Raw genomic sequence first — 288,358 nt, 5'->3', positions numbered from 1 at the left:
TATTTTAAAAGAATGTGGTTGTTCATTGTTACCGTGTTTGAGAGCGGTGTGTTCAGTGTAGAGGGCAGCACAATGAGTTAACGCGCATCATTGTTGCCTCACAGCAAAAAGGTCTCTGGTTTAAGCAAGGACTAAGTCAGACAAAGACTTTGTTTAGGAGACCTTTCTGTGTACACTCCTACAGTCCAAAACATGTAGGTTACTTGAATTTGGATATACTAAATTACCCTTCACCCAACTTAGTCAGTAGTTGAGTAAACACAGAAATTTGCTTATTGGATTATCAGTTTTAGTTGGTTCAACTTGTTGGTTTAAGTTGGCATTACTCAGTAAATTGAGTTAGGTGAACTACATCATCCAAGAGTTGAGTAAACTCAAAAAGGCTGTGCAGAAAGTTGCCTGGAAAATGTGTAATTTAAGTTAACTTTTTATTTTTTACAAAGCATGGGATAAAGGGTCTTTATGTTACCAAAGCACATAAATAACTTCTTTAGAGAAAACCTTTTCATACACGTTTGATTTTTATCACATACTCTTATATATTTTCTGTTCTTTAAATACTTTTTGTAGATTTTTTTTGTATGGGGGTGTGGTTAGTAAACATTTATCATAATTATTTATTGTTTTTGTTTACTATGTGTCCATGTCAAAAATGTATTACTTGTTATCATCGTTTTACATCATTCATTGAATTTGTTGCATCTTGAATGAAGGTGTTTGTGAGGGAAACATAAATAAACCTATCAAGACCTTGTTTGAAGAAGGAACAGGCTGTTCCTAACCCATGCCAAACCCTGAACATTTAGATCAACTGGATAACTGGATTGATTAACCAGACTTGCCTTGTAAAGAACATGATAAACACAATGACCGGACTAATAAAGTGGCTGACATGGGAATTATATCACAAAAATACCAATTCAGTTGAAATTACTTTCTGATAAATATATGTTCATACTCTAGTGTCATTTTGATCATTTAATCTTTTATCCAGTAGAGCTCAGCTTTCATCTGTTTACACTCTAAAAATGCTGGGTTATTTTCAACCCAGCGTTGGGTCAAAAAGGGACGAACCCAGCCATTGTGTAAAATTAACTCCGAAAATGTTTATATTTGACTTAACAATTGGTTAAAACAACCCAGCATAGGTGAAATTACAACCCAATGTGATGGGTTCATGCCTTTTGACCCAAAGCTGGGTTGAAAATAACCACACATTTTTTAGAGTGAGACACGCTCCTGTAACGCCTTATTTTTTATTTCTATCTATTGATATTAGTTCATTTGAGTTTATCACAGATGTAATGTAAGCTTTCCTCTTCTGCCTCATTGTAAGTGAGAATGCAATAAACCAGGAGAGGCAAAGATGGTGCCTCTCTCTCTAAAACTTTATCCCTGGCGTCACTGAAGGACCTTGTTACTTTAGAAACATGACGCTTTATGCACTCACATCCAACCACATATCCCAGAATACTTTCGCATTTATTTCCCAGCTAATCTCCAGTATTCGCTGATATTTTTTCTCATCAATTTTCTAATCAAATCTATTGTGCTCCAAACAGCATGCATCCGCTCCAGTCAGCAGTGGTATCCCAGCAGAACATTCATATCAGTCGTGAAAAGACTTGTTTAGTTACAGATCAAAATCTATTATCAACCCATCACTTTAATGCCTTCAGACTGAAAAGTTATATCAGTGGATGATGATTTCGACCTGAGCCTCCATCAGTCTTTTAGTAGATTATCGGCTTTCTGAGCAAAAGTAGGCCTGGTTTGTTTGTGTGATCATTCCTTTTCTAACTTTGGCGAACCACAGAGATGCATGATCCATAACTCATTTTTATCATATAAATGAATGGACCAACCATAGTACCACTTGAGATATTACACATATAAAATCATTAATGAGGAATGTGTCATTGTAGAGCAGTAAAACTTATTTAATTGAAATATGAAAGTTAAAGATTTTTACTGTCATTGTGTGGATTTGCAAATAACAAATTGTTTTTTGAATACTTTTGGACATTTAACACACATTTCATTTACATTGCATTGAAATTATTGATAGACCGATATTGTCACGGATATGCAAGGTCCTTCCCTCACTCACCAGCGATCAAGTTCACCAGATTTCTAATCAGTTCATGTAAAATTACAAAAAATAATGTATGCTGCAACATACCTGTCTTCAGTCATCGTCTTCCATACCTGTTTTATAGGGTGACCATATGTGCCATTCTTCCCGGACGCATCCTATCCAGGATTTTGTGTTCGTCTTCCGGAAGTCGTATTTGTTGACCGCATACGCCATTCAGTTAAAAACATAAGATATACAATCGTAGTTTCGTTCTTACCTTAAAATGTAACGGTTGCTTTTCTGTAATAATAATAATAATCCTGTATGACGTATGCGGTCGACAAATACGACTTCCAGAAGACAACACAAAATCGTGGACGGGATGGCACGTATGGTCACCCTATGTTTTATCATCTGATTCAATAATTATTATACTCTTCACTTACCTCCATGTGTTTCATATATCAATACAGATATATTGCAGTGGCCGGTATATCGGCCGATATTTCAATTTTTTTATCACCATCGGCTGATAAATCTTTTCAAAGTAAATTTCTCTATTACTTAAATTAGTTGTTTGTAATGAAAAGCCACTCAGTGTCACTCAAAGTCAAAGTCTTTGTCTGACAGAAGCCTCTTTCACACAGAAATTCTAGTAAATTACCATGAATTTACCAGAATTAATTTACCAGTAAATACAAAAATGTGCTGTTCACACATGCAGTGACGTTCCGTCTTTTTACCAGTAAGACATCATTCACACATTATTATCAAAATACCGGTAAACGCGAAGAGAAAGAGGAAGTTACCTGTGGCGCGCGGCCGCGAGCTCCGTGTCGTATTTGTACACAATGGCGGGTTATGACTTAAAGGGCGTGTTGCAGGTTAACCACCACTGTCGATTAATGGGTACATAAATCACTCAAGATATGTGTATAATTTTTAAAATGTCTCAAATATTGTCTTTTTTTACGTTTTTGGTATTAACGGGTTTTTTACGCAATTCTGCGATGACGTCACGTTGGGGAGAAGTGGAGAAAGCTTCAGCCAGAGCTATAGAGATAGATGAGACATTTATTGCTGTTTATTACTTACGTATATAATTTGGAAATCATATATACATCGTAGGAAATATATAATGTGTTATACTCCAAAGTTACCATGCTAATTATTATTTATGATATATGTGGAGATAAATAAAACTCCGCAAATCTGCTGATTTGATCCATTCATGTCCTGACCACCAGGCTAGAGATTTTTAAACATCCTTAATCCACACTTACTAGTCTATCAAATAATATCTCAAATATATTGTTTTGTGAAATAAAAGGATGCTTTGTTATATTGTTTATGCGATTATAACGAATCACACGATCATTTTATACGCAGCAGCAGTCAGCAACACACTCGGATCCGACCGCATACATAACAGGCGTTCAGCGGCTTTTTACATCACGACAGGCTATGCCATTTGAGGAGGAACCGCTCATTGATCACCGTATTTTTATAAATCCTGTACATGTTTGGACCTGCCGAACAGGTTGAACACTTTTATATACTTTGTTGAGCAGAGAGGCTGCTCAGTTTGACCAGCGGGCTGCGGGAACCGGCGCACATCACGCCGCCAGACGGTGTAAACTCGAAATGTATAACTATTATCAGATCGGCCCACCGGGAAAGTCCCGACTCTCCCGATTGCCATTCCGCTACTGGCTGTAAGAAAGTGAGTGCGTTTGGGTCGCTGGTCCCCGCGAACAGATGTGACGTGTCTCACTCAGCTTCCAGGATTAGAGACATGCTGCCAAAACCGTTTGTGCTGAAGATCGCATAAAGTTACACCCATTTCAGGCAGGATCATGGACCCCCTCAAGCCAGCATGCACGAGTATGTTAATTGTTTGTTTACTTTCTACACGAAGTTTTGCTAACGTAATGCTATCTGTCTGTCTGCCTATCTCTCTATACTAGCCTATCCATCTGTCTGTCTGTCTATCTGTCTGTCTGTCTGTCTGTCTGTCTGTCTGTCTGTCTGTCTGTCTGTCTGTCTGTCTGTCTGTCTGTCTGTCTATCTATCTATCTATCTATCTATCTATCTATCTATCTATCTATCTATCTATCTATCTATTTATCTAAAATCTGCGCTATCAGAACTGTACTTTACTCGTCTTTCTATAGTCATTCTCAATGCTCTCAAGGCGGCTTTGGTAAATTCTCTCCCCAGCGTGACGTCATACAGTGCGTTGTGGGGGAAAGGAGAATCATTGCAAACCGCTGTACTTTTTCATACTTTTTCGGGTTTTGTGATACCCAACAACATAAAATACAATGGATAACAGTTTAAATGTTTATTATTAACAAGCAAATTGCACAAATTCGTTGAAAAATTTAACCTGCAAATCGCCCTTTAATATCGTCGGCCCGTATTTTGTTGTTTTCACATCTGTGGCAAACGGTCGCGAAGTTGCTCGTGACCAAACTTGCGTTAGGCGGCGTCAAACGGAACCTGTGTTTGCACATTAGGCTTCACCGAGGGTGTGCTAAGGACGTCAATTTGGCAAATATATGGTAAGCTGTTTTAAACTACTTTTAAGAATGGGGATGTTAACTTCAGTTGTGCTCGACTTTTAAGCAGCATGGGTGTGGAAACGAACGTAAACAGTGCGGTGGTAAACGCGTCATCTGTTTAAAAACGTTCTGATTGGCCCGAGCTGTCAGCGCGGTCTGTAATCCTATATTTTTCGTTCACACGTAGCGCTTACCGGTAAATTACTGGTAATCTTACAACCTGTCTTACAGGTAAATTGGGAGCACTGATTTACCGGAAAGGTTCTGTTCACACATGACATGTTAACTGCAATTTACCAGTAAATTACCATTAAAGACTGTGGGCCCTATCTTGCACCCAGCGCAATTGACTTTGTCAGTGACGCATGTATCATTCGTATTTTGCGCCGGTGCACAGCGGGGTTTTTCCCTCCACAGATGCACGTCAGCAAACTAGGGAATGAACTTGCGCTCCCTGGGCGGTTCAGCGCAAAAAGGAGGCGTGTTGCGGCGCAAACCATCTCTTATGCTATTTTGCAGTTTCAAAAAACAATTGCGCTACTAACCAAAAAAAACTAGTCTAAAGTCAGTGGCGCGTTGCGCGTGGTTCATTATGCTATTTTAAGGGCGCATGCTTGACCATAATGTATAGCGTGCACAACGCGCATACACTTTGCTTATCTAATCTACACAGATGCAACAGTATATTTTTGAAATATTAATACACGATATAAGGGGAATCATAGTGGTGAGCATTGTGGTGATAGTTTTTATTTATTCTCATGCAAATAACGATTAAAATATTTTCATAACTTTGTTGTGTGGCTGTATTACGTTTATTTTATGTAAATAATAGTTAAAATGTTTTCATAAGAAACCTTAATGTATATGAACTTGATTTGTAAGTGTACTTTGGGGTTGGACCTTGCTTGCGTTTCTTGGGTCCGATTTCAAAGCCCCCAAACCCTTTCAGCGGTGAGGGTGGACGCAGCGATGTCCTCTGCTGGCGTCAAGTCCTGAGGCAGATCCACCTCCCGTTACACGGCGTGCCCGATTTATGCTGGCAAGCGTGGGATTCCCCCGTACAAGGACGTCGGTCTCCTCGGCTGTGAACCGCTCCTGGCGTGCGCCTGGTAAATCCGTCATAATAATAGCAACCCGCCATGGAACTTGCGCCCTTGCGTTTAAAGGGAATGTTGTTGAACGTTCTGATTGGTTTATTTGACGTTACGCCCAAACCACACCTATGAATAATGAACCTACTTCAGACCAACCCCTTATTGATTTGCGCCCGGCGCAAGAGTTATTTCTCACGCCGGGAAAATAGCAACAGCGCCCAAGATCCGCCCACAAACTCACTTGCGCGTTGCGCTTCGCACTTGCGTTTCAGATCGTTAAAATAGAGCCCTGTATGTGTGAAAGGGACTAGAGTCAGACAGTAAAATGACCAATCATTATTCAGTTTTTAACATGACTCTGTGTTTTGTGTCACAAACAAGAATGGTTCAACACACTTATTAAAACTGGTCTTATTTAAAAGGATATATTTATAAATGTTATGCATAACAAATGTTTATGTAGTTTCATCAAATTTCCTTTTTTTTCTTATTTACTGTAACTACATTTGTGTTATATACACAAAACAGCTTTCTTAATATCGGCATCGGCCATAAAAAACCATGCACTTCCGGCGACCTGAGTTTGAATCCCGGCTTGAGGTCCTTTGCAGATCAGATACCCCTCTCTCCACCCTGTACTTTCCTGTCGTCTATTAATTACTGTCTATCAAATAAAAAAGGCCAAATGGCCCCCCCAAAAAACATAGGTAATTTAAAGTGTGCTTAATGTACTTTTGACTAAAACCCAAAAATGGCTTGTTAGATGTTTTGCTACTTGTAAAAGCCAATTATTTTAAAATGCATTTAAAATGTTATTTAAATGACTATAATCTTTTCTCAGAGTTAAAGTTATGTGTAAACTCATTTTTGTTTTGATCCTGTCGCCGCACAGACTGTTATCTACATATTGAAGAGAGAATCAAGAGCTATATGTGATCGTTCTCAACAACTGCGACAACATATCTGTAACAACTTTGCCATTGATTTTTTCATGTCTGGATGCCATAAAATGATGAACCCTCTCAATACACATATTGATCTTTGCCTTCTGAACAGGGGATGAAATAGACTCTGACATTCACATGATATGCTTTTGTCCATGTTTGTATTCCTAAACAATCCTCACTATCTTTAAGTGCATATTATCTGATGCTTTGCCCTGATAGGTCCATTCATTATCATGTGTAATACAGTATGCACAACATAGACATAATTGTAAACTGATAACTCTATTCTTTTGCTATCAATAGGACTTTTTTGGGCTTTGCATTCATCTTGTGAATGTCTAGCACGCTGCTAAAGGTCAATTGATTGGTGCTTGGGGTTTCTAAAAGGTCAGAAATGGTTGTGTCTTTGTGTCTGCTGGAGAGAGGAAATACTCTTGTGTATCTCGGTCTGTGGTCTCTCTCAGGGGTATGCTGGTGCTAGCCGCCTCTCGTTTTCCAGCGTTGCCTTACGCTTAATGGCTGTGGTTAGGATTTAGGCTGGCGTGATTGATTGGAGATCGAACTGACGCTTGAGCACTTTTCATTCCCCATCAACTTCCAAGACTCCGAAGTCACAGTGATGTTTTTATTTTTTTGGCTACAAAACAGTCCTCGGTGGGTCTTGGGTCGAGCAGCCACTCATGCACTCACCACCAATCAATCCGCTAAACAAGCTAATAACAGTCATTAGTGAAGCTCTGCACTCCCGCTTCTTAACATTCATTGAGCAAATGGGAAGGGGGCAGAGAGAGAAAAAGTGGGCCGTGTCACATCCTGTGGTTCAGATCAACCTCACCCTCCTTCTCTGTTTGCGGATCTGATTCGGGACAGCAGGAGGAAGTTTCGTATGAAAAATTGCATGACTCACTGGCATGGCTATGGGTGCCAGGCCTGTTTTACTCTGTACAAAATGTACACTGTCAGAAAAATGGTCAAACATTTTCCCTAGCTGTCATTGGGACGGTACTCCATGACTAAAAATAGTTCGTAGTACCTCAGATGTACTTTCTTGTACCAATGAAAACATATTAGTACCTCAAAGGTATATACAAAATATCTGTACCTACGTGGTACATATTAGGAACTTTTTAAAAGGTACTGCTCCAGTAACAGCATAGTTGACTAGGATAGTGTCTCTCATGTGTATTTATTGTTTTAGTTTATATAAAAAATTACAGATTACATTAAAATTGTGTAGAAAAATTATATGTATCTGTTAATTGTAAAACAGTGATTTTACAAATCTATTAGAGTGTACAAAAAAATGAACTTGGTTGGAGTCAGTTTTACTAAATAATTTCTTGTTCACTTTACTTAACAAACACAAGTAACGGCATATGATTAATTTAACTTAGTAATTTCAACAAAAGACTGTGTCTTGTCCGCTTTACTTCAAAATTATTTGTTTAGCCAATAAAACATTGTTGCGTAAAAGTAACAGATTAATAAAACCAATACAGACTTGCATCTCATTGGCTGATGATGCTGCAGTGTATTATGGGTAAATTGTTGTTCTGGCAGAATTGTTGTACCCTCTTGCAAAAGTGTAGCACGATTAGATAGGTACCTGAGTATTAAGTGGCCAAGTATTAGTTAATTAACTTGTTCTGATATATTTTAGAACAAAACAAACCAACAAACGGTTTGAAATGTTGCATTGCATTTCAAATATGTTTGTGATATGTTTGATAAACTGTAATTAAATAAAGGTTGTATTGAGCTGCACTCTGATTGACTGATTCGTTGTTATGGAGTTATTAAATCATTATTTTTTTTCATCAATTAAATGTTTCATAATAGTGACTTTACTAGGATTTCTTTAGTCCATGTAACATTTAAATTGTAAATTTTACACAAACTTTTTTAGTAAATACAACTTACATTTTATTTGTTGACATTACTTAACAAAGCTATGTGGAACCCACTTGACGAAGGTTTTTTAAGTAAATCCAACTTTTTATTTTTTTGAGTGTACTGAAAAATCCAGCTAAGACCAACAAAAGCTGATAGCTGGTTTAATGTGACAGTATCTGGTTTAAAATGGTCCTCCCAGCCTGCCAAAGCTGTTCAATCTGGTGGGTCAGCTGGTCTTCCAGCTAGACCAGCTAAGTCCAGCTAGATCTTAAAAATTGACCAAAACACAGCAAGACCAGCTTGCTACACCAGCAAAACCAGCTAATGCCAAGCTGGGAGACCAGCTAAAACCAACTTATGCTATTTTCAGTAGGGTTTACTTAAATTATTGTGTAATTCAAAGCTGATTTGCATTAAGTGCACAATTTGTATTACCCCTGTGTTTTGAAATGAACAGGCACATCTGACACATTCATTCCTTTAAATGACACTCAGCCTTTCTTAATTAATTCATTACATACTCATCTCTGGCAACCCATGTAGGCTATGTAATAATGTTACCCTCCTATCCCTCAACTCATTTTTCGAGAAGATGATTACCATATTCTGGCGCTTTAAGATTTTTTTCTTAGCTTTTTGTCGTCATGGTGACAGTCTCTATGCTTGCATCTATAATTAAGACAGTGAATTACTGTTTTGATCAGCAGGGCATTGTTGTGATGTTAACACAAGAGGGCGCCACACCACCTCCATATGACTCCAAACCAGGGTTAATTAAGAGAAAGCTTTCCATCTTTGTGGGCAAAGGGCATAATTGATCATGTACATCTATCAAAATGCCCATATAAGCCTTTAGGATTAAAATAGATAGAAATTTGACATTGAAAGTTAGTCCATGTCTATTTTTAGGCCATATATAAATAATGACCACTTGTTTTAACAAAATGTTTTAGCATGCATACACATTTAAAATTAACATACAGATGATTCAGATTGCACTATATAAAACTAATTTTGTCCAATATGCTCTCGAGAATAAAGTGCCTTATAGGGTCTTAATCTCTTTGCCCAAGATCTTAAATGTTTTTATTTTGATTACAGTTTTACTTATCGTGGGTGATTGCTATCTTTTCTCATTGCTCAGAAGTACAATCTTGAACAGCATTTGTTTACAGGGTGGGCAATGTGAAGCGAGTTTTGCCAAACAAACTTAAAATGATGAGAGCGCCATGAGTAATATTGTTCCTATGGTTACAATGAAGAACAGGCAAAAAGTTGTTTAATGTTGAATATCTTGGGATTTATTCCAGCTAAATATGCCTTGCATAACTGCTTTTTGTGTTGCTACAGAGTAGTGGCAGAGTAGGCTACAGTACAGTAGTTTTGGTGTCGAGTACATATGACCTTTTTTGTGTGTGCATTCATGTTTTTGAACAAATCAAACCATGCAAATTCATTGTATGAAATTGCTCGTAAAATTACTCTCATAAAGTGATATACCACACTATGGTGATGCCACAAGAGAAGTGTTACTATATATATATATATATATATATATATATATATATATATATATATATATATATATATATATATATATATATATATATATATATATATATGCATTTGGCAGATGCTTTTATCCAAAAGCAACATACAACGCATTACAAGGCAAACATTTTACCAACGTGTGTTTCCTGGGTTCGAACCCATAAACTTTGGCACTGTTGACGCAATGCTCTACCACTGAGCTATACAGGAGCACACAAATCTTATGCACTAGAGCAGTAATTCTCAAAGTGTGGTCCGCCAAACCCCCCCAGTGGTCCGCCAAAAGATGACCTAAACTAGGCAAGTGATGTACTAGTTTTTGTTTCATGTGTAAAATCCCTGTAATTTCAGTGATTTTGGACATTAAGGGGAAAATTTTTTTTTTTCAGCATTTTATTGTTACCATAGTTACACCATAGCCTTCATATACCCACCACCTCAGTTTTAAACTAATGGCTCTTTGGAATGACATTAAGTCGGACCTAGGCTGTTATACTATGTTTAATTGCATTTTTTTTTCATATGTGCAGTTTGTTGTTCATATTAAGCTGTAACTCATTTCACATTTACTTTTTCGAACTAAAATTCATATAATAATTTCTGAACATAGCATTGCATTTGTGTTTAAAAAATTAGTTTTTGACTTGAAACAGTTGCATATTAAACCTAAATTTAGCTTATCCTTCCTATTTTGTTGTTTTTTGGGGGCGTGTTAGAGTGGGATTCTGTTAGGTGGTCCTCAGAAAAAAATTGGAAGATAAAGTGGTCCTTGGGCTGAAAAAGTTTGAGAAACACTGCACTAGAGGTATTTACAATTTTACAATTTTCTTTTTTCTTTCATTCTTTCTTTCGTTCTTTCTTAGGCTATATTCATGGCAAGAACTGGTTAATTCATATGCAAGTTGATCCACACAAGTTAATCCCAATTTTACAATTTCTTTTATTTACATGCAGTTCACAAAAATACAGTTATAAAAGCCCCCACAAATTGAAGAGGTCTGTGCGAAGAGGTTGAGGAAAAGCAAAGGTTAAAAAATATTTTTACTTTTTGAGCTCCCGAAATGGCCAATAATCTTTCTATACTCTACACATGCCAAAAAGGTCAATAAAAGGCCATCATTTAGTTTAACTGCAAATACAAATCAACATCTTTCCAGCTCCTCTATACCCAATACCTATTTTATGTTATTTGATGTGACTTTTTATTTATTTGACACTGAGCCTCATTCCCATTTTTTTTTTGTTTAAAAAAAAAAAAAATAAAGAGGGAAACCTGTAAAAAGCCCTCATGAACATTATTTTGTCATAATAAATTTTTGTTGTATTGATGTCCATTGGCAAAACCATGGTTTTACTACAGTATCACTGCAATACCTTACTATATAAAGGTCACTAAATGATCGATTTACATATTTGAAGGATGTGATTATACAATGTAAAAATGTGATCTGAGAGAAAAGCTGTTAAGAAACGTCGTTACCACCACTATTACTATATGTGAAAGTTTGCTATCTATTAACACATTGCATTCCATAAAGTGTTATTAACAATAAACCACCAAACCTTTGTATCTCACACAGTCAATAATAATGTTTTATTTATGAGATTTTAGGCATTATTTGAAGTTTAATTTTGTAAAAACAAAGAAAAATACTAAACCAACAGCGTTTAAAGAAACTGTTATACATTGCCCAAGGTTTTAAAAGATACTAAACCTGATATTCCAGCAGCTTAGTTTTTCTGCCATAACACTGTAAAGTACATGTTACTCACTTTCAGGAAAACTCACCAAACAGCTTTTGTTGTGTGAATTGTTTCAATTCTACGGTGTGAATAATCCAACACCTCTTATGATAGTTCATCTCATGTAGGGAATAAATACAATACATATTCAGCATATACAGGGTATCTTGCACAAAGTCACACTTTATAAAGCCATTTTTGTATTGTTCGTCTGCCTACAGACATATACACAAATGAATAAACGGTTACATATTTACATTCAGCAATATGAAAAAAAAAACGTTCACAATGATGCAAATGGACTGCGATACAAGTACAGTTAAGATTGGCAATGAGTTAAGCAATGTGCAGCTATGACAGATCAGCTGTCTCAAAGGACAGGCAGAAAGTATCGGGCACATGCCCTTATCAGTTCTCCGTCCAACGGATAATAAATAGATAGCTGGGCTGAAAAAGTGATAAGGACATGTGGTCGATCAAAATCTAAGTAAGTTCTACATATCTCACCCTTTGTCATCTGTTAGAGCAGAGTTCATGCTTCAATCTGTTGACTTTAGTATGGGTATCAAGAATTCGCTCCAACGCAGTATCCAAGGTGCTACTCGGTATTCACTGAGAAGTTGTTTAGACACACCTCATTGATGAGCTTTATGTCACCTTAGCCCAGCCCTACTTCACTTTTCCTAAACTTCTATTGGTCCCTATCTGAGATTTGGATTTTAGTCACTCATGGGAGAGTCCAGCCAATAGGGAAAGAGAGGAGTGGCCAGACAGCAAGGATGAGAAAAAGGTGCCGTTCACACAGGTGTGGTTGATTTGCACATTCCAGCTCAAACATACCTGTCAGATTAAGACTTCGTGTCCATGCCCTGCAGAGACAGCCTGTTTAGTTTACAATCACTCACACCACATTCATCTCTCTAATTACTTTTCACTCTAATTACTTTTCACTTGCACTCCCATCCAAAACAACTTTCTCTCCAGTTCTGTCTAAAAACATTTGTTTGCGCTTTCACTTAAAAGAAGAAAAGTCTGTTTTTATGGATTGAATAGTTTATTTAAACCCTAAAATCATTTTAGTACAATAATAACATAATAATAATAAATATATTACTTTTAAAAGTGTATTAAAATGAGGTTTTGTATGGCAGATTCTCAAACTGTTGAATACAGTTTTTATTTGACATTACAATCCTAGTGCTAAGTATCATGAAACAAAAATAAGCCCATGTCACTGGGGCAGTACCCTTTGAAAAGGTTCTAATATGGCTCGTGACTGCTCATCTGAGGGGCAAATTCAAAATATGTGTAAAAAGTGTCATGTGTGTTGCTTGCGTTTTCAAAAAAAATGTGTCATGTGAAACATGTGCATCACATGTTTTGTCAAAATAAGTGCCTCCTGCACACGTGTCCCTTAACAGTAAACTCTAATAACGCATGAGATTATGCATGTATCTGGCAAACGCGAGCGTCTCTTTTATCATAAACCCTTTATATGCGTCTGCAGCAGGCATTAATTTTGACAAAACATGTTAAGCACACAGGATCTCTTGACACGCAGAACACATATTTTGAAAAAAGGAACCACACACATGACCGGCTACTTACATGTTGTGACAAACTTTGCATCGTGCGCCCTCGAAAAAAGAAGTCACCACTGCATTTCGGTACAGATATGTTATACATTTGGTACCATTATGTACCTCTGAGATCAACATGATCTCACGGCAAGTTGTGTTATAGTCTGAAAAATTTTGATTAATTTATTTGTGTCCATGGCACAAAATGCAACTTTTTTGTGCATTAAACATGAATGTCTTTTTCGTGTCATTCAGAAAGAATTTCTATAAATAGTTTTCGTGTTTGTGGCACAACTTTTTTGTGTCATTTTATGTATTGTTTTCTAATTTTTCCCCCTTTTATTAAATCATTGTTGCTTGGGGTATGGGTTAGATTTGAGGTTTGAGTTAGGATGTCCTTTTATGTATTGGTTTCTACATGTTTTTTTTTTTTTTTTCGCTTTAAAACTGTTCTCGCCTGGAGTTGTGGAAAAGTGATCCCAACCCCAAGCGACAATGATAAGAAAATAGGAAAAAACTATGAGAAAACAATTAATAAAATGACACAAAAAAGAAAGTCGTGCAACGCACACGAAAAACTATTTTTTAAAAAGCTGAATTTCGTGCCATATACATGAATAAATTAATCAAATAAAAACACAACTATAACATAATAATTAGTCTGCTGAGATACTAAAATGAACTCTATAGGTGCAAGGTGTACTTTTTAAAAGGCTACCAACCCAGGGACAGCCAGGGACCATTTTTTCTGCCAATTAACTAAGGGTGATACCATTGTTCAGTACCAATAATTTTTTTTATATAATATACACTCTCAGAAACAAAATACAAAAGTTGTCCCTGAGACGGTATCTTTAAAAAGGCCCTAATATGTAGCATTTCGGTACAGATTTGTACATTTGAGCTACCAATATGCACATTTTAGGTACAAAGGTGTACTTATTGAATAGGTACAGTACCGCCCCAGTAACAATATTTGTAATTTTCTTGTACCTTTTTTTCTTACATTATAATATGATACTTCACAATGGTTACATCCTTGTTCTATTGGCAGAGAAAAAAAAGAACACAAAATCAACATAAAACGAAACATAATGTGTTAAAATTACACATTAATACTTAATTGTAAGTAACACAAATGTGTTGGATTCTGGGACAATTTATTTAGTTAAATGTGTTGTTTAATGTGTTGTTTTTGTGTTGTATGTGTTGTTTTGAACACATCCGTTCTATGAGTGTACAACTGAGCTAAACTCGTATAAAGACGAAGAGACGTTTTAAAGGTGAGGAGGGGATTGGTGTCCCATACATTTGAAAGATTTTTACCACTCTGTAGACCAGCTCTGTGTGCGTTTCTGCACGGTCTACCCTCAGGATCTTGATCCATAATGATGCCTAGGCGAGGGCGGGCGTCCCCTGCTTCTGTCTCTGTTTTCATTGCACACCCCGCTTATCTAAGTCCAGTTCCTCTGAGCCGGGTGTGAAAGTGTGGTGCTAAAGAAAACACAGGCTGCGTTCTCTCGATACAGTTCCGGCTTTCTTCTCCACACCAGCTGCCAGTGGCACTCACACGGATGAGGGGAGATCTGCGAAAGCATCTCCACTGCATTGCGGCGCTCTCTCCTGGGATTAGCTGGGCTCTGCATTCCCAGTTTTATAATGCTGGAGTCTTCAGTGCACCAGCGCTTGCCAACAGAAGGCGGGGGTGGTGTGGGACATGGCAGTGAGAGTATGAGGTGTGAGATGTGCGGTTTGGGTGGACCGGGCAATATTATCAACTGGATCTCAGTGTTTCTCTATATTTTCCTTAACAAAAAAGCAAGTGCTTTTTAAAAGGGGGTCAAATATGCTTTTTTAAAGGTTATTAAGGGTTCAGTTTTATATTACGCACTTGGTCAAAGTATGAACCCTAGCTGCCAGCTGAGGCAGTACCCTTTAAAAAGGATAAAAATATCTATACATTTGGTGCCAATATGAACCTCTGGGATACTAATCTTTGAGATATTATTTTTTACTCTTTAGGTGCAAAGCTATACTTTTTGAAAGGATACAGCCCCAGTAACAGATGGGGTACATATTTTTTACAGTGTAGGTATGTATTAGGTATTTTTTTACACAGTTTGTTTAAAAAGTGTAAAAAAAAGTGTAAGTTAACTTTGAAGGGTTTATAAATAACGAATGTGTCCATTGTAAGATTAACTTCTTGCTTATTTAGCTTTTTCTCTTTAAATATAAAATAGTGTTCGATATTTACTCTAATATAACAAAACACATCGACATGATCCCATATGTGTCAAGCTGAAGTGGCTACTATTTGTTGTCCACAGAGAACTATTATTTTATTTTATTTTATAAATTGAGGACTTAATATATAAAAATATTAAAATAGTTTGTTTGTTTTAGTCATTTTAAAAATATTTTTCAATATTTATTTATTTACTTATTTCCTTGTGTCTTTGTTACACATGTTACATGTAATAACTATATTAATATTAGTAAATTGTGCATATAATTACATGAAACTAACCCTAACACCAACCGTATTGTACATTTTGTTAATTAATATTACTTTGTACTTAAATGTGCAATAGAGCCTATGCAACGACATCACTTTTCAACGTGACCACGCCAGAGCTCGCCCTGTTGAGTGGCAAAACATAAAAAATGGCTGGTTTTCATTGGGGTTGCTGCGAAAACACCAGTAAAACTGACTATTATTAGCTTAAATTGAATTGAATTGGCCTTAACTTGCCAAACAACCAGTAGTCTTTGGACATTTGCATATGGCCAGACATTGCTTTTCCTGACATATGTTTGTCTTGCCTAAGGGTGTTTTCACACCTGCCTCATTTATTTTGGTTGAATCCTACTAGAGTTCGATTGCTCACTTGGTGCGGTTCGTTTGGGCAGATGAGAAAGCAGCAATCAAACTCTGGTGCGCACCAAAAGCGGACCAAACCTCCTTGAAGAGGTGGTCTCGGTAAGCTTTCAAACAACTCTAGAGCGGTTCGTTTGTGGTGAAAACACGATTCGAGATCGAACTGACCTAACTGCAAAAGTACTTCGCATTTTGGACTAAACCAGCTGCCGAAGTCAGCTGCGCAGTACATTTTCGGTAAAGGAAGTGTTTGTTGACAGCTTCTATTAGCAATATTAGCAAAATGACAGATCATGGACATACCTGAGCCGTTTCTCAATGTCAAGGATACTTCCTTGGCAGGACTATTCCTTAAAAGTCACTTCCTTCAGAGGCTAGGCGAGGCTCCTCTTAAGCATTCGGAGAACACGTTAAATGGAAAAGGCTAGCAAGTGCACGTCATTGCCTCATTACATGATTGAAAGATGTGCTTTCGGTGCTGCGCGCATATGATTGTGGGTGATTTCAGCGCGTGAAGAGCTCGAAGGATACAAATATGCGTCCTTTCCTGTATATGAGATATTTCTCGAACGAAGGATTCAGTCCTTGGTTGAAATTTCGCAGATCCTTGACATTGGAACAGTCCCTGATGTAGCATCCTCGAAATTCTGGCTTCCGGGGATCCTTCCTTGACATTAAGAAACGATTCTGGAGTTGCAAGGAGGTGCGTGCGGAGCCTCAGAAATTTGCTGTATTCGCCGTTTGTAGTGCATTAAAACTTTGTTTTCAAGCCGCATACACGATTAATTCTGGAAATGAACAGTTTGTTTAGAGCGCTGTATACAAACTATGTATAACAACCACGGACATAATTACAGCACGAAAGTCGTATGTCCACAGTGCCTGCTGTGTTTTCCTCCTTTTTGTTTACTTCCGAGGTTCCGTTGGAATTTCGTGCACGTTGAATCTGACCAATCGAGAAGAGGTTTAGGAAATACATTCAAATACATGTGGCCAATGAGTGATGTGGATCTTATCACATGACTGAATTTTGGTTCATTTCAACTCGTGCGGACCAGAGCAGTCAGTGTGGTGTGAAAAGGAACCAAAACTGCTAAAAAAGCTACAATGTATACATTTTTTGCTTTTGGTTCGGACCAAATGAACCGAACTACAGATGTGAAAACACCCAAACACTATTAAACCATCCCACCTTTGTAGACCACAAGGCTCATTATAATGGATGTTTTTTAATGAAGGCTCAACTTTGCCATTACACAGCATTAGAGTATTCATTGGTGTATTTTATTTAGGATTATTTATCCCCAAATTTTTCATAACTGACATATGACTACTACTGCTACTGATGTACTTCTCCTTTGAGTGCTCCAAATTTTTGTTGAATCTGTTAGCACAGTCGATCACAGATTTCCCCCTTTAAGACATGTTTTCATGCTATACTAATGCTGTCGCTCAGACTTTTTGCCACTCATTGGGTGTAACTGCAGTCACTTTCACCGAAGGTGACGTCACATGCATACCCTCTATTAGTGACATTGTAAAATAAAGTTATTTGAGGAGCTCAGATGCAAAAGGCGCTGAATGCCACCTCCGTCCAAAATAAGAAAATGATGAGATAAATAGAATGCTTTCAGCACTCATTATACATTAATAAAATATTTTCACTTCAAATCTGCTCAACCTTCTGTCAGGCCATTCAAAAATGCCGCTTTGTTGGCAGAATCCATTAAAAGGCTGATAAAAAATGCTAATTTACAAGAAAACACAGAATAGTCTTTATTGGCTATCCTATTCTATTTATAATCTGACCTTTATAATTCAACAGGCAATCATAAGTTTTACAGTTCACACCTCTCCTTGAGGTATAATTTATGCAGCAAAAATACAAAATATAATAATTACATTTATTAAAAAGCTTAATTTTTTAGTGTTTAGCCATGTTTATGAGTTTGTTCAAAAGTCAGTGCAGAGATTACTTTTGTTTCATGTGCAATTTAAAAAAGTTTCTTTAGTATTTACCGAAAAGACATTTATGCGTACATCATGAACTAGACGTATATACACACAAAAGCACAAACAGACACATTACAATCTCCTGAGAGCCAGCTCTAATTAAAAAACAGCTTGAAATAGCCACTAAGGTCTATGGGCTAATAGTGTCATGATGTGAGATGATTGTACAATGGGTAGGGGGAGATTTACACACTCTATTGTCTTTTAAAGACAAGAGTTGGTCAATATAGAGGGGGTTTGATTAGGTCTTCTTACTGACATTGGTAATTCTCTGTAATGATGCCTTTAGGGGACTTCCTGATGGCAGAGTACAGGCTTGAATGGTTTTGGGGATGGCAAGTGAAATTTTGCACTAATAGGCTGTGCTGTCTCTACGAACACAAATAGGACAGACTACAAACTGCTTGACAACATAATTGTTTTTCCTCTTTAGTCCGACTTGTAGTACTATAGATTGTGATAATCAATTCCTAATGTCAATATAGAATCATACAATGTATTTTATGTATTATACATGAGATATATACAAAATATAACCTAATGTTTTTAAGTAATTTATATAAATATTCAGAAATATCAATTATATATAAATTTAGAGTTCATGTATGATTTTTTGCTATTTACATTGTTTTATGAACACACAGGGACTTGAATCCACAGCCTATGTGTTGCTAAAACCACCACGTTGCTTCTCCCATCAAGTTACAAAACCAAGTCTCTAAAATTTTACATTTTTTATGTGTACATGTGCAATTCTTGTATGTGTTTCCACAAACAGCAGTTTATTGGCTGATCTGGCGCTCATAATGTGGTGATATAATCCTGTTACTCGCTCAACAACACATTTTCCTCTTTGATAGCAAAGCAGTGCAGCGCATCTCTTTCACCAGCAAGCGGCGGCACAACAAGTTTCTAAAAATAGTCAACAACTTTATTTCTCAAGGGATACACAGCCTTTTCTAGAACGTCGTCTTCTATTTCTAAACAAAGCATTAATCATCCCTGCAACAGAAAAATACACACTGTATAGATTATACTTGACAGTGCACCTTTATTTTGTGTGCAGTGTTTTGATGCACATATTAACATGAAGTTTTTCTGTAAATATGTTTATTGTTTTGCTATTATACATTGGTCTTATGCTCCACTCTGAGAGATTGTATTCACTGTAACATTAAGAAGATGAAATCAGTCCCTGCTTTGTGTGGAGAGTGAATCTGGAGCTGTGCATGCGGTGATGATGATGTTTCATAACATGTTTAGCTCTGTTTGCTGTGGCTTTTGAGATGTGAAGGATCAACCCTACATATCTGCCTGAAAGAATTTTTCCCCCAAACCATTTTTGGCTGTACTGAAATTCACTCAGTTGCTATGGACACAGATCATAGTTTTTTTTATCTGTGTCCATGACAACAAACTGACTATTACAGGAAAGGCCTACAACGTAATTCACTTTAGACTGCACGTGCAAACAAAAAAAAAGCATTCAGACTATATTATGGGAACCATCGCATTTGCATACAAAGCACCCCAGTATATAAGTTGTATCTGTCACTTTTATGTCTGTTTAGTGCATTAAGGATTTAACAAATGTGTTAAAAGGTAATAAAACAACTTTACATAATTAAGTATTGTTTGATATTGTGGTGTGCATATCGTTCTGATAATGCACAAGCTTTGGTACTACAGTACTTCAAACATCCTGTATGAATGCATGTGAGTTTGTTTGTTCAAAGTGTGCTAATGGTGCAGCGGTGCATGTACAATACCGCTTCAGTGTTTTCCATGCTGACACTAATTGTGGCTTGCATGCGGGTATAAAATGAAGAGGCTGTATACTAATGATGAATGGCATGGAGAGGCTGAGTTCAGATGTATTTCAATAGCTATTATTCACCATTCAGTGAGAAGTGGAAATGCTGGTGGACTCCAAGGGTGCAGATGACGAGAAACATACTGAATGTCTTGAAATTAATATTCCTATGAACTTTTGTTCTACTTCTCAGGACTAAGAAGCTTATTTTGGAAAATTAAAGGAAAGATAAGTTTAGGTGATTTCTGCATTTTGATAGTATTTATTTATTATTTTCCGTGGACATGTATTAATAAAATATGTAAGCATGAACTGTGATATTTTTCTGATTCTTCCTAATGTTTATTTGCAAGTTGCAAGCACAGCATGTAGAATTGTGGCACACAATCTAAATCATTCACAGAGACAATTAAAACAAATCTATCCAGTACATTTTTAAAAACAAAGGTCCTACCAACGTTATCTCATGGCAATTCGTTCATATTCCACGAGGTGGCTAATTCGCATTCTATTAAAGGGCACTTATGGTCCGATTTACATTTTTAAATTTCCTTTGGTGTGTATGTGTGTATTAGTACATGGTAACGAACGATATTCAAAAGGTACAAACCAAAAAGCAAACGATAACGCGAGTTATCGTCTGCAACGTACATCTGTTTTCTTGGAGTACAACAAACACACAGATTGTAGGCAACAATTTACTTCCAAGGATTGGTGATGTAGACAAGATCGACATTATTATATTTTTATAACTCCTGTCAGCATTGCATTGTGACCGAATCTTTCAAACATAGTTAAAAGCTTCACATTTGTGACTGATTTGTCAGAGGATTTCAGACCAATCACAACGTACAGATTAGCTGGCCAATCAGGAACACAGAGCTTTTCAAATCAGTGAGTATCAGAAAAATAGTGAAATCTGGAGCTACAAAAATTTACGATATGTGAAAAAATAATGTGTTTTTAACCATAAACCACACAAACACATTTTATTATACCAAATACACAAAATAAAGTTGTTTTAGCAATGAAAAAATGGTCCCTGGTTGTCATTGGGGTGGTGCCCTTTCAAAAAGTACACATTTGCAAGGAGCTCATATTAGTACCTTAGAGGTACATCCTGCTACCAAAGAGTGCATATTACCTCAAACATAATAGAACCTCAAAGGGACATACTGGTACCAAATGTATTCATGGTACATTAGCATCTTTTTAAAGGGTACTGCTCCAGTGGCAGTTATAGGACAATTTTTTGTCAGTGTAAAATAGGTTTCTTACAGTGATGCTATAGAATTTTTTTTTTTTAACAATCTCAGAAATTAAAGGAAATTCATGATAAAAATGTGATTGTATGTTTTAAAACAATGGAGTATGGAAATATGTTACCTCATTGTTGGTACAATAATAGCACATTAGGGGTGGTTTCATGGACATGGCTTATATCCCTGACAAAAATGCAAGTTTGAGGCTTAATTTTAAAACAACTTGCACTGACGTATCTTAACAGTATCTTATCAGTGCCATTGTTTTATTTCTTTTTTGTAAGGTATGTTTGTAAAAACTACTTAAAGGGATAGTTCCCCCATAAAATAAAAATGCTGTCATCATTTTCTTACTGTCATTTTGTACAAACCTGTATACATTTTTTTTCTGATTACAGTAACACAAAGGAAGATATCTTGAGGAATCTTTTAAACCAAATCGTTTTTGAGCCCCATTCACTTCTATAGATTTTTCCTACTTTGGAAGTAAATGGAGCTCATCACCAGTTTGATACAAATATATTCCTCAAAATATCTTCCTTTGTGTTTATCAAAACAAAGAAATGTATACAGGTTTGTAACAACATGAGGGTGAGTAAATGATGAGAGCCTTTTTCTTTTTGGGTGAACTGTTTATTTAATAGCTCAGGTTTTTTGATATCTAAAATCTAAATGCCTAAATTGTATACTTTGCATTTGCAGCATGTGGCACGTTCACATAAAGCTAATAAAGGCACATTTAGAGCATATTTTAGTCCTAAATAAATGTAATCTGGTTTAAAACATTAATCGGGATTGCATCCCACATGTAGCATATTCTTTTCAGACTAACATGTCCCACATTCAAACACCACCATGCATAAAGAACTTTGGCACCTTGTTTTTGTCTTCCATCCACCAGATGGCGCTCACATGCAGGTAACTGAGCATGTAGTATGGTCATCAGGCTCATTAAAAGCATGATGAGACTGCACTTTACTTGCAAAGCTAGGCGGCTGAGTAAGCTAGGGATAAGGAGCAGGTCCAGGCTTATTAGAGGCCAGAGCCAATATAAGTTCTGCATCACTTGAATCAAATTTAAGCCTGCCCATCACTTCATTAAATCTATTTGCATTGGTTGTCACAGTATTAGGACTGATCGCTGTTATATTATATGACAGTTTGAATGGTTTCATCATGGATATACACACTTACATAAACAGAAAGCTGAGTTTCATGCTTTCGGAGAGTTTATCTTACAGCATTGCAGAGCAGCCTCTTTAAATCTTTCGTTTCAAGCTAGTTTGTTAAACTCAAAACTTTTACTTTGTTAGATTGCTGTCTATTAAATGTTTGGATATGAGATTTAAGTTTGACTGCGAGCACTTGGTGGTGTTGTGGTGCATGGATTGTGTAGGGGTTGTAGTAAACCAGCAAATGTTTTATCTTTTAGATAATTTACAGCTTCAGTTAGAATCACTTTGTATTTATTGCGTATGAGCATTTAGTAATGACACAGCAACAATGTGGAGGGAATGCATCCGTTGCCTTGTACGGTAACACTGCAGTAAAAAGGAGAGAAAGGGGGTGTTTAAGATCACCACCTCAAAATCAGCTCTGCACGCTGTTGGCAAGTCTTGTTGCTATGGAGATCGCATCCTACTGCAGGTGTAAGTTACGATAGAGGAAGTCAACTGTGCTTTCTCCTTTCCTCTCCTTACGCTATGCATCTCTCTATTTTTTAATCTCCCTCTTTGCTTGTCCTCTCCTGATCTCCTGATTTCTTTTTTTTATAGGCTCTCGCTCTCTAATTTTAGAAATAAAACTGGATTTTATCTGCAGAAATGCAGAGACTAAAGTGCATATATAGTGATGCACAATAACATCACTATTGTGCATAAACACTTTTACATTTGTGGTGAAATGAGTCAGTTGTGTAACTAGTTATGTTAAATGATTGCTATGAGCTGTCTTGCTGGCCAGACAACCTTTGGCTAATGTCTGATTTCTCATTGATGTTAGACACATTGGGCTGTGCAACAGAATGAGCCCACAGGCAGTGTGTAAAATGCACACAGACAAGCACTGAAATAAATCAGCTCCGGAGCGAGAAGCCTTTAACCATGTCATCCGACCCAGAGCCAGATCAGGGCCAGCGATAGGCATTAGTGTTGCATTTATATCTTCCCTTTCATCCAGTCTCTTACATCTTAGATGATGCATATGTTCTTTTTGCTTTCTTGCATTTTTTGTGCATGTGTGTGTTGTGATAAATGAACCTTCAGCAACTGTCTGGACCCCTCAGATGACCCCTTCAAAAATCAATTACGCTTTATGGTGTGGTGGACTATGATCAATTACCACAAAGCATACACTGTATGTGGTACAATCATGTATATAATGCATAGAGCATTCACAATATAATTTATGAAGGACATGATTCTGGTATAATGCTTTGTGATATTTTACACTAAGGAAAACGTAAACTCTGTTATTGTTTACTTACCCCAATGTTCGTCCAAACATGCTTTTATTTTTGCATTACACACTAAAGCACAACATTTACAGAATTATTTTTTATTAATCAATATTCTGCCCATTAACATGTTTGTGTATGTTTTTGTATATATTTTGTGTATATTTTTAATGTTACTGTGATTGTTAAGACCTTTATGTTGGTAAACAGCATTATCTTGGTATAAGTTTACATTGAAGATAAACTTTCTTTATCTTTATTGTTGTTCTTACTGTAATTATGTTTAACTTTTTTGACTTTTAAGCAACAAAATTAATTGAAACTTGAACTGAATTAGTCTACAAATAAATTTGTATGATTTATATTTACTTAAAATTGTTTATAAACAGTTGAATATGCAAATACATTTGTTTTGCATTTCATGACAGACATTTACTGATACATTTATTGGTCCCTAGCTGTCATCAGGGTGGTACCCTTATAAAAAATACACCTTTGCACCTAAAGAGTTCATATTAGTACCTCAAAATTCTGCTGGGTTATTTTTAAACCAAAGCTGAGTAAATTTGCGTTATATGCGTTAAAAAACATAACCCAACAGGTATTCTGTCCAATGTTTACCCAGTATTGGGTTAAACATAACCCAGCAGAATGTACATACAGTATTGGTACCAAAGGGTTCGTATTAGTACCTCATATTGGTACCAAATGTATACATATTTTGTACCCAAATGGCCTTAGTGACAGCTTGAAAAAAATTTTGACCATTTTTTCTGACAGTGAAAAATATAAATGAAGTGTGTTATGAAAAGAAGAATATAGCCATCTTTAAATTAAGTGTGATGATTAAATTAACAACTAGTGACCTTGGACCATAAAACCTCTCATAAGGGGCATTTTTAGGAAATTGCGATTTATATATCATACATTTATAGCTTAATAAATCAGCTTCCATATAGGATTGAAAAATATTTGATAGAGATACTACTAACTTCCAGGAAAATCTGGAATCTGAGGGTGCTAATGATAATTGCTAATGAAATTTTTTTTGGTATAAAAATTTCTAATTTTGACCCATACAGTGTATTGCTGGCTTCTGCTACAAATTTACATTTACATTTAGTCTTTTAGCAGACGCTTTTGTCCAAAGCGACTTACAAGTGAGGTAAACAATAGAAGCAATTATGGCAACATAAGAACAGCAATACATAAGCGCACTGGAAAAAGCCTCATCAAGTCCAACACAATATACATAGGCAAGGGTATGTTAGTAATTTTTTTTTTTTTTAAATAAAGAGGAAGGTAAATAGAGAAAGAGATAAAGAGAAGGGTAACTAAAGAAAGATAGTAAATCTGTAATTAGGAAGTTAGGTAATGGTGGAAGAGATGGGTTTTTAGCCGAGTCTTAAAGACAGCTACAGTGTCAGCTGATCGTGTCACGACCGGCAGATCATTCCACAGTTGTGGGACAGTTCCTGAGAAGGTACGCGTTAGTGTTTTCTTCCCTTTTTGAGATGGTACCACAAGCCGTCGCTCGGTGGCAGAGCGCAGTGATCGAAAGGGTACATAAGGCTCTATAAGCAAGCGAAGGTAAGGGGGTGCTGACCCAGTGGTGGTTTTAAAGGCCAGGAGCAGAGCCTTAAATTTGATGCGGGCTGCTATAGGAAGCCAGTGTAACTTGACAAAGTGAGGAGTGACGTGCGCCCTCTTTGGCTCATTGAAGACCACTCTTGCCGCTGCGTTCTGAATCATCTGTAGGGGTTTGGTCGTGCAGGCTGGAAGTCCTGCCAGTAGCGCATTGCAGTAGTCCAGCCTGGACAGGACAAGAGCTTGGACCAGGACCTGCGTAGCATGCTCATCTAGGAAAGGTCTAATTTTCCTAATATTGTAGAGGATGAATCTACAAGAGCGAGCGGTGCTGGCAACATGCTCCGTGAAGCTAAGCCGATCATCAATGACCACTCCCAGGTTTTTGGCCGTCTTGGAAGGCGTGATGGTCGAGGAACCTAGCTGATTGGAAAAGTTGTGCTGGATCTTTGGTTCAGATGATATGACAAGCAGTTCTGTCTTCGCAAGGTTAAGCTGGAGATGGTGATCCTTCATCCAGAGTGAGATGTCACTCAGGCATGCCGAGATGCGGGCAGAAACCGTAGGATCATCAGGGTGGAACGACAAGTGGAGTTGAGTGTCGTCTGCATAGCAGTGGTAGGAAAAGCCATGTTTCCGGATGACAGAGCCCAGGGATGTCATGTATATCGAAAAGAGCAGCGGTCCAAGCACAGAGCCTTGAGGGACCCCGGTATCAAGACGTTGGGGTTCGGAGACGTCACCTCTCCAGGATACCCGAAATGACCTATCTGAGAGGTACGACTTGAACCATAGAAGCGCTGTGTCAGTGACACCCATAGACATGAGAGTCGACAGGAGGATGCGGTGATTGACCGTGTCAAAAGCTGCAGATAGATCCAGTAAGATCAGCACAGATGATTTGGAGGCTGCCCTTGCCTGCCTTAGGGCCTCAATGACTGAGAGCAGCGCAGTCATATATATACACTGTCAGAAAAAAAGGTACAAAACTGTACCTTTTTTGTTGCTTGGTGGTACCCCAAGGTACCGTGTTGTACCTTTACAGGTATATAAACATAAAACAACCTTTTAGGGTACATTACTGTTCCTTAAGGATCCATTGTGTACCTTCAAAGGTACAGTTAACTGTTTTGTACCCCTAAAATTGAACTGGTACAAAATTGTTCCTTAAGGTACACAATTGGTCCCATAAGGTACAACATTTAAATGTGTTGTATACCCATAAAGGTACAAAAAGGTACCTTTTAGGGTACCACCCCAGCGACAGAAAAAGGAACAACTTTGTACTTTTTTTTCAGTGTACCCGTGCTACTTATGACTATGTTTTTGTGGTCAAAGGTCACATTTTGTTTAACATTTGCTCTTTATAAAAAGTGACTCTTTTTGGTTATTAAACATTTGGTTATTAAGCACTTTGGTCCACTTCGGTTGTTTTTAAATGTGCTATAAAAATACATTTGAAGTTGAATTGCGACATAATATTCTGCGAATGAATTATTACGATAAACTGTATTGTTGAAAACTGTCTATAACCGTTTATGTGACAAAGAAACAAATTGAATAACACAGACTCATATTACTCATAAAACAAAGAAACAAGAAACCTCTATTGTATACTGAATAAATCCGAAATCCCTTTTCCTGCCCCTCCTCTGCAAAACTTGCTCTCTAGCACTGACTGTCTAAGTCTATCAGTTTTGGAGCGCAGTGTTGTGCACTGCGGGCGGCCACTGTCGAGCTCTCCTGTGGAGTTGAGCCTAACTGATGCAGACTGAAAGAGGCTTATTAATCCAAACACTGCACATGCTCTCTTCAGGCCATGGCACAGTGTTACACAGACATCCAGCCACAAATAGATCCCCAAATGTAGATTATCCAAATATACGAAGAGCGCACCGTGAGGGGATTCATCCTGTACGAAGTCCTGCAATGAAGGCTAAAGGAATCCGGTGCTAACAGGGAGTGACATTTGTGCAGATGCAGTCAGTGTGTGTAAAGCAGAGGGAAGATGAGTGCAGGCTTCCACCTGAGATAATGTCTGTGTGGATGCGGTCAGTTGCTGGGCATGTCTCTTGTATTCACTTCGGCTCATGTGTGAAAAAGAACATGTCTGGAACTTATTGTCCATTAGAATTTGCATTGTGATTTTCATTTATAACTAAAATTGAAAAGAACTGCAAAAAAAGAATAAATTAAATAAATCCAAATGTGTGGATGCATTAAAGTAATCTCCAGTTTGGGAGTTACAGAGAATAATGTATAGACCATTATTTTCTTGAGACCACACTTTGATCTTTTGTGTCATTCTGCAGTGCTGACACAGTATTTTTAGTGTGAAATTTATAATGGGTTCAGTGTGACGTACAGTGCCAGCCGCTTGCTGTATCCTCTCAAACATGATGACAATAAAAAAGTAAGGTTTTTAAAGTGTTTAAAACGCTTTGACTACAAAGCACAACATCTATTGTTACACTGCTAAAGTCTTCCTGTGGATAAGTGTGTGCGGTGTCCAAACATCATACAAGACAACAAGAAGCTAAAAACAATCAACAATCTAAATGTGGGACAAAAGGCTCATTGTAGACATAGATGGCACTAGAGGAGGAATCTTAGTGCTGATGTTCAAATGCCTTCTGTAGCGCTCATCATCAGCGCTGTAACCTGGTCCGAATCAGACACACGGTGCCTGAAAATGATGCCGCTGGCTTGAAGTGGGTCTATTACCACTCATTAGTTTCCTCTGATGGGCAGCGCAGAAGGAAGTGATGGAGGGAAAGGTCAGCATATGGATCTTGATTTGACCTCTCCAACCTGCTTCCGATGGGCAGCATCTGTCATACTTACATTTAATTTAAACCAGATAAGGTTGTACAGAGGACAAGGACATAATAACCACCTTTTCCTCTCTCTCTCTCTCGCTCTCTCTCTCTCCCTCTCTCTCTCTCTCTCTCTCTCTTTCTCTCTCTCTCTCTCTCTTCTTGCATTGCTTTATTGTTTTCATGGTCTGTTTTATGTGCATCATGAATACTGCTGGTATATCTTGACCCCACCCAAACAGTTTTTTGGACCAAACGGTCCGAGTCTGCCAACAGCAAAAACTGACTTGGTGTTAGGGATGTAATTTATAATATTTGATGAACGTGTTGATGAGATATCACTGAAATGTTCCCTCGCTCTTGTGTAACATGATCCGATTTGGATATTTGTGTGTGCGAGTGTGTGAACTGCCTTTGGAATATTAATCACACTGCTTTGCATGACTCAATAAAATTAAACTGAACTCCTAATTACCCATACTGTTATTAGAGAGGTTGGTTAAGAGTAATTTTTCCCCACCACAAGATGAACTTGTTTAAAAAAAAACCTCACCAGAAGCCCGAAATACACTTCTGGAATTTACTGTACGTCTACCAAACAATGACGCAGTGGCGGCCGGTGACTTCATTTTTGAGGGCGCACTATGCGAAGCTCAACAGTTATTTAGCCTGTCATGTATGTGGCTCGTCATGTCAAAATATGTGTTCGGCGTGTTATGTAAACCTATGTGCATCATGTCAAAATACGAGCCTGCTGAAGACGCTTCGAAGGGGTTTATGATAAAAGAGACGCGTACAGTTGCTAGATACTCGCTTAATCTTATGCATACTCAGAGTTTAGTGTTAGGGAGGTCTTGCGTGTATTTTGTAAACATGAGCGTCTCTTTTATCCTTTCGACACGTGTGCAACAAACACATATTTTGACATGACGAGCAACACACATTTTTGAATTTGCGCACCTCGAAACAGAAGTCACTGGCTGCCAGTGCAATAACATGAATTTAATTTCATTTGTTTACATATTTTATCAATGTCTAATTCTCTTTCTTTTTTGGGCTGATGTCACAAATACCTCTTTTTTAACTCATTTAATTTGAGAAACACATTTAAAACACATACACTCAGCTAAAGGATTATTAGGAACACCTGTTCAATTTCTCATTAATGCAATTATCTACTGAACCAATCACATGGCAGTTGCTTCAATGCATTTAGGGGTGTGTTTCTGGTCAAGACAATCTCCTGAACTCCAAAGGTGAAAGGTGATTTAAGCAATTTTGAGCGTGGCATGGTTGTTGGTGCCAGACGGGCCAGTCTGAGTATTTCACAATCTGCTCAGTTACAGGGATTTTCACGCACAACCATTTCTAGGGTTTACAAAGAATGGTGTAAAAAGGGAAAAACATCCAGTATGCAGCAGTCCTGTGCGCGGAAATGCCTTGTTAATGCTAGAGGTCAGAGGAGAATGGGCCGACTGATTCAAGCTGATAGAAGAGCAACTTTGACTGAAATAATCACTCGTTACAACCGAGGTATGCAGCAAAGCATTTGTGAAGCCACAACACGCACAACCTTGAGGCGGATGGGCTACAACAGCAGAAGACCGGGTACCACTCATCTTCAATACAAATAGGGAAAAAAGGCTACAATTTGGACAAGCTCACCAATATTGGAAAGTTGAAGACTGGAAAAATGTTGCCTGGTCTGATGGGTCTCAATTTCTGTTGAGACATTCAGATGGTAGAGTCAGAAGTTGGTGGAAACAGAATGAGAACATGGATCCATCATGCCTTTTTACCACTGTGCAGGCTGGTGGTGGTGGTGTAATGGTGTGGGGGATGTCTTCTTTACACACTTTAGGCCCATTAGTGCCAACTGGGCATCGTTTAAATGCCACGGCCTACCTGAGCATTGTTTCTGACAATGTCCATCGCTTTATGACCACCATCCTCTGATGGCTACTTCTAGCAGGATAATGCACCATGTTACAAAGCTTGAATCATTTCAAATTGGTTTCTTGAACATGAAAATAAGTTTACTGTACTAAAATGGCCCCCACAGTCACCAGATCTCAACCCAATAGAGAATCTTTGGGATGTGATGGAACGGGAGCTTCGTGCCCTGGATGTGCATCCCACAAATCTCCATTAACTGCAAGATGCTATTCTATCAATATGGGCCAACATTTCTAAAGAATGCTTTCAGCACCTTGTTGAATCAATGCCATGTAGAATTAAGGCAGTTTTGAAGGCGAAAGGGGGTCAAACACAGCATTAGTATGGTGTTCCTAATAATCCTTTAGGTGAGTGTATTTTGCTAAATATTTTGTTATACTAATTAGTAAAAACAGTATGTCAAATAAAATGCTGTTTCACGTTTTCTTTTAGTTTGCACATTGATAGGGAAGCAAGCATACAATGATGATCTTTACAGACTGCAATGTGTTTTATATCATTGCGTCAGTTTCATGCAAGGCTTCGTAGTCAAGCTGTTACTGTTTATGTGTTTTTGTTGACATTAAGGTGGAGTATTCAGCTCATGTATAAAGCAATAATCATATACTGCTGCTGACATATGGTTTTGTGAACTTGAATGGGGCCAAGTAAAGACTCATGACATATGAAGTCTGATGCTGGTTAAGTTTTAAATTACATGTACAGCAAGCTGCAGATGTATACAACAGTCAATTGATCCTTATTCCTCAGGAAAAAAGCAGCTGTATTCAAGAACCATATGTAACAAAATGCATCAAACATTTTGGCAGCTACACAGTATCCCAATATAGAAACAGTTGAACCCTTGAGGAGTTTCCCCCACCCTTTGAATTCTACTCGGAAGCATATTTTTTTCCAAATTCCACCATATGCGTTTTGTTCTTTTGCATACAGAATTAGATACTGTATGTGCAAAGGAAAGTAGAAGATAGAGACATCAGGTCGAGATTGACATTCTACAAACAGATTTCTGTTCTTTTCCCCAGGGCACCATGAATGACTCTGTGACTTTCTAAAGCCTTCTCAGAGAGAACTAGGAAAATATCCTGCCAAAACAGCATAGTTTTAATCGGTTCTCTTGGTGCATCTTGTTCTTGAATAATTTGAAGGCTTTTGTACCATACATACAAGTCCAAATGGAGACCACTGTAAGATCATTGATGTACCTTATTGTAAATAAACAGGGACTGGGACTATCTGCTTCAAAATACTAATGACACTTAAAATGAGGAATCCAAGTTGAACATTAACGTAAATGTAAGAGTTTCTTTGTATTTGGTATGTCCCTGTTTTTCGTATGACAGCGGGCACTAGCAAGTTTGAGCAAAACCTGATGATCCATGTTATGTCAGCGTGATTTGAACATGTTCCAAAGAGCATTTTTTGTGCTTCAATGAATGCAAAGAAATGTGACCTTTTGTACAAAGGAGTGAATACTTTACGGTCAGTGTTACAGATTTGCTTACCTACATATCAATAGCTAATAATAGTATAATATAATTCTATTTATAAATATTTATACAGTATTTGTGACCACACAAGCTTTTGCTTAAGTTATGTGGTGACTGTCATGAATTCTTCAGGCTTCAAACCTGACGTTGGACCATAAACAACAGAAACACGAGGGCAAGACATGTCAAGAACCATCAGGAGGAGGAAACAGCAACGAAATAAAACTACAAATTTAAATTCTACAAAATAAAACATGGAAGCCTCCTTGGACTTACCCGTTCAATGTAAGTAAAGAGAAGAAATTCTAAGCTTACAAAGAAAAGTCAGATCATTGGCAGAGGTCATTTGACACCAATGAGGACATATTTATGAATAAAGACATTGATTTTGATTAATAAAACAATTAAAATCCTACTTACAGTCCCTTTAATGTCACTGACTTTCAATGCATATAATAGAAAGTCAATATATTTACCCTATAGTTCAGGGGTTTTCAAACTTTATGATGGCAAGGAGCTCCAAAAAGGATAAACTTTCTGTTGGAAACCCCTTCCCAAAATGTGTCCTAGTAGCACGGATATATTTGTAACAAAAGCCAAAAATACATTATATGGGTAAAAAATATAAATTTTTCTTTTAGGGTATTTTGTAAATATCCTACTATAAATATATAAAACAATTGAGTGGATGTTGAGTTGAATTGAGTTGCTAGGGACTTCATTTGGATAACTTTTAAAGGGATAGTTCGGCCAAAAATGATATTAAACCCATGATTTACTCACCCCCAAGCTGTCCGAGTTGCATATGTCCATCGTTTTTCAGACAAACACATTTTCGGATATTTTAGAAAATGTTTTATATCTTTCAGTTGATTAAATGTAATGTTACGGGGTCCACCCATAGTCCACGACCTTCAAGTCCAAAAAAAGTGCGTCCATCCTTCACAAATTAAATCCAAACGGCTCCAGGGTGATAAACAAAGGTCTTCTGAGGGTAATCCGCGCGGTGTTGTCGTAGAAATATCCATATTTAAAACTTTATTAACGAAATTAAATACCTTCCGGTAGCGCCGCCATCTTAGTCGCGTCCCCATTCAGGATGAGAGCTTACGCAGCCTACGGAGGCTACACTGCTGCTGCTCTGTGCCCCCCCCTCCGAATTTGTCATACGTCACTAAGAAAAGTGCGTACACTACGCTAATACTCTCTCCTGAATGCGGACGCGACAGACCCAGCATTTTTTTGTCTATATGTCACATCACAGAACAAGAATAAATACCCCGTTCAATCATTCTATGTCACCTTTACTCAACTGAAAGATCTAAAACATTTTATAAAATATCTGAAAATGTGTTTGTCTGAAAAACGATGGACATATGCAACTCGGACAGCTTGGGGGTGAGTAAATCATGGGTTTAATATCATTTTTGGCTGAACTATCCCTTTACTGTAAGACAATTTTCTCAATATTTAGTTTTTTTGCACCCTTAAATTCCAGATTTTTATCTCGGGCAAATATTGTCCGACCTATCCTAACACACCACACATCAATGAAAAATAATTTTTTATTCAGAAGATGTATAACTTTTAAAGGGTCACAAATATATATATAACTGTATGTAATGATATATTTTTTGCGTGAAAAACATTAAAAATATTGTTTCTACACATAAGGCTAGTCGACTTTTACAATTTAAATACTTTTTTAATTGAAATTTTTAAACCCCAGTTTAATAAACCCTTGTTGTATTCTACCCACTCTCTGGCTTTGAAGAATAACAATGGCAAACACAGAAATCAGAAAATTCATGATATGTTTGTAAAGTATGCCTGCTGGATGTAATGGAAACCTGTTTACCAGTTTAATGTATACTTAAACAGATTTAATTGTTCATCACACTGCCAAGAAGTTTACAGTGTGAATTTCAACATGTGAAACATGATCATGGTCACATGGTCACGGTCATAAAACAAATATTTCTTTGGGCAAAAGATGAAGAGGGACAGCCACCTCCTCTTCCTCTCTTTTGGCAAATACAGAGGAGTTCAGTAGCAGTGGAGCGACAGGAAGATGGACTTGGTTATGTAACTGGAGACCTTGTGTGTGTCCTCTCAGGGTTCACATTTACAGGCCTGACGGAGAGAGCAGAGCTTCAAGACACCCTGCGTATCTCTTCCTAGGCTCTGCCACTTTGCATTAGCGTTTGATTTCATAGTCACTGATAATTGGCCTAGTTTGTGTTTTTATGTTCGTCCTTTTCTCACTGACATTGGGCTTTGTGGCAACCGTGTATAAGAACAATGCAATGATGTGATCATTGCAAAGCTTGGAAAAGACATCTAGCCCAACAATGCTGAAGGTCTCTCATTTATACTTACAATAAAGAGTAGCAAAAAGGCTGATTTAACTCATGCTTGAAGCAAATTTATTTCATGCATCAAGTTGTTTTCATATAGCTTACACCAAAGCCATAGCTGAACAATCTATAAGTACTCTATTGTTCTGTATTGCCAAATAAGTACGCTACATCATTTCTGCCAGGCCTATTTACATTTTTTTGTATTTTGTTGTATTAATCGGGAGTGTTTTTTTTAAATTTCACATTAAAATCAAAATGGAAAGTAAGCACAACAACCCTGTATCACGAAATTATGTACCTATAGCCACATAAATTTGTGATTTTTTTCCGTGACACTGTCACATTTTTCCGCTTTTAACGTGACCGTATCACATATTTCTGTTTATGTGTCATTGTCACGTATTGGTTACTCAACTGCTTTTTCCTATTTTCCAACCATTGACGCTTTGGTTTAGGGTTAGATTTGGTGTTTGCGTTAGTATGTCACTTTAAAGCGCAAGTAACACACGCTGTTTCTGCATTTCTGATGTTAATCTGGAGTACCTAGTATGACATCCTTTATATCTCCGAAGAGTCTTTAGTTTAATCAGATTTATAAAAGAAAGATTAGCTTTACCGAATCTTTCCAATAACGTACGAAACAATGAAGAGGGAGGAGTTACTACGGCGGGTGGAGCGAGTACGAGTCATGCAACACTTTATACAACACTGTTTAACTTATGATTTACTACATGTTCGTGTCATTTATATAATATGCATGCGCATATTTACAACAGACAGAAGTCTTGCAACTTGTGACCCGGTTGGGAAAATCCAGTGCATCAAACACACACGCAAAACTCCGCTGCTACCCCGGATAATAAACTATATCCTTTGTTTTCATAAGGCTGGATTTCTTCTCCTTACATCCAAAAACACACTTCTTCATTGGTGCCATTGTTAAGTTGTGAAATTAAACAAAGCTGTCGCGTGATGTGAATGTTTGTAAGTTCTAGCGTCTCCCGCTGATTGACAGGTAGGCAGGGTTTTCCGGGGGGAAGTGCCCATATAAAGAAATGATACGTCTAGAAAACCCCTGAAACGTAAATTGGACATGTAATCGAAAAAAACTTTCCGAAACTTGTACGAACCCTGGGAAGTGCATTCGGCACAGAAATACTCTGTAACACATCCAACTGCTTTTTTGACACTTTGCCTACGTTTAGCATGAGGAAACAGCTCGATAACTGTGTTAATAAGTCAGAATGCATGAAATACCATTGAACCCCCTAACCCCCCCCCCCCCCCCCACCCGTATAAAACTTGGTTTATACTATTATTTTTTACATATATTTTCTGATTTTTAAACCACTTGACATCCTGCCATTAGGGTTAGAGTTGGGTTTGAGGATGTCATTTTATGTAAATCTAACCCTAAAACGAAGCGACAAAGGTAAGAAAATATGACAAAATAGTTACCAATAAGTGACAATGACACGTAAACAGAAATGCATGATACGGTCACGTAAAAACACGGAAAAACGTTACAGTGTACCTATTGTCACAAATTTACGTAACTATAGGTAAACAATTACAACATTGGCCACCATCTCGATTGTTTCGGGTTACTGTAAATGGATCACATGACTGTGACAGTCACTCTCTGTCTGTTCAGAGGATTGCTATGGGTTGTCATTTTTGTTTATCTTTCTGTTAATTGTTTAACTGGCATGAAATCCTCATTTTCAAATATATGTTTATGGTTCAGATTAAAAACATATGTCCATGTACGTATTCATAAAATATATATATATAATTTCTTGTGATTTCTGATAAAAGTTTTGACCCATAAATTGTTTGGCAACTTCGCTTCTAAAAAAATGTCATGATCAATGTAGTATCTTACATTTCAAAATAACATTCATATATTACACTCATGAAATAGAGTACTCGGAAAAATGTACACTTTCATTTCAAATGAACTCCTTCCTGTTCTTTCTCTCTATTTCTTGCTGCCAAACACACTCTCGCTTATTCATAAAGCAATTCAGACAAAATGAGATGTCAGCCAAGGGACATGTCAGTCTTTCAAGCAAACATGTTCCTGATTAAATTAAATTCCTGTGCTTATCACCTAAATGGCTAAATCTAAAGGTTTCTAATGCATGGAAAATGCTATTGTACACTAAAAGATAATCGGACCGAATTTGGACAGATTTCCGCCCTTACAATAAAACTATGTTAAGTCCTGATCATCTTCATGGTTGTACTTTATCCGATTATCTTATATACGATTTTTCTGTGGTGTGTGGTGTGTTCAAAGTAATAGAATCTGCTCGGAAGCATGTACAGGTAAGGGCTGCACTGATCCCAAATTAGAAATATTTAACATATTGAATACTTACAACCAGAAATACTGTTGTGTGGGGACAAACATGCTGTATGTTATGTGTCATGAAATGATACCCAATCAGAAAACAAGCCGATAAAAGAAGAAAACAACAACCACAGTTATGACACAGTAGGCACTGTCCAAAGTGAGATGGCCTTCAGAGATGTAAAAAGCAGTCAACATAGTATTAATGCTTTCTTTATGCCCATTGTCTGCCGTGTTTGTTTACTGTAAAGTCACATTTTACCGTGACAGACTTTGTGGGGTTTTTTCTGTTCTCAGTTGAGAATTGGGTTGTTTGTGAAAATAATTTGTTGATGTGTGGTATACTGCCATGATCACTACTGACACTCCACACACACTATAGGAACAAAACTGTTAAATCGTCAATTTTTATTGTCATGTCTGTCATCTTGAAAATCTGACACGATTTTTTAAAAATCTTTTAGTGTAGGCTTTATTTGTGAATTAATTTAACCCAGCAAAATTTCCGTTTCAATGTCCTACAATCAGACATGCAGGTAAAATGTATCAGATTCTTTGTTAAACACACACAGATCTTGTTTTCAGTCCGACACACAGTGGCATGTTTGAAATTCAATTATGACCATGCTGTCCGGTATTTCTGAGCTACTCCGCCTAACTGGAGGAAGCACCGGCCAGGTGGCGACCCTGCAGGCAGTACCCAGCACAGAGCACACAACCTTGAGCCAAGGCCATAAGATGGACCATTGCCATCTTCTACCAACACAACACTCAACCCACGTCTATGATCCAGACACACTAGGAACAGGGCATGGTCAACGCTCACGACCACCGCCATTTCCACAGACGCCTGGACTCTCAGGGTCATAGCCACAGAGATGCACATTGCACAGCATTTTGCTCCATAATTCATACTGTACTAGGTTCCTAATATAGCACCTTCCCAGTACTCAGTGTTCCACAAACTCACTGAAATAGAATCAATGCATTCAGATCCTGAACAGTGGATGAATTAAATGCATCATATGAAATCGTGCTTGGGCTTTAGCTGAAACATACAAATACAGACCCAGGATATGTGCCATGAGTCTTTGACTGTGTCCCACAATATGATGTACAAAGAGGTCAATAGATATCACTTTAAATACCTGGCATATTTATCATATGGGGGCGATTTCCCAGACAGGGCTTTCCCGGACGATTTTTGTCCTCCTATAAGATCATTACCTTATAACACTTTGCGACATGAATTGTTTAAACCCGGATACGACAAGCATGTAGACTCTACGATGATGAGTGTCACATGTTGCGCAACGTCACCAGCATTCGCTCATGGTAAACAAATACCGGCGCGCACGTGGTAGCAGCAAACACAATGTACGGTGATCATGCTGAATTTCTGACACTGTCAGAAAACTATCGTAGGCTATCTTTGGACGCAAGACCAGGAAAACGGCCGTCTTTGAAACTCTCTCATTGTACGACATAGGACCACAGATGAAAAGCCACGATCACAGAAATCGCGACGATTGTTTCACGATGGCAATCTTTCATCTGGGAGAGCCAATAATCGTGAAGTGTATCCCGGGCTTTAGTCCCAGACTTAAATGATTTTTGAGCTGCCTTAACGTAAAACCTATTTGCACTAATGTATCTTAACAATCCATTCAGCCGATCTCCGGGTCTGGCGGTACCACTTTTAGCATATCTTAGCATAATCCATTGAATCTGATTAGACCATTAGCATTGCGCTCAAAAATAACCAGAGTTTCTATGCGTAATATCAGTGCATCTTCTGCAGCCATGTTATGGCAGCAAAGTCCTTGATTATTATGCCAGAATGAGAGTATAGTTCCTAGCCATATCTGCCTAGAAAATCAAAACTTTTATAATTTCCGTCGATCTACACGTTGTAACTACAGAAGAGTCAAGTTTAAAATAGGAACTCTTTGGTTATTTTCTAGTGTGATGCTAATGGTCTAATCAGATTTAATAGAGTATGCCAAGCTATGCTAAAAGTGGTACAGCCAGACCCGGCGATCAGCTGAATGGCTTCCAATACGTTAAAACTTAAATGTTTAACTCTAGGGGATCTGGAAAATGAGCATATATTTCCAAAAAAGTGGAGCGTCCCTTTAAAGATGAAGACTACATCTCTTAGTGTTTAACACTCCTTAACAGCATCATTAAGCTGCGATCGTTGATGTTTAGCTACCTCTAGCGGGGAAAATTACACATTGTGGCTTTATAAAGTGGTGTAATCTTTGAAAGGAGCAAAGCTTGATGTCACACCCATGTCACAAGTCATCTATTAGACACGACAGATGCGTCAGTCAAACTGTCCTGAAAAATCCTGTAATGATGTTGACAGTGTGGGGGAAATACAGAGGTTACTGCAGAGCCCAATGAACAGGCATGTAGGGGACATCAGGCCAATCTCTCTGGGATCCATAAACCCCCCCCCCCACCCCACCCCCTCCAAACCCCTTTGACTGGCAGGCCATTAAATGGGTCCTGACTGAGGAGAATCAGGCTCTGTTTAGAGGAAGCAGCTACATGAAGATCTGGTATAAACCACAACAACGAGATGCCAAATTGTATTCAACCAAGATTTCCAAGCTCATGTTGGCCAGCACATAAACATTTAACGGACTCGTTCCCTCGATATGTTTTGTGTCAAAGAATCACAGCTCTGAATCGTTCCTCTGGGTTTGTCATACTATCACAAATAATAAAGTATTTTTATCGTGCAAACTTCATCAGTAACATTATTTGTATGTCATAATGATTCCCTGTTGTCAAGCTATTTAAAGTGATGTGTATTCTCCTTTGTATTACTTAATCTGTGTCCACAGGATTTTAAATGACTCTTGATTGAAAAACCCACAAAGCATTAAATGATAGGACACTATTGAGATTAAATATCAGCTTTCAGGTTAAACTTCTAATAACCTGAAAAGCTTCCTCATTCAGTCTTTAAACCCACTCAAAGCTCCAGTTCCTAAGCTGGCTGATGCAACCATGGTATAAAATTAACATCTTTATATAATTTTGTTGTGTCTGTGAAAATCTGAGCTCATTTTGGTCATGCAGATTCTCTATAGCTCTGTTCCCTATACCCATTTGGTCCTTATACATCTGGTATTTGATCTCTCTAATCTTTTTGCTACATAATGAAATTAACCACATACTGTACTGTACTGTAGATGAGTCATATCACTTAATCTTTTCTTTGACAAAACACATTTTCCTCTTGCACATTTCTAAGCAAAAATGCCTTGTAAATGATGTTACCTGATGTTCCACACATACTACCAAGATTTGTTTTTGGTTTAATGTAAATTTTGGTTTCTATTCGTGTCACCAAAAAGTCTTTTGTTGTATTTTTCATAAATCCCTGACTACAGATATACAATCATTTTGTTATGTTTTAGTGGCCTATTGAATCATTGTAGAGAGTTTGAAATAATGCAGATCGTAGCGTGGTTGGGTAAAAATGAACAAAACTCAAACATTTATATGAACCTATGCTGCGTTCTTTTAACCTGAGATCAGGGACGTGCACAGACATTTTGAGGGGCAGGGGCTCAAGTGAAATAAAGGACACTTCTCATAATTATGTATATTTTTTTTTTCTTTTTTTAACAAAAAGTATATTAACGCAATTCTGACTTCCTTTTTTAAAAAAAATATTAAAAAAGTTAATTAATTTTATCTTCCTCAAACTCACGCAATTGTTTAATTTTCAAAAGATGTCTACAAAATAATCAGTTGTTCACACAGACACCATGGTCTCCTTAGTAGTCTAGGTTTATAGAGCAGCAAAGGAAGCCATTACACAATGTGCATGTTTTGAAAACATTAAATTACACATTAATTACAAATTTGTTAAAATGCTAAAAACAAAGTTGTGACTGCTGAGTTAGCGTTACATGCCAATAAATGCTATAATATATGCTAGCGTTTAGCTGGTAAGTTGTTAGTTGTTACTCGAAATGTATTTTTGTCTGATAAGAGCGCATAAGGTCTGTTTACTAATGTGAGCTTCTGGCATGAGCCTCAGAGCAGAGCCAATCAGAGCAGAGCTCAACATTATTATTCATGACCCTTTCAAATAGGGCAAAAATAGACCATTTAATTAAAATGACAAATTCTAGGGTTGTAAATAGACATGTAAAAACGTTTCTGGATAATTTTTGCACTTAAAAAGCAACATTCTATGTAATTGTCAAAGAACAATTTAACATATTATGGCACCTTTAATCTTAGGTTTCATATTTATTAGGGTTACACATGTCAGAAACTACAAATATAGATTAGGCCTATTTTATTTGTATTTTATATTTTACTTTTTTGTGATGTCAGTGAAAATTCAGACTGGGCAAGTAAAATACTGAACCATCAGATTTCTTCCCAATCTACTACAGCACTCCAGTATAACACATTATACTTATTTAACAGACATTACAAAAAACGCAAACATAAAAGCTTACTACTGCAGTTAGCAATTATTTTATTGTTTGTACTTTATTATTTTCTGAGCAGTCCGTTTAAACTACATACACTACACTGTTTGCAACTCTTCAGGTTAATATGGGATTGCCATGGAAAACAACGTCCCTGAATCGTTATGTGTAACAACGTGTCCCATATTTTGTGCATAAAACTGTTAATATAAGAATGCTTTCTTCCTCACACACTTACCGGTAGCTGGCTGTATAATCATGCACATGATCGCGTCTCGTTCTTCGGGCTGAGCTTTGGCGCTTGAAGCGCGAATGATGCAGCACGAGTGTAGACAGACCAATCATAAAGCGAAGTAAGTTAGAGAGGCGGGACTAAGGAAAGGTAAAGCCAATCATATTAGCGATTTGAATTTTGGAGGCGGGACTCATCTGTTAACCGTTTGTGTGCCACAAATAGCGCCATTTTTCTTTATATAAGAGTTTAAATCTCATTTAAATTATTTCTGAATAAATTCATGTTAAATTAAATAAGCAACAAGTAAAAAACACAAGAAACAGACAGACATCAGTTGTTATATGAATAAAGATCATATTATAATTTTTTTTTAAAAGCACCCCAGAAAAAAAGGGCACTTTCTCTCCAGGAATAAAAATGGCAGGTGCTCAAGCCCCCTTTGATGTCTATGTGTGCACGTGCCTGCCTGAGATGCTAGATTATTTTCATATGGACATTTTTTTAAAGGTTAATGTAAACCATTGGTTGAGATATTAGCCAACCATGGGTTAAAACAATCCAACATTTTATATTGTACATTTTAAAGGGTCCATGACATGAAAATCTGACTTTTTCCATATTTAAGTGTTATAATTTGGTTCTCAATGCTTCTATCAACCTAGAAAATGTGAAAAAGATCAACCCTGTAACTTAGTTTTGGTAAACCATTCTCTGCACATGAAAAATTAGGTCATTGAAATGTGGCTCTCTTTATGATGTCATAAGGAGATCTTATTATAATAATACCACCCCTTAATCTGCACTATCCAATCTCAGCACTGCAGTTTAGTTCAGAGAGAATGAGTGAGTAAAATAATTGACAGCACAATTGAGTTTGAATTGCATCAAACCACCATCATTGTGATCAGTTTGCACTTCATCAGCTTATTTGCATTTTAAAGGACACACCCAAAACGGCACATTTTTGCACACACCTACAAAGCAGCAATTTTAACATGCTATAATAAATTATCTATATGGTATTTTGAGCTAAAACTTCATATATGTGCCCTGGGGACACCAAAGCTTTATTTGACATCTTAAAAAATTATTGTGACATGACCCCTTTATATCTCCTTTCCACAAAATACCAATTAGAACTTATATTAAAACCTGTGTAGGCATTTGTTTGAATCCCCAAAGTATTTAATTATTTATTTTTACTAAAACATAAACCAAATTAGGATTACCCTACCTCTCCTTTCCCAAAAATGTTAAGACCGAATTATAACCCATTTGACTACAGAATAGCCCCTAATCACCATAACACATCATATTGAAAACATTTTGTTCGCTAGTACAAACCGATCAACAGCTGAGGTACACGTGTGACGTATTTCTAATGGCTTTGACGGAGCAACCCACATGCTCCTTCGTCTCTGATAGGTGGAGCCCATGGTAGCGTCTTCAGTCCCCGTGAGCATGCACAGGCAGCAGACAATGAGAAACAAGGGAAGGCTTGATAAGAGCAAGGGAGCTGCTTCTAAAAAAAGGAAGGAGTAATTAGTAAATGTCGTCTATGAGGAGCACGGTGAATTAGAGGCCTAGTGGATCATGTAATTAGGGGTAGACCATTCTCAAACACACAATGTCTTCAGCCATGTTCTTTCTAACCATCATTAAGAATCTTTGAGTTTACTAAGATTTAATGCATTGAATTAATGTCAATGAAACTTAGGTCATAGATGCAAAGACTGATGTGTAATAAGTTAGCAAAAGGCATTTCTACCTAGCCTATAGTATTGATTCTACTCTTTTTTTTAAATTGTATGGTTTATTGATTACCACTGACAAAACCATCTCTAAAGGTATAGAAAAGCTGTCACTGTGACCCTGTGTCATTGTGGTACCCTTTAAAATCCATATGTGTACCATTAGCTACCTGTGAGGTACTAATCAGACTGATCTCATGGAAAGTCGTGTTATAGTCAAGCAAAATTTGATAAATTTATTCGTGTCCATGGCACGAAATTCAGCTTTTTTTGCCTTGAGCATGGATGTCTTTTTGTGTCACTTGAACAATTGTTTTTCGTGTCCGTTGCACGACTTTCTTTTTCGTGTCATTAGGGCCCGAGCACACCGGGGTGTGAGGACCCTATTGTTCTTCAAGGAGTTATTATTATTTTATGTATTGTTTTCTCATTGTTTTCATCTATTTTATTACCATTGTCGCTTGGGTTTGGGGTTGGAATCACTTTCTGTTACATTTTTAGACATCCTAACCCAAACCCCAACTCCAGACAAGAATAGTTTTAAAAGCGGAAGAAAAACACGGAGAAACCAGTACATAAAAGTACATCCTAACCCAAACCCCAAATCTAACCCCAAGCGACAATGATTTAAAAATAGGACAAAAAAAGAGAAAACAATACATAAAATGACATGAAAAAGAAAGTCGTGTCATGGACACAAAAAACAATTTATAGAAATTTGTGCAGGTAACACGTAAAAGACATTCGTGCTCATGGCACGAAAAAAGCTGAATTTCGTGCCATGGACACGAATAAATTAATAAAATTTTTTGTGACTATAACATGACTTTCTGTGAGAAAAAAATTCACATGTGGGGTTTTTGGAGAGAGAAATAATAAATAATATGCAAACTTCAGATGCTGCGTAGAAGAAAGTGCAGGACTTTAAATAGGTCACGTGTCTTTCCGGGACCTTGCAGATGCTGGCAATGGCAGTGTGAATGAACAAAAAATCTAACGTTCCTGGAAAAATCCAGGATGCATTTTCGGTGTATTTTCCGGAAAGTCTGTGTGAAAAGGGCTATATATAGCTCTGAGATATTATGCCCTCTATAGATAAAAATGGGTACTTTTTGAAAGGGTACTGCCTTAGTGACAGCTTCTTTACCTTCTAGAGTATATAGTAATCATGTTTCAACTGTAAAATCATGGTTAATTTTCAAAAGGGATGTAACATACAATGATGATTTTGGGAGTAAACCCAGAGAAAATTTGTATTGCTCTTTAACGGTTGCTCTTTTCATAGTATTAGCTTAGTCTCTGACGTTTCTCCTAAATTGTTTAAAGGGATAGTTCGGCCGGATATTAAACCCATGATTTACTCACCCCCAAGCTGTCCGAGTTGCATATGTCCATCGTTTTTCAGACAAACACATTTTCGGATATTTTAGAAAATATTTTAGATTTTTCTGTTGATTAAATGTAATGTTACGGGGTCCAGCAATAGTCCACGACCTTCAAGTCCAAAAAAAGTGCGTCCATCCTTCACAAATTAAATCCAAACGGCTCCAGGATGATAAACAAAGGCCTTCTGTGGGTAATCCGTGCGGTGTTGTTGTAGAAATATCCATATTTAAAATGTTATTAACGTAATTTACTACCTTCCGGTAGCGCCGCCATCTTAGACTCAGGAGAGAGTATTAGCGTAGTGTACGCACTTTTCTTAGTGACGTATGACCATGGGCGGAAATCCCGGGGGGGTCGGGGGGGACAGGACCCCCCCTATCTGAGGGTTGTCCCCCCTAAATTATCATTAGAATATGTGTATTGAAAATAATTTAATGATTTATAATACTTAAACTAGTTGTGTAAGAAGTGAAACAATACAAATGCAAACGGAGCAACAACAAAAAAACGTTTTAAATATTTGGATTCCCCCTCCCTTGCCTCACAGTGGTTTGGTCCACTGCCCACGCCCCTTTTACCTCACCACCACACATTCCGGTGGTAGAGAAGTGTACGGAGCCGACGCGTTAATAAGCTATATACAATACAACGTTTCCCATCACTTATCAGTTTATCCTCATATGTTTTAAAACTGGACTATTTTGACATATAAACATGAACATATTTCGTTTTCTGAGAACAGAAGCAGATAAACGATCAAGAAAACATTTTTATGCATTCATGCAGAGGTGAGGCAGAGCTGAAAGTAACAAATTACATTTACTCACCTTGCTGTAACTGAGTTTTTTGTGTACTTTTACTTTGAGTAGTTTTTAAAATCTGTACTTTACTTTTACTTAAGTATGTTTAAAGTATTGTTGGTTACTTCGCTACATGTTAAATCATATCCGTTACTGAGTAAAAATAAATAAAAAAGTAAGGTGATAAAGACGCGCCACGGTCGGATGATTGATTGATGGGCGGGGGAACGCGCAAAAAGAACCATGGAGAGGGACGAGACAGGCGCAGGCTAATGCAGACCCTCAATTCAATTCTTACGAAAGAAACCCCTGGCCATTGACGCAAAGCGATTGTTTCATTCAGGTAGGGTTCATGCTCTTGAGTACGGAGTTTGAGAATTGCCGACCGTGTTTAACCGCTAATTTGCACGATGCATTTTTAATACATGCGCATTATCTTCCGAGGTCTAGCAGCTTCGCGTCAAGTCAAACAACTTGAGAACGTCCTCGAGAATGCGCAGATCATTAGACATTGCAGAGAGAGAGAGAGCGCGAGAGAGATAGATTGAAAGACATCAGGTACACAGGTCTGGGAGCTAATAAACGTGTAAAGGATGTATAGTGTATAGCCATGGCACTCATCTCATTATATGTTCATTTATGTATATAGTTTAATAACAATGTATGTTACCAGCAATACATCAATTACAACCTTCATATAATGATTGTATTTACTAGCTGCTGACCTCATATTATTTTTGCTTCAAAAGTGCATAACTCACCTGTAAAAATCATTAAATAATTCCATAAATGTTTCTTAGTTATAAAAAGCTTTTTATTTTATTAACATTTGTTATTGCACTTTAATTGTAGAGATGTTTACAATTAAAAACATAGTTTGAGATGTATATATCCTTCCTTTGTGAACTATACTAGAAACCTCTCCCCGCTGTAAAAAAGTAACTCTTAAAATTAAAATGACTTTTTACTTGAGTAGATTTTTAGACCAGTAACTTTACTTTTACTTAAGTAAAATATTATTAAAGTAACTTTACTATTACTTAAGTAGAAAATTGTATTACTCTTTTCACCTCTGCATTCATATGTATTAAAATTAAATTTGCGTCCGTTCATAGAGAAAGAGAAACGTTTTCTATCTGTACCCATTTCCTTGCAAGTACAATTTTGCCTGTATTATTGGTGTCCCCTTCAAAAATTGTTCTTGAAAAATTTTATGTTTATTGTCCCCCCCAACATTTAGATGAGATTTTCGCCCCTGCGTATGACAAATTCGGAGGGCGGGGGGACAGTGCAGCAGCAAAGAAACTATGTACGCTGCGTAAGCTCTCATCCTGAATGCGGATGATTCCATGATGGCGGCGCTACCGGAAGGAAGTTAGTTACGTTAATAACATTTTAAATATGGATATTTCTACAACAACACCGCACGGATTACCCACAGAAGACCTTTATTTATCATCCTGGATCCGTTTGGATTTAATTTGTGAAGGATGGACGCACTTTTTTTGGACTTGAAGGTCGTGGACTATTGCTGGACCCCGTAACATTACATTTAATCAACAGAAAGATATAAAATATTTTCTAAATGTGTTTGTCTGAAAAACGATGGACATATGCAGCTCGGACAGCTTGGGGGTGAGTAAATCATGGGTTTAATATCGTTTTTGCCCGAACTATCCCTTTAAAGCAACACTGAAGAGTTTTTGCTCTTTGCTCCCCCTACAGGTTGGAAGCGGAATTGTCCATTACCACTGTCGTAAATAATTTAGCCTACTGCAGCAAAGCTGGCTCTGATTGGATTGTAGGTCTGCCGTAAAGCAAGTTTTTGTAGTTTTCACTCGAACTACAGGGCCGCGACCCCACAGTTGGAAACTTCTTTAGTGCGGTTTTGGCCGATAGAGGGCTTCAAAGTGAATTTGAAAGTGCTGTTCACCCTGTTTTGAGTAGATGAACTGAAACGTTTTTTGGAAACTTTATTTTAATGTAAAAAAAAACTCTTTGGTGTTGCTTTAAGAGAAATAAAAATAAAAGCACATGAGAAAAGACATTAACAATTTAAAAAATAAGTGCAGATAACAGTAAAATTATTCTTCAATATAGTTAACTTTTGATTGCAGATCTGAGCTCAGTTTGTTACACTGCTGAGATCTCTTCTGAAACTATGATGGAGACATTTTATGAGATTTCATGTAGAAATAATTGAGATATTAATAAAAGCTCATATATGATTTTTCTTTTTTTAGTGGGTGTCATTTTTTATTCGTTTTTTAATTGCCTTGGTGCAACAGAAATTACACACTTTACGATTAACATGGAGCAGAAACCTGATGTTACTGTTACTGACGTTGAATCCAGCTTGGATTACTGAGCCTGAAGGTTTAACTCTCACATAAATACCATTTTTCATCCATAAGTAGTGGGAACAGAGAAAAATTCTGGAAAACGGATAAGCAAGGAAACAAGGAAACAAGGATTCATAGAGGTTTTCTTATTTTTCTATCAGTTAACAGTCGCAGTCAACCCAGCTGGAGCTTCCGTACGGCTGCTGTATAGCAAAGGACTGCTGATTCAGATTACTGCAGACAAAACTGTTGCTTTTAATCCCTTCATCAATCTGTGAAAATAAAACAGCCAGAAAAAAACATTCACATAACTGTGTGCAGGATAGTAGCACAGCATTCAAACTCCGGGACTCTTCCGTCCATAGACAATACATACACATCATCTGAGACTGACCAAGCAGATAAAGAAAGGGCTTTGTGTTATCTCTTTCCTTGCATGTGTGTCTATGCAAATCTAAAAGATGACGTAAGCAGGAGACAATTATCAATGACAACACAAACTATTTGAAATCATAAAAAGATAGGATTCTGCCCATCATGAGCTCTCTGTTTCAGTTCTTTTGTTAGTTTATGTAACCAGGTAAATAAAGGACGAACGCTAATGTTAATTCTACATTAAGTAGCTTGTCCAACTAAAAAATCTTTATGGATTCAAATAGATGTCACAGTAGGTGTAGAAGATTTATGTGAGTGTAGATCTGAGGGAGAGCAGATAACAACAAGGATAAAGTCATAAATGAATCTGCTCTGTGAAGTAGCCAGCAGACTGACAGTGGCAGATTAAAGCCTGTGCCTTTTAAACAAATTGGGTGCTTAGAGCATGCTGCCGTGTTCTGTGCTAGAACATGCTTTATTGTTCAGACACATTAGTGACGAGACAAAGAGTTGCGTCACATGACACACGTCACACATTCTGATGAAACCAGATAATTGGTTCCCCAAATGAAACCTTGAGCTGTTTCATTCGGTGAGGCACGGTGGGTAGATGAGAGGAGGTCAACGGTAGAAATGATTGGCAAAGAAGGCATTTTGTGCCAATTGGGTCAAGTGTACAGTACATTGTCCTTTAACGTATGAATACAGCGCAGTTGTCAACAAACAAATGACGAGAAAATTCTTAACTGTAATTGATAAATACAATTAGAAACTAATTTTTCTTGTGAATTATCATGAGATCATGGGTGGTGCATCCTTTTGATTCATTTTGAAACGTGAGGTTATTTATTGATGTTTACTGGTATTTAATCACTACCAATCTATTTCTTACGCATTTTAGGTTTCTTTTTAACAGACACTGCACAAAGTGATGTTGCAGAAAATGGGTGTATAGGCACAATAAGATTCTGTCTGACTGCCAAGGGTTAATACAACAATCTAAGCATAAATTTAGGTGCCGTGCTCATATGTTTATTTGTTGTAAAGATTATTTTGGATGGAAAAATTTATTTATCTACAGCTATAATGTTTTATAAAATTGTATACAGTACCTGCTATGTAGGGAAAAGTTAGGAGTTTTTTTTTATTTTTCAAGAAATGACTGAATTGAGACATTCACAGTATGTCCTTGGTATATTTTTTCACTGCTTATGGTGAATCACAGACATGTTGTCAACAATCACAGAAGATAAAGAAGAGGAAATGGCACAGACGTTCAAGGAGCTAGTGGGCTTGAGTCCTGGTTGATTTGAACCACAGTTTAACTTGAAGTTTTGAATGTGGTTACTAGTGCTGGTTTTAGTCCCTCACAAAAAATCTTAATTGAAACACATGATCTCAATTGTGGAATTGAGGAATATTCAGGGAAAGGGGCATTTGCTTTCACAAAATGCCCAAAGCAAAGTCATCTGAGGTAACACGATACTTACAGGCACCGCAGGTCTTTGTGAATCCTTTACTTAACTATAAGCAAATGCGAAGCTCCTCGCGATTTACTACTGATTGACTGTTAAGGATCATTCACACTATTGATTACAGATAAATGTATTCGTTGGACAAGCCATGAAAAATCGATACCAATAATAGCCTAAAGCCTACAATGGTGTAGTGAGCATGTAGGGGTGGGCGATAAACCGGTAGACAAAATTAACCGGTAGAAATTTGTCAACCGGTAGAGATTTTGGACTATCGTTTCTATCGAGGTTACGTGCCCACGTCACGCTCCTGTGCGTGTGGTCGCGAAAACGTAACGTTTGTACACGTATTTAAGCACTGCAGTTTTAAAACAAGTTATTTTAAGCCATTGAAACACAGACAACAGATCTGTATGCGTGCGTTCTTTCTGTGTGTCAGGAGCGGACAAGTCGCGCAACCGCTGCTCTTTCTGTCTGGGAGGACCGCGCAAGTCGCGCGACCTCTGCTTATTAAGCTCGTGAGCATTTTTCCCGCTTTATTGGCCTTAAATACACATATGCGTCAAAATTCCCATCTTTGCAAGCATCATCATAAACACGACCAGTAAGGTCTTAAGAGAAAGTAAACAGCTAAAAGAGAAAGCGCATGTGTAACAGTGTATTGGATCCGGACTTTGGTCTTAAAGGGGAAGTTACCTAATTTTGCTCCTGTCTGTCACTCGTGTTAATCAAACAGCATTGAGAAAAAAATCTCTCACTGCTCCTGATTAAATCACTTTTCTACCTTAAATAAAAATATATATAGGCCTATACATACATGCATAATTATTTATTATCATTCTTATTGACTGTGTATCTTCAGAGAGCTTGAGTTTTGTTTGTTTTTATCTTCTTTCTATGCTTGTATATGTTTTTTGTGAGAATTATGAACATTTCTATGGTATTAAAGATTTAAACCTTATTAAAACATAAAAAACTCTACCGTGATACATATCGTTATCATGATATAAAATTAATCCTATCGTGATAGAAGATTTTGGTCATATCGCCCACCCCTATGAGCATGTTTAGTGAATATAAATAATAATGTCAATGACTATAAAATATGTCGAAACTAGAAACAGCCTGAAATTCCTTAAATTAATCTGTAAAATTATTATATCAAATAACATAAACAACCCAATAGCCTCTAACTATAGTCCCGTACTGAAGATTAAAGAGAGTTCACCTGGGTATACACTCTTAAGAAAAAAGGTTCTTAAAAATGTTATTTGCAGTGAAGCCATAGGAGAACCGTTGACCAATCAGCTGTGTAAGTTATTGCAGAACGTTGTTTGCGTCTCTCTGTCCGAGGTGCTGAAAAGCACTCGCCGAAAATCGGGTCACGTGACGACACTGCCTCATTCAGCAGCGAGCGCGCGCACTGGTTTATAGAGATTTGCACGTGAGAACGCGACAAACCATCACTCGCACGCGCTGTAGCCTAATTCTCCCTGCTCGTTGCGTCACAGAAGAGGTTACGAGAGGCATTTGTATCCTTTGCCAAAGCCTAAACGCATCCGAGAACATTACGATGGTAGACTTTGGCATTTATCGTTTTTCTCTGCGCTTCTTCCATACTTCGTGCCAAGGCGTTGATTGCAGTGGATGGGCAGAACGTGCCATGCTTGGTTTCTAATCCCGAAAGTGCCCGTGTACTCGGGAATCTCGTGCTAAGAAGATGTAAGGACCAAACAAGCCTCACCAGCCTTTTCCCTCAAACCAGCATCTTCTTTACAAAAATGCAGAAGGGAATGCGACTTAATGATGGTCATGTCACCTACCTGGGTCTTTTGGCAAAGAAAGATGGTACGAGGCGAGGCTGCTTAAGCAAAAAGAGCTCCGACAACACAAAATGGCACACGAAGTGGTTTGCTCTGTTGCAAAATATGCTGTTTTATTTTGAGAGCGAGTCCAGCTCTCGACCCTCGGGACTATACCTGTTGGAGGGATGTGTGTGTGACAGGTCGCCCTCACCCAAACCTTCACTGTCAGCCAAGGAGTGCTTAGAAAAACAGGTATCTTTAAACTTTCTCATCTCTTTGTGTGCACTTCTGTATAGGGAATGTGTAATAGCTTAGTTGGCTTGTCAATTTGGGGGGTAAGGTGCTAAAAAATGCAATTCTGCTTGCAGCCAGCAGCGAGTGGGGGTTTGTTTTATGCGTAAAGATATGATGAGCATGCGCTATAGACACTTTTACCAACAGCATCTGCTGGCTTGCTTCATTTTTAGAGATTTTTCACATTATTTACGTCATGTGTTTAGGATTTTATTTATTGTCAAGTCACGTGTCTGTGTAGAAATCAGTTTACAGCTTGCATACCATGTTACATAATACTATTTTTTATATTTCTTTCATTGATTGATTAATTTAAAATATAATGTTTATTTTATTTACACTGAATATTAAAAATAGTTTAGCTTATTTATTTAAAATAGACAACAATAGTGACTAGTTGTTGAACGATTTAAGTTCATTATCCTTCGGCGGTGTTTCCATCACTGCAGTGATAAATGTGTATTCTTTTTCACCATTTCTCCTCAGTATATATAAGTTTCAAGCGACTGTTCCGCTGTCTGCCACACAAGAGAGAAAATGACGCTGAGGAAAGCGCTTTATAAACCTCAGAGTCGCCATCATGCGGAAAACTGGCGGAGAATCGCAGTCTGTTTGACGTATTGATTTAATTCCCGCGCTGATATTAATAGCATCCTACCTTGGCAACTGCGTCTTACCAACGTGTTTAATAACAAATCGTTTCCAAAACTGAACTTTATGTTCAAAGGCATTGCTAAGGCGTCTGATAAGAGTTTGTGTACCGTTTAACCTGCTTTGTTTATAATTTTGTGATCCAGCAATGATAGAGATGCTGCTGATCATAGTGTTCAAACCTTTCAAAGACAAGTGCCTACTTGATAGATGTCAATACATTGTGTCTTCTCAGGTCTTTTAAAGTATTTGATTATGTATTATTTCATTTAAACACAGGGAAAAGGTTACAATCCTGATATCCCCTATAAGTGTTTCTGTGTCAAGCTTATTTTAGATCAAGTCAAGAGTGCTTATAAAAAAGCTGCATGTTCTTTAAATATATGTAGTTGACCTAAGGTATTTTTTTCCTAATTTGAAACGTTTATCTTTTAAAGAAGTGAAATAAGTTTCACATAAAGAACATACAAATGCATTTACATAAGATGAAGACTACAGTCATCAGAGATTTAACCTCCTAAGACCCGTGATTTGGTTTGGCTTGCATTTTGAATTTCTTCCAGCTATTTGGGGTTAGAAATAACCATAAATATAATAACCAAATTGAGGATGCATAACGATTAATCACAATTAATCTATAGCGGAATAAACACTATTTATTTGTTTACATCATATATTTGTGTGAACTGTGTATGATAATTATATATAAATATAAAAAATAGACATTTATATATTAGGTATTTATATTATATATAAATGTATATACACATGTAAACATTTCAAAGTTCAAAGTTTTATTTAACATTTGCAGAGCACAAAGAATTGTAAACATACATAGGAATTGTACTGCATCACCCTTAGATAATCAAAATACACCAGTGCTTGCTAACCATGTATATTTCTTAAATATAAACATGCATGTGTGTGCATACAAAGTTATTAAAAACACATGTAAACAAAAACTTTTATTCTGCTATAGATTAATTGTGATTCAACATTATGCATCCCTAAACCAAATCTTTTTCTTTGAACCTGAAGCTTCTCCATATTTGTGTACAACAGGTTCCAGTTACACAGAATTAAGTATTATGGTGCAAACAACAAAAATGTGATGTCCATATGGACACACTAGGTCTTAGGAGGTTAAAATAGCTGTTTTTTATTCTGTATGATTATGATATGTTGAGATTTTATAAATATCTCAACATATCATACAGAATAAAACAGCTATTTTTTTTTACAAAACGTAAAACAACAGTAAGATGTATCAGCAGTTTAAATCTGACAAAGGAGAGCCGCAGCAAAATGTAAACAAAAACCTACTGAGTGCACCTTTTATAATCACCAACCAGAAGCAACAATATCTTCCAACCACTTAATCACTTTTGTAGCCGGAGGGGATTCTGAAGCACAAAAACACATGGTTATGATTCGACCACAACTTTTGACAGCATTGGTGAATGCTGAGATGTTTTGTCTAGTATATAGCACTAGGTTGTCCCTGGATATCTGTTCAACCTGCAGTGCTTGTTTGTATGTGTAAGGACTGCAATTCAACATGAATCTAAGACCTTTCTGTGAACAGCTGTCCCTGTGCTGACAAAGCAGGATGCGGAGTTTGATGCTGTGCATGTCTTCTATACTCGAAAGAACAGAACGCAGTTAGTGCAGCGATACCTTGCTATCAGCAAGTTTCATGTTTGGCAGTTTCATGCACATTTCATCATGCTCTTATTCTCGTATTGAAACTTAGATGAAACTTATCAGTTTGTGTATCACAGCATGCTAAATTTCTACTTAGATAATAGATGTTCCACTTGTTCCTGAAGCTTATGGGAAAGTCTGGTGATTAATTTTTTTGTAGCATTGTACATCCTATAACATGTTACGATTGTAACAAAGCATTTTTTACATATTCATGTTTTCAACTCACACACAGAAGCATCTTTAAACTAGGGCAGTCTTATTTGGCCACATGGCAAAGTATTGCATGCAGACACAGAGATGTATGCATATAAATGTACCTTTTATTATTTAGACTAGCTGTTTTGTTCTTGTAACATTACATTTATGCATTTGGGTGATTCTCGCGAAATTACACTCATGAGGTGTCATGAAACATTTTGATAAAAAAGGTAAATGCAAAGTAAGAGTATCAAAATAAGAAGCATACAGTTACAAACATCTCTTCATGTACTTTTTTGCACATGATTTTAAATGACATCATACAAACCAATTTTGTTGTTTTTTCCCCATTTAAGGGGAAAATTTTCATTAACGCAACGTGTCCATGACTGGATTTTGGTTCTTTGACATGGAATATTTATAATTAAAAAATCTAAAAAATAAAAAGCTTCAGTGCATGTTATACTATAAACATTTACAGTAAAGAAACATGTGGTATTTGGTGATCATTGGTAAATGTAGAGACAATAATAAGGAATATAAATGTGTCCAAGACCAATTTTCTCATCCTCCGCAACAATTTTTAATAATTGTTTAAAGCCCTCAAGGAACTAACATTTTTCAAAAAAAAAAAAAATTTGTTAGAAGGGACATAATTGACTGTGACTTTCTCTCCAGATAAAAGTTGAAATTTTGTTTGTCATAGTACCTAGACAACTTTTTAGTTCTCATCACCGAAACATGAGTTTGTAAATGCATATAATTAATGTAATATCGTGTGGCGGTAATGATTATCTTTGATAATGATAATCTAGAAAATGTTTTAGAAAATAATTCTATAGGAAATATCTTTTAAATCCTCTTAAAATAATGGTTATAGTAAGTTCAGACCTTAATCGTATATGTGCAAAAAAGAAAATGGCTTAAGGGCTTTTTAAAAATTCTGATGCTGGACACCTTTCATCAATGGGAGAATCACCCATTTGGCTTTTATCCAAAGTGACTTATAGGGAATTCAAGCTATACATTTTATCAGCATGTGTGTTCGCTGGGGATTGAACCCTAACGTTTGTGTTGCTAAAGCATGCTCTACCATTAAGCGACAGGGAGAATATATTTAGAGTAGATTAGTGTATCATTTGGAAATACTATTTAAATTTCGAATTAACATCAGTTTTATTGTTTTTAAAGCATTCATCCGTACAAGAGATGTTGTTGTAATCCATAAAAAACACTTACTCAGCATAACGCTTTTCAAAAAACTGCATTTTCTGTATTCATCATTTGCGGTCTATTGAAACTCATTCTGCTACCTTTGTATTCTCATTGTATTTACATACCAATCACTCTGCTTTTTTATTCATTCATTGGCCCTTTTTAAATATATCTGCATTTGAGCCCATGGTTCCTATGGCAACGCCTATTTGCATGAGAAAAAGAATGGTTGGAAGGGATATTGTGCGTGTAGCGTTGCGCCTCCTTCATTAATGCTAACGCTGTTTGGGCTAAATTTGTTCTGTTCGGTACCTCTGAGGGGTCAGGGCCCATTTATAGAAAAACACTCATCTCTCTTTTGGGAACAGCTGCATTTTTGCAGCTCAACAGAATGAGAGCGGAGACTTATTGATGCTTGCTATTTTGGTCTCTTTGAGGAATGCACTTGAATAGGAGCTGAAGACAGAGATAATAAAATGTGTCCTTTAAAGAGTAGTGGCAAAAATGCAGAAAAGGAAAGAGCATATGGATTCCTGAGGCTGTGTGTAATGGATTTTGACTGGGAATAGAGTCAAGGTGCTTTTTTGCATTTAATAGAAAGCGCCTACTGTTTTTTAGGATGCCTGTACACGTTTATTCTTTGAAAGGCCGTTTTCTTACACAAGATCATCTATCATTACTCAATTGCTAAAGGTTATGTGAAAGGTAACAGCCGGTTGTTCAGACACAAAAGGATATTTTATTTACAGTAGATGACTGTGGAACGAGCTGAACTGAATGGAGCTATCCAACCTCATAATTTATGAAGCAAATTGAATGTATTATTGAAAAGTATTCACTCAGATACTACATAAGATAACAACCTCACTTTAGAGTGGTTATTGTTCGATGTCATATCCTTTATTGAAAGTACCATATGTTCATCAGCGATATGTTTTTCTTTTAGATGACTTTGTTATAGTCACTGTTCTCAAATTTGAAGACTTGCAGCACATTTGTTCTGTCATTGCCAGTTTACTTTCATTGGTTTGGTTGCAGATGGCTTTTGCATTAACGATATTTCATAATTGAATAAGAAAAACTTTTTTTGTTTGTTTAAAACACTCAGAAAAGGGACATTTAATGGGTGCATGTGAGTGTACACTCTTAAAAACATACAAACACACCTGACTCAGCCATAAAATTGAAAAGATGAAGCCAGCTTTGTGTTGCAGATGGTCTTTACAGTGCTAAAAAAAAAGGAAATCGAAGAAGAAATAACTTACTCTGTCAGGATAATCCAATGTTTACCACCTTCTTGTACCTCTTTGTGAATGTTTTTGTGTTAACTGTACAGTATGTATGTATATTCTAGAGTTCAACAGCTTTTTTGCGTTAACTTAGTATCCTTTATATTAAAGATGGTTATATAATCACTTTAGCATGACCAAGGTGCTTTAACCGTCCGCTGTGCAGCAGAAATGGAGGTTGCTGGGGATTCAGTGGTAAGGCCTGGCTTTCTGAAATGGAGAGAGAAGGGTAGCACATACAGAGCCATAGCCACTAGCGCAAGGAGGAGTTGCTAGGTAACAGGTAGCATACAGTTATGTAATGATGCGATGCTCCCAGTTTACATGTTTTATGGTATTCCTCCTGAGAGATTGTGCTATCTCAGGCATGGGAAAGTTTTCCATGGCACTTCCACTAGTGAGGAGATCCTATGTTCTTTGAACTTTCAATGGCCTTTTTCATTTATCAGCCAGCAAATATCAGACCTGTGCAACTGCACAATACATTCTGTTGTTTTTGTTGAATTGCATTGGTTTATGCAGGGCATGCTGTGCACATTTGAATATGCAAAGGAGTTTGTGTTTTTATGTTGTACACACCTAAGGTGCTGACCTTTGTACTAAGCAATGAATTGAAATGCGTAGCCACATTCAAACTGGTAACAAACTTCATTCACTGCATCAAACAGTTGGAAAAGTTGTTATACAACTTGTTGTTAACTTAATTTTGTCATGGGAATATATGTGGGAAGGACAAGGCAACTTTTTAAGACCAAAGATATTGGACCCACTCACTTTGTCTCTGTTTACTTAGAGCCGTCCAATCCACCCCACTTAAGGAATGTCCTAATAAATACCACTCCGTCCCACGTTTTAGCTACAGCCTTAAATTCCATGCTGCCGTTTCCTCAAATCCATTTCATTTGGCTCATTTAAAGTCCATATAAATTAAACTCCATTTCGTGTTTTCACTACTTTTGCCTCCTGCACTCCCGCGACACAGCAAGGTAAACAAAGCTTTTAGGTCATAAAAGTAATTGTTTAATTAAAACGCACCAGAATACAAGAAAATAGCATCTACTCCAGAAAATCTTTTTGGCTTCTAATGCCCATGAATTTTGTGCCTTTAACCAGCTCTCTGGGACAATGGCCAATGTTGTCCCAATTAGAAATAACAAGCATAGTTCCTTCAATGAATTTGAGCATTTGGTTTGTTCATCGTGCTTTCATAGCTTTTAAACGCTGAATTTATGTATAGGATTATATGTGCACTCTAGGAAAATGGTGCTAAATTGCATTAAAAGTGGTTTACTGGCTCGTAATCATAGGGGAACCATTTTTAGTGCTAAACATCACTAATGTGGAACCTATGTAGAATCATATTGTACTATAGTCATGCTTTAGCACCACTTATGGTTCTACGGGGGATACGAATGGTTCCCCTATGATTACGAGATTAGTATTTTTAGCACTATTAATTTTGTTTAGAGTTGTCAGCTGGTTGCAAAATACTGTAAACCCTGATATGAAGAGGAATCTTGCATCACACTGAAGGTGTGATTGGCTGACTGCGCATTTTCCTGCATATTACATGAATATTTACACAATAAAAAAGAAATACAACAAACTGATTTTAAAAATGAAAGAGGTTGCAACTAGCATAGCTTTGTACAGTAAGCTGATGTAAACAAACGTATACAATATGCAGAATGAAGTTATGTCTACTAACTTATAAGCAGTGTTGGGAACGTTACTTAAAAAAAGTAATTAGTTATAGTTACTCACTACTTGTTCCAAAAAGTAACTGAGTTAGTAACTGAATTACTCTATATTAAAAGTAACTCGTTACCAGGGAAAGTAACTATTTGCGTTACGGTTAAAAAAAAGTTGCTATATGTCAAAGAATTTGTATTTTTTTAGCAGTTTTCACATGTCAGTTGAAATGAGTAGAACAGACAGGTGTTCATACATAACTTTCCATATTTATTGCACGTCAACAGACAGCAAGAGTTTTATCCTACACTTCAAGTATTATCTTTGTAAGAAAAGTAAACAGTTACACCATATAAAGTGCATTTAACTTCAGCAAACTAAATGAAATAAAACTCTCTCAACCTGAGACAACTGGTCAAGTAAACAACCTGTACTTCCAAGTGTTTTGTTCACAAAAAGTTAACTTTTAAACAACAAAAAGTGTGTTTGCTCTGTAGTCGTATTCTTAATTAAATAAATCAAACTCCCAATGTCAGACAACTGGTCTGGTAGACATTCTGTACTTCAGGTATTTTCTTCAAAAGTAAACAGTTAAATAATATAAAGTGTGTTTGCAATAACTGTAGCAAATTAAATAAATCAAACTGAGATAAATAGTCTGGAAGACATAGGCTGCTGTATTTTGTTTTCTTCATTAAAAAAGTAAACAGTTTAACAATATGATTCATTAAATTAGAGTTGCTTACAACGGATGTCGACAAAGTCTTCGCTCCCGGACATAATGTACACATTACATGCACGTTCTTGCTTTGACCACAAAAAATTTGAAGTAGTGCTTATATCTCCACCTTGAAAATGCCAACTTTTCATCGGATTGCTCCTCCTGACTCGCCATCTCTTCTGCTGCCGCGAATCTCTGTTTAGCTGTTGCGTGTGTGTGGGTAAATTCCAAATGCCGTTTGTGCGCCCTTGAAGGGCACTTCGCGAAGGGGATGTAAAATCCAAATAAACAGAAAAAGACGCTGTATTTTATCACCAAGTGTATTTTAATTAGCCACACTATCAGACAACATTGCGCAACTTTATCTAGAGTTTATACATCAAGAGATTTGATCTTCGAAGGGAATAGGGCATAGTGATCATCACTTTCGATTGGAATTCGCCCTGTGTGTGTGTCGCCGCAGGCGCGTGCGCTGGCATGTGTATAACAACACTGGCTCTGATTGGCTACCATGAAACACATTACTCTGCCTTAGCCAATCATAATCGCTTATCTCCTTATTAACCTACCTCCTCACTAGCTGTGTGAGCCAGGGTTGCGTTTGGATCACACAGGTTAAGTCAGTGCATAGTAACGCACCGCATTTAACGTCCGGTAACGTTAACGGCGTTGTAACGGCGGGAAAAGTAATTAATTAGATTAGCCCGTTACTGAAAAATGAACGTCGTTACGTAACGCCGTTCTTTTAAACGGCGTTATTCCAAACACTGCTTATAAGAAGTCAATGTTTAAAAGAAAACGTTTAATATTTTACAATGTTCTTACCTCAACTGCATGCACTTTTAATTTTTGTACAGCGCTTGAATATGTTAGCATTTACCCTAGCCCCATTCATTCATATGGCTCCAAACAAAAGTTTTATTTTGTGCCACCATACTTACTTGTGGATCTACTCATGTAACAGTCTTTAAACAGGGAAGTGTTTGGTGGCGTCTAAATTCATCCCTGTTTGGAGCCATAGGAATGAACGGGGCTAGGCTAAATGCTAACACATTCACAAGGCGCTGTACAAAGATTAAAAGTGCACGCACTGAAAAAAGACAGGTATGTATTAATTTGTCTAAGTTGAGGTAAGAACATAGTAAAATATTGAAAAACTGTGGTGTTTTCCTTTAAAATAGTTGGTTAAACTGACTTAAAAAAACATTTTTTTACTTCAGTAAATCATACACTCTAAAAAAAATGGTGCTAAATAGTACTAATAGCTCGTAATCATAGGGGAACGATTGGTAGCGCTATAAAGCATCCATATATAGTAGTGCTTCTGTAAAAACATAAGTGGTGCTAAAACATGATTATAAAACCACTTATGGTTCAACATAGCACAATATGGTTCTACACAGGTGCTACACAGATTTAGCACTAAAATAGGGATAACACTGAAGATGATAACGAGCTTTTAGTAATATTTAGCACCATTTTTTTAGAATGTATATGATTCAGGACTCAGCATTGGAAAACATGATGTTGTAGTTAAAAGTGTTTTTTGTATTGCAGTATTATTTCACAGTCAGCTTCAACCATGAGAATCAGAAGGCCCTAGAGCTTCGTACTGAAGATGTTAAGGACTGCGATGAATGGGTGGCAGCAATATCACATGCCAGGTAAGCAAACGATTTTAGTCCATCCATGACAACTTCAGTACCACTTCAGTAAAAGATGAAAAAATTATCAGCACTCAAATTCACTATGTTTGTTTTCCCCTTTTAGCATATACGTAAATCAGAAACTGACTGTGAAAGTGCATTTTAACTAAATGTTTGTGATTTACTTATTATTTTGAAATGTGCTTATTAGGAAACTTGCTGGTTTGTAGAGACGTGATTTGGGATTTTGAAGTTGAGTTAGAAGTGCTTGAACAAGACTGTGTTCTCATAACACCTGGATTCAGTGGCGTGTTTACCCACCACGCAATTGCGTGGGGCCTCGTGGGCTTGGGGGGCCCCCTACTGGCCACAAGGTGTGCGAAAGTATGTTACGTTTATTCAGACCCAAATCTAAGGTACGGATAAAGCACATGCAAGCGAGAGATGTGTGAGTATGCACGCAGAATAATATTTGCGCCATCCTCGTGAGGGCATATATAGGCTACTTCATGAGCGAAACTCTACGGGACAGCGCACCTCACAAAAGTGCTGGAATGAGCGCTCGCTCAACTCTCTCTGTGCTCTCGTAGCTACACAACATTCACCCGATGGTCAAGTTTACTTTAAAGACTTTGGGCTTCACACCTGTGATTGGTGGTTTGGTTTTATCATTGACCTGCATCTTTTGTTCCACGCTCGCTCGTACAGGTATAAACATAATAAAGACACCACACAGGGGTTTTAATCACTTGAAAATACATAAATCATATTCTGTATCTCATCATTGTCATTAAAATCTCATCTTTAGTGTATGTCTAGTCTATATGCGTGTATCTCTCAGTAAGTTTGTTTTTGCAATATGAACATGAGAGTTATGTGATTCCCATCCATGAATTCAAGCAATAACCAACATACAATTTTGCTTGCTGGTGTTTGTTAGTTCAGTTTGTTAGATCAGTCTGAATCTAATGCTTCCTCTTTTTCCTCATTTAGTTTTTTTAGTAAGATGTCAGACACTGAAGTTGCAGTATTAATAACATTGTTTTAAATACATCCTATAAGACATTTGCAAGCAAAAAATATATCTGAGGGGGGCGTGAAACATTATTTTAAACCAAGAATTTTTGTCATACCAAACTGTAACAATTTAGTGTTATTTTAATCAGTGTAAAACAAAATAAACACGGTTTATATACATATCTCACTTGATTCTTGATATACTGAATATTATTGTTGTGCAATTCAATTGAAAAACCTTGAACAATGCGGGGTCATGGGGGGCCCTGGTTCTTGGACTTTGCATAGGGCCCCCAAAATGGTAAACACGCCACTGCCTGGATTCTCTGGTTTAGTCTGTACTACAGTACACATACAGCTCTATGTACAAAGGTTTATTGTTAATGGGTTAAAATGAGTACAGAGGGATATTTTTTGCCTAGTGGACAGATTCCATGTCTCATTATCTATAATTAGCCTCAAGCTTGTTTAAGCAATCTTGGATGTTGCAGAGGTTCTGCTGGGAATTTTGTTTATTGTTGCATTCAAGCTCTCTGTTACAAACTAACAGATAAAGTACATTTTTTGTGTTTTAATGGTTTAATGTATTTATGTATTTATGTGCAATGTCAAGTACTTTTAGTGTGGTTTGTGATAGTTATTACCAATGTGTAAGTAGAAGAACTGTATGACAGATTATGTAAAAAAAGATATTTGTTGCTAGATATTTGTTATATTTGCTGTTGATATTTGCTAATATTTTTGTGTAGCTAAGAATCAACTAATTGTAAATTCATAAGCAATGGTCATAAAATCACAAGAGCTAATTAACAATTTTTATATTGGAAGTTTAGTGGGGCTTTTGTCATTGTGTTAGATATATGCGTTAGAATATGACATAACAATAGTGCGTTAAAAGTGCACTCAGTATTTTGTATCTTGTTAAGGAACAAACCCAACCATTCATTTAAATATGACAATTCTCTTCATTAACTTACCCTCATGCCACCCCATCTGTATATGACCTCCATTCTTTAGTTAAACAAAAAACATGGTATCGTCTTATGGATAGGGTGACCATACGTGCCATTTTTCTGGGACACGTCCTGGCCAGGATTTCAGTTGTACTGTATCTTCCGGAGATTGTATTTGTCGACCGCATATGTCATGGAGGTTTATTATTTAAGGTTCTATTTAAAAAAAAAACGTTCCATTTCAAGGTAAGAATAAAACTACAATGATTGTGTTTTTACTTGAAATGTGAGAACCTCGATGACGTATGCGGTCGACAAATATGACCCAAAAAATCCTGGCCAGGACATGTCCCGGAAAAATGGCACGTAGGGTCATCCATCTTATGGAGGTCAACTTGGTGAAGAACCAACAAGCAAATCATTATTATTTTGAGCTCATTTAGTGATACATAGTATCATAGTATCCATGGAGACATACAGATAAGTGCAGTATGTTCAAATATGGTGGTACAACATTAACATTGTCTAGTTCGCATAAATCGTGCAAATTGATTGTTGCCGCGAGAAACGCGCGAGTTAAAAAATCTGAACTTTGGTGGAAAAACATGCCGCATTAACCAGTCAGGAGCTTGCTCTAGTAGTGACGTGATTACAGGAAGCGAGCGGAGTCACAGAAGCCCTTCCCATGAAGCGAATTTACACATGAATGTCTCTATGATTGGAATTTCACGCGCGAATGAAGCGAGTACACTCAAAATGTTCAAGCGTCCAACTACGCACGGTAGATGCAAATTTGACGCCTCAAACGTGTCTGTTGTGAACCCACAGTTAGGTGCCGCTCACACCAAACGTGTTTATAGCAGTTGCTATTTAAATGGTTTTCTATGGGCATTGAGCATTTATGGGCGCCAAACGGCCTGCATTTTTATCCGCCTGCCGCAGCACGCGTTTTTGAAGGAACGCTGAGAGTGGAAAAGTTTCCGACGCTATTTGCGTCTTTTCATTGTCCAGTCGAATGAGGGGAAAGGCAGGCCTTCCGTTGTAGTGACGGAAGTTTACAGTTGTTTTGAACAACCTGACTGAAGTCACTCAGTCTCTCCTGCATGTTTGTGCACCTCTCGATCAAGGTCAGATCAAGGGCCCTCTTTTTAAAGTTTCTGCTAATATGACTATTAACAGCAAATGAATGCTCATGCTATAATGTTTTTGATTGACAAGACAGCTGCGTCATTGGTTTCCTAGCAAGATAAAAAACCGCACCGCACTGCTCTTTCTTAAAGTGACCAAAAATGGCAGTGCGTCGCGCCTTGCGTTTCCACGCGTATAAAACGGGTTTGGTGTGATTGCCCCCTTAAAATTCAATTAGTTAATTTGTCACTTGTTGATATTGACTTTAAGGGCCCTATTTTAACGATCTGAAATGCAAGTGCGAAGCGCAAAGTGCAAGTGAGTTTGTGGGCGGATCTTGGGCGCTGTTGCTATTTTCCCGGCGGGAGAAATAACTCTTGTGCCAGGCGCAAATCAATAAGGGGTTGGTCTGAAGTAGGTTCATTATTCATAGGTGTGGTTTGGGCGTAACGTCAAATAAACCAATCAGAACGCTATCCAACATTCCCTTTAAACGGAAGGGCGCAAGTTCCATGGCGGGTTGCTATTATTATGACGGATTTACCGCCAGGAGCGGTTTACAGCCGAGGAGACCGACGTTCCTGTAAGAGCAATCAAAGACAGAGAAGTTTTTTTGTATGGGGATAGGAGAAACCCGCCCAAATCAGCGTAGGTTAAACAGGCGTGAGAGGAAATAGCCACAATTGTCTCATCAGCTGGCATCCCCATCGCTGCGTCCACCCTCACCGCTGAAAGGGTTGAGTCAAGGATTTTGCCTTCGATTTTTTTTTAGGGCAGCTAGGGGCTCTGGCTTCAAAGAAACAGAGCTGAAGGTCATTTTTAATAGTTGCCTTAATGAGCCCCTCAACATAAGTGAGCAGAGAATGCTGAGACCCTTGGGCTTCCCTGAAAAGATCAATTATCTGATGAATCGACCTCAGCCCAGGGTCTCAGCCAAGGCAGCGGCTCCAATTTCCCCAATCCCGGAGGGTCACGTCATTGGAGTGGTGACGCGGGAGGATCCGGCACTCACCACTTCGGCTCCCGAGAGCTCGTCCCAGCCTGCCAGCCTCCGTGGTAAACGCGAGCGGAGGGTCTCGTGGGAGTCGGTGTCTGAGGGGTCCTCCACAGAGCCTGTCACACCCACCATGACCTTGGCAGAACCCACCTCACCTGCCACAGTATCTGTGCCACGGCCACGGAGGAAGAAGAGGAGGAAGGGGATCGCCTGTCCTCCACATCAGCCTCTGCCAGGGCTCACGCCACAGCTCAAGCCTGCCACAGACTCAGCTCCACAGCCAGCTGCAGTACCCCCTATCTCTGTCTCGGCTCCCCAGCCAGCTGCAGCGCCCCCTGTCTCGCCGGCTCCCCAGCCAGCTGCAGCGCCCCCTGTCTCGCCGGCTCCCCAGCCAGCTGCAGCGCCCCCTGTCTCGCCGGCTCCCCAGCCAGCTGCAGCGCCCCCTGTCTCGCCGGCTCCCCAGCCAGCTGCAGCGTCCCCTGTCTCGCCGGCTCCCCAGCCAGCTGCAGCGTCCCCTGTCTCGCCGGCTCCCCAGCCAGCTGCAGCGTCCCCTGTCTCGCAAGCTCCCCAGCCAGCTGCAGCGCTCCCTGTCTCGCCGGCTCCGTCTGTCACTGCCTCATATGTACCCTTGTCATCCTGTTCGTCTGCCCGGTCCCCTACCACTGTCTCTATGTTCTCCCTGGACTCTCTTCCTAACCCAGTCAGCCCCGGTTTACCCACTCCTGTTTCTGCCCCTTTCCTGCCCAGAGACCCTGCCTTGTTCCCCATTGTGCCTCCTGTCCTCCCTACCTTAATCTTGCCTCAGTCTGCCCCTGGACCCACCTCTCCTACTAAACCCCCCAAGTCTGCCCAGACTCCGCGTCCCAAGTCCTCTGTGGGACCCCTTGCTCACTCAGTTCTACCCTGCCTGGACTGCCCCCCCAGAACTTTCTTGTGCCCCCCCCCATGGATGTTGTTTTTGTTATGTAACCCTAATCCTCTTGTAGTTTATTTTTGTCTGCCTTTGTGTTTATTTGTCATGTTCTGTTGGTTTGTGTCTGTTTGTCAGTCTGTCGTGTCTAGTGTTCCCCTGAGGAACGCCTGGAGGCGTTCCTTAGGAGGAGGGTTCTGTTATGATTCTGCCCTCTTGTCCTTGTTTTAGTATTAGTCATGAGGCAGAATCATGACAGGCCCATGTTTTGTGTGAAAGCACTGGCCTTGATTATTTTAGCCATGTGCTTTCTGTCTCGTCTCTTGACCCCGCCCCCTTGTTTCCTCATTAATTATCCCATTATTGTTTGATTCATGTCACCTGTTTCCCTTTTGATTTGCTCCCCTATTTAATGCCCTTGTGTTTGTTGTCTTGTGCAGATCCGTTTTGTTTATACCTGTACTTACCTGTGTGACAATAGTCAGGAGTATTTTGTCAAGTTTATTGTTCTATTGTTCATATCCTAGTCTTGTTCCTGTTTTTGTTTAGTCAAGTCCTGTTAGTCATTATCTTTGTAAGTTTTAGTCTTAGTCATTGTCTAGTTAACCCCCTCGTGGGTCTTTTGTTTGGAAGTCTGTTATTAAACGTTTTTTTGAGTTCATCTACGCCTGCGCCTGGGATCTCTTTCTCTCTCCTTTTGGAGATTCCTCACAAAAATAGCATAATGAACCATGCGCAACGCATTTTGCATTGCTACTAAATTGGTCAAAAAAGGAAGGCACAATATCCTTTTTAATTTATTTTTTCTAATAGGGTCAAAAAGAGGGGATTTTATGTCAAGTAGCACAGTTTCCATAGTCAGAAAAAAGGATGCTTTATTTTTAAAAACAAGTATTTTTCTCGAGGTGAGGGCGGCTGGTGCTCACTTCTGGTCTCTAGTCTGTACTATGAAAGACTATTTTGGCCCGGAGCAGTTCAGTGTGCATAAACATAAAGGCATCTGGATTTTCTCGCTGTTATAAGAGAAACGCTTGCGATAAGTGCTGCTCCACAAATTTTGTTCAGTTGTTGAAGTCTATTCACAGTTTGATACTTGAAGTGTGTGCTTATAGAGTTAATTCTGTGCTGATGAAGTTCATCTCTGTTAGTATAACATGCCATTGCGTAAAAGGTTTGCACTCGTGTTTGTGTTTTGTCTCTGTGTGCACGTATGCATGTTTGTTTATATTAATGCCTGTGTGTTTTGTGCGCAGCTACAGAAACCTGGCTACTGAGCATGAAACCCTCATGCAGAAGTACCTCCATCTACTCCAAATTGTGGAGACCGAGAAAACAGTTGCTAAGCAACTTCGACAACAGATAGAAGATGGAGAGATAGAGATTGAACGTCTAAAATCAGAGGTAAAATTTGTAACTATAAGAATTGTTTAACATAAACACAGTAAAGGAATAAAAGACGAAAGCTGCTTGCAGATGGAATAAAGTTTATCATATCTTTCAGAGCCTAACAAAGTTGTCGACAAACCTGTGATGTTACACATTTATTTCTTCTTTCTGAAAAAGAGAATAGCGGAGAGACTGAAAATTAGTCCAAGAAGCATTTAGTTTTCAAGAGCTTTCTCCAGACTACTTTACACTTCACTTTGCATCTCTGTTCACAAAAAAACGGCTCTCCACGAGAACTGTGATCCCTGCTGTATTCTACATCAGCCGGATCAAATACTCGTTTTACTTTAAAGTGCAAATGGAGCCGGCTGCATGAAATGGTGCGTGAATATGCATGACCCCAGATGTATTGTGCACGTCGCATCCTTGGTCCGCAGCATAATAAACTCATTCAGCCTGCATCCAGTAAATGGAGCACTCACCTTTAGACTACAGTGGCCAGCTCCCACCTCTTTTGTATCCAAGCCGTGTCCTTAATTCACAGAGTCGTGTAATAATTCAAAATTTTGCGCACGCTAAGCATTAGAAATCACTAAAGTGTCATCAGAGAGATTTGATCGGGCGAGAGATTGCACCACATGTCTCAACTGGCACTGATTTGGCCTGACTCAATCACTTTCTCGGCATGCTGAGAAGCAGTGAAGGAAAGAAGTTGTTTTATTTTTGCAAAGGAAGTGTTGACTCTGCCATGTTTGTCACTGTTTACTGGCAGATCGCTTCAAGGCTCAAAGACAATGAGAAGATTCAGTCAAATCCCACCACTGCCCCCAGTGATGATGACTCTGAGATCAAGAAAATCAAAAAAGTAAGGCCTGTGTTTCATGTTTTCAAAGTTTGTCTTAAGGTTCACGTGGATACTAAAGCCGTTATATCTCAGCATTCACTTGCCCTGCCCTCTATATTGGTCCCGAAAGAAAAAAAATATACACTATATTTTTAGCTATGTATTTTTTAAATGTGCCAGAATTTAATAAATCTTACTTTCTCCTATTTTTAATAAAAGCCAAGCTTCAATATTAAAAAAAAATCCAGATAATTTACTCACCACCATGTCATCCAAAATGTTGATATCTTTCTTTGTTCAGTTGAGAAGAAATTATGTTTTTTGAGGAAAACATTCCAGGATTTTTCTCATTTTAATGGACTTTAATGGACCCCAACACTTCACAGTTTTAATGCAGTTTAAAATTGCAGTTTCAAAGGGCTTTAAACGATCTCAAACGAGGCATACGGGTCTTATCTAGCAAAACGATTGTCATTTTGGCAAGAAAAATAAAAAATATGCACTTTTAAACCACAACTTCTCATCTTCCTCCGGTCCTGTGATGCGCCAGCACGACTTTACGTAATACACTATATTTAGCTATGTGTTTTTTAAATGTGCCAGAATTTAATAAATCTTACTTTCTCCTATTTTTAATAATAGCCAAGTTTAAATGTTTAAAGGAATAGTCTACTCATTTTCAATATTAAAATATGTTATTACCTTAACTAAGAAGAGTTGATACATACATCTATTATCTGTGTGGGTGCACGTAACGTTAAGCGCTGGAGCGCGCTGCGACACTTCAATAGCATTTAGCTTAGCCCCATTCATTCAATGGTACCACTCAGAGATAAAGTTAGAAGTGACCAAACACATCAAAGTTTTTCCTATTTAAGACGAGTAGTTATACGAGCAAGTTTGGTAGTACAAAATAAAACGTAGCGCTTTTCTAAGTGGATTTAAAAGAGGGACTATATTGTTTGCGGAAGAGCACTTTTGGGAGTACTTCAACTCGCCTGAAAAATCCGTTCCCCTTCCCCCTCTCATAATGGGAGAGGGAGGGTGTTACTGCGCCGAGTCGAAGTACTTCCTAAATGCTATCGAAGTGTCGATGCTATCGAAGTGTCATTTTCAATATTTTAATATTGAAAATGAGTAGACTATTCCTTTAAGTGTTGGGGTCCATTAACTCTTTCCCCGCCATTGACGAGATATCTCGTCAATTAAGAGAAAACGCTTCCCCGCCAATGACGAGATTTTCCGTCTTTCCGCAATACCGCTATTATCCACCTTCCGCAACTTTTTAAAACCGGAAGTATTGCCCTATGGCAAGCTGCTGCACGTCCGTGTCTGTTTTAAAGATTGCTCTGGATGGGATCTCTATGAAAAGTCCGTCACAAAAATGGAATTATTATTGCTTTTTGCTCAAAATATGGTGTTTTTGCAAAAACCTACCCATATTCAAAAGCTGATTGCAAAAGAACCACTAAAGGTAGGATGAAACGGTTTTTTTTGTTTGAAAGCAGAGGGTCTGTTCTTTCATTTGGTATATTGTATGTTTATTTATTTAAAGAAGAACATTTTCTGGAAGGCATTAAACTTTGGTGAAAATCATGAAAAACGCTGGCGCTGGCTGGCAACTTTTTTTAAAAACGCTGGCGGTGAAAGAGTTAACGTCCATTAAAATTAGAAAAATCCTGGAAAATGTTTAGCTCAAAAACATAATTTCTTCTCGACTGAACAAAGAAAGACATCAACATTTTGGATTTTTTTTTAAGACAATGGACTAATCCTTTAAGAGTTTAATGTTAAGCTCTAAATTATTATTTTATCCTGCATGATATGGTCAGATATCTTATATAGTTTATTATATCTATCAAATCCTGAGGAATATGACTAAATTTTTATGTTGCTGTCTCAGGTGCAGAGCTTCCTGAGGGGCTGGATGTGCCGGAGAAAGTGGAAGACCATCATTCAGGACTATATCCGTTCTCCACACGCGGAGAGCATGAGGAAGAGGAACCAGGTCGTCTTCAGCATGCTGGAGGCAGAAGCCGAGTACGTCCAACAGCTTCATATCCTTGTCAACAACTTCTTAAGACCACTTCGCATGGCTGCCAGCTCCAAGAAACCACCCATAACTCACGATGATGTCAGCAGCATATTCCTAAACAGGTGATGATCTGTTTTATTCACTATAAAAGCTACTTATTACCTAATAAAGCTTGGTCAGGCTGACCAAGAACATTTTTAATTGTTTCTATGAGACTGAAAAAAGATAAAATGGAGTTACTTGCTTCTCGAATGTTTCTCCTGAGAGAAAGACCCCAATACTTAATCCAAACTGATCTACTGTATGTGTATTATACATATATACTGCTATGCTTTGACGTTTGCATTATTTCTCATTACCTTACTGTTTATTACTGTGAAGCTATGAAACAAACTATTGTATAAAAGTGCTATAGTGCTATAGTGTATAAATAAAGGTGACTTGACAGTGATCAAACGTCTCCTGTAGATTTCCAAAACAGATCTGGTAGAAATCTCCAAATTGTATAAATCCTTAAATCTAAAAATCAAGTTTACAATCAAAAGTCAGAAATTTCTATACTAATTTTTCTGAAATATTTTATGAAAATTTTCTGAAAAACACATTTCTCCAAGATTATTAAAGTTATGCAATCCACATTAATTCCATAGTTATGTATTCTTTTTGTACTGTATGTCAACAATTAAATACATGAAACTGAATTTTTAAAGGGCACCGATTTTACATTTCCTTTGGTGTGTTAGTACATGTAAAGATTTGCAAAAGGTACATACTCCAAAGTAAACAATGACGCGAGTTATCGTCTCCAACTTAAATCTCTTTTCTTGGACTACAACAAACACACAGATTGTAGGCAACAGTTTACTTCCTGGGATTGGTGATGTAGACAAGACCAACATTATCATAATTTCTCCCGCTTGGACTCACAGACTGTAAGTTAACTCCTGTTAGCATTGCATTGTGACCGAATCCTTCAAACATGGTAATAAGCGTCACATTTCCGCCTGACGTTAGAGGTATTCAGGCCAATCACAATGTACAGATTAGCTGGCCAATCAGGGACACAGCAGAGTTTTGTACAAAATCAATGCATTTCAGGAAGAGAGTAAAATCTGGAGCACATATACCAAACACACAAAATAATGTTGTTTTTAGCAATGAAATACAGTAGGTGCTCTTTAATTCTAATCTTCACAATAGATTTAGCTTGAAGACTGCTCTAACAAACATGATCTAATGCTTGCATTGTTGTTATTTACACATCATATTTTTCTGCAGTGAAACCATAATGTTTCTACATCAGATCTTCTACCAGGGCTTGAAAGCTCGAATAGCAAGTTGGCCAACATTAGTTTTGGGTGAGTGCACAGCCAGAGCACTTGGCAACCAACAGCAGATAACATTCTCCAGACTCTGCTAATTGCAGGCTAGCATTTTCACAAATCTGTACTTGCATTGACTTTGATCTAACTTTCTGACCTCCAGCTGACCTCTTTGACATCCTACTACCCATGCTAAACATCTACCAGGAGTTTGTGCGTAACCACCAATACAGTTTGCAGATCTTGGCCCACTGCAAGCAGAACCGAGACTTCGACAAACTGCTTAAACAGTACGAAGCCAAGCCTGACTGTGAGGAGCGCACCTTGGAGACGTTCCTCACCTACCCTATGTTCCAGGTGCTTACAACCTCATGCTCTTTTAATTTCTAACACATGCAGAGTCTGCAGGTGTCCCATGTTTTGTTTTTGGTTGGGATCTCCAGCATGAAATGTATGGATACAATATTTTATAATGTCACAGTATTCATTTCCTATGTGATCTTCGGTAAGAAATGTGCTGATAAATAATTGTGCTGCCCTGCGAGACTACAGCGCAGATAGTTTGGATTTCCATGCATGCCTATGACTAAGTGTGGCTATGAGTGTGTTTTTCAGCAGAAAGCAAAAAATAGGAAAGTAACCTCCTGTCCGACATTATGACTCTGTGTCTCTCTTGTCTGGCAGATTCCTCGATACATACTGACCCTCCATGAGCTGTTAGCACATACACCACACGAGCATGTGGAGAGAAACAGCTTGGATTACGCCAAGTCCAAACTGGAAGAGCTTTCTAGGTACATCAAAATATTAAATCCATTGCATATAATTTTTTTTAAATTAAAATATTACTTGTGGACAACACAGAAACATGTATTACGAGTTTTAACAAACTCCATACCTCCGCAGAATCATGCATGATGAGGTAAGCGAGACGGAGAACATTAGAAAAAACCTCGCCATTGAGCGTATGATCGTGGAGGGCTGTGAGATTCTCCTAGACACCAGCCAGACCTTTGTCAGACAAGGTAAACTCCCCACACCATCCCAAAACACAAACACACACATCCTCCTGAGTGCTTTGCAGAAAGGGGATCCCTGATAAGAGGGAGATCCCTGATAAGAAGGTTGGATTCTCCTCTGTTCTTTTCTGCAAACTGTCACTGTTGTCACCTCTTATTGTCAAACCCACCGCTCCCCATCCCTCTCCGAGGTTTTTCTGGGCTGCCCTGCAACCACAAAACAGTGTGTTAACTCAAAGGATTGGGCGTCCTGATCCAGTTAGTCTCTGAAGAGCACTGTGTGTTCAAAGAATAGACCAACTCTTTCATTTCCAAGTGTAATCACATTCTTACCATTCAACCTGGAGAACTGGATCAAAAATGTTACAGACACACACGGTGGCATTCGAAACATCTGATAAGAACAATGTACTGCAAATGTAACGCATCCTGCTTCCATACTGTATCTCTTTCTCTCTGTTGTGTATGTTTGTCAGGATCTTTGATCCAAGTGCCCATGAGTGAGAAGGGTAAGATCACCCGTGGCCGCCTGGGCTCTTTGTCCCTAAAGAAAGAGGGTGAGAGGCAGTGTTTCCTGTTCTCCAAACATCTGATCATCTGCACTAGAGGTTCGGGAGGAAAACTGCACCTCACTAAGGTGAAGCGTTATTTATACATCGCTTTTTAGTGACCTTAAGTTTTTATATACTTGTGGGATTTTACTTTGCGTCATACGCTAGAGTTGCAAGATTTTCACGAATAGCGTGTGTTAACTCATTACCACGGTGTAGCGGCACTCCGCTTCGCATTGTGCCGCATTACCACCTTGGGTGTGCATTATTTTCTTATAGTTCAACAACCCGTCGTCAATTATTACTTACGTATTATTCTATATGATTATCAATATACTGCAAATTCTTCAATATTGGCCCTTCATATAAAACAAAATATTGTGTTTTTTTCTGTAAAGAATAGACGGATCTAAACCAAGACTTGTGTAAACAAATTCCCTTTTCGCTCCCTGATTGGGTGTTCTGGATTATTGCATATCGTTCCCTGATATGTTAAGCCCAACATGTGACCATTAAAGGAATAGTCTTCTCATTTTCTATATTAAACTATTTTATTACAGTACCTTAAAGCTCTACTGTGTACTTTATTGAGTTAATTCTTAACAAAAACCCATGTTTTCTTTCAAAAGTATGTGCTCATTCATGTGTAATTACTTCCCACCCACTAATCAAAGTATTCTCGTAAGTGTAGAATCTGCTATATAAAATGCATACCGTCGAAGCGCTCTCTGGCTGAATCCATGTTGTGCCTCCATCTTTGAAATACATTCGCTGACGAGGGACATTCCTGAAATTCAAGCTCCGCCTTTCGCGCTTTCACTCTACACTCACGCTGCCCGATAGCTGAAGCCTCCAGAGGTTGCATGTGTAGGCGGTATACGTCATCAAGACAGTCTTATTTCAGAATATTAACAATTATAAAGCTGACAATTATTCTTAGTTAATTGTAAATTGATGTAATATGCGTATGACTTGCGAATGTAATGCTCAGTTAATTTAAATAAACCAGGCTTGATGACGTATCCAGCCTGTGACCTGCGTAGCTTGAATCCTTCGGATTTTACAACAACCGCACACCGTGATGAACCTGCGATCTAATGCTTTGATTTGAAAGCCTGTTGAAGACATATTCTCGAGGACATTAAAACAAATCGCCAAGGATGCGAAACGGGGATTTTAAACGACAACGTGACAGGAAAAACATCAAGACCAAAGTCACTATTGGAGTTAGTTTCCAAGATGGGCTCAAGGGACACTGAAGTTGCACTTTCTATATTCTCCACAGGTAATTCAGCATATTCGTTTACATCTATACAGTCCATGTTGTAAACTTGAAGTTGTATAGTTCCTTGGCTAACTTTAGCATGATTATGCATAACGCTTGTTAGTGTAAACATGCATGTGGTTTAGGCTATGTTTACATTAATGCGTTTATCCTTTAAAACGCGTTACTTTTGCTACGTTTACGCCTTTCATCTACACTACATCACCGTTTTCGACCCTCATAAACGGAGTGTAAATGAACATAGACGGAGTCTTATGTAAACGAACAGCTGATGTTAACGTGACAGCGCATCATTTTCAAAGTAAAAATTATTTTATTCATGTAAATGTTGGTTTGTTACGGAGGTTTTGCCAAAAATAGTAAACATCTACCAACCAGCTATTATAAACGCTATATCGGATAGTTTTAACATGTATCCTTATAGATAATGTCTGTTTTATATGAATGTTTGAGTATTGTTGGGTTTAATGTGTTTATGTTTTGTTTAAATGTAGTTAGCTTATGAAAGATAGACTGTAATTTTAAATGCCATATAGGCGTTGCAAAGGCCAATATGAAGGGAGAATTGTAATGGGTCAGACATTATTTTCCAGTTTAATGTAAGTTTTGTTTGCTACTTTAAAATGAATTTCGTTTCAGATAATTTGTCTCTTAATTTTAATCGATGTTTTGTTGATAAGTTTTGTGAATATAAATTAATAAAAACAATAAACTCATCGTCATTAATATATAATGCTCTTTTAGGCGTTGCGCTTTTAGCTATTTGTGTATTGCTAGCGGAGGACGTGCACGGACCTCGCACACTTTTAAAAATTAATGCAATAAGCATTTCTGGTAGGCTAAATTAATACTTCACCTCTTACTATGTTTGATAGAAGTTTGCATTTGCTAAAATTTATTTTTTGCTTCAAGTTCGCTACTGTTTAGTACTTTTCACTTGAATGCTTTCTTTTTAAATCATAAAGACATTTCTGTTTAGTTATAAAATAAAAATTAACCTATTAATCATATTAATATGTTGTAGGGGGTAGATAGAACAGTATAAGACTTTCCCAAACACATTTTTATAGGTTAAAAAATAGTGTCTGTTGTAGTGGCCGGCAAAGGATCTAGCTATGAATTTTTGTCAATATCGCACACCCCTAGGCTGCGTAAACGTGCAGGTAAGCTATTATTAGAGTAATAAGTTATTTTACACTTTTATGCGCATGCCCAGTTACATGATTGGTCATGTTTCATGCGTTTATGGTGGTGTATAGTGTGGATGAAGATTCTTTTTAAAATGCCAGTATAAACGAGGATCGTTTTCATTTTAAAATGCCGTTTTAAAACGCAAATGCTCTAATGTAAACATGGCCTTAATGTGTTCAACAGACACACGCCGTCTCTCCGCCCATTTATGTAATCTGAGGTACTGAGATAAATGTTTTCATCTTTTCATTAATGTCTGACATAATACTCTGATAAAGTGAAAGTTGCGCGATCTTTTTTCACCAAAATGAGAGAAAGCTCTTACATATACACGGACATGTAACGTTTACTTAAAACATAAGCATTGTACTTTGACATAATATTAGTTCGCGTCCATTTAAACCCGTCATGGTTGCTTTTTGTATGTGATTTTAAGCGGACATATCATGACAATCAGACTTTTTTCATGTTAAACATAAATCTGTGTGCTTTGATGGATCACAGGCAAAGGACATTGCAAATTGTTCATTTTTTCTCATTGATTTTGCTTTGTAGCTACTGGTAGCCATGTTAACCTTGGCATGACACGGCCGGGCCACCGTACGAGTTAAAACGCGTTCCGAATGGGGAGGGCTAGAAAGTAATATTCAGTTGCTTGTCATATAGACTTTCACCGCTAGATGGGAGTAGATCTTACACAGTGGAGCTTTAACTAAGAAGAGTTGATACATCCCTCTATCATCTGTGTGCGTGCACGTAAGCGCTGGGACACGCTGCGACACTTCGATAGCTTTTAGCTTAGCCCGATTCATTCAATGGTACCACTCAGAGATAAAGTTAGAAGTGACCAAACACATCAACGTTTTTCCTATTTAAGATGAGTAGTTATAAGAGCAAGTTTGGTGGTACAAAATAAAACGTAGCGCTTTTCTAAGCAAATTTTAAAAGGGTAACTATATTGTATGGCGTAAAAGCACATATGGGAGTACTTCGACTCGGCGCAGTAACACCCTCCCTCTCCCATTATGAGAGGGAGAAGGGGAGCGGATTTTTCAGGCGAATCGAAGTACTCCCAAAAGTGCTATTATGCCATAAAATATAGTTCCTCTTTTAAAGGACAAGTTCGGTATTTTAGACTTAAAGCCCTGTTTTCAGATTGTTTATGGTCAAATAGAATGGTTTTGACTGAAATTTCGACATTTTCGGCTGCCCTGAGAATTTTCGCGTGTTTGTGTTTCAGCTTAGACCTCTAAAATGGGTTTAATGGTGCACTGGAACAATCCTTCCTAAAATGCATTAAACTTTCGTTTACAAAGACGTGAAACTCACCGAGTGGTAAGGGGTGTTCACTGGTATGCTCACACAAAAATCGCTCCAAAAGACGCATTCCAACAGGTTTTATCGTAGTTTATACCAACTCCATTGACTGTATTAGACGCCCTGTGAGGTACGGTATTACTCCGCGCCGGGAACTTTGTTTCTATTCTTGGAATTGGCAAAGGCGGATTAGCGCCACCACCTGGGCTGGAGTGTTTATTATTCAAGCTCTAAACGGAAGAATGTACGGGTGTGAGGCGTTTGGGGAAATAGGTCCACAAGTTAACAACGAATGCTAAAACAGCTGTTGGAAAGCATCTTTTGCAGCGATTTTTGTGTGAGCATATCAGTGAACACCCCTGACCACTCGGTGAGTTTCACGTCTTTGTAAACGAAAGTTTAATGCATTTTAGGAAGGATTGTTCCAGTGCACCATTAAACCCATTGTAGAGGTCTGAGCTGAAACACAAACACGCGAAAATTCTCAGGGCAGCCGAAAATGTCGAAATTTCAGTCAAAACCATTCTATTTGACCATAAACAATCTGAAAACAGGGCTTTAAGTCTAAAATACCGAACTTGTCCTTTAAATCCGCTTAGAAAAGCGCTACGTTTTTTTTTTGTACCACCAAACTTGCTCGTATAACTACTCTTCTTAAATAGGAAAAACGTTGATGTGTTTGGTCACTTCTAACTTTATCTCTGTTTGATACCATTGAATGAATGGGGCTAAGCTAAATGCTATCGAAGTGTCGCAGCGTGCCCCAGCGCTTACTTGCACACACTAAGATGATAGAGGGATGTATCAACTCTTCTTAGTTAAGGCAATAACATAGTTTAATATTGAAAATGAGTAGACTATTCCTTTAAGCTAAAGGAGGTCGCACACCGGATGCGCAGCTCAGCGCCGCGCCGTTCTAAAAAACAGAACACATTGTTTTGTCCGCTGTGACTCAGGACACTGCTCAAATCCCTGTCGCGCCACAGAGTTTAACATTAAATAACATCATATTTGTCCCAAATCATTTAGCTGCTAATGTATATTTTGCATTTTGAAGTAGACGCTATTTGACTATGCTCGCGCTATTTAATGTGCACTTCCGGTGTACGATACCTCTAAGTTGTCCTAGACACGACTTGACTCGACGCGGCGCGGTGCTGAGCTGGGCGTACGAGTGTGCGACCCCCTTAAGATGACATGCTGTGTTGCACTTATAAAAATGCACAAATGTTAACATATCATGAGACAGCTGTGTTTTGTTATACTGTTTATATTCCACACTAAATGTATTAGTGCAGCTTTCGGTGAACAGTCCAAAACAAACTATCGCAAATTTGTAACTATTTGATATACAGGCCATGTAGTGCAGAAATTCTGTATTAAAAATAATAAATGTGTGCTGTTAAAAAGTAAATAAACGTATGGGCTATTGTAATTTAAACCTACCGTTGAAGTGCAGTCCGTTTTTCGGAAACTATATGGAAATGCGGACATTTATGTTTATGCTTTCCTTCATATCTCAAAGGATGACTTCTTTTTACCACTTGTTAAACCCTCATAATGTTACCTTGGGTTCAGGAAGTGGCCATTACCTATCAGCCGACCGTAATTTTGCCACGTTCAATAAGCCAGTATTGCTCCTGGTCTTTGGGGAAATTCAAAAAGGAGATCCGCACAGTAATCACTGTTTTAGTACAGCTGGTATTGATTATCTGATAGTGTCTGATTCTTACTGTCTCACTGTTGCTTGTTTCTGGATGGCAGAATGGTGTGGTGTCACTCATCGATTGCACAATGATAGAGGAGCCTGAGGGTACAGACGATGAGTGTATGTACCAAAACACTTAATTTCTTCTTTAACATTATTCATTATATCTCTATCAACATGTTATGGAATTTTATCCACAAGGTTGCTTTGTATGCACTTCTATGCTCTGTCTACTACATACATGTACTACCATAGTAATCACAGGCGTCAATATCTGACGTCTCTGTAATGAGAATGTGTTGTTACAGTGCTTACCTTGAAACGTTTTTAACACAGATCTCATCTCAAGAGACCTGTACTATAGATTTACACCTGAAGATCATATATTGTGCTTTTCTACTCAGCCAAATCAGACAAGAGCGGCCAAGACATGGAGCACTTGGATTTTAAGATTGTGGTGGAGCCCAAAGACAGCCAATCCTTTACCTTCATCCTAGTGGCCTCCTCACGGCAAGAAAAGTCAGCGTGGACCAGTGACATCAGCCAGGCATGTCTACTCGCATCAGATAGCACAGAGTGATCCGCAAAGCTTCGGGGCAAGACCTTTGCCTTTTATTCACTTCTTGTGGTTTACATGCTCTCTCTCTCCCTCTCTCTTTCTAACAGTGCATAGATAATATTCGTTGTAATGGCCTGATGATGAACGCCTTTGAGGAGAACTCTAAAGTCACTGTGCCCCAGATGATCAAGTAAGCACTCCATCACACCAGAATAGACCAGCATGAATTCCCTTACTGGTTTGTTGCTAGTCAATTTGGTGTACCAGCAAGGTGGTGAGTTTGGTCATTTTCTGGTAAAGCTGGTTGATCAAAGAAGCCTTAGGCCTGGACGGGACACCAAGATTTCATGCAATTTCCAAAACAGTAATACTGGTGTTCTTGCTTTTTGAAATTAAATGATATCAGTAAATCATTAAAGAGTTACTAAACCCTAAACCAACTTTTTTTAGTTAATGATCTGTAAGAATGATGCTTTATTAGTGCTGTTCATTGATTTTAGTAAGTTTTTTGACATTTGGGTATAAAGTGTTTCAATACTACAATATATGGTGTAAAAACGTCTGAGTGCTGCCCTCTTCAGGTTGAACGATGGCTATTGCAGTTGAATTTTCCTATTGGATGATGGGTCCAAAAAATGACTCGTGACGTAAGCAGGTTCAAGCTCACCAAGCCCTTGTTACGATCTCACAACACACTTAGTTCGTCCCCTCCATCTCCGTTGGGGTCTGCCCAATATTTTTCAAATATTGCCAGTGGGCGGAGTCAGGCTCTGACCAGGGGTTTAGTTACGCTTTAATTATTACAAACAGTAGTTTTTATAAGTGTGGTTAAATATTGTTTTTACAGTTAATAATGTGTTTTAGTTTATATCAATCATGATTTATAGACATACTTTGTATATACTGTATGTTTAGGTCTGATGCCAGTCTATACTGTGATGACGTGGACATCCGGTTCAGCAAGATGATGAACTCGTGCAAGGTGTTGCAGATTCGTTACGCCAGCGTGGAGCGACTCCTGGAGAGGTTAACCGACCTGCGTTTCCTCTCCATCGACTTCCTTAACACCTTCCTGCACTCCTACCGCGTCTTTACCAGTGCGGATGTCGTACTTGACAAACTCATCACCATATACAAGAGGCCTATCAGTGCCATTCCAGCCCGGTAAGCCACGTGGTCACTTTTGGGGAATTTTGAAGAAGAGGTAACCAGCTGGTGGCTCTCATGTACTTAGCAGCGCATGGAAAGAGTGTTTACTTCCAGCTCAATTTAGGGTATAAAATACAGATTAAGTTAGGTGTAGCAAGGGAACGATTACTGATCTGTACTACTCACTGCAGGCTAACAACAGCTGTCTTCTCTTCCTATTTGATCTTTTGCAAATACATGATTATATGTTAACTTTGAGGGCTCTGCTTGTAAATACACTAACCTAGGATTATTAGGAACACCATACTAATGCTGTGTTTGACCCCCTTTCGTCTTCAGAACTTTCTTAATTCTACGTGGCATTGATTCAACAAGGTGCTGAAAGCATTCTTTAGAAATGTTGGCCCATATTGATAGGATAGCATCTTGCAGCTGATGGAGATTTGTGGGATGCACATCCAGGGCACGAAGCTCCCGTTCCACCACATCCCAAACATGCTCTATTGGGTTGAGATCTGGTGACTGTGGGTGTCATTTTAGTACAGTGAACTCATTGTCATGTTCAAGAACCCAATTTGAAATGATTCGAGCTTTGTGACATGGTGCATTATTCTGCTGGAAGTAGCCATCAGAGGATGGGTACATGGTGGTCATAAAGGGATGGACATGGTCAGAAACAATGCTCAGGTATGCCGTGGCATTTAAACGATGCCCAATTGGCACTAAGGGGCCTAAAGTGTGCCAAGAAAACATCCCCCACACCATTACACCACCAGCCTGCACAGTGGTAACAAGGCATGATGGATCTATGTTCTCATTCTGTTTACGCCAAATTCTGACTCTACCATCTAAATGTCTCAACAGAAATCGAGACTCATCAGACCAGGCAACATTTTTCCAGTCTTCAACTGTCCAATTTTGGTGAGCTTTTGGTGTGCAAATTGTAGCCTCTTTTCCTATTGTAGTGGAGATGAGTGGTACCTGGTCTTCTGCTGTTGTAGCCCATCCACCTCAAGGTTGTGCGTGTTGTGGCTTTACAAATGCTTTGCTGCATACCTCGGTTGTAACGAGTGGTTATTTCAAAGTTGCTCTTCTATCAGCTTGAATCAGTCGGCCCATTCTCCTCTGACCTCTACCATCAACAAGGCATTTTCGCCCACAGGACTGCCGCATACTGGATGTTTTCCCTTTTCACACCATTCTTTGTAAACCCTAGAAATGGTTGTGTGTAAAAATCCCAGTAACTGAGCAGATTGTGGAATACTCCGATTGGCCCGTCTGGCACCAACAACCATGCCATGCTTAAAATTGCTTAAATCACCTTTCTTTCCCATTCTGACATTCAGTTTGGAGTTCAGGAGATTGTCTTGACCAGGACCACACCCCCTAATGCATTGAAACAACTGCCATGTGATTGGTTGATTAGATAATTGCATTAATGAGAAATTTAACAGGGGTTCCTAATAATCCTTTAGGTGAGTGTATGTTGTCCAGTTTAGATGCTTATTCAGCATTTTTTTTACTTGATTCGGTTTTGCATCTGAACTTTAAGACAAAATCTACACTAGACTATTTTGTTATTCGACTAGTGAGTTACTGTGACCCATCAAGCTTTACTGTGTTATCTACACTGACTATTGTATAGACTTGTACAGTATGTTGGCACACAAACAAATGCATATTCATCAACCCATTAGTTCAGCAGCACAGCTTAGCTTTGTTGTGTTCTGCGTTCATGTGTGAGGTAGAAAATTATTTGGTGAGACAGAAGGGAGGTCACAGTAGTGTTTGTCAGTCTATAGATGGAGTCGGTGTATGAAAAGAATTAAAGGAGGGGAAATAGATGGAGAGAAAGCCAAAGGGGAATGGAATGAGATATGCCACAGTAACCGAAGGCTTGCGAGAGGTCACGCTAATGTGTGCAGGCCTCGTCTATGTACTGCATGTGTGTGTGTTCTGCTGGAAACAGCAGTAATTGGGCTCTACATCCTCGCCTGCGTTCCTGCCTGACTGAAGCATCTCAGCGGGGCTCTGTCGCCATCACCTTAGCAACCGGCCACTCTGCTGCAGGACCCCACCCTCCACCCGTGCCGCATCTGCTAGATGAAATATTTAGCGGGCACGTTTTGCAGCTCAGTATCTCCATCTCCCTGTCTCTTGCTCTTTTATTTTTGTCTTGCTTTCGCCATCTCTCTCTTCTCTCCTCGGCGCTCTCCCCCGTTCTGTTGGCTCCGGAGACGGAGATCCAGGCGAATCAGTAAGAGCCGGGGACCTCCCACACACCCACAGCCTGTAGCTCCCTCTCTCCCTTGGGCAGACCGCACGGCTGTGATGCCTCCCCAGACCTCCCCCGCTCAGCTGCCCTGCCTCAGCATCAACGGTCACCCAGACTGTCATAAGAGGGTCTATTTCTGTGCAGGCATGACGTGTAGGGGGTGGCTGGATGTGTGGGAAAAGCTTCTCCGCAACGCTCTCCAACCTTATAGAGAGCTGTGAAGAGTAGGCTGTTTGTGCTCCGCAGAGATGCTTTTCTCTGTCAGTACATAAAGCAATTAGAAACTATATAGTAAGCTGCATTGAGAGGCTGATACGTAACTCGAAAAGGCTATATACAGTATATATCGTATGTACTTCCACGTTGCATTTAAAGGAGCTAATTGGTTTGTCATTGAGAAATCCCTCGTTACCATTAAAAGAACCAATCGTCTGTTTGCATACTGTTGCATGCACATATTTGCCAATGCCAATAGGTTACCTACCAATGGGTTTATGTGTGCCAAATAAATGTCATTACGTACATGTCTAACACCCACGGTCATTAAACAAGCCCTCGTTCCTGCTCTTTCCGACACACAGATCCCTGGAGCTGTTTTTTGCCAGCAGCCAGAACAACAAGCTCCTATACGGAGAGCCTCCGAAGTCCCCTCGCGCCAGCCGCAAGTTTTCCTCTCCACCTCCGCTGGCCATCAACAAGACCTCGTCCCCTAACCGTCGTCGGAAACTCTCCCTCAACATTCCCATCATCACGGGAGGAAAAGCTCTAGACTTGGCCGCCCTCAGCTGTTCCTCTAATGGCTATGCAAGCATGTACTCCACCATGTCCCCTTTCAGCAAGACCACACTGGACATTAACAAGCTCTACGTGTCTAGCCCAATCGCGAGCAAGATTCCAGATGAGGGCGAGAGCAAGACGGACAAGGCTGATGAGCCGTCGGTGTCCAAACAGGGTGAGAATTGCTCTTCGGACTATCAACATGTGGTCTGCATGTGTTATCTGTTACATATAAAATATTCACATATTTATTTAAATTCTTTCTGTCTGTAAAGCTGCAATCTGTAACTTTCCACCTCTTTATCGCCACCTCTGTTTGAAACATACAATTGCAGGTTATTTCACATTTGTTGACAAACAGCTGATGTTTCTTGCAAAATCCAAATCAACAGTGTGTTTATGTAGTTAGTCACTTTCTGATTTTTGTTTATTTTTAAGAAAAAAAATTAGGATTGCAGTCTTAGGTGCAGTTTTCCGGACAGGGCTTATCCTAGTCCCAGGCTGAAATGCATGTTTGAGCTGGCTTAACTTTAAAACACCTTTTACTTATCTTAAAGACGCATTTCACAAGACTTTTTTAAGATGCTAAATACGGTTTTTTCTTGTGTCCTCAGAGTACGTATGTGTACGTATGTATTATCCCCTTATGACATCACAAGGGGAGCCAAATTTCAATAAACCTATTTTGTTCACATGCTTGCAGAGAATGGTTTACCAAATCTAAGTTACTGGGTTGATTTTTTTCACATTTTCTAGGTTGATAGAAGCACTGTGGATACAATTATAGCACTTAAACATGGAAAAAGTCACATTTTCATGATATGTCCCCTTTAACATTTATCAGTGCCATTGTTTTGTCTCAAGATACACCAGTATTGTTTTTTGTAAGGTATATTGTAAAAAAAAAACTACGTAAATGTCCTAATATAACTAAAGCCTAGTCTTGGATTAATTTAAACCCTGTCCGGGAAACTGCCCCTTAAAGTTTTCACTAGGAAAATATGCATTATAGTTCAAAACCGTGTCAGTCTAACAGCTTGAGATAGTGATTGGCCTATCAGAATCAAGTGCTCCAAAGAGAAATTTATCATACATAATAAACAAAAAATGAATGTAGTGTACGACTATACACAGTGTTTTCGTTTTTCTATCTATGACTGTATGTATCTATCTGTATTTCATTTAAATCTGACTTTATACTGTATGTAGATATTTCGGTGAGAGAGGAAAGCGACAACGACCAGATCCAGAGCGATGAGGCCGAGGCTGAAGTATCGCCCACAAAGTCGCCCACGACTCCTAAGAACATCAAATGCAAAAACTCCTCAGGTAAAGACACTGTGTCCTAGACTTCCCTTCTGTGTTGTTATCGCTCACTGACATGAAAACCGGAGCACCTGCATATCATGCTGACAAGCCACCTGCACCCTTCATACCAGCCAAATGTTGCATGTATCAGTGGCTCAAAATGGCTGTCTTTAGAAAATAAGTGCTTAATTCAACGGCTCTGTAAAATGTGATTTTATTACATTTTTGTGAGCTTGTTGTAAGATTTGCTTGACTTAGGCCCATATATATTCAAAACATCAATGCCAAAACGTCAATGCACACTTGAAATGTCTTTTTGTTTGTTTGCTGTGGGTTTTAAAGTACACCCTGTATCTTTAAAGCTCTGAAGTAATTCTTAGAACGGAGATGGAGGCCTCGGCAGACACGATTTGTGCGAAATCTCATTAATTCTGTGGGTTTTAAAAAAAAATGTTCAGGGAAACGCCAAAGGAGGCGTGAGTAGGTGTTTGGAAAACTTGTGCCATAGCAACCATTAGCATGTATTCTCTATGCCACCCCGGTTACCGGGTTTGTATGAGTGCGGTCGATGCGTTGTAACAATGCTGTCTTATTAGACAGAATTAATGGAGGTCAAAGGTCAAGATGACCCTGTTTCATATGTGTGATGCAGAATTTTTGTTTGGCTTTGTTGCAGTAAAGAATAAAGTGCTTTTTGCTTATACTTTTTATATATTGTACATAAAACCTTCTTGAAACCTGCAACTACAAACTTGTTTTCTTCAAAATACTGATCTTGTAATTTTCAAAGGATGTATTTGGTCCATACATTCTAGGGAAAAGCTGAGCTATTTTTAGTCTCTACCATCTTATCTTGAGAATCATAGCCCTGCCTATTGTCTTGGTAAAACACAGTCAGATATTTCATGTTCGGCGCTGCCACCTTCTGGATTTTAAATTGGATTGCATACAGAAAAATCCCAGTTCCAGCATGATTAAAAGACACTAAAAAATCTTGTTCGTATGATCACACAATGGAATTAGAAGATGTTAAAGATATGTATGTATGTTTTTGATTTTGGTATCATTGCTGGTCAAGAATGATTTGGAATGACGTCAGGTGCTATTTGTGACATTTTCATTTGTCAACACTGGAGTGTTGTCCATTGTGGAGATATGTCACTGCATAGATTTTTTCTGCATGAGTCTGAGTGGTTTTATTTTATACCTGCTAGACTCGGGGGAAGTGCTATTGTCTTTGGCTAATGACAGACCACACTTAATATTTTTGACAAGTTTTAATTATAGTGCCAGCACTGTTAATATTGGTTACGTTTTTTTAAACCCTAGATTTAAGTGTTCCTGTAGCTTACTGTAGATCATTGTGTTAGCAGTGCAAAGGTCATCTGTTCAATCCCAGGGAACATACTGTTAAAAAAAATGTGCCCTGAATGCAATGTAAGTCACATTCGGATAAAACTTCTGCATTTAATTAAACCTGAAATGCACAATATGTATATTCATATTTTTTATTAAAATAAATAAAAAAGGTCCCCCATTTGCCACCACGAGCCCTGACCCGTCAAGGCATGCCATTTTTCCTGCTTTCACATTTTTCCAAGTGTTTGTCCTCAAAGTTGAAGTTTAAAAAGCAGGAAAAATGTGCAAGTGTAAGGATGTGAGCGACTTTGACAAGGGCCAAATTGTGATGGTTAAACGACTGGGTCAGAGCATCTCCAAAACTGGAGCTTGCAGGGTGTACCCGATCTGCATTGGTCAGTACTTATCAAAAGTGGTCCAAATGAAAAGGGCTGAACCGGGACAGGTTCATCATCATGGGTGGCCAAAGCTTATTGATGCACGTGGGGAACAAAAGCTGGCCCGTGTGGTCCGATCCAACAGACAAGCTACTGTAGCTGAAATTGCTGAGAAAGTGAATGCTGGTTCTGATAGAAAGGTCAAGTGAAGTCCATCCCTCGACGGGTCAGGGCTGTTTCTGTGGCAAAAGAGTGGACCTACACAACACATGGTCATAATGTTATGGCTGATCGGTGTATGTTCCAGTTTAAACATCTTACACTGAGAGAATGGTTACAATTTTAAACATGCCCTATTGTGATAATATACCAATATTTGCAAACTACTGTAATGCGTATTTGTGTAATGTGTGGTTCAGTTTCTTCATTTTTACATTTTAAATTCTGACTTGCATCATTTACAATGTTCCTAGTTGCTTCTCTTCAGTAATTTTACAACTATGTCTGGTCCAAGGTTGAGTTTTTTGCCAAAAAAGCTTGCATGCACTTAGAGGGTTTTGCAGTGAAAGACGGTCAAATTTGTTAAATACCAATGAAATTACAAAAGTTATATTTATGAAATAAGGCATTTCAGGTACTGACTAATATAATTTTACTTGCCACTAAAGTGAATTTACTGAACCTAAACATAAGAGCCTGATAAAAATGCTCATTTACAAGAAAACTTGTCATAGGCACTTAGAGGGTTTTGCATCTGAACTTCTCATTTGTTTGTTTACATCATATGGGTTTCAGTTATTAACTCAAAGTAATTACCTAATTCAGATATTCTCTAAAATTGAAGCTATTTCGGCCTGTAATCATGCATTTAACATGATTGTGTGTATGCTCTGTGTCTCTGTGCAGAATTCTCTCTGTTCTCTTACAATAATGGCATGGTGATGTCCTCCTGTCGGGAGCTGGATAACAACCGTAGCGCCTTGTCTGCTGCTTCTGCCTTTGCCATAGCCACTGCGGGTGCCAACGAGGGCACGCCAACCAAGGAGAAGTACCGCCGCATGTCTCTGGCAAGCACAGGTACTGTAGGAATCAGACTCTCATTGGTTGTGGATATCTGTTGCCTGGCAGAAAAGAAATTCATGTGAATTTTGATTGGCTATTAGGGTTCCCCACAGATCAGAGGAATGGCGATAAGGAGTTTGTGATTCGTCGAGCAGCGACTAATCGAGTTCTCAACGTCCTCCGGCACTGGGTGTCCAAACACTCGCAGGTAGGTTTCTTCATGCATAAGCACATTTAAAAATAAAGTGTGAACATAGCAGGTGACTCCAGACTCCAAATGAAATCTAGGCTAAAATCTTATAGTCTAATCATGAGATTAGTAGCATCAAAGTTTGATTTTAATCATTGATTTAACTTTAATGTCATCTTTGTCATGACAAAACTCAGTCAGTATTAAATATAATATATCATTGTTATATTTTCACAGAATGTTCTTTATATTATATATGATGATTTTATGCACAAAAAATTGTGATTAGAAAATCATTGTAAGATGTGTAATAAACAAACACTCAAGAGATGAGAGATGTGGATCTACCTGCCTTGCATTTGTGTCTGCATACTTCACTATTATGTGTGTATATGTGCAGGACTTTGAAACCAACACTGAGCTAAAAATGAAGGTGATTAGTTTCCTGGAAGAGGTGATGCATGACCCGGAACTCCTGACCCAGGAGAGGAAAGCTGCAGCCAATATCATTAGGTAGGAGGAGTCTAGGAAAACTGGAAGATGTTTCATCCCATTTATTTTTGTAGCAATAGGGTATATGCGCAACTTACTTCCGCATTGCTGTTAAAAATAGTAAATCACTTCTGGTTTTGTATGGTCTGTGTTGACATGGTGCTGTTTTCATACATGAAGCCCTGAGCTATCATAGACGAGAAGTGGATACGCTCATTAACATCTTAAACCTAAGTAAAAGAAAATGTACTAACTTTTTATATACTTTATAGCTTTTGACAAAGTGATTTTCACACATACATTCAGATATTAGAATAAAAATAACCATATCACAAATAATAATACTACGAATAACAATAACAAGCTATGATAGCACATACCGGCAACCGGAAGCGATCAACCCAGTTTTCTGGTTTGGTCATGTGACGTTCGACATATACCGTATTCAAAAGTGTGCACATACTTTTGTTTTGAAACTAAAACAAGCTGTATATCCTCAAAGTAAAGACCAAATCTAACCAAAAATTCTAGATGGGGCTTCTAAAAGTGATTTGGAGTCTCTATAGCTGACTTATTATCTAGTGTTGTAGTACTAGACCACTTTTTAAAGGTCTTGGTCTCGTCTTGGAATCGACCGCATGTCAGTCTCAGACAAAGAGGTCTCGGAATTTTATTTCAAGACCGGTCAAGACCACAACTGATGGCACATCACAAATTTATTTTTTATCATTAATTTTATGCAGTTTAATTAGGTTTGGCATATGATGTTGGCATTGTTTAAGCATTGTTTAAGTTTCTCCCAATGACAATTTTTCTAATTTTATTACCAAAAACACCTGCATTGTGCTAAGTGGATGGCAAGCCCACGTATCTGCAATGCCTTTGATTATTTTATCAACTTCTCAGATGGCATACACGCACGTGCGCACACACACACACATGCACGCACGCACACACACACACAGACAAGAAGTGCCTAATCATATGCATATTCCACATTTTATCATAAGTGTTTTAATGCAGTGACTTGCACTGGTCTTGGTCTTGACTTGGTCTCGGCCTGTTTTGGTCTTGGTCATGACTTGGTCTCGGTTTAGGTGGTCTTGACTACAACACTATTATTATCATTAAATCTCGTTGAGTATCAATAGCCGTTTATAATGTGCATGCATGTGTGTGTGTGTGTGTGTGTGTTGTCACAGTGGACTTCTTTGTAGAAATAACACAGCACAGAATGAAAGTATTTTAATTTCAAATGAGGTGGAAGTGTTAAATGTGTTAAAGAAATTTTGATAGCTATGAATTCCATGAATTTAGTATGAACCACGAATCATTTGGTAAAGTCGCTCAAAAAGGCCTACAGTATGTTTTATGTGAGTTGTCGTCTATCCAGAATTAAAGTGTGCTACAATCACACTTTAGGTATGTAAATCTAAATACTAATGAGATGACATTGGATTTTTTTGTGACAGAACCCTGACGCAGGAGGATCCTGGTGACAATCAGATCAGTCTGGAGGAGGTTCTGCAGATGGTCAGTGCCATGATGCAGCATTATCACCATAGCTGTTAAAACTTTCCTAATGCATGTATTTAAATGCTGAAACACATCTTTGGTGTGTCAGCTTTTTATAGTAGTTTTGTTTGGAATGGTGTAAAAGTCTGAAACTCATGTGCTGTGTTACATGCAGGTGGAAGGAGGAAAGGCCGAACCTTTTGAGAATCATTCAGCTTTGGAGATAGCAGAGCAGCTCACCCTGTTGGACCATCTTATTTTCAAAGTCATACCATATGAGTGAGTGCTGTTATATTTCACCTTTATTTGAGTTTAGGCAGCAATGAAGGTCTAAAAAACAGCTCACAGTCTAAATTATGTCATTTTTACATCATATTTTTTTCGGTGGAATACAAAAGGAGAATGTTGAACCGAATCTCTTTTTTTTATTAAAGGACACCATTTTAAGTCTCATGTGTCTGTGAAATTTCACCTCAAAATACTCCACAGATAATTTCTTACAGCATGTCCAAAATGCCCCTATTTGGGTGGGAGCAAAAGCGTGTTGTTTTTGTGTCTGTACCTTTAAATGCAAATGAGCTACAGCGCCTCACTTCTGTGAGACTGTGAGCGTTTTCAGTTAAAATAGATGTGATTCCTGTGAACACAGTCTGAGAGACAATAGCATACAACTTGCTGAAACTATTGATAATGCAGGACTGTCAGTCAGTGGCAGAGGGCAGGGCTTTATCAGTGTGATGTCACATTAACAGAAGAATCAAAACAACGTGTCTAATGAGACTGCTTTGGTTTAATGGAGATTAATTGTTTTGTGGTTGTGTTCACACACTGCCAATGCACAACCTTGTAAAAGTGGATTTTGCATAATAGTTTAAATGCTTTAAATAAATATGCCATTACCCAAGTCTTGATGTGATGAACACAGATAAACAGTTGTTCTCATCATATACAGGGAATTCTTTGGTCAAGGATGGATGAAGAACGACAAAAACGAGAAGACACCTTACATCATGAAAACCACAAAACACTTCAATGATGTAAGTTGTCTTTAGTGCTGATGCATTTCTCTAAATGTGGTGACAACATCACAAGCATAAAATAAAAAAATTACGAAAGTGTAATTAACCCGATGACAATGTTCATCTGTGTCTCTTTAAAGATTAGTGACCTGATCGCCACAGAGATCCTGCGCAGTGAGGATGTTAATGTACGGGTGGCAATGATAGAGAAGTGGGTGGCTGTAGCTGACATCTGCCGCTGTCTCCATAACTACAATGCAGTGCTAGAAATCACATCATCGCTCAATCGCAGCTCCATCTTCCGGCTGAAGAAGACCTGGCTCAAAGTTTCCAAACAGGTTGGAAAAGTAAACTTTCAAGTAAATAATCATCAAAAAATATTATTCTATTTGATAATATGAACGCAAGCTAATGGCGTTCAATGCGCCAGCAAGCTAAATGTCCCCACACTAAACGTAAAAGAGATAAATGAGGATTTAAATCATATTGTGACCCTTTCTGTAAAAACCCAGCTAAAATCATTTTTGAATGATTTACTGTTTTTTTATAAAATTATTCTACATAATATAAAGAAAATATAACCTTGATATCTTTAATATTGACAGAGTAAAGTCATGTCAAAGATTGAAATTATAGTCAAATTAATTGTTGATATCAAACTTTCCTAACTCTGCAAAAAACTTTCAAATGTCCTGTCGTTCATGGCTTTTAGCACCTGATACTGTAGGGCATTGCATGTAGTCACAACACTGATTTATTCAACAAAGTGGAAATGTCTTGAGAGATGTTTGTTCCTTTTCTAAAAGTGAGAACGTTTTTATATTTTTAGACCAAAACTGTCATTGACAAACTGCAGAAGTTAGTCTCATCTGAAGGAAGGTTCAAGAACCTCAGAGAGGCCTTGAAGAAGTAAGTGTAAATATCTAGATCACTCTTCCCACACTGACAGAAAAAAATTGGTGTCTATCTGTCACCGGTGCAGTACTCTTTGCACCTAAAGAGTTAATATTAGTATGTCAAAAGTACTACAAAATGTATACATATATGTACCTAAATGGTACATGTTAAGGCATTTTTAAAGGGTAACATCCCAGTAACAGCTTGGAACCATTTTTGGAACCACTATTGTAATCTAACTGATTTATCTAAAGAAACTGCAACGCAGTTATCTCTGTGTATTCACGCGGATAAGTGAATTCTGATTGCTTGGCAAAATCTGCTAGCTAATATTTTTCTGGTGTTCTTAGTTGTGACCCACCCTGTGTGCCATATTTGGGAATGTACCTTACGGACTTGGCCTTCATTGAAGAAGGGACCCCCAACTACACAGAAGATAACCTGGTCAATTTTTCCAAGATGAGAATGGTAACCGTTTCAAAATCGTTTCTTTATTGCAAAAGGAGGAGAGCCATAGAGTTCATTTTTTATCATATTTATTTTTTTCTTCATTTTATAGATCTCCCATATCATCAGAGAAATCAGACAATTTCAGCAAACAGCATACAAGATTGATTACCAGCCAAAGGTATTGAACTGTTGTTGGTTTGTGTTGTAGCCCATGCTACTTTGAGGTTTTCATTTTTTTACACCTGACCAATAGGTCAATCTGTGACATTCAGATACTATTGGTCAGACATCTCTTTGTCATGTAAAATTAGAGATCATTAACCTTGAACTTTGGTAAGCAGCGATACATAAAACGTTGTTTCATCTCTATCATGCTTGCATTTGTATGAATTGAAAGGGAAAGAAATATGAAGTGTGAGACGGCACCAGAATAAAAAAGTGTGAGAAGGCCCGAATGCAAAAAAACAGACCACGATTGGTGGTCTTTCACTTAAAGGGTTAGTTCACCCAAAAATGAAAATAATGTCATTAATGACTCACCCTCATGTCGTTCCAAACTTGTAAGACATCCGTTCATCTTTGGAAACACTGTGTAAGATGTTTTATATTTAGTCCGCAAGCTTTCTGACCCTCCATTGAAAATCTAGGTAAGGTATACTGTCCATGTCCAGAAAGGTAATAAAAACATCATCAAAGTAGTCCATGTGACAACAGTGGGTCAGTTAGAATTTGTTGAAGCATCAAAAATACATTTTGGTAGCCTGGTTAGCCAGACCTACATCAAAATGTAAGGTCTGGCAACTCGTCGCACAGATGGCTTAATCCGAGGGGTGGGATAAAGGGTTGTCCCTTAAAATGCCTCTGCACGCAATAGGATAGCCCTACGACCAATCAGAGCAAATTGGTATATTCACTAGTTCGCCTGCGCATTCAGGTCTTAATGATTAATGGTAAACAAACTTGGCTTGCTGTCCTCGAAGGGAGCTCTGTACCTGAGCTCTGAACCTTCAGAGAGACCGAACCTGAGGCTGGGGATCGAGCCACAAGTTCAACCCCCTGCAACGGAACTGCAAAGAGGAAGAAAGAGGGAGTGAAGGAGGAGATGGGGAGGAGGAGGGATGTCGGAAAAGAAAGCAGCTGGACAGGAAGGCCTGAAGGCTGCCTTATATACGCCCATGATGATGATGATTGACAGGCCTGAATGTTTAGGCTCCTCCCGAACCTACGTTTAGAACTGCATTTAAACTTTTACCGTAACCAGTCGGCAAAACTCCAAACACTTGCTTAAAAAGGACTTCAGTAGGGTTCTTTGCTCTTTTCTCAAAGAAAACATAACTCTAAGTCCTCCAGAGTCGCGGCCAAAGCCGATTCAAAAGACAGCTGTTCACCAGCAGCAGCCATTCTTTGTTTTCAAGTGCCACGGAACCGTTGCAACTCTGTCGTCATTATGTTAAGCCCGCCCCGCATACTCTATACAGTACATGATGTGATTGGCCTGAAACAATTTTGTTTTTTGGAGCTCTTAAGTCTATGGAGAGTGCCTAGACTAAACCCTGGATGCAAATATATTTTGCGGCCGCTAGGGTGCATCTAGGTTTTTAGGCTAGCATTTTGGTCCAAAAATAAAAAAAATACGACTTTATTCAGCATTGTCTTCTCTTCGGGTCTGTTGTGAACCGCGTGCACAAGACTGCAGTGACGCAGTTGACGTACGACGTTGCTGACGTACAACGCTGCTGACGTTTTATCTGGTGCGCCCCAGCTTTTTTGTGCCCGGGATTTGTTTACAGTCTGAGGGAGACGCACGCTGTAAGTTTGAAAAAAAATCTTCGCAAACATGTCTGAGGATAACACGTCAGCAGCGTTGTGCGTCAATAGCGTCATTTGTCAGCAGCATGGTGCGCAGACAGCCTCGTACATCAGCAGTGTCACTGTGCACGCGCCTTTGCAACAGATGCGGAAGAGAAGACAATGCTGAATAAAGTCGTAGTTTTTGTTATTTTGTGGACCAAAATGTATTTTCAATGCTTCAACAAATTCTGAACATGGAGAGTAAACCGTACATAGATTTTCAATGGAGGGTCAGAAAGCTCTTGGTCTAAATCTAAAACATCTTGAACTGTGTTTCCAAAGATGAACGGTGGTCTTACGAGTTTGGAACGACATGAGGGTTAGTCATTAATGACATTATTTTCATTTTGGGGTGAACTATCCCTTTAAACCTGAATAGAGGGGCTTTAAAGTCATTAAACCATAACATTTTCCTAACTTTGTCCTTTTGATCTTAAGTGGAATAAACATAACTCATTAGTTATACCATAGATGCACAAAAACTTTGGCATTGCTAGCATCAGTTACTATCAGTTATGGGAACACATTTATTTATTTTTCCTAAATTAAATTGTCAAAATATCAAAACCATCCGCACAGCCTGACATGGATACTGTGTCTCTATGTTTCAGGCAGCACTGTATTTACTGGACAGAACCTCTGTGATGGATGAAGAAAGCCTGTATGAAGCCTCGCTCAGAATCGAGCCTAAAGTGCCCAACTGAGAGAAATGCTCTGCCTGAGGTCTACATACTGTACAGACACCACGCTTTCTATACAGACATGTGTTACCTTCCCCACTCCATCATTATTACTCCTGGATGTGTTTCCTTGTTTTTAGTCGTTACAAAATGTCCCTAATTGTTTCCGATCTTTCATTGATGAGTTACCTGTTTCGTTGTTTAGGGAAGTCATGTTTTTCCCATTGCAACAATTCTCTTTTGGTCACCGCCACAATAAAGAAGAGGTATGTTTTTAACAGTACTTACAGCAGGATCTACTGTAACCAAACAGTGACGGCTAGCTCAACTTTTTGTTTTAGGTGTGGGCATCTTACAGGCTCATCCATATCACCTCCTTAATGAAATATTAAAAGCCGACAGGAGCATTTTGAAATTTTAATAGATGCATGTAACTAATTTACAGTATATGCATACCATGTAGCAATGTGGAAAGTAGATATATTCCTTATATTGTTAAAATAATATATTATTCAAAGGCACATGTCACTGTACTTAACTAAACCAATTCCAGTATCTTTATATTTATTTGTTGTGAGCATCACAACGGGTGCAATGGACATGCCCAGATTGCCGTGATATTTTTTAAACATTTTGGCACGAGTTAAAGCAGACAGTGTATAGTTTGCTGACGTGTCAATCACATTAGATCACATGGCATCTCTCATGGATGCATTCTTGCATGTGTAATTTTCATCCTCTGTTAATGCGTGTAACATTGTAACTTTAGTTGCAGAAATTTAAGGCATCAGTTTTTTTTTTTGATTTGCTCAGAACAAAATTAGAAGAAAGACTGTCTTTACCAAAAGAAGCAAGGACTATGTGATCTGCATTAAATATGGTTATATTTTTCAAAACTAGTTGTGCTTCTTTACACGTTTACTGTAAGGTTTCTGTTGCTCACAGCCTCATTTTTTGGCATACAGTATGGGTTAAAGTTTATTCTGGATTTATCACTCTCTCCTTCTACACCAGATTATCCAGCTATTGTACATTTACAGACAATCTATGTCCTTTTTGCTGTTCCAGTGATTGTGGAACGTGACTAAATATCACTTTGTAAAATACATTGTCGTATAAGAATGATCAATAAGTGAATGACCTTCCCGCTTGCAACACACAAAGGGTATTTTTGTAGTCATAGAATAAAGATGCAGTTTTTCATTAGTTTTCCATTTTTTTGCCTAAAAATGGAAAACTAGAAGGTAGAAACATTTTTTTGTACAAACATTGTCAACTCACCACACAGATAAAGGATTCTGTATATTTTGTACATGCAGCCCTATGTATTTCTTATCATGTACTAGTTTAAAGCACACCTCTTTAAAGCGTGTATCCTATGCTCACACACTCAATGCTATATGATTTGTGATTTTGAAACCATGACCTAGAGGTAGAGGACTTTAAAGTGTTTTTGCATATACTGTAATCCTGTCTATAATCATTCTCTTAGCAGGAATATAGTAATGTAGTGCTTATTCTGTGAATATTTGTATGTATTTTTACTATGTACAGTCTGGAAACACATTTAAAACTCACGTGGCAGGCATGCAACACTGTATCAGCCAGAAACTTCAAAAAGGACATATAATATATAAGATATATATAGATGTATATATATATCTAGATCGATTTATATATAGATCTATATATACAAACTGTATACACATCTATGTGCACATACTCTTATAAATGATATATAAACATACAAACATTTTGCTGTTAGCAATACCCAGTGGTATGAGAATTATCTTTCAACCCTTAAGTTTATTTCCACAGCTTGGGAAATATTTCCAGTTTTGTACAAAAAAAGAAATGAAACCGAAAAGAAAAAGAGAGAAAATTAATTAAATAAACTGTATGTTTCCTGATTACCTCTTGCTAATAAATCTATTCTATCTCAGGGGGATATTGCGTCCTTGTATGTGTTTTTGTCACTTCACTTATGCATGCTTCACTTTGCTCTCTAAGAATCAGGGATAATGTGCCTGTCCTATAATGATTACCTCACATTTATCCAAATACATAAGCTCTTTAATTTTTTTTATTTTAATCAGCATGTGGTAATTAGCATATTCTGCATATTGTTTACATAGTCAGACTCAACATAAATCTCACAGAAATGAGTGTTAATAATTCTTTGCATGTAGGCAACAGGATTATTTTCCTTAAATAGGGTTTCAAAACAACTTTATTGGTCAACTGATCATATAATTGATTTAAGAGCTAATTCTGTAATCTTACTTTATAAACACCTACTTGACCACTAAGGTCACTTGACTGAAATGTTCGTCATGATCTTAAAAATCTTTTAATCTTAAGGTTTATGCTTAATTTTTTTTAATTAAAAAAAATAATGACTTCTTGGACAAAATAATAAGCAAACCCCAGAATAGAAGGGGACTCAAGCATTTCAGAGTAAAACAAGATCGAAGCTTCTTAATAATAGCATATCAAGAAAAGGGTTCAAAAGTCAAAACCTAATTCTTACATTTGTGGGGTTTTTTAGATGATTTTGCTATTATTCTTAAATGTGGAAGAAAATAATGAGTAAGTGTCTAAACTTTTGAACGGAATTGTAGTCTATATACTAATTAATAATCGTTATTTGCATTTATATACAAATACAGTATGACGGTTTGAAACTGAAAGTGTAACATTACATTTACAAGAATAGAGAAAGAGAGCACACAACCCTCCCACTTGTAGGAGGAGTGCTACGGATACTCATGTTCCCTTTCAATACGGTTCACTTCGCATTGCGTCAGTTAGCTGACGCTATGGGGGGAAACTCCTGTTTACTCCGTGACTGAAGCCTATTGGTTAACGTCTGTACAAAGTACAGACCAATGACGTTTGAACCCGCGCGCGGGAGGAACGCGTCCTTATATAAGCGCGGTTCAATCGTCAGGAGCTCATTATTTTCTCCTTCAGCGCGAACCTCTCGCTGCTCCGAAGAAAAAGAAGAAGCCTTACCTCGCCGTTGACAAAAGCTCTGCAGCGGAGTCCAGGCCTAGCGTCTTCCCCTGCCGTTTTCCGGCTGAGAACCGAAGATAGCAGAGTCCAGGTCTAGCGTCTTCCCCTGCCGCTTTCCGGCCGAGAACCGAAGATAGCCTTCGCTTGCCGTGGTTTGAGCCCTGTGCAGCGGACACACGCCTGACGAGGTCTCCCCTGCGGCAGCCCGGTAAGATCAATATTTTTAATATAAAGGCTATAAGCTAAAAGAGCAGGCGCTGTTGTAATAGCGTCCAGCACAGCGGCTCGGTGAGCCTCTCTGCTATGAATTTCCTCCGAGCGCGTTACCGGTCTGGCACCTCCCACGCCGGGACCGCGCTTATGCCTTGGTTGTCTTATCCATGTTTCGTGCTCCCCCTGCTGTTCCTCTCTCGCCGGGATGAACACACGGCGAGCCATGAGACTAGATGGATGCATAGACAAGCACACACGGACTAACTCCCCCTGTGTTCTGTCACACCGCAACCGTTCATGCTTAGAGAGTCCCTTCGCTCCTCTTACATTCAGTGGCGAGATCTCTGGCACATATATGAATCCCCCGAGTGCATCGGGTGATACCGTCACGACGCATGGCTGTTCTGTCTGTGTTGCTGCTCCCCTCTGCCGTTCCTCTCTTGTTGAGATGAACAAGCGGGGAACCGTAGACCTGGATAGATGCATACGACAAGCAAACACGGGCGGTCTGCCCCTGTCTCTGTCATAGCACAGCCACTCGTGCTCCACGCTCGCGGAGTCCCTCGCTCCTTTCCCCACAGTGGTGAGGTCTCTTAACGGCTTAGCTAGCACGCGGTATTACGGCTCGCTGCCTCTAAATGCAGCTGTCCAGTGTTCAACGATTACAGAGCTTCATGCCCCTCCCCTCCTGGAGCGGCGCGATCTCATTCGTCTGCTCGATAGGGCCGATTCGCCGCTATTGGAGCACCAAGAACACTCATTATAGGAGAGCTTCATGCCCCTCCCCTCCTGGAGCGGCACGATCTCATTCGTCTGCTCGATAAGGCGGACACGCCTCTATTGGAGCGCTAAACACTTATTATAGAGCTTTACTGGCCTGAGCCGATCTCACTTCAGATAGCTCATTTTTCGTCTGCCTGGTAATTTCTCTCTGGTTTAGACGGAATCAGAGGCAGAACGAATTTGTTTATAATATACTGAGGCCCGAATACCTCCCTTTATTCAGTCCCGTCCTATATCAGTGCGCTGAATATTGGTACATTCTTATATATATATACCCGGTTTTTCTGCCCTTTTAATAAACGGCAAAACCGCGGGCCTCGCGGCAGACTTCCTCTCTGCGATGGGTTCAGTCTGACATTAAACTACCTAGACATACTACCCTGCTCCGTGAGCCGTTCGGTCACCATCACTACTGAGGCTTGTGCACCTGAACGGCTGAGCTCTGGTCTCCGCAGCATAGCTGCATCAACAGAGAACGAAACTGTCTGGGAAAAAGGGGTTATGTCGCGCCTCGGCTGGACTGCCCTGAAATGTTTTCTGTGTGCTGTTTATCCAAACATACTGTGTAATACTGTCGGCTATGCGACCTCACTATAGTGGCGAACGGTATTTAATTCCTCTAAAAATAGTAATTTCCGTGCTTACTATACTGTGTATTGACATCCACGGTTGTACGGTGTCTCTAAACACTTTATCGCCTTACTGACAAGCAATCAGTAATACGCACACACGGCCCGCTGTCCATAATTCTATCGACGCTAGCCGAAAAAACCCCGGTTTGGCCATATACTGTGTATTGACACCCCACGACTGTACGGTGTCTCTAACACCTTTCTGCCAAATTCGCTCGCAGCCCACCTCAGTTTCTCCGCTACGATGCTGATGGCGCAAACGAGCACGGTCTTACGGCTGTTATTCTCTCTTCCTAGAGGAAGGACAGCCTCAGACTTTTGCATGGCTCCAAGCGTTTGAATCGCGCCCTCTCCGGACGGCCACTCAAAGGCTTACAGCCAAGCGGTTTATGACGTTTTTCGGCCATATAGCTGATTTATATTAGCGGATCCGAAGACGCTCACACCTCCGCTCCAATACTCGGAGATATTAAGGGTAATATCAACCTCAAGTGAGCTTGCTACCCGCCACAATAAGTTTCAAAGCTTAAAGCGCGCGCACAGTCAGACGCGCGCGGCATCTCGTTTAAGACGGGCGCACGTACCCCTCTAACGAGCCTCAGAAAGCTGAATATCGTGGCATTGTTCATAAGTCCACTTCAGTTTGACTAAGCAAAGGTCCCGCCCCGAGCTGACGGCCGGGAAGCTTGCTTAAGTTACACACTGCTGCATGAAGTGCTGTCATTACGAGCTAGCCCAGCATTTGCTGTGGATTGAACACGCTTTACGACGGCAATCAGCCTTCGGCGCGTGGAACGCCGTTTGTCTCATATAAATCACCTTGTACTGTGAATACGGTACATTAAGAGGATGATTTAGCACTGCAGCACGCTCGACCGTGTTATTGTGATAATGCGGTCGGGCAATCTACGGTGGTTTCATTATTTACCGAACCAGACTGAGATCTCGCCCCCTGAACAAGCTGACGAGTCATCTCCTTTATAAACTCATTGCATCGCTTTATAAGCTATGTTCAATCAGAGTGATACGCATCTCATGCTTAAACTACCAATATTAACCCATTACGATGGGCGTGCGGAGATGGCATCCGTGGGACACGACCTACATTACGTGCCTTATGACACATTGACACAAGCTGCTAGGACCCCTTTCACGAGGCGTCCTTATGCAAAGTCTGATCCATTCTGTCTAGTGACATTTGAAAGTCAATACCCCCCGCGAATCGTGGGTGGAACACTTTTCTCCTCACTACAGAGGCACGGCGGCTCTCTCCCCTACCTATATCTATGTGGCCGTGATAACAGCGAACCACGCTTTTACGACCGACCATTCATTTAATTCACAAGCCTGTCATCTCTCAGATGCGGACGGCGGCGGTAACAGCGAACCATGCTTTTACGGCTGGCCATTCACTTTATTCATAAGCCTGTCATTTCTCAGATGCGGACGGTGCCCGAGGCACAGCGCTCTGGAACTGTCCAAGGTCCTGGATGACACATACGTCTGACGTACATCAGACGATCAGCTGTTCATCTGCGTCACAGATCACTCACTAGAGCACCTGTCAATACAGGCTATTTATGGATCGTTGACGTTATCACCTCCCGTGACAATTATGCTCACTTGTCTTAGAGCATGGGCATGGTCTTAGAGGTTTCTCATTTGACAATTGTGACACGGCCGGCTGGTCCCCGCCGTCCACGTTGTCAGTTTACAGCTTCGACATCCCTGCTTCGCACTACTGAGGTTTGTTGCATTAAAGGTGCGCCCATTAGCTCACCTGTATGCACGATATGGTTTTTAATTAGTGCCTAGCAGCAAGCTCCAGGAAGCTTGGTTTCTTTTTTTAGGAATTTTGACTTGTGCACATAAAATTTGGTAAACATAATAAGTAAATTTATCACTATGAACATAAATTTGTATCATATTGAGTGAAACCAAACAAAACATTTTCCCACCGCAAAGCAAATTGAGGGTAAATATGGACAACAATAAATTGAGCCACTTTGCCCCAAAGTTTCTTGGTATGCGGGCAAGACCAAAATAAAAGCACCAATGCTTCATAGCTCTCACAGAAAGTACAGCTGATATCCAAGTCTTTTTTCTTTTTTTCAGACTAAGGATACTCATGTGATCAGGCGAGTCCAGTATGACACGTCAGCGGTCACCATATTTGTGCACAGAGCCTAGATGGTATGCACGTGACTGCGGTTACGCCAACTGAGTGGCAAAACACAGAGCGGCAGCATTTGTGTACAGAGTGAAATCAGCGGAGACACGGGAAAAATAGACTACACTAACAGATTTAACAAGAATTCAGAGCTATCGTTTTACAGACTGCCACAAAACACCGAAAGTAGAAGTAAATAGATCGTTCATGACAATGTCAACAGACCACAGGTGTTGACAATTTGCTAGGGTCACTATCAAGCAGAGGTTTAACTTTCTACTTAAAGTATTTTTTCAAGTATTTGTATTTTATCAGTGTTTTTCTTTGGAAAAAAACATACATATATCATTTTTACTCAATTACATTTCATAAAATAAATAGGTTATGTTTTACATGTAATATTTAAGTACAGATTAACGTACTTTTACTCAAGTAAAAGTACACATTTTTAAAGTAATTAGGTATTAAATACATTTTAATATGCAATATTGGTTCTATGCTTTAGAATGTATTGAAGATAAATTTTTCCTAATACAAACACACTAATAAAGCACAGCTTGGAAAATGTAAATAATGTTACTAAATATTGTGCTATCAAGTTCAATTAAATGCAATTTAAGCTGATAATAGTCAGTTTTACTGGCATTTTCGCAGCAGCCACTATGAAAACCTGCCATTTTGTTGAACGTTTGCCACTCAAAAGGGCGAGCTCCGGGAGTGGTCATGTCGGAAAGTGACGTCAATGCATAGCCTCATGCTTATGTAAAGAGGAGCTCTCTCGCCTCGCGGGGTAAAGATGAAGGGGTTGATGATGTTATCGGTGCTGTTTGCCGTGGTTTATACGGTACACTCAGTGCTCGTATACACCGAGCAAGGTACAGTAAGATTTTTAGCTGCTGACTTTGCGTTTCTCTTCATACATTAGAGTACCCTTACGAAAAAGAAGTACACTTCAAGTTAATTTTATTAAGTATACTTAAGTAATGTTGGAGTATAGTTTTAAGTATACTTTATGTAGTAAGTGTACTAACATTTATGTTCTAGTAGTATACTTGTAAGTGTACTGCTTGAATACCGCTTGGGACTAAATTGGCCCACTTTTAGTATATAATAGTATACTTCTAAGTGTACTATAAGTGTAAGAGTAGTCAACTTTAAGTGTACGAGTAGTCAACTTTAAGTGTACAACTAGTGCACAATTAGTTCTTCATTGGTAATGCAAGTGAACTCATGAGTATACTAGTAGTTTTCTAGACTTATACTTCAAGTGTACATGCAAATGTTCTGTTAGTGTACTCTTAGTAAACTAGAAGTTACTTATTGTGTGCTGCAGGTATACTTCCAAGTGTTCTTTTAATATACTTTTAGTTAACTATTAGTTTACTAGTCATATACTGAAAGTGTACATGCAAGTGTTCTGTTAGTGTACTCTTAGTTAACTAGTAGGTTACTTATTGTGTGCTGCAGGTATACTTCCAAGTGTTCTTTTAATATACTTTTAGTTAACTAGTAGTTTATTAGTCATATACTTCAAGTGTACATGCAAGTGTTCTGTTAGTGTACTCTTAGTAAACTAGTATGTTACTTATAGTAAACTGCTTGTGTAACAAAGCACTTTGACACTGAGGATCCATCTGCAGGTTTTTATTAAACACACTTATATTCCAACAGGCAAGGTCAAACAACAGCAAACACAGCAATGTAGGGCAGGCAAATCTCGTAGTCATGAAACAGGCAAAAGGGTCAGGGCAGGCAACATACTCATAAAATGGGTAAAACAGATAAAGATCAATAAATACAGATAGATATGCAGGCAGGCAAACCACTCAGCAATGACAGCTGGTACAAATCAAGACTTTGCACTGACTGAATGTTTCCAGAGAGTTTATAAAGGCTGTCCAATGAGTTTCAGGTGGCAGACTAATCAGTCCAGGCATGCAGGATTTTGGGAAATGGAGTCCAGAACGAAAGTTAATATTCAGGGGGTTCAGCCATATATATAGATATATACAACCTCAAATCAGAAAAATTTGGGACACTGTAGAAATTATGAGTAAAAAAGGAATGGAATAATTTACAAATCTCATAAACTTATATTTTATTCACAATAGAATATAGATAACATATCAATTGTTGAAAGTGAGACATTTTGAAATGTCATGCCAAATATTGGCTCAATTTGGATTTTATGAGAGCTACACATTCCAAAAAAGTTGGGACAGGTAGCAATAAGAGTATAAAAGTTAAATGTACATAAGGAACAACTAAAGGACCAATTTGCAACTTAATTGCCAACATGATTGGGTATAAAAAGTGTGGCAGTCCCTCTCAGAAGTCAAGATGTGCAGAGATATTCTATATTCTATTGTGAATAAAATAAAAATTTATGAAATTATTCCATTTCTTTTTTTTACTCACAATTTCTACAGTGTCCCACTGTAGTGTCCCAATTTATATATATATATATATATATATATATATATATATATATATATATATATATATATATATATATATATATATATATATATATATATATATATATATATATATAAATAAATAAAAATTTTTGATTAGCTCACTGATAGCATACGAAAGATTTAGCTTCAAATTAAAAGTACAATTAAAAGGTATATGTCAAGTATAAAAATTATAATACACAGGAACAATGTATTGTACTTTAAGTGCAATATATATATATATAGTATGATGTTAAGTTCACTTAAAGTAAAGTTGAGTAGTAAACTACTAGTTAACTAAAAGTATAGTAAAAGAATACTTTCAAGTATACCTGCAGCACACAATTAGTAACTTACTAGTTTACTAAGAGTACACTAACAGAACACTTGCATGTACACTTTCAGTATGAGTACACTAGTTAACTAAAAGTACAGTAAAAGAATACTTGCAAGTATACCTGCAGCACCAAATTAATAACCTACTAGTTTACTAACACTAAAGATTCTCCATAAAGATAATATACATTTTTACACTACATATACTTTCAAAATTTACTTAAAATATACTGTTTCTAAAGGATGCTAAATAATGTTTTTTATAAACATGCTGTCAGTACATTATTATAATGATAACTTTAACAGATAAAGTATACCTAAATTAAACTTTAAAATAAGTTCAAATTAGTATACTTTAAAAATTGCACAGAACTTTAACTCCAAGTATATTTTTTTAAGTATACTTTTAGAAAATATATTAAATTATAATTATTTTGAAATATGTTAAAAGTTTTATTGTAAGCAAATATGTTGTAAGCATACTTTCAATATATTCAAAGTTGGTACATGCATAGTTAAATATACTTGAAATACAATAAAGTAAATTTATTTTTCACCAGGGCTATTCATATGGCTTTTTGCAGCTTTCTTGATGTAGCTTTCGTTGTTGCATTTTTACTTAATACTTTTAAGTATATGTCAGTAAACAAGTATAGGCCAAATATACTTAGACATTTCGGTCAGTATAGGTCAAGTATACTTTAGTACAATTTAAGTATATTTCTGAGAAGTACCTAAAGTACATTTTAGAGAGGTACATAAAAAGTAAACTGAAAGTATACTTTTTTATTTTAAGTTTAAAAGAAGAATACTTATAGCACACTTGAATAAACTTCTTTTTCGTAAGGGTAGTAGTGATAATTTTTAAAATTATTAGGACTGTTGAAAAAATGCAAACATACAATTACTTTTTTGCAGATGAGCGTGATTTCAAAACATGGATGACTCAGGTAAGAACACAGCAGCCCTGTAAGTGCATGTGGTAACTTAACTTTTTTAGCTAACTAACAAAAAAGGAAGGGAAAATACAGCTTTAGATAAAAGGGTGGGGGGTAGAAAAATCATGGTGACTGAAACTGTTTTTTTTCCTTTGAAATCTACAGTTTAATAGAAAATACGAGAAGGATGAATATTACAAACGACTGCAAATATTTCTTGAAAACAAAAAGATGATTGACGAACATAATGCTGGGAACCACTCTTTTACATGTATAACTCATCTCACTCACAAAATAGTGTTATTTAAATTGTGTAATATTTACAGAAAGCTAATGTTGCTTTTCACTATACAGTGGGATTGAACGACTTCTCAGACCTGACCCTTGATGAATTTAGGAACAACTACCTCATGTCAGAGCCTCAGGTATTCTGTTTTAAATGTCTATTCGCATGCTTAACATAAAGTAAAAAAATAAATTCCCCTGTTCTATAAACATTTATTAAACTTATTCAAATTATTAGTTTACCAGGCCATCAGGGCAGCACTGTTTTGCAACATTTACAGTACATGAAGTAAAGTAGCTGATCCACTTCTACAAACAAAGTTTAGAACAAACAACAAGAAAACAAAGAACAGAAATCAAACATTATGGTGACAAAAGTGCTCCGCAGCTTTCTGTTCTTGGTAAAAAGAATTGAAGAAAAGACGATGGTGTGTGCGCAAATGCTGTCTGTTGCCTTGGTGTAATTGGCTGAATCGCATACGAGTAGGTACTGAATATCATGCGTTACTTTACTTGTTACTTCAGAAAAATAATATTATTACATAATGCGTTTCCCCCAACACTGCCAGATACATATATCTACGTATATTAGTATATTATATTAGTGCAACCAAACGCAACAACCAGACATTTTAATGCTGGGAAACCGTTTTGATAAACTTTCTTAGTTGCTAACAGGTTAGAACCGCTGGGGAAAGACACCACTTCCGTTACCAAGATGTGTGCGCAGGCTATTTGATCATGTGCATTGTAAAAGGGCCTATGCGGGACAACAAAGATAGTCAGATGGCACAGAATTCGTGGAATGAGATTGCAACCATTTTGGGAAAGGAATAATTTGTATGCAAAAAAGTATGACAGAAAAATCTGAGAGACCGGTTTGTTAAGGCAAAGAAAAAAGTTATTGGAAGAAGCTGTGACCCTGGTGGATACAAGATCAATGAACCAATTTTAAATGAACTTAGATGGTTGTCCCATTTTGTAAAACACCGTAAAACTGATTCAAATATGTATGCTAAAGTGAGCAATTTTTTTAGTATTTTCTTTAAAAATAAAGTAATGTTCTATTTGCATTTACGTGCCTTAATGACAGTTTTACGATAGGGATGTTATTGCATGAAACTCTGTAGCCTATGCTCTACATCAGGGATTCCCAAAGTGTGGTGCGCGAGAGGAAAAATTTAATGGCGGCCTGTTTCTTTATGTGGGATTTTCCATACAATAAATACATACACAGTAAACATTTCCTTTGTAATCGCTTTTATTTTAAATAAAAAACTATAATTTATTAGTTTTTGATAGAAGAGCATTTCATAGAAAAAGACAGCAGCTGCCTTCTACGTTTCTGTTATGCACTGCAGCCGCTATATGCGTGCCAACTCGCAATATAGACTTTATATATATATATATATATATATATATATATATATATATATAGTAAATGATATGCTTAACTGGTTGAAATCAGGGAAACTGTCAACTGGGACGTCATATTATAAAGTTGTTAGTCATGAAGGAGGAGACCCTGCTGAAAAAAACAGCATACCAGCAAGACCAGCATATGTTGTGTTTTGGTGCTGGTTTGCTAGTGAACACCAGCTAAACCAGCATCAATCCAGCATCAGCACCAGCATTAGCACCGGCTGAACCAGCACCAAACCAGCATTAGCACCAGCTAAACCAGCATTAGCATCAGCATCCATGCTGGTTATACCAGCATATGTTGTGTTTTGGTGCTGGTATGCTGTGACCACCAGCTAAACCAGCATAGACCAGCATAATTCCCATGCTGGTCCATGCTGGTTTGATACTGTTTTTTTCAGCAGGGGAGGAACCAAGAGAGAGTGAGGATTTGGAGGCAACAGAGACAGAGGCCATTTCTCAATGTCAAGGATACTTCTTTGGCAGGACTAGTCCTTACAAGTCACTTCCTTCAGAGGCTAGGCGAGGCTAGCATTCAGAGAACACGTTAAATGGAACAGGCTAGCAAGTGCACGTCATTGCATCAATGAAAGGTGTGCTCCCGGTGCTGCGCGCATTGGATTGTGGCTGATTTCAGCACCCCAAGAGCACGAAGGATACACGTATGCATCAGTCCTTGGCTGAAATTCCGACGATCCTCGACATTCTGGCTTCAGAGGAGCCTTCCTTGACATTGAGAAACGGCTAGAGAGAATAGAGCATAGGTGTCATTTACACTGTGACTGGGAACGCTGGGGACATGTGCCCACCACTTTTTAAAATGGCTGATTTTGTCCCCACCACTTTAAAAGCATTTGGTTAAAATGAAAAATCAAGCGAACCAAGAAATGTTAAAGGTTTATTTACACAAAATAAAACACACAATGCAGTTTAGATACAGAAAAAAACAATGTACATTGTACAAAAAAAGTAACTTAAACAAAATAAAATGATACTGATTCTAAAACGACCCAAAAACATGCATGCGGCGATCAGTAACTTGAACAAATTCTTGTCCAAGTTATATATTCTCTCTCTGTGAACATGACAAACAGCCACACATTTTTGATGCGCCGTTATTCAATATTTTTCCCGTTCTGCTGTAGGCCTAATATTTTTTCAACTGATCTTTTATCCCCACCACTTTTCAACACAAACTGACACCCCTGGAATAGACAAAGAAAATGAGCGGGAGTCAGAAGATGCGTCGGAGGAAACCGAAGAGAAGGGAAGGAGGTGGCAAAAAAGAGGTGATGAGAGTGAACACCAGACGTCTTAAAAGTGGACGCTTGTGCATAGCTTTGTCGCATTAAATTGAAACTTTGTTGATGTTGTTATTGTGTATGTGTATGTATGTGTGTGTATATAGAGACCAAGAGAGTCACCTAGACACTCTTCAGAACCATGCTACCGGCAACCACCTACAAACTTTGGGACACCAGAGACCACCTCAAACAGCTCTTTACCAGGAAGCTCAGCACAACTTCCCATTTCACCAATCATAGAACAGCTGGAAAGGGACAGTCAAAGTCGGCAACAAGAGACAGAGGACAACCGATTTGCTGTTGCTATGGCAGGCCTGCTGGCAAAACTGGACACAAACAAAAAGCTTAAGGTGAAATCACAGATTAAAAAGATTCTGTTGGACGCACTAAGGGACAGAGATGCCTGAAATTTATAGCACATACCATCCACTTGGTATTCTATTGTTTTTTAAATAGACATTTTTTGTGTTGCAATGTAATACTTATACGTTTTAAAATCATTAATTTTTTGGTACTGCAGCTTATTCATACCTTCTGAAGTACTTTATTTGTTAGCCTTAATCATTATATACAATAAACACAACAATATACAACTGTGACAGAAAGTGATTTGCCTTGTTATTTTGTTTGTAAACATAAAGGTAACATTTACAAGAAAGAATAATTAAGTAGGCCTTAGTTATTAGTTATTAGAGCATAGTTTGTTGTAGTACAGACATTACAAAAACAATACTGGGGTATATCTTAAGACAATAACAATGCCACTGATATATTGTAATGTTAGTGCAAGATGTTTTTTTTACCAAATTTGGCTGTATCTTATACTTAACTGATACTTATTGTAGTCTGGGACTAAAGTGACACACATTCTTCTTGTAAAATTTTTTCTTCAATAAACAGAATGACTACAAATGTGACAGACAGTGATTAGCCTGTTCTTTTGTTTCTAAAGATAAAGGTAACATTTACAAGACAGACTATACTTAAATTCAGTACTAGGCCATTGTTTTATTAGGACATAATTTGTTGTAGTACAAACATACGTTACAAAAACGTATGTCACACATACACAACCACTCAAAAGTTTAAGGTCACTTGACTTAAATGTTTGTCATAAAAAATCTTTTAATCCTAAGGTGTATGATATATATATATATATATATATATATATATATATATATATATATATATATATATATATATATATATATATATATATATATATATATGTATATATATATATATTTTTTTTTTCCCTAATTATTTCGTAAGCAAAATATAATTGTGCAAACATATTAATTTATTTCATTAAATGTAAGTGTTATTTTTAACAAATAAAAAAAGACAAAATAATAAAGAATAAGCAGCCAACAAAAGCCAAGGGAACTCAACCAATACTGTTGAAAAACATTTCAGAATCAAGAAGCTGCTTGATAATAGCCTACTGTATGCCAAGAAAAGGATTTAGCAATTTTTTGTCAAAAAAAGAAAATGCTAAATATAGTATAGTTTTTAATATAATATTTGTCATATTTAAGAATGTTCCCCAAATCCATGTCTGTATACAATTTCGCCCTTTAAGAAAATGCATGAAGGTGCATAATGAGTGGATTGTTTCTTATTAATTAAAAGTTGGCTACATTTCTAACAATTTCATGAGTCACACTTTATAATTGTCTGTGGTGTTATGTTTACAAATGTTATTTCAATCAAAAAAATATTTTGATTGGATTCATAGAATATATACAAATATTTACTAAATGTCCTCTAATCTTGAAATCATCATGATGGCAGCCTCTTTTTTTTTAGTTTTTTTTTGAAAGACTGGATTTAGGCTAATTTGTCTGTGGTGTTACTGTCTTTTTACTTCAAATATTGGTAACACCCCAGACATATTAAAATTAAAAATGTTATTAAGCGTCAGTTTTATAGCATATTAAGAGTCAATATCAGAATCACCCATGCAGTCATTATGAATATATTCCAAAATAATGAAATTCTAAGGTTTTATTATACATAGCCAAACATTTACACATATACAAGTTTAATGAAAAGTCTTTTAAAATATGTTTTTCTCATTTTATACCATTTACTTTGATTGGATGTATGCAATTTTGGCATGTCCCATACACTGCTCAGCTAACTTTAGTGTAAAAGTGAATAACTGACATAAAATGCAAAAACTTTTAGATTTTTCTTATCTTTCTTATTTGATAAAACAAATAATTTTTATAATTTCTATAAAATGTTCATAATAATATTAAGCTTTTTGCACGTGTCCCTGAAATTGCTGTCCACCCTGTCATTTTGTTAATAAACCAACGGATGTCGTCGTTCTTCAGTGGAGGTTAAAACATATAATACACACACAGTAAGTATCTACACTTATTTTCCCTTATTTTCATCATATTGTGTTAGTTGGGTGTTGTCAAGCTTAAAATGTGAAATTGTGAAATATTATCATAAACATTTGCAGAAAATCTAAATTTGTATTTTAAACAGTGCACAGTCAGCTTCAACAGTGAACCACTTGGCTAACTGCAGCTACATCGTGTGGTCATTAAATGCAAAATTTTGCTAAAAATGTTCACCCTGTCGTGAATTTTTTTTACATTAAATTTGCATGTTTTTGTATGGTGTCTGTTGCAGTTAATTTATAAAAAGTGCTGGAGCTTAACCAATATGCATTTTCTAACAGCTTGAGGTCTCCTTAATACAAAACATATGCAGCTAAATGGAAAATCTCTGAGTTTTGGGGGACATTTTGCATTCTCAAATGCACTTTATATTGAAATTGACCCTTTAAATCATAACAATAAATTTTATTAAAAGAAAACAAACAAGCATTTTTACAATATTTGCCACTCCAATTGAAGAATGACCCACTTATATGCAAATATTATACAGTAAATGGCGGTTTTGAAACCGAAAGTGTACACTTACAAAAATAGAAAGAGCACAGAACCCTCCCACTTGTAGGAGGAGTTATTATGATACTCATGTGATCAGGCTGATGTAAAGAAAGAGCAGCTCTTGACTCGCGGGGTAAAGATGAACGGGTTGATGATGTTACCGGTGCTGTTTGCAGTGCTTTATACGGTACACTCAGTGCCCGTATACACCGAGCAAGGTACAGTAAGATTTTTAGCTGTTGACTTTGATTTCTCTTTATGCGTAAGATTTACTTTCACTTTTGATCGCAGTTTGGGCCATTGATACGGGATAACTTTGTTTATCAGCTCTTTGACTTTTACATTAGAGCCTATTAAATTATTACTGTTATAAAAATGCAAATATAACCATTCTTCCGGCTTGCACTGTGCACCATAAAACTTACAAAATAACTATATGATTTATTACAGATGAGTATAATTTCAAATCATGGATGTCTCAGGTAAGACTTGGGCTATAGCTGCATTACATAACAGCAGCTACAATGCTTTGTAAGTGCATGTGGCAACTACATTTATTTTTAGCTTACCGTACTAACAAAGAAGGAAGTGAAAATACTGTAGCTGTTGAGTTGAAAAATCATGGGGACTGAAACAGTTTTATTCTTTTGAAATCTACAGTATAATAAAAAATATGAGATGAGTGAATATTACCAGCGGCTGCAAGTATTTCTTGAAAACAAACAGAAGATTGACCACCATAATGCTGGAAAGCACACATTTACAAGTATAACTCATCTCACTTCCAAAATAGTATTGTTTAAATTGTGTAACAGTGATGTTTACAGAAAGCTAATGTTGCTTTTCACTATACAGTGGGATTGAACCAATTCTCAGACATGACCTTTGCTGAATTTAGGAAACACTACCTCCTGACAGAGCCTCAGGTATTCTGTTTTAAATGTCTATTGTCATGCTTAACAGGAAGTTAAAAAAAATGCCCCTGTTCTATAAACATTTATAACCTGACAGAACTGCTCAGCCACTAGAGGAAATCATGTGAGTAGTAATGGACCCTATCCAGATATGATTGACTGGAGGACAAAGGGAAACTATGTGACAGATGTGAAGAATCAGGTAGAAATTGTATTTTTTTCTGAAAGTCGTCTATTAACACAGGCTAAAATTGAACTTGCAATATTGTTTTCACTTCAGAAAAGTATTAAAGTAGATAATGCTGGTGCTGAATCGGTCAGTTGTATTTCAGGGGCCTTGTGGTAGCTGCTGGACTTTTTCCACTACAGGCTGTTTAGAGTCTGTCACTGCTATTGCCACTGGAAAACTATTACAACTGGTAAGCCAACAATCCTCAATGTATTTATCATTTAGAAGGAAAATTAATTATTAAGTAACCATTGCTATCCAGTGATCATATAGTGAAATTAACATTTCATGTATACTGCTCATTTTTAAACAGCAAACAACAACAGTGTATTACTAATGAATCCTAACCAAGTACCAATATTGTTTTTATAAAACTGTAACAATGCCTTACAAAATTAAAAGCAAAACATATATCAACACAACTTTCCACTTTATACATTTTTATGTATTATATTATTTATATTATAATAAACAATTATTAATTGTCGAACAATTATTAACAATTAATTTGGTGGATAAAATAATCAGTAGCCTATTTGTTATTGAATTTTTTTACAGGCAGAGCAGCAGCTTGTAGATTGTGCTGACGCTTTTAACAATCATGGATGCAAGGGGTGAGTTTTAGATGAATGATTTATAAAAATCATAATTTTGATTGAGAATTTAAAAGTAAAGTCTTTACACTGTAAAATGCTCTGAACAACTTTTGTAATGTTTTTTATGTTTTAAGTGGTCTCCCAAGTCAAGCCTTTGAGTACATCATGTACAATAAAGGTCTTATGACAGAAGAGGACTACCCCTACACGGCTAGGGTAAGTGCTGTTTTATCTCTTTTTTAAAGTAATAGATTAGGCATTGTTTTACAGTGTGTTTGCTTGTAGGAAGGTCCTTGTAAATTCAAACCACAGCAGGCTGCTGCTTTTGTGAAGGATGTTGTAAACATTACACGGGTATGTGATTTGGACAGTAGATCCATATCTATACAGTATCAATTGCATTTCATTACACTAACGGCAAACTTCTGTTATTAAAGTATGATGAAATGGGGATGGTAGATGCTTTGGCAAAGTACAACCCTGTCAGCTTTGCCTATGAAGTTGTGGGTGATTTCATGCACTACAAAGATGGAATATATACCAGGTTAGTTTTCAATTATGTGTACTGTAACAAAATATAGAGTATATACTGTATAGTGAGACTAATCCTGGGTGAAAATCTTGACATTTACTGAGAGTGTCAATAATAATGTACTAGATTTATTTGTGACAATGTCTTCATCATTACAAATCTGTTTAATATTATGACTGTTTTTTTAAGCACCAAGTGTCACAACACCACTGACATGGTGAACCATGCAGTGCTTGCTGTAGGCTATGCTCAGGAGAATGGAACTCCATACTGGATAGTAAAGAACTCCTGGGGAACCAGTTGGGGAATTAATGGGTCTGTTTGTATGAATTACATCAAATAAATAAGTTTTTCTTAAAGATATAGTAATATTGTAAAATGCAAGTATATGAAAACCAACTACTTGCTTTAAGACTTGTTAGTGTGGCGTAGTTTATGGGGTGCATTACCTTAAAGAATATTATGGTTTTTAATTTGGGGTTTATATTTTTATAAATATGTTTTAATTTTAATTAATAGTTTTTAATTATATTTTATTTTCCATTTACAGTTATTTCTACATTGAGAGGGGAAAGAACATGTGTGGACTTGCTGCTTGCTCATCTTATCCTGTACCATTGGTGTGATTAACTACAATATATATTGTCACATCAGGAAAATACCTACTTACTAGGTCTATATCTATTTACAATAAATCCGTGATTTAACCTTAAATTCACAATCATTTTAAACCTTTACACTTAAGCAACTTGATTAGCTGAAGAAATGTAAAAAATTCACTGTGTATTTTTTAATATCCATGTTTACCAAAATGGACTGTATTATTCTGAAATAAATATTTTCTCAGGGAAATATCTTTCTGCCTTGTACCTATTTTAGCAATACGCCTTCAGAAAATGTTGTTAATCTGGTGAGAAACGTTAGAGCTAAAGGTTTTAAAAAGTAGTCTGGGCAGTATAAAATTTTTTAGCAAAAATTTATATTCACACTTTTATTTAACCCCAAGCTAAGAACAGACACCTTGTTAAATGTAGTATATTAAAATGTATTATTTAATTTTTCTTTTTTGGATTTGACTACTCGAGGAGGAACACTTGCAGTTCCACATCAAACCAGTGTGTGGCGACCTAAATCTACATTTATTGTTTGAGCTGCATACTGCACCAAAGAGTGAGCGCATGAGCGGTTATTAATTTGGTTATGTAATCCTATTTATTTGAAAATATTAGGATACATTTATCAACATGAACGCAATGAAAAGATAAAATAGAGCTCGTAAAAGTCTTTATTGTCGAATGACAGGAACTAGTCACCACAGGGGAAGTGACGTTTTTGGCAGCTCACCACCAATCAGAAGGCAAGCTGTGGATACGCGGTAAGCGCGAGCTTTCAACAACATTGTGCGGGATCCTTCATGTTGAATATGTCGTTATTCTATATCACAATGTTCACATTTCATTTTAGTTGGCGATAATTATAAGGGAAATTTGTAATGTTTTGCTTTTTTGTATTTTTGCGGTTCACACGATGGCAGAAAGAGAAGAAACCTTTGCGTTGTGAGTGTTATTACTACTCAGTTGACATCAGTTGAATGATGTAATGTAACGTTAACCGAATGTGTTTATTCTGACGGAATATGCTTTGCTTTGTTTACGTGAGTATTAACTTATGGGATTGATTAAATTCTATGGTCATAAACTGTTCAGAGTTTCGTTTTCATATAAATATACAAGATGTCGAGTTTACCGCAAAATAACCTAAAGGAGCAACTGGAGCGGCACAGTAATGCTGCACACAACAAGCTGTCATTGCTTAAACCAAAGCTTGGGTAAGAACATATAAACCACTTTATAAACATAAACGTGATGTTATGTTAATTATACGTGTAAATCCTTTGTATAGCTGCTTTGGACATTGTCTACCTAAGAACTAAATGCAAACAAAAGATCCCAAATGTGTCCAACGAGTTTGTCTAACCTCTCTAATATATTTATTTAGGGGGTTTTGCTTTAAAAAGAAGTCACCATCGGGTATCACCAAACAGGACGTTCCTCAAAAGGTAATTGGTGCAAATGTCTTAACAAACAGGAGCGTCAATGTTCCACACAACTTTGAAGTAACAAAAACTCCTGTGACATTTCTGAAGAAGCCTGAGAAAGCAGCACCCAAAGTCAACTTCTTCACAGCTCCCAGCAGACCCAAAACGTGTACTGTTAAACCATTAGCCAACCCGTTTGCTATGAGCAAACCACCTCTTGTCCAGTCTACCATTAAGGTTTTGCCGAAATCTACCATCTTGCCAGTGGACTCCACTAAAGACCAAACTGTGGGTGAACTCAAGACTGACACCTCTCTTTCCACTTCCATTAATGAATGGGATGACTTGGATGATTTTGAAACCCCGGTTAAGGAAAGAGTGGTATCACCTGGTGCTGGGACCTCTACTAAAAAGCTTAGTGTATTGGCCCAGAACACGTCCCCAAATTCCTCTTGTACTAAGAAAGTTGAACCTAGTTTAAATGGCAGTTCAGAGACCATAACTGACCCAAAGGACGTCCTGCCAGCTGCTGATAAAATCAGCACAGAAGCTTCTGAGAGAGAGCCAGAAGACTCACCCATTAAAAATACCAAAAAACGCAAGACTTCAGCCCAACAAAAGTCATTATTGAGCGACACAGAGGATGAAGAGATTATCGACTGTATTCCACCATCTGCAAAAGAGGAAATGAAGACTGAAACAAGTTAGTACCCTTCGCTTTTATAAGTTTTAATGTGGTTATAGCGTTAATTTGTCTATTTTTAATATGCTAACGTGGTGTGTTTGGTTATGGTAAATAAAAAGTGCAAAAGGAAATGTTTTTATATTGTCACCTTTCAAAGGGCAACAAACACAAACATAGTTGGGTGTTGGACAGGTTTGTTAGTGTTTATCATATTAGTGTGAATTAGCCTGAACAGACATAACATAACTGTATTTTTTGGGTGAACCATCCCTTTAATAAGTGTTTTTTTAATAAACAGTAGTTCAGATGGCTGCTGCTGACGAAGGAAAATGGGCTGATAGAGATGACATCATAGACATTGATGACTGTGAGACAGATTATTTATATGATGACTATGATAATTTCATCCCACCGTCACCTGTTCCTGAGGATACGAGTCCATCGGTCTCGAATAAAGACAAAAGGTAACAGAATTTTAGTCATGTATGAATCTGTTAACCTAAAAGTGCACAATTGATTGTTTTATCTTCCAATGCCCCTTTGTGTTATTTTAGTTCATCCCATCCTGTTACTAGTACTGACATAAAGGATTCACCACACGGATCTGCTCCACCCTTGTCAGGATCCTTGGAAAGACCTGTCAAAGAATCAAAAGGTAACACTTGTGCTGCTTTGCTTAGTGGTGTTAAAAGCATTACTTTTTTCAACCATTCATGTGATGTTTATATTTGTGATTTAGGAACAGATGATGCTCTCTTCAGTATTATGGAATCTATTTGCCGTCTGGTGGACACCATTCCAGAACATGAACTTATAGATTTGACCTGTGGTTCAGAGTTATTACTGCAAAGAGCCCACAGGTAATGCATTAAAATAGATTAGTCATCACTCAATAGTGGAGAAGTTGTGCAAGGGAAGTATTCCTGGAAATATTGGTTTTAATTTAGACTTCAGAAATGTGAGATGCTGCAAAAAGCAGTGCTAACATCAATTGATCCATGTCTTTTTTCTTTACTTCAGGAAAAAGATTCTTGCTAATGCTGCATCATCGAGAACATCTCAATCAGACAGACCAGCGACTCCATATTGTAGTGTAAACAGGCAAAGTTTTGGTCTAACACCATCTAGTCTGACATCATCGATGACTCCACTGACATCAGAAAAAGGACAAAATGTCAGAACTGGCTTTCAGTTTCGTAAGTCCATCGCCTCTGTCATGTCTTTGGGTAATAACAGTGTATTTGAAGACTCTGACTGCATTATTAACGGGGTTGAAACGCCTGGAGGTACCTGGAAGCCTGACAGCTCAAAAACAGAAGCTGGTGGTGACACCTTAACCAACAGGTCAACTCCCACTTTGAGGAAGTTTGAATCAAAGTCGAATAAATGCTACTCTGGGTTGTCATTCAATGAATCAAACGTTCAGATTGTGGATGAAGAAAATGTCGACCTGTTCTTTTCTCCCAAAAAACCAACGGACCATTACAAAGCTAAAACCAGCACGGCAATAGCTAATGGCACAAAGTCTCGAGCAGACCCTGAGCCGGACGACTTCCCAATCGATGATTTTGATATTGATGACTTTGATGAGAATGATATCCCTAATTATTTTGAGGAATCTAATAGTGTCCAGACTTCAAAGGGCAACTCTGGTGCTATGATGTCATCAGTGAGGGAAGGAGGGGCTTTAAAACCTTTTGAGAAAAAAATAGTACCCACACCAGCACCACAACCTACCAGAACTAAACAACCTGGTAAGTTTAAGTAAAGCATTCTCAAGGTATAAGAGCCCATGATGTGCTTGCACACAGTTTTTCCACACAAAAATGGAGACATTCATTTTTAAATCTGTAACTTTAAGGAGTACTCAAGTATGTAAATTGCCCCAAACTAACACGTACTAAAGCAATTACATTTTCAATTTCCAGCATGGTGTGTTGTCTTCTTCCCTTATACATGTGATATCCTTAGTGCGGTTAATAAGTTGGTGCATATCTTGTTCTGCAGAACCCACATATAGAAACCCAGCTCATGATCGCTTCAGAGGCTTCAACTTCCCTCATAGCCCAGAGATGATGAAGATCTTTCATAAGAAGTTTGGTCTTCATCAATTCAGATTTAATCAGCTGGAGGCCATTAATGCCACTGTGTTAGGAGAAGACACATTTGTACTCATGCCTACAGGTTTGTCATTTCCAGCTGATGTTATTTTAAATTCACATTTGTCTTGACTACACTACAGTTTATGCCCCTATGTCTGGCTGCTTAAACGACTAGCTTACAAAATCTCTCTGCAGGTGGTGGTAAAAGTCTCTGCTATCAGCTTCCTGCTTGTATATCGGCGGGAGTGACTATAGTTATATCACCTCTAAAGTCTCTCATAGTTGACCAGGTCCAGAAACTCACCACACTAGATGTAAGCGCCTCCTTTCTCCTTCTACTTGATAGTTATCTCTGCTTGATCATAACATCTGCTTATCTTCCACTTTAATGTTTCAGATCTGTGCAACTAGTTTATCAGGGGACAAAAGTGATAGTGAGGCTGCAAGAATCTATATGCAGCTGTCTAGAAAGGATCCTACCATCAAACTGCTTTATGCCACTCCTGAGAAGGTAGGTTTTCATGTTAAAAGTTTTTTTGGAGTCTGGATGTACGTCCTCACTTTAAAAAATAATGTCGTATCAACATCAATTTTTATGTGAAGGTATTTCAAGTTACCACATAAGTTTCAAAACTTAAAATTGTAGGTTGAATTGACTTGCAAGTTGTTAAGTGTTAACATGTTTATATTGTCCTTAGATATCTGCAAGTGGAAGGATGATCAGTGCCCTTCAGAATCTGTATGAAAGAGGTCTGCTGGCTCGCTTTGTCATTGATGAGGCCCATTGTGTCAGTCAGGTAAACTTGATTTTAATCTGTAAGAGCAATCACATATGCACTAGTGATGCGCAGGTCAGGTTTTTTTCAACCCGAGGTTCCCCTTCTATGAAATATTTGGCCCGCCTTGCAGCACTGTATCTATTTTTACAACCCGCCTGCACCAGCGACCATTAAAACATGCATACTAGGCATTTGTAATGTAAATGAAAAGAGGCTTTATTTCAGCCTAAAGGTGCTTGGAAACAGCCATTAGATTATATTGCCCTGTAAACTGGCAACAACATATGCGTATGAACCATAAATACTAGCATGGTCATATTAAAGGTAGGGTAACACATTTTGAAAAATGCTAACGGTAGCCGCCTAGCAATGAAATCCCGATCCCACCCTCAAGTCAAATCGCTCTCCAAAGTCACGCCTCTTTCCAAACACATGAACACGCACAGATCAGACGGTCACGTCTCATGTCTCATTCACCAGTGAGAGAACTTTGCAGTACAAAGTGAATAACACTTCCAAAATAACCAACATAAACAACTGGTTTACATCAGAATTAGTTTAAGCACACGTTCGGTTTTGTAGACGTAGTAACTATATCGTTATGCTAATCCGTAAACGAACACAAATTTCATAAGCAACACAACGTTTCATCAAAGTATAATATCTGAATCCATCTCAATACAAACATATCGCGTACCTACCTTAGCAAAATAAACAGTGCAACGACCCTTTCAGACCCTTTGCCTCCTGTAGCTGTTTTCATCTCGCGGTAAAGCAGTAAATTTACCGATGTTAATTTGGATTTTTGCTCTTGCTGATCCAGGCAGTTTTTGCTGTTGTTGTTATAAAAGATGCATTTAGTTTTGTGGCTTCTGTGTAGGTTGTCAATTCAGCAGAAAAGTTTGGTGTTCTCGCTGTTTACAGACAGAGCGCACGTGAACGCGCCGATGACGTATGGTGTCTGCGTGGACTCGCTGCGCGGTGGGAATTCAAATTACACTTACTTATGAGGGACATAAAAGGAAACGTCCGTTCGGACCGAAATCTATGATTTGTTGAACATTTTTTGGTCCTACGCCTTTCACAGATGACATAAATTTTTACAAAAACATTTATACAACTTAACACAGTGATTGCTATCAGGATGTGAGGAGACTTTTAACCAGCATAACTAAAAATGTTTCAGGATCAAATCTGTTACCCTACCTTTAATATAGAGATAGGATATGATGAACATTTTTAACATTTACAAAGCAGCGTTTGGATTATCTATTCACAAATCCCAGACCTTAATTTCTCCCGCACCTCGTCTTTCATCTTCATTTCTCCGTTTGTTTTGCTGTTGTGGCTGGCAGTGCGAGTTGCTTGGCGCTTTTGTGACGTGACGCCAAAGGTTTGGGGATATCAAGTTACGTTTTGCAACTTACGTTCAGATTCAGAAGTTATGTTGCTACTTCATTTAACCTTATCAAAGAACCTAGTAAAATATGAAAATGTATATTTTCAAATATTTAATATAGGCTATAGGGAATTGCACGCAACGTACATGTTTTTTATTTTATTTTGTTTTTAATGACCTGCCTCAACCCGCCTCTCAATAAAGTGACAATTTCTTTATCCGCCCCAACCTGTCATGCTGGTTATGAGCCGACCCGCGCGTCACTAATATGCACTGTAAAAAAAAACTTAAAACTTTATATTTTCAACTTAATAAAGAAAGTTACCTGGTTGCCTTAATTTTGAGTTAATTCAGCTTAAAAATATAAATTGACACAACAATTTTTGAGTTAACTAATATTTATACCCGGTAACATGCTTTTTAAGTTGAACCAACAACTCTTTTTTACAGTGGGTGATGTAAATGGCTGTAAACATTTTTTACGAGAATTACAAAAGAAACGTATCTGTTGTGTGTATATGTATATATATATGTAATAACCAATTTGTCCGTTTTTTTAAGTGTTAGTATAATAACTTCAAAATAAAAGCTGTGGTAATGGTAGCTAGTTTTGAAATCAAATGTCCCTGTCTTCCTTAGTGGGGTCATGACTTCAGGCCAGATTACAAGCGTTTACATGAGCTTAGACGGAAGTTTCCCAACGTTCCTATAATGGCCTTGACAGCCACTGCCACTCCTAGAGTTCAGAAGGACATCCTTAACCAGCTGACAATGACTCGTCCTCAGGTGTAAGTCTTTCTGCCATGCAATTTCTAACTCACTCATTTAATTTTAATTTAAAGTCCTAACTATAGTTTTTCTAAAATAATATTTTTTTTCTGTGTGTGTGTTTGTATGTCAATTATGACATCTTTACATATCTTATATCATTTATGTGTTATAGTTATATAAAGATGAAAACTGATTTTTTTTCCAACAGATTCACTATGAGCTTTAACAGGAACAACCTCAAATACTCTGTTTTGCCCAAGAAGCCCAAGAAGGTAGATGAGGACTGCATTCAGTGGATCAAGAAAAACTATCCACGTGAGTGCTGTCCATTCAGAATGTGATGCTAAGGTCATCTGCTCTATCCATGTTGTCTATAATAACAGCATGCATGTTGACAACAGATTGTATTTGCTGTGTGTGTAGGTGGCTCGGGCATTGTGTACTGCTTGTCTCGAAATGATTGCGACACTCTGGCTGACAGTCTTCAGAGGGCTGGGATTGCAGCGCTTGCTTATCACGCTGGACTAAGTGACCGTGACAGGGAATATGTCCAGAACAAATGGATCAACCAGGATGGCTGTCAGGTTAGTTCAAACCAAATCATTAAAAAACACATTTTAGTTGTTCCTTTATATCAGCTTGGGCATTCTTATTTGTCACTGACTCTCTAACCATTGCTCTTGTATTGTTAGGTTATGTGTGCCACTATTGCATTCGGCATGGGCATTGACAAGCCAGATGTGCGTTATGTAATTCATGCCAGTCTGCCTAAATCAGTGGAGGGTTACTACCAGGAGTCAGGCAGAGCTGGTCGAGATGGAGAAATGTCCCACTGCGTGCTCTTCTACTCGTACACTGATGTTATCCGCATCAAAAGACTCATTTCTAGTAAGCTCTCTTATTTGTGTCAGCCATCATAACTGCAAAAAAATGAATGTATTTCAGTGAAATGATCAGAATCAGAAGGCTTTTTAAAGGCGTGGTGTGTTGTTATTGTTGTTAACAATAATACATTGTTGTTATACAGTCATGATTAACCTGTCTGTGTGTGCATGGCCTACATAATGGTTTATATAATTGCAGTGGATAAAGATGGCAACCATCAATCTAAAGCAACCCACATCAGCAACCTGCACAGTATGGTGCATTTCTGTGAGAATGTGGCCGAGTGCAGAAGAATCCAGCTGCTGGCGTACTTTGGAGAGCACACGTTTAATACAAACTTCTGTAAAGAGCACCCTGAGGTCATCTGCGACAATTGTGCAAGACCAGATGTAAGACTGTTATCAAAAGCTTGCATGCTTAATAGTTTTTTGGGATGTTCCTTGGTTTTTCTTTACTTTCACCCTTTTCTGTGTCCATTGATTAAAGCAGTGACACTGAACATTTTACGATTGTGATATATTTGACCTTACCAAACTGGGGTTAAAATTATTATGATATCACATTAACACATCATGTTCTACATAATATAATTATTGCGTTTATAATAAATGCATACTAATATTCATCTTTATTCAGAAATACAAATCAAGAAATGTCACGGAAGATGTGAAGAAGATTGTGAGGTTTGTGCAGGAGAACTGTGAGAAGGTTGGAAACCGATACGGCAAAACCGCCCAGCAGAACCGACTCACCCTGAACATGCTGGTTGACATATTTCTGGGTAAGAAGCCTCAGCGGGATCTCACAGTCATGAATGATAGTGTTAATATTACTGTAAATGTGCTTCACTTCATCCGCAGCTTCAGATTTAATGCTTATCAGGATGACTGTTTAAGAATATCTCTGTGTGGCAGGCTCTAAAGCGGCTCGGATCCAAACCGGGATGTTCCGGGTGGGAGCAGCGTATACCAAACACAATGCCGAGAGACTCTTTAAGAAACTGGTGCTTGATAGCATTCTGGTGGAAGATTTGTACATAACGAAGAACGGCCAAGCAGTGGCCTATATATCAGCAGGGCAAAAAGCCATGAACGTTCTAAGTGGCAATATGCAGGTGAGAACAGTGATTTTTCAAGCTCAATCCCTCATATATTTAAAGTGTGGGGTAACAATTTAATATGGCTGGGTATCGATTCAGATCTTCCAGATCGATTCGATTTCGATTCACAAGCTATCAAATCGATTCGATTCCGATTCTCGATTAAATTTTCGATTTTTTTATACTCGATTCTCGATTCAACTCAATGAATATAGATTTAATACACATACTATATTAATAAAAAAGAACAGTGAACAGCAGTTAACAAGTGCGTAATTAATAAAAAGAAATTAAAAGCCCGTCCTATAAAAAACACGTCTTGCTTGCGAAATCTAAAATGCTTCCATTCCTCCGTTCAATGTTTGTGGAAATAAATATGAAAAAATCGATTCTGCTCTTTGAGAATCGATTTTTAATCGACCACGTTTAAAAAAAAACGATTAATCGAAAAAAATTTTTTTAATGTTATTATGTCATTTATTAAACATTTATAAGGCCAATGGTTCATAATACGTTAATATATCTGGTAATTAGAGTTTAAAAAAGCCACAGACATTTTTAAATATTGCTCCCTGATATAAAAGTTAAAGTCTTACATGGTTGTTAAAAATTGCTCCTGATATGCAAGTATTGACTTAAGTTTGATTTCACGTTGAACTGTTGAATACTTTTGAAATACTATCTAGTGGGCGACTATGTTTTTTTTTTAATGGCCGATGCCAATATGAGGCTGATATAACACAAATGTAATTACAGTAAATGAGAGACACACAAAACATTTTTGAAACTAAATACACATTGTGTGCATGATATTAATAAATAAAGAGTTTGGTTCCAAAACGCGATAAACGCCATTTAAAAAAAATCAGTATTGTATCTGGTCAGTATTAAAAAGTAAGTTATTTTTAAGATCTTTTCTCCTATTTTTCCCAAAACGCGATAAACACCACTTCCTTCTCTGCAGAATGCAATAAATCCGCTCAACAAATCACAGCACACCATTTCAAGCATTGTAAACATTAATAGCAGCGCTTTGAACACACACAGAATCCTAGTTTTCCTCATCTACTTTGTACTTGATCAACAAACAAACAAAAACATAAAAATACTTTTGATGGCATTGATAAACCTGTGGTGATTTTCTGTGTCGGGAAAGAAACATAATCCATCAAAATGGAATTATTTATGCAAGAGGCACTCGGGCGAAGGAAAAATGCCGGCTATTACTTGTTCTCAAACGACAGCATGAAGCTTCTGTCATGCTAACACATTGACCCCAGGGGATGTTATGAAATACTTTCCATTATTTTAATTGAAGTCAACTAAAATCGATGTGTAATGTTTATTTTTTTAATCAGTGTATACCACTAGTCAACTAAATGAATATAACATGGCAAAGATGAATGCACATTTATATATTGATTCAATAGATTTATAGCTTTTTGAAAAAAACTAATTTGTTTCTATAATTAATCTTTGAAAATAAAATTATAGATTTGAATTTTTTTTAATGTTATTATAACCTAAAGATGCTATGTGAAAGAATGCTGTGTGATGCTATGTATAACAGAAAATAGTGTTCTTGTCTTGTCACATTCTTGGTATAGAAAACACGTTTTTACCGAAATTAGTCAAAATGGATTTATTGCGTTTTGGAACCAAACTCTTCAAATATAACCTTTAAAAGTACTTAAAACAGATTTAAAAGACACAATTAATATGGTTCTGACATCTCACAATGGTGTTTGAATAAGACTTTCAGATTTTAAAAAAAAATTATCGGCTGATGTCGATACAAAAAATATCAGCCACTGCAGTATTAGGTTCTATCGGTTATACTATCTTTACTATTTGCTTTGTAAGTAAATGCTTGTCAGTATAAATATGCATTCTCCTTTGCAGGTTGAATTCATTGAGACGGAGAGTGCTTCCAGCATCAGAAAGCACAAAGCTTCTGTGATTGAGAGTGTCTCTAAGAGAGAAGAGATGGTGAAGAAGTGTCTGGAGGAACTCAATGATCTGTGCAAGAGACTCGGCAAAGTCTTCGGCATCCATTACTACAACATTTTCTCCACAGCCACGCTGAAAAAGATTGCAGGTTAGTCCAGTAACAATTCTGATTGTTATTTTATTTGTTATAAATTAAGAAGTTTATCACCTTAAAGCATTTCTAAAAACTGTTTTATTTCCTTTTCTATGATACTACTTGGCTAAATTGGAAGTGAATGAGCAGATTCACTTTTTTTTAGGCTGCATTACATTTTTATGTTTTCTACATTTCTTTCAAGTAGGGCTTTTAAGCAGTTAGTTGTTGTTAGGTAGTTTCCCAAACAAACCGATTTAACAGCAGTTACCAATCTATCATTTATATCCCCCGAGCAGTTTACATAATGCATTACTTGGATGAAACGCTTCATTAGGCTCAAGCATTTAGTTGCTTTTCTTCAGCAGAGCCCTGTGTGCTCGGTGTTGAGTGAATTGTGATGTGTTTGTGTGCAGAGACGCTCTCAGCTGATCCAGAGATTCTTCTGCAGATCGATGGCGTGACTGAAGATAAACTGGAGAAATATGGAGCTGAGGTTATTGAACTGCTAGAGAAATACTCGGAGTGGCAGCTGCCTGGTAAGGGTTTATCCATTAACTTTTAATGAATATAAAGTACTTATGATGGCGCATAATAGGGACTTTAAGCAACAGCTGGGAATGGAACGGCTACGGCGACCGGAAGTAAGCTGTCAGACCACCGTAGCCAAGAACGTAAAAATCACTAAGCAAACGTAAACAGGACAGCGCAACGCGGTATTAATTCATTTGTTAAGATGCAAAAATATGTCATTTAAAAAAGCAAGAGAAGAAGGATTGCTGGCATTAAATGACAATCTTTTGTCAGAAGAAGAGTTTTTACTATTGTATGATGTAAATAAGTCTAAAAACCTAGATTTAAGCAATACTGAAAATGTTGAATACTTAAAAATCTTTAAAATTAGCATAAATTTAAAACATCCAAACACATATTATATAAAATACTGGTAAAATCATAAACTGATGCAATTACAATGTCATATGCCATAAAACATAATATTTATGTACATAATCTCTCACGTTGTAGCGACTACGGCAAATCAGCTGTTCTCCCGTAGTAGACCGTTACAGTAGAACGTCGCAAAGTAGCAGTTAAATTCGCGCATGCGCAATACAACGCCAGAATGCCGTTGCCGTTCCACCAGAGGCTGTTGCTTAAAGTCCCTAATATGTTGCTATGGATGGTTTGTTGAATCAAGGAACTTCTTAAACCTGGTTTAAACACTAGGCACATGCATGGCACAGATATGAAATGTGATTTAATTTAAAAGCAACAAATATACAAATTTTAGGCTTATAAATGTCTTTGAAGTGTGTGATGTAATTATAATCTAATACAGTGGTTTTCAATCTTGTCCTAGGGGACCCACTGCCCTGCACATTTTGCATGTCTCCCTTATCTAACACACCTGATTCAGATCATCAGCTCATTAAGGGAGAGATCCATGAACAGAACTGGGTGTGTCAGTTAAGGGAGACATACAAAATGTGCAGAGCTGTGGGTCCCCTAGGACAAGATTGAAAACCACTGATCTAATATAAGGTACAAATACAAAGAACTTAATCTGATGTTACAACAAACCAAACATGGGACACTTTTTTTGTTTGATTTGGTGGCTCTGCCTGTAAAAATATTGTAAACTTTGTGCAACAGAATAGATCATTTATCAACTATAGCTAACAGCAGCCTTGTAAGATATTGAAATGAAGGATTTAAAGGGAGGGACATGATGTTCTCACACTTTATGCAGCTGAGGAAAAGTCTGAAAGCTCTGGATGGATCGACACGACGCGAGGTCATCAGAACGATGAAGAAGATGATGATGACGACGACGCCAATGGTGGCAGCACATCATCATACTTCAGAAAGTCCTCTGGACGAGGACAGAAAAGAAAGCAAGGGTCTTACTCCAGAAAACCTAAAAGGAGGAAAGCTACTAACCAGAATTCATCCTCCAAAGGGTCAGTGGATTTGTTTTTGCTAAAATTTTAGTGTACGCAGTGTGACTGAATGATAATTTTGTTTTTTACCCTTGATGTAGTGGATACGGCAGTAACTGGTCTTCATCGCGAGGCGGATACAGAGGTGGGAGTCGCAGTGCAGGCAGGGGCTCCAGCAGGCCGCCTCCATCGGCACCAGCAGGAAGAAGGCCTGGTTTCATGGCTTTGCCCACCCCACAAAGTGCTGCGCGCCCATTCCTAAAACCAACATTCTCTCATTTGTAGTAAGCTATGTGAAGTATCACAATATTTTGATTTTGTAAATATGTACTACTATTTGTACATTTTAAACAGGTTTTTTTTAATAAATATACTGTTGTATGGTTTATATTTGTAACAGACTGTCCTTGAGTTTATTTGATATACAGCATGGAGAGAGTGAGTGATTCATATTTCAAAACAGCCGTTTCATTCAAGTATACAAACAAGTACATTTTGCAAGCTTTTTTAATTTTATATGGATGGTAGGATTAGGGATGGGCGATATGGCCTAAAATCCATATTGCGTTATACATTGCAGCCTCTTGCGATAGCGATATGTATTGCGGTATAATAATTTCAATAGACTCATTTCAGAACAGGTTATATAGACCCTTAGAAAAGCCAAACTGCTAAAAAAGTAAGTAAAAGTAAACCGTTATGGCCAGATTAGTCTTGTTACCTCTCTTAGCTGGAACTTTTGCCTGACACACAGCAGGGGTGTCCAGACTTTTTTGTGTGGTGATCTACTTTTAAAATGATAAAGCCGACAAGATCTATCTGCTAAAATACACAGTTAATTATTTTTATAACACTAAACACTTTAAATGCTTGTAAGGACTATACTGCATATACTGCATGTTTCACAATTACTAGACCATAATGCCAATTTCCCGCGTGGAGCAGCAGTTAACTTATGTGCGATCTACCAGCATTGCCGTATTGGACACCCTTGCTCTACAGAGTATATTTTCCTGCTGCTTGTTGGACGGCTTAAATCCAAATAATGTTGCATCTGTCTTTTTCACGAGTTCCTCCGTTTCGCTGATGCTTTCATCCATGTTTATTCGGCTGCAGCTCGTGGCTCTAAAGTTCGCGGGTAGATTGTGTCATCAACACGCATTATCGCGATAGTGCAATAGATTTAAAATCTCTATCGTATGCCAATTTTCTATCGTTTATATTGCATATTGTTTATATTGCCCATCCCTAGGTAGGATTTATGTATAAGCGTAAAAAAGAACTTTATTCTACAGTAAAACCGAGATGCCCTATTTAACTGGAAATGAAATTGTCCATTCAACGGCTTATCTTGAAAAACATAAACATAATGTTGCCCTAGAACTGCTATAAACCACAAGATATCGCAAACTTTTTCGAAAGTTTATTTCAAGTTTGAATTTTTCCATGGCACCGGTTACAAGGGACTATCAGTGAAACAATTTCTTAAACCACTTTGCATGGAAGGTTTTCTACAGTACAAATTTTTGGAATGAATCTGACTTAACAAGAACTGCATTTGGCACATGAACTGGATATAACTTAATATTTATATATTAAGGATTAATATATAAAACAGAAAAGATCGAGATAACAGGGAAAACACGCGAACGGACATATCTATACATAAACAGATATGCATAGCTGTTAAAGGAACTGTGAGAGCTAGCAAGCAGCACAGTACAGTAAATAAAGCATGATGCCACCACTGATCTGTATTGACTCTCAGTCTTAGTGCCATAGCGAATAAAGGCGCATTATAAGATAAACCACCAAATAATGAAAAGCAATTTATTCCAATGATAAGTTCCTAGGTGTAGAAATATCATAAGAAAATATTTGGGGACGCAGAGTTGCTGTCACAGCCTGCATTTCAACCTGTGTCTACCATCTGTAGGCAATTCAGTTTGATATGATACATCATCTAACAGCTGTTAACCAAATATTAAACATTAAAACCATCATCTTTAATAGGTCCATATTTAAGCTGGATCACCTGATGGTGGTTTTACTGTTTTAAGCCATTATATGCAGTTTATTACTCCTGGTAGTCTGCTTGGCAACTGACAGGTGGCAGGTGTTGCAGGTCCTGTTACGCTAAATGTCTCTTTAGCACTAATGAAACATAAATAGTTTTATACAAAGGTCACAGAGACCTTGTTAAATAGCACAACCCATTATAGCTGACAATTGTCCTTTAAAGGGCCGGTGCATTTACCTTAGTCAAACCAAACCATTGCGTTTAGTACAAGTAAACTGTCAAGAGTAGAAAGTGAAACACAAGGACAGATGTAGCAGTGATCACCCTTGATGTAAAAGCCTGTACTTGCCTGCAGATCCTCACTTGGATACTGTGTGCAAGGAATCGAACAACATGAAATGTAGCAAACATTAAGTCATTTGACTTCTTGCACAACAGCACGAAAACCATGAAGAATAAATAAATAAATAAAAACATTCATTCACATGATTAAATCATTTAACAGGTTATTGCTTTAAGAATGGTGCTGCCATGCAGGACTGACCACTGAGGCTACATAATGCTGTCAATGAGTAAAATCTAATCCCATTTTACATATGCAAACCTTTACTGGCATTATAAAAGCAAGTTTTCATTCCTATTGATTCTTTGAATCAATGATGACTATCCTGAATGCCATGCAACGGCCATCAGAGCAACGCTGTTTTAACAACGCTATAATGAACTTGTGTCATCCAAATGCTTTAATAATTTGGCACATCAGACATGTTAAGCATGCATGGATATTTCTCATGGTGAGAGACATGCAAAACTCAAATGGCTCTTTCATATTTCTTTTGAACTAAACCTGACTCAGGTTTTTCATGTTTTAGAGATTTCTCACAATCTGCTAGTGTTTCATGCATCCCTTTCTGTTGTAACTGAAACAAGTTTCCCCTCGGCTCCTCTAGTTGGTGGAAGACAGTAGTTATATGGTATGAAATAGTTATAAATGAGCATGACCATCTGCAAACTTCTGCTAATCAAACACATTAGTCTTCCTGGACGGTTAATAGTGTTATTAGGGGCTAAACACAACCTTTTTTTAAATCACATCTCTTAATCTGGTTAATCTTTCAGGCACTATAGCTCCATAGACACTAAAATAACCCAGTAAAGCGAAGTTGTGAGAGATGCCACAACCAGTCAAAAGCGGTTATTGTAATTTATTTTGTGCGAGTACCAATGTAAGATCAAAAACATTATTCTTTTCAAAATCTGCAGTGTTATTTGTCCTGCTCTTATTTATGGATGCACACTAAATTAAGACTATGAATTTTGCCTTCTCTTCGTCATTTCCATACACAAAAATGCATTCGGGATTCGTATTAAAGAAAAAATAAGTTCCCTGTGTACCTGACATGCCAATGGAAAAAAACATGTCTGTCTTCAAATAAAAAGACTTATTACTTAAATTCATTAGGACATAGGGGTAGGGTTAGATTAATCCAGGAGCCTTATTTATAAAGCGTGCATACGCACAGATTTGATCGTAAAGTGTGCGTACGCAAAAATCCACGACAAAGTCCATATTTTTTATTAAAACGGTCTTTGTCGTGGAAAAGTGCTTAGCGCCACTTCAGGGTCTGAGCAGACGTACGCACTTTTGCTTGTCCATTTGCTGCAGGTTTTTGCCAATATGAGCCATTCTTGCTGCTCGAAATGGGGTTTGAACATTGATAAGCGCTCTTTTATGTGTCTACGACATTAATTAGGCGGAGGTCTGAAACTGCTCGGCTGCACACAAGTTCAAGATCATTTGTGATTTATTAATTTCACACCTGAAAGAAAGCGGTACGCTCGTTTTCTGTTCGTAAGTTCGGTTTATAAATCACACGTACGCATTTTTGATAAATGATCATAAGATCAAATGTAGGATGGTTTCTACGCAGTAATTTATAAATGATGCCCCAGGACTAGGCCATAGTTATTTTTGCCCATTAAGGTTGTTTTTTTAAACATACCTTACAAAAAGTAGCACTGGTGTGCATCTTAAGACAAAACAATGGTAATCATTAGTGATGCACCGATGTATCGGCCACCGATATTTATCGGCCGATTTTTAATGAATTTGAAACCATCGGCATATCGGCAATAGCACGAGAAAGGCCGATACTGATTGTTTATTAATTAACTGCATAAAAAAATCCATTATATGTAAAAAATTAGTTAATGTCGTTAATAAAATAAATGCTGAATAGCAAAAACCACCTTTGAAGGTTGCCATGTTGTCTTATTATATTTGTTTTAGCTTAATTTGTGCCTCTCTTATTATGTTGGTCAGTTGAATGTTAATTAGATCCAATCCGTGTTCAGGTAAAAATAATTTGAGGCAGAAAAAACTAGCTAATAGACCAACTGTGTAATATTGTATACAAGTGTTTAATATCGGTATCGGCCAGAAGTTGTCTGTTTAAATCGGTATCGGCCCAAAAAAATCCTAACGGTGCATCCCTAGTAATCATGTATTTAAACTTATGTCAGTGCCAGCTGTTTTCAGTTAAGACAACTTAAATTTGGGACTAACTTAAGCCCTGTCTGGGAAACCGCCCTATAGTGTGCTAAAGACTTATTTTAGCCTTTATTACATATTGCCATAAACATCAATTGTAAAAATATGACCATACACACACAAACAGTCTTTTAGTTGAACTGTGCATGAATAAATTAATGTTGTATGTATATTGTATGCAGGGCCTTTTCCAATATACAAAGAACAGGAACATTTTAAGTCAGTATGGTTTATCTTGTTGCTGGTTACATTGACAACTGGAAATGGTTATTGGATCTGGATAAGAAATCTTTCTTGTGTGTCTCTCTCTTATCAGAAACACCATACATTCTAGACCTCATCTGAAACACAGAGCTAAAAAAGGTATAATTTAATTTTCAATAACAAAATAACATTTCAATTCTGTTAAAATATACATGGAAAAACTGTCGATATATTAGGAAACTAACTACTTTTGTACAAAAAGTACAGCATTGTTATTGTTATTATAGAATAATCATACTGTAGCATGATATCCACAAAGTACGAACTTAAAAACAAGGCTGATGTGGAATAAAAAAAATATTTCTTTTATACAATGAGGCATCTTTCTTTTTAGAAAGACTCAGGATGACAAAAATAAAGCAAATGCACATCCTCTATGAGGGAAAATAAGAAACTGATGTACTTACAGCATTCTTTAAAATATCAAACCTTACAGTATTGCACATCTAGCTAGACTGGATCTATGGGTGCTAGATGCTTTAACAGATACTGACAATAGTGGGTCACATAACAAAACACTTTATACCAATCGTTTGGTACCCAATAGAAGAAACTTTTTAAACAATTTCTACTTCACAATTCTACCGCCTAAACACAATTATAATCCTAAAATGTGTGACGCCCTAAAAATCGAGTCACCAATACAGAAATCAGAAATTTTATTTGACATTTTTTCCAGCCTTTCCTCAATCCTCGCAAATCTTACATGACGTATAACCATCTGCATCTGATCATCATTGTGGTAAATTATAGCAGCCTTTAGAAAATCTCTATGAGTTAAATGACTGATAGATATGAATTATGCATAATCTCTCAGAAAACCATTTGGATTACCACATTTCCAACCCTACCATACTGTGCCAACACCCCAAACTTAATGCACCACATTCTTTTAAATGTTATTAATCTTTATGTATTTTTTTTTTAATAAATAAAATGCAAGAATTCCCTATTTAAGGGACCATATAATTCAGTCAGTTCAATTAAATTTAATGTTTTGTTTTTAATTTTTTTGTAAAAATAAAATACCTTAAATGACCTGAAATTCAAAAAAAAAATGAGAAAACAAAAATTTCTGTCTTTGTAAAAAACGGACAAAGGAGTAAAAAGGAGGAGGGCATGGCAGAATAAACCTAAAGTGGAGAAGAACAGGAGATGTTTGGCCTGGTGATCCACACCCGCAGTAGTATCATGAATAAAGCTGGATTCATGCGACAGGTTGATGCCCTCCGTCTCTCCGCGTGTTTAGCGTCGTCTACACCCCAACAAGGGCGGCTTTACGAGCATAAGTGCCTCACTTGTTAACGAGCAGCCCACCCACCCAGCGGAGCTTGCAGGCAAACCACCGTCTGAGGGGACAAAAGTATTCATAATGGAACTGCTCGAACTCCGGCGTCTGACGGATATCACGTAAAAATGCAATATCAAGGTCAGACTCTGTGAGGATGATGAGGAGGAGGAGCAAGACAAAGAGGAGTCCAATGGTCACAAGGAGCAGACGGAGTACACTTAAAACAAACTTATTCACCTGTTCCGCCTCGCTGAGCACGGCCTCCCCACCTGTGCTCTGCGTCGGGCCTGTCGCCCTACTGTCCGCGCCAAACTCGGCCACGTCGCCCACACTGGGCGTTCCCGCTTCAGACTCTTTCTCCTCCTCTATGCTGCAAGGGGCGCCGTTGATCTGGCGCGAGCCGGACAGCTCCAGGCTGTGCTCCGCCACCGGTGTGGGCAGGACGCTGTGGGACGGACTGTAGGTGTCATCTGAGATGATTGCGGTCCTATCGCTGGGGTCCGTCATCTGGCTACGAGAACGTGGCAAGAAGGAGTCGCCGTGAGACACAGAGCGCACGGGAGTGGAGTGGGCACTGTCCCGCAGCGATTCCAAACCTGGACGTTGGAAAGAGAATAAGCTAGAGTAAAATAATAGCAATTAAAACAATACAGGAAAAGTTCGTTTTAGTCTGTTTATATCATTTGGAAGTTTCACATTACAATTCCCACACTCATAATTATTCGCAATTAATTGAAAATCTAAAAAGGAGTATGCAGATTTTAACTATTGTAATATAACTTATAATTTAATTTAATAATATAACAGGTGACACCCCCAGCTGCTTCTGTGCTCTGATAAACACTTTTCTGTATGTTGTGATAGAAAGCCTCTGCAGATCTCCTCACTAAAGCAATGGGAATCACACACATTAACAAACAAATAGACAACTTGCTGAGGTGTTGAAACAATTAGCACACGATACATTAGTTGTACACATGCAGCTGTCCTAGGGCTGTCAAACAATAAATCACAATTTAATAAATACAAGTTTTTTATTTGCATAATATATGTATGTGTAGGCTACTGTGTGTAATTATTATGTATAGATTTTCACGACGCGTCATCAGAGCGCAAGACGCCATATTGGAGGCACTCCGCATCACAACAGAGCACAGGCACTGATGTATATCACGAACGTCGTCAAGGAAAATGGTTAATTATTGCCGTGTTTGAGGTTGTATCATTAGGACAGTTTGAGAAAAAACATTTGGAATATTATCGACTTCCAAAAGTTATTAAAAACCAGGGAAAGGACTGCAAGAAATTATCAGAGGAGGCGCTTGGGGTTGGCAAAGCTCAAGAAAAAGAGTAGTATTGTATTAGAAATATGATTGAAGTACATAAAGTATAAAACAAGAATGCTTCTACTTGTTGTGGTTTATTTAAAGAGTATTTAATATTTACTTTTTAAAGGTATACTTTTAGTGTATGCACAAAATGTACTTAAACACAACTAAAATTTGCGCTGCAATGCCTTAATGCCAGTTTGCTTAAATGCTCATAACCAATTTTCTATTTTAATGATAATAATATTTTTAATAGTAAATGGTAAAAACAATTATTGCTTTTATTGTTTTACTGTGTGCTTTATTTCACTGTAAAGCACTTTTGCAGGACAATAAATTTGCTATATAAATAAAGCTGACATTGATATATTGGCTCGGCATGAAAACTATATCGCGATCGGGATATGCAACTGAAGGAAGAATCGCCGGGTCGTCACGGATCCAAGAAGAGGGAGCTATACTCGTAAGGATCTGCACCACCTATAAATTGTAATTTCTCTAAATATCGTGCCTTTTCTTGTGGTCCAAGTCATTCCCTATATGCCTTTGTATCTTGGACGTGTTTTCTGTTGTTTAGACATGTCTACATTCACTTAAAGTATACAAAGCGCACAATAATCCATTGTACTCCGTTCAGTTCTTTACACCGAGTGCCTCCACAATGGCCGCGCATCCGGGTTACCGCCCAGATCGTGACGTCGGTGAAAACCCTCTATATATAAATACACATATATGCAGGTATACACGGCAATATATGTTATATATACACTAGTCAACATTTGAAGTGGATCAAAACCTTTCATAAAAAGTTGCTTAAAACCAATACCCAGTACATATTCTTGTGTTAGGACAACATTGATTAGATTTTTTGATCCACTTCAAATGTTGACTAGTATACAGTGCACAGCATAAATGAGTACACCCCCTTTGAAAATTAAGATTTTTCTCCATTTAGTGAATATGAGACCAATTTGCTTTCTTTTTTACAAAACAGTTCTATTTCTAAATTTATTTTTATTACCAAAAGAGTAAAAGTCACTGACCATCTTTAGGACACAAAAAATAACAAATTTAAATCAAATGGGGTGATGGAAAAATCACACCCTGATGAATATGTTAGCAAAAATTTTAAATAAAGTGTAATTAACAGGAATTCACTAGGAAATGATGAATATAATTAATCATCACACAGGTGGCCACAGGATAACTGGTAATTGAGAGTGGTATTTAAGAGAGAAAATCCACTCCCATGTAATGATGACAGAATAGCACCACATGGTAAAGAAATGTCTCAAGACATGAGAAATAAAATAATTTCTTTGCACAAAATGGGCAAGGTTTCAAGATAATTAGTTAAGCATTGCTAATAAGTTTGAATACTGTCACGAAAGGGATCCAAAAAATTAAAAAGGATGGACTTTTGAGAAGCTCTAGCTGCGATCTCCAGGGCGTTTACTGAAGTTAACACCTCATCAAGAGCGTTCTGTGATGAGGGATGTTGAAAAAAAATCATCATGCAAGTTCAGCACAGTTGGCTTAGTCATTAGAAAGTAAATCTGTGGTGTTTCCTGTGACACCACACGACGGAGGTATAGTGCAAAGGAGAGGCATGCATGGGTGTCATTCTTAGAGGAAGCCACAATGCACAAAAAGCCTTTTGCTAGAGCTCATATTGAAAGGGTAAAGACTATTGGGTCTCTAGCTCTCTATACTTTGGAGTAATGAGACAAAGATTCATCTTTGTTGCTCTGAGGTGTTCCAAACTGTATGGTGTGCCAAAGGTGAGGAGTACAATGAAAACTGCATGGTACCAACAGTAAAGCATGGTGGTGGCAGTGTTCTTCTGTGGGCTTGCATGAGTGCTGCAGAGAGTTGAATTTTATAAACGGCATCATGAATACACATATGTACTGTGAAATACTTAAAGAGAAGATGCTACCAATCTTTTAACATGATTGTGGCCCAAAACACACATCTAAGGTCACTAATTCATTTTAGAAGAAGCACAGGGTAAAAGTGATTCAGACCTCAATTTGGTTGAGGTATGGGGAGTTCTAAAAAGACAAGCAGAACGTCATTTTCCAATCCAGGATCTAGGTCATTGTTCAAGAATGGAGAATAAAAGATGTAACTGTATGTTGTCAACTTCTTTATTCAATGTCTAGAAGAATTAGTGCTGTTTTGTGTTTGTTTTTTTAAGAATGGAGGCCAAAATATTAGATTGCTTTTTTAAAAAAAAGAATTTTTGTAGGGTGTACTCATTTTTGCATCACCTCATTTGATTTAAATGTGTTATTTTTCGATCCTTAAGGTGGTAAGTGACTTTCACTCTTATGTTAAGAAACAAATGTTTTATAAAACTGGTGTGTAAAAATACAGCAAATTGGTCTCATATTTACTAACAAATGTAGAAAAATCTTAATAATTTTCAAAGGGGGTGTATATATATCATCATGTTAAGAGTATCACCACAGTATGAGGCCACAAAGTACAGTAGAAGCTGGAAATAAAACAGGTGTACTTCAATTCCTGCCTAAAGTCAGCTCAGCAGAGAAATGGATGAGCTTTTGCTGAGTATTAGATTCTTGAGCATGTCATTGTAGATATGTTACATCTCTTTTCTAAAGTGAAGAAAATTTTTCCACAGTGTGACATTTTTCTGCTTAACCAAAAGCTTTTCATTCACAAGCTTAAACACCCTTCTGATAAGAAAAAAATCCAAATATGACATGAAAGTTTAAAAGAACAAAACTATACTTTCAGAAAAAAGTACAAAAGTCATACCTCTTTTTGTCACTGGGACAGTACATTTAAAAAAGGTACAATTATGTACCATTTAGGTATAGATATGTACCTTTGAGTTATGAGTATGCACCTCTAAGGTACCAGCGTGTACTTTAGAGATACCAATATGTACCTTTAAGGGTACTTTTTGAAAAGGTACCACCCTTGTATGGAAAGCAAAAGCATTTATGTGGGAATAAAGAAATTCTGCAATTCTCCAAGTTGTGCTTAAAAAAGATTACAAACGCTTCATACCTTTTCTTTCCTCGCTAATAATGCATAAAAATCTGCATTGTTTTCAAAAAAAAAAAAAATACATTCATAAATATATGCACAACCTGTTTTCGTAAAACACACAAAATACTTGTAATTGACCATACTGAAAGCGCAGTTTAAAGTCGTCATGAAACGGAAGTAGCGATAAGTACTCTAATTTCCCTGTCGTGATGTATATCTGAGTTAAAAGGCTTATGAAATTAAAAAGGGGTCTTGGGCTTGATTTCGTCCAACGAGAATTGATTGGATTGTTGTAAGTTGGGTCATGTTGCTGCTAATTGCTAATCCCTGCAATCTTTTCCCAGGCCATTCTTCAGACAGTAAGTAAAGATTAGGAGAGGAGATTAGCGTTTTTGATTTAAGATCATGAGAATAGATGAATTAAAAAAAAAAAATGAAGCTCACAGATAAACAGAGTGGATGAAGCCGCGGATGATAAGAGAAGAGGAAAAGAACAATTGAAAACTTTTTCGTTAAGCATGTTAAGTTAAAGGCGCTCTAAGCGAATAATGTGCGACGTCACTTCCTGTTGATGTTTGAACTGTTTTCAAACAGACAGAGCGTAGCTAAGTCCTCCCCCTCCCTTCCGTGCTTTCATGAACGCGCCCAACCCCCACCCCCAAATCCTTCTTGTCGTTTATTGGCTGGAATACTTTGTTTTGTTTTGTGCTGCTAGGTTTGGCCATTTGTTGATATTGCCGTTTGTGAAGCCTGGGCTGTCTACAGAGATCGCGTTTTTTTACAGTTTGATCAGCGGACAGGCAGCAAGCAGATAGTGAGGAGATGTTTCCGGTATGTAACAAAAAATGTTTTATGGTCTAAAACGCTTCAATTCGCTTAGAGCACCTTTAATGCCTGATCCGTCCGAAAATCATAACCAATGCTCTGACATCAACCTCCCGTCACATCAGCCCTGGTCCGAAGATGGAATTAGGTAATGAGCCTCTTACAATCGAGTCAGAGCCAGAGCATAATTCTTATGAAGAAAATTATTTGAACGTAACCCCGAACATTAATGTCACGTGCGCCCAATTTATAGAAAAAAGCCTAAAAAAACAAATCTGATCCTATAAACTTTTCGGTGTTTGCTGTATCACTATTACCGCCCTGCCAGACTGGCTGTCTTAAATAGAGAAATAAGTTCATTCCTTGATTTGCGTTGTTGATTCATTTATAAATAATTCCCCCCCCAAGGTTTTAGTTTATGCGCAAAAAGCATTAAAATGAATAGAACATGATGATTAAGTCTTTCTTTGGTGAAAAAATAATAAAATAAATAAGCCTAGCCTACATGAAATGTGTTTCACTTAAATAATTACTAAATTAACAAAACAAATTCATATAGACATATATGCAGAGCATCTCTGATGTCATCATATTGATTTGAAGCCCTGACTTTAGAAAGCCTTTAAGAAGCCATCAGCCTGAAGGTTCATATTACAACTGAGACTTTAAATAGTTAAAAATTTATTGAGATGTACAATTGTACAGTATGTGTTACTGATAGAAGTAAACTGCATTTGTAGACCCCATTTTAATGCACAGATAATGCACAGGACTGCACTGGAGGAAATTCCCAACAATGTACAAACATTGCAATTCACTATCAATTTAACTATAATTAAATTCTATTATAGTAACACAACTTTCTTTGAGAATAAACAACAGCAACAGTAGTGATTTCATGATCTCTTTCTATTCGAAGACAAAACTTTACAGCCCTTTAAAAGCTCCCACACGTACACTCATGGCACCGTTTATCATTTTATTAACATCAATCGTCTGTGTTATCGTCAACTCTATTGAGCTCTATCAAGTATGTAACACACAAACAAACCAGACAAACATACATTAGACTTTACCTAAAGGTGTGCTGGCCCGGGGATAATGAGATGAAGTCATGGGCATTGGTGATGCCCGTAGCTGTTCCTGCTGCCCGGTCAAGGCCGGGTAGAGGGGCAACACCCCAAGGGCCTTACCCAGCATTCGAGGCCCCAAACTCAGCACCCGAATCTTTACATCCCGATAACAGTGGTTGATCATGCGCAGGTGAACGTTCACCCGCGTGCTGATGCGAATTAGACACTTCACCATTCTTGAATTCGACAAGCAAACGCTTGATGTACCTCTTTGGAAAAACAAATAGCAATAACAGTCCCTGTTACCCGTGCCCTATTTCCACCATGGGCTGCTGGGTAGAGGCTTGCCTGTGCTAGCAAAGGTAACTGCAAGCACACCCCGAAGAATAGGTAGGCAAAGCGGTGACAAACCCTCCGCCTAAGCCTCAGCCAGGCTGGCGTGGTCCTTCCCCCTCCCTCAGCCAATGACTTAAATGGAGAAGAAGGCCTTGTCTATTTTCAGAGGAGGGTATTAATACTCCTTCAAGACACACAGTCAGCACATGTAGGATGGTTGAGTTTAACGTGGATGGTCCAGTGTGCTGGACAAAGTCTTCATCTAAAGATTATAAGTTATAGAGGTTTTATCTTTATTAAAACACAACAGAAGAGATCCTAAAGGTCACAGTGAATACATTTATGCCACAAAGATATCATATGGCTTCAATAATACAGCATAAAAATTTGCCTTTTTATGCATCCTTTTGGAAGCTTTAAAGCAATTCTCAATTTTTGTAACTCCATCAACGTCAGACTTCAACAGAAATGTAAACTATCTCTTTAATAGTGACCATTTCTCTGTTATGATGCTACTCTTAAAGCTGACCACAGCAGAAGAGAAATAAAGTAAAAAGAAAGAGACAACAGTTACCCAGGATGGGTGGGCACAAGGTGGCACAACCTCTTGGCACAGGCCAGTATAGATTACTGACTGTACAGAGCTGGCACAGAAATAGAGTGGTCTGTCTGACTGACAGGGACACCTGTACCCCCGTTTCCCTAACTGACAACCAGACCAAAATCAAACGACTGCGATCAGTATGTGTGTGTGTACAAAACAAAAGTCAGCAAAAATATTAAAGGTTGGGTATTTGCCACAATATTTTTGATGACATTACAGTTTAAACTGTTTAGTGCTTTGCCATTATTGTGGTTTTAAGGTTGCTGTATTTCACTGGTGTCAGTGTATAGAGCTGAACTCTGCTTAATGGGTTGAACCGGACTCTCACCTTCCATGATGGATATGTGCACGGCTCTCCGGCGAGTGCGGGGTACACTGCTCAACCGCGGCCCGTGAGTGATGGATGGACAGCTTCTGCTGGGCACCATGCCGGCCCTGTGACCACATACACATACATAACTGTAACAACACCCCGACTGATCACATTACAGTATGTCCTAAAACCGCAAGCAGGCGTACAAAACAGAAACACGTGACTATAAGCAATTAAGCAATTGTACAGCTTACTCGTGTACCTGTGTATTTCTGGAGGTTCCCGTTTGATTTTTGCACTCTGCTCCATTACCTCTTTGGCAACTCTTCCGCTGAAATGAAACAGGAAATATAAAAAAATTCACAATCTACTTAAACAAAGTTTGGTTGATGTGCTTTTATATAGTCAGCCACAGAAATAAAAACAGACGGTGTGCTTAGGTCAGTATCACACTGAAGGTGTGACATTATCCCTCTTATTACACGGCTATTAACCTCATAAGTTAGATTAAGGAACATCAAATATTGATTTTAAATATTTTATTAGGTCATTTTTAACGAATGCAGACCTTCAGCGAGGAAAACACGTTTAATTTAGTTTTAAAGGGGACATTTAACAAGACTTTTTTAAGATGTCAAATAAATCTTTAGTGGCCCCAGAGTATGTATGTGAAGTTCTAGCTCAAAATAAGATATTGATAATTTATTATATATATATATATATATATATATATATATATATATATATATATATATATATATATATATATATATATATATATATATATATATATATATATATATATATATATATATACATGTTAAATTTGACAATTTGTATGTATAAGCAAAAATTAGCTGTTTTGGGGTGTGTGTCCTTTTAAATGCAAATGAGCTGATCTCTGCACTAAATGTCAGTGCCGTGCTTGGATAGTGCAGATTAGGGGGTGGTATTATGACATCACAAGGGGAGCCATTTTTCAATGACCTATTTTTTCACATGCTTGCAAAGAATGATTTACCAAAACTAAGTTACTGGGTTGATCATTTTCACATTTTCTAGGTTGATAGAAGCACTGGGGACCAATTATAGCACTTAAACATGGAAAAAGTCAGATTTTCATGATATGTTGCCTTTAACGGGACACTCCACTATGCTCATTTTCCAGCTCCCCTAGAGTTAAACATTAGATTTTTATGGTTTTGAAATCCATTCAGCTGATCCTTGGGTCTGACGCTAGCATAGCTTTTAGCATAGCTTAGCACAATCCATTGAATCTGTTTAGACCATTAGCATCGCGCCTAAAATAACCAAGGACTTTGCTTTCGTAACATGGCTGCAGGGGGCGCAATGATATTACGTAGTGCCCGAAAATTGTCCCCAGCTATTGAAAGATACTAGGGGGACTATTTTCGGCTGCTGTGTAAGATTGCACCTCCTGCAGCCATGTTACGACGGCAAAGTCCTTGTTTATTACGCCAGAATGAGAGTATAGCTCCTAGCCATATCTGCCTAGAAAATCGCAACTTTTACGTCGATCTTAGTACACAAGTGTCAAGTTTTAAATAGGAAACATCGAAACTCTGGATTTTTTTTTAGGCACGATGCTAATGGAGTGGTAGCGCAGGACCAGGTGATCGGCTGAATGGATTCCAAAACGGTAAGAATCAAAGGTTTAACTCTAGAGGAGCTGGAAAATAAGCATATTTTCAAAAAAAGTGGAGTGTCCCTTTAAGATACTGTAAGACAAGACATTCAAATGTCACAAACACGCTATTTGGTTTATATATAATGTCATATATGTTATTAAAAGATATATTTATATTTAATTTTTGTGTAATGTTAAACTGCATCCGGGTTACCATGTTTTATGAGTTTTAAGCGGTAGTTATCTGAAAAAAACAACTTTGGAATGCACGACTTGCCAATCAGGATCTAGCATTTTAGAGAGCTGTGTAATAACTGGAAATAACAAGCTGAAAAATGTCGAAACTGGCCAGTGTAATAACAATGCCTAAATCCTCTGGCATTTCTGTTGAGTTTTGCAGTCACTGAAACAATGACTGATGTTGACCACTGCTGTTAAGAGTCCATGAAGCTAAAGAATTAGATTAACCTTCTTGAGGTCTTTCTCTTAACTCGATCAATGTCTATTAGTCTGTGACTAAACCACTTCCCCTTTAAACAAAATTAAGCTCTCCCCTAACGGACTCCGTGGAGTCCTGTCTGTCTCATGTGCAGCAGTGAGAAAATAACTGTTATCAATTTCCTAATTAAGGGTTTAAGTGTGTGAGCCCACTATAATAAATGATCACGCTGTTTGTTTAATTGCCCTGATGGCTCCATTCATCTGTTACAATTGCCATTATTAAGTAAATGCTTGTATCTAAAAGGTGGCCTGTGAGAAGAGCTACATATACAGACACCGCACAACAGGTTTTGGTGCATTGGTTCTAAAGCGGTCACCTCTTGTGTGACCGTGAGGTAAGTAGGTTGTGAGCAGGGGGTCTGGGAGTCCTGAAGCTGTAAAAGTCCATCTGCTGTAACCTGCGCAATGACTGTCCGTCTAACTTACCTGTAGCGGAAACGACTCCCCTTGAAGAACAGGTTGCTGCTGGATACCGTACGGACCTGGCTTGACTTTTCAAGCCTGAGGAGGGCAAAAAACAAACAATTTAGTCCTCAAGAACTTCAGAATGTGACATGGATTTGTAGGCAAATGAAACTCATTAATCTTAAGTTATTATGTATGTTATGGATGCTGGATGACACGTCTGCTTTTAAACATATAAAACGTTTCAAGGTTCTTTTACTGTATCCAAACAATACATCTACATTTCACGGTAAGGTTAAATGTATATACCATTTACATTTATGAATTTGATAGACGCTTACACAGGGTTCCCACACCTTAGTTAAATTCAAGGTTCAATATCCTCAAATTAAAGGACTAAATGTGGGGACACATTATAAGTGAGAGCACATCGTGTTACTTTTTAAGATATTGTTACAGTACCCTTTCGAGGGAACTCGCACTGAGTCACTGCTGTGACACTTTGGGGACGCCTCCAGGGGTAAGTGCGTCTGATGTGTAGATCAAATTTAACCAATAGTGAGGCTTAACGACAAAGACAAGGTGACACGGGAGCCAGGAATATTTGAAATATATATATATATATATATATATCTGAAATATTGCCAAAGACGTCATTACAGGGACGCAGGAAGCATGGCAAGGAGACGCAGTGTCTCGTTCCCTTCTTAGAGAACTACAGTTACATACGTAACCGAGACGTTTTCATGTGTCAAACACAACTATGCAATAAAGCATTTTGGTATGACTCAACATTCGCATACAGAAGATATAAGCATTTAAAGCGAACAGTTTAGCAATTGTGCTTAAAAAGTCTAGAATTTTTATGATATTATCCTACACTACACAGAATAATATGGATTTTTTTTCTCGCATAAAATAGATTCAAGCACTTTCAATGAACTGTATCTCTGTAGGTATATTTTTAAAAACTTCCCAGGTCCTTGAATTTTTGCATCCATCTAGCATTTCCATAGTAGGTAAAAAAAATACTAAGGAAGTCAATGGATACCGTCAACAGTGTGCTTACTGTACCATCATTTTGTAAAATATCTTTGTGTTCAACCGAATAAAGAAACTCATGCAGGTTTAGGACAACATGAGGGTGAGTAAATATTGACAGAATTGTTTTTTTTTATGAACTATTCCTTTAAATAAAAATTAGTACAGGCAGTATGAGTTACATGAGAGACCATTATTTTCTAAAGTATTTAATTTAATGGATTATCTAAAAATTTCACATAGCTATTTGATGAATAAACCACATTTTGTTGAACCATATTGTGTTTTTTTATCTAAAGATATTATAAGTTTTGTTTCTAAAGCTGATTTACTCTTTCTATCAAACCCTACTTAAGACCACAGGCACAGCTTGGCGGCCTCTGGAGTTCATTTTATTTAGGCTTTTCATCACCGGGTGAGATGTCCTTTCATACACAGCTTTTATGTGAAACACAAAACCCACTTTTCAATTATCATCTCTCTTACCCACCACTAACTCCACTAGCTGGAGGACTTTAACTACAGCTACATATTTCTCATTTCTCCAGAGAAATGAAATCAGACTTGGAATACAACGTAGATTTAGTCTGCGAAGGCCTTGCCAAATCCGTGATTACATCATCCTGTTCACATCAATAGAGCTTTCCCACACTTTACGTTGACTTCCAAAGACGTCACCTTGATCAGCCAAAGTCATTTATCACAAAACAAAAGAGGCTGCACAGTGCTGTGTAACTGGCCGATCTTTTTGGAAAGCAGTCCTGCTCATCTGTGACATTGCAGTCTGTATTGGGCTGCAGGCTTTTAAACACTCCCACCCGAGTGGACAAGGACACGCACAATCAGCCATGACTGAAACGGCCATGGGCATCCCTCTGGAGCGCTCGCTCCTGTCATTGCTCATGCAGTAAAGGTCATCTCTGACACACGGCTCTACTATTGGAAGACCCTCTCTTATCAGTCTTAAATATCATGCTTTGGGAAAAGAAAATAACGGGAAGTGCCAAAAAGACAAATTGTGCAATTGACCTTTCATTGGTAACTTGTCCAAGCAAGAAATTCTTTCTATAGTCTACAGGAATTCTTGTGAAGAAAGGGTGTTTGTATTAGCACACATTGAAACTCACTTGTAAAAGGCTTGATTTTCCACACCGCATTTCCAAAGGTGCTTGCAGGCCTCTGGGGTCGGTGCGAAGTATGTCAAAATAATCTTTTTGTCCTATTTCAATACAAAAGTCATAATACAGAATTATCATTAAAGGGTTTGCAAGGAATTATTAATGTTTCTGGGTCTCTTTTCAAAACTATAAGCTGGTCCTGCGCCTTTTATTCAGGTGCAACTTATATGTCAAAATCATTTCATATGAACCAAGAGAAACCATTACCATCTACAGCTGCGAGAGTCCGCTCTATGCTGCTCCTGTATTTATGTAATTCAATGGATTCAGTGATGCGGAATGACTTGCGGGAACTTTCTGAACTTAATTTAGCTTGTCAAGTTAATTTGGCCTATTCAGCCTCCCAGGTATGTTCTGTAAGCTATTGTGTTCAGTGAATAAATGTTAATGTTACATTAACATGTATGGTCACCTATTCAGCCTGCTGTGCTGTGATATTGTTTAGTTGAATAACTTGCCTTTCCAGATTAAATGTCTGTTCTTGAGCTTGGATTTTGGGAAATCATTTTCGATGCGATTTATACTACAGAGTGACTTCAGTCCGGAAAATATGTAAATTGTGCTTGATCAGTGATTGCATAATTAATAAGCTTACCTCCTTCTGATTTGCATATACATGAAATGTCTTTCCTTCAAACTTCAGTTTGGTCACCTCATTCCTGTATAAAGAGAAAGATTCACACATCTCATATTTGAGCTCTTTAAATATTTAGGAAAACCATTAGAGACTCTACAGTACTTTTTCTTGTAAATACGCAGATTTTTCAAAAACAACCAAATTTATCATATTTTGTTAAGCATGACAACTTTTTCCTGAAATCTATATTTCTCAAATTGAATTTGCTCTATTAGTTTAATGGAAAGCAGCCCACTATCACAATTTGCTCTACTTATATGTATATGTATATATATATATATATATATATATATATATATATATATATATATATATATATATATATACACACACTCGCCTAAAGGATTATTAGGAACAGCTGTTCAATTTCTTATTAATACAATTATCTAATCAACCACATGGCAGTTGCTTTAATGCATCTATGGGTGTGGTGCTGGTCAAGACAATCTCCTGAACTCCAAACTGAATGTCAGAATGGGAAAGAAAGGAGATTTAAGCAATTTTGAGCGCGGCATGGTTGTTGGTGCCAGACGGGCCGGTGTGAGTATTTCACAATCTGCTCAGTTACTGGGATTTTCACGCACAACCATTTCTAGGGTTTACAAAGAATGGTGTGAAAAAGGAAAAACGAATGGGCCGACTGATTCAAGCTTATAGAAGAGCAACTTTGACTGAGGTATGCAGCAAAGCATTTGTGAAGCCACAACACGCACAACCTTGAGGTGAATGGGCATCGTTTAAATGCCACAGCCTGAGCATTGTTTCTGACCATGTCCATCCCTTTATGACCACCATGTACCCATCCTCTGATGGCTACTTCCAGCAGGATAATGCACCATGTCACAAAGCTCGAATCATTTCAAATTGGTTTCTTGAACATGAAAATGAGTTCACTGTACTAAAATGGTCCTCACAGTCACCAGATCTCAACCCAGTAGAGCATCTTTGGGATGTGGTGGAACGGGAGCTTCGTGCCCTGGATGTACAACCCACAAATCTCCATCAACTTCAAGATGCTAACCTATCAATATGGGCCAACATTTCTAAAGAATGTTTTCAGCACCTTGTTGAATCAATGCCATGTAGAATTAAGGCAGTTCTGAAGGTGAAAGGGGGTCAAACACAGTATAAGTATAGTGTTCCTAATAATCCTTTAGGTGAGTGTATACACTAAACATACAACAAAACCCAAGCCTGGACAGCATTGTTGTATATTTTAAGCTATTCTCGCTATTCTCTTTCCATGTACAGCCTTCACAGACTTGTTGCGGCCAGATGACTTTAAAGATGCCCACTGGATAAAGATGCCCACTGGATAGAGAGCTACTGAGGAATAATTGGACACCTGTCTGCTCTAACAGCAGCAGATGGCCAGGACCTTTTGGCCGGGAACATATCAAACAATATAAAAAACCAGCTGTGACTTGTATACTTACTGTAGTGCTCGTCTCTAGGCACGAATGACTCATTATTTTTAGTTATCAAAGCATGCGTGCATACACGTCTGTGTGGTTAAGTCTGACCACTAAGACGTCAAGAAGTGAACTATAAATATGGTAAGAGGTGAGTAACACTCACTCACCATTTAAGAAAATGGACTCTCTTGTTCCCCTGAAGCACGACAAAACCGAACGGAGTAAAGGCAAGAAAAGCCGGATTCCCAGACACATCCTGTGAAAAATAATGAAAGAAGCACCACGTCACCTTTATTTCGAGTATGACTATTATCTACTGAACACAACAGTACAGCTTTCAGTTTTATTGTCAGGCTTATTTTCACAAACAGAGAGGGAGTGAATTGAAATCTTTAACTGTGGAGATGATATTTTAAATTGACAGTAAAGTAGTACAGTAATATTTTGTTTGGTGGTGTGTTGTGAACAGTTTGGGGTTATGGAAAGGGTAATCTGTTTAAAAAGAAATGCAGTACAGACTAACGTCTGGATGGGAGCTGTAAATGTTTTGAATCGAGCTGTCTAACCTTGCACGGATGAGGATCCACACCATATGTTTCAAGCATTTGTGCTTTTTGCAGAAACTTCAGTTCAGCTGTTTCTGGAGTTTGACCTCTGTAAAATAATAAAAACAAACAAAATCAAAGGCTGCTGAACAACAACCAATTTCACAAAAACAACACACTAAGCCTATGTAGTGATGAAATATTTCTACCATTTATAATAGATGGGTCAGTGACCGGTTTGGCAAAATGAGAAATTCATTTTTTTTGCTTGTTTTAAAAGCATGCATAATTCAGGGTAGACATTTGCAACATTTTTATAAAAGTTAAGAAAGGACCTGAAAATGTCACAGGGTGTAACCGCCAATTGCGCTAAAGATTGACAAATATTAAATATTTTATCCACATTGATGGCATGTAAGCGTAATCATAAAAAATTTTAAATATCATTTTATTAGTTATTTTTAAACGTTAATTTTTATGCGTTTTGTTAATATTTGTCCTGACATATGCTGAAAACAGCTCTGTTTTCTAAATAATCTTTGACAAATGATGTAAAAATGTATGTAAAAAACATTACACATAACTAGATTATTTTATTCCACATTTTTTATGAATATATTTATATTTTAATAAAAAAAAATACAAGTTACACCAATTGACAGACTGGTTACATCACATTGATATTTTTGCAGTGTATTTATGTTAATTTTATGCAATAAAAAAATTACATTTGCACCATTTTTATGAAAGTTAAGAATGGACCTGAAAATGTCACAGGGTGTAACCGCCAATTGCCCCAAAGATTGACAAATATTAAATCTTTTATCCACATTGATGGCATGTAAGCGTAATCATTAAAAAAAATCATTTTAAAATATCATTTTATTAGTTATTTTTTAAACGTAAATTTTAATGCGTTTTGTTAATATTTGTCCTGACATATGCTGTTTCTAAATAATCTTTGACAAATTATGTAAAAATGTGTGTAAAAAACATTACACATAACTAGATTATTTTATTTTATTCCACATTTTTTATGAATATATTTATATTTTAATTTAAAAAAATACTAGTTACACCAATTGACACAGACCGGTTACATCACACGGATATTTTTGCAATTATCCCCAAATATTCTTTCAAAATTAAATAAAATCAGAAATTTTAGGCTTGGCCCACAAAAAGAGAATGTATGCAAGAAATCTGCCAATTTATTTTACATTTTGAAATTTTAACCCTTTTACATTCAATTTATCCATACGGACAAAAAATAATTAAAGTCACGTCATTGACCCAGATTCTTATAAGAAAGTGCATTCTTCTGGTTTTGTACTTTTCCTAGATACATGCTCAAAGTAAAAATCTTTTGTATAGAGCATCTGCCCAAAAAAAGATTGTGAACGGTAATAATTGTTTTGTACAAATCTACTTTTGACACTTTTCACTTAGACCGCAATAATTAGTGGTCACTAAGCAAAAAAATAAAGGCAAACTGGCCAGACAGTTCAAGTACTGTCACCAGGAAACCACTTCCACATTCATGTTTTATTCAACGCTGACTATTCAACATTCAGGACCTTAATGAAACACGACTGCCCGCCTCGTATTTCAACACAAATCACAGAAGAAGAGCCAAGAGAAAGTGATGGCTCTCAGATTACAGCATTGACTTACTGGAACATTTTAAAAGATCAAAACTGGCAGCCTACATTCCAAAAATACTTCCCATAATAAACTGGATGGGGCTGCTGCTCTCGTCATTAAAAAGAAAACACCACCAGGGGGCAGCAATCATACTCTTGTATGGTGGATCGAGGTTTTTGGGATCTTGAGTGACGGTGTCAATCAATGTGTACCAGTAAAACACAACAGTCAACCAGCTTACTTCGCAGGATGCAGTCAGTGTTCATTGCAACCTGAATGGTCTACAGATTGAACTAAGCAAATAATTCAAGCTTATGTCTAACAGACTGTTCAGTAAATCCATTACTTAGTCCATGACTGTTTGTCAGTTTGTCTGCAGAGAGTTAATTGGTCATGGTTGTGTATGGATGCAGAGTAAAAGGCTGGCTCACTGCTGACCCTAGACTGTGCCGTAGTAAAGTGGCAGAACCTATGGTGCAGAAAGCCATTATTTACAGTAATAACCTCGCTAATGACAGTCTGCATGAGTGTGTGAATGTGCATTGAGGCATGCGTATTAAAAAAGGGACAAGAACAATAGCAGCTTTTTACCACCTCAAATAACTGGCCTACCAGAAGGTCAACTTAACAACGAGTCTAAATGTGTAGTCAAATGCAGCAGTCCATCGATAAAAACAGACCATTTAGCATGAAATCAAAACTGGATTCTGTTAGGTTATGCATGTTAGTTTTAAAGGTACAGTAGTTTTACTGTACATGCTACTGTACTATAAGGTGACCAGGCGTCCCCGTTTTCAGGGGACAGTCACGTTTTTTGGTGTTCTTTCCCTGACTGATGCTGTTCCCGGAAATGTCCCCGCTTTAAAGCACGTCCAAAACAACCAGCAAATACACTGAAAATCCCCATCAACATTTAGCCTTTGTAGTAACAGACCAGAGCAATAATGTAATGATTATTTTCACCAGCAGAGGGGGGCGCGAGCTACACTGATTGCTTGGTTGCACTTAGCGAAGAAAAATTTACTACGAGACACACGAGAAAGCGTCATCAAGTTAAGATCAATCAAGTTATCATAAGATATGAAAACAGTCATTGGGGGTTAAGGTTACTCATGTTAAATTTAAGTAATAAACCAATGAAGTGAACTGATCACAGCATGATACTGAGCATTTGTTTTGTGTAGGCTAAATATGTTTACATTTTGCATTATTGCTTCTGTTCTTTATGTTTACAATGCTATGAAATCAGCTGAAGTAGTACCTTAGAAGTAATTGTTGATGAGGTACGGTATGTCCCTGTGCATTGTATAAAAAAGGGAAAATACATATTTAGGCTACAGAAACACTGCAAAAAATGACTTTCTTATAGTGTTTTTCTCTTGGTTTAAGTCTAAATATTAAAAATTGTTAATTCAGAATGCATTTTCTTGATGGGCAAAATGGCCAAAGAAAATAAGTCTAGTTATTAGACCAAAAATATCAAATTTGTGCTTAAAACAAGCAACAAAAATGATCTGCCAACACTTAATTCAGGAAAAAAGTCTTACCCCATTGGCAGTTTTTTTTTTGCATGTTTTAAGCACAAATTCACTTCAATGGATTATTTTTTGTCTTAAAGCTCGATTTTGAAAATGCATAGTGATTTAAGAATATTTAGATATTTGTACTAAAAACAAGACAAAATTAACCAAGAGGTAACCAAGTAAGTCATTTTTTGCAGTAAACCCAAAACAATAAACCAAAACAATAAAAAAAGAAACCTTAAAAAAAAAAAAAAAAACGTTTTGTCCCCATTTTTTTATTCATTGAAAACAACAAATGAGATTTTAATGATATTTTGACTCTTAAACTAGGAAATGTCCCTGGTTTTCATTTAAAAAATCTGGTCAACTTACTGTACTACGACTTAAAGTAAAAAAAAACTATTAATCTTAAGGAGACAATAATATGAGAAGTGCTATACAAAGTTACTTTAAGCTTAGAAAGCTTTCTTAAAAAATTTACCTGCTTAAGCCAGGCACGCACTACAGGACTATCGGACCCAATTTACACAGATTTTTCCCTCCAGAGAAATGGGTACTGGACCTTGGTTCCGATGTTTGGCTTAGATTGTCATGTAATGTGTGAAATTTACAGATCAAATCTTACACCAAGCAAAGCACTTACAAGCAAATCAGGCCAGTCCAATAATATCAAACATATTTTATACTTTTTAACCGATTTTTTTATTGGGATGATTACTTCAGTACTGTCAAAATAGCCACTGCAATAACAATAAGAGATGGAGGTGAATGACAGACCTTTAGAAATTGCAACCACGAAACAAGCTGCTTTACTTATCCGTCAGACAGTGGAGACGGAGAAAATGTTTGTGGAAATGTGGAAACAACATGACTACCTGAATAACACGTCAGTGAAAACAACATGATCATTGCCTCAAAAGCAAGAGCTGAGGAGAAATAATTGTCCCGGTAGTGTACTAGCTAGTGAATGAAAACATTAAAAATACCCTTGAGGTGACGTGAACCGTTCTCTCTGACACGATAACCTTAATAATACCCTGTAGTGTGTGATGCAGAATGATTTTCAGGATTCTCAAGACACACATAAAGAAAAGTCCACGTACATTAACTCAGTTTTGTGAATCTCAGCAATCCTTCTCTCCAGCTTCTCAGAGTGCTTTGGGAAGAACTGGAACTTGGAGCTGTAACCTTCCGGATGCTTCCCTGGGTCATAGTCTCCAATCTCAGCTATGAAGCAATTACAAATAATCATCATGCAATCTTACAAATATAATAGTATACATAATGTATGTATGATCTGCTTGTACATACGTCACAGAAACAAACACATTTGCATAAGGTAGCTGTGGCTTTGATCTTAACCAGGTGTGTGGAGATCCAGAGTGCACCTGGCCTTCTGCTTTACCTTGTAAGATGTACGCCGCCAACATGGCTGCATCAGATGTTTTACAGAGGAGACGACCGTGGTACAGATCTCTCTTGATCTGCAGGAAGACAAGATACCTGCAACCAGAACATAATTTTTTTGTCCTATTACTTGTTAATTGATTAATAAAAGTACGGCATATTTTTCTGTAATATACATATATGAATTTACTCGCATCTTTGCTGACATTTACAAAGATCATTTATTCATAAATCAGTCTGCTACCTGAGCAATGTGTCTCATCTGGTACTCATCTAGTTGGTTCCTCTCACCTTCAGCGCAACAGATGTCTCAGGTGTAAAAATGACACGCTTGTCTTTAACTTCTCAAAGTAGGCCAGCCCAGCTACAGCTAATAGCTTTTCACTTAAGAGGTCATAAAAGCTAAAAATGCAATTATGTTCCTTGAATTCTCTGGGTGACAGCACCAAAATGGCTATTTTTGTAGACACCAGTCAATTTCTGGCCTAGATATCGGTTTCCTTGTACTTGCCATTTATGGAAACACATTATACATATCACTGCAGGAGCAGCTAACGGAAACATTGAGTTTAAATAGGGCTGTCAAAAGATTAATCGCGATTAATCGCATACAAAATAAAAGTTTTTGCATAATATATTTGCATGTGTATTGTGTGTTATAATTATGTATATATAAACACACACATACATTTAAGAAATTTAAGAAAAGTTATTTATGTATATATATTAAATTTTTTATATAAAATAAAATATATTAACATCTAAATATATATATAAATGTTTCTTAAATACATACATGCATATGTGTACATTAAAATATACAAAATAATTACACACAGTGCACACACATTATGCAAAAACTTTTATTTTGTATTTTGTATATTAATCTTTTGACATCCCTAGTTTAAATGCTTGTTTCTGCTCTGTGGAATACACACAGTAAACAATAATGATGTGAATAATGTGAAGTTTGGGGAAGTACACGTAAAAAAGTCCTAATTTGTTCAAATGTGTATTCATTTGGCAACCAATTAGTTACTTTTGAGATATTAATATGTACACTTGATGTACTAATAAGAAGTATTTTGCTGCAAAGCTGTACTTTTTTTACAGCCCCAGTTACGGTTGGGGATTATTTCTTCAATTTTTCTGACAGTAAAGAAAAAAAAATGCTATGGTAAAAGGAACATATTTGGTCGGAGCATTTATACTGTATATGAAAATTACTGTAAGTATGGGGGGACTTAAGAGTTTTTACATTTTAAATTTGTATTATGATTTTTCAAATTGGAGCTGTGCATCTAATAGATCATTTAAAAAATGTATAAATAATTGAAAGCACAGAAAGAGAATATCTTAAAATTGTACAGCAATAAATGAGATGAGAGGCATATTCCGTATTTTCTCAATGATGTTCACTTCTTTCTAATAATTCCTCTACTTACAGTAACATCTACTTGTAAATCCCTCATTAGTCTTCCTTTTTGCCAATTCTCTCCACCACCTGCCTCTCTCTCTCTCTCTCTCTCTCTCTCTCTCTCTCTCTCTCTCTCTCTCTCTCTCTCTCTCTCTCTCTCTCAATTCTGTGTTCATACTTGTTTCACTCTCCACACCTCTTCCCTCCTTATAATCTCACTCCTCTCACCATTATTTATTACTTTGTGTTGCCCACAAGCGTTTCATTTCTCAGTACAGTAAACACACATCAATCTACAGCTGAAAAAACAGACTTGTAAACCACTCGTGCATCATGCTCAAACACAACAAACACATGCACACAACATCACTGAAGTTGGCCCTTCATTGGGTTATTAAAGCCGATCACATTATAAGGAGTTTTTGGGTGACCTCGTTGCAGTCTGCATCAAAGCGGATGAAAGAAAAGCACTATTTTGCCAGCCAAGACTTTGGTAGCTAGAGGCTAATCATGTATCATTTACAGGAATCTGTAGGAAGTCATTGACCATATATCTTCCCTCAGCACAAAAGCGTAGAGAGGGAGTTTTTTTTTTTAAATTGTAAACCAATAAAACAGGGGAGAATGGATGAGGCACTTGCATATTTTTAAAGCGATCCTTTTAACTTTAGTGAGCAAATTTCGGGAAGACTCAGCAAGACTCGCACGTATCTTCCAAGTAGGGTGGCCATTCGTGCCAGTTCCGCCGGACACGTCCCGAACATGTTTTCGGGTTCGTTCTCCGGAAGTCGCGTTGGTCGACCGCATACGTCATCAAGGTTTAATATTTTGGGATTTAATTTCAGAAAAGCAACCGTTACATTTCAAGGTAAGAATGAAACTACTATGATTAAAAGTCTTAAAAGATATAAATCTTAATTTTCTAATGTATTTTAACTGAAATGTGAGAACCTCGATGACGTATGCGGTCGAAGCAACGCGACTTCCGGAGAACGAACCCGAAAACATGTTCGGGACATGTCTGGCGGAACTGGCACGAATGGCTACCCTACTTCCAAGTGCTGGAAAATCGAACAAACAGCGTACTGCTTTCAGTGCTGCATACTCATGTAAGAGCACTCAGTTTGTTTAATTATAAAGACGCAGTCTAGTGGACATTTAACCGCCTTTGGGGATACAGTCTGTTCTTGCTTGAAGCACTGGTTTATTTATGTCAGATTTTGGTCTATGTAAGGAGTGCAGTTTCTCAAAGAACCAGCAGCGACTGCAAAGTCGGCTATTTATCAAATGCTGCTATTATGACCTGTTGCCACTTTGTTTACAACACTTTATCAAGTGTGAGGTTTATTCAGACAATTTTTCATTAATATTTATGTGTTGTGTGGCAATGTTTTATAAGTCAATGGCAGTTCACAGTGACTGATATGTCAGACTCAACAAAGGGCAAAATTCCTTCTCCTGTACTGTATGTCCTATAAAATAAGATTTGAAATATAAGTTATGCTATGATATGGGGTTTGAATGACATGATGGTGGAGAAATAATGACAGATTTTCTATTTTTCACATTTAATATTTCTTTAGCCCAGAAACTGAGCCAGCGTCGCTTTATCAAGATGTTATAATGTGACTTAAGTCCCTTCACAATGTCAGTTCATACCTGGTGATCTCCTCCCTAAGAGCAGCAGGGTCTGGTGGATAAAACTTCACCCGTAGACACATTGTGAATGGAGGTTGTGCTGTGAGATCAGATCAACATTTCACTTTTAACATTTAAAGCAAGATATTTACTGTATGCCAAATGCAACTTTACAATTCACTTAATACTATATCTGTCAGACACTTTCAAGTTTGTGTTCCCTGGGAATCGTCCCTGCATGGGAAACACAGATGGAATAGCATTGCATTAGCAGTTCAAAAGGTCATCGGTTCGATTCACAGGGAACACACATATTGATAATAAAGTATAGCTTGAATGCACTATAAGTCACTTTTGATATAATACAGAAATGTACAGTAAATGGAGAAATTATCAAACCCGTGACATTTGCGCTTTGAGCTATAGGAACACTACGTCTACAAATGATGATTCTGCTTCACAACAGTTATCTTAGTGATGAATTATGTAATTACTCCATTATGGTAACCAACATACTATAAATAAGATCTGATACTTACATTTCATTTGCTTAGCAATTGATTTGGTAAACTCCAGCCAGTGCTAAAACAAGAAGTGAGATATTTTCAGTGCTAAGACCACGTTCATACACACAAGCACATTCACATTGACTAAGCACATGAACACACACATATTACATCTATTTTTCATCTAACACATAATTAAACTGAAGCAGGTGGCTAGTGTGGGTAGATACAGAGATTTCAATATCTGTGTGAGATGGGGGAAGGATGGATGTATTAATCATTTCATACAGTATCTTACTCTCTTCTCAGGAGCTAAACGCTTATCATCAGCGGCACAGCGAGATTTTATCACCTCTTTTGTGTGTGATCACAGATCAGACAAATAAGCCAAGCTAAACAATTGCATTTGTGAAAGATAAATATTTGGTCATGATGCTAATGTCTGGAGAAAGCATTAATTGAACTCTTAAACTGGATTCAGTTTCACACTGTATTGATCTGAAAGTTTTTGGTCAATATTTTCCTATCCACCCTAATCCATTGTATATTTTGCCAACTAAGAATAATCTGAAGGGAATTGTGGGCTGGTTTGTCCCAGGATGTCGTCAACACAGGCTAGCATCTTTAGATGCCCTCATTATTATTTATGTCACTCAACGCGAGAGGCTCCCAAAGGAGGTCAGTGAAAAAGAGACATGACGTAAGTCAGGAGTATGTGTGTAAAAGCCTCTGTTCTGTCAGCCTAGCAGTTAACTGACACAGATTAGCACAGATGTAAAATTCTAGAAAGATCTGTATTTTCCAATATGAATACATTATTTAATGTTTTTTAATGCAAATAAAGAATGAAAATTAATAAACTTTTTACAACATGAATGTTCCCACTTTGGTAAAAGTTTTCAAATTTTTATTGTTGTTTAAAGGCACATTCCACCTTTTTGAAAATATGCTTATTTTCCAGCTCCCCTAGAGTTAAACATTTGATTCTTACCGTTTTGAAATCCATTCAGCCGATATCCGGGTCTGGCGCTGGCGCTTTTAGCATAGCTTAGCATAATCCATTGAATCTGATTAGACCATTAGCATCCCGCTAAAAAATAACTAAAGAGTTTCATTATTTTTCCTAGTTAAAACTTGACTCTTCTGCAGTTACATCGTGTACTAAGACCGACAGAAAATTAAAAGTTGCGACTTTCTTGGCAGACATGGCTAGGAACTATAAATAGAAAAAATATTGAAACTCTTTGGTTATTTTTTTGCGCAATGCTAATCACCTAATTAGATACAATGGATTATGCTAAGCTATGCTAAAAGTGCCAGACCCGGAGATCAGCTGAATGGATTTCAAAATGGTAAGAATCAAATGTTTAACTCTAGGGGAGCTGGAAATGAGCACATTTAAAAAAATTTACCTTTAAAGGTATATGTGGTGAGATAAACCATCAACAAATTCATCATTCAACACCATTGCTGAGTAGTTTATCCATAATATTTGAGTTTTTCAAAGACATCTCATTCCCACGGTTTAAAATTGCCCTGATTTGCTACGTCACACACAAACATAACCAATCACATCATCGCATTTGAACACACACATGCTGAACTCACGTGCAATGTGTAATAGTCTAACCTGCTAACATCGGCACTAAAAACAGTGAGTGCTGCAAACCAGCAGTTCACCTCTGCATTGTGAAACTTGACAATTTTGTGTCGGAAACTACAGAAATTAGCATCTATTTACACGTACGAAGGACTAATTTGCATATTCATTTATATGGTCCGAGCTTTGCGGTTGAGTAGAGGTTGCAGAGTAATTTGCATATTCATAGATCCATGCAAACTAAATGAGATAATTACATTCAAGCAGTTTTAAAGCATGTAAAAACACTGTCACAAGAAACTTTTACATATGCTATTATGATAATTAAAGATTAGATTTAAGTGATAAAATTATTAGCCACAGGGAGATTTTTGGGTGACCTTTTTCTATAAATAAAAACAGTGACCATTTAAAACCATATGTTGTGACCTGCTATCAACCAAAAAATACAATAAAATGTCCGTATAGAGCAATTGTAACAATAAGTAGCTGAATTACAATGGCAATATTTTCTTTTTCTTTTTTTTAAGCACCACGTTTGGCCCCCATTTCACTGGTTCACAACACGTCACAGCCAAGGGCAAACATCTCTGCCCTTACATGATTTACTCATATGATTTACAGAGCTGTCCTTCTAGAAGGTTCATTTCATCTTTCAAAGCCTCTGTCTCTCTTTTTGACAATCTGTGATTACTTCAGATTGACCCTGGAAAAAAAACCCGTTCAAATGCAGCCCACCTACAACATGGTTGAATTCTTTATATTAAGCATAACAACCAATATACTTTAAGAAATGAAATTCAGTGTGCTTACAGATGTGGGATATTCTCCTAATAAAAAATGTATAGCGGTGGATATAAAATAGAGATGATGAATTGGTGTTCTTGGACGGTTTGACACTCACCCGTTGTTTATCTGGATCCACGTATCTGATGCCAAAATAGTCCTTCTCCAGCAGGTTTAGATGGTGGCAAATAAGGTCAAACAGATACTGGCCTTTGGCATCCCTCTGAAAGAAATAATAAAAAAATTCGAATCATTCAATAGGTGAAGTTTTTTTCAAAGGGATCATGAATGTTAAGATAAGAGGAATCAGGAAACAGTATCTCAATGTGACGGATCAGGAATCATATAAGCATCGCCCATGACCTGGAGTATATACTTTATGGTTGATTTAAAGGGGACATATCATGAAAATCTTTAAGTGCTATAATTGGGTCCCCAGTGCTTCTATCCACCTAGAAAATGTATAAAAAATATCAACTCCATAACTTAGTTTTGGTAAACATTCTCTGCAAGCATGTAAAAAATAGCTTCTTGAGATTTGGCTCTTCTTGTGATGTCAGAAGGGGATAATACCACCCTTTAATCTGCATTATCCAACCATGGCACTGCCATTTAGTGCAGAGATCAACTCATTTGCATTTAAAATGACACACCCAAAACAGCACATTTTTGCTCATGCCTACAAAGTGGCAATTTTAACATGATATAATAAATTATCTATATGGTATTTTAAGCTTGAACTTCACATACATACTCTGGGGACACCAAAGATTTATTTGACATCTTAAAAAAGTCTCATGAAATGGCCCCTTTAACAAGTATTTGCCAAGACTAAGCTGCAGGTACAATCTTACTAACCCAAACTGTTCCTCAACAGTTTAATACACTTCTTTGTAATAAGAAAAAAATGACTGAGAAGAAGAAATGAGATTCTATAAACCTGCACAAGTCACTTTTCTCTCTCAGCCCACCTCTTTTATCACATTCATTTGCATTTATAATCCATTTTCCCTCCACAAAAAAAGAAACAATATCATCACAATTCTTTCAGTTTGTTTTTTGTTTTAGAGATTTTAAGTCTTTCAACCGTCTCACGCTTTAATAAAAAAACGCAGCACACGTATTACATACTGAAGCTTGACTAAATTAATATTTTGTTCAATAAATCAAAAAGAAAGGTGAACCTTTTCTTTCTCTGTAACTGCTGTACCAGTCAGGAGGAGGCATACTGTACATCTCAATCAGTCATACTATACGTCTCATTCATAAAAGTGTTCACTTAATGAGGTCATCCAGCAGACAGGCAACACATGCTGCCAAATTGAGCTTTCCAGGCCATTACGTGCAGTATTAAGAAGTCACAAAGGTCAAACACAAAATCCAACATTTTCATCGTTCTTAATTAAAAATCCCTGCCATTTGAACTTACAGTAATAATGGTGTTTCTGTGTGGCAATTTTTTTTAAGATTGTGGTGTGTATACCTTCACAAATAATTTAAAGGTTTTAAAGTGGGCGTCAGACACAGATTTACCATATGGCACTAACCTTACCCCGTAAGAATCTTGTTCTCTATGTCTCTCACACACATTCAAACATAATGGTATGAAAAACACTCCAGGAGGAGACTTATACTATATTCTGTACTTATAAAAACCACTTCTCTCAAGTTCTACCAGAAAGACTCGAAGATAGGTTAAGACTTGACATATGAGTTTATTTAACAGTAGTTAGCAACCAAGGTTAGAATGTAACACAGTATAGTTCTTTGGCGTAGGCCCCGACCATAGTTCAAATCCGGGGGTCACGGATTCTTGCGGTTCCTGTCTGAAGATGAAGACGGGCCAGAATCTAATCCCCCTTGAGTATGGACGGAACCGACCTGGTGATGGTGGTAGGGAGGGTGGGTTGTTAATGCTGGCATCAGTATCTGCGAACGCAAAGACAGGTGAGTACGAGGCTTATATACTCTCAGTATCAGGGGTGATTGATTGCGCCTTGTGACATGAATGACGTAACATTCGAGTTTCCTGGTAGAACTTACGCTACGCTACGCTAAAGCTACCATTTCTACCAGAAAGACTCGAAGATAGGTTAAGACTTGACATATGAGTTTATTTAACAGTAGTTAGCAACCAAGGTTAGAATGTAACACAGTATAGTTCTTTGGCGTAGGCCCCGACCATAGTTCAAATCCGGGGGTCACGGATTCTTGCGGTTCCTGTCTGAAGATGAAGACGGGCCAGAATCTAATCCCCAAAAATTGATCGCAATGATCGGTACCCACCAGTGTTTCTTTGAGGTTCCTGAAACAGATAAGAGAAATTGTTATCTACTGACATTGAAGGATGCCATAAGAGGCCATGGGATTACCGCTTAGGCCATAGAAGGCAGCGATATGCCCCAGAGAGATAGGCTGGAGAGATAGGCCGCATGGGCCGTAGAAGGCAACGATATGCCTAGTGGGAAAAAGCCACATAGGCTTTAGAAGGCAACGATATGCCAGACAGAGATAGGCCGCACAGGCCACAGAAGGCAACGATATGCCTAATGGGAAAATGCCGCGTAGGCTTTAGAAGGCAACGATATGCCAGACAGAGATAGGCCGCGTAGGCCATAGAAAGCAACGATATGCCTAGTGAGAAAAGGCCACGTAGGCCTTTGGAAGGCAACGATATGCCAGAGAAATAGGCCGCGTAGGCCATAGAAGGCAACGATATGCCAGATAGAGATAGGCCGCGTAGGCCATAGAAGGCAACGATATGCCGAGTGAGAAAGGCCGCATGGCCATAGAAGGCAACGATATGCCGTGTTGAGAGAGGCTGTGTAGGCCATGAAGGGCAAAGATATGCCAGGGTTAGATAGGCCGCATAGGCCGTGGAAGGCAACGATATGCCCAGTAGGAAAAGCCAACAGGTTAGCTTGCAATAAGATTCACCACCACCAGTATTGACAAAAGGTACATACCATTAACGTGTCCGTAAATGTCAATCATAATATCAGCAGTAGAGGATATCCGTAGAAGGATGCCACGTTAGGCTTGATAGCAGAGAGGCCGCGAAGGCCACAGAAAGCAACGTTATGCCAGAGTGAGGAATGATATAAATGGCAAGGGCCATGATTTAGCATGGTTAAATACACCACCACCACCAGTAGTTTGCTTAAACATACCTTGATTATTGCTTGCCATTATTGAATTGAATGTCATAGTGTTTTCCTGCATACGGTGAAATTAGGAGCGCGGCTCCTGATGAAGAGAGACAATTTATGTATGCATGCTTTTATATTGTCATTATAAAAGTAGGGAGAAGATTAGAGGTTACAAACGATCTGACTGATGCTAAAGATTGCACGGTGTCACTGTTGTGTCTTGCGTTTCCCCTGTCTTGTACTCTTTATTTGAAGTTCTTTAATGTCATCCATGTCTGTAGTTCGTTGGTCCTTGTTCTAGATTGTTTCCCAGGTGTGTCTTGATATCTTGTTTACCCACATGAATACAGTCCTTGTGTTTCAGTTGTCCTTTCTTGAGTATAGTTTGCGGTCATCACTTTTTGGTCCTGTATTCTGGTCGTCATTCTGGTTCTGCTTTGTGGACTTTTGGGTTTTTAAGAAATAAACCATTGCATTTGGATCCGTTGCCTTGTCTTGCTTGCTTCGCCATGACACACAGATGATTATATAAAATTCTCCGTTTACGATATAAATTAAGAACCCCCAAAAACTGAGGAGCGGTATCAGTAGGGTTGTGCAGTTGATAGATGGACGTGCTCCGAAAGTAATAGCCATCTAGATGAAAGTTTACAGCTTAAACTTTGACTAACCATAATAGCATGATTAAACGTGACAGTTTTGTGCTAACAGTCTTACATGATATGCACTTAAGAAGTTCTGAATTATTTGTTTAATGAAGATCCTACGCCACGCTGTCAATCTAGAAACGATCGAAGACCGCACCATACACGACTGCGGACGTGAAACGTGACGACCTGCGTGCACGCGGCAAGTGTGCACGGCCCAGTGCTAACGAAAGCCAATTCTTGTACATGTAGCAATTATGCATGTTCAAATCCTTGCAGCCGTATGCGATTAGAGTTCCTGGAAGTCGATAAAGAGCCCTGATGGTAATGCAGGCACTGAAATAAAGCACTTATAGAACTGCATATCCATAGTCTGTGTAAAAACATGTATATAGTTTAAAAATAGCTTGCTTCATGTAAGCAGCCGCGCTGTTATGATGTTCTAAATCCTAGCAGCCGGTGTAATGTGGTTGTATGTAAAGTTGATGCAGGTTTCGCTATTTTCTTGAGGATGCAGAGTAAGAAGATTGTACGCTTCTAATTCCAGACAAAGTTCCTTGTAAAGTTATCATTTAGAATTATAACTGCATAATTTTTGGCTTTCCCAGAAGAAAGATTTCCATCGTAAAACAATCATCACGATTTCTATGATCGTGGCTCTTCGTCGGTGGTACAGTGTCGTATGGTGGGAGAAGTTCAAAGACGGACGTTTTCCTGGTCTTGCGTCCGAGATAGCCTACAATAGTTTTCTGACAGTGTCAGAAATTCAGCATGATCACCGCACAATGCGTTTGCTGCTACAATCTTGTCAGAGTGCAAAAATCCTGTGGTATATGTCAGATTTTAAAAGAAACATTGAATTAAATTAGAAACAAGTTATTTCAAATGCATTCCAATTCTCCAGTCATGTTGGAATTCATTAAAACAGCATATGACGATTAGAATTAAATAGTTGAAACACATAAGATAATCGAACACCATATTTGAACATAACACCACTCAAATAAATATTTAGACATAATTTCCATTGGGATCCATGTTAAAATGAGAAGGAATTGTGTTTGTATTCTGAATAGCTGGTGGCACCACCATTTCGGGAGAAACATACGTTGCCTACGTTCAACAGCACTTTAAATAGGAATTACGTGCTGTGATTTAAAGCTAGCAGTCACATTACATCTTCAAACCAGTATCCAGGCCGCTGTAGCCTACACATGCGCATATTCTGTGTGCCTGCGTCACAAACAAAGCACGATGCGCTTAATGGCTTAAACTGATGCAACCTGTTGTATTCTTGAAGAGGCAAGGCGCACGTTTTTCAACTTTAAGTGAGGTCTACTGCATAACAAACAAACTCAACATGAGGGTTAACAGGCTCAACTTTTGTTGAGACATCCGCAGAATGCACACCGACCAAAACAACGGCAAGCCCTCAGAAATAACACGTTTTAATTGTATTAAATACACCACACAACCTCAGCTCCGTCTCCATATTGCGCTGTAAGACGTGGTCATTGCCATCTTTCGGTTGTAAAAGCATGTAATATGCACTGTCAGCCAATCCAGTATAATGAATAAGAGAGCTTACCTTAGGAGAAAATAATCCAGATAAATAGATGAGATGTTCAATGCGACCGAGCTCGGATAAGAAGTTGACTGAGATCTGGAATAAAGTCTCATTTGAAAAGTACAATTAAAAGTTGATGCATTCGTACTTTATACATGTGCATAACTAACTGAAGATCTTAAAGCACAAAGCTTTAGATGGAAACATTTATGCTGAACCCCGTGCTCAATAAAATTGACACTATGCATTACTGTTGCCATTCGACCACACACACTTACGATTTGCTCAGCAACGAAATGTGTGCTTGAAAACTTTACGCTGTATGACCAGGATTTATTCTCCAATGATATATTAATGGTGTGTCCTACCATGAGATTTAAAGTTCGTAAAATAGCGTATCCCCGTATCCTTAAAGTCTGTAATTAGGGTCAGGTGAGTGAAGATCTAACGTAAATATTTGCATTTGATATGAACAGTTTGCATGAATAACTGTCAGGCATTAAGCAACTTGCGTTGTAGTACCGTAGCAGGTATAGGACGTTGCAAGAACCTGTTACATGAATAAATGGTACCTAATGGTGCGTTCCAGGCAGGTTTTTAAACCCGTGAGTTACGACTTCAAAACCACGACTCACGACCTTATGCGTTCCAGGCAGCCCGTAACTCGTGTTTTTACAACCTTCTACCGGTGAAAGTGCACTGGAACGGCAGTCAAACCCGTGACTTCCCACCCGTGAACTCGTACTAGATCGATGTACTCCCAGTTCAGAGTCGTGAGTCGTGGTTTTGAACTCGTGAGTTACGGGTTACCGGTTGCCTGGAACGCAGCATTATATTATTGATGTTTAAGGGAAACACTGAAAGGGACAGTTCAGATGAAGCTCGTATACTTTGCGCACTCCTTATGAAACACGCGAACATTAGACCGCGTCATTCGTCTGTTTGCAGCATGTCATGCATTGCATACACGCCGTATTTAATGTGCGAAATTTTCGCGAGCAATAGCCGTTCATCCAAGTAAGTGATGGGCAGTCCGGCTCTTTCCATTGATTCGGCTCTTTCGGCTCAAGCTCCTGCTCTACATTTTAGTGATGGCAGTCCGGCTCTTTTCGTAGATTCGGCTCTTCTGGCTCGGCTCCCGTAGAGGAGCCGGCTCCCCGGCATGTGTCTGAAGATTCGGCTCTGCTCGTTCGCTACAAAGAATCGGCTCTTAGAGCCGGCGTTCGCGAACGACCCATCACTAATCCAAGTCGATTTCATGTCTTTGCTTCACAAAACATTCGCGTACGGTTTAAAACCAATAATAAGCGGAGCATTTGGTATTGTGTATGAGAGACAAAGATCCTGTGATGAGGAAGATATCAATCTTCGGCATTCTTCCAAACCCGTGCGGGTGCAGCGCTTCGCCAATCAATGATGATTAGTGACATCTGCTGCGGGCGTTCAGAGTGTGCGGCAGTCAATATTATGGATACACTTTACAGATCATCCAAATGTTCTTGCACTGTTCATAAAAAGGAAACGGCCTGTGGTATCCTTTCCTGTGTACTGCAGGGTTACACGCTTTTAAAGAAGCTTGCAGACTTCCTTTTTAAGTCTTTAACCTTCTGTGAGAGCTCCTCGCGATGGTGCATGTGAAACGAAACGAGAAAATCCCAGGAAAACAGTACGAATGCCCGATAAAATCACTCAACATTTGAATCGGCGTGTTACAACAGGTCACTAACACTTTAGTGTACATATGCACTGAACATCGAGCTTGTAAATGCTGGCATCAGTATCTGCGAACGCAAAGACAGGTGAGTACGAGGCTTATATACTCTCAGTATCAGGGGTGATTGATTGCGCCTTGTGACATGAATGACGTAACATTCGAGTTTCCTGGTAGAACTTACGCTACGCTACGCTAAAGCTACCATTTCTCTGCATAACAATCAAGAATATCATTCAGCGTCAAAACTTTTAGCAGTCTAATTTGGGTTGCCAAGCAGATGGAGGGCAGTGGACCGTGAGCGCATGCGTCTGGCTGATGCCAAACAGAACATTCTGTGGGCGTTTAGAGACGGCTGATAGTTGTACTGTATAACACACAACCTTCACACGGGAGACTTTGCCAGTAAAGCTGCCAAAGGGGCTGAAAGAGGAGAAATAGGTTGCCCCTTTTGCGAGCAGGTCAGATCACCCTAAGAACTTTTATAGAAACATTTATAGACCAGAAAAGATTGCAACCTACACCATTTGCTTCTATATATGTCAGGCTATGGTCAGCCTATCTCTGCCATTAGAACAGCCCTCGGTCAAATGCAGCTATAGGTGGTCATGACAGAAGACTCTGGGGTTGAGTCTGAGGCAAAATGTGGGCTGTAATATTCACACAGCTCAGGGGGAAATGCTTGTCAGTAGTCAGACAAAGGCCCAGGGGATTATGGGAGAGCACGAACCCCTGTCACTTCCAAGCAGGTTCCAAACCGAAGGCTGTAATTTATGATGACATGCTTGCTTACTAGAGCAGGGCTAAAACAGGCAAAAACACAAACTAGCACACCACATCCCTTCACTCAGTCCTGCAACACAATTTAGTTTCAAACTGAATGTGCGAAGTATACACATTAGTCATCCTCCATGCTTTTGATAGATTTATGTTCTCACTTTCAATTATAGCGTCTCTGGAGTAAGCCACCAAAACGATTTTCAAATAATGACACTTTCCCCCACATGCATTTAATAGAGGATACACAGAGACATCTATTCAAGCACATATTTATACACAGTGGAGATGGAGGTACACATCTATTCATCATTTAACTGAGACAATGGACAATGCTCATTCTTTACAAGGGTAAACAGCCACTTAGCCAGAGATAACGGAAAAGTAAAATCATTTATCTTTTATAATGAGAAGACTGCATTGAACAGTATGCTTTAGTTGATATTACAGTATGTAGCAAATATCCACCATGAAACAGTTTGGAAATATCATGTGTATATTTTTAAGAGATTTAAATGAACTGTTTTATTTGTATTAATTTTAATGAATATATCTTTAAGGTTAACTAATAAATAATAACAATGCGTTCAGTAAGCTGTATATGATAGGAAATATACAGTATATACAGTACTGTGCAAAAGTCTTTGGCCACCATGCCAAAATTATATTTGTTGTTTTTGCAATGTTATAGTGATCATATATAATTCTTTTTCAGTCTCTTTAATATAATACATCCAGAAAATACAGGAAATGTGTATATAGTATTAAAAACTGTATAAAATGTAAACTGGTGTGTCAAGTTTTTAGGGTAAACTCCCCTTCCACTTGAGCAATAGAAGGAAACTGCAGGATCTAAATAAAATTAAATCCAATTTTTTTTTTCATTCTGGTCAAAAATGCTCAAGATGTGTTTAGTGCCAAGAGAGGTCCCACTAAACACAGACATTTAGTCCTGAAAATTAAATTTTTTGTACATATTGCCTGTATTTTCTGTTTGTATCTTAATAAAATAGATTGAAAAATAAATATGGATTGACATTAAAACTTCTAAAACAACAAGTCTGGTGATGGTGGTATAAGACTTTTGCATAGTACTGTATATAAATAATTTCTGCAAAAGCATTTTTTTTCCATTCATTTTGTCCTCTTTCATTCCACCTGGCTGAACTGTTTCTTGTGAAACAATCTCTAATTTCAGGATTTGTTTGACAAATAATATAAAGCTTATAATAAAGCTTGATGATCTTATGATAATGAGATTTTTCTAAATTAAACTACTATAATGTTGTCACCCCAGTTTAGAATGATGGACAAACTGTTGAGAAGACAAAACATGCATTGTGGGTTGAATGGGTTAATTTACAAAACCCTGGCACTGATGTTAAACATATTCAATTACAGCTAAAACAACTATTGTAAACACTTTGATTAATGTCTTTCATAACATAAAAAAGTAAATGTGGGCCACTTGCAGTCTAGCAGGATATATATCACTGTATTTCATTTTGTCTGTTTCTTTCCATTGGTCAGCAGACCAAATTAATCTTTTAAATAGTTTCTGTGCTTCTGCAAAAGTACTAATAAAAAATCTGTTTGTGAGAGTTAGGTTAGTGTTTGTATGTGCCTGTGAAGCCGTGGCTCTTGTCCAGAGGATTTTTGTTATGTGGAGTTCCATTAGTTTACTGGCTGTTGGGGAAGCACATAATATCAGTGGCAATGTATCAGACTTAAAGAGCACCTACTTCATTGCTAAAAAACAACGTTATTTTGTGTATTTGGTATAATACAATGTGTTCGCATGGTTTATGGTTAAAAAAACACATTATTTTCCACATACTGTACATTTTTGTAGCTCCAGATTTCACTCTCTTCCTGAAACGCATGGATTTGAAGCTCTGTGTCCCTGATTGGCCAGCTAATCTGTACGATGTGATTGGTCTGAATACCTCTGACATCAGCCAGAAATGTGACGCTCCTTACCATGTTTGTAAGATTCGGTTGCTAACAGGAGTTAACTTACAGGCTGTGAGTCCAGAGCGGGACGAATTATGATAATGTCGGTCTTGCCTACATCACCAATCCCAGGAAGTAAACTGTTGCCAACAATCTGTGTGTTTGTTGTAGTCCAAAAAAAGGAGGCAATAACTCGCATCATCGTTTACATTGGGGTATGTACCTTTTGCATATCGTTAACGTGTACAAATACACACCTACACACCAAAGGAAACTTAAAAATGTGAATCGGACAAAAGGTGCTCTTTAAGAACAATTTCCAGTCTCACAGCCTTGGGCAAAACAAACAGACAGACAGACAGTGTATCTGCTTAGGTAGTTACCTAATAAAAATGTACAGGGCCTGAAAAAGCATTATCTGTAGTCAGCAAATAAATTAACCAGCATGTATTGATCTTAATGTCTCTAGGGTACTATACCAGCATGATAAATGCTAATTTAAGCTCATACAGGCACAGTAACTAAGGCCCAGAATGAACATAAGTGCACAAATGCAGAGAAAACAGTCAGCATGCATGTGTGTGTCTAAAGTGGCCCCAAAAGTATCTGAAACTAAGAAAACTTAGGTAACTCACAATGAGTGTACTGGTTTTACTAATAAATCAATAAGGAAACAGTGCTGCATTTCAGAACAGGAAGGTAAAAAAGCAGATTATGACATCATATCATCATATTATGACACCTCATATCAGGACGTTGTATGACATATCTCAGTGTCATAGCATCAATGCAAACCTGTAGATCTCAGTAAAAAGATGAACCACACACAATCCGAAATAAAGGTACAGTTTTCATCTTTTTAAGATGATATACCTTAGGGAATAATATTGTATGCCAAAACGTACAACATTTCAATGTGTTGTATACCCATAAAGGTACAAAAATGAACCTTTGAGGGTAGATCTACTACCCCAGTGAGTGAAAAGGTACAATTCTGTACCTTTTTTCGACAGTGCAAAAAGCAGTTAATACTAAACTCCAGAGCTGATGCTGATGCTGTTGCTCTTACACAGTAATAGTTTGTGATAAGGCATGCATGCACCTCCTTCATTAGTGCTGAGAAAAGCACAAAGTGACTTCTGAGTGGCAAAGCCAAAGCTCTGGTGAGATCTCAAGCTTCTGTTCAGCAACACTCCAGTTCCTCAAATGCATTGATCACAGCTCTGTGTAGACAGCCAGAAAGCCATCTGTCCACATCCGAGTGTCCACACAGCACCGCACCATCAGATAAACAGACTCCATGCAAATGAAGTTACACAAACATTAGAAATGTAGTCCAGTATACTCACTTTGATTTGTCACTGCTCTATAAGGCTTAAAACTGGGGCTGTTTTAAACTCTTGATTCTGATGGTAGCTGAATGTAATGTCAAAAGCTGATAACTATTCAAGATATGCTAAACAGCATTGACAGAAGACTCTCATTTCACAAAGTGCTACAACTCCCTAAAGCAGAGGAGACTGTGTCATGGTGCAAAAGCATAACACAGCAGGTAAGACTAAGCGTACCCAAACTAGGCCACTAAAACACACCGGATGAGAGTAGAAAGAAAGGGAAAAAGGATAAATCTACCCCAGAAATCAAAAGAAAGTGAGATTTAGATATGCAGCACCAATAACAAGGCTGGTGCATCCGAGGTCAGAACTGAAATATGAGAGAGATTAAATAAACCCCTAACTGTTACATCACAAGCTTTAAACAGTGATTAACTAGACACATGTATGATGTATGTCAATGTAATGTGATATGATATTTGTGACTGTATGAATTGATTGATACTGCAGGATTACTCTATATGATGCACCTGATCCATTCAGTACAGTAACGTATGGCATGCAATTCTAAAACAATGAATATCTACAAATCTATTAAAGTATATTACAGGCCAGACACATGTTGCATTCTTGTCAGCGGAGACCAGAGATTTCTTTAAAACAGAAGTAGCATATTTGTCTTCATTCAAGACAAATTTCAGCAAACAAGTCCAGTGAAATGGAATTAAGGCCTATGAAAGCCTGTTTTCCATGACTCTGTAAATCATTTATGGGCCTTGGATTGTGGATCCCTGGGACCTCCATTTCAGCTCTGACACACAGTATGGTACAACTCCTCTTAAGCCTGACTACACAGGGAACAAGTCTCAAGGGCCAAATAACTCTCTGCATTTTTATGGCTGAATTCACTAGTGGTAAGTGATCTCCACTACAGTTGGGAAACACAAGGGCAGGGGTACGGTAGAGCGACACAGTGGTATTTTACACCCTTGGGTATCACATGGTGGTGTGTCGTAGTGTTAAGTTCTAAACTGTTAGAAACAATTGTCATTATATGGTCCCATGCTGTCACTACGATGGTACGCTTATATCTACCATTTAGGTACAGATACTAATAATATGAACCTCTGAGTTTTCTAATACAGTCACCTCCATAAATATTGGAACAAAATCAAATTTTTGTGTTATTTTAGCAGTTTTACCAAAATGTATTCCACTTACACATATGTCACATAAGATTGGCTTAAAGTGCAGACTCTCAGCTTTACATACAGTGTATTAACATCTAAAGGGTTTTTGAATTGCAGCGTTTAATATGTAACTCCCCCTTTTTTAAACAGGTCAAAAGAAATGGAACAGTTGACTTAAAAGCTATCTTATGGACAGGAAATCTTACTGCCCCAGTGACAACTAAGGACTATTTTTGACCATTTTTTTCTGACAGAGTAGGTAGCTTTAGCCACTCTGCATGAACCTATAACTGCCTGTGATACATTGGTTTTGATATGAAACTTCAAACTAATAGCTAAGCAGATATTTTTAATGTAAAACTAATTTTTTTCCTATTCCACGTGTAAGTGACACTCCACTTTTTTTGAAAATATGCTCATTTTCCAGCACCCCTAAAGTTAAACATTTGATTTTTACAGTTTTGAAATCTATTCAGCTGATCTCCAGTTCTGGCAGTACGACTTTTAGCATAGCTTAGCATAATCCATTGAATCTGATTAGACCATTAGCATCACGCTAAAATAATAACCAAAGAGTTTGGATATTTTTCCTATTTAAAACTTGACTCTTCTGTAGTTACATTGTGTACTAAGAGCGACAGAAAATTAAAAGTTGCGATTTTCTTTGCATATTTGGCTAGGAACTATACTTTCATTCTGGCGTAATAATCAAGGACTTTTTTGTCGTACCTTGGCTGCAGCAAGCGCCCATATTACGCAGCTCTCAAAAATAGCTCCCTTGGTAACTTTCAATAGCAGGGGACTATTCTCGGGTGCTGCGTAATATCATTGCGCCTGCTGCAGCCATTAAAGTTGCATTTAATTTGGAATTTTTTTTGCATTTAAATTTAATTTTCCATTGGTCTTAGTACACGTCAAACTAAAGAAGAGTCAAGTTTTAAATGGGAAACATATATCGAAACTCTTTGTTTATTTTTTTTAGCGTGATGCTAATGGTCTAATCAGATTTAATGGATTATGCTAAGCTATGCTAAAAGTGGTAACACCAGACCCGGAGATCAGCTGAATGGATTCCCTAATGCGGCTTTCACATAGGATGCGGTGTGCGCTGCGCTCGCCGCTGGGTTCCGCGCAGCCAAGCGATTTGTGCTCTGATGGCCAGACCAAAGTAGGCGGGGTTTTCAATAAATTACTACAGTGTTTATATTTGCGTTAAGGAATACGATGAGGAATACAGAGACTGATGTTGCTCGTCTCCATTTCACGTAACTTTAAGCATACCTACAATAAGCTGCTTGACTTAAAACACACCTGACATGCCAACTTGAATTGCTATGTGTTTCCATGACACGGCTTTCCTTCCGATGTCTCTGTACTAGGAACATAAACCTGTATTATAAAGCTCTGAGAATCCCGAGTATAAGCTTTCGTCCATTTTGCTTGCGCTTTGCTCGGCGCAACAAAAAACCACCCTCACGCGGCGCAAGCCATTGAAATGAATGGGTTTCATAGCGCAGCGCACACCGCATCCTATGTGAAAGCCGCATTAGAAGTTCACAATGACTATCAACATACTGTTATGTTTAAGAACCCCCATAGTAATATGCCCACAACCAATGATGTGTTTGGTGTGTGTGGTGATGTTTTTTGAGCACATTTTAGTTCAGTTTGGTGATGCCAGCATTACAGAAATGACATACTGTTGCTTTAAGGACAATTACCCCCAAAGCTTTGTCAGCAAACGCAGTCAGTCTGCATTGCCCATAACATAAATTTAAGTGATAACATACAACAAGTCTAAGTGACACCCAGCATCTCCTCTCAGCAAAGTGCTACGGGTAAAATGATTTTTTTATATGTTCCCTCCTTTAACCTGACAGAAGGTGAGGAGAAATATTGAGGTGAAGAGACATTGCCAACACACACTGACCTTCATAGACATTTATAATGATGTGGTGCTATTTATGTATTTATGGTTGACTTCTTTCAGATACCTCATAAACCTCATATTGTACACTGAGGTTAAATGCCTTGCTCAAGGGCATAATGTTAATGGCTGGCGGGTTGACCCTGGTAATCATTCATTCACCAGCCCAAATCTTTATCCAATGTGCCATCACCCCACTAAATATACCACATATTTTATTTAAAGGTTACAAACCAGCTTGAGTTTCTTTCTTGCGATGAACACAAGAGCAGAAAATTCCTCAAGAGTGTTCATGCGGCAAGCAAACAAGGATGTTTCAGTGGGTGTTGTAAAGCTTTGGGAAGGTTATGATGTGTGGGAAGAGTGCACCTTATTGTACGTACATTTGCAAAGATGAGGAGGATCAGACAGACAAATACAGGAAATAGACAGACAGACAGACACAAAAAGTATCAGAATTGCGTTCATACATGGGAATAAACTATATTGTTTATAATGCATAACAGTTGTACTGGTGTCCGAGTATACAGCATTATTAAATACTGTAAATGATTATAAGTCATGAAGCAACAGCTGAGCATGTATTGCTTTAATATCTCTACATCTTATATTTTATGTCTTTTTTACCCAAGGCATACGAATGAGTATGAGATTCTTGTGAAATATTGCAATTCATCATGGCTGGGTCTGCATGGCAGGAAAAAGGGTATTAAAATAGCCATAGCTGCTCAATTGCTCTTAATTATGCAGAAGGAAGAGTGAGTCTCCTGCTTGGGCCACAGCAGGCAACAGAGACTGGTGACATGACTTGCCATCCATCACACAGCGACAGCTTCCATTATGAGTGCCCACGCTTACTGGATTGATCTTACACACACACACACACACACACACACACACACACACACACACACACACACAGCCAGAGGCTAACACAAGTCTATATGCCATGCAAAAAAAAAAACAATTGAGAATTTATGATAAAACTACAATTTCACCAATGCTCATGTGACTCACAGTGCGCAGCCATATTACCGTTTCACTTTCAGCCATTTGTCAATGCAATACATTCTCGGATGGTCTTATGCAACCTGTGCATAAGTCACCTTTGCTCTTTTATTAAACGGCCTAATACCAAAGCGATACAGAGTAATACCAACATGATCTCACGAGAACACGTGTGTATTTTTACACAAAGTGTGGTTGTACCACAGGTACATTGACTTAAGTTTTTATACACACTAAAATGTATAATATTGATGCACTGACAGGACTAATTTGTTATAACAGCTTTACAGACGTACAGATTTGTGCAAATTCCTATTCATAAATATTAAAATCGTGGGCATTGGCATTTATAATTCTTATTAATGACATGTTTTCAGTCGTATTTTCTGACTTATTTAAGACAGTTTACTTATTTACCTAATGAAATGTTCATGAGTTTATATAATATTAAACAAGACTACACTTTTAACCTTAAAATTAATAAAAAAAAAAATTTATTATCATATAATAAATATAATATAATCATTTAATATTTAGTTGCCATGACACAAAAAAGGTGTTTTCTCCTATGCAGTCTTCTCCTATGCAACAATAATTAAACCAAAACAAAATTTGTTAATTTTATTAATTTGCTTTAATCCACATCTTTAACTCATTCCCGAATCCCCGCCAGCCATTTATAAAAAAGTGGCCCGCCAGCATTTTTTGTGATTTTCACGAAAGTTTAACAAAATGCCTTCCAGAAAAAAAAATATAAATATATAAACATACAAATATATCAAATGAAAGAACAGATCCTCTGAAGATCAAAACATACACAGACTTTAAACTGTTGTTGAATTCGCTTTTGCTTCAGTTTTTTATAAATTGGGTAAAAGATTCGCTAGTGGATAATAGCGAAATTACGGATTACTGTAAAAACTCATCATGGAAGCGTCATTGGCAGGGAAATGATTTCTCTTAATTGACAAGATAACTCGTCAATGGCGGGAAAAGAGTTCAAATTCAGATTGCGAGGAGCAGATTCAAATTCAGCCCTTTACCCAAATCTCAAATTTATGAATTTAAAAAAATTAAAATTGCGCCTCAAGAAGCTTTACGATATCAAACGCTCCTTTGCATTTGCATTCTATGTCACAGATTTGCGACACTGCCATCGTTCAGTCAATGTACTTTTGAAATGTAAAAAAGCGCCTTCACAGAAGGAAGCCGCATTAACGTTTTCATGGATTAATAACTTTAATACTTCTCTATAGTCCAGAGAGGACAGCGGCTGCAACACATCGTCATTTTAACTACTTTTTGTACTGCTTTTCAAATTTCGCAATAAATAAATTATTGTGATTACACTTGTTTGTTTGTTTATGCCTTTTATTTCTAACAGTACATGATTTTAATAAACTGTTTTGGGTAGGTATAGGGTTAGGGCTGTACAGTATAAGCGGTGTAAATTATCTTTTAAATGTTTTTACTATTGTCACAAAAATGCTCTATATTTCAGTCTATTATGTTGCAGAACATAAAAAGAATACGTTATAAGTACAAATAAGTGTTTTTTGTCTAAAACAGGTTTGGATTTAGGGTAAGGTTTGGAGTAGGGTGGTCAATAAATTGGTAAAAAAAAATAATACAGCAATCATTATGGTATAAAACAGGTGTCACAAACCCTGCTCCTGAAGAGCTACCGTCCTGCAGATTTTAGCTCCAACCCCAATCAAACAAAGCTAAAGTGGCTAATCAAGGTGTTCGGGGTTGCTTGATAATTACAGACAGGTGTGTTGGAGCTGGGATGGAACTGAAGTCTGCAGGACGGTAGCTCTCCAGGAGCAGGGTTGGTGACACCTGGTATAAAAGGTTTGTAAATGTTTTACATTTTATAGCTGTAAAAATGTAATAATGCTACCATTAAATGTTGCAAATGCATCTACATTGTAGGCTTCAGCATCTATTTAAAATACAAAAAAGTAAGTTTTGTGTTTTTTAAAGTTATGTGTTACTATGTATTAACAATGAGACCAGGCTGCTAACACCAATGTTTGGTGTGCACACGGTTCTATCTCAATTCCATCATGCTTGGATGTAGCTGTTCCTCAAAATCCACAGAAAATGTGATTGGTTCACCAATTCTCGCCTCTGGCTTTGGCCTCAGTTCATGACAGCTTTATTTTTAGATGAGGTGACCATATTAAGACTTTGTAGAGTAACTCTAAATGATGGGGGGTTGGGGACTGAGAACACAATCCCTGAAAAACCTACAGTAAAGGCACATCTATTACAATGTCTGATGGTTTCATTTATCCCCCTTACAATTGTATCTCTGCGCGCAAACAAAATATGCAGTCTTTGAATCTTTTCTATGTAGTTGATTTTATGTCCATCACATTCATATTCTATCACACTGTCTTATAGACATCATATTGAAAAAGCAATAAAGTCTGATCAAAGATGCGAGAGATTTATATGACAGCGATTCCAAAATCACTTTGTTCTACATTTTAAAAATGAAAAATCATGATGTTGTCTCTGTAGCAAGAAAATAAATCAATAGATGCCAGAATGCAGAAAATTACTCCTTGAGCTTCCTTATAAATCTGCCGTCATGCAAATAAGAAGGCAATAAGATTCAAAGATGATCAATGTTTAAAGCCAGATGTCAGTCAGACCTCATTAGTAGTGCTTGGTAAAGCTTCTCATACTTCAACACACGGATTAGCACATAACTTATACTGTAATGTTTGTATGCATACAGTTTTATTGCATACTGTAATCTACAATTACATAATAATGAAATCATCCCATAATCCTCAGCCATATCTGGGAATCACAATATCATGGACGTATGATTTGCTAATTTACCAAATACATAACTTGAGCTTCTGTAATGTATCCTCCTAGTAACTACTTAGAATACCTTAGCAACCATCTATTGCAGTACCATATCCACCAAGAACAACAAAGAAACGTGGTGCTTAGTTTTACAGGTTTTACATCAGTCACATTTTCTTTAGAAATGTGATTATGTTAGCCTGTGGTAATCACTACTCCGACTGAACTGTCAGATTGAATTGACTCCGCCAACTCATGTGCTTAGTGTGCTGGGTCTATTATCTTTTCCTCTTAAGTTTTTTCACTCCATATTAAAACACAATAAAGACTGAATACATTTAAAGCAAAATCTGTGAAAATACAATCTCATAGCTACAATAAAACCTGCTGTAATGAAGAAAATAACATTTTCAATAAATTGACCACTTTCTTAAATAGATAAAGAAAAACCTTGATTCCCCTTTGTATGCAAAAACGACCTTCAACATTTGTGGTGATTTCATTCCTTGTTTTTCTCGTTAAGTGAAAACTCTTTGCTACTGTAACTCTGAAATTGCATCTTTTTTTAAACTGATTGTTTTTTTTTTTAAAAAGGGGGCTTTGGTTGCCTTTCAGCATCACCATGTCACATTGCAACATGTTATCATAAGTGTCACCAAAATAAAAATTTTGAACAAACTGAGTAAGAAAACTTGGTCATTCTAATGTGCAAAAGCCAAAATGACTGTAAAGATAAACACAGCAATGCAGGTCTAAGTGCACAGTGCATGACAGAGGGGAAGAGCACAAGAGAAAGGTCTAGATGTGAGCATGCACTCTCACGAGAAGGTTATCGTGTTATCTGCTCCTCATGAGTGGCAATTATGCAAATACAAGCTGGGATGAAACCAGGACAATCAGGCACAGTGGATGTCTGCATATATTATAAATCAATGAGGCCACAGTCAAGGGGGCAGAAAAGAGAAAGGGTCTCCCCGATGAAGGGACGCAACTGCATACTTCTAAATTAATTTTAACCCAAGTTTTCAACAAACAGGGGCGGTTTTCCAGGTTTAGATTAAACCAGGACTGCAGGCCTTAGTTATATTAGGATATTTGAGTAATTTTTTTATAAACATACCTTACCTTATGCATGGTGCAACTATGGCACTGATATATTTTAAGATATGTCTGTGCAAGCTGTTTTAAGTAAAGACACCTTAAACATATAAAGTGAGGAAAATAAGTATTTGAACACCCTGCTATTTAGCAAGTTTTCCCACTTAGAAATTATGGAGGGGTCTGAAATTGTCATCGTAGGTGCATCCTACGATCCAGAAATCAAAATGTATGATTTTTTAAACTATTTACTTGTATAATACAGCTGCAAATAAGTATTTGAACACTTGAGAAAATCAATGTTAATATTTGGTACAGTAGCCTTTGTTTGCAATTAAAGAGGTCAAACGTTTCCTGTAGTTTTTCACCAGGTTTGCTTCACAGTAGGGATGGTGTTCTTGGGATGGTACTCATCATTCTTCTTCCTCCAAACACGTTTAGTGGAATTATGACCAAAAAGTTCTATTTTGGTCTCATCTGACCACATGACTTTCTCCCATGACTCCTCTAGATTATCCAATTGGTCATTGGCAAACTTAAGACGGGCCTGGACATGTGCTGGTTTAAGCAGGGGAACCCTCCGGCCATGCATGATTTCAAACCATGACGTTTTAGTGTATTACCAACAGTAACCTTTGAAACGGTGGTCCCAGCTTATTTTCCTCACTGTACTTTAGTCTGGGACTAGGCTTAAACCCTGTCTGGGAAATTGAATGGGTTGCACCGATTTCCAATTTATTGGTACACTTGAGGTATTCAATTGTCTGAACATTCAACACCATAACAATACAATACATTAAACAGGCTATGTCCATACATCCATCCGGCATCGTTTTCATTTAAGCTATGAAACCAAATATGATGTTGCCCTGTAACTGAGGTCAATAGCTATTAAATCAACTGCATGGGGTACATTTCTTTATATTGAATCAATAAGGAAGCCTGAGAACAACCGTCTCGAGTCACTCTTTGGTGAGAGTTGGATATGTATAAAGATAACTGAAGAAGAATGACTGACATAATCTGCTGTTATAATAAACATTAGCTTTCGAGGATGATCCTTTCACTGAATCATCGCCCGAGAGTTTGACAGTGTGAGCTTTCACTGACGCATCGGCTGCAAGCAGACACCTCACATTACACATTGTCTGTATGCTAATCTCCATTATTCCACCATTGTGTGTCCTGCATTTTGCTCTGAGGGCATTTGTTACACTTTATTATGGAGCAAAAATGTACAAAGCCACAGCGTAACTAAGACTCAAACAAATACACTGCATAGTGAGTGAGACAAAAACGCAAAATATACCCTCAGACATCAGCTGCCCAACAGCTTCTATAGACACAGAGGAGCATGTAAGTCACATGTGGGATGAATCTTTATGCCAAATAGACTGAGGTAATAAATTTCAACAACAAATGCTAATTTAATTTATAATATGCAAGCCTGCCTCCGAAAATCCAGCTCAAGTCTTTATTTTGTGATTAAATTTTTTCTGTGAAAATGTAAACTACAATCCAAATATTAAGTCTCACAACACCAATGGCATAATGCAATCGAACATGACTGCAGTGGCAACTTGAGTTGCTTTGTTATGCAAGTATATCCTCTCTGCTGAAGACACAATCGAACATTAGAGCAGCGTGCATAAATCCTCACAAAATACTTCCAATTATTTATAATAGAGACGGTTCATTTGCCATTATGTGATATCTACACATCTCATTTAACACAAAACATTCAGAATGGACTGGCCTAAGGGAGGGACAATTCCCTCATCCATCACATTTGAATTTGGTTTATTGAACAAGAAAAAAAGCATTTAGAAATGTATTGGTCAAACAATAAACAATAAAAATAATAATAATATAAAAGACATCCTAAGTAACCATATACATGTTTGGTTGTTGTTGTTTTTTTTGACCCCTAAACACTTACATCCTTTGATTTTTTTATTTGACAACTGTGGATAAATTTCACAAAAAAGTCCTCTTTTCCAAAAATCTAATATCAATGGAGCCCAGCATCCATACCGGTGTTCACTTCACTGCCAATGGTGTAAGAATAGAACTGGTTTGACAAGCAGTGAAAGATAAGCCTGCAAGGATTTGAATCAAACTGACTGTGCTTAGCGCTGCAAGCAAATGAACACTGCGTAAAAACAGCTTGCCACACTGTCACTGTGACAAGTGTCATTATTATTATTATTTTAATTGTGATCAAAACAAGCCAGGTTGTGCAATTTATTAATAAGGTTGGTTAATTTAAATTAGACAGTGGCTCTTCGTTGCGCCATGAAAATGTTTTTGTGTTATCGATTGGTTGCAATTAGAGGTCGACCGATACACTGTAAAAAATCCAATTAATGAAATGTTGGACGGGCAAAAATATATTAAACCAATTTGTTTGTTTGATCTAGTTGAGAAGACATATTATTTTAAGTCTAGATAAATCTGAGATTAAAACATTAAATGAATGGTTATTTTCAAATCCAGTCAACATTCAGAATGGCTAGTGTTGACTGAACTAATTAAGACAAATCAGGTAAATATGTGGACTTATGACAGCTTTGTTTCCTGACAACAAAATGCTCCTAATATTACTGTTATTTGGTCACAAAATGTAATTGTAAGAGTTGTTCAGGCGTGAATGTATGTGCTTAAAGTTTAAATATGCGGTCGGTTAATAAAGATAGTGTCTATTTAAAAGTGTGCTCGGACACTTTCGGATGGAGATTAGCTCCATATGAGCTCCAGAAAATCTTAAGCGCTCACACCCCGCCCAGCGCAGCTTCGCCTCGGCAAGCGCATCAGAAATCGACTGCTGGCTCTGATATCTCTGTGGCGTTTAAACGTGATTTAATTCATTTTAATTTCTCATACTTAACAATGAAAGGGGTATGTTTTAAATCATATTTTAGGATTGCACTTAATTGATATGGCTGTTGAGTGATGTTTCATATCTTTTACATTTGTTATAACCGGACTGCATGCGAATTTGAACTTCAGAGCTGAAGGAGCGGGTCGAGAAATAGTCCCAATATCATAACAATCTTAAATAAAACTTCTAAATATACCCGCACGCGAATGCGCGCGACCCGCTTGCGCGCGTGTGTGTATGTACAGTATGTGCGTGAGTTTTTAATTTAAAATGTCTTAACTCGGAAGGATCAGGATCACAGGTCATTTCATCTGAGATCAATCCGCACCTAACAGCCTGAATCACTCACTGATTCACATGACACAAGTCATCAGCCGTTTCCTCAAGTTCACGTCAGGTAAGTGTTTGTAAATAAATGTTAATTTTAGACTATATTAATTGGCAAAGACGCAAATACTAGACGTTCTTGTAAAGATATAAGTTATATAAAGGTGTGTTATGTTATGTGTCCGAGTTAAAGTGGAGCTATTTTAGTTAAGATTACCGGACAGGGTTTATTACTCCGTCTTAATTATAATTAGGACATTTTTACAACCAAACCTTATAAAATACAATACTGGCGTGCATTTTGAGACAAAACAATAGCACTCATATGTTAAGAGATGTCAGTATTTTAGTCAGTGATAAGTCCTGTCCGAGAAAACCCCCCAATAGTGTTTAATTCAATTACGTGTGATGTCTGAGGGAAATTCGGCAATTTTAGGGTATAAAGTCTTTCACCGTCAAGGTTTATTATATTAAACATGTATTTATGTATGTGTGTGTGTTTATATTCCTCTGTTTATCAAACCAGAGCGGTGATGATGCGGAGAGGCAGACCAGAGGGAAACATGGCGAAAGAAGTTCTCCTAAATGGCCCTTCAGATGTTCTGAATGACTTTGGAGTGCTTTTGTTTTATGCCTTCTATTTAGAGAAGACTTAATTCTGTATGTTCAGTCTGTATGATAAGTGAATAAAGCTTTTGTTTTTATGTGACTGAAGTTAATTATTTGTTAACAACACCAGCATAAATTATTTGATAAATAATTTTAGAAAGTTTATAAAAAATTCCCAAATAATAAATATTAATTGAAGTAACACATAAAACATTGAGTAAATACTTAAAATTTAATTGACAGAGTCTTTGCTGTAAGTTTTTAAAGATTCAACTGATTAAAACATTTTAGTTGAATGAGCTATAAAGCTAGTTGAGCAAACATACTTTTTTATATTTGAGTCAAAATTGGGCCAACTAAAAAACATCAATCCAGGTAACACTTTGGAGTCAGAAATTGAGTGAACGTAAAATTTATGTGGAACTAGTTACTAAAAAATTATTCATTGAGCCAACAATTAATTTTTTACAGTGTATTGGCTTTTGCTGATGATGATAACTAATGTGGGCACTAACTGCCGATAACCAATAAATTACCAGATAGTTTTTGACCATTTACTGAATTCAAACACAACACAACACTTTAAAGTCGCAATGAAAGTAAAATAAAAAACTGTAATTTGTTTTGTAATATTGTGGTATTTTTTACAAATGATTTATCTGTGAGCTTCATTATTTTAAAAAAATTCATGTGCCCTCATAATCTTTAATCAAAAATGCAAATCTCCTCCCTTACTAAAAACGATCTCTCTTTACTTCCAGTACGAATGTATGGCAGGTGGGCGGGGTCCGGGAGAATATCGCTGCGATTAGCAATTAGCAACACGACACAACTTCAAATGATCCAATCAGATCTCGATGGACAAATTCAAATCCAGCCCTGCCTTATATCATTTCAGAGGCCGGTTTTACTCGGATACTCGTCACCACGGGGTAAATAAGGCAATTGATACTTCCATTTCATGGCGACTTTAAGGAAAAAATATTATGCTACCATGCTACCTTAAAAAGTTTATCATAAAACTACACATGCTATATCTGTTTGACTATACAGCGCTCATAAAATGGCATAAACCCTCCACTGTACAAATCAGACAGGCCTGACTTATGGCGCTTTTCCATTGCATAGTACCTCCCGGTTTGGATTGGTTTAGTTTGGGTCAGGTCAGCTTACTTTTGGGAGCTTTTCCATTGGGTGCAGTACGTAGTACCCGATACTTTTTTTGACCCACCTCGGTTGGGGTTCCAAGCGACCTGAGCTGATACCAAACATGACGCTAAAACACTGTAGATCATTGATTGGTCTGATAGAATCGTTACTCCCAGCGTCATCGCTATAATGTAAAAGATTAGCTTTACCTTAGTGCTAGCTTGCGCTGTATCGAGTAAACCTATTGTCATCTGTGCTTTGCTGTAAGTTCCCAAACTTCCTTTTAGCGATGAAAAACATCCACAGGTTGAGAATCAGGGACAGCATAACAGTTTTTTTCCAGACTAGCAGTTTGTGACGGAACATTCACGACGAGCACGTCAGCATTATATGCAACTTCAATGAGGCTCAGCGGAGCGCCATCGACTGACGCAACAGGTGTTTGAACAGAAATTGTCATGTGAGACAGAGGTAGTGATAAACGCAATGTGCAAACATCTATTTGTGGTGGCCAATTTTTATTTTGTGGCTTACTGATAAATAAATAAATGTATGGGAATGTACAACAACGCTCTCACTTGTATAATGTCACAGCAGTAGGCAGCGCAAATATAACGACACGCCTATAATCCCTCCCACCCCGAAGTGTTACTAAACTCGATGAAAAAGCTAACCTCACTAAGGTGAGCTGACCCGACCTGACCCAAACCAAACCGTAGGGTACTATGCAATGGAAAAGCGGCGTTATGAGCTTCAGCATTATCCTGATAATTTACAAACTCCCATGTCATTCAAAATGATGATGTCTTTCTTTGTTCTGTCAAGAAGAAATTACGTTTCTTGAGGAAAACATTCCAGGATTTTTCTTGGACCCCAACAGTTTACAGTTTAAATGCAGTTTAAAATTGCAGTTTCAATGTATTTAACGAGAGAGAGGGAGAGAAACGGCATTTGGGTCAGATACAGCACACTGTGTCTTGGATTAAGGCCTTGCTAGAGGCACACATCCCATCCACTGCTGTTTATCCGCTCTGAGGATAAGCACATCTCTACAGCGCAGAGCTCATCCTGAAAAAGCCATCTATCCTGACAGGACATTAATAGGATGTGCCTATCAAGTCTAAAGAGGGCGTTAATGCAACATCCACTTTATCTTTCCTCCACTAACAGGCAAAGAATGAAGACAGAGATGATGATTGTGTGTTTGATGTATAACGTCTTAGTTTAAAGGGGTGGTTCAATGGTATTTCAAGGATTCTGACTTATTAACACAGTTATAGAGTTGTTTCCTCATGCTAAACGTAGGCAAAGTGTTAAAAAAGCAGTTGGGCGTGTTACATGAGTATTTTTGTGCCGAATGCACTTCGCCAGGGTTCGTACAAGTTTCTGAAAGTTTTTTTCATTTACAGGTCCAGCTGACGTTTCAGGGGTTTTCTAGACGTATCATTTCTTTATATGGGCACTTCCCCAGAAAACCCCGCCCACCAGTCAATCAGCGGGAGATGCTAGAACTTGCAAACATCTTAACACAGCTTTGTTTAATTTAAAAACTCAACAATGGCAAGAAAGAAGAAGTGTGTTTTTGGATGTAAGGAGAAGAAAGCCAGCCTTATGAAAACAATGGCAGTTTTGCGTGTTTGATGCGCTGGATTTTCCCAACCGGGTCGTGACGAGTTGCACCCGGTAAGTAAGACCTCTGTCTTATGTTGGAAATAGGCATATTAGGCTATATAAATGACACAAACAAAAACAGTGCTGTATAGTGTTGCATGACTCGTACTGATAAATTCTTCAGAAATGACTGCTCTGAAACATAGATATAAATATTGTCTAAAATTATGTAGCCAACTGTAAAACTATGTTCACATGTCTTTTGATCAACATGTTAACATAACAGGCCCCAACGCCAGATGTAATATTAAGTCTGTTCCCGCCATTGACAAGTTATCTCGTCAATTAAGAGAAAACATTTCCCTGCCAATGACGCTTTCCTGATTAGTTTTTACGGTAATCTTTAATTGGGTAGAATTAGCTGATTCTTCAGTTTTTTTATTTGATAAGAGCGCCACCAATTGGATAATAGCGGATTTAAAAAATACCGTAAAAACTCGCCAGGAAGCATCATTGGCAAGGAAATGTTTTCTGTTAATTGTTGAGATAACTCGTCAATGGCGGGGAAAGAGTTAATGTAAAGCTGCTTTGGAACAATTATTGTGAGAAGCACTGTATAAATAAAATGTAATTAAATATGAATACCAAATATTAGTACCTCAAAATTACATATTGGAACCAAATGTATACATATCTGTACGTAAATTGATTTTTTAAAGGATACTGCCCCAGTTAGAGCTTAGTACCATTATTTGACCATTTTTTCTAGTGTACTAATAAGAGAATTAGTGGAAGAAACCAAAACGATTTCAAGAAAGTCTGAGGAAGAGGCAAGTCTAAAAGAGGGAGCAACACAGTTTCTATGTGGTTAATTTGGCCAAGCATTTGATTAGTGGGCTGTTTCCACTCATAGGGGCAGAGAAGCATGTGTGTAAAGGATATTAGAGCTGTGTCTGTCAACACACAACCACACAACAAACCGCCTCCCAGTCTAATTAGATGAAACACAGTGAGAGAGCTACAGTGCCCACTGCCAGGCAGTAGAAAAATAAAAATACAATAACAGTCTGATTTACAGGTAAGCAACAATCCGAACGTAATCTCAGAGACTGGCATGTGTGGTCATACTAACACATAAAGCTTATTGGTCTTATTGGTCATGTATGAAAGCAACAATAAAGCTTTAAGAGGATTTTAAATAGAGGTGCCCTTTTGGTGCAAAGTTTTTCCTTTGAGAGAAGCTTTATATGCATTAGCGTGCTTTAAAATGTATTTAGGATTTAATCTTATTTGTCACATACGAAGAGATTAAGCTTCTTTTGTTCCTCTCTCCTCCAGTGTCCTCTATAATAGTAGCCTACTGTATCTTCATAAACAGTCATGTGACAGTGTATAAAGTCATTCAATTATAAGTGACAGGGTGGCCCAGTGAAAACGCAACATGATTTGTCATCTGTTATATAACATTAGTTCTCCCTGAATCACTAGTCTGATCAGCTTAGCATACAATGTCAGAAGTGAAGATATCAGCCTGAGTCTGATCACAGGCCTGCCAGAGTTACAGTACAGTAGTGCTTACAGCTACTGGAAAAACCTGGAAGGTTTTCATAAAAACTTGATTCCTTGTTTGAAACAAATTATTCTTTTTAATGCCTTAGCGTCGAGAGTCATGATAGAAACTGACATAAAATGAAATTCTGCAGTACCTAACAAAAACTGTAAACTAATACGGGTTGCCAAAAGATGACCTTGTCAACAAAATAATTTTATACTTTCTCCCATGTGGCATGACATGCTTAGACAGCAGTTATCCCTGCAATTTAAACCTCACTAGTAAAAATATGTATTTAATCCTACATAACTTTAATCTAATCCATAATAAACAACATTCTCATGTCTATATAATAGGTTACTTGATGAAATGTGGCTTTGGAAAACCCATTAAGTAAAGAAATAGAGCTTTAAAAATCGTCTCTGACAAGGTCAGGATGCCCAACTCTGATCTATTCAGTAATCACATGACTGAAGTTATTTGACTATGAGACAGGCTATTTTAAAGATTTTTTGTAGGATTGTTAATCTGCCTGGCATGCCAATTCTTCATTACAGCAGGACTGCATTTCCTCTATAGTTACTTTTCTTCACAATACACTGATTATAACATTTAAGTTTTTTCGGAAGCTCTATATGAGCAAGAAATTTGCTTTAGATTTTATTAGTGGCTATTTTTAGTTCCAGTTAAAGTTGGATATCTCAAGGGCATTATTTACAGTGTTTACTATATATTATATGCTGTGAGATAGATATATTATATTCTGTTCTCAACTTCTCAATTAAGCTTCCTGCATGTAGGGCTGTCACGATTCTGAAAAACACAATAACAATACAATAAAGTGTCTGAAAAATAACTACAAATAAAAATGCAATCAAAATAAACTGACTATACCAGAACAGGCCTTAAATAGTAGCCAAACATGTCTGTAGTGGCTGCAAAAAAAATCAATTCCTTACAGATCCTTAAGAATAGCATCCTTCACAATTGCTGTTTTGGAAATGTATGTTTACCTGTCAGTTTATAGTGCTTATCAAAGTTTTGCAGCATTTCTTTCAATGCTGTTTTTCCACTGTATTGAATGGCTTTGCAATGTATTACGTTACACTATCTGTTAAGGAGCACCATCTGATACTGTCTTGTTATACAGGCGCTGCAGCTCCCCCTTAAGTTTTTAGAAAAATGTGGAATCATTGTGGTGATCTGAAATTATTGCGATGAGGTCAAACAATCGCAATGAGACAATTATTTAATCATTGTGACAGCCCTACCTGCATGCAACCCAATTGTTCAAAAATATAATGTATTTTTATTACATTTCAGCCAGAAATCTACACTCAGTATTTTGCAGTATTCATGGGTGCATTTCAGTCTAAAAGTGAAACCATACAGTTTCTTAGTTCCAACTGAAACACAAATTAACTGATTTTAAATTGCCCTTTTAAAAGCAAAATGCTGTGAAATTTTCCTAATCTGAAATACACGGCTAAACTTGAATATTCACCCAACACTCAAAAAAATGCTGGGATGTGTTAACCCTCGTTTGGATGAGCAAACCCATTCTCTGGGTTTAAATTAACTTATGCTGCATTGAAAAAAATGATTCATTCAATTTACTTATTTTTTTAAGGTAAGCGGTTGCAATCAATGTATTTAAGCTTTTAAGCAATTTATTTAAACAAAAAAAAAATTAGTAAAATAAAATAAAATAAAAAACTTTTGTTTAAATGTAGCTTAAATAAATTGATTGCAACCACTTACCTTAAAAAATTGAGTAAATTAAATGAATAATTTTTTCATTGTGGGTTCAAACACAAAAAGTTTTAACTCATAATTAATTTTTTTGTTTAATTTAACCCGGCAGTTGGGTTTTTCCATATTTCACCTAACCTTGGGTTTTTAAAATACAATGTTCTGTGCAGGAGACGAATACAGATGCAGACACATTAAAAATAATTGTATGTCTGCAAATAATATTCAGCTGCAATAATGTTTAGACTGTCCTCATACTTGTACACTGTACTACAGAGATTCTATAGACTACAACTGATGCATATAGACAGTTTCAGCAGTAACAACATAAACAAGTGGCTTTCGTGGTCAACACGTAACGTCCGGTAAACTTCGCTAAGAATAAACAAAATCAAAGTACTTTAAAGATCAAAAGTTCTTTCTGATCCCATTTTTTAAACCCTAGTTAGTGTGTAATGTTGCTATAATAGCATCAATAATACCTGTAAAATGATAAAGCTCAAAGTTCACTGTCAGGCCATATATTTTCTTTAACAGAATTCGCCTTTCAAAGCCTACAGCGAACGGACGGTTTGCACTACAGCCCTCTACTTCCTGCTTTAATGACATCAGTAGAACAGATTTTTGACTAAACTCCGCCCACAGGAATACCTCAGTCGGCAGCTAAGCTAACAGCAAGCTAAGCTGCTATCGAATCACAACACACTAAACAAGCTACACAACCAGAACTCGATACGTATTTCTGAAGGAGGAACTTCATAGAACAAGGAAGACATCAGCCCGTTTTGAGGACAGTGAAAACAGCGCTATAAAGTAGGGCTGGGCAAAAAAATAGATTTTTCGATTAATCTTTTTTTTTTAAACATGGTCGATTCAGAATCGATTATCAAAGAGCAGAATCAAATTTTTGTTTCATAATTTTTCCTGCAAACATTGAACTTAAGATTAACATTAATCAAGTTACTAGTCTTCTTCACTAGATGTCACCCTCTTTTTTTGCCTTGCGCGATGTAACCAAGGAGCCTGTCATTCTTTCATTCAGTGCTTAAAATAGTGGTTTTAGGTGCTTCATTGACGTTGATGCCACCTTCACATAAAAAGTAAGAGGTATGGAAGCATTTTAGATTTCATAAGCAAGACGACAACGACAGTGTTGTGGCTTTTAATTTCTTTTTATTAATTACCCACTTGAATCGAAAATTGAATCGAGAATCGAAACCGAATCGATTTGATAGCTTGTGAATCAAAATTGAATCGATCTGGAACATCTAAATCGATACCGAGCCCTACTATAAAGATAAGTACATTGTGTGAAAAACCGTGTTTTATTACACATGAAACGTCAACACGTGTTATATTGCCCACTATAAACACAATCAAAGCTTCAAAGACACAGAAAGAACGGGACCTTTAAACATAGTTTATTTATATAGCAAGCAAAATAAACAACACGTAGATTACCTAATAAACCAAAACATTTGTTGTTTTCGACGAGGTATTTGTTCAAGAGTTTGGTTTAACAACTAGTCAGACCATTAAAAAAACTGAAACCGGAAATAAAGTTCGGACCAGACGCGTATTGCGTCACCTCATGTGCGTCCGATGAAACGGTCTATAAGTAATCAGAGGACGGAAGACAAAAGCTTGGTTTAATAAGTTTAACTGAGCTGGATTAGACCCATAATGGACAGTGAAATGGCTGATAAGGATTGTAATGAAGACTGAAGGGTTTTAGCTCTGATCCTGTCATGCCTTCAGTGTGATGAATAAACAGCTTCTAGAAACTGCTGCTTAACTCCTGCCTGTAATTTAAAATGATATCTGATAGAAAACGTAATAACTTATTAAGACCCTTAAAATAGAACTGAAAAGGTCAGTAAAATAGGTCTTTGTTAAGGTCTTTCTTTCTGAAAATGAATCTCTGAGCTTTTTAATTTATTTCTGGAACAATAGTCTCCTCAGGAGAGCAAAGATGATGAAACCAGTTCCCTTGAGTAAGAAATTTCCCATCATTAAAATGATTTGCTTCTGTGGCAAGACTAAAGCATAATCTGGGTGACAACAAAATGTTTGACCTCAAACTCAAGTTTAATCCACCTGTATGAGGGGAAAATGATCAGAAAAGGTTTATATAAAGAATCCAGTAAAGAGCAGATGATGAGATATACTGATAGCAGATAAGTGAGGTCAAGCAATAAAGATCAATGTAACTGACAGCAGATAGTGTTTTAAAAAATATGGATAAAAAATAATGACTTTATCTATGGTAGTGGTAGTGAGACTACTCTCTACATAGGACGCAGTGAAAATGTGTGAGAATTGATGCAAGGGCACAGAGGAGGAGATATACTGCTGACTCGTCTCGCTGTACTCAAGTTCACCGTCAGGTCCTGATCTATCTAGCCTGAATCTCTGAATCCTTTTCATATTTTCAGTATTTTCATAACCCCATAATCAATTTTTCACCAATGATTCTCTTTAAACCTTACTCAAAACTAATAAAGCTGCATTTATTCTTTAACAAAATCAAATGCGTACAAAATGGACCTTATTTTCTTTCTCAATAAATATACTTGGTTTTATTGTGCATGATTCATCAGTGCACACATTATTTTAATGAAAAAGCATCTGTCATCTAAAATAATAACTTTCTCCATCTCTGAAACAACTTGCTAGTATAATAAAAGCCTTGCAGGTAGAACTAAATAATTCTAACTTGTGATAACTTTAAATAAATAGATCATATCAAATCACATCCTGCATTATTTCTTGCTCAATATTGTATATAAAGAAGTAAAATGCTAAATCTAATCCCGCATTCAGTACATACATATACTTAAAATCTATCTTACACCCCCACTTACGTAATGCATTGATTCACCTCTGGCTTTCTTTAAGAACTTTCATCCTTTATTTATAGCTCAAAATCTGTCAAACCAGCACTTACACTCACCAATTTCTTCTTAGCCTAAACAATTTCTTATGGTGCTTGATGCAACATATTTACATGTACACTGAAAAAAATGATCCATTGAATTTAATCAATTTTTTAAAGGTAAGTGGTTGCAATCAATTTATTTAAGCTACATTAAAACAAAAGTTTTATATTTTATTTTACGTTACTAATCTTTTTAGTTTAAATGTATCTTAAATAAATTTATTGCAACCACTTACCTTAAACAAATTGATTAAATTCAATAAATAATTTTTTTCAGTGTAGGGCTATATAATAACTAATATATTAACTAATCACTTACAGAATAAAAGTTTTTGTTTACATAATTTATGTGTGTGTATTGTATATATATAAATATATATGTATATATATGTGTGTGTGTGTGTGTGTGTGTGTGTGTGTGTGTGTGTGTGTGTGTGTGTGTGTGTGTGTGTGTGTGTGTGTGTGTGTGTGTGTGTGTGTGTGTGTGTGTGTGTGTGTGTGTTGTGTATATATATGTTTTTTAAGTATCCAACTTCACATGAAACATAAAAAAATCACAATATTTTTGTGTTGTGACCCAGATATTGATATAAAAAATAGTACTGCAGGTCCCTGCTGAATCCCACCCCTAACACATGCACACACTTAAATACAATCATTTAATTAGCTCACACATTGTTTAGCATTCAACACACACACCTGCAATATCTCTATGTCCTTGGTGTCTAACAGTATAACATCACTCACTGCACTCTCCATTCAATCCCCATTCAATCCGCTTGTTTGTTTTTGAGTACACATTATTAATTAAATCTAAGATTGAGTCATAGCGTGCCATCTATAAAATATCATTCTGAAGGTACAGTAAGAACAAATATTTTATGTTGTACAAATTTATGGCGGCATGCATCAGAAATGGCTGAAATGTGACTAGTGCATGAACAGAATGAAAACCTATTTATATAGCTAACATATAACTGGAATTAACTGCTAGGTGTATATACAACTATTATATACATTAGATTATATATTTTTCCCTCATTATGAGAGATGTTTTATGCATGTATAAAATGGCTTATACTGGATATGTATGTATTTGTTAAATGTACTTGTATTTGATGATGTGCAACCTATTTTGATTTTTCTCAGACATTGCAAAGCCTGTGATGGGATATAGATTAAATATACAAACTCAGACCTTAATTCACCCAAACTATTAGGTGATTTACTCACCTTTAAGCTATCCTCAATGTATATGATTATCTTTTATCATCCGAACACAATTGGTAGTTATATTAGAAAATGTCCTGGCTGTTCCAAGCTTTACAATGGTAGTAAATTATGCTTCTAATACCCAAAAAGTGCATACATCATTTACAGAAGTAATCAACACTGTGCCAAAAGGTTAATAAGGGACTTCTTAAATAAAAAAATAATGTGATTTTGTAAGAAAAATATCAATATTTAAAACTTTATGAACTAAAATAACTAAATAACGGTAATGAACGATGCGCAATCACTTGAACGTGCATTTCCAGCACCATTTAAATTTTTTTTTTTTGCTTAATAGCACTTAAAAAAACAGTAATGCAAGGTTTTTGGTTTCATTTATTTTACTTCATGTATTTTTAGGCTATGGTTAGATGTCTATTAAATTTTCACTGCCTGACCAAGTGTTGCCTTATTTTAGCCTCATCTAGGCTGTGTTTGGACGTCTATTAGACCTCTTTTAAATGCAAAATTGTAGTTCTCAGTTGTAGTGTCATAATAACAACAAAGCAGCTCTGGCATCGACAAAATCTAAAACATAAGACTTCCTAAAATGTAAAACTAGTTTTCTGCTGCCCTGCAAGCACTTATCCTTTAGGAAATGTCTAGTATTAATTAATCCCAATCCCATTAGCATGCAAGGTACCTGCTGCAGAGTTCTTTCTACATGATCTACATGTAAATTATTCGGTTTAAAGGAAAAGAGCAATGATTAATTTCCTTACACCACATCAGATACAACCTTACAATAAAAAGCAATTATTTATGGTGAAAACGTTCTTTCAAAAGCCCTTATCGCTGCACACCACAGGCCAACATGGGCTTCTGTGGAGCCCTGAGACAGGGTGCTTGAGACGGGGCGAGTTTACCCTCTTCCACAATACTTTCTATTAATAGCCAGGCCTGTGAAAGGTACAGAAAGTGACTGATGCCTTTGAGTGCCGTGGAAACAAGACCATTTGAATGGTCTGGCTGACACTCGGTAAATCCCTGGACTGTTCCCGACTCTTTCTCATTCCTGTCACAGTTTTTGCTTCCTGTTAAACAAGCTCAGTCCAGTCGGAGCAGCACTGGAGAGGAAGAGTGTTTATACTGAGGCGTAAATGACAACTCTGGGGTCTTTCTGTCATGTTAAGGATACAATATCTGGATGATATCCACTTTGTGGTGTGAGCACTATAAAACGATGGTTTGTGTACCAAACAAAGCGTTTGTGGCAAGAACAGACATTTATTTATAGTCTTTGTAGTGAATAAATGCTAAAATATAAGATGACATGAAAAGATGTTATACAAATTGTGTCCCTTAAAAGAACTTCAAATCTTCTCTGTGGGAAATCGGTGTGAAAGCAATCATTAATTTTATATAATCGCTAGAGGCCCTGAAAGTACTACAACATATTGAGATCATTTTCACTTTTTTCGTGAGATAACGTATTTGTCATAATTTCCTCTGCTTGACTGGACAGTAATAAATCAGTAGGGAATGTAAGGAACAGCTGTCACAATCCAAACAACAACAACTCTTCCTGTCAGACCTGTGAAGCGTATCCGACGAATCTCTCCATCACAGATGGAAAGACACAAAGTGGAAAATAATAAAAAGTCAGGAAATCAAGATCGGATGAGGTGAGACATAAAACCCAAGTCAGCCTGATTACTCTGTCAATTTCTAAATATTTAATCTTCATACCTTTCCCTGCCGCAAGCAGCCTTGCGTGCTGACACGACTGATGCTATTTTAGCTTCTGTGCAGGCAACAGATTTGGAAAGCGCCGGGAGGGTGGGTCGGCCTAATCTCTCGGGCTTTGGGACTCTGTCACTCAGTCCCTATAAGTTTTCCAGTCTCCTTTTCATTTTCTTTAATCTCCCCAATGTCCTCCTGCAGTCTAGTGTAAAGTCATCATGACACAAGAATAAATGGCAAATGACAGATGACATCAACGTAAGAAGCCAAATCATGCAGCAAGGCCACCTCAAGGTGATGAAGAAGTGACCACGCTGGTCCCCTGCACTGCCCGTATTCCCTAAGCAAGCATAGCAACAAGAAAAAGGCAGGCAGGTCATCCAATGAGAGCGTGACGCTGCTTCCTTTTAGCCAATCAGAGCCTTTAAGTTCCTTGTAGATAAACCAAAAAATACTTACAGCTAAAAAATCAGATTAAATTCCCCAAAATTAGCCTCATGCTTCCATTTAACATTCCTATTAGAACATTAATTGATAAACACTTTTTCCCGCATCGTAATCTCTGCTCTAGGATGGATAAAGATCAGGGGTTTTATGAATAATTTTTGCCAGTGGGTACCACTGAGAATAATCAACCCACTAGCGATTATTTCTGTTCTTAGAGAAACTAAACGAAACAAAGAAAACAATGCCATTTCCCAGGCAATGATGTGGCAGTGCAATACATGTTGAAAATAAAGACATCAACCAACGCAGTGGAACAAAACATGTCATGATGTCAAATGAGTTCTGGGGAAATCCACAGGGCACAACACACACACAAAAGGATTATTCTAGTTAACATATTAAGTGTTCAAACGCACACAATCATATATAAACACAACTCTCACACATGCATTAAGACCATGGTTAACTGCTCACTGTTTATATTAAACCGAAACAGTGTATGGAAACACAATGGATCAAACAGCATTTGATGTTTGTGTTAAATTACATCTGTAAAACAAACATTTCCAAGTACATTTTAGTTACAGAAGGAAGAGAAAGAGGTCTGAACTAACTGATTGCAGAATTACTGGAACTTTATTGATCGTACAAGAACAGTTATATTAAAGAGACTCTCCACATAAAAAAAAATAAAATAGGCCCATTTTCCAGCTCCACCAGAGTTAAACATTTGATTTTTACTGTTTTGGAATCCATTCAGATGATCTCAGAGTCTGGCAGTACAACTTAGCATAGCTTAGCATAATCCATTGAATCTGATTAGACCATTAGCATTGCGCTAAAAAATAACCAAAGCGTTTAGATTTTTTTCCTATTTAAAACTTGACTCTTCTTTAGTTAGAAGTAGTAGTTTAGTTTAGTAGTTCCGCAACTTATAAAACCCAGAAGTATCGCACTAGGGAAAACAGCTGTATGTCCGTGTAAGTTTTGAGGATCGCTCTGGGGTGCGTTTCCCAAAAGCATCGTTAGCCAACGAACATCGTAAGTTCCATCGTTACACCTGTCTTTAGAAGCATCGTTCCTTGTTATTATCATATGTAGACTTGCATTGATCATGCTTTTGAACAAAATAAGCAAAAAACATGTAGTACAGTCTATATCCATCATTCTAAATATATTACAATTTTATTTTACGTCTTTAAATTTGTAAACCGAATGAAAGTGCTGCATCTGAAAACTGCGCATGTGTGAGACCTACGAGCTTTAAGACCCTGGGGAATCCCTGGGAGGAGTGACGTAATAGGGAACTTGCGCGTGAATTAAATATCTTGAAAATAAACAATAGATAACTAAATCACAATAACGACATCAGTCTTCCGATGCAATATATGTTATTGACAGATTAATTAGTACTTGACCTCCCACGTGACATCATCAACTATGTTGTTAAACCAACATGGTTCAAACGACGAATGTGCGACAAAGTTACTATGCTTTTGGTAAATAGTCGTGACAAGGTAGTTCGTTTCTCCAACGATGCATCGTACTATGGTCGTTCAGCAACGAGTTACGTCGTTGTTTGGGAAACGCACCCCTGACTCTGATCTCTATCAAAAGTCCTTCACAAAAATGCAATTATCTAATTATCTAATAATTTGGTATTTTTTAAGAAACCTACCCATATTTGAGAGGTAATAAAAAGAGAACTAATGGTGCGTTCACACCAGACACGAAAGAGGCGGCAAGCGCAAGTGATTTACATGTCACAATGTTTACATGTTACAAGTAAAGGCAAAGATGCGAATAGGCATCCTGGTGCGTGGTAAACGCGAATGTTGTGGTGCGGAAGGCGCGGATTGTGCAGCATGGATGGCGTGTTTTGCGCGAATTGAGAATTGAAAATTCAGAACTTTGGCGGATTTTCGTGCCACGTTAACCAATCAGGAGCTTGCTCTAGCAGTGACGTGATTACAGGAAGCGAGCAGAGACAGAAAAACAAAACTACAATGGAGGACAATCATCATCACTCAAAATGTTCAAGTGTCCAACTACGCACAAAAATCGCGTTTTTGCTTCCTCTTTCCCGTCTGGTGTGATATATTGTATGTTTATATATTTTAAGAAGAACATTTTCTGTAAGGCATTAAACTTTTGTGAAAATCATGAAAAATGCTGGCACTGGCTGGCAATTCTCTGGCAGGGAAAGAGTTAAAAAGAAGTGGAGTGTCCCATAAAGTCACACTAATAAAATTGTGACAAAAGCAGACAAATGTGCAACCCCGTGGCCATAACCACTGGCCATAAATAAGTGATAACGCTCACAGACCTTAACAGAGAGAAAATTTAGCTTTTTCAGCATGTAAGAAATGTCTGGATGTAAGCCTATATACAGTATGTGACTAATTACCACTTAGATATCCTTAAGAGAGCATATACCATAACTGTTATCTACAGTGTAATCTCTCCTCTCTTCATTAAAGGAACACGCCCACATTTTGGGAATTTAGCTTATTCACCGTATCCCCCAGAGTTAGATAAGTCCATACATACCTTTCTCATCTCCGTGCGTGCTGTAACTCTGTCTGACGCAGCCCCCGCTAGCTTAGCTTAGCACAAAGAATGGAAGTGAATGGCTCCAGCTAGCATACTGCTCCCAAGTGACAAAATAAAAAATATTTTCCTATTTATGTGTTGTGATTTGTATAGTCACAGCGTGTACAAATAACAAGGTCATATGAGACACAGCCATCTTTTAACTGTGTACATACTAGGAACTATATTCTCAGAAGGCGAAGCACTGCTACTCGTGTGTTGAGTGATTAGCATTGACCGATCTCTTTGCTCCTCACTAAGGGGCTTCTCGGGTGCTGCGAGCAAATCACTCCTCCCAAGTAGCAGTGCTTCGTCTTCTGAGAATATAGTTCCCAGTATGTATACTGTTAAAAGATGGCTATGTCTCATAAGACCATGTTATTTGTACACGGTGTGATAAATACAAAATCATAACACATAAATAGGAAAATGTTCGCGTTATTTTGTCACTTATTGGGAGCAGTATGCTAGCTGGAGCCATTCTCTTCCAGTCTTTGTGCTAAGCTAAGCTACCGGGGGCTGCGTCAGACAGAGTTAAAGCAAGCACGGAGATGAGAAAGGTATGTATGGACTTATCTAACTCTGGGGGATACAGTGAATAAGCTAAATTCCCAAAATGTGGGCCTGTTCCTTTAAGGCCAGAGACAGTGAACGATGATGTTGAAGACCTTTAATTCATATAAATTATTAAAAGAGCAAAGCTCAGGGACTCAATATGTTTTTTGTACCTACAGTATATGACAGAAGGTTATTAGAGTCCCTTATAAACAAATAGAAAAAAATTAATATACTGTATATAGCGTTGGAGAAACATATGTTAGTTTAGAGATTCAAAAAGTTAAATTGTCTATTTTATTTCACATGCCGCTGTGGGAGCTGACAAAAGTACTGACTATTTGGGAGCCTGAACGCTTTGATTACTTCACACCTGCCCACACCACATGGTAATCTGATAAATGTCTCATTATGAGAGCGGCTTTCGTGAAATTCACAGGAACCCAACAAATTTATGAACCATTTAGTCATTTTACAGTGAAAGGGGTTTCTGTGTATGTCTTGCCCTTATTGAATAAGGCAGAGTCAGATGAAATGAGGAGGAACATCACACTGCATTGGAGCACCAGTGAAACAGCGAGGGCTTGAGAGTTTGCATGACGCTGCACAGCTGGGTGAAGATGATGATGAGCCGTGTTGCCATGGAGACTGTGTAGCCAGAATCATAGAAATACCAAGACAGAAAAAAGAATGATGTCAGGTCAATCTAAATCAATTTCAGGTTGGTATGTTTAGTATGTGTGTAGGATGCAGTAAAGCGGACGCATACATCAGTAAAATCCAATTCCTCAATAGCAATGTTTAATAATCTTTCCAAAGAATTTACATTTACGATGCAACTAACTGTGCATTCAAGCTATACATTTACCCAGTATGTGTGTTCCCTAAGATTTGAACCCATGATCTGCTTATACAGTAGGAACACTGAGCTGCAGGAGCACAAACAAAAACATATGGCCAACTAACTTATATGATATAATTTAAGTAACTGACTGTCAGTTTTCTAAGTTAAGGGTCAACATTTAAGAAACACTGAATTTGCATCTCTTCCAAAGTTACAGTCTGATTCATGTACCAAACTATGAAGCATAAAATCAGTGTTCGGCGAGACGAAATCAGAATAAAATGCACGGAGAAAACAAATAAGAAAAAAAAAAACTAGTTTTCCAGAGGACAAACAATACAAAAACAAAAAATGGACTTAAAGTCGGCAGGCACAGCTGTGAAATTAGAAAGCAAATAAGAGACGAGAGATCCACACAAAAATCCTCCTCCTCCTCAGTTTTATTTACATCACACCTTAACAGCCGATATAACAGGGTTTAGTCATCAGGAAGATACAAAACAGAGCTGGGTCAGAGGTGACATTGACAAACACTATGCTGTAGAGACAAAATGAAAGACTAGCTTCACAAATACGTGTACAAGGATCTGCAGGTAACTGCAACTCTAAGGTCGTTCTGCAGTTATCAGCATCCCGGTAATGCTCACAACAGCCTTCAGCTCTGTTTTTTTTCAAACCAAATCTTTTCAGCTCACTCCCATATAGGCAGCAGAAGCAGTAACCTGCCGTGACCTTGTTAAATAAAAGACTTTAACAAAGCTTTTGTTCACTTGCGGTAAATTCATTAGATACTTGATCATTTATTTCTGTTAGCTAAATAATAACTGGCACTGATGCTAAAGTTCAAGGACGATCAATATTTCCAGTCTAAATTGCCATTATAAACCTGATTTGCTCTGATTTTCATTGCCATTGTACTGTATTGGTTCTCATTACTGTAATGCATTGCAAGCAGGAGCTATTTTGTTATACTTTCATTTATGCTGCTCATAGGATTTACTGAGGTACTATTCAAATTAAGTACTTAATTATTTTTATTAGACCGTTTGCTTTTTATTCTGTAAATGTTTGTGTTGTATCGTGGCCAGCGTGGGATCTGCATTTCCTGATGGATATTTAAGTATTAAAAATGTTGATAATGTAAGCTTATGTCACAGGCCTTGGGGGAACAAAACGTGGCATCTGAACTGTTTTGCAGTATTATCATGATTTTGAGCATGTAGCGCAGAATTAAAAATTAAAGCAGCACTGTAACTAAACATTGTAAAAGTGCATGTAAATATCAACAAACATGATAAAGTTCAGTATATGTTGGGAAGACAAGACAAATTATACTGTATAATACAGGATCTGTACTTTCAAAGACGACGTACGTTTGTTCAAATGCATCAGTTGGATGCATTACCAAAGGAAAACACTAGAAGCATAATGGATATGTATTCATGTGGCTGTTAAAGAGTCAATTAATGCCAAATTTACATCAAAATATGGCTGATTGCATAAAAATAAAGTTAATGTTGTATCTAATGCATTGCACCCCCATCCACATTACCACATTTCTACATTAAGGCACTTCTCTCTCGCTCTCATTCTGTGATTTAGGAAAAAAGAGTCCATATCAACAGTCCTCAGCCACAAACAGCCCAGGAAATCATATTACACCACTTCACCATCACTCACGTTTCCAGGTTAACAGACAGGTATTGCTGCTAGGTAGCTCCTAATCGACTTGGAACGCTCTTTTACAATATTCAGTGGGCAACTACAGCTTTAAGGGTTATTGTAGAGATAAATCTAGTAGAAAGCAAATATTTTCTGTTATGACACATATGATGTAGCTGTTGATATGTGCATTTGACACATAGGTTTGTGTCGCTTTAGCAAACCTTTCAAAAGGTCATTTAGGTTTGGAGCAAAACTGTGGCCATCCAGGAATTGAATTTGAGAGACCAGTGCTTTAAACAATAATTGCATACAGGCAAAAATATTATATTCCAAAAACTCCTATTACAAAATCCCTTGCGCTGACAAACAACCTTTTCAAAAGTCCTTAATAAAGCTAGTTCATCCATCCCCAAGATGGGTATGGCATCATTAAGAAGTCTTAAAATGGATATTTTACCTGACCCCTGGTAAGCTGAAGGTGGAAAAGGACATGCTTAATAACCTGTTGACAGTGGCCGTGTGGACTGTGCTCAGATCAGTGTATAAACCGCACTGTACGATATGCTCATTAATAATAAAAGACATCTAATGCCTAGAGTAAAAAAAACACTCTATGGGTAGAGGCCCCCGGGAGCCAGTGAGGTAAACGGTGGTCAAGGAGAAAAGTGTAGTACAATGAAGTGGAACAGCACAGCCCAGTAAGACATGCATGGCTTATATTTATATATAGAGTAAAATGTTGTGATATATATCGAGAAGCAGAGAGTACAGTGGTGATCTACATGGTCTGCATTGTAATATCTTTAAGGTTCACCGAAAAAGAGGGTTGTTGATTTTACTAATAAAATTTATACCATGGGCTGTTGAATGCTTTATTCTAATGGGTTGAAAAACGTTGCGCACCGTTTTGAACTTGAACTTGCCCCTGTTTTGGCTCAAACGGCTCAGCTGCTGTCGAATCACAACACACTAAACAAACTACACAATCAGAATACTGATAGACTTCATAGAACAAGGAAGACATTTGCCCATTTTTAGGACAGTGAAAACAGCGATATACAGATAAGTAAATTGTGTAAAAAATACCACGTTTTTTACACGTGAAACATGAACACATGTCAGGGTTTCCCGCAGAAAATTTGTTAGTTAAAGTGGTAAGGTTATGCAGGTGGGCGGGCTGGGGGCGTGGCAATCAAAGGGGCGGGGCCTACGCATCATGATGAAAATATTTGTATTTAAAACACTCAAATAAAACAAAATTTTGAAGAAACTATGACAGAAAATGAACACATACTAGATTATTAATGAATTAAATGTTTTATCAACAGGCTAGTTATCCTCCAGACATTGACGGACCATGTCTTTCTCTCTTTTCAACCATGTGGCGCGTGCCCGCTCGCAGTGTGAAGTGCGTCCACGCTATTCTCCGAGATGCACTTGACGGCCTTTTGTGCAGCTAATTTTTTTTGGGACGACCTTGTTAAGGTGGTAGGGTATCCTGCATGTTATATTGCTCACTATAAACACAATCAAAACTTCAAAAACACAGGAAGAACAGGACCTTTAACACCTTGGGTGTGCATTATTTTCTGAATAATTCAAAGGCATGTTGTTATTCCTTATGTAAAAACTGATGCTCTATAACATTGCCCTGACCACTTCAACACAACAACATCTTCTGGAAAAAATTTGTGCATTTGGGACTGACTGTTATGTGACTAATGGCATGGTGGTGTTTGAAAAAACTGTTATTTTTACAATTTGGTGCAACAAATGGCACACATTTGAACCAGACAAAATGTGACCCTTTCTGAAAAATCCAGACTAAAGTCTCATAACCTAAATTTGAGATTGGGAGCATCACTTCAATTTCAATCTTTTACATGCCCTTACTCTGCCTTAAAGATATCAATGTTATTTTTCACTAGGACAGTCAAAGGATTTATCCAGATTTATCACATACAAAATAAAAGTTTGTTTTTGCATAATATATGTATATTGCTGTGTGTAATTATTTTGTATACATGTATATATTTAAGAAAAATGCTTTGTATGTATATGTCTTTATATATACAAAATAATTACACACAGTGCACACACAAATATTATGCAAAAACAAACTTTTATTTTGTATGCGATTTATCGCGATTAAGCTTTTGACAGCAATAATTTCCACAGAATGTTATTTACAGTATGTAGGATGAATTCATATAGAAATCACTAAATTACAAAAAAATACTTTAGCTGGGTTTTTGCATGCAGGGTCACCAATATCACTCATTTTTTTGATAAGATTCTTTGAGATGGGGAATAAAAAGGGTTGAAAAAGTACAGATCGGTCTGTGATAGTCTTCCATCAATAAAGTGATTGATTCAGTGATAAGTGACTCCAACTCTTTTCATTCCCTGTTTCATTCTTTCTTTCTCTCTCTCTCTCTCTCTCTCTCTCTCTCTCTCTCTCTCTCTCTCGTTTTAACTGGATCCCTGCCATACTCTCTTGCAGAATTTGTCAGAAGACAATAGGCGTGCTGCACCTCACCTGTCTGTCTTGCCCTCAGGCATCCAGACCAAAAACAGGAGCTTAGCCTCCAGAAATAGATCAAAAGAGCAGTTGCTCAGAGCGATGCACTGGAGGGTGACAAGAGAAATATGACGATCATATGCGAGAGGTAAAATACTGTGACACAAGCCCCTCTTGCCATTTTAAAGATTAAAAATTTTAACAATTGGAAGCGACCGTATGAAATGTAAAATAATATCAGCGGATGTTGTAATAATGTGAATGTAGGGGAATAAACTTGTATTCAAATAAGCCAGTGATTGGAAACGCATAGAGATAAGAGAGGTCTGAAAAAATGCTGATGCACCTTCACGCTCTACACCTGCATTGTGGGAAACATTTGCAGCAGCAGCCTAAAAATAGACCACAGCAGTCACCACCAGTATTAGGGCCTGAAATCAAATTAACAATAGGTATCGACCCCGGTACTGAAAAGAATGATCTACGGTTATTGAATTTCAATTTAGCACCACCTTGTGGAACGCTGTTCAACGCTATCTGGAAGGAAAAGAGGCTTGTCTGGCATGCTGCTCCCCATGTGGGAAACTTAATGTGCTCCGTATCGCCCGCCTCCACGTTAGGAAGACTGGTGATTGCAGAAAACCACACAGAGATGTTATCGTCTAACCCGCTAAAATGAAATACCTGCAGTCTGTGACTCATGCCCAGCGGACAATTTAAAGTAAAATAAAGGTGGAATCATCTTCTGAATGAAAATATTTTGTAAGAGGTTCAGAACAAGATGGCCACTACTTTCTTTTTAAGCGGATTGAGTTTTTCCTCCTGGTTTCTGCTGAGCACTACAGTAAACAAGCTGGTTAAAGGTCTTCAATAGCAGGCCTGTTCTGTTATTTTAATCTGCCATCTTCACTCATTGAACCACATCAATATTTTGATCTGACCCATAAATGCCACAAATCATCTTGAAGAGATCATAAGAGGGATGAATGGCTGGTGGAACAACAAAAACTCGCAAGACCTGGCAAACCATCATGATCTGTTAAATTAGACATAAAACATTGGTAAAATATATACTTTAATAAAATACAAGCCATTGTTTTCATTGTGTAAACATGCTTAGGATAGTCATTGCATGAGGTAACTGCGCTTTGATAACCAATCCTGACAATTTAGTTTCTGCTATCAGAACTTCTCATTCCCCTAAATGGGTCTACAACTCTTATGAAGCTTGAACAAAACCCTGAGGTTGTCCATGTTTTTTTGGAGGTCTGGTTGGCTGTGAAAGCAGACTTTTAATCTTCCGAGTGGTTCTCTGCTACAGCCCAAGCGAACAATATTGAGAGTGCCATGCCTGGGTGAAAGCATTTTAGCCATTGTTGAAAGAATCCCCTGCAGACTGCCATTCTACAGCCATATGGCTGCTAAACACACACACACACACACACACACACACACACACAAAGCAAAAACATTGTTTCTTTGTGTTTAGGTTTTCCAACTAGAAAAAATGTGACCCAGTCAATGAAAACCCAGCTGAAGTCATTTTTTGTAATTTATAGATTTTTACATAAAATTATCCTGGATATATTCGGCCAATACAATGTTTAGGTAATGCTTAATAATAATATTTTTTTTCTGAAAAGCAAATAATTTTTCATTAGTATGAAAGTTTAATGCACATCTCACATGCACTGCTATTTTAGGACAGATGCTTTTGTGGATTCATTCACCGTACTGTATATCAGCAAGCCTGGGAGTAATAACAGAGATGAAGCATCATAGCTCTCTCAACAGGACGCCACTTTAATGAAAACCTGCTGCGGGATTCAAGGGAAGCACAGAAGGCTTTCAGGCAAAATAAAGCAGGAAGATGCACAAGGATTTTTTAAAACAACCGGATAGATGCCAGAATGAGCATTTTATGAGATCGCTCAATTGATGTACAGTGTATGTGAAACTACTGGTTGTCTAATGAAGCAGCTGTGCTTGACAACAGCCTGTCATCTAAGGATCACAGGATACAGTACAGTATCTTTAAGTTTTATCTTACTACCACCAAGACACTAATTTTAAACTGTACAGAGGAAAGTAAGGTCCACAACTAGTAAAGTGCCCCTATTACGTTGCTTAAAAGAATGTAGTTTTGTGTATTTGTTGTAATGCCATTTGTTTACACGATTTATGGTTAAAACACATTATTTTCCACATACTGTACATTATTTTTGTTTATCTATGCCCTGCCTTTTGCATCAATTTCTACAAATCTCATTGCTCTGAGAAAACGCGTTGTGCTCTGTTTGGCCAGCTATCGAGTGCGTTTTGATTGGCCGAAAACGTATGTGGCGGAAATTTGACGTTCCTATACCATATTTGAAAGATCAGCTCACAACAGGAGATATAATTGTCTTTACTATTATCAATACAAGCATAAATCTGATCCAGATGGAGATGACCAAGCTGATCAATTAACTTTGCCAGCACGGCTTGAGCAGAACATAACAGATATGCATTTGTGATCGTAGAAACGACAAACAACAAGCACAACTTTAAACTGTTCAAAACTCACGTGTAAATCATGGTTTGAATAGTCAACTTGCTGCGGTAGTAAACTGTTCCATGTGTTCATTGTAGTCTAACTGTGCATTCACACCAGACACGGTAGAGGTGGCGTGAGAGATTTACATGTTAAATCAATGCAAAGCATGAATAGGGGTGTGATGAGACACTTAATCCACGAGACGAGACGAAACACGAGATTGGGTTCAGGAGAGGAGACGATATTTTTACACTTTTTAAGAAACCCTCAATTATAAAATAAATGAATAAGAAACTGAAATCACATTATTTATAAATGTGTTAACTAATAAAGGACTGGCCCTAACAATTATTTTGCTAACTGATAATGAAGTAATTTGTTATTTTGGGGTAATAAAAATAGACCCAAGTGAGCAGTAGCATTTAAAATTACATAATAATGAAGATGCAATAATAATTGGTTCAAATAAAGTATTAAAACCAAGTTACATTAAACAACATTTTGTGGCCTATAAATAAAAAGCATTATGTATGTATTATAACAAATGCCTGCAGGGAGCGATAGAGGCCTCGTCTTGCGGACGCTGTCTTCACTTTCACTTTAGATGGAGAGAAATGCTTATTTTTAGTCAAACAATGTTTAAATCCATATTAATATTTAATATATGTCCATTTCTTTACAATAGAAATTATACAGCCACTGTCATTTTTGAGCAAGAATCTGCAAACATTAAATCATGTAAACTCTGTGTGAGGGTTTAATCTGCTGAGACACATCTGACACTGATCAACAGACAAACACAACGCGTCTCAGACTTCACACGAGCTCCCAAACGAACATTATTGTAAAACCTAAACAAAAAAGCAAACGCAGTAAAAGACAAATATAATGCATGCACTGTAAAAGGGTCAAACAGAAAGTTGCATCCTTCGGAGGTCGCATATGCAGGCTGCATACGTCATCATGGTTTATTTCAGATCATTAACTGAGCATTACATTCGTGAGCTTATTACAAAAATTTGCGATTAACTAAATAAGTAGTAAACTTTATAATTGTTAATAGTCTCTAATAAGACAGTGATGAAGTAAATAGAGTTTAAAAATGCGACCTCCGAAGGATGCAGTCTTTTATTTGAAAAACGGCCAGCACCTCCACAAGAAATCTCGCGAGACACATGTAATTTCGCGAAACACATTTAATCTCGCGAGATCTCGTCACACCCCTAATGAATAGGCTTCCTGCAGTTAAGCGTTTCAGCGGAAAACACATAAGTTGAAAAATCTGAACTTTGAGGGAAAATCACGCCGCATTAACCAATCAGGAGCTTGCTCTAGTAGTGACATGATTACACTTTCACACCAAAAAGTAAAATCATGAAAAAAATGGGGGTTCTTTAATGAGCTTTCTTTTTTTATTGAATGCATTTTTCGTTTTAAATGATATATTTTAACATTACAATTTGAGTAAAAATTTAGATGAACATCTACATATTTGGTATAGTATGTCCCCCATGGCTTGTAACATCACGCACTCAGTCTGGCATGAACTCCACACATTTGTGCAAAACTCGATGATCCATGTTATCCCAGTGTGATTTGAACATGTTCCAGAGATCATCTTGTATGCTTCAATGGATGCAAAGAAATGACAGTGACAAATTATTTAACATGGTTCACTGCCTGCTTACATGTGATTACTGACCTAAAATACACTGTAAAAATGCTGGGTTATTTTCTACCCATGGTTGGGTCAAATATGAACATTTTCTAGTTAAAAGGCAGGTTGCACGATTTTTGAGAATTTCTTTGGAAAAGGAAGTCGGGCAGAAATCAAAATACACTTGTAGCATATCAGCAGTAAAAGGCATGTCTACTAACCGACAAATGTCAACAATGGCTTTCAGAGATCGTGCACCCCGCCTTTAACTCAATGGTTGGGTTTCTCCCACTTTGATTTAATGATGGGTTAGATTTACATTAATGGCAGAAGCTTTCATCCAACGCAACTTACACTGCATTACAAGCCAAGGCATCCATTTTATTAGTATGTGTGTTTCCTGGGAATTTAATCCATAATCTTTTGTGCTGCTTGTTCAACCCATGCTCCACTAACTGAGCTATACAAACACGCTGGGTTAAAAACAATTAAATTAAACCCAAAGCCTGGGTTTCCCCCTTTCTCACACATCGCTCGGTTGAAATAACCCATGTATTTTTAAAGTGTAGATTTACATAAAAATCTTCCCAGATTTTAAATGTGCTCTTGGATGTTTTGCACCCAACTGCACTAAATGTGATTGAAACAGAGCCTAAATTAATATAACAGGGTCTTTAATTTCCCCTGAAAACAGATGATGACATTACCTCATATTACAGGCTTTATAATAAAGTATATGTCAGACAAAAATGGCTAAACATGAGAAAAATAATTATGAGCTTATGAATTTTTTAGAAAAAAGAAATTATTTTTTGGCTGAAGCTAAAGCATCATAGACCCTGGACCCCACACAAAGGGACACATAAATAAATAGCATTACACAACTGACATTTTCACAACAAATCCACTGCAATACAAACCTCTCCATCTTATTCTATAAAGTATGCAATATATAACATACACAGCAAACCTGAAAAAAAAACAGAGTCCGCTGTATTTTTTCTATTTATCACAACTCTGTTTTTCATTCTGCTCAGTTTATTTGAAACTTCATTTAAATTTCTCTAAAGCACTGCTTAGCATGCAAATGTTCTTGCTGTATGTTAAAGCAGTTTATTTGTTTAGGACTTTTGTACAAGCAGTGCCCACAGTGAGAGCTTAGTGTGTGTTCTCACATTATCTCATCATCATTAGAAAAGGCAGTGCAGCGGATGAAATTAACTACGAAAAAATGCAATAAGGCCATTTTGCTTTATTACAGAAGCACTTAATTTTTTTCTCTGTGCTGTTCGGGACAGCCATGCAGCCCCTTGTGATCCTCTTCTATTTCACTATTAACAAAAAACAGAGGAACAAAAGGAAAAGAGAGATGGATAAAGGTTCAAAGGGCTTAATGGTTGTATAAGTCTCATGAAGCCAGACCATAAACTGTTACAAAATGTGGTGATACTGTATGGTGGGTTTAGCTGCTCAAGTACCACCAACTTAGAAAGGACGAGCCATCTACATTACATTAAAGGACAAGTTCGGTATTTTAGACTTAAAGCCCTGTTTTCAGATTGTTTATGGTCAAATAGAATGGTTTTGACTGAAATTTCGACATTTTCGGCTGCCCTGAGAATTTTCGCGTGTTTGTGTTTCAGCTCAGACCTCTACAATGGGTTTATAGGTGCACTGGAACAATCCTTCCTAAAATGCATTAAACTTTCGTTTACAAAGACGTGAAACTCACCGAGTGGTCAGGGGTGTTCACTGATATGCTCACACAAAAATCGCTGCAAAAGATGCTTTCCAACAGCTGTTTTAGCATTCGTTGTTAACTTGTGGACCTATTTCCCCAAACGCCTCACACCCGTACATTCTTCCGCTTAGAGCTTGAATAATAGACACTCCAGCCCAGGTGGTGGCGCTAATCCGCCTTTGCCAATTGCAAGAATAGAAACAAAGTTCCCGGCGCGGAGTAATACCGTACCTCACAGGACGTCTAATACAGTCAATGGAGTTGGTAAAAACTACGATAAAACCTGTTGGAATGCGTCTTTTGGAGCGATTTTTGTGTGAGCATATCAGTGAACACCCCTGACCACTCGGTGAGTTTCACGTCTTTGTAAACGAAAGTTTAATGCATTTTAGGAAGGATTGTTCCAGTGCACCTATAAACCCATTGTAGAGGTCTGAGCTGAAACACAAACACGCGAAAATTCTCAGGGCAGCCGAAAATGTCGCAATTTCAGTCAAAACCATTCTATTTGACCATAAACAATCTGAAAACAGGGCTTTAAGTCTAAAATACCGAACTTGTCCTTTAAATATAGATCAGTTCTCCCAAACTCTGTTTTAAATGGCAAGGCTGTCCAAACTTGGGTGCTTGACTCCAATAAGCAAGGTATATTATAGATAACCATTGTGAGCCACTTGGTCCAGAGACTACATGCTCGCCTGACAATTGACCTTAGGCTGTCACAGTGAAAGATGAGATTTCACAGGGCTCCAATTTTTTCTATCATTATAAGCGAGGTAGTAGAACAATTTATGCATAATATTATAAAAAAAACACTTTAATATTGCTTTCTCCCACATACAAACACCCACAACAACATGCATTCTGTACATATGTATTTTTCTCAACTCTGTCTGGAGGGATAAACACATAACCTCTCATTAGTGCAGCATAAATAAATCTAATAAACTATCAATCAAATACATTTCTATAATTACAGCATCTGCAAGTAACTAACTGCAAAATGTCCATTTACATCAACTCCTAATGCATCAAAATTATATATCTTCTGTATATTCTATATACTTTCCTCTCTACCCATGTTAGTTTTCCTTCATGCAGTTGACTCACAAAATATTTTTATGTAAAACCCTCTTATCATTCCTACTATACTGTAACTCTTTTCAGATACGCCTGAGTAACAGACCTTTCTCAATCCTTTCTGAAAATAAGAGAAAAACATCCTTTGCCGAGAGAACAAAAGTAATATCCTCACTCAGACAGGAGAAGCCCTCCATTCTGCATCTGCAATTACTCTTTCTCTCTCGTTTCAAGAAGTACAGATGGGCTTTTTACTGCACTTTTTCTCTAAACCCTGCGGGGGACACAGCACCCTTACCACAATGATGCATTGGTAAACATCCGTAATGGAAGAGAGAGGGAGGTAGGGAGGGAGGGGGACAGGAAAAGAAAAGGAGATTTAAAAAAAAATGTAATGTTCCTGACAGCAGATACGTATACAAAATTCCCCATGGATGAAATTTAGCTAGACTAGTCACAAAGGCTGGGTACATCCGCTGACCCAAACTATAAATGAGAACAAAATGGATATTTATGACTGTCTATTCACCTTGATGTCTCAGCGTATTTCCCCTTCCCTGAAACATCATATTTCACAAGAGTACAGAAGAACACCTAAGGACACATCACCTCTACACAAACAAGTGTCAATAGTGATCAAACCAAATATTTAAGCAAAAATCTTTACTCTCTAAAATAATAAATAGAATTGGCTAACTCTTCCAAACAAGTGTAGTCTGTCAGCAGTGTCCAATATTTAGCAAGGGATTATTTTTACATAAATATTGGCAAGACATCCAATGCTACTAACATTAAAAAAATAAATTTAAAGGACAAGTTCGGTATTTTACACTTAAAGCCCTGTTTTCAGATTGTTTATGATGAAATAGTACGGTTTTGACTGAAATTTGGACATATGATGCTGGCCCGAGACTTTTCGGTTTCTGTTGTATCACCCCCACCCCCCCACCTCTACAATGGCTGTATAGGTGCACAGGAACAATCCTTCCTAATATGCATTAAAGTTTCGTTTACAAAGACGTGAAACTCACCGAGGGGTCAGGGGTGTTCACTGATATGCTCACACAAAAATCGCTGCAAAAGATGCTTTCCAACAGGTGTTTTACCATTCGTTGTAAACTTGTGGAGCTATTGTTCCAAACGCCTCACACCCGTATATTTTTCCGCTTAGAGCTTGAACAATAGACACTCCAGCCCAGTTGGTGGTGATAATCCGCCTTTGCCAATTGCAAGAATACAAACAACATTTCTGTTCCGGGTGGCGGAGTAATACCGTACCTCACAGCACATCTAATACAAGTCAATGGAATTGGACAAAAACTACAATTAAACCTGTTGGAAAGCATCTTTTGCAGCAATTTTTGTGTGAGCATATCAGTGAACACCCCTGACCACTCAGTGAGTTTCACATCTTTGTAAACGAAAGTTTAATGCATTTTAGGAAGGATTGTTCCAGTGCACCTACAGTATACAGCCATTGTAGAGGTGGGGGGTACAACAAACACCCGAAAATTCTCGGGCCAGCATCATATGTCCAAATTTCAGTCAAAACCGTTCTATTTCATCATAAGCAATCTGAAAACAGGGCTTTAAGTGCAAAATATCGAACTTGTCCTTTAAAGAGTTTATAAATGTATAATAATAAAAAATACAAATTTGGGTCTTTTAAAAATACATTCAAAAATACAAATACATCTATATGTGTATTACTGAAAAATACAAGACAGACAGACAGACAGACATTGTTAGAGATCTGGGGCCAGATTGACTAAACTGGGCAAATAAGAGTGAGAGCGCAATTCCAGGGTGGGAGTGGAAATATTTGCTGGTTATTTACTAAAAAGGGGCAAATTAAATCACACAGGCACAACAGCTGATTTCCATAATCACCAATGCAATTTATTAAGAGTAGGGCAAATTAGTTCAGGGTCACAAATAAGCAGAGCTGTTGCCGTTTATCTGCGCTTCTGTTCAGCACCACATCACAGCGTAAAATTTGGGGTGTGAAATCCCAGTTTATGAAGCCGTAATACACTGAAAAGAACTGGAGGACAAAAAATTAAGGTTTACAAGAAATTTTAAAACGCCTGGTATTGTGTGATGACTTCTAGTGACTCCACTTTATTTACTTCGGTAAATAAAAAATAACATGGCTTGGCAAATAATATATTTTAATAATGTGTTAATCTGGCATTTCAAATAAATGCATGTTACATGTTACAAAAATTGCCTTGTATCAGTCCCTCTCTGATATGATGCCTCTTCTTTTAGCAAAAACTGCAGCCATTTCAAGCACAAAATAATATCACACACGCAAACATTAGTAAACTGCATTGTGTGAATAATTTAAAGGAAAACACCACAATTTTTCAATATTTTACTGTTCTTACTTCAACTTAGACGAATTACTACATATCTATCTTATTCCAATGCACGCACTTTTAACTTTGAACTTTTAAATCTTTGAACAGCGCGTCGTGAATGTGTTAGCATTTAGTCTAGCCCCATTTATATGGCTCCAGACAAGATTTTGGAAGCCACCACACACTTCCATGTTTTTCCTTTTTAAAGACTGTTACATGAGTAGTTACACGAGTAAGTATGGTGGCACAAAATAAAACTTTTGTTTGGAGCCATAGGAATAAATGGGGCTAGGCTAAATGGTAACACATTCAAGAAGCACTGTACAAAGATTAAAAGTGCACGCATTGAAAAAATTGTGTAAAGTTGAGGTAAGAACATATTGAAAATTTTTCCTTTAAATACTCTCCTCCCAAAAATGTTGCATCTGAAAGGGAAAATCCTAAAAATGCATGTGCAATAAGGTCGGTCGCAACCACACCTTTTCAGCGCTAATGATCCACTGAATGTCTTTAGTAAATCCAGACAATCGTTATTTACCGCCAAAATGAGGGTTTGATAGTAAATCTGACCCCTGGTATATCAATACTGTAGCACACCAAGAGAAAGGAGGCTCCAACCAGCCCTAAAAAGCTTTTATGTTTAGTGGGTTTACTCTTCTATACTGCTGAAATAGGTCTTTTAAAAAAGCTGGAGAGTAAAGGGATTTTTAGAGGCAAAGAAAGGCAAAGAAAATGAGATAAAGGATAGATCCACTGCAACAGCGGGCAAGTCACTATGAGGAATGCCTGCAGAGACGGGCATGGACATCTGAGACAGAGACAGAAAGACGGGCACAGGGAGGAAATACACTGAAATTAAAGGAGTAAGTAATAGAGAAGACAGAAAGAGAGACAACATAGTCCAAAAACTACATACTGTTCTGTTCCCACAAAACTACTGAAAAAGGTTTTCCTGCCGTATCAGAACCAGTGCTCAATATCATCTACTAGTTATTAGGCCCTTCATTAAAAATGTAAATCTTGACCAATTTCAAATCTGCTGACATTAGTGGTCAGGCATTAGCCTGGTTTATGTATTATTTCATTTTATTTAGGTCTTAATGTGCCACAACAGCCTCCAGTCAACATCTGAAGCAGGCATCTCAGAGATGAGTATCTGACGGTGTGTGCGCTGCTTCAGCAGAGCGACTGGAGATAATCATCTACCTAAGACTTAAAAGGCGAGTTCTGCTCACCCTGCTTTTTGCACGCCCAATCTGCTCCAGCTAATTTTCCCCTCACGTCCCCTTTGAAATGCCCCCTCCGGGTCTCCCAGCACCTTGTTAAGACATTTGAGGTGCATGAATATGGCCAACAAACCGTGTCAAATTGTTTAACTTGCATTTTAAGAGGCTATTTCCATTTCAGCTCAGCTATGGATGAAAGAGGTGAAAAAAGTATCACTGAGAGAAATGTTATTCTATTCTTCCCTGTAATTATTAGTCTATCATCTCTATATATGTGCTATAAATGCCAGCTCAAGTCTTCAATAATGCACTTTATATTTCCTCCTCTTATAGATTTTCTTGATGTACCCTGTTGAGAAAATTCACCCTCAGCATATGTTGTTTTCTGGATGCTGGTCCCTAACAAACCTCATAGTTACAACTTAACCAGTAAATCTCTGTGGTCAACCAGCTTTTTAGAAAGACAAGCATTTACTTCTGGTGAGCTACACGGTGTAGTTGTGTATTTATGCGTTTTACACTCCATGTTTTATATCTGAACATCACCTTATTCATTCATTTATCAATCTTCTGTATCATAAAATGCTTATTATTACCTTTTCAGATACTGCAAATAGAAACTTATCAAGTATTCATACAGTTTTCTCTCACACACACTGCTTGCACAACACAATGCAAGCTTAATGCAAACAGTTTATTTAACAGTGCTAGATTACATTTATACACAAACCCTAACCCTGAAACACACCCCTCCCTATAGAGTGGCACAGGTATGACATATTTTTGTAGGCTAACCCGGAAGTTAGCAGGGATACTGGTTCCCTCGCAAAAAAAAACATTCATTTTTATATAGACTTTTAGATTATGGTAAAAAATAGCTCTGTGTTTAACAAAAGTTTTGTCGAACTAGTCTTCACAGATGAATACAACATTTATGACTTTTGAAGTCAAAATTCAGCTTTTTATATTTCTAGCAAATGCATTTACATTCATCTATGTGAAGATTAACTTGTTGGACAAAACCCAACTTTTGTTAAAAGAAAAGCTTTTTTTGCCTGCTTCATTCTATGGGAACAATAAATGGGCTATAATAAAAAATAACCCAGCCATTTATTGAGTGTGTTTTTATTTTGTAAATGTTTTAAACATTTCAGAACCATCTACGACCATCTATGATCACTAAACATATTTAATAACCTCTTTGTTTATAAGTTCAAACTGCAGATATATTTACAGTACATCATTGTGATCAATTACCAAAACAAGTGAAGCTGACACTGTGACAAATATCAGTATATGCACATTACACAAATGAACATTAATATATCTGTGTTCTGTCCTCCCGCACACTATTTCTTGCTCTCTCGCTCACTCTCTCTTATTTAATCCAACATGTTCTCTACGCCAGCCAATAGCATCACCGCTGCAATACGACAAGGGTAAACATCAGCCATGCAGCAGTCAGATTGCTCTTCATGAAACATTAATGCCTAGCACACATTTTAATCTTTAATACCTTCAACAGTGTGGAATGATCCGGAGCACACACTGTGACATCAACCGTTTCGCAAACAAACGCCACACACGCAAACGCATGAACATCATGCAGTGTGGTTAACTGAGAGACTTGTAAAGAAAATCACAGTCCTTAAAACATATGCAATGCGGGTTTATCCCAGACAGTGTACAGCGGATTCAGCAGCATTGGTACAATGATGACAACGCAATGCTGTACTTGAAAAGCAGCAAATGCAGAGCAAGAACAGACTGTCTCTCTAATCTGTCTTCTCAAGGAACATTTCATCCAAAAATAAAGACTATTGCAATAAGTTTTATTTTTACGTTTTTAAACTTTTAAAGTTTTATGTAAACTTTACATTTTGGGCAAACACTTCACTACAAACTAAATGAAAAAAAATCTGTGATACTGTGAAAATTCGATCTTTGTGACATGGTGCATTATCCTGCTGGAAGTAGCTATCAGAGGATGGGTACATGGTCAGAAACAATGCTCAGGTAGGCCGTGGCATTTAACGGAGCCCAATTGGCACTAAGGGGCCTAAAGTGTGGCAAGAAATATCCCCCACACCATTACACCACCAGCCTGCACAGTGGTAACAAGGCACATTGGATCCATGTTCTCATTCGGTTTATGCCAACTTCTGACTCTACCATCTGAATGTCTCAACAGAAATCAAGATTCATCAGACCAGGCAACATTTTTCCAGTCTTCAACTTTCCAATTTTGGTGAGCTTGTGCAAATTGTAGCCTCTTTTGTTGTATTTGTAGTGGAGATGAGTGGTACCTGGTGGAGTCTTCTGCTGTTGTAGCCCATTCGCCTCAAGGTTGTGCGTGTTGTGGCTTCACAAATGCTTTGCTGCATACCTCGGTTGTAACGAGTGGTTATTTCAGCCAAAGTTGCTCTTCTATCAGCTTGAATCAGTCGGCCCATTCTCCTCTGACCTCTAGCATCAACAAGGCATTTTCGCCCACAGGACTGCCACATACTGGATGTTTTTCCCTTTTCACACCATTCTTTGTAAACCCTAGAAATGGTTGTGCGTGAAAATCCCAGTAACTGAGCAGATTGTGAAATACTCAGACCAGCCTGTCTAGCACCAACAACCATGCCACGCTCAAAATTGCTTAAAGGAGCATTTCACCCGTTGAAACATTAATCTTTATTGAAAGTGTGTCATTTTTGTAGTCGAAATGTAACATGCATTTAGAATTTAGTGCCTATTTGACCGAGAAAAGGGGTGTTTGTAGTCTCACCCCCTCAACAAAGATATTGGACTTCCTTCTTTCAATTATGCAAAATGATGCTTTTTACATCATTGAAAGAAGGAAGTGCAACACTGAAATCTGTATTTCTCCTGTCTCAGCGGCAACTGAGGAAATGATGCATGACCATTCAAAAACATGACTGGGGTTCTAACTATACAAAGCTTAATGCAAATGGGTGAAGTGTCCCTTTAAATTCCTTTTCTTTCCCATTCTGATATTCAGTTTGAAGTTCAGGAGATTGTCTTGACCAGGACCACACCCCTAAATGCATTGAAGCAACTGCCATGTGATTTATTGATTAGATAATTGCAATAATGAGAAATTGAACAGGTGTCCCTAATAATCCTTTAGGTGAGTGTATATTTCCTGTATTGTCTGTTTGTATCTTGAAGGGTGAAAAATAAATGTGGATGCATGGACATTTAAACTTTGCCTAAACAATAATAGCTGCTGGTGGCCTAAGACTTTTGCACAGTACTGATTATGTTTTTCAGGCTTGTAACAACATGAAAGCAAATCATTTTTCTTCCTCTAAAAGAAGAATAGTTCACCCAAATTTGCAGGTTTTGAATTTATGACACATTTATATTAAAATTCTGTCATATTACCTTCTTATATAAAGCAAGCATGAATAAATACAAATAGTACACACATCTATCATTAAAAACTATAAATGATTCCAGTGGATTAATATAACATTTTTTGAAGAATTTCCTTTCTGGAGAAGTCATATTGCCTACATTTGGGATGGCGTAAGTATGAAAGTTTTCATTTGGAACTATTTTTATATCAATAATGTAATAAAAAAGATTGGTAACATTTTATTTATGCTTTAATGCCATAATCCTGTGATGGCTACCAGAAACCAAATCAATTTATTAACAGCATTTCAGCAGAGATTAGTATATACTATCATAAAATACTCTAGTGTTAGCCAGTACACAAACATGGTGATGGTTGGTGGCTAATGGAGTTCAGACTAAAGCATTTGATCCGCATGCTGAAAAAGAGAGCCACTTCACAAAGACCTGACAAACATGAAATCAGAGTTTCCAAAGAAGCACCCAAAAGAAGACTTTAGCCAATACAATAAAAGACCACATGGTCTGCTCTCAGGACCAGCCAATGAAACAAGTCGAGTATTCCCCAAAAGAAAATGACGACCAATGAAATCACCAGCATTAAATTACAGAAATTCCAGTAGAGTGTAACCTAGACGCATTCCTTTTAAACAGGAACAACATGAAAATAAAGAATTGGACATCATGAGCATTCAATACTGCCTTGAATTTGTAAAGAGTTTAAACACAAAAACACAACCAGCGTGGGAAAATGAGAATAAGGTCAGGTGCTGGAGGGAAAGGTTTTTATAAGACGAACTGCCACTTTCATCCAAATTATACTGGGAGGTTTCCATTTCAAGCCACTGTTGAAAAAAGGTCAATCTGAGAACAAGAAAATTTCATCTATTTGCGGTGTAAGCCGAACCATTTGTCTATTGTTCCAGTGTGTGCACAGAGACATCCACACTATTAGCTGACGCTTCGGCCCCGTTGCTGGGGAGTCACACTAGTAACCGTTAGGAACCCTACAGTAATATCATGCGTATAAGAGCATTCATCCCTTTGCTGTTGAATCAACTTCAGTGCAATGCTTACTGCAATGCAAGCTTTCACAACAGAATATATGTAAAAGTCTGAGACAAATGGTAAAAATGTTTGCCTTTCAATATAAATGTTTTATGAAGAATTAAAGCAACACCAAAGAGTTTTGGCTCTTTGCTCCCCCTACAGGTTAGAAGCGTAATTGTCCATGACCCACTGTCATAAATACTGAGGCATAGCTGGCTCTGATTGGATTGTAGGTCTGCCGTGAAGCAAGTTTTTGTAGTATTCACTCGGACTACAGGACCACTACCCGACGTTTGGAAACTTCTTTAGTGCGGTTTTGGCCGATAGAGGGCTGCAAAGCGAATGTGAAAGTGCTGTTCACCCTGTTTAGAGTGGATGAACGACTGAAACTGTTTTGGAAGCGTTATTTTAAGGTAAAAAAAACTCTTTGGTGTTGCTTTAAATATCACCTCTGAGTAACAAATTGAATGAACAAGCTGACATGAACTGTGCAAGTTTGCTGGGATAACATGGATCATCAGATGTTTTGCTACAATAGAAACCTTTAATGGCAAACATTTGCATACATTTGATCCATGACATTGAAAAAAGTACTGTAAAATATTTGCAACTACACTTAATTTTCTGTTCATGTGTGAGGTCTGTGAAAAAATAATATTATAAAGCCCTTATAAAATGTATACGACAGCAAGCTTTTCAATCTCTTCTTTACCCACGACAGCTGTCTGAGGGTTCAGAGGGTTTGGACATCTTGACAAGGATTATCAAGTTATCAAGTTCAGCTTTATTCTGCAAGTATCAACGTAATTATAAGGAAGCATCGTTCCAATATTTAACATAAGAGTTTAGCTGCTGTGCCTGATAAGCAGAAAGTCATAAAGAGAAAGACACATCCCACTTTCAGCCGGAGTCGTGAAAATAAAGCTCCTTAAAGGGCCAGGGATTATTACGAGTAAGATTTCTTGACTCAAGCCCTCTTCAAACTCCTACACGCACGAAAATATATACATGCTTTAACACATCAGGCTCGAATCATTAAACCACCCAACGCACACATACTTACACGTGCTGGTTTTCGAGCCACCAAGAGATTAAAAGCCATTAATTTCATTCATCATCCTCTCATAAGATGATTTCTGACATGGAGGAGCAAGCCAGAGAGAAAAGCAGTCACAGTAAATCATGGCTCGAACCTATTTTAGAAACGCAATCATCAGCAGTTGCTGCTTGGAAGCAAAAGAAAGGCACAGATTTCTGATAAAGACGCCTGTGCTTATATATTGCATGAGGCAGATACAATTTGTGGGTTTAATAATATGTAAACTGAATGAATTACTGTACAATTCTATTTACATTTTGATTTTAGTATCAGATATGGTGCCTTTCTAATGGCGCTTGAGTAAAATGCATAAAGAGCACAGCAAGCTTTGCAGCGAATAGCTTAGACACAATTCATCTTGAATGCAGAAATGCATCTCAAGAGCATTTTTCTCACCACATGACATTGCATCACGGTTGAGTGCATTTGCAATTAGGGCTAATTAGAGTTCTGGGCTTTACTACAGAAGAAACAATAAGCAGAGGTGCCAACATGTCCTCATAAAAATATAACGTCAGAAAGCTTTGTTATCAGACATCACATCAGGTCTTACGATTCCGAAACATCTAAAGTACACAAGGGGCCAATCCAAGGCCGCAGATTTGTTTTTACGATCATGTTTTACCTCTATGACATTGCCTTTTACAGTTGATGGGTTGCCCTTGCGCGTCATAACCTGAAAACCACGCCCACTGGGGGGGGGCAATCCAACCGTCTCCATTGACTTTGTATTGTGAGAGGCTGCCTCCTTGTCATTTCTGGCTTATAACAAAAAACAGAATAATGCCTAAAAGCTGCTGTGTGACAATATGTACAGCTAACAAGCAAAAAACCCAGAAATAAGTTTTTATAAGCTGTCGAGCTGTAAAACTACTTTTCCCCCTAGTGGACGCAGTTCTACTAATATGAGTACTATGAAAAGTTGCCTGTTTACACTTTTGTGTCTTTAAACGCTCGTTTTTGGGGTCGACAGCTTATAAAAACTTATCTACAGATTAAACTTAAAAACAGAATAATACATAAAAGCTGCTGTGTGACAAGGTGTACAGCTAACAAGCCAAAAAAAGAAAAAAAAATTTATAAGCTGTCGACCTCAAAAAACGAGCGTTTAAAGACACAAAAGTGGAAACAGGCAACTTTTCATAGTACTCATATTAGTAGAACTGCATCCACTAGGGGGAAACGTAGTGGGCGATCCACTTTTTTCTCCTTAAAGGCTGGGTTTTACGACTCGACAGCTTATAAAAACTTATTTCTGGGTTCTTTGGCTTGTTAGCTGTACATATTGTCACACAGCAGCTTTTAGGCATTATTCTGTTTTTTGTTATAAGCCAGAAATTACAAGGAGGCGGCTTCTCGCAATACAAAGTCAATGGAGACGGTTGGATTGTTCCCGCCAGTGGGCGTGGTTTTCAAATTTGCATAACTGCGCTCTGTCTCTATGGTAAAATCACTGTAATGCACTGAAACGACTTGTGTGGCAACAGCATTATAATGAAATACAACATTTAGTGAAAAAATTACGAAGATTTTTTTTTACTAGAGGCTGTTTGCAGTTATTGGTTCCTAACAGAATTCATAAAGGGAATTTAGTTTCAATTAAGCATTTACATTTTATATTAACTATTGAAATCAATTAAATAATTTAATTAAAACAAGACCATTGCTCGAAAAAACTTGGGTACCATATTTAACAAAGTCTATATGAACTAATCAAATAACAAGGAAAGCACATGCATAGCTTTATAAAAAATTTTGTGTTCGTGACTAGACAACACAATTGCATGTGCATGGTGTGTGCACCGATTCTTTCTCCTAACACACACACATACACGCAAACTCGCTTCTCATGATCCCACTGTTAATGGGAGACTAGCCGTGCTTGTCTGTGCGCTTTTTAACTGTGACCTGGAGATGTGAGAGGATTGCAAATTGCCTGCAATCACCAAGAACAACAGCGATGGATGCAAAAGTGCTGTGGGCTTTGTAAAATTCATACTGCCTCCGCAAGAGTGTCTTATTATGATGAGCGCTAACTCTTTTCTCGCAGATATAGAGATGATACATAATTCATGGAAGCACAACCTCTAGAAAACTAGTTGCACTGCAAACTTTTCAGGTAAAAAGTTTCAAATAAAAATGATAAAAGTATGAGCAACTGATGGTTTGATGTACTACCACTGCTTAATTGTATAATGACTTCACTCCAATAAAAGGTCAGTAGAAGGTGTGATATAAATAAACCATTTACAAGTACAAAGTCTCTATAGTCAGCATTTTGTAATTTCACAACTATCTACGCTTCATATATTTAAATGATATCATATACAATATGGCTTTACAATGATGTTCTGCACTCACTGAAGTCCAGTGAAAATAATGAGAAATTGTTTAAAGATTGCATCATCAGAGATTTGATTGAAAATACACAAAAAAAGAAATACAACATGGTCATATGGTGACCAAATCGTATTCCCGAGATGATTTATTTACCACCCTGCCTAAAACACAAACCTTGCATTTCCACCCATCCTCAAAAGAAAAAGAAAGGCTAATGCACTACTTCCAACAAGATCCGCACTGGAGAGCTTTCAAGCAAACTATCTGCTGGAGATGAAAGCACTTCCTGTAGGCACTGAATCTCAGCATAGTGGGAACAAGATATTTGGGGTAAAGAAGGAGAGAATGTGGAGGAGAATAAAAGGGTGACCTAGTTCCTCCTTTCATCAGCTCGGTCCCCAGACTAGGCGTCCTGGAAGCCAGAAGGTAAGTTGGCAGGCCTGCAACCAGCATGGACCAGCGGAGGACAAAAAAGACGTTAAACAATGACTGTGCACTCTCAACCCCTCCTGCTCGAGCTAGTGAGGGCGGATTGTTCCCCTGGCCACATCCTCGCACTGAAAGAAAGAAAAGCTGGCAGGGTTCTCTGTCACAGCTTCTCCTCCATTACGTCACTGTGCCAAACAACACGGCGCTGCTGCACACAGCACACCTGCTGCTGGTTACACTGGACTGACTCCAGCTCCATATCAACCCTGCTGCTCACCTCCCTGCCTGGCACGCTCTAAAAGCATGCACAGCCTGTGTAAAAGTACATCTAGCATTCTCAAATTCATCTGCAAAATACCACAGGATAATGGTTATTTTTGTAATATGAATTATTTTTGTTATTTAAAGTAGGGGTGCGCAGGGCAAAAACGAACGTGGGGTTGGTTGTAACACGGACTGTTTACATTGTTGCACAAGGTTGAGGGTTTGGTTTTTCCGGTATTTTTTTCACGTTGCCAAAAGACGATCTCCCGCAAATTATTGGAAATGTATAATGTTTTTCTTGAGAGTTATATGAACAAGTGTTTTGGTGGCATGTAAGTAAATGTTTTCATCATATGTCTTTTCGGTTTCTAAGTTGGGTGTGTAAGATACCAAATCCAATGTCATATTATTCAGTATCTTGTTGACTAAAACATAGCATCATTTTGAAATATGTCTGCAGCTCTTAGCAACTTTTTAGGTGGGCCTGAAAATATTTTGACCCAGCGGGGTTAATTGTAACGCTGTGTTACAATTAACTAGGGCTGGAACGACGCGTCGACGTAGTCGATTACGTCGATTACGTAATTAGGTCGATTTGCCGGAAATGCGTCGATGCGTCGCACTGTTTACATTTTGAAATGAAGGCGGCTTCAGCTCCGACCGGGTGATACAAGTGTTACGCGATCAAAAGTGTGGGAATACTTTAAGCAGAGACCAAATAAAACACATACTGTGTAAAACTGAAATGGCATACCACAGCAGCGCAACACCTGTGTATGATCATCTTAAAAGAAAACCTGGGGCTCTCCGACCTCAAAATGACGAGACGTCAGCGTAAGAATTTGAACTATTACAGTAAGTTTTTATACTTACTCTATAAACAATAGAATCAATACATATTGTGCTTAATACAGCTGCGTTTACATCTTCGTTTAATACGAGCTGCGAGACGCCTGACAGACGTGACATTGCATCGCTTCTGGGCAGTATGTTGAAACAGTAAATAAAGAGCAGGACATGTTTTTATATTAAGAAGTTATGAAATAATAAGTTACTGTCACATTGAGAACTGATAGGCATGTGCCCGCGTGCACTGAAAGCCAGCTGGCAGTGCGGAGTTCCCAATGAACGTCTTTTTTGCGAATATGTGCGCAGATATTACAGAAGCTCGTCTTGTAAGGTATTCCTGACATGCGTTTATTTAAAGTAACAGCGGCGTAAACGCTGTTTATAAAATATTAGAAGATCATACTAACTGAACTTGTTTTTTACCCGGAACTTAAGAAAAGTTAAATGTTAAAGTTAAATGAGAATGCAGTACTACTAATAGTAATAATATTAACAGTAATAATATAACCATTACATTTTATATAAGGGTTCATGAATCACAATGAACTTATTTTTACTTCAGTCTGAACTAATGCTGAGTTAATGCATGTACTAATCATAAACTAATGTTTAAAATATTAATATATGCCTATTTTATTGTTTAAGGTGAATAATGCCTCTTTTAAAGTGGCACTGCCACTTTATTTTTCATGTTGAAAATTTTGGTTTGTGTGTTTGTTTAATTAAGAAAATGCTTAAATAAAATGTTGGCGTTAATGGCAGATGTTACATTTATTATTTGTTGGGGAATTATATGTATAAAAAAAATCATTAGACTATTCGATTAATCGAAAAAATAATCGATAGATTAGTCGGTTGAAAAAATAGTCGATAGTTGCAGCTCTACAATTAACCCCTCAGCACTTACGATATGAAAACCGCTAACGTTAGCGTAATTCTTGCCGTTGTTTTAAATAGGCTACACACGAATGATTGCTGGCTGCCAAGAAAATAAAATGTGCTTGCAAATTTATTTTTGCTCATATCTTTAATATTTGATTGAATAAGGTCACCTCAAAGATAAAATCCTAATGAAATGAAACTGTAGTATGGTTATTACAGACTGGGTCACATATAAAAAAAATTGTCATAATTGTGCTGCTTTTTCTCACATATTTATACATTTGTATCCATTTATAATTGAACTATTGTTAGAAAAGGGCTGAATGAATGAATATAGTGTGGATACCTGTCTATTATAGACAGATATATAAACAATATCCACTTCAAGTATATAGACAAAATAGTATTGAAATATCTGCCTGCAAACTTAATTTTGAGCAAGTGTTGCAACTAACCCCCTGCCTGTTACAATTAACCCCACCTATGGGGTAAGTTGTAACGTTTGCACTTCTGTCACGTTTGGTGTAATTGTCCAAGAATGCTAAATAATAGAAAAAAACTTTAAATGTTAATTTGTAGCAGAGATGTGTGTGTTGCTTGTGTAAAAATATAATTAATCAAACTTAAATATTTTTTTAATGATTGAGCCAAAACCAAAAAGTGATAGGTTGTGCCCGCTCTCCCCTACTTTTGTATGCTTTATTAAGCAGTCAAATGATAAAAGTTAAAACTTTAAAAATGTTATGATAAAGAATTATATAAAAATATACCGTTAACAGTTCAAATGTGGTTTTCGTTTTTTGCCTTCTTTCACAGAGAGCAAAAATTATTAAAATTATTTAAAAAAAAAAATCATAGTTTAAAGCTTTTGCCTTTACATACTGTAGGATGTACATTTACATTTATTCAGTTAGCAGATGCTTTTATGACTCAACGTATTTCTTTTATAAATTCAACATATTTTATATATACATTAATACAGGCAAAGTAGATGTCTTGAGGCACAAATCCTAACCTTTTTGGCCAGGAATTTACTCCCCATTTTTGCTGAGGACCGTCCAGTGTATTTCCTTACTTTTTCCTTTTTACAAAAAAATAAAGCACAAACTATCCTACAAGGCTTTAAACATTGACAAGTCAACACGAAGCGGAACTGCGGCATTAAAACAAGCATGCATTTGTCATAAAGGCTGTTTTAAGTTCCCTCGGATGGCTCTTGAAAATGTCTTGGGTTTTCCTCTCTAACACACAATGATTGTTTTGATGTGTTGAAACACTGTAAAAGCCCTGAGGGAGTGTGCGTGTCATCCAAGAGCCGACGTCCTCACAGACTTCTGAAGGCTGAGAATTGGGATGCTCTCAGATTGACTGTAATGGAAAGCGATCTGCGGTCTACCGTTTTAATTCAAGCTAGACATGAAACAAAGACAAATGAAAAATACTGCAACCTGCACATAGGTGTAAGGCAACTTCTCCTGTTATAACAAATGATGTGCTTCGGTTAATTATGCCTATATCTTCTTTTTGTATCCTTTTGCTGTGTGGTCATAAGTAATGTCTACAAGATAAGTAAAGACGGCTTTGACAACCACCAGTTTCTTAAGAGCACAATGATGGGTCAGTTAAAATAAATAAATGTCAGCAAGGAAACATCTAGCAAAACTTTTTTGTGAGGAAAGTTTCACTCGCCTCAGTCTTTATGATGTAACCCACTGTTCATCAGTGAATAACAGACAGGATTTCATGCTCTTCTGTACAGACCGTGCTGCTAAACCCAATGGTCTATCTATACTCTAGTCTACCAACTAAACTGCTTGATATACAAGGGCCCGAGGGGCAGCTTTGGAGAGAAAACTGTGCATTATTAATGGATGAGTTATGTTGACATCATGCCAAAATCCATATAACACTTTCATGGATCTGGAGCATTTCCAATAATATTACAATTAACTGTAAATGGAACATGTGCTTGAAACAAATTGATTCTTTAAAGTCAGTCCTTTAATCTTGATTGAGCTTTTCTGATGTCTAGTATTTACCCAGTCCATATTCTGAGTGATCACATACGCAAAAAGTTACAATTTCCTTTCCCACTCTGATCCTGTCTTTTGTCAGACATGGCTGGAATCTCAAAAAAATGTCCAAATCACACACAAATTACGAAACTATAACTATAGACAATACTTGATTTTGCACATAAATTAGCATGGTAAGGTGCTCACAAGATTTATATATGGCACTTCTGTGTGTTGCGTTTTAATGCTTACACCTCAAGGCACGTAACACATCAACAATAGTCACGAGCACAAAACAACCACACTGTACGCCAAAACACTACATTTCTTCTTCATTCTATAACAGACATACTGCTCCGAATCACACGACAATTGCACCACAGATGCAATTGGTTTTGGGGGATGCTCTCGGCACCTGCTATTAAACCCACTGCGCGCGCACGCACACACAAGCCCGCAACAAAAGGTCTGCGGCACGCGTGTGGCTGATCGATGCTTCTCTTCAGGTGAAACTGACCTGAATGGTGCAGGTGTACTCGGTATCATCCAGCAGTCTGACGGTACACAAGTACTCTCTCTCCAGGTTTCTGACGCTGGCACTCATCAGCCGACTCAACATCTTCTCAGCGCGCGACCGCCGGTCTGCGTCCGGGACCAGAACAAAAACAACTCAAGCAATGTCACATCGACCAAACTCTTCGGTCGCCCAGCTGAAACATGTCAACCCAAGACGTGGTCATCTTATTCCCGCGCTCTAGGTATTTTAGATTTGTGAGCAGGTTCCTCCAGCACGCATCCAGGTCCAGATGAAGTCGCTGTGGTTACGAGTAGACAGTTGCAGACCGACTGTTGACCATTCACCGTTTGATATTTGAGCAAGTGGGCGGGCTCACTGTAGCTGATTGACACGCTCGCCAACCAATGGTAACGCTTTTCAAATAAGGACGCGTTTGAAATGGACAATGAAAGACAAGGATGCTGTCAGTGGACAAAGGATTTTAGTTCGGGAATGAAATATGTGGGATATCATTAGAACAAATTAGAACTTAGATTACAACCCACATAAAATAATGCAGTACACTATAGAATTTGTTATAGTAAACTGTAGTAAAATTCCTGATACTTTTGTGACTTTAAACCCTACAATGGTATAAAAATAATACTACATTTATTATAGTCCGCAACTATAATTAATTCTACAAAATACAATAACATATATTATAAAAAATGTAGTGATTCCTATAATATATTACAGCATACTACAATAGTTACTACAGTAAATGTAAAAATTATACTACATTATTGCTTTATATAGTTTTGTGCTACTGAAATTAGTAATTACACTTTAAACAATGTATTGGCTTTAAGGGACAGTGTTGCCAGATTATAATTAACTAGTTAAATAGCAACTATATAATTATTTGCAATGTAGGTTGTTTGCGAAATACTTTTCTGTGCTTCTTTAATTTATTTTTAAATCACGGTTCCCACTGGTCCTTGAAAGTTTGTGAATCTGGGGGAAAAATTCAAGGCCCTGGGAAGTTTTTAAAAATATATACATACATAGATACAGGTCATTAAAAGTGCTTTAATCTATTTTATACAAGAAGTTTCCATATTATTCCCTGTGTAGTGTAGGATAATATCATAAAAAATTCTAGCCTTTTAAGCACACGTGCTAAACTGTTCACTTTAAATGCTTATATATTCTGTATGCGAATGTTGATTCATACCAAAATGCTTTTTTGCATAGTTGTGTTTGAAACATGAAAACGTCTCAGGTTACATAATATGTAACTGTTGTTCCCTGAGAAGGGAACGAGACGCTGCGTCTCCCTTGCCATACTTCCTGCGTCCCTGTAACGCCGTCTTTAGCAATATTTCAGATAGCGATATACTTCCTGGCTTCCGCTTCACCCTGTCTTTGTCGTTAAGCCTCACCATTGGTTGAATTTGATATACACATTCAGACGCACCTACCCCTGGAGGCGTCCCCAAAGTGTCATGGCAATGACGCAGCGTGAGTTCCCTCAAAAGGGAACTGTAACAATGTATCTTAAAAGGTAACACGATGTAACCTTGCACTTACTTGAAATGTGTCCCCACATTTAGTCCTTGAATTTGAGGGTATTGGACCTGGAAAGTCCTTGAAAGGTCCTTGAATTTGAAGTTAACTAATGTGTGGAAACCCTGTTAAATGATTTGAAATTGTTAATGATTGCTGACCTAAGTTCAAATTAAGGATAGAATACAGCATTGGCAATAATCCTCTCCCTGCCAGTGGATAAAATAAATAACACACACAGGAAAAATCCAGTAGTAGCGCTTTATTGGTTATACCTGTATGAATATTAAACTTGATTTGATTTTACAATTAATTAGTATAAATATATATTTTCATGAGAACTTGTTCCTTTCAGCGCTCTCTCTCTCTCTCTCTCTCTCTCACACACACACACACGCGCACATGCACACACACACACACATGTTGGTGTATGTGGTTTACGGGGACATCTCCATAGACGCAATGCATTTTATACTGTCCAAACTGTTATATTCTATTCCCCTTACCTACCCCAGTCCCTAACCCCAATGTCACAAAAACCTGTTGCCAGTCTTTAATCTATGAAAAACTACCATTTAGTATGTTTTTTTAGCTTTTCCGTTTATGAGGACACTCTCTGTGTCCCCGTAAACCACCTTTATAGCATAATAAACATGTCATTATACACTATTCTTGTCCTCGTAAACCACATAGACCAACCCACACACGCACGCACACGCACACACACACACGCACACACACATAATAATTGGTAATTAGTAAGCAAAAAGAAAACTGTTTATGTCAGAAAAAATCCCATGTTGCATCAAAACAATGCCGTACTGTATTACATGTTTATAAATGCAAGGTACATCACATAGTGAATTCGCTAGAGTCATTTTCATCATTCTCCTCCGGTTCATTGCTGCTCAGTAATTTATTCTCTGCCTTGCGTGTGTAGGGTCGAGGATGGTTTTGATGATGGGTCCTTCTGATGTTAGACATGTGGCCCAAAGTATGGACACGACCTTCTTGTCTCCTGTCCGCTAGCCCCATCTGGTTTAGCTTGCAGGAGGCAATGAGTGGCCTGCCTATGTCTAACTCTTTGATTTCAGTCAGCTGTTGTTTAGTTTCTTTATTGATGTATTTCAGGCGCACCTTGATGACCAGCGATCCCTGGAAAGTTTCAGAAGTTCATTTAATGCAGTTTTATTAAGTCCCCAAAAATCATTTCAATCATGCTATAATGCATAATTCTACTTTAGTGGTTTTCAGCTGATCAACCTAACACAGCACCAACATTTAATTTCCTTGTTGTGCACTTTTATCCTGCTGCATGATCTTTAACTTACATAAAAATATTCACATCATGTTTTTGAATGTGTTTCACATTTCAATGAGGAGAAACAATAGATGTAGGCTTACCTGAAGCCTTTGAAGGCAACATAACCTGAGGGTGCAGTCAGGAGTTCCTCCACTGCACATAAGCAGAGAATCCATTTCTTCTAATCTGCCACAAGTTGACAAAATGTCCTGCATCACCTAAACACAGAGGTATACTGCTGTAATAACTTCCATATAAAGGGACAGTTCACCCATTATTTACCCACTTTCATGTATTCATTTCTTTGTTGTGATAAACACAAAGGAAGATATTTTGAGGAACCAGGCTTCTCATCAATTTGGTTACAAACATTCCTCGAAATATCTTTCTTTCAATTGCGTAATTGAGAGTGAATAATGATGACAAAAATTTTTTATTTTAGGTGAACTATCCCTGTAATGAAACCTATGAAAATTTAACATAAAACGTTTTTACCCCTAGAGGTCAGTACACTCATAGTTTTCCTTCACTTTTCCTATACTTCTTGTTCTTGTAATAAAAATGCAGACAGTAGAAAAAAATCGAATGATCTTTAATGTTTTAGATATTGAGTATGTATTAAGTAAAAAAATAATAAATAAATCATTGCAAAGAAAATACATAGAATATCAGAGAAATCATGTGCATGTTATCACATTACACTGAGATTGCATGCCAATGCAATTTTTTAAGCTTTTTAGTACACTAAATTGTTGTGTGTCTAAACCTACCAGTATATTAATCATTTCCCTACATTATATTTATAACCTTGGGCCTAATACCTACATAAACACTATGAAAAACAATCATCTCTTATTTGGCTTTGATACTTAGACTCTCATATCTACTTTGTGCAAGTGTGTCATCAAAGAGGACATAAAAAGCATTGACTTACTGGTTCACTTTCAAGTTGCAGAGTGCACGGCTGGGCCACGGCACCGATGTTTCTCACTGTGCCGAAAACAACGAGGACGTTTGAGAACAAGGCACAGAAACTGAGCTCCACTTGAACGCCACCATCCTGAAAGTTCAGAAACTTCCGGGCAGGAAGAACTGAGAAAAATATGACAAAACACATAAGTACGGTAAAAAAACAGAGCAATGTAAAAGCATTTCATTGTTGTGACAGAGGTCTACATTGCTAAATAGCGCAATTTCTGGCTTACCGCACTTAACTTATTATGTGGGTGTGGAGATTGGGCACTAATTAAGTATTAGTACTAGTACAAGTTTGATAACATGCAAGCTAATGTTGCGGAAGGTAACTAACATAATGCTGCTGATTAAGACATTGGTAAGAATTTAAAGTAAAGTAAGTGCTCATTCAGAAAAAGAATGAACTAACAATAAACAGCACTACTACTGCATTTATTAATCTTAGTACACGTTCATTTCGGCATTTACTAATACATTTATAAAATCAAGCATTGTAACTATTAACTTCAATTAATGCACCATGAACCAACATGAACAACTGTGTTGACATTAACTAACAGTAACAAGAATTAATTGATGCTGAAAAATTATACTGTATGTTAGTTAATGCATTTACTAATGTTAACTTATACAACCTTATTGTAAAGTGTTACCATATAATCTATGCACTGAAGGTTATAGATGAAGAAAATTATAGATGCTTTCTGCATATTTTTTGTACCCAGATAATCCTTTCCACCTTATTTTCGAATGCGGAAGTGACGTAATTACTTTTTTGTGCGAGACTTTCATTTCAATAGCTGGCCAGTAGAAATCAATGTCGTCGTGGAAGCATCAAACATGATTAAACAGTTATGGTAAATATTTACTACACCTGCCATGTATAACCCTGTTGAAGGATGAAATGAAAAGTGACCTGATATACTGTAGGCCTACACAAGAAGATATGTTCAATTATTTAAATTAAGTTTCTGTGGTGGCACGTCAAGCTTATCACACTGTCCGACAGTCAGCAGCATCTTTCTTATTCAAAACATTGTAAGTTATTTAAACAGACCATAATAAACATATTAAACAATTACATTTATTCAGTATTGTTTTTGTTAAATGTAAAAAATAATACATAAGCCAGCTAAATAAGCATATTTTATCAGCATAATATTAGTTGATTCTGAACATTTATTGTATTCATTGTTTACTGGCAGTTTCTATAAAAGGTTTAACTAGATGGATGTGTGAATACAGATCATGGGTGCACATGCACCACATCCACATTCAGCTCTGGTGCATGTTTTATAGAGATTTACTGCATTTGTACCAGCAGTTATGGCAACCACTAAATTATGGGGGGCTTTCTGGATTTCTTTATGAACAAACTTGTGTCACTCGCAATATGACTACCATTGGCTTTAGTGGCTCACCGGAAATTTTACATAAAAGAGCTCAAAGATGACTGCACCCACATTTACGTCAAAAATAAGGTGGATATTTACTTCATCATAGGTGGATATTAAAAATCATGTAAATGGGATTTTCACATTTAAATGACAGATTCTAGTAGTTGTAATATTTCAATGATAAATGGAAACAGAAAAAGGAAAATGTCACGGTTTAAAATTAAAAATTAAATTAGTCAGCTCACTGGTGGTTATCCCCCCCCCCCGGAAGGATGTCTACTTCCTTTAAATACAGAGATGTGGTTTATGAATGATCCTTTAGCACTGCTCTTTCCATGAGTCATGAATCACAGTTTAACCCATATAAGCAAAAGAGTGTATGTCACAATTAAAAACTGTGAGTAAGTTACTGGTGATGGATGACTTTTAAGTGCCAATACTGACTGTAAAAGCTTTAGTGGGTCAATCTTTGCCTTACTTTTATACATCAGCTCCATCATTATTGATGTCAAACATAGAAACAAAAGCCCTTTTCACACAGATTTTCCGTAAGATACACGGGACAGGCATCCTGGAATTTTACGGGACCGCTTGATATTTTATTCATTCACACTGCCAAGTTTACACGGCATCTGATGGTCCCGGAAAGACACGTGACATGTTGAAAGTCCCGCCCTCTCTTCTACGCAGCGTCTGAAGTTTGCATATTATTTATTATTTCTCTCTCCAGAAACAACTCGCGTGCATTTTTGTTTATGATAAGACTACAAAGGAGCGCGTGAATGCACAGTTCTATTCTGGTGAATGATCTCAGCTTCAGAGTGTATATTTGACAAGCTCCCTGATTTCTGCTTTGATACAGTTTTCAGACATTTCTCATCGTGATTGTTTATATGCATTTAAAACCCGCATTTTGAGGAGCTGAACAATATATCTCGTTGGGATGACATGCGGGTATTTTCGTTTATTATAGCTCAAATGAGCACGTGACGCGATATTCTTTTATGCTGCTGAATGATCTCCGTTTCAACGCAGTAAGTAACGAGCTAACTTACCTGATATCCGCTTCAGTCTAGTATGCTGACATTTCTCGTAGTGAATGTTGTAAATCCCTGATTTTAAAGAGTTGAACCAACTTCATGTTGCCATGACACGCGCGTCCTCACTACGGCACGTGCGTCATTGTTTATGCGTCTCATATATCATTTCCTGATAACTGCTTCAATCTAGTTTGCAACATTTCTCGTGGTGAATGTTTATATACATGTTAGTTTGCAACATTTCTCGTTGTGAATGTTTATATACATGTTATCTCTCGTTGTAAGGAGCTGAACCATAACTTGTGTTGTGATGATGACGCGCGCGTCCTCACTTCGACACGCCCTTTATGGCATTCTTGTTCACACAGAGGGTTACCCGCGTATCTTACTAGGTCCTCTTTCCGGCAACGATCCCAGAAGATTAACGGAACGAGTTTTTGTTCACACAGACGCTTGTCTGGCAATTTTACGGGTATTTTCTGGGACCAGAGGTCTGTGTGAATGAGGTTTAAGTCATTTCATGATAAAAAAAAAACTACTTTGTACTTTGAGAACAAATACATGTCAAATGATTATGCTAATAGAAACAGTAAAGGTACTGTGCAAAAGCAAAACATGCCTGTTTAGTTATAGGGGTCACCGTGAGGGTAGTAAATGATTATGAAAAAGTAATTTGGTCCTTTACAATACCTTAATTTTTGCACAAAGCAAAAGTCACACAATTTACACAATATAAATAGTCAGGCAATAGAAAGGACATACTTATGAGAGATAAAATTAGTTAAATTATGTTTACCATTAGCCTGTTTCCAACAAGCGTCTCTCTGACGGAGCTCCATTGTATGTCCTGATGTTTTAACGGGATCGGTCAACGCCCGTGGCTCTGTTAGTGTGTGCTTGATTTCTACAACCTGCCTGCCACGAACCAATGGATCCTTTCCCAGATCTGTATTTTATACAAAAAATAAATAAAAATGAGTTACATAGGACACTTCCTATTTTAAAGTAAAAGTATATTCACCAATTTTTGCCTTTTCTCAACAATGAAAGGGAAGCTATCAGAGCAACATCTCTCAGCAAATTCATGATATAAGTGGGAAGTTATATAAGTGCACTTCTAGGTCAAAGGCTCTAGGTTAAATTTCCCCACCTGAGAGCAGTAGCCAGATAATGAGGTCAAATGCTTTAGTAGCTACAATATACAAAGCAAAAAGCTGTTACCAAACAGACAACAGATCTGCTGGGAGAAGAGTAGGGATTATAACAACCATTAAAATATAAAATCCATATTCACATCGTGCCATGAAGGAGGTTAAGGATTAAGGAAAGAAGCTAGTCGTTGGCAACCAAGAAGAACACTATGACCTTGTTTACTACATCTCACTTCATCCTTTGACACACGATATAATATGCCAAGATCTTGTTATATCTTGAAATGCTACATTTAGAGAAGTTGGCATTAACATATATGTTAGATCTGTTGGTTGTACATTAATGCAATGTAGGATTATGAAACAGTAAAAAAGTAGTTTTGCCTTTTGTAAATAAAGTAATGCACATGAGTGGTGCCAGAGCAACATGATCTCACAAATTTCCGTGGGATAGTCACGGAATTTTTTGCTCATTTTTCCATGGCATTCTCACGGATCTCCGCATTTCTCCGTGGCCCTACCAAGGACTTTCTTTTCCGTGGCATTCTCACGGATTGGTTACTCAACTGCTTTTTCTTATTTTCAAACCATTGTCGCTCCGGTTTACACTGTCAGAAAAAAAGGTACAAAGTTGTTCCTTTTTCTGTCGCTGGGGTGGTACCCTAAAAGGTACCTTTTTGTACCTTTATGGGTATACAACACATTAAAATGTTGTACCTTATGGGGTACAATATTATACCCTAAGGACCAATTGTGTACCCTAAGGAACAATTTTTGTCTTATTTATTCTTTTATATTTTCTAAACTTTAAAAATTTTCGCCTAGCATTGGGGTTAGAGTTGGGTTTGGGTAAGGATGTCATTTTATGTAAATCTAACCCTAAACCGAAGCGACAATGGTAAGAAAATAAGATAAAACAGTTGAGTAACCTATACGTGACAATGCCACAGAAAAGAAAGTCTGTGGTAGGGCCACGGAAAAATGCGGAGATACGTGAGAATGCCACAGAAAAGTAAGCAAATAATTCCGTGACCATCCCACGGAAATTCATGAGATCAGGTTGGCCAGAGGTACAGTAGGCTTCCTAGAAAATTCAAAATTTCAGTTTTTCTCTGTAGATGTTGTTATACTTTAAACAAATTCCAAGCACTCATTTAAATGTTTGCAGTTTTGTAAATCTGTTCTGCAAACAACATTAAATGAAAGTAAAAAAAATGCCAAAGAAACAGACACTATTGCCTTATATAAAGTACCAAATTTCTTTTTTTTCTTTTTTTGTTATTTTATGTTTATTTTGATCATTCATTTCAGTAAAATCACACAGTATATTTCAGTGTACATAATGCTCATTACAATCTCAAAGTGTTTTAACAAATACAAGTATGAGCAATTACATGCTGTGTTTTAAATATAAATTGTACTCTAGATTTGTTCAGTTGTTTCAAAGTGTAATTTTTCCCTCTTTTACAAAAAAAAGTACCAAATTTCTGATGATTGAAAAACAAAATGGAGTGTACTTTTGTGATCGAGGAATCTGTGGGAAAGAACTGTGGACATTTGCTGTACTTGCAGAACTCAATGATGCAATAAACTACTTTCTGATATTTTTAACTTCTCAAAAAGAGTGTAATGTCCATTGGACTAAAGTAGGCAACATTGATCCACATTGGGCATGGGTTTTGAAAGGAAAGTAAAAATATTTATTTGTAGCATCTCACATACCAGAATTAAATTAAGTATTTTTCCCTTACAACACACCTACAAATGTCCCACAAATCTACTGACCTTGGATCTGCACCACTTAGACAGAGTCACAATAAAGCAGTGTTAAAAGACGGCTGTAATGCTTACCCTCAGAGACCAGCTCCAAGACATGGGTCACCCTCTGTGGCTCCAAGATATGTTTGTTCAGATACTTGGTGAAAATTCCTGTGCTCTTGCCACCATCCTGGACTTCGAACGCTTCTGCATCTTCACTCCTGTTAAAAGTCATTTTTTTTTTAGATGTTTCAATTGGGATTTCAAAGAGGTGTTTTCTACAGTATATTTGATTACTCACGTGGCATATCCGTACACTGTGTTGCCCAGAGGAGCCGATGGCTTTATTTGAGATGCAGGGCCTATCTGGTCATACCTAATAGAGACAAAATCATTTAGATTATTCTCCTGAAAAAGAATCTTAAATCTATTTACATTTATGTATTTCGGACACACTTTTTCACAAAGCAAGTTACAGTGCATCCAAGCTTCCAAATGATCAGTATGTGCTTTCATTTATAATCAACCCTATGACCTTAGCAATCTTAAAGGTGACATAGAATGATTGAACGGGGTATTTATTCTTGTTCTGTGATGTGACATGTAGACAAAATTTTTTTGTTTGGGTCTGTAATGCCTTAGAAGCTTCCTAAAAACCTCTCTCAGATAGCTCTATTAGGGTGGAGGATTTTAAACAAGTGGTTTTGCACCTATTTGGCTCCCCCTACTGGCTTAACTTGCAATCTCATTACTGATTGGCTGACTTTGCTGCCACTCAAAAAATGTAGCCAATTATTTTAAAGTGGAGGGGCAGTTAGATGCCTGTGATGTCATAAGCATCATATTTTCAGATTGGGCTGTTTTCTGGCTGACATTTCGAAAAGAGGAATTTCTATGAGACTGAGATGTTTAGCATGTCTAGCACTTTTTGTATGTTCGTGAATGCGGGTAGACTACCATTATTCAACAAAGACAAGGTAAAAATGGATTTTCATTCTCTGTCCCCTTTAAATGCAATCTAGACTTAAGCAAAAAAAAATTGGAGACATTATGGAAAACATGTGGAAAATGGTCTGGGATTTGTCCGGGATCGTTTGATTATTAGTTCTTTTGCACTAGCAGTTATTTTCTACTGACAATGATACTTTGTGTTACTTCAGACCTACCATTTCCTACAGGTGTCCAGAAGAATAACATTCAGCTGGGCTTGTCTCTCCTGCATACTGTGCATCACTCTCTGTACGCACACACAGTTTTCTGTTTTGTAGGGTCGAGGAGCATCAATAGCCACCAGGTAATTTCTGCCCGAGTGCTCGTAACCATGGCCAGCATAGTAAAAAACAGCTGAAAGAGTAAGTATTTAAAGTTTACATTAAGTGTGACACGGTTATGCTCCTCTATCCTTTGTCTTTGTTCTATCATCAGTGTTGGTTGACTTTTACAGTTCCTTATCTTCTTGTGCATCACTGCTATTAATTTAAATACAGAGAAATTTACAACTACCTTACAACTGAGCAAGCAGAATTTGTTTCTGTTTGTTATTACATACTTATTATATAATTATATATTGATTATATGTGTCCCCATAAACTGAAACGCTAAAAAACATACTAAATTGTAGTTTTTCATAGCTTAAAGACTGGCAACAGGTTTTTGTGACATTGGGGTTAGGGACTGGGGTAGGTAAGGGGAATAGAATATAACAGTTTGTACAGTATAAAATGAATTGCGTCTATGGAAAGTCCCTGTAAACCACATATGCCAACATGCGTGTGTGTAATTTAAGGCACATATCCAGCCGCTGGGTTAAATTAACCTAGAAAATGTTAATATTTGACCCAACAATAGGTCAAAACAATCCAGTATTTCGAGTTAAACAACCCGGCACAGGTTAAATAACAACCCAGTGGGTTGGGTTTGTAAATAATACAGCATTTTTCAAAGTTAAAGGATTAGTTCACTTTCATAACAAAATGTTCTGATAATTTACTCAGCCCTATGTCATCCAAGATGTACATGTCTTTCTTTGTTCTGTTGAAAATAAATTAGTTTTTTTAGGTAAACCAGGTTTATCTCTTTATTGAAACTGCAATTGGACCTTTAAATCGTTGGGGTCCATTAAAGTGATTTGATGCAATTTAATGGACCCCAACGATTTAAAGGTCCAAATTGCAGTTTCAATACATTAAACATTAAGGGGCTGATAACTATCCCAACCAAGGCATAAAAGTCTTATCTAGCTAAACAACTGTCATTTTCACCAAAAATAACAACCCATTTGGGACACTGGCAGATGTTTTGACATGTTTTTTCGCTTGCTTTAAACATATTAATGGCTAATATCACATAACAAAATAGTATTTGAGTTACATGTATGTACATGTTTGTATCTTTATGTTTATGCATGGTTAGTAAAAAAAATATTTAAAGGATTAGTTCATTTTCTTAAAAGAAAAATCCAGATAATTTACTCACCACCATGTCATCCAAAATGTTGATGTCTTTCTTTGTTCAGTCGAGAAGAAATTATGTTTTTTTAGGATTTTTCTCATTTTAATGGACTTTAATAGAGCCCAACATTTAATACTTAACTCAACACTTAACGTTTTTTTTCAACGGAGTTTCAAAGGACTTTAAACAATCCCAAACGAGGCATAAGGGTCTTATCTAGGAAAACGATTGTCATTTTTGACAATAAAAATAACAAATATACACTTTTAAAAGCACAACTTCTCGTCATGTAGAGCCGGTCGTGATGCGCCAGCTGACCCCACGCAATACGTCATGACGTCAAGAGGTCACAGAGGACGAACGCGAAACTCCGCCCCAGTGTTTACAAGCGTCTTGAAAGAGGACCGTTCCTACGTTGTTGTATGTCAACTGATACTAATTAATGTCTTTGTCGCAGTTTATTGTTTAAAATGGTCCGCAAATGTGCGTTTTATATATGTAACATGTGACCTCCCTACGTCACTACGCATTTACGTTAGGTCGCGCTGGACCGGACTTAGACGAAAAGTTGTGGTTTAAAAGTACATTTTTAATTTTTCTTGTCAAAAATGACAATCGTATTGCTAGATAAGACCCTTATGCCTCGTTTGGGATCGTTTATGGTCCTTTGAAACTCCGTTGAAAAAAACTGTTAAGTGTTGAGTTAAGTATTAAATGTTGGGCTCTATTAAAGTCCATTAAAATGAGAAAAATCCTGCAATGTTTTCCTCAAAAAACATAATTTCTTCTGGACTGAACAAAGAAAGACATCAACATTTTGGATGACATGGTGGTGAGTAAATTATCTGGATTTTTCTTTTAAGAAAATTGAATATTCCTTTAATAGTGGCTGAAATAAGGCCAAGAAACACATACTAAACACATGTTCACAAACATAAAAAAGTACTGGACCTTGTAGAGTTGGGAATTTCCTACAAAAAGATCACAGAGCCAGTGCAAAATGAGAAATTGTGGTTAACCCATTTACTCCTAAAACGCCTAAAACCTATGTTATTCTAGGATAAATACCCTTATCTTTCAGAAAAAATACTAAGAAAAGATGTAATGTTTCTTCATGCAGCATCAAGCGAAAATGGGTTAAAAGGTACATATATTTTTTAATTTTGGCAAAAATTACAATTGTTTCGCTAGATAAGACCCTTATGCTTTGGTTGGGATTGTTTAAAGCCCTTTAAAGCTGCAATTAAACTGCAATATGGACCTTCAAACCATTGGGGTCCATTGAAGTCCACAATATAGAGAAAAATTTTGTTCCTCAAAACATTTTGGATGACATGTGGGTGAGAAAATTATCAGGAAATGTTGTTTTGAAAGTGAACTAATCCTTTAAGTTCATTGTTAAGCTTATTGTTTACCAAAGAAGGCAGGTCAACACCACAGGATGATGCAACATATGTCATTTGTTTCATATTTTGATGTAGTGATTAACCACTGTTAATAAAAAGATTATCTTTTGTATCTTTGTTATATTACTTTATATGCATTTCCCATAAAAATCTGGTTTCAGTGCGAAGGGACACGTAGTAATATAAAGTCATGCAAAGCTGACTAATGGCTGAAAACTTTCAATTTCACAGTTTCTACTGTATGTCACAACAACTCAGTCATTGTGAGACAGTTTCTTCTTTACAAATAGTACTGTACAACAGTCCAACTCAGGCTAAGCATCCTTTTTAAATCGAAATGATTAAAACAAGCACGTTTCTGTAGCTAAAAATAGCAACTGCGCACACTTCTCTCCTCAGCCAATCAACACACTACATCATTTCTGAAGAAAGTTCTTTGGTTTAAAGCACTGTGGTTTTTTGACGCATGATATACATTTATACTGTATCACCGGAAAAAGCCTTTTTCCTACTCAGACGGAAGTTCCTCTGACGTGACACTTGACACTCAGGTCCAGTTATATTTACAGAGCAACACTGATAAGTCAGTTTTTGACAGTATACAGAGTTCACGTGTGTACTACCCACTAACGGAAAAACTTAAAGCAAACCCCTCACAACACATTCCAACGATCTGAAACTGAGTGTAAAACTTACTTCCTCTTTTACATTAAACAGTTTAATACTTGAAGCAGTCATGTGAAAAACAGCACGCATTTCCTAAAGGCTCCCCCAACCCACACCACGTGACTCACCATAAACTCCTCGACCCAAGAGCTGCAAGAACTTCTCAATAGCAACCTGCATTTCCTGAAGGGTCAGATCTAGCAGAGAAACCACTCTGAAGCCTAACTGTTGTAGATGATTGGCTAGTTTATGGACGTCCATAATGGGGGCCATCAAACCAGGATGGTGGTTGTAGTTTAGGTTGCCGATCAATAGTGCCACTTTGTCAGTCGCTGAGTAAAAGAAGATTTATAACAAAGATGCACTGTTATACTGGGAAAAAGCTGGCACATATTTTAAGTAATGAAATTCTATGGCTATTCTATGACATGATACTTGATACAACTTGATACTAGTTCCAGGTTTTCCATAACGGTGTGTGAATGATGCTTTGTAAGGAAAAAGGTGGGTGTATTTTGTAAAACCTAGGTAAGTACAGAAGCTATATTTAGCATCTGATAAGAAAAACCTGAAAAAATCCTACCAATAAGTGTGGGTGTTGATGGTTCATCTGGAGGTGCTGTGGGGAAAACAAAAAAAAACTATTTTATTGTGTGAAAGGTAAAAAATTAGAGCACCACTGCTTCTTTTTTCTAATGGCATTAATCCATAAATGATTGATTTCACAATAGATAAAAACTGTGTTCCATGTGAAAAAGGGAAACTCGTGGAAATCTCTAGTTTCAGTGCAACTTAAGTTTTGCTCTTATAGGGCTCTCGGATACTCTAAATTCAGTTCCTGATTGTTCTGAACTCATTTGGGGAAAGCACCTACAAATTTAAGCTGAAGTGGAACTCATACACTCTCAGAAGAAAGGTACAAGAAGGTACAAAAGTTGTCACTGGAGTGGTACCTTTTTAAAAATCACACTTTTTAGCTAAAAGGTGCATACTGGTACATCAAAGGTACATATTTGTACGTAAATGGTATGTATTAGGACCTTTTTAAAAGGTACCATCCCTGTTACAACTTTTGTATCTTTTTTCTGAGAGTGTATGTACGCTTAGTATTCACTTCATAGACCTAAAGATTAAAGTTTGCTTTTCTTATGTTTTCTACTACTTCTTTTATAGTTATAACTGAAATCTTACAACATGATGCAATTATGGTCTTACCAATTTCAACTTCAGCTGCCTCAGACCATCTCTCATCCAAACTATTTGACACGGCACAGAGATATGAACCAGCATTATCTGCACTTGCATTTTTTATCTATAAAAGTAAGATTAGATTTATCAGATTAGGATTATAGTAAATTTACTTATGTAAATTCAAAGAGATTAATATGTAAGGAATAATTGACGACGGGCCGTTGAATTATTAGAAAATAAAACATGCAAACTTAAGGTGGTAATGCGGCACGACGCAAAGCGTTATACCATGGGTGTGCATTGTTTAGCTCAATTATTCAGCTTATAACACAGTTCCCACTAGGGTAGCCATTCGTGCCAGTTCCGCAGGACATGTCCCGAACATGTTTTTGGTTCAAGTCGCGTTGCTCGACCGAATAGGTCATCGAGGTTCTCACATTTCAGTTAAAATACATTAAAAATTTAAGATTTATTTATTTTAAGACATACAATCATTGTAGTTTCATTCTTACCTTGAAATGTAACGGTTGCTTTTCTGAAATTGAACCCGAAATATTAAACCTTGATGACATATATGTGGTCGACCGGCTCTCCTGATTTTGCCAAGTGGTTGATGTCCTCAGGGCAACATTATGTTGACCCTGGGACAACATTTCAATCAACCAATCAGATTTCAGAAATAAGTTTACAGTTTGTTTTAAGTTTAAGCTTACAGCCAGGATTAGCTGTTTCTAGACCATTTTTCTTCACTTATCATTTTCCCTGTGATTTTAGGGTTTGGGGTGGGTTTAGGTTTTATTTAGAGAAATGTTGTCCTTGGGTCAACACAATATGTTGCCCTGAAAACAACAACCACTTGGCAAAATCAGTTTGAGCGTGGTCGACCAAAGCGACTTCCAGGAGAATGCATCCGAAAACAAGTTCGGGATGTGTCCGGCGGAACTGGCAAGAATGGCCACCCATAGATATATACACTAGATTTCGCCTTGGCTACGGCAGGTCATTGGACTGAGTGCCTCAAATAGAGCCGCCATCTTGAAACAGGGGAACCCCGCATCGGCGTCATTGTAGGCAAAGGAGTAAGGGAAAACAAAATCATCATAAATCGTCATGAATGCTATTTTCTTGGGGGTTTTTTTGGTTCGTTTCAACAGTCAGACATGTATTTAGCATTGAGTCCAGAAAAAATAAAAGTTTTGATATTATGAAAATCTACTTTTTCTAACTATAATGCATAGTGAGTGCCAGTAGGCTTAACATCAATATGCTGCACAAAAGTCTGGCATTGTCCATGAATTCGAGTTACAGGCGGAGATAGCAGCTTTACCTAGCTACTTCCTATGACAAGACCCCTGTTCCAAGATGGCGGAGGTTTTGACGCATGCTTAGAACCCGAAGGCGACATCTAGTGTATATATCTATGATGGCCACCCTAGTTACCACAGACAATGGGTCTTATTCACTAAGCATGCGTATGCACAAATTTGTTCGTGAGATGGAGTACGGACGTTTTAACTAACAAATCACGAATCAACAAAAAACTTTCATACTAAAATTTCTTCTAAATGCTTGTAAAAACAAACCCAATAATATACATCTGTGTTATATATTTTATATATTTTTTCCTTGTTCATGATTATTGTGTACGTGTGGTCCAAATTGTTCTTACGTTTTTGCATACATTTAAAATACATTTTTGTATACGTTTTTGTTGAATCGTCCGTACGCACATTTCACGAACAAATTTGTGAAATGTTGATTATTGATTATTTTAAGACATCTGACAGGTCAGGTGCGCGCTTATGGAAAAATAATGCATACCCGTGAAACATTTCTCAACCAAAATAAAGCATTCAACAGCTTGTGGTATAACTAATAAGCAATATATGCACAACCTCAAGCCAAAGAATGATGATATAACAACAAATATACATGGTCATTGCATATTGTAGGCATACCCTGAGTTTTTGTGTGGTCTGTTTAGGCAGGAGTCGTCCGTTCCTGTACCACTGGTAGGTAGGCATAGGGTTGCCTATAGCTCTGCATTTAAGAACGAATGCCTCCCCTTGTTTTACTGTCTGACTTTCGGGGTGAATGGCTATATGGGGTTCCCCCCTCCACATGTGTGAAACACCTAATATGCATAAAGGTCACATCTTAGCCAAAGCTCACAAAATATTTCATTAATCACATAATGTCAGACCCACAGAGAACCCCCATTGGTCCAAAATCCTATGTACATTATCTATGCTGTATCGATTGCATTGTGTTGAAAAGTCAACTTGCTTGTTGTCGCTGTAATCTTTGCACCATTTTTGGTTAAGAGGCTAATTTTTGGAAAGTACCTGGTACAGCCTGGATGTCCACGATTACCCATTCTGTAAACTGACAATTGCAGTGCAGGTCATTTACTCTGCAAACAAATTGCCCACGACTTTGAAGAGAGACGATAAGCTCAGGTCCTGTACCACCCATCATCTGAAGAAATTAAGCAGATCGTCAGTAAAACGTTGTCTTTCTATTTTTGCAATATAAGGAGATGAACTGTACACACCTCCCTCTGTTTTTCATCAAACCACTGATAATTCAAAGGACCATTGCCTTTTGCTTTAACACTTAAAGTCACCTCATGGTTTGGTGGTACACACACAGACGTTGGCTGCTTCAGAATAAAAATGTCTTCTGCACAAAAAAATAAGAAATCATAACTTTATACAGTAGCCTACAGAAAACATACTGTGACATACTTTTTCTACCAGGAAATATTCCTCAGGGTGGGTTATTATTATTAAGTCAATTTCTGCATAGACACATGTAAACAAAAATGCTACAAACAAGCTGTTGAACATTTGAACACTGCTTTTCCAAGGAATATAGGAAATGAAAGAGCACATACATATATACATACATACATACATACATACATATATATAGGAGGATATAGTTTTCAAAATTGGTTTAAGGTGGTTTAAAAGAAATGTTTGAAAACATAGCACATACCAGATTTCATCACTGCTGCCACTTTTAAGTGTAGTAGGACGTAGACCACAATAGTGCTGCTTTTTAAGGCAGTCAGTCATTTCAAAATCTTAACACCTGTATATGAAAGAAAACAGAAGTGTGAACTGTGGCCTGACATTCACAAACCAACTAGACTTTTTCCATGAATTAAACACCCTTAAAGATGTAGTTGTCTGATGACAACAAAGGAAGATATTTTGTGGAATGTTTGTAACCAAACCATTCACTTGCATGGAATTCTTTTTTCCTACTATGAAAGTGAATGGGGCTCATAATCGGTTTGCTTACAAACATTTCTCAAAATATCTTCCTTTGTGCTCATCAGAACAAAGAAATGTATACAGATTTGTAACAACATGAGAGTGAGTAAATAATGGCAGTATTTTCATTTTTGGGTGAACTATCCCTTTAAACCTTTTTAGACAACTATCTTTATGGTTTCTAATGTAAAAGTATCACAGTAACATTGTAATTTCATGTAATATAATTTTATACAGCACTGACACGACGTTCACAATGTTTAACAACACACCATTATTTTTAACAAAGATTTACTTAAAAGTTCAAGCTTTAATAAGTTAACAAATCTATGCGTTATCAAAATATTAATTTCCATACACTGTATCTTCTGTTATTGTCATTCGTTTTGAAACTTTACATTCATCTTGACTCAAAAACCTTTTTTTTTTTATCAACGACTCTTTCTCCAAACAGTTTGACGCGTCGTTCTTTCGCAATGTATGTAATGTAGACTACAGTAGATGTTTACACTCACCTGTCCTACTCATTGTGGTTGTTAGATGTATGCCCGCTGACGAAAAGTGTCACAAGCACTGAACGTTAATCTGTGCGGTCGTAGATATTCAGCGTGCAGCGATTCAGCGAGGCAAAAAAAAATGAATGTTTCCCGTAAGAAAACCAGTCTGACCCTCCCACTACCACTGTGCTCTGTGTATCTGCGCCCTGCACATCTGCTTGCTTGGCAGCAGCAGGTATCCTAGATAATAATTAACAATCCAAAGCTGAAAGAAGGTGCGTATGCACTTGTTATCGTCTCTGTAAGTCTTGTTCCTCTTTCTATTATTTTTCAGACTGGAAGTCCAGCGCAGCCCATAATATAATCCACTGAAGGAAACAAACTTTAACCCATGTCACGCAACAGTTTTAAACCATAGCGCCGCCAAGAGATCAAATTTGTACTAAGGTTTATGCTTCAAACTTTCAAACAACGTAAAACAGATTTATGTTTACTGACTATTTACTGATATTTTCTTCTGATATCCTTTGTTTCATATATTATGTCAAATAATTAGATCTATATTCATACTTTTGTAGCCTAATTAATTATGACCGCATATAATTTCCACCATTTTGAACACTTTTCTTTGTCAAAATCCGATTAAAACAATTTAAGGACTCTTAAAGGGATTTGGGGTTTTCTGGTTACTAAGGGAGTGGATTGTGACTGAGGTGGTCACCATCCACTCCCATAGTAGCCTAACCAGAATACCCTTCGAGCTTTAAATGAACCCAATAGTGTTAAATAAATAACTACTAATAAATAACTTTTAAGTATCCTGAAGACATGTACTCCATACATTCATGTTGTAGACGTCGCTGTTGTTTTAGTTGTTACACATTCTTTAATAGTATAATCTAAACAATTGTTCAGGCACAGATCAAGGCTTTCAAATAATTGATTATGTAAGTTAGTTTTTTACAAAACCCTGTTGTATGCTTTTAGTTGGCTTAAAAAAATACAGTAGCCTACAGAACGAGTTGAGCAGAGTTATTTACAATTTTGGGTCCTTTTGATGCTTGAAGAGTCGGTCACCATCCAACCAGTAAACTTAAAGGTCCCATTCTTTCTGTGTTTTTGAAGCTTTGATTGTGTTTACAGTGTGCAATATAACAAGTGTTCATGTTTCACGTGTAAAAAACACGGTATTTTTCACACAATTTAACTTATCAATATACAGTCCTCAAAACGGGTTTATGTCTTCCTTGTTCTATAAAGTCCCTCCTTCAGAAATACATACTGAGTTCTGATTAGTGATGTTAGGTTCTGCACAAATCGAACTGAATCGAACTTTAGTTTCGGGCATAGGTTCCGGGTTGATGACGCAGGACGCCCAGTCGAAATAGCACGACGGATTCAAAAAGAACCGAATGAGCCGGTTCAACCCATAGGGTTCAACCAACTTTCGAAGTTTGACGATGATTGCCGATGCGAGGATTGCCGATGATTCTGACAAATGAGTTGCTAACACTGCGTGTGTATCACCGAGGATTTAAACGAGCCTGATGTGCGAAGTTTCTTGTTGTTTTATTAGTTTCTTGATATGCTTGTTTTATTAAAATGCTTTAGTTTTAGTACGATTTATTGTGCATGCAAATCATATTTTAGTTGTTTAAGGAAAACCAATGATTTCAAAAGATACGTTTATTTATTCTTTATACTTGATATGTAGAACACATCCGCAATTATCCAAGTTTTAGGCTAGTCAAAACTGGACAGTTGTATCTGGCATTTATGATCCGCGATTGAATGTGACCACAAACATTACTAACTTGTGAATGAAAGGCAATAAATCAGCTATGCCTTCACAAAAACAACTTTTTATTTGAATGTTTTAATGTGTTGACACAAACGACTTTATTTGAATGTTTTCATTGATTTTCTAACAAGTAGTTAGAAAATAAATGCATAGTGATGTCATTTCTTGATGAGATCAGGAACCGGTGAATCTGCTTTTTTAATTGTTCAATGAGCCAAACTGTCCAAAAAAGAACCGGTTCACGGAAATGAATCGGACTTTGCATCACTAGTTCTGCGACTGACGTATTGCTGTGGGCGGATTTTAGTAAAAAACTGTTCTAGTGACGTCATTAAATCATTAAAGTCATGACATAAGTCATTAAAGGGAGTAGAGGGCTGTAGTCCAAACCGGCCGCTGGCTTTGAAAGGCGAATTATGTTAAAGAAAATATATAGCCTGGTAGTGAACTTTGAGCTTTATCATTTTACAGGTATTATTTATGCTATTATAGCAAAATTACACACTAACTAGGGTTTAAAAACGGGATCAGAAAGAACGTGACCTTTCTGATGAGTGTGAGTAAATAAAGACAAAGTTTTGGGTGAACTATCCATTTAACATGCTGTCCCTTACGAAAATTAACCATGGTAACCACAAGAAACATGTTTAAAAAAAAAAAAAAACATTAAACCATGGTTAGTGTAGTAAAACCATGGTTTTGCTGATACTGTAGTAATAATTTCACAAAAAACATGGTTACTACACTTTTACCACAATAAAACCATGGTTCGTTTTCGTAAGGGGTGGTGGATTGTGGGATATCAAAAGCAATAAAGGGTACATCTTACATTGGAATGCATCCTCAAAAAAGGCAGTATTTTCAGCTTTAGGACACTTTAGGGGAGGTGAAGATTGGACCTTACCACAACTGCACAATACTTTTAGAGCAATAATGATACTGTTTATTTGGTTAAGGCTATATTAAGTTTTTTTTTCTGGTTTAGGGGCAACCACTAGCATTGGTTTGGCTCATAGTTAATCATCTTACTTTTTTAGCAATAAAATTAATCATATAAATAATTAAACTGTGACTTCTTGACTTCATGTTATTTTCAAATGGTTTACTTTAAAATAGTGTTCTATATAAACAATAAGGTAAGAGCTTAATAAATAATGTATGAATTATTGTTGTTATTATTTGTGAACATGTTCTGTTTGAATGACATGTTGTGGTGTCTTCACATCGTGAAATCTGAGCCCTTTTATGATTGGAAAATGATGCAATGACATATGACTGGTGGTGGGAAAAAATGTTGACTTGTGGGGAGGCTGTTCAGGCCATATGGTTCAAGCACCGCTGACGCAGAGTGGGCTGTCCTAAACAAACCTGGGCCATGCTTTAAGTTTGGCTAGAGATCTGTCAACAAGGGCCAGTGAATACCATCTTTGTTTTTGCACTAGACTGGATGTATCTGACTTCATATTCTTGGCCATCTGTGTGTTTATATATCTTTAGTGAGTATGATCAGAGAATTAAAATAGATAAGGACTAATTAACCGTGCGATCAGTGATTGGAACTGAATCCTGTTTTTTTTCTCGGACACTGCTTACAAGTGGCTTCAGAGCAATGGCTAGTTTCGGAAAATGTGATGTGCTCTTGCGCCTATTTGTGGGCCTGCTATAAATAGGGCCCTGCTGGCAACACATGCTCTGCTGTGATTGACAGATCTGGTGGTAGTGGGACAGCAGGCTCCAAAGAACAGGCAAAAGGCATACGAATGGTGAGTTTGTTCATTGTTTTTCTGTTATATATTTGTGTCAAGTAATGCAGTGTTAGAATTGAAATATAAATTGGTTGGAAATCGAAGAGAAGTAACTGCGTGTGACCCAAGTTAAAGTAACAAACAGCAGATCCTATTTATAACCTCCCTGTTCAAATGGTCTGCTTGTTGAGACTAGTATTTCCTAAACAGATCTTTCTAAATGTTTTGTAATTTTTGCAAATACGATTTCACATTTTACTAGTTATACTACTTATTCGTATTTTCAAATGTTTGCATTTCTGTTTGGAATTGAATTGATTTGTCTTTTTCCTTTCGGTAGCTCCCCAGTCAGTATCGAAGTGGAGCTCTTCATTTTGGTTCTAAAAGTTCAGAGCCAGACCCTTATTTTATTCTACAGAAACCCCACTTAGAAAATTTGGGGTGTTTTTGGACTGTTGAAGTTAGTTTTTTTGGACAATGACATCCAGAAGGCCAATGACTCGCTCTTTCTCAGCAAATGGGAGATTGGGCAGCCAAAATGGGGAGGATGTCCCAGCATCAAGCGGGTGGTCTGACGGTCGCAATTACCTTTCCAATGTCAGGCCTGAAAACAGGTATAAACCATTTGTTTAGTTTGATTTAGCTTTAGATTTGATTAATAATCCTTTATGTCTCCAGTTTGGATGTTGCCTAGTATCTATACTGTCTTTCGACTTTTAGAAAACCTGGAAAATCTGATTATAAATAAAAAGTAATACCCACAAAGAATATATAAATTGATTGAAATAGAAGTGCTTAGAAAGTAATGAAAACATACTATGATTTATCTCATATGTGAACCAGTCTGTGAAAGTCATTTTTTGTGATTTACTGTTTTCCAATTATCCTACGAAATGTAAAAACAATATTCTGTGAAAATACAACCTTGATATCTTTGATACTAACTTAGTAAGTTAAAGAATAAAACACTAGTCAAATAAAATGTTGAAATGAAACTTTAATGGTACAAATCTCAAAATTACATTATGAGACTTGAGCCTGTATTTCACAGACAGGGTCACATACAGTATTTGCTTGTACATGTTATTATTTAGGGAAATTTAGCACGACTTCATGATCAGTATCAATCAGAGTTGTATAGTAAGTATTTTTACTTTCTACATAAAGGTACATTTTCAATTATTCGTATTTTATTAGTGTTTTTCTTTGGAAAACATACATTCCAAAACATATTATCATAATTTTTACTCCACTATATTTCATAATTTCAAGTTTTTGGTTTATATTTAATATTTAAGTACATAAAACATATAGTAATTTTTTTTTACTTTTACCTAAGTAAAAAAAATCTTACTTTTACTCAAGAAAGTAAAAGTACACAATTTTTATGTAATTAGGCATTAAATCAATTTTAATATGCAATATATAATGAATACACAGTATGATTGAAAATTTTTTAGTAAAGAAAAGTAATTTTTTCCCAAAGACAAACACTCTGAAAAAGCACAGATGCTTGGAAAATGTAACTTAAATACTTAAGTATACCTCTGGTATCAATCACATAACACTTTGAAGGATTATTTTTATACATTTTATGGTTTTTACTGAAATATTATAATGCAACAAAACTGTGGTTATCACATTGGTCATGTTGTGTTTGGGCAATTACTTTTTTATGCCAAAAGAAACCACACCTTTCTCACCATTGGTCAATAACATATAGCCTATATTATATGACATTAGTAGACATGCTTCAAAACTTTCTTGGCTATTGTCCCCAAATTATTTTCTGACTTTTTGAGTGTTCCTTCATTTGCCTCTTTCTAAATAGCTTTTCAACTTACAGGTATTCAAACTACAGGCCGTCGAGGTAATAAAAGCTTCCCAAAAGGTCAATCCTAAACTAACTAAACTTTAAATAACATTTTCTATTTCCCTTTTTCCTGTTTTTTTCCTCAGAATTTGACTGCAGTTTGATAAGAATGTTGTGTTTACTCTCTCTTTCTCATCAACCCATCCCCTGCACCCACCCAAATAACCACCAGATATTTTACCCTAGAAATTTTGGAAAGCAAACCTTTATATGATATCAACCTGAGAAATAATATCCTTTGCAAACCAGTTAATTAACTTTGCAGCCCTTCCTTCCAGTCTTATCTGTCATATATTTACATACTGTATCTGTACTCTCTGCTCTTGACTAATTAATCTTTTCCTCTAATAAACTTGATTGATTTTATTGATTTATGTTCTGCAACGAAGTTCACACATTTGTATTTCCCTTCATAGGAGTACATTATGTACCGTCATGGCCCAGTTGACTGAGGAGACCCAGCCATGTTTTGAGACCACCATAAAATCCAAAGCAGTGTCAGAAACCTGCAATGTCAAATTCAGTTGTGTTGTCACAGGTAAGTTACTAAAAGATTATTTCTCTTATGATTATGTGTGGAATAACCAGACACGCTGCAAAAGCAGATAAATAATCCTTTTATTGTTTTTTATTGTGAAAATTTGTTTTATAGTTTGTGTTTGGTGTATAAAGTCTAATGGTGCATTTTATAACTCACACATTTAATGAAGGCTAACTGTCCGAATCATATTTCAGTATTTTTTTAAACTATGCGCTTCACCTACAGGTTACCCGGCTCCTGAGCTGACTTGGTACAAAGATGACATGGAATTAGATCGATACTGTGGTCTTCCCAAATATGAAATATTTCGCAATGGAAAAAATCACACACTTCACATCTACAAGTACATTTACAAGTTTCTTTCTAAATTCTGAAATGTATCTGTACTTACTGCATACATTTAAATAACAATAAATAGTTTTAGCAGTTATCTACTGTACTTTTGTCTCATTTCTTAGTTGTACAGAGGAAGATGCAGCTATTTATCAGGCCTCAGCGAGGAACAGCAAAGGCATCGTCTCCTGTTCTGGGGTGCTGGAGGTGGGCACCATGAGCGAGTTCATGATCCACCAAAGGTTCTTTGCCAAGCTGAAACAGAAGGCGGAGAAAAAGCGGCGCGACCTAGAAGAAAGTCGACTCCGGGGTAAGGAGAACATCCAGAAGGAACAGTTGAATGTGAGCAACCAGGAACGCTTAATGAGGAAGCGTAGGTCCCCTGCTGAAAATGAACCCTTGAGCGCTTCTGTAACCCACGGAGAGGAGAACGTGCCCTCGCAAGAGATAAACGCTGAAGAGCAACCTTCAATCATAGATGATAAGTCTGAAGATATTACAGTCCAAGCTTCTTTAGGAACCACAGAGCTGTCAATGGAGAACGGTGATGAGAAACGTAACCATATATGCGATACAGAAGAGGTTGTAACCGTACAGCAGTCTGCCAAAGAAAAGCTAGGGGAAAAGAAAATGCGCATTGCCAATGGATTTAATGAGCCTGATATCATTCAAACCGCTGAGGGCATCAGAAAACAAGATGGTTATGAAGGAAAGAGTTTAGCGAAATACTTAACCGAGTCTGTGCAGTCACAGTCGCAGTCTGATGAGCAGCCGGAGGAGATCATGGAGGTGGACGTCAATGCTCTTCAAAAAGAACAAGAGAAAGAGTTGGAGAAAAAACGAGAAAGATTAAAAGAAGAGGAAAGAGAGCGATCGAAAGAAGTAGAGTACCGTAAGGAGCGCGAGAGAGAACGAGAGCGAATTAAGCAAATTGAGCAGGAACAAAAAGCTCTGTCCATATCCGCAGCCAAGGCAGCACTGAATAAAGAGCCAGATCATCAACACAAATCAGCAATAACATCAGTTTTTCACTCCTTAAAGGACATATTCTTTGGCAAAAGTAAGAAGTCTACTGAAACAGCCGAAGCCACACGAAAAACTAGTGGAGTGAATGTGGAAAAAGAAACAACCATCACTAAACAAGAACCAGACACTAAAACTTTGGTACCCAGTGTGGCCTCTGAACAGGATGTACCAAAGCTGGTAAAGGAACCATCTCACCAGGTGGATTTAGAAGTGAAACAAGAACCTCCACAGCAAACACAAGATCCAGCAACCTCCAATAAGGCCTTAAACTCTAGTTCAGTTGAACACACTTCTAAATTTAATGCACACAAACCTGAAAATACATCTCACAGTCATGACAGAAATATCGAGAGCATTGATACTACGCTTTCTCTGGAGGAACCAGAGATGCCAAGGAGAGCTGAGGAGAAAAAAGATCTAAAGGAAGTCCCCCAGATTTCCCATTCGCCTGTGATCGGGGTGAGTTCATGCCACTTCACGACCTGTTGATTTTGTCTGTCTGTAAAGCAGAACTTCCTCTTCTTACTAGTAACACAGCATGTGGGAGCTATTTATAGAGAGTACATTTGTGTGACAAGACTTGGGTTTAATGACACCAGTCTGTAACCAAGATGATGAAACTAACTATACTTAAGAGAACACAGTGGGCAGCTTTGAGATAATCATGTTTCATGTCCTTCTGTTGTTAGCATTAAAGGGTTGCGTCATTGAGATCATAGACTGTTTTATAAGCGATAGTGCAACCACATTGTTGTGAAATATGATTTGACTTTTTATTACAAAAAATATTATCATAGAAATTTGAGTGAGCTGCAAGTTCAAATGAATTTTATAATTTCTTAGTTTAAGAAATAACTTGATAAACTGACTAGAATTGTATAATTTCTAGTCAGTGGAGCATATTGTTTTATTTTGCCAAAGCTTAATATTTAGGTTTTTAGATGTTTTAGTTTTTTACATTGATCAGTGAAGTCAGTGAAGTTGGCATGGCATAGAAGCAAACAAACAATTCCAAAGAGCAATTTATTATGTACAGACGAGTTAACATGGTCAATGCCACAAATGCTTTATTCAATTATTGATTACCTGCTGTAAAAGATTATTTGCTGCCTTACATTTTTTTGTTGAATTAACTCAACTTCATATTCTTTTTTTTGACAAGAGATGTGTTGCTACAATGAAGTTGACTTCTTTCAACTATATTTTATAAGTTATAACAACTCATCTCTAGTCAAGATAAATAAAAGTAAGTTAAAATGACTTCTGAGTTGATTCAACGAAAAATTTTAAGGCGGCAAAGATTTTTTTGGACCCACACTGCTTGAGTAAAACCATGAAAGCTCACACTGAAAAGTCCTTTTGTGCTCTGCCTCTGCCTCGCTACCCCTTAAAATCATCAAACACGTGAGTCACACTGGATTTTTGCTTATCTAGAAAGCGTAGAGAGAATGGGTTTCAGTGCGTCAGCAATACTCAAAAACAACAGCATGCAGTAGATTGATGTGGTAAATATTCTTTAAGACAACATGTGTGTTCCTTGGGCCCAATTCATGATCAAGCAAGTGTAGTTCCAAAAGCAGTTTTGTTTGAGTTTTTCAAGACGTGAACTTAGCTTATCTAGTAGCTGTCTAGACTTTGCTAGTATTCAAATGACATTGCATTTAAAACCCATTTCACGTGTTTTAAATGTAATATTAGGTCTGTTTACATTTACATGTCTAAGCCAATGACTATTTCTTACATGTTTATACACTGAGACAAAACCTCTTTACATTATCTGGATTCTTTGGTTCTTTGAATCTTAAAATAACCTGTTTCTAATCTGTGCTCAGGGAAGCCATACCTTACAAAGAGAGCTCTCTGGCCAGCTCATATGCATTATTCCAGAGCACATGATACTTTAATCTTTGTGTGCTTGATAGACCTAATAAATCACCAAGATACATTATCTAAACTGTAAAAAAATCAAAATTAAAAATGTTCTCCGGAACAAGCATAATAAGTAACTTTTTAGTAGAAGGAGTCAATTAAATAAAATTGGCCCGCCTCAACATGTTTTATTTTTTTGACTGGATACTTAATTTTTCATCCAAAATGTCTCAGAAAGTTTGCTCAATTGAGTAATCTAAACAATTCAAAATTAAACAAGGGTTTATAAGTTTGCAGCAAGCATTGCGTCATGTTGCATTGGGTGGTTAATATTATTGAAAAAGATGATGATTTTGTTGTTGCTGTCTTTGTTAGTTATCTGTTATTTTTTAATGAATGACGTTTGTTGGTTGTCACCATGAGGAGGTTTGTTTGTTCAAAAAAATTTAATAATGCAGAAACATGCAGAAACACAAAATGCTTGTTACTTGCAGTTACTTTACCAGTGTTTTGGTCTCCTTTAAGTGTATATATAATATAATAAGCCTATTTGTGTTCCGCCAACAAAAACATTTTGTTCTGTTATTCATTAGGTAAACATTTATTCAGACTTGTGCTTTTAATGTAATCTTTCGAGTTGGGTGAACTTTAGTTCCTGTTTGTCAAGTGCTTAATAGGTTGCATTTATTTTTTTGTACGTTTTTCCAGTGTAGTTGTTCACTTTGGCTTAAGCTTTCTTAGGTTTTGTTTAAATAAACCCTTGAACACTCCTGTACTCTCTAATTATTCTTAAAATCAACCTGTGCCAAAACTATAGCGGTTAAGTTTGTGTCTTGGTACGAATGTGCACTTGGCAGGGCTTCTGTTAGCTCTCACATGGTTTTGCCGCAGCTCAAGATTAGACAGAAATGAGGTGGTCAGGAAGGCATGTTGCGATTGCATCACCCTTTTGAACCTGACACGGCTAACTGCTAATTATGAAATCGTGATTTTAAGTCAGCATGACGAAGCTTTGTATTTATGGTATTCCCCTTTAATTCATTCATGTGTCTACAGTGCGGTGGCATGCAGGTGACGCGTGGAACACCACACATTCAGCTGTTTTTTCATTGTAAAGCGGAAGTGCAACTTAACGTCTCGTGGGAAGTTAATGTTAGCTGTGTGTTGTGGTATTTCTGTAAGAGGAACCCTCATTTCATCTGAACTCTGTGTTGAATCACAACAGAGGAACTTCTCATTCAACTTTGCATAAAAAGACACTTTACTGTATGTCACAAATTGAAAATTTGATTTAATTTACAGTGAGTGCAGTTGAACATTGTTCAATACTGGAATTGAATTGCTTTATATTAAAAGTTCCTTTAGCTCCACAGCTTTAGCAGTGCAAAGGTTGTGAGTTTGATTCCCAGAGAACACACATACTGATGAAATGTGTACCTTGAATGCACTGTGACTCACTTTGGATTAAAGCGTCTGCCATATAATGTCAACGAGATTTTAAAAAATGATCATCGGTATGATGAAAATTTTATCAAGATGAAATTCATGTTTTTTTTACACATTATTATTGTGGTTTTATGGTATGTGTCGTATCAAATAACACTAGTCATGCAGACGTGTTGTGACAGGTCATAAATATAATGTTGTTTTTCTCTTACTTACTCAGAAAGTAACACAAGGTTGTACTCTTTACAGTATGCTGTTTTAAACTAAAAGCATATACCCTTTCTTCTTTAATTTGCAATTAATTAAAATCAAGAGTCAATTTCATTTTAACATTTCCCTCATTTAAAAGAATAGTTCACCAACAAATAAAAATCCTGTCATTCTGTCATTATTCTGTCACCAATGACTTTCATAGTAGAAAAAATAATGCTAAGAAAGTGAATGGTGCCCCAGATCTGTTTCAAAATATCTTAATATGTGTTCAGCAGAACAAATATATTTATACAGGTTTATAAAAACTTCAAAGTACAACTAATTCAACTTTATTTTATAAGCAGCATGTTATATAATAGCAACTCATCACTAGTCAAAATAAAAAAAAATTACTTTATTTAAAAAAAAAAATTATTTAATTTATAAATGACAGAATTTCCTTTTTTCTGTGAATTATACCTTTAAAAAGTTTTAATCATAAAAAAATTAATTAGTACTTAAAAAAATGAAAAATATGATGTACCTTAAAGGAACACTATGTAGGATTGTGGCCAAAACTGGTACTGCAATCACACAACTGGTGGCCAATGCACAAAATGACAACATAAACATCAGTTGAGGGCTGCAACTCCACTTTTTAAATGACAATATCCTGGCCAGACCACTGTTGTCAGTGATATAAGTATTTGAAATGAAAATGATTTCTTAATGTCTATAGTGACATATCAGGGCCATTTTACGATTAATTGATATAAATTTCTTACATACTGTTCCTTTTTAATGCAGTGGTTCTCAAACTTTTTAGCGTGCGGGCCCCCTTTCCTTTGCAGCCCCCCAAAGAAAATTTATGACAAAAAAGTTCTAAAATTTAACACTTTAATAAACAAAACATAACATTATACAAAGTGGTGCTATTGGTTAGTACAGTGGTGCTGTAATTCATGATAAATTAATGTATTTTATAAAATGTCATGAAACGTGGGCCCCCTGGCACCATCTCGTGACCCCCAGTTTGAGAACCACTGCCTTAATGTACAGGTGATGAGTCTAATTTATTTCAGATGGCGCAGAGCCTACATTTTACTGTATGGTACTGTAATATTTTAAGGACCATATATGTTACCTATTTTAACAAGCATTTGTTTATTTCTCAAGGCTACAGATGACCATACCAAACCCATCAGCTATGAAGTTCCTGGCTCATTAAACTTGGCCAATCCTATTTTTGAGACTAAAGAGCTGAAATCTACCTATCCTGTTGATGAGGTCATGCAGGGTGCTGAGGAAATGCATATTTTAGGGGATCAGGGAGGCACAGCTGCCCCCTTGACAGACCTCAACATGGCAGACCTGGAAAGCATGCAGTGTTGTGAGAGCCAGCCAGAGTCTCAGCTTTCACAGCTTGTCGACTCTGTCCCCCTTACAGTGCACACTGACTCCCAGTCTGCTGAACCAATGGCAGAAGAGAGCAAAAAGTGTGACTTAAATTTAAATGAGAAAGAGATTCCTCATATTAAAGAAGAACGTGTTGTCGATTCTGTTCCCCTTACAGTGCACAATGAGCCCCAGTCTGGTGAACCAATGGCAGGAGAGAGCAAAAAGTGTGACTTAAATTTAAATGAGAAAGAGATTCCCCATATTGAAGAAGAACGTGTTGTCGATTCTGTCCCCCTTACAATGCATAAGAAGTCCCAGTCTGCTGAACCAATGGCAGAAGAGAGCAAAAAGTGTGACTTAAATTTAAATAAGAAAGAGATTCCACATATGGAAGACGAACGTGTTGTTAAAACGCAAGAGGGAAGTGTACTGACAGAAATAAATAAAGAAATTGATGGTGCAACAGAAGGGAAATCTTCTACTGCAAAAGAAAATGAAGTGAATATTTCTTCTGTAATAAACACTTCAGTCTCTACTGTAGATGTAGTGAGTGAAACAAAAAATGATAAGAAGGTTCAAAATGCAGCATTGCTACAAGATCAAAAAGGCGATTCTGTCTCTTTTTCATCTGAAAGTACAATAAAAATTGATATAAAACCTGATGAAAAATCTGTAGCAGCACTAGATGTTAGTCTCACTGAGAATAAAGAAGTTGGAGTTGATTCTGCTTCAGCGAATGACTATAATAGAGAGGAAGATAAGAAGGATAAAAACATGCCAGGTCAGGATACAAGTGTTGGAGAAAAACAAAATAAAAGGGATAAAGATACGTTGGACAAAACCAGTGAGAAGGTGAGGAATGATACAAGGAATGATAAGAAAGGGAATGTTAGCCCCGAAGAACAGAGAGATGCAAAACAAAAAATGGATAAGGTCAAGATCAGTAAAAATGTTGTTCCAGAACCAGCTGCATCCATCGTGATTCCAGAGGTTGAGATGTCCAAAAATGTAAGACGGGCAGCGATTGAGGTCTTAGAGATTCAACCAAGGCCATATCAAGTAAGCAGATCTCCAAAAATCCTCAATAAAGCGCAAGCTGAGAGACGTCTGGCTGAGAAGGACCAATCGGCTACCCAACCAATAATAATACTCCCTGATACGAGGGAAACAGTCATCAAAAATGTGGCAAAGAAAAGAGCCATACCCCTTATCCCAGAAATCAAGGTCACACTGCCAGAGAGAGTCAAACGGGAAGAACCTACTCATTTACCTAGAAATGATATTTTGAAATTGGAGCCTGAGCGAGTCATGCAACCAATAACACAGGAGGTTGCACAGATATTTCGAGAAAGTGAGAGACCAGCAGATGAAGCAACAAGGACATCAAGCGAATCGGCCCCGAACAATGTTGTAGTTATTCCAGAGACTTCAGGCGTGACTAGGCACATTCTGTCAGCACCTTCAGGGGAGCGAGCACAGGAAGTTAAACCACAAAATCTAGATACAAGAGTGAGAAGTGGAGAAACACAAGGAAGTATCAGCAATGGGAGGGGCAGAGAGGATGACAACAGTATCCCTATTATTAACATAGCATGTGCTGATGATAATGCAACCACTACTCAACAAGTGCAAACGTTCAGCCAGGCCTCACTTCCTGGCATAGTAATCTCAAAAGATCAACCACATCCAATTCCTCCCATTTCTGTCACAAACACTGATAACAGTTTAAAAAGGAAAGAAGATTCAAAGAGTGAAACTGATCAGGTCACTGTCGCTGCTTCTGAGAAGCCAAAAGAGCAGCTTAGGACTCAACTGAGTCCTGACATATCTACAAAAAATATTATTACTAGTCAAGAAACTGACAAAAGTCCTCTACCAAAAGACACAAGAGTAGAACCCGAAGCTGACAGGCTTCAGAGAGACAAATCTTCAGTTGAGAAACTTGGAGTTCCAACCCCTGTAGGACCTACTCTCCCTCCACTTAGTCCGGCCAGTTTGCGTAGACTTATGGCAAAGAATAACCCAAATTTGGAGAATCAGGGGTCTGTGTCGGCTGCATCGGTGGATGGAAATGAGAAAAAAGGGGACGAGAGTGGGGGGAGCACACCTACGTCCACTCTTTCCTGTGAGAGCAGCCCCAAGATGAAACGACGTGACAGTCTTACCCTAATCCCCTCTGCCACGCCAGAGGAGCTCGCTTCTGGTGCTCGCCGCAAAATCTACCTCGCCAAAACCAAGTCTGAGGATGAAGGATCTGACACGCAGGGTAAGAAAGACAGCTCGTATATGTCACCCAGTCAGGCACGTAGGGCAGCTTTCCTGCAACTTCAGAGTGGACAGCAAACACCGCCCGAAAAACGTTCACCATTGACTGCCCGGCGCAAGGCCACGCTGGAGGTGCCAAAACCAAAGGAGGAGAGCACGGAGGTTGCAGACATCGCAAAGACAGAGAGCAAACCAGCAGAAAAGGAGAAGCTGGACCCTTTCAAAGGTAACACATTATTGGTTTGAATGGTTTTTTATGCATTGATAATAGCCCTCGTTTCTGTTGACCATTATTCACGACTCCTGGCCGAATCTGCACTGGATCCACGCCGAAGTCAGCAGCTCCGTTGCAGATTCAGCCTGGAGTCATCTGCTGTCTGGGAAGTTGTCAGAAGATTTTCAAACCTTTTTTCAAAACAAAGACCTAATGCAGATAACCAGTAGATCATCTTAAAATCTGTAATATGAGCTAGTTACTCAGTCAGCCACTAGGAGTGTAACGATCAAATGCAACATGCTGATATATGTGTCTGATATCGATTCTGAATCATAAAGGCGATATTATGCACAGCTCTTTCATGTACTACAACTCTTTGATCAGCAGGAAGTCCTTATCATTCTAAAATCACTGTGAGTTTCAGTCATTTATAACATGCATTTGAAAAGGCAACACCTGCCAAAAATAATTATTATACACATTCTTTATTATCATAAAAATACCTGAAAAGATTTGAAAAACAGTGATATAAATATGCTAATAGGCATTTCCTGGAGCTGCGTGTGTAAATGGTACTTCTTCTGTGGCGCATATTGAGTTTCTGCACGAGAGCCCCCTCTGGCTTTTGGATGTAGCGTCATTTCACCATAATTCAATGGCTGGGCCCGAAAACTTAGACAGCTGACTTGTTGCCTCACTGCCTCATGAGGCAATGACTTCGGAGGCTTTCGGACACACTTATATGCAGCGTGTTTGAAATATAAACAAAGAGCGCCTTTGTCATAACTAATCAATCACATATTTGAAAACTACAATACAAATTTCTTGCTAGAAATCCAATTAAAAGGTGTAAAAAGTGAAAATGTACATTTATTTGCACTAAATTTGTGCTCCAGGCGCTTTCTTGGCTGCAATTTTATTGTTTTGAACTCGACCAGGCTCGACCAATCACATTCCCCTTGCGCAAACACACAAAGAATTGTGGGACAGGACGAGGTATCTCAGAAGTCAGGAAGTAAACCTAACATTGGATTCGGACATGCCTTGATGCTTTCCTGCCTTCAGAAGGCATTAATTTAGAGTTTTTGGATGCAGCCATTGAAGTATAGCAAGCAAAGTGCGCAGTTTATCATGGCACCAATTGACTGTACAAAAAGATGGACGTAGTGCGTGACGTCACACATAGGTTTCTGAAGATCGTTTTTGAAGCTTAAAGTATGCGGTTCCTGCCGTCGCCATCTTGGTCGCGGGTCACCGTGCATCACTCGCGGATATCCGAAAATGGGTAAAAGGCGGGACGTGGGTGAAGCTGAGGTGACTGGTTGCTAAAATCACGCCCGCCTAGTTCGACTCTATTGACAGCAGTGGCTGTTCAACCGTCACTCAAGTGACCACGCCCTTAATTATGCAGAACTTTAAGGCTTAAAATCATTTAAACAGATGAGTTACAAAAAAATTAACCCCCTCACAGTTGTCATGAAGGGCAAACTTAGCTATATAGACCAAAAACTATTTTTGTACCAGGCTGTAAACATATTATTTTCTACTGTTAAGTTGGCCATTTTAACATGGAGGTCTATGGGAATTGACTCCCTTTTGGAGCCAGCCTCTAGTGGCCAGTCAATGAATTGCAGTTTAAATCACTTCCGTATTGGCTTCATCAGAGAGATCAGATGGTTGCACCTCGGTTGCACCCCCACTATACCAATGCATCATACAGTTCATTGGGATATATTGTTGGTTGTTTTTTTAAGCATTTTATTCTTCCCTAACAAGTTATCTTCTAGACACACTAGAGAGCAAGTAACTTTACTGTACCTTGTTGTTCCTGTTAAGTTGTCCCGACCTCCTTTTCATTTAGCTCCTCAGGTTATCCGAAAGATTAGGGGGGAGACCTTCTCAGATGCCTCGGGTCACTTGAAGCTGTGGTGCCAATTTTTTAACGTTCTCAGCGACTCCACCATCAAGTGGTACAGAGATGAAGAGGAGATTGTGGAGATGGAAAGGCGGTAAGTTGTTTAGCACTGACTTCATCTACATGTACACAGTGCAAAGAAGTAACTAAGATGTTACTAGGATAACCAGCAGAGAAGTTATTATGAAAAGTTAAATGCAGTAAATATTGAAAAGCTATTAACTATATTGTTAGCTGCATCATGCAGTCATGTCATTCACAATTCTCATTTGACCATGAACTCCACAGCTGTGACTGTGGTGTGGAGCTCTTACCTAACCAGACACAGAGTCAGTAACCCAACACTGCTCCATTTCGCCATCACGGCATATTAAAATCTAAATTTGTTTCTCACAGTGCTGTATCAGCACAGTGATGCTGTACTCACACACACATACACCCCCAAATGCGTCATCTGTGCTAGTTTCTATAACACACCGCCCTCATGTGGTGGTAGGTACAAGTACATTTAAATTATAGTCCGTGAACGTGATATTAAATTCGGAAAAAATAACCAGCATTCTCTGTTGTGAAACGCAGGGGGCGTAACCGCTTTCGTCGCTGAAACCACGCCCACTTTCGAAAACTTTTAAATACCACTACATTTAGGACTCTCACAAAGCTATGGCGTAATAGATAGATTACCTATGCGATTGGCTAAATTAATGTGACATTTAAAAAAAGTACAAATAGTTTTTAGTAGTAATAGTAATAGTTTTAAAGTATTAAAACATGTTAGTCTTCATAGTCAAGGTACATTTAACAGAAGTTCTCTTTTTACGCATGCATGCCATGCATAGGTGTCATTTACACTGGGGACATGTCCCCACCACTTTTTGAAATGGCTGATTTGTCCCCACCACCTTTTGAAAGCATTTGGTGAAAATTTTCTGAAAAATCAAATAATACCTGTGCAACTTAAAAAAAATTCTTAAATCAAGATGCTTTTTCATGCAAAATGACCTGAGAAAATAAGTATAGTTATTAGACAAAAATGTACAATTTAAGTGAATTTGTGATTAAAACAAGCAAAAATATCTGCCAATGGGGTGAGAAAAAAATCTAAAAATAAGATTTCTTTTTTCTTAAACACTTAATTTAAGCAAATTTTTCTCACCCCATTGGCAGATATTTTTGCTTGTTTTAAGCACAAATTCACTTAAATTGTATAGTTTTTGTCTAAAAACTAGACTTATTTTCTTACGTCATTTTACTCATCAAGAAAATACATCTTGATTTAAGAATTTTTAGATATTTCTACTAAAAACAAGACAAAAATACTAAGTTAGAATTTTTTCTTAAACACTAAATTCAAGACAAATTCAAGAAAAAATTGCTTACCCCATTGGCAGATTTTTTTTGCTTGTTTTATGCACAAAATCACTTAAATTTGATATTTTTGGTCTAAAAACTATATTTTTACTCATCAAGAAAAAGCATCTTAATTTAAGAATTTTTAGATATTTTTACTGAAAATAAGACAAAAATTCTAATAATTTTTTTTCTTGAAAATCTGACTTTCTTACTTAGTATTTTTTTTGTCTTGTTTTTAATAAAAAAATCTAAAAATTCTTAATTTAAGATGCTTTTTCTTGATGAGCAAAAATCTAGTTTTTAGACCAAAAATATCATATTTAAGTGATTTTGTGCATAAAACAAGCAAAAAAAAATGCCAGTGGGGTAAGTAATTTTTTCTTGAATTAGTCTTGAATTTAGTGTTTAAGAAAAATTTTCAAGATTTTTTGCTTACCCCATTGGCATATTATTTTGCTTGTTTTATGTACAAAATCACTTACATTTGGTATTTTTGGTCTAAAAACTAGACCTATTTTCTTAGGTCATTTTGCTCATCAAGAAAAAGCATCTTAATTTAAGAATGTTTAGATATTTTTACTGAAAATAAGACAAAAATTCTAATAATTTTTTTCTTGAAAATCTGACTTTCTTACTTAGTATTTTTTGTCTTGTTTTTAGTAAAAATATCTAAAAATTCTTAATTTAAGATGCTTTTTCTTGATGAGCAAAAATCTAGTTTTTAGACCAAAAATATCATATTTAAGTGATTTTGTGCATAAAACAAGCAAAAAAAAAAATGCCAGTGGGGTAAGTAATTTTTTCTTGAATTAGTCTTGAATTTAGTGTTTAAGAAAAATTTTCAAGATTTTTTGCTTACCCCATTGGCAGATTATTTTGCTTGTTTTATGTACAAAATCACTTACATTTGGTATTTTTGGTCTAAAAACTAGACCTATTTTCTTAGGTCATTTTGCTCATCAAGAAAAAGCATCTTAATTTAAGAATTTTTAGATATTTTTACTGAAAACAAGAGAAAAATACAAAGAACATTTTTCTTGAAAAGAATTTTTTGCAGTGTACGACTGGTTTTGTGGTCCAGGGTCACATATGTTGCGTTGTGTGCTTATAGTGTGTTTTCGTTTACATATATAATGAATTTCATTGTAATCACTGACTTAACGTGCTGCTGTTTTCTACATGGTGCTTTGGCTCTGTTCGGTTGAGCTGGTGTTGTAGGGACTGTTAAATGTGCAGTCGACATTGTTGAGGGTTTTATGCTGAGTATTTTTGTGTTGTTGACTGGCCTACACTATGCCCATTTTTGATGCGCCGTTATTCAATATTTTTCCCGTCCTGCTGTAATGTTTTTTCATCTGATCTTTTGTCCCCACCACTTTTCAACACAAACTGACGCCCCTGCATCCATGTATAGATAAATTGTTCCTTTTCCTGTCTTGTGCATTCATGAACTGTTCTTTAAGCATTCTCATGTTAATATGTCTCTTTCGTAGTGCTGGAGATGAGAGTCAAGTGGCACTGGCCTTAGTCCAGGTGTCCAGCAGAGACTGTGGAGTGTATGGCTGCTCAATCAAGAATGAATACGGGACAGACGTCACTGATTACCTGCTCAGTGCAGACAGTAAATCAAAATTAATCTGTTGATTAACCAAAAAAAATTCCTGAATTAAAATGTGTTCAGCTGAGGTTTTATTGTTTTTAAATTCATTGTTTTTTCATTGGCAGTACTGGCAGAATTTTTCTTAAGGGATGATCTAGAAGGTAAAACAAGTCCAGTTATTCCTTTAAATTACACATCAAGTGTTATTTGCCTCAAGTTGATTTTTCTATGTGCTTTGTTATCAGTGGGAGAAGAGATTGAGATGACACCTATGATGTTCACCAAAGGCCTTGCAGACTCAGGTTACTGGGGCGAGAAACTTTTCGGACGCATTATGACAGAGGAGGTTCAGATTGGAGAGGGCTGTGTACACAAGACCTGCAGGGTGAAGGCCATCTATGGTTTGAACCCTGTCTTCGAGTCAGGCAGCACATGCATCACTAAAGTAAAAAATCCAATTGCATATGGGGCGAAGGAAGAGGGCAACCTGGCTGAGAAAAATCTAGAGATCACAAAACAGGTTGGAGTCTCACTGCATTACATTGTACATTATACACAAGCGTCTCTATTAACAATGGATCTGAATGTTTTCACCACAAAAAAAAGTTAAATATTATGATTTTCTCATCTAGTATTATTTTCTTTCTTTCATGAAACAAGTTAAAAAAATTAAGCAGAGCTTCTGTTTTCCATGCAAGTGAACTGAATAGTGATTTATACTGCAATACTGTACTATATGGATACAACATTATACAGCTTATATTGACTACCTTACAATACTAGTGTTTTTATGTTCCTTTTTTTTTGCTTGGCATTGTAAATTATCTATTTTTGCAACATAGAAAAGAATACAAGTAACCTGGTCTGCCTAAATGATAACAAACAACATACTGCTTTCAAATCATTATCTTTTCTTACACCCCCAGGAATGTAAAATCCAGAATACTGTTCGGGAATACTGCAAAATCTTTGCTGCGGAGGCCCGAGTGATCGAGAACTTTGGTTTCGCATTAGAGTAGGTCACAAAATACACTTAAATCATAAGTATCGTCTTTATCATATAGATGTTATTATAGGTCAGATACACTAATCTACATAAAAGTCTGGATTGTGCATGACGTTATCAGATTTTTTACGATAAAACAGTACTTTACCAGTACTTTAAATGTGTCCCTGTATTCTCACGAAATCCAGTGTCCATTCTCACACAATCCGAGTTCAGCATCAGAATTTTTAAAAAACCCTTGAAGCCAATTTTTTTTGCACATATAAGATTAAGGTCTGAACTTACTATAACCATTATTTTTAGAGGATTTAAAACATATTTTAAATACATTTTTTTAGATTATCATTATCAAAAATTTTCATTATCGCAACATGATATTACATTAAATAAATGCATTTACGAACTCATGTTTCGGTAATGAGAACTAAAAAGGTTGTCTAGGTATTATGATAAACAATAGAAAAAATAAAAACTGCTTACCTGGTAGCCATCTTGAGTGTCACAGTCAATTATGTCCCTTCCAACAATTGTTTTTTAAATGTTAGTTCCTTGAGGGCTTAAACAATGATTGAAAATTGTTGCGGAGTATGAGAACATTTTTCTTGGACACATTTATATTCCTTATTATTGTCTCTACATTTACCAATGATCACCAAAGACCACCTGTTTCTTTACTGTAAATGTTTATAATATAACATGCACTGAAGCTTTTTATTTTTAGATTATTTAATTATAAATATTTCCATGTCAAAGAACCCAAATCCAGTCATTGCGGTAATGAAAATTTTCCCCTTAAATGCGAAAAAAAAACACAATTGGTTTGTATGATGTCATTTGAAATCCTGTGCAAAATAGTACATGAAGAGATGTTTGTAACTAGTGATGCACCGATACCACTTTTTTGGAATACGAGTACGAGTACTTGCATTTCAGTACTTGCCGATACCGATACCGAGTACTTAATAAAAAAACATGATTTAAATTTACAGGTAACAGCTTAAGTCATATAATTTAACAAAAAAACAAAGGACTAGTTTTCCAGTTTGTTGTAAACTCTGCCTCTTTGGACAACACGAGGCATTAACCCCTTACACGCCGCTCAAACATAGACATTTCTCAGACCGTGGTATTGATTCCAGGTATCGGGGGACTTTTAACGAGTACGAGTACTTTAGAAAATGTGGTATCGAGGCCGATACCCGATACCAGTATCGGTATCGGTGCATCCCTATTTGTAACTGTATGCTTCTTATTTTGATACTCTTACTTTGCATTTCATTTTTTTATCAAAATGTTTCATGACACCTCATAAGTGTAATTTTGCAAGAATCACCCAGGTTCTAAGCATGGACATAGTTATTTATTTAAAGTGGTGCATTTTAACACCTATATTACTATACATTCAATTTCATTACAATAACAAACATATCAAATCAGGGGACAGAACGTAGCAAATATATTATTATGACAAACGTCCTTATTCTGAAATCAAAATAAATAATAATTCTTTAAGTGCTGCATGTGCATGTAAATATTTGCTGGTTTTGTAATTATATAATGTTATACAATATTGTATATGTATATATTTTGACATTTGATTCAGCAATATAAAAACAACCCCCAATTTTGATGCAGTTATGCTTATAAAAATCCATAGAATATAGATCTTCTTTACTTACAACTTATTCAGTAAAATAACGTTGACCGTGTATGCTCTAATGTCATAAAACATTATTTTCACCTGGGTCATTACAACAGAATGCAGCAGACAAACTCACCTCAACGTTTTCTATGAATCACTTATCCTGCCCGAGTAAAACATAAACATTGTAAATAACATCAGAAGTAACAATTAATTTACATAAACATATCCTATAAAAAATTTTCTTGTGTGAATGATACACTATAAACCATGTGAATTTAGATTCTATGCGCAATCCAGTCATTTATATAGATCAGTCAGATATTATGCTTGCCTATTATTCCAAATATGAGACAGCGTAATAATGATGTGACTAATTTCAGTCATCTTTGCTCCCTGAATCAACACAGAGTGATCCCCCTTCATCTAATGTATCGGCCAGCCAACACAATCCCATATGCTACGGTGGAGGCTGATTTGAAAGGCGAATATTTGAAATACTGTTTGATGGACGGCACTGAAAGATTTATCACTAGAGGCACCTCTGAGGTGGAGCAGAAGTGCTGCACTTTCCAGCACTGGATCCATCAATGGACCAATGGAAACCTCCTTGTTACCCGACTTGAAGGTAAAAAATATGCTTATTACCTAATAAATCACTTTGGTAATGTAAGTATCATAGGTGTCCATAATGAAATAAAAAATAAACTCTTGTATATTTTAGGTGTCGATGCGAAGATCACAAGTATCGCCATTGCTACAAAGTCTAAAGGGTTGGTATACATAATAAGATGCTCATTTTTATCTCCCCATCATTTGTTTTGTGGAGACTAACATTGCCATCTATGCTGCAGGTATCAAGGACTCACAGATAAGGCGTCTCCAAAGATAATGGAGCAGTTCATTACTCAACATCAGTGTAACTACTACTGTGGTTTGCTGGGTCTTAGACCCCTGAAGCCCACAGACTCTTTACAGCAACCTAAAATAAAGACCTCCAGGAGCCCTCTACTGGCCCGAAGAGGCGGGTCAAGCTCATCTAGTCCCCAGCTACAGAAGAAAGGAAACAATAGCCCGCAGTCCACCAGAAAAGGCAACTCGAGCCCTAAAGTGGCTAAAAAGACAGGTGAATCAGGGGAGAGCTCACCCGCTGTCAAACACAAAGCAGTAGAGGTCCCAAAACCTGTTAAGATGAGGTAGAGAGAGAGAGGGAGGCAAGCTAGGGCATATTTTAAGTGTGGAGCCTATACTATACTATTATCGATAGCTAATGTTGTACAGAAGAAAAGAGATTCCGACTGGCTTGAAAAGCTATGACTGAAAATTATGATCATAGTCTTTGCACATAGTGACTATAAAATGCAACAGCTTAAGGAAGCTAGAAGAAGGAAAGACTTTATATAGAGAGTAAAGTGGTGAATGACTAGAGGTGTTTGGAAATTACTGTGAATATTCACCACAGATACCTCTAGAGACCATTACTTTACTTTTAAGAGCTGAATTGAGATGATCCCCCTTCAAGACCATCGCTGGGGAAACAACTTAAAACCAGGACTGTCTACAGATGGACGAATAGTTGAGTGATTTCAGAAAGACTCTGGAACTTTGTTATGGTTTATTTCAATGCTTCTATGTCAGATTTATATGACTGAGGAGGATGGACTCTTTAAGGATTCCTCAAACATCCGTGATGTCTCGGCTGTGCTGAAATGCTGCTTTTTAGTAGCTATCACTGATACACTTTTTACGGTAGATTTTTCTGCATTTATGGGTTGGGCTATACAGTTGCTGTGTGAAAGTTCATGCTTTACAGTCTGTAACACCGGCTCACCACACTTGGTTATTTATACACGGACTAACTTATGAGCAATACAGATTTGTTTTGAAGGATAGTTGAGCTTTATGGTCACAGTAAAGTCATTTACTGACCCCACAGACCTCACGTGTCATCAATCTTTATAACCCTGCACATTTACATATAGGCACACATATATTTAAAACTTATATATATTTGTAAACTTTTAATGCTTACAGTGTTTACCAAAATACCAAGGTTTGGAAAATGACAAAGAAGTCTTTCTTTTTGGTTTTGACGAAATATCGCAAAAGTCAATAAATGTTGACTGCCTAAACCTTTACCCGATTTCAACACGAAATGATCATTTTAGTGGCTGTTGCTTATGGTGATTGCAAAATTGATCAAATGTCTGAATGTAGTTTATTAGATGTATTTCATGTGAAGGGTTAGCACAGATAATGGTCAATGATGATAGTGGTTCATAATGATAAGGTCGGGGCACACTGTGATATTTTTTAAAGTACTTGTAAGTACTGTTTTACCTATTTTTGTTGTGTTGTGGCTTTTGGTTTTGTAAAATAAACATGTAAATAGCAAAAGCTGTAGAACCTTCTATGACATTTTAATAATTTAATTTGTGACACTGCTTGTGAAAACCCAGCTAAAGTCATTTTTGTGTTTTACTGTTTTCTATATAAAATCATCCTAGATAATGTAAAGGACATTCTGTGAAGATATAACATTGATATCTTTAAAATTGACTTAGTAAGGTCATGTCAAAGATTGAAATTAAAGTAAAATCAGTGATTGAAATCTAACTTTGATGCTCACTTATCTCACAATTAGATATTATGAGACTTTTACAGACAGGGTCACATTTATTGTTTTATATCAGTTCTAATTTTTTTTTAAATATCAATTTTAAACACATTAGGCCTAATTTTTATTTTCACAATTTATTTATGTCTCATTAAAGTCAAATAAAAAATAAAATATAATGTAAAAGATGCCAACATTTACAGCCTTATAAAAAGCTGGTATTTTGTCAAGATAACCATCATAAAATCGTGTAATTATATGATAATTATATAAATTACCATTTACAAACAACAACATTGAGTGTTACACAAAAAGTTCATTAAATAAAATATACATTTAACTTGCACATGCTTTCGCTCTATAATAATACATGTTATTTATATTATGAAATTACACATCAAAAACATCATCCACTCAAAAACAGTCCCAGCTTAATAAATAATAACACATAAAGTTTTGCCACTGTTGCAGTGATACCTTTGAGTCAACCTACATGCAAACAGGTTTACTGAAGAGACCACAACAGTTGGTGAAGTACAGCGTAGCGTTTTCTATTTTGCCCCAGGAGCCCTCAAAGGAAATTGTTCCATTGGTGTTATTAGCACTGAAAAAGCATTGAGATTATGAGTAAATATTTATTTCTTGCCATTTAGATGCTTAGATAGCTATCAGTTACTGCAGTGCAACAATATTCCTTATACATACCTATCAAAAAGATCATAACAACAAGTTTTAATGTCGGGCACAGTGCTATTGAAGACTGAATTCTGAAACACACCCACACAGTCCAATGGAGGGACAAAAAGTATACCTACAGGTGATAACCAAAGTCATAAAACTGTTTAATTGCATACAAATTTATTTAAAGCAATCCAGAAACATTCATTCTACTTAATAATGCATTTATATATACAGTGAAAAAAATCTCCGGTTGCACATGATTGAATTAAGTTCTCTTAAAATTATTTTTCTTAAAAAAAATGTTTTGCTCTACATAATTTAATTATGATTTAAACATGATTGAATCAAGTTTTCTTAAAATTAAATTAATTTTAACCCTTGTGTGGTGTTCGTATTTTTGTTACTTAGACGATGTTTGTGGGTCTGGTGGACCCAGAGCATTATTAGTATCTTAAACCAATGCATTCATACAAATTTATGTAATATTGTTTACAGATGTTAACTTTAGCCTTATTGCAAGTAATATAGACAGAATTTATGGTTAATATTGGTAATTTCCACTGGTAGAGGACTATTTATAAACTAAAGTGCCATTCGTTTTTGTGGTAATATGGAATAAAAGAAAATTCTATTCTGATCCCGATATTGGGGGAAAAAATCATATTTATCTTAAATAAGTATAAATGAAACAAAGTTTTTCATCACTGTTGATGTTTAATTATTTGAACTTTTTGAAATTGTACACATTTGTGTCAGTCTACACAGCACAGGCCCCAAACTGAACAGATGCGTATCATAAGACATCATCCACACTAAACACATAACCTGTTCATGCCAGCCAACACAACACATAAGAAGCAAATTTTTAATGTGTAGCTGTGTTGTATATGCATTTCTTGCATTTTATACACATATACTGTGTCCATCTGGTCCACACACATTGAAGTACAATGTGTTGCTATTGGCCACAACTTAGAATGATGAAAATACATGGATAATATTTTACTTTCTCTATTATTCACTCTCTCTCTCTCTCTCTCTCTCTCTCTCTCTCTCTCTCACACACACATCTTTGTGGGACATTTGGTCCCCACAACGTGATAAATAGCAGGTACACACACACCATAGGTTTTGTGGTAAACCCATGGTTTTACAAATGGTAATCAATATACCAAATAACCATGATTACTACTCTTTTACTACAATAAAACTATGGATTTTTTATAATGGTAAAATGTAGAATGGTTCCTGTTAGACAGAAGGTAAAGTGTTTGGGACAGTAGGTACAGACAAATGTTCATGCACGGCATATAACATGTTGTATCCTTGCGGCATTAGAGCAAAAGCAGAAGGAGAAAACTCTGACATGCATCCATCACATATGTACAGACATGTATACAAACACACTCATGCACTCACATGAGTCCCAGGTAGGAGAAAAACAGAGTGAAGTTACATAGCACATTCAATTTTTACACTTATTAACCCCGGGTCCAGTGGACCCGAACACCACATATGTAATATAAATGTGTAGGGGGGGTGTACAGTGTACATTAATTATAAAGTTGTTTATTTTTATGTTCTTCATAGAAAATGAGCCAAGGCCAATGAATCTGAGGTTGAAACAACAATTAATTGCATAATTTTTCTTTCAGTAAACATTCAAAACGGGTCCCACAGACCCGAACACCACACAAGGGTTAACGAATGTTCATTTAATTTTAAGAAACCTAATTAAATCATGTGCAACCGATGTCCAGAAGTTTTTTACTTTTATTTTTAATCAATTGAGATTTACAAGTCATTTTAACTTACTATTATTTATCTTGATAAGAGATGAGTTGCTACAACTTTTATAAAATTAAGTTGACATATTTCAACTATATAGTAATAACAACTCATCTCTAGTCAAGATAAATAATAATAAGTTGAAATGACTCTTGTAGATCTAAGTTGATTAATCAAAAAAAAATTAAGGCATTTTTTTGTGGTCTGTAAAAATAAAAACTGCTTACCAGCAATACAGGCATTGATCAGTGAAACACATGTGCCTGTAAACAGGGCCCTAAGCACTATAGCAGATATATCACTTTTTCTTGGTGGACAAATAGAGGCTGTGGAATTAAAATAATTGAAAATCTTATCAATAAATTATGTGACAACAATCACTAAAGAAATGAGATAAGAAGAGTGATAAGTTATGCAATCCTAGCACGAAAATCATTTGGCACGCCTCTTAAACAGGTAGAGCAGATGTAATATTCATTAAACAGTTACTCGTTTAGATACTCACACAAGCCTCCAATAACAATGCCAAGAGAACTAAAGTTAGCAAAGCCACACAAAGCGTAGGTAGAGATGATTTCTGATCGAACCTGCAAGAAGTTTTGGTGACAAAAATGGAAACTTCAGTTCATGCATTTGACTGATTAAAACAGTCTGTATATCATTTCACAAAAATACATTGAAATAACAAAATACTTACTGAAATCCAATTTCTGTCTGGACCATATTGCAAAGTGCCATTAAGTCTGGTGCTTTTGAGCTCTGACAGCTTCTCATAGGCTACAAACTCATTGAGGAAGAGTTTGGTACCAATAAGTTCAGCCACAATAAATGATTCATCGTATGGAATCCCCATCATAAAGGCCACAGGCATAAAGACGTAAGAGCAGATCAACTGAGGGATCAGAGATGATTCTCTTAAAATGCTTCACTTTTCAATATGCAATGTATTCAATCTATTTTTACACACCTGAAAAGTAACGTCGGGGTATCCAACCATTCCTCCCAACCAGCTGAGAGCTGCATTGATAAAGTCCAAAATGGCGAGGAAAGCAATCAGGTTAGCAGCGATGTTGGCCACAAGTCCTATAGATGCAGATGCTCCACCACTGACAGCTTCTAAGACGTTCTGCTCACCACTGAGCACAAACAAACACCATGTGACAAACAGTTAGATGCGGTATTAACAAACCTAAATGTGTTTATGTTCTTGTTTGAGAGAGGACCCACCCGCCATCAACTTTAATCTGACTCTTAGATGTGAACTTGCTCTTCTCAGTTTCAGGGTAAGACAGTTTGGAGATGGATAAGGCACATGGGGCCGCCATTACAGATGCTGAGATCAAAGCTGAGGCATCAATCTGTGTAGAGAAGATCAGTGACTTACTGTAAACACAGACATTCATTGGATGTGGTGAAAAGAAATTCTAAAATTATGCAAGTTTTTCTACCCCAAATGATATGAAGGCACCCATAACACTCCCAGCGATGGTGGCAAATCCTCCAGTCATGACAGCGTGAATCTCTGATTTAGTCATGTCTTTCAAATACGGACGAATTAGTAGGGGTGCCTCTGTCTAGAAAACAACAATCATATTAGATATAAAGAGCATATTTAAGCACGTAAAATCCGGACAAGAATGAGCATTTTCCAGCCATGGTTCTCTCCTTAAAGGGAAACACCACTGTTTTGATATATTTTACTATGTTTTTACCTCAATTTAGACTAATTAATGCATAGGCCTACCTATCTTTTTTTTAATGCGTGCACTTAACACGTGTACAGCGTGTCTTGAATGTGTTAGCATTTAGCCTAGCCCTATTCATTCCTTAGGATCCAAACAGGGATGAATTTAGAAGCCAAACACTTCCATGTTTTCACTATTGCTCTTCCGCCATATAGCTCTCATTTTTTTATCCGCTCAAAAAACCACCACGTTTTATTTTGTGCCACCATTTTTACTCGTGTAACTACTCATGTAACAGTCTTTAAATAGGGAAAACATGGAAGTGTTTGGTGGCTTCTAAATTCATCCCTGTTTGGATCCTAAGGAATGAATGGGGCTATAGGCTAAATAATAACACATTCACAATGCGCTGTATAAAGATTAAGTTCACGCATTAAAAAAAAGATAGGTAATTAATTTGTCTAAGTTGAGGTAAAAACATAGTAAAATATTGAAAAACTTTGGTGTTTTCCTTTAAGAAGTTAATGGTGCCCCAGATCTGCTTGGTTACAAACATTCTTCAAAATATCTTCATTTGTGTTCAGCAGAACAAAGAAATTTATACAAGTTTGATATAAATAAATTATGACAGAATTTTTATTTTTGGTGAGCTATCCCTTTAAATGATGTTTGAATAGAGGTGTTTGATTCAAAGATGAAATAAGGTCCATTAACTTCATGTCTGTCAGTTAACACATTTAGTTCTTATGTAGCAACTTGCTACACAATCCTGGATTGTTTCAAATATGTTCAAACCCAGCTGCTGGTTTAAAGGATCACGCCAACATTTTGGGAATTTAGCTTATTCCCTGTATCCCCCAGAGTTAGATAAGTCCATAAATACCCCTCTCATCTCCGTGCGTGCTGTAACTCTGTCTGACGCAGCCCCCGCTAGCTTAGCTTAGCTTAGCACAAAGACTTGAAGTGAATGGTTCCAGCTAGCATACTGCTCCCAATAAGTGACAAAATAACGTGAAGATTTTCCTATTTATGTGTTGTGATTTGTATAGTCACACCATGTACAAATAACAAGGTCATATGAGACACACCCATCTTTTAACAGTATACATACTGGGAACTATATTCTCAGAAGGCGAAGCACTGCTATTTGGGCGGAGTGATTTGCACAACTCTGACCAAATTCTCTCCTCCTTACCAGGGGGCTTCTTGGGTGCTGCGAGCAAATCACTCCGCCCAAGTAGCAGTGCTTCGCCTTCTGAGAATATAGTTCCCAGTATGTATAGTGTTAAAGATGGCTGTGTCTCACATGACCTTGTTATTTGTACACAGTGTGACTATACAAATCACAACACATATATGTTCGAGATATTTTGTCACTTATTGTGAGCAGTATGCTAGCTGAAGCCATTTACTTCCAGTCTTTATGCTAAGCTAAGCTAGCGGGGGCTGCGTCAGACAGAGTTACAGCATGCACAGAGATGAGAAAGGTATGTATGGACTTATCTAACTCTGGGGGATATAAGCTAAATTCACAAAATGTGGGCGTGTTCCTTTAAATGAACTTAGAAAATGTCCATATTTGGCACAACCATAAACTTCAACGCTTCAACACTTCAACGTTGTACTTTGTTGTAAAACAGAACAGGAAAGCAATGTTAAGCACAGACCTTATTTTACTCAAAAAACACAATGCGAAAAAGCCATTCAAAACTCTCTACAATGTAAAAAAAATATACGATTTGAACAAAAAGTAAACTAATATTTTTATTTGAATTAACCTAAAATTTTTAAGGCAACCTGGTAATTTACTTTTTTAAGTTGAACCAAAAAATTGTTTACAGTGTAGAAAACCAATGATAAATTTGTCATCTGGATTGTACAAATTATATCACAACTGAACTCTATTTAAAAAATTAGTCAACAATGCATTTTCCAAAATTGTGTAATTGGCAGATAAAATGTTCCATCAAGTAAAGTTTTTGGAAATTTTATTTATGACTAAGATTACAATACTTCCCTTATACAGTTAGCTAATAAAAATGTGCTTTTCTAAAACGTCATTTAAATTACAGAAACAAAGGATATTACCTGTCCAACAAATATATTTCCTGCCACACTGAGAGTCTCTGTAGGGGAGGTTCCCATCGTGACTTGCATAACCCAGGCTATCTATTTTTACAATGATACATTGTTAATATCAAACGAAGATCAAAGTTTGAATCTCTCATTTAGTCATTTAAAGACCCGAGTAATACACTCATACCTTCATAATAATCCACTGCATCACACCCAAGTAGTACAGAACAGACATTACACTGCTGAAGAACACAACTATAGGAAGAGCCTGTGGGTATATTGATCAACAATAATAATATAAATACCTAATTATAACAATAACATAATTATATAATAAAATTTCAAAATAATCCCATTGACATTTCATGTCAAATGCTCACTGACCTGGAACGCAAATATGTTTTCAATCAGGTTTCCAAACACAAATGATGAGCCTGCTTTTGTGTAGTTCAAAAATGTCTGGAAAACAAAGATGAAGGGAACATGCATTAGTTTGCACATAAGGTTAAATGCATTTTTATCATTCTGACTTAATATTAAAAACTCCCATTTGATACTTCTTTATGAGTTCTTATAAAGGAAGCACAGTAACCCTGGCTTCTCTCTCACAGTTCAAATACTGTAATCATCCACTGTTGTTTTGTCTAAATACGTTACTGCAGCCTATAACTTATTAACTTCATTAAAAGTATATAAAGCCATTAATTATGTTTGTGCAAGACAGTATATTTGTGGGATAACAAACACTGATACCTGAACTTGCTCTCCGAGCCATTCGAAGGCTTTGAGACCTGGTTCTGTTCTTATGACAAACAGGCCGATGGCAAACTGTAAACCAAGTCCCCAAAAGACCGTCCTCCATCGCACCTATCATAATTCAACACAAACAACCACATTAGATACAAAATAATTGTACATTGTCAAAAAAATTAAATTATTTTTGTTTTATTGGTGGGAAATTATAGGTGTAATCTCAACACTCAGATAAGGTTGGCAGGAAATCCAAAGTCTAGAAAAAGGCATTCCAGGATAAGCAAGTTCAATAAAGCAAGTTGGAGAGTGTGAGTAAAGTAATCCATATTCAACTGCGCGTGTGAACGTGTTTATAACTCACCGCAGTTCTGTGTGCAGAGAACAGAAATATGACAATAACAAAGAGGCAGACACCTCCAAAAGAGATGAGCTGTTCTGGACGCTTTCGTGTGTCGACCACCAACCACGCCACCAGCAATCCCAGCACAATTACTACAAACACCCTACAAAACACAGCAATCACCTTTAAAATGACTTGCACATCCACTTCTAAACAACTCCAAAGTAGACTTACCATTTTATCCATCTCATGTTAGATTTAAACCACCTTTGAGCAGGCTTAAAGAATCTCCTTATGCTGTCACCCTTATACTTATGCACGACTTCGAACACAATGACGAGCACCCCAAAACAAGTGAGAACAACCAAAGCAATTGCCCTCTTGAAATTTAAAATACAGGCAGCAATGAAGTATGCCACATAACCTACAATATGAAACACAAAAACATTGAGTGGTAATCAATTAACATTTTATGTTCCAAAACGATTATAACAAGGAAACTGTAGATGAAACTACATTACCTGCAGCAAATATTGCCAGAGCAATGTATTTGATTATTTTGGAGTGAGCCTTGAAGAAGGTCTCTGTGGCTGTGATGGGTATGCAAGCTTTTCTGTGGTGAACAAGGAAAGTATATATGTAGTGCAAAATGCTTTTTTGAGAAATATTTGCTAGATTTGACTCTTAAGTCCAGTCTGGTTACAGTTTTCAGTTTTTATACTTTTTTGGCTCATTTAAATCAAAACAATCTGTGTGTAATACTCGCTTTAATTAGTGAATTTCAAGTCCTGCTTATTTCTTTGCTTTGCTATTTAGCTTTTATCATCTTGCTCATGTGAACAGAATGATTTTTTTGTGTTATTCTGCATTTACTTATAAAGATTAAAGTATCTGGCATTGCACTCTAAAAATGCTGGGGTGGTTTAAACTCGGTTGAAGAGAACATGTATTAGTTGGCACATAAGGTTAAATGCATTTTTCTCATTCTGACTTAACATTAAAAACTCCCATAAGGAAGCACAGTAACCTGGCTTCTCTTTCACAGTTCAAATACTTTAATCATCCACTGTTGTTTTATCTAAATACGTTACTGCAGCCTATAACTTATTAACTTCATTAAAAGTATGTAAAAGCTATTAATTATGTTTGTGCAAGACAGTATATTTGTTACCCCCCCAAAAAGGGACCCAATCTGTTGGGTTGTAACTTAACCTATGCTGAGTTGTTTCAACTCAAAATGCTGGGTTGTACTGTAAACTGTAAAGATATTTTCTGGGTTAATTTAACTCAATTGTCCTTTTTAACCCAACACTGGGTTGTAAATAACCATTTTTAGATGTGCACTCTCAGAAAAATAGCTACAAAATTTGTCACTGGGATGGTACCTTTTAAAAAGGTCCAAATACCATTCTGGTACATATATGTACTTTTGAGGTACCAGCTTGTACCTCAAAGTGTACCTTGTGTACCTTTGAGGTACCAAGATGCACATTTTTAAAAAGTTCAGCCCCTGTGACCACTTTTTTGGTACCTTGTTGTACCATTTTTTTCCCCTGAGAGTGTGTAATGGCAATTATTTTGTTAAAGTTAAAAGGGGACATATCAGGTAAATCTGACTTTTTTATGTTTAAGTGCTATAATTGGGTCCCCAGTGCTTCTGTCAACCTAGAAAATGTGAAATAAAACAACCCAGTAACTCCCCTTGTGATGTCAGAAGGGGATAATACCGCCCCTAATCTGATCAGCTCATTTGCATTTAAAAGGACACAGCCCAAAACGGCCCATTTTTGCTCACATAGAAAGTGGCAATTTAACATGCTGTAATAAATTATCTGTGGGGTATTTTGAACTAAAACATCACATACATACTGTGGGGACACCAAAGATTTATTTGACATCTTAAAAAAAAAAGGCAAATGTCTCCTTTAAAGCAATGTTTAGGCTACTACAACCCCCAATATTGTGACAATGAATCATATGTGTGAGCTAACACTGAAATATTACATTTATAACCACACCTTAAGCATGATTTTGAATCCTTTTCTGACTCTTCTTGATCATTCTCACTGTCATCTGATGATTTATCATCCTGAGGATAAAAAATGTAGATATTGAACTTGCACAATAGTTTCTTGAAAGAACAAATCACCAGTAACCTTAAGTCTACCTTTACAAATCCTGGATTATCTAATCCCTCTTCATTCGCACATGAGACAGTTGTCAACTGTAAATCCTCTTTGCCCGCTGTAAGTAAAGTATCAGTTTAAATATTTTACCCATCTCCAATGAACCTTGATTTTACAATACCTCACTACATGCATAAGAATTCTATTCACGTCCAAATTCACATTTCGTGTAAGCAAACAATACAAAAACAAAACTAACATAGCTCTTACGCAAACCTTGCAATAAACCACCTGTTTATACACATGTTAAATAAATCTAGAAAGAATGGAGAGGTAAACAAAAGACTCACTCATTCTGATTTCTCCGTCACAACTGTTGGCTCTTGAACCTTGAGCTTGGGATATATAACCCACTCTGCCCAGTTGGAAATCTTATCATTAATTAACTACACACTAAAGTGTTTTTAAGGCACCTCCACGTTGCTTTCAGATCACTAGTCAATGCTGACTACACACAGTTGTCATGAAACAGCATCTTTTTATCATTTATTACAATAAAGCTCCTCCTTATTTGCAGAGGAGCAGAGATAGAAAGACACAAAGTAGTAACAAAGAAATGTTGTGATGCATGCATGGCCTTCTCTAATATGTGAGTTTATGAAGAATTGAGCTGTTGATATTGCTCTCTTATGAAACTTTAACTTTCACACAATTTGGGCACAAGATGTCAGTGTTGTACACTTTAGAGAAGGCCTATAGCCTAGTAATAAAACAAATGGAGTGCGTACAGCATGTTTCTTACTGGTAAATATGTGACTTATATAACAGTGATTTGATGCAATAGGGTATTTGAGGTATCACTGCTTATAGCAGAAGAGAAATTTCATAAAGAAAGTTATTATATTCATTTTGAAAAGGGAGATTTTGTTGTTATTGCAGAGATGTTCTCTCACAAAAACAATGATTACCTATCATATGGTTTCACAGAAGGCTTGTGACGTTTACAGAACACAAATGATAAAACTTAATACAATCATTAGGCATTACAATCTGTTGAATTAATGACTGCCTCTTTGCATCCTCGTAAAATTAAATGGGGCTTAATTCCTTTTTAGGTAAAAGAAGATGACGCATTCTGGCATCTAAATAGACTTCGGTGTTCATCGCTGCATTTTATTGAAGTTGATGTGTACAAAATACATTAAAAGATATTGATGAAGGCATTTTATGTGCTTTGTTGAAGCGTGATTCAGTGACATCATCAAAGTCTTTGCTGCATATGTACTGTCCTCAGAATAAATTACAGAGATTATGATTGATTTGTTATACCACTTCTGTTCCTTGGTGCTTTATGATTCAGCCAGATTATCTCTCGTGGTGAGGAAATGTGAATTCAAAAAACATTTCAAATGTTTCCACCTTCCATTGTTGACTCAACTGGTAATGCTTTCCACTCCTGCCATCTCCTACAGCTCAAATATCTGACTGATTTATAACATCTTGGAGTCTTGCAGACATGAGAACGCAGGTCAGATTGCATTCATTCAGATTGTTTGTCTTTGTATGTATTGGCACAGAGTTATTGTCTATTTTCAGATTTTCTTTACCTAAAGAAATTGTCACTCCAAAACTATCTTAAGGGCACAGTGTATTTAATATTAATGATTGCATTAACCTTGCACAAAGAGGAACAGTATAATTTAAATAAATTTAAATGAATAATAATCAAAATTAACATAAATAAAAACTATCTGCAGACTGATAATGGAGAATAAAACTGATAAACACATTTAGAAGATTATGTAAGGCGAGTATAAAAATAACATATGTAGACACAGTGTCGATTTACATTTCATGTGTCACCAGATCAGAAACACAGAAAAACAGAAAGGAGAAAATTAGAATTAATGCAGCAGAACAGTGCTGCTTCACTTTAATTTAAGCTTTTATTTCACATGAATGCAAGAATGCTTAAAGAGAAGATCACACATGGAGTTGTCATGGAAAACAAATGCTGAACAACTAGCAATATTCTGTCCAATAATACTGACTACCCCAAAAGTATTTACCAATTCAAAAATTCTCTGTGGGTTGATCCCCAGAGTCTACTTACTAATATCAATAAAGAGTAAATAATAAAGAAAACTTTGGAAGAAGCATCTACTTCTTTCATATACAAAACACAAATATAGTAAAAAAAAAAGATCACTGTCTTTCCTTGAACCTGAAACTGATTGTGCAATAATTATTTTGTGTTAATTTAACCCTATATATTTAACTGCAGTATTGAATTTTATCACAAGAATTAGTCATGACAATTCTAGTAATGACATCATTTATACACATTTACATATTGTCAGTACATTAACCCTCAGGACTTTATCTGGGCTGTTTCTTCGGACAGCTATCTGTTTTCTAGATACAAAGATTTCCACCCTCTCAAAGTCTATGTCTCAGTTCAGTTTTATATCTAATAAATAATCCTAAAGTAGGCTATTCATAATACAATCAAAAATACCTCAAAATCTATTAAATAATTCCCCTGTTAGAATAATATGTATGTGCAGCATTACTGAAAGTTTACTACTCAGTTTCCACCCAGCGGATTAGCAAAATGTAAAGAAAATGAAAAACTTAATTACACTACTGCACATATTACATGAACTATTTAGTGCTGCCTCACGATTAAGACTAATCATTTGCAGAATAAAAGTTTTTGTTGACATAATATATGTGTGTGTACTGTACGGAAGAGGATTAGGGCCACTGGTGAAAAAAATATTTGAATTCTGAGTTTAAAGGGGACATATTATGAAAATCTGACTTTTTCCATGTTTAACTGCTATAATTGTGTCCCCAGTGCTTCTATCAACCTAGAAAATGTGAAAAAGATCAACCCAGTAACTTAGTTTTGGTAAATCATTCTTTCCAAGCATGTGAAAAAATAGGTCATTGTAATTTGGCTCTTATTGTGATGTCAGAATAAGGTAATACCGTCCCCTTTATCTGCACTATCCAACCACAGCACTGCCATTTAGTTCAAAGAGAAAGAGAGAGAAAAGAAGGACTTGACAGCACAATTGAGTTTCAATTACAACAAACCACCATCATTGTGATCAGTGTTTGCACTTCAGCCGCTCATTTGCATTTTAAATGACACACCCAAAACGGCACACTTTTGCTCGGACCTAGATTAAGACTTAGTTTACCTCTTAAAAAATATCTCATAATATGTCCCCTTTAAAGTCAGAATTCTGAGATTAAAGTCAGAATTCTGAGATTAAGTCAGAATTCTGAGATTAAAGTCAGAAATCTGAATTCTGAGATTAAGTCAGAATTCTGAATTCTGAGATTAAAGTCAGAATTCTGAGAATAAAGTCAGAATTCTGAGATTAAAGTCAGAATTCTGAGAATAAAGTCAGAATTCTGAGAATAAAGTCAGAATTCTGAGAATAAAGTCAGAATTCAAATATTTTTTCACCAGTGGCCCTAATCCTCTTCCGTACGCGACTAATCGTGAGGCAGCACTAGAACTATTATGATTAAAATAACAAGGTTAGTTCTGATTTAGAAAGACACTGTCAGCGAATAAAGAATAGGCATAGCCTACAATCGATGTTTAAAAACTTAGTGATTTTTGTGTTAACTGAAAAATAACGCACACCTTTAGAATGTCTGTTAACCAATCAGAAACATTCAACCATTCTGGGTAGGCTATATAACAACATAAATTACACTATTGCTGTAACATACTTAATGTTTTCTGCTTGTTTAAATCCTATGTATAACAAATAGGTTAAAAAGACTAAAAATTATTCTAAATTTAACCGTGAAGACGCATCAAAGAGTATAACTTCTATAAAATTACTTTGAAACTTGCACACTTCTTAGAAATTTGAGTTATATTCAGTGTGCAACATTTTATCCCTGTGCATCTATCCCTTTGAACAAAAGTGCATCATTTTTTTTCAGGTTAAAGATTCTCCCTTTTTGGAATAGCCTATCAAATTCTTCTTGAAAACTGAACAACGTTAGATTCGAAGTCTTACTAAACTGTCCAAAACTGCTGTCTAGTTAGGCAGCTCGGTAGAATTTGACACATCCTCCATATGAGGCTTTGAGCGGGGTCCTCCTCGTTCACACACAGGAAGGAGAGAGAGCTGTTAGCTAGCACAGACATCGGACAACTGTAAACAACTCACTTTATAAACCTCACAACTCAAAAAAGACTGGACGCTTACTTGAGCAACCATTTGCATGCCTTTTAAAAGTTGTTTTAAAAAGCGTGTTTGGCTGTTGATGTCTGTACTGTTGTACAAATAGGACAGGATTGCGTTATTTACAAAACTGGCATGCAAGCTGCTAGTCAAGCGCGCACCCGACAGCACAGCTAAAGCGTCTGTCAGTACGGGCTGCTTTGCTTGTTTCATGAAAACTCTCGCGCCCATTTTTATAACTTAACACATGACAGAAATGTCATACTGTATGTTACGGAGTGAAACGGGACGAATTTATCTGTGAAGAATGTATAAAAGGGATTATTAGCTTGTCGAGGGTTTGTTTTCTTAGTTAGCATATAAGCTAAAGCTAGCTTCGTACAACCTCGCTCGAAAAGCTAACTTCTCTGCAATTGCATGACTTATTTAAGTAATGACAGTTAAATATATGCTATGGTTTAAATACTATTCTCTGTACAGGTTAATAAAATCATTTTATGTGATTGACAAGCTAGCTAACTAGAAAGCAAAGTAGACTTGACTTGCTAAAAGTAATTTGAAATTGTGTCAGAAACAGTAATATTATGGTGAAATGCTAAAAGGAAAGGTGCTAAAGTTTTCCTAACCATACCACCAATTGTTTGAGTTGGTGGACTGATAAGTTAATATGGAAGGTTCTACAAGTGTCAGTATAGTACAGAAAAATATACTGATGGAGACTCTTAACACCCATCAACTGCTGAGATGAATTAATCAGGAATCAAATGGTAAATATAAGTCTTTGTTTTGCCTTCAGCATTTATTGCATGCATTAATAAAAAAAGGCATGTACCATATCTGTATATAATTATATATTTTGTATTTTATAGGTTTTTAAAGTCCTCAAACATGGGTGATATGAAGACCCCTGATTTTGATGATCTTTTGGCCGCCTTTGACATCCCTGATGCGACCAGTCTGGGTGTCAAAGAGGCCATACAGGAGCATCATGATGAGGGAGAGGGACATCTGAAGCACTCGGACATGTGTATGGATGCCACAGCTTTGATCCCTCACCCTACAGCAGATGCCCCTGCTGTCAGTGTTATAGTAAAAAACACCAGCCGCCAAGACTCTTATGAACATCTTGTGGAGAAAGAGGGCTCACATTTGGGACACCTTTTGCAAAATGGGTTCAAGACTTCTGCAGGCTCACTAGAGACACATCATATTGAGACTCATCCCATCAGTTATCCAAAGCTGGATACAGCTTCTGTCAATGGAAACTGTCCAGAACGTTTCTCGGAAAAGAGCCCTGAAAAAAATCCCACTATCTTAAGGTCAGTTCCTCAGTTTAGCCCCATATCTAGTCCAGAGTCTGAAGATGTTCAGAGCAATGGAATTGATGACCATCCAAAATCTCCATACTTCCCAAATGATTCACTCTTTACATCTTCAGCTTTTCCTATGTTAGACAGTCATGGAAAATTACAAGCGTGCAGTCAGACGTATAAGTCCCATGAAAAAAATCTTGGTTCTAAAAATATGGATGATGTTAGGAATGATGATGACTCCTCTTTCAGAGAAAGTTTCAAAGATGATAAAGATACAATAGAAACATGTCTTGATTCAGTCACTAAGAAAGACAACGCTGAAGATTTTGGAACAAATGCGTATCCAACCCCCGAGACAAACATTTCTTCTTCTCGCACGTGTGTCAAAGCTTATACCTCTAGGTTGTCTTCTTGTTTAGATGCATTAGCGTCCCTGAATGCCAAAAGGGATCCAAGTGAGCAAAACAATCCAGTAACCTCAAAAGATCCAATAAAATTTAGTCCAAAAATACCCATATCACCCAGGAGCCCTAGGAGTCCTCTTGAGGTGGTGAAACGTTTCGCAAGACAGCCTGACAGCCCCATGAGCATATGCAGTGATAGCAGTGGTAAAGCGTCTCCAGCTGTTGCTGCCGGCTCACCTCCGGCAATACCAAGAGTCAGAATAAAGACAATCAAAACATCATCTGGAGAAATTAAACGTACTGTCACAAGCATATTGCCGGACTCTGAAACTGAAGATTTCCAGTCACCTTTTGGATCATCTCCAATATCTCAGTCCTCAGTTGAAGATGCCTTCTCTAAAACATTGCCTGTGTATCGTTCAAATGATATCGTTTCTGAGGTCATTTTTGAAGATGGAAAGCAGGAGGCCTCAAAGACGGATTTATTGGGTAGCAAATCGGTAAGGAGCGTAAAGAAACCTCAATCCCAAAATAATGATCATGTACTAAAGACAACACAAGGAGGGAATAAGCAGAGGAAGGCCAATGCTGCTCAGATGGGCTCTTTGGCTAATACAAATTACCTTCCAAAAGCATTACACTTAGCTAACCTAAATCTAGTCCCTCACAGTGTGGCTGCTTCAGTTACAGCAAGATCTTCCAGCAACAGACAAGACCGCTCTCGGTTATCATCTTCAGCGGTGTGTAGTTCTGTACCCTTAGTGCATCAAGTCAAAAAAGTCTCCCCAAACGCACGGGCTGTTACCCCAAATACTGCAGCTGGAACTTTAAACAGACTATTGAATTATTCGAACCCCGTGCCAACATACGTTCCTGACCTGAGTCCACCTCCGGGCAGCAATATCAAGCTACCACCACAAGGCTATTGCTGTCTAGAATGTGGAGACGCCTTTGGGCTGGAAAAGAGTCTCGCTTACCATTATAGTCGAAGGAGCGTGCATATTGAAGTAGCATGTACCCACTGCTCTAAAACATTGGTGTTTTTTAACAAATGTGCTCTTCTGGCACATGCCCGAGATCACAAGAACAAAGGCATGGTGATGCAGTGCACTCAGTTGTTTATGAAGCCCATTGATGTTGAGCAGATGTTGGCGCCCACCAAACCTATGCAGTTGAAGAATCAGATACCTTGTGAGAACAACAGAACAGAGTCATGCAAAAACCAAGTGGTCTTGCCTCTTTATTCTGACAGAGTTATTAGACATGGGTTCAAATGCCTGGATTGCAATAAACAAATGTCAGACTACACAGCTCTTGCAGGACACTATCAGAGAATATCAGTGGATTCTGAAGGTCTGGTGAGTAAACTATTATTTTGTGTTTTATTTATTAATAAATTCAGTTTTGTTTTGTGCTTATGTCTTTTTCACTTCTAATGCAGATGTGCAAGGTTTGCTCAATGCTGCTACCAAACAAGTGCAGCTACATGGCTCATCAGCGCATTCACACACATAAATCTCCTTATTGCTGCCCTGAGTGTGGGGCACTCAGTCGTTCTGTGGATATCCAAAAGCATGTAAAGGAGAATTGTCTTCATTATGCCCGCAAAATCGGATACTCGTAAGTAACTCTAACTTTGACCTCCATAGCAATAACAGGGCTCGACATTAACGCTTGTCAGAGCCAAGGGAATGTTTTAGATGGGCAAGTGAGAAATAATTTTACTTGCCCGACTGTAAAAGTAACTTCTAAAGAAAATCTAAGCTGACCGCCACATACAGATTTAAGCTCGACCTCATTTCACATGACTGGTTTTTGTACACACCCCCATGACTTCAGTCACTCTGCTGCATCCCTGACCCCTCATTTAAGCCTGATTATACTTAAAGGGACACTCCACTTTTTTGAAAATAGGCTAATTTTCCAGCTCATTCCAGTTAAATATTTGATTTTCACCATTTTGGAATCAATTCAGCTAATCTCCAGGTCTGGCGGTACCACTTTTAGCATAGCTTAGCATTAGGCTTGCCGCGATAGTCGGTGAAACGGTGATAACCGGTGCTTTAGCCTCTCACCGGTTATATCACTTGCCCACCGCGACACCGTCTTTCACCGTCGTTTTGATATTTTCGTGTAATTAAATCATTTAGTTTTGTTAGAGAGACCAAACACTTACAACTGAATGTGTTTGTTGTCTGAATCCAGCGGAGCTGAACGCGCGTCGCGTCACAGAGCAGCAGGTGTCAGATTTCATTTATTTCTGAGTTTGCAAGGTGAGCTGACTGACCAGATGATGACAGAAGCTGCGTGCTTACTCATTTTTGTTATAATATACATATATGATGTTTAATATAAGCGAGATCGTTTTGTTGTTGTGTTTTTCATCAAGAAAAATATTAAACCCATCATTCAAGCCGCGCTTTTATGGAGAAGTAGCCGGTTGGTCTGCTTGGGACTGGCGGGTTCTTTGAGAATTACCTGCGCACATTGACTCAAGGACTTAAGTAAACCAGCTGTTGCACTCGAATTGCACGCAAATTCATAGGCGATTTAACGCAGCTTACGCAAGCGCTGCATTTAAACAGTTGCGTAATTCAAAAGTGAAAGTAAAATGTGCACGTCTGCATGCGCATTTATAAGCCCCTCCTACTCGGTGACACCGGGATCACCGAGTTTGTGACGCGCCGATTAACCGGTGGGAAAATTACGTCATCGCGGCAACCCTACTTAGCATAATCCATTGAATCTGATTAGACCATTAGCATTGCGCTCAAAAATAACCTGTACTTACATCGTGTACTAAGACCAACGGAAAATTAAAAGTTGCGATTTTCTAGGCCGATATGGCTAGGAACTATACTCTCATTTCGGCATAATAATCAAGGACTTTGTTGCCGTACCATGTCTGCAGCAGGCGCAATGATATTACGCAGTGCCCGAAATAGTCCCCTTAGTAACTTTTAATAGCAGTGGACTATTTTCGTGCACTGTGTAATATCATTTAAAGTAAAAAGGCATGCACACTACCACAGTTAAATTTTGTAACTTGCGCGCTGCTCCGCATCCTACCTGACCACATATTAGCTACCCATTATTCACCCATCCATCCGTCTAATGTTCCTCCACAAATAAACTGTAAATCTGTGGGAAAACTGAAAAGTCAATGCAAAATAAATAATAAAATTTGCTTTTATTTGTGATATAGCCTTTGCTCTATATACCAACCAAATTAACATGGCAAACATTGTACTTTTGTCTCCGGACACTTTTTCTTTTAATTGAATGACAAATTTACTTGACCGAAGGACAACCACATGACAATGCTTAATGTCAAGCCCTGAATAAACGTATAAAAATATATTTTGTGTTGTTTATCACCTAAATGCAATTTCTTGCAGGTGTCTGCATTGTGAAATGCTTTTCATGTCACTATCCCTCTTGAAGAGTCACATTGAGGACAAACATTGTCAGGTCTTCTATAAATGTACTATCTGTCCTGTAGCCTTCAAATCTTCTGATGGCTGTCTGGCGCATGTGAAAAGCAAGCATGGTGGCAGTGAACCTGACCATCAGTAAGTGCCTCTCTCTTTTTATACTCAGTCAGTGTAGGTGATCTTAGACCTGTCTTAAAAAGTTGCTTGGGAGTGATTTTTCTTGATGTTTTCTGTACAGAGTGATCTGCAAGTGTTCCTGTGAAACCGTCTTTAAGAGAAAACAGCTGTTGTATCAACATTGCCATCATCGTATTTGTGTGTTCAAGTGTCCAAAGTGCACATCATTTTTCCCAGAGAAGATACTTCTGGTGCAACATTTCAAGGTTTGTATCTTCTTTTATTGCCATTACGCTCCTTTCAAACCACCAGCGGCTTTCTCGCTGTATGTCGCCCGTCTCTTTCAATTAGGAGGCGTTTCTAATTCTGGTTTTCTTAAACAAATGAGTACCATCCACTGCAGTAACTGACGAGAGACAGGTGATGTGAACTCCACTGCTCGCTTTTATTGGTAGTCGCTCTCGAAAGTTCATTGTGTTCTGTGTGGTGATATGGAGCAACTGCTTTTATTGCACATTGCTGAGGGGCGCAGTTAGGTGTAGTTAAAATTCATCATTGACTCATCTTTGATTTTGTTTAATGCTGGGTACACACCAAAAGATTTTTTACATTTTATAAGATTTTTAAAATGTGATACACCACAAACATGAGGATAAAAAAATCCTAGATTTAACCGTTTTGCACCTATAGTGTGTGTGGTGTGGCATCATGTGTCAAAGACAGCACACCACACACAGACAGATTTTCAACCAGTCTCGACTGTGAACACAGG

The 288,358-nt window shown here is 37.4% G+C and overlaps 8 protein-coding genes and 1 long non-coding RNA gene across 17 annotated transcripts in view; 5 read left to right on the top strand and 4 right to left on the bottom strand.

Moving 5' to 3' along the window:
* The first annotated feature begins 50,649 nt into the window (after window positions 1-50,649).
* On the top strand, window positions 50,650-96,051 carry rasgrf1 (Ras protein specific guanine nucleotide releasing factor 1). 2 transcript variants are annotated; one of them, XM_065283122.1, is made up of 27 exons: window positions 50,650-51,325; window positions 60,398-60,504; window positions 66,745-66,892; window positions 67,650-67,742; window positions 69,625-69,878; window positions 71,035-71,114; window positions 71,242-71,435; window positions 71,763-71,872; window positions 71,985-72,103; window positions 72,574-72,734; window positions 78,206-78,269; window positions 78,554-78,696; window positions 78,816-78,898; window positions 79,624-79,872; window positions 82,714-83,084; window positions 84,119-84,238; window positions 86,860-87,030; window positions 87,117-87,223; window positions 87,606-87,718; window positions 89,170-89,230; window positions 89,388-89,491; window positions 90,165-90,249; window positions 90,372-90,569; window positions 91,061-91,140; window positions 91,479-91,596; window positions 91,688-91,756; window positions 94,041-96,051. In XM_065283122.1, the coding sequence occupies exons 1-27, from the start codon at window positions 51,050-51,052 to the stop codon at window positions 94,131-94,133; spliced, it is 3,771 nt and encodes a 1,256-aa protein (XP_065139194.1). In that variant the 5' UTR covers window positions 50,650-51,049; the 3' UTR covers window positions 94,134-96,051. The 2 variants fall into 2 exon arrangements, with proteins under 2 accessions (XP_065139194.1, XP_065139193.1); XM_065283121.1 differs by having other exon boundaries at window positions 90,372-90,590.
* A 5,605-nt stretch (window positions 96,052-101,656) lies between these two features.
* Window positions 101,657-113,701, top strand: ctsh (cathepsin H). Of its 3 annotated transcripts, none has more exons than XM_065283120.2 (12): window positions 101,657-101,797; window positions 104,636-104,667; window positions 104,821-104,926; window positions 111,434-111,504; window positions 111,590-111,694; window positions 111,825-111,911; window positions 112,280-112,335; window positions 112,452-112,533; window positions 112,603-112,671; window positions 112,755-112,861; window positions 113,039-113,164; window positions 113,400-113,701. In XM_065283120.2, exons 1-12 carry the CDS (start codon window positions 101,719-101,721, stop codon window positions 113,473-113,475), a joined length of 996 nt encoding a protein of 331 aa, XP_065139192.1. In that variant the 5' UTR covers window positions 101,657-101,718; the 3' UTR covers window positions 113,476-113,701. The 3 variants fall into 3 exon arrangements, with proteins under 3 accessions (XP_065139192.1, XP_065139191.1, XP_065139190.1); XM_065283119.1 differs by lacking the exons at window positions 104,636-104,667; window positions 104,821-104,926 and adding exons at window positions 111,034-111,060; window positions 111,239-111,344 and having other exon boundaries at window positions 101,704-101,802; XM_065283118.2 differs by lacking the exons at window positions 101,657-101,797; window positions 104,636-104,667; window positions 104,821-104,926 and adding exons at window positions 110,654-110,796; window positions 111,029-111,060; window positions 111,239-111,344.
* Window positions 113,702-113,969: 268 nt separating this feature from the next.
* blm (BLM RecQ like helicase) lies at window positions 113,970-127,027 on the top strand. Of its 2 annotated transcripts, XM_065283116.2 has the most exons (22): window positions 113,970-114,677; window positions 114,848-114,908; window positions 114,996-115,590; window positions 115,871-116,036; window positions 116,127-116,227; window positions 116,312-116,432; window positions 116,593-117,326; window positions 117,580-117,756; window positions 117,870-117,988; window positions 118,072-118,185; window positions 118,373-118,471; window positions 120,492-120,640; window positions 120,832-120,938; window positions 121,047-121,207; window positions 121,316-121,511; window positions 121,707-121,897; window positions 122,145-122,289; window positions 122,423-122,622; window positions 124,510-124,705; window positions 125,107-125,229; window positions 126,441-126,651; window positions 126,732-127,027. In XM_065283116.2, exons 1-22 carry the CDS (start codon window positions 114,583-114,585, stop codon window positions 126,913-126,915), a joined length of 4,245 nt encoding a protein of 1,414 aa, XP_065139188.1. In that variant the 5' UTR covers window positions 113,970-114,582; the 3' UTR covers window positions 126,916-127,027. The 2 variants fall into 2 exon arrangements, with proteins under 2 accessions (XP_065139188.1, XP_065139187.1); XM_065283115.2 differs by having other exon boundaries at window positions 114,848-115,590.
* Window positions 127,028-128,040: 1,013 nt separating this feature from the next.
* Window positions 128,041-225,634, bottom strand: frmd5a (FERM domain containing 5a). 3 transcript variants are annotated; one of them, XM_065283113.2, is made up of 15 exons: window positions 225,150-225,620; window positions 158,266-158,370; window positions 155,795-155,837; window positions 155,277-155,355; window positions 152,199-152,296; window positions 151,897-152,020; window positions 147,648-147,735; window positions 147,249-147,337; window positions 145,625-145,688; window positions 144,979-145,070; window positions 142,832-142,906; window positions 140,519-140,587; window positions 140,272-140,378; window positions 132,994-133,352; window positions 128,041-132,814 (listed from the first exon to the last, which is right to left on the bottom strand). In XM_065283113.2, exons 1-15 carry the CDS (start codon window positions 225,249-225,251, stop codon window positions 132,767-132,769), a joined length of 1,542 nt encoding a protein of 513 aa, XP_065139185.1. In that variant the 5' UTR covers window positions 225,252-225,620; the 3' UTR covers window positions 128,041-132,766. The 3 variants fall into 3 exon arrangements, with proteins under 3 accessions (XP_065139185.1, XP_065139184.1, XP_065139186.1); XM_065283112.2 differs by having other exon boundaries at window positions 128,041-133,352; window positions 225,150-225,613; XM_065283114.2 differs by lacking the exons at window positions 128,041-132,814; window positions 132,994-133,352 and adding an exon at window positions 139,254-139,601 and having other exon boundaries at window positions 225,150-225,634.
* On the bottom strand, window positions 159,839-162,063 carry LOC135773501 (uncharacterized). The gene is made up of 2 exons (XR_010543532.2): window positions 161,114-162,063; window positions 159,839-160,452 (listed from the first exon to the last, which is right to left on the bottom strand). It is a non-coding gene; the product is annotated as an uncharacterized lncRNA (long non-coding RNA).
* Window positions 225,635-226,944: 1,310 nt separating the features above from the next.
* Window positions 226,945-244,155, bottom strand: malt3 (MALT paracaspase 3). 2 transcript variants are annotated; one of them, XM_065283111.2, is made up of 15 exons: window positions 243,832-244,155; window positions 243,036-243,131; window positions 242,590-242,717; window positions 242,381-242,513; window positions 241,994-242,169; window positions 240,060-240,156; window positions 239,428-239,463; window positions 238,973-239,176; window positions 235,488-235,665; window positions 234,623-234,697; window positions 234,415-234,542; window positions 232,209-232,358; window positions 228,935-229,092; window positions 228,102-228,218; window positions 226,945-227,852 (listed from the first exon to the last, which is right to left on the bottom strand). In XM_065283111.2, exons 2-15 carry the CDS (start codon window positions 243,043-243,045, stop codon window positions 227,550-227,552), a joined length of 1,893 nt encoding a protein of 630 aa, XP_065139183.1. In that variant the 5' UTR covers window positions 243,046-243,131; window positions 243,832-244,155; the 3' UTR covers window positions 226,945-227,549. The 2 variants fall into 2 exon arrangements, with proteins under 2 accessions (XP_065139183.1, XP_073671839.1); XM_073815738.1 differs by lacking the exons at window positions 242,381-242,513; window positions 242,590-242,717; window positions 243,036-243,131; window positions 243,832-244,155 and adding an exon at window positions 242,243-242,346.
* Window positions 244,156-246,996: 2,841 nt separating this feature from the next.
* Window positions 246,997-268,173, top strand: alpk3a (alpha-kinase 3a). Of its 2 annotated transcripts, XM_065279125.2 has the most exons (15): window positions 246,997-247,377; window positions 247,700-247,973; window positions 249,206-249,229; window positions 249,649-249,770; window positions 249,999-250,116; window positions 250,232-251,591; window positions 255,816-258,528; window positions 260,381-260,528; window positions 263,281-263,408; window positions 263,513-263,548; window positions 263,633-263,907; window positions 264,314-264,402; window positions 266,446-266,663; window positions 266,760-266,808; window positions 266,890-268,173. In XM_065279125.2, the coding sequence occupies exons 2-15, from the start codon at window positions 247,837-247,839 to the stop codon at window positions 267,233-267,235; spliced, it is 5,763 nt and encodes a 1,920-aa protein (XP_065135197.2). In that variant the 5' UTR covers window positions 246,997-247,377; window positions 247,700-247,836; the 3' UTR covers window positions 267,236-268,173. The 2 variants fall into 2 exon arrangements, with proteins under 2 accessions (XP_065135197.2, XP_065135198.2); XM_065279126.2 differs by lacking the exon at window positions 249,206-249,229 and having other exon boundaries at window positions 246,998-247,377.
* Window positions 268,174-268,833: 660 nt separating this feature from the next.
* slc28a1 (solute carrier family 28 member 1) lies at window positions 268,834-278,590 on the bottom strand. The gene is made up of 18 exons (XM_065283110.2): window positions 278,452-278,590; window positions 278,143-278,219; window positions 277,994-278,064; window positions 276,497-276,588; window positions 276,210-276,399; window positions 275,997-276,138; window positions 275,636-275,749; window positions 275,267-275,341; window positions 275,070-275,150; window positions 274,895-274,975; window positions 272,570-272,695; window positions 272,349-272,479; window positions 272,089-272,257; window positions 271,819-272,013; window positions 271,627-271,708; window positions 271,349-271,447; window positions 269,358-269,463; window positions 268,834-269,256 (listed from the first exon to the last, which is right to left on the bottom strand). The coding sequence occupies exons 1-18, from the start codon at window positions 278,453-278,455 to the stop codon at window positions 269,142-269,144; spliced, it is 1,950 nt and encodes a 649-aa protein (XP_065139182.1). The 5' UTR covers window positions 278,456-278,590; the 3' UTR covers window positions 268,834-269,141.
* Window positions 278,591-282,234: 3,644 nt separating this feature from the next.
* znf592 (zinc finger protein 592) overlaps window positions 282,235-288,358 on the top strand; it is an 8,711-nt gene continuing 2,587 nt past the window's right edge. The window contains exons 1-5 of the mRNA XM_065283103.2: window positions 282,235-283,085; window positions 283,188-285,393; window positions 285,477-285,655; window positions 287,434-287,607; window positions 287,708-287,852. Of these exons, the coding sequence (XP_065139175.1) occupies window positions 283,207-285,393; window positions 285,477-285,655; window positions 287,434-287,607; window positions 287,708-287,852 (2,685 nt within the window). The 5' untranslated portion in view covers window positions 282,235-283,085; window positions 283,188-283,206. The remainder of the gene's footprint in view (window positions 283,086-283,187; window positions 285,394-285,476; window positions 285,656-287,433; window positions 287,608-287,707; window positions 287,853-288,358) is intronic.

This window comes from Paramisgurnus dabryanus, chromosome 9 (genome assembly GCF_030506205.2).
Source record: "Paramisgurnus dabryanus chromosome 9, PD_genome_1.1, whole genome shotgun sequence".
NCBI classification, from domain to species: Eukaryota; Metazoa; Chordata; class Actinopteri; order Cypriniformes; family Cobitidae; genus Paramisgurnus; species Paramisgurnus dabryanus.
Note: the sequence above shows the minus strand (reverse complement) of the source record. Positions and strands in the feature narration are given on the sequence as shown.

Excerpts from the sequence above, each read along its gene's own strand:
- rasgrf1 (XM_065283121.1), top strand. The coding sequence starts at position 51,050 with ATGCAGAAGGGAATGCGACTTAATGATGGTCATGTCACCTACCTGGGT. Across the intron at positions 90,250-90,371 it reads CCACAAAACACTTCAATGAT|ATTAGTGACCTGATCGCCAC; the intron begins GTAAGTTGTCTT and ends GTCTCTTTAAAG. Across the intron at positions 91,141-91,478 it reads CTCAGAGAGGCCTTGAAGAA|TTGTGACCCACCCTGTGTGC; the intron begins GTAAGTGTAAAT and ends TGGTGTTCTTAG.
- ctsh (XM_065283120.2), top strand. The coding sequence starts at position 101,719 with ATGAAGGGGTTGATGATGTTATCGGTGCTGTTTGCCGTGGTTTATACG. Across the intron at positions 111,505-111,589 it reads ACCTCCTGACAGAGCCTCAG|AACTGCTCAGCCACTAGAGG; the intron begins GTATTCTGTTTT and ends ATAACCTGACAG. Across the intron at positions 112,672-112,754 it reads ATGTTGTAAACATTACACGG|TATGATGAAATGGGGATGGT; the intron begins GTATGTGATTTG and ends CTGTTATTAAAG.
- blm (XM_065283115.2), top strand. The coding sequence starts at position 114,583 with ATGTCGAGTTTACCGCAAAATAACCTAAAGGAGCAACTGGAGCGGCAC. Across the intron at positions 120,939-121,046 it reads GATCAAGAAAAACTATCCAC|GTGGCTCGGGCATTGTGTAC; the intron begins GTGAGTGCTGTC and ends CTGTGTGTGTAG. Across the intron at positions 121,898-122,144 it reads ACAATTGTGCAAGACCAGAT|AAATACAAATCAAGAAATGT; the intron begins GTAAGACTGTTA and ends ATCTTTATTCAG.
- frmd5a (XM_065283112.2), bottom strand. The coding sequence starts at position 225,251 with ATGTTGAGTCGGCTGATGAGTGCCAGCGTCAGAAACCTGGAGAGAGAG. Across the intron at positions 147,736-151,896 it reads ATTCACAAAACTGAGTTAAT|AGGTCAAACTCCAGAAACAG; the intron begins GTACGTGGACTT and ends ATTATTTTACAG. Across the intron at positions 147,338-147,647 it reads TGGATCCTCATCCGTGCAAG|GATGTGTCTGGGAATCCGGC; the intron begins GTTAGACAGCTC and ends TATTTTTCACAG.
- malt3 (XM_065283111.2), bottom strand. Across the intron at positions 234,698-235,487 it reads CTGGACACCTGTAGGAAATG|GTATGACCAGATAGGCCCTG; the intron begins GTAGGTCTGAAG and ends TGTCTCTATTAG. Across the intron at positions 229,093-232,208 it reads TTGTTGGAAACAGGCTAATG|TTCTTCCTGCCCGGAAGTTT; the intron begins GTAAACATAATT and ends TATTTTTCTCAG.
- alpk3a (XM_065279125.2), top strand. The coding sequence starts at position 247,837 with ATGACATCCAGAAGGCCAATGACTCGCTCTTTCTCAGCAAATGGGAGA. Across the intron at positions 249,771-249,998 it reads ATTCAGTTGTGTTGTCACAG|GTTACCCGGCTCCTGAGCTG; the intron begins GTAAGTTACTAA and ends CTTCACCTACAG. Across the intron at positions 266,664-266,759 it reads CCTTGTTACCCGACTTGAAG|GTGTCGATGCGAAGATCACA; the intron begins GTAAAAAATATG and ends TGTATATTTTAG.
- slc28a1 (XM_065283110.2), bottom strand. Across the intron at positions 276,400-276,496 it reads TCTGGCAATATTTGCTGCAG|GTTATGTGGCATACTTCATT; the intron begins GTAATGTAGTTT and ends TTCATATTGTAG. Across the intron at positions 272,258-272,348 it reads CAGATTAAAGTTGATGGCGG|TGGTGAGCAGAACGTCTTAG; the intron begins GTGGGTCCTCTC and ends GTTTGTGCTCAG.